Here is a 288,358-nt window from a genome sequence, read left to right on the forward strand (position 1 = left end):
GGATCCAGATGCACAGAGCTGTTAGGAGATTTACCTAAGAAGATTCACAGCTGTAAAGGGGCTTCTGTGAATTATTGATTTGTGGTGAGGGTTAATAACTTGAAACCCTCAGCTGCTGGTTTGTTTTTGTTTAATTCAGCATTTGTGCCACAGTTAGAATATTTTGCACCTTCACACTGACGATTATGTTATGTACGTATACTGGTAACAATGCCACTTACCACAATGCCAGTCCAATATATTTCAGTAGGCCCTCCATTCATTCCAGCTGCCACTGCTCTGACCTCTGAGGGAGAGAAAAGGAGACAGAATCTGTTGGGTTTCATCCCTTTCCCCAACTGCTGTCACCCTCTTCATGTGTGTCCTGTCTTATTTAGACTATAAGGCTGAGGGCAGGGAATTGTCAAATTAAGAATAAGGTGCTGTGGAAGCCTTTTTGGCTGAAGAGCTGGGATATAGATGCTCTAACATACATATCTACATAACCTAGTTGTAACATAACAAATTGTGGAAAAGTCAGAGGAGGGAAATACTTCTACAAGGTACTGTATTAGAAGCTGGATTATGTTCTGTCACATTATGAGTCCATCTAATTTAGCATTGTTTTCCTTAAGTAATTCCTGCTGTTAGGCAGAAGTATTTCCTTTCTGAACTTGGTAAGGTGCTTTTAAATATGTATGACAACAATTGGGTTTGGGGCTGTAGATGCAAAACCTGTGTTGTTTCACTAAACAATAGCAAATCTATTCCTCAGACTCAGTTTCTGGCCTCAGCATAGGTTGCTTTCTGAAGTATGCCTATCCAGAGAAATTAATTCACACCCAAGCACTCTAAAAGAAATGGAATTTCAAATTTATTACAGAATTAGATCAGTTGCTAACAAATTCTTAGACAAAGAGTAGCACAGTTGCTATGAGGAACTTGGGGCGAGAGAACTTATAACAAAATGTTCAACCAGAGCAGAACTCTCTGAACAATAATAAATAAATCCCAAGTTATTAATGATAATAGAATAATTATGGAATAGTTAAAAAAACCTAAATAGGAATTATTATTTTTTCTGTAAGAGCAGTGGAACCGCTCAACCATAGAAAAGATTACTTTGGAGTGGAGTCTCCATCTTTGGAGGAGTTTACATTGATGAGTATCTTTCAGGAATGCTTTAGTTGTGTCATGACAAGAGGTTGGAGTGGATGGCCCTTGGGGTCTCTTCCAACTCTACGATTCTATGATTCTAACAAGACTGACCATGATATTTCTGACTTCTATCTATGGTTGTAAAAGTGAGACTGAAAAAAAAAGTGGACAGAAAGAGAATCAATTCATTTGAAATAATGGTGCTAGAAGACAGTTTTATGGATACCATGGACTGTGAAATTGACCAATAAACGGGTGCCAATCAAGCCTGAACTCTCTTTAGAAGCCAAAACGATCAAATGGGCACCATTGTACTTTGGATATATCTTGAGACAATATGACTCATTAGAAAGGGCAATATAGCTTGGCAAAGAGGAAGACTGCATTGCAGGTGGAGAGAATCAATGAAACCACAGTCCTGAGTTTGCAGGACCTGAACAAGGCAGTTGACATCCAGGGGTCCTGGAAATCTCTCATTTATAGGTTCACCATAAGTTGATGCCAACTTGATGATAATTATAACTAATCTAGTGCAGGGTGGTGAAAGTAAGACCCATGGGTTGAATGCACATATCCAGGCTGTTTTTGAGGCCCTTGGGGTCCACCCTCTCTCTCATTTTATTTGTTTGTTTGTTTGTTGTTTGCTTAGGGGGAGGAAAATTTTGCTGTATTTTTGTCAAGTTCTAAGCTTAAGAGGGCCCATTTTTTATTGTTTTGCCTGAAAGTAATTCTTAACAGAGATGTCAACACCTAGAGTCTGGTATTTGGCTTGGTACTGAAATATCCAGATTTCAATAGATGTACCACCCACTTTGGGTGGGTTGCTTAATTTAAGAAAATTCAGGAAAGCTAAATCAAAGCAGGTTTCCCCATTGCAAAAGGATAAGGAGACAAAGTTGAGAAGAGCAGTGACTAAAATGTTCAAGGAATTCTTAGCTCCTTATCCCAACTTCTTTGGTGTTTGTCACACGGAGGTTTTTGCACCTCTGATCTGAAACCACTGCAGGTCCAACAATGCGAATTCACATGATAACGTGATTGCTTTCTGGGGGGGGGGGGGTTGTCATTCTGAGGCGCATCCACAGTGAATCCGAAGTGCTCCTCATTCAAGAACGGACGTTTGGATGTAGCTGACGAGGATGAAGGGAATGAAACAGAAGGCTGGGGGGAGAGATGGGAGCAATGGAGGGGGCCATCGGAGGCTGGGGGAAGCAACAAACTCCATCTCCCAGAATTCCATAGCCTCAAGCCAAGGACCCCACAACAAACTCCAACTCCCAGAATTCCATAGCACTGAGCCAGGACAGTTAAATTGGAGTCAAACTGGATTATTTCCCCAATGCGGATGCAACCTAAGAGAAGGCAACTGTTACAAAGGGAAGGAGAGTGGATTGGATTCAGGAAGGTGGTACTTTAGGGAACATGGAGAATAGTTATAATAATTATAATAATAAAAATGTTTTTAAAATAATAATAATAATAATAGTAATAATAATGATAAGTTATTAGTTTGCTGAGGCACCAGAGCTCTCTGGCAGAGAAGGCTCAATGTCTCAGGACACTACAGTTCCCAGAATTCCATAGCACTGAGTCAGGACAGTTTGCAGGAAGCAGGTGGAGGGATGTAGGGAAATCTGACATGGAGGACCCAGGACACATTCTTAGGAAGCAAGAGGGCATGGAGGGAAATCTGACAGAGGACCCAGGAGCATGGAGGAAATCTGAATCCAAAGCCCATAGAAACGGCTGCGAAGCCCATAGAAAGAGTGCTGGATGTTTCAGGGAGGAATATAGGACTGTCAAGGAGGGCATGTTTGGATGATGCTGGGAGGATTTTGGGGGCTGGAAAGGATTTCACATTTGGATGTTTCAGGGAGGAATGGAGGACTGCCAAGGAGGGCACGTTTGGATCATGCTGGGAGGGTTTGGGGGGCTGCCAAGGAGGGCACATTCGGATGTTTCAGGGGGAATAAAATAGAAGGGAAGAGGAAACTTGAAGCTGTCATTCACGTGAGGCTAGCAATCCCGTGAAACTGGAACCAGGAAATGGCCACCTTCTTCACCCCGGAAGTGCAAAGGTTCTCGATGCATTCAGACCGCCACTGAGCATGTGCAAGGGTGCTGATTCGAATCCTCATGGTATGTACCGGTGTAATACAATGTGCACTCACTCTGCTTTGACCCTGTAATTACCACAAATTCGTTCTTCATGTGTGATAGTTCATCATGTGAATTGCCTTGGATTCGTATTGACTTTGCTTCTCCTTAACTTCGGATTGGCTCTGGATTTGAGTTCCAGTCTCACGTGTGATAAGGGCCTTTGAAATCTGATACTTTGGCTCTAACATCTACTTTACAACATCAGACCAGAACAGAAGTCATGGTGGCTGCTATTTTCCATTGCCTGTGAGACAATAAATCCACATGGCGCCTTAGCCTACATTTTAAAAGAGCTGCGCAATGTGCCAACAAATATTCCCCTAACAGCTTCACCATCTTGGATCACTCCTTTAAAATTCAGGCTGAAACCAGAGCAGATTCAGTGCCACATTGAGAGGGAATTTCCCAGTTGCTAAACAAGTTCAAAAGAAGACTTTGCATTCTTTATGTCTTTGAAACTGACCCCTTTCTACAAAGATTGTGGTGCCTTCACCATCTCCATAGTTGTGCTTTCCCATCCCAAGTCTGAAAAGAACATAACAGACACCAGGCAAGACACGGTCCCAACAACTGAGTTTTTTTTTTATTGGGGCTGACTTCCAGAACTTGGGAATAGGATTTCATCCTCTCTTTGGCTGGGCAATGATCTAATTGTATATACACTTTACTGAGAAGCAAGACCTCTTGCAATCAATGGCATTTACTTTCAGCTAAGTGCATATAACATTGCACCTCCAGTTATATTTATTTTTTGTTACTAATATGTTGCTTTATTTGGTAGCTGCCTTACTATAAGTGTTTTACAGTTTTTTGTATATTCTTTTGGCACCCATGATTTTTTAAAATAAAAGTATATTTTAGGATAAATTGCTTTACCCCCTCACCACAGAAACAATTTAGTAAAAATTAAAAACAAATGTAAGATGCCATAATGTGTGAGAAAGCACTGCTGGCACTTCAGCTTTATCCTGAAGGTCTTTTGTAGCATGCTAAATCATGCCAGCAATTTGGAAGTCATTATTCTAATTCAGTAGACTGGAAAGTGCTTTTCTTCTTCATGTCTGATTTGTATCTCTTAGCTGCGTGTTAGGGACACAGGATATCAAGACTTTTGTGTTTCTCCAGATTTGTGAATGAGGTTCTCACTAACTGAGGTATCTATACCCAAGCTAAAATTTGATGCACTATACAACATACTGTGTTTGACAAATTGTGGTAAAATGCGTAATCAAAATGAAGACATATTCAGGGCCCTTTGGCAATGATTTTGGCAACCACCCGAACTTTACAAATCTGTGACAAAAATCTAATCTTTCAAAAAACAAACAAACAAACAAACACACGCACACACATTTAAAGTTCAGATTGGACAGAAATATAGAGTGTATTATACAAATTCTGGGAAACCATACAAATAAAATTCATGTCATCTCAGTTAATGTATGTAAAGCATCTATTGTTCAGGCAAATATGTTGATGTTTTGTTGGGTCACAAAAGAAGCCAAAAATATTATTTTCCCCTGTATCCCAGTCTTCTCCCCCCACCTATCTGCTTTTTAGGCAGGAAAAGGACTTTCCTTTGATGGTTCCTCATTCGAAAGAAGAATACCTAGTGGCTTTTCATGGCTGAGCCGGGATTTGAACCCTGGTCTTTAGAGTCATAGTCCAATGCTCTATCCATCACACCACACTGGCAGCCAGTTACCTAAAACAAAATACATTTTTAGAAAACCCCTATGTTTAGCAGATACACAGGGTAACATGGCTGTATTATTGCTACTCCTTTGGATACTCCTGCTGAGACTCTACTGGTGTTGTGATGCGATTCAAATTATTTAGACAAGTGCAAGCATGTTGAAACTTACAACACGAATTCACATGGGTCTTGCAGCTTGAAAGTGTTTTGATAAAGGGTTTGCCTGCTACAAATTAAAGGCTGATGGAAGAAAGGAGAAAATTAAGCAGCTGCTGCCTAGACTGGTTCTTGAAAATTGAGAATTGCATGCAAGAGCACTAATGACTCAGGCTCATGTGATGGAGAGAAAGAGGTGATGTAATCTGTATGAAATGGAATATGCTTGCCCCTTCTGTGTACATAACTAATGCTACATTTCTCCTTTTTCCTGGGAATATTTTTTTGTTATTTGAGAAGGAAGGACAAGGCTGTAGCTCTATGCAGACTCTTCTCTCTTTGTGAATGCATAGGGATTCTTATTGAATTGGAATCGCCTGCACTGTGAAAATGAAATTACCTCCCTGTTAGCTTTCTGATATTCCCAAGAGATAAATGGTTTGTGTACCATGAAGTTTTGTGTGATCAACATTGCCTACGGAAATAGGAATGAAAGATTTGATGCTTGAACCATTGCCGTTTTGTCCCCCTCTGCTTTGGGCAGCTTTAACAACAACAACAACTGTACCTTCCTTTCTGTCTCACAAATGTTGACAGATGCAATCTGTATTTTCTGGGCTGAAAGGAAAATTAGTTCTGGACTGTAAGAGCAGATTCTGCACAAGGTCATATGGAACATTAAATGGCTATATTATCGAAACAAAGTTAGCCATGTTAGAACCATGTCAAACATAAAGAAGCTACTGTAGCATAAGTACATTGTCTTTGTTGTTGTTCCTGACGAATCTGAATGTTAACTGAGAAGCATTACTAGTCTTTGCGTATGCACTCCTGCCTTTCACCCAATTCCTGTCAAAAGGTTCCAGGAATTTTTGGCCTCATTCCCACTTACTGATAAATTGGTATGCAATCTGAATCGATGGATCGATTTGACATCGGATCGTGATTTACACTACACTTGCCCTGACTGCATTTTCTGTCATTTTCTGGCATCAAAATAACCCACTTGTGGTTCCCATTCACAAATGAATTGATTCAAAATGATTCGGTTCCAGGTGGCCGAAAGGGAAATTTGAATCGATTCTGATCCGCTTGTGGTTCACACTTGCATAAATCGATTTATTGAAAAAGAATCTAAAAAAATCCAGCATCAAAAAGACATGGGTTCCGGGTTCTGGAGCATGGCCCCCTCTTGGAATCACTTCAGTGATTCGGATTAAGTGGGAACCAGGGTTGTTTGAACCGGTTCAAACCAATTTGTGATCCAATTTAAAAGGTAGGGGGAATGAGGCCTTTGAAACATCATAAAAGCATGAAAAAACTGTTTACTGGGAGTAGGGGAGGCAGCTGAGTAAAGACAAAATATAGCAATCTCTCTTTTACTCCCCCCCTTTACTTCTCTACAAAAATCTACCTCCAGTTTTTTCTATCTGTTCCACTGCCCTTGGTGACCTTGTACAAGTCATACTCTCTCAGCCTCAGAGGAAAGTAAAAGCAAACTCCCTCTGAACAACTCTTGCCAAGAAATCCCCATGATAGGTTTGCCTGAGTGTTGCTATAGGCTGGAAGCGACTTGAAGGCACACAACAATGCCCCGAGTATGCACTTTATTGGTAAAACAGTGTCTATTTGAAAAGACTGTCAAAATGAAATGTAAAAGAGTTTTTCTTTTCAGAGAGCAAAATGTGCATTGTAAACAGAAATACTGCTTGTGGGATATCTACTAATCCTATTTCTACTACCATTTTGGTAAATAGACTTTACTGGTTTATGAGAAGCCGGTTTCATATACCGTATATACTCGATTGTAAGTCGACCTCATGTATAAGTCGAGGTTAAGTTTTGGGGGCAAAATAATGGATTTTGATATGACCCGTGGATAAGTCGAGGGTAAGACTTAGGGGCATATAGCAAAGGATCTAAAGGATGAAGCAAAGCAAAACAATGTCAAAGCATTTACAAAATTCCAGCAGACATAACTCTTTGTGCTCAGTTTTAAGGCTGGATAGATGAGAGAGTAGAGGGAGCCAGTGCTTCCAGGACAGATTATACTCTTGCTTTTCACCAGGGGATGGTTTCTTCTTTTAAATAAGAGTTAAGGTACAGTACTTACATTGACCCATGGATAAGTTGACTCAGGTTTTTTGGGTCAATTTTTTGACCTAAATTTTTAGACTTATACATGAGTATATACAGTATTGCATTATATTTGGAAAATATATGATGGCAGATGTGTATCAGAACCTCACTGTGAACAATGCTGAACAGCACATCCATTAAAAGAAGCTCATAAACTGGGTTTTCCTGTTTGAGCTAACAAGCTGTAGAAGTGAAACTGTAGAGTGATTGTTACTGGCATTGACGTAGTTCTGGGTAAATTCTGGATTGCAACATTTGTGTGTCAGCAAAAGAGGCACAGACTCTCCCTCTTGGCCAAACAGAAGACATGTGATAGGACTGCAGGAAACAGATTGCTTGGGAATCCGCTTTGTTGAGTCTGTCTCTTGCCAAGGTTCTTTGTTAGAAAATACACAGCAGGAACTGAGATAAAACACATGATCTAGTTTCTATTTTGAACAGAAATGCAAATGTTCTACAAGCATTAATCTCCTTTTACATGCCGGAGCTTACTGACTGGGGAGACTAAAGTGGACCATATTTACTTAGGACACCCAGATACACTGTACCTTCATGAGATAGCCTTCTGTGATTCTAAGAATTGACATTCTGCTTTTAGTCATGTTGAATCGATGCCCAAAGCCACACAGTAGAAGAAAGTAACACAGGAAATTTTATTGTAAACCTGATACTGCCCCCCTCCCAGAAACCTCCTTTTTCTTTATCAGTCCTTTTGGGCACTACAGCAGCACAAAAGGAATTTTGTTTTTAAAAAACATATTTTTTGTTTGCATTCCTGACAACACTGTTTTCATGATGAGATATCATCATCATGTGGTCACACTGTGCTTCTGTACTGTGTGAGACAAATCAACACTTTCAAAATAGGAAAGGAGCTGATTGCTTCAAAGGAAAATTTGTTCTTAAACAGAATGCTGAAGTAGTCATGTGAAATGTTTGTCTTAGACTGCAGCTTACAGATTGTTCTCCCCCTTGCTATATAACTAGGGTTGCCATACTTGAGGACCTCCAAACCGGGAAAAATGTAGGACAAGGTTTAAAAATGTAGGACCTTTTTTTTCTTTTTTAAAAAAATTTCCTGGCCAGGAAATTAAAAAAAAAAAGTCCTACATTTTTAAACCTTGTCCTCCTTCTCGGCTTGGGAGGAAGCCTCAGCCTCCTCTCAGGCCGGGAAGGGGCACAGGGGCCGCCTGTCATCGCGGCCATCACCGCGGTGGCAAGCAGCCTCCTCCTCCTCCCAGGCCCCGGCAAGGTCTTGGAGGACTCCGCGATCACGGAGCCGCCTCCAAGGCCTGGCTGGGGCCTGGTAGGGAGTGTTTCCGCGGCCGGAGCTCCGACCGCGGAGAGCGCTCCTAGGCGTCAGTGAGGTCTTGGAGGCCCCCGCAGCGCGCACGGGGGCGGAAGTGGCCGTTGGTGGTGCCGTCCCGGTTTTGGCGCCAAACCGGACCGGGACCGGGTCGGCACCACCCAAAGCGGGATTGTCCCGCCTACAGATGGGATATGGCATCCCTGTATATAACAAGCACATGGGATGGATCCTGTGCAGAAACTGGATTAAAACTAAAAACAACCCACAAAAGTGGATAGTTTTTCAGATAACGTTCGGGGTTAAAACCACAACAGAAAGTAGAAAACCCCTACAAAAGCGGGTTGTTTTTCAAACAACGTTAGCATTAATGAGAACCGGAAACTAAACAAAACCCGCTCCTTTTACTTTCAGAAAATCCTGAAAATAAAAAGGGTCGGGTTTTGGCTACTTTCTGTTTGGGTTAATGTCACACTAACCCTGTCATATGTGAAAAACTACCTGCTTTTGTGTGTTTTTTCTTGTTTTTAAATCCCATTTCTGCATGGGATTTTTTGAAGTTTTCCTCCATGTGATAAACTCCTAAGTGGGTATTCCACTGATTCCTTGTCACCTTGCCTGTTACTAGAAAAGTGGGATGGTCATAATTCACTTCCAGTTGTAACATACCCTCCAACTATCCCAATCTGGCAAGGACAGTTCTGATTAATCCTCTGATATCCCACTTTTTAAAACTGCTTTCTCTCTCCTCCTTTCAATTGCACCTAGGGTTGCCATAAGTCAGGAGCTCCAAACCGGGACAAATGTAGGGCAAATGTAGGACAACATTTTCAAATGTAGGACACAATTTTATAAAAATGGAGGACATGCACAAAAAATTGATGATTTTTAAAAAATGTTAATCTAAATGCATGTTTCTAAGGCATGATCAAAATGGAGGACATTTTGGCATTATTCCTAGACAAAAAAATAAAAATCAAGACAGGGGTGTATATATTTAATAATAAAAATCATGAAAAAATAAATAAAAAACAAGACAGGGGTGTATATATTTAATAATAAAAATCACGAAAAAATAAATAAAAAAGCAATAATAAAAATTAATAAAATAAAAAACAAGAAATAATAAAAAAATAATAAAATAAAATAAAATAAATATTTGATATTTAAAAAAAATAATTAAAACCCCCCAAAAACTCAAGGCAGACCTAATGGCCACTGACTCACCTTTTGTCCTCCTCCTCCCCTTCCCCCTCCTCTTCCTCCTCTTCCTCCTCCCCCTCCTCTTCCTCCTCCCCCGTCCTCTTCCTCCTCCCCCCTCCTCCTCCTCTCCCTCCCCCTCCTCCTCCTCCTCTTCCCCCTCCTCTTCCTCCTCCCCCTCCTCCTCCTCCTCCTCCTCCCCTGTCCTCTTCCTCCTCCCCCCGTCCTCTTCCTCTTCCTCCTCTTCCTCTTCCTCCTCCCCCCGTCCTCCTCCTCTTCCCCCCTCCTCCTCCTCCTCCTCTTCCTCCTCCCCGTCCTCCTCCTCTTCCCTCTCCTCCTCCCCCTCTTCCTTCTCCTCCCCTGTCCTCTTCCTCCTCCCCCCGTCCTCTTCCTCTTCCTCCTCTTCCTCTTCCTCCTCCCCCCGTCCTCCTCCTCTTCCCCCCCCTCCTCCTCCTCCTCTTCCTCCTCCCCGTCCTCCTCCTCTTCCCTCTCCTCCTCCCCCTCTTCCTCCTCCCCCCGTCCTCTTCCTCCTCCTCCTCCTCCTCCTCCAAAACAGGAGTTCGTCCCTTGCTTTGGCCAGCCAGCCATTGGCCAGCTGGCCAAAGAGGACGGGCTCCTCAACGCATGCCGCCTGGGCCTCAGCAGGGGTCAGCGGCAGCGCGCGCGCCTGCCTTGTGTCCCTGCTGTGCGCACGCTGACGCTGGCCCCTGCTGAGGCCCGGGCGGTGCGCGCTGAGGAGCCCGTCCCCTTTGGCCAGCTGGCCAATGGTTGGCTGGCCAAAGCAAGGGACGAGCTCCTGTTTTGGAGCCCTGTGTGCGTGCGCGGGCTTGCAAGCCCTGACACTGGAGGTGCGGTGGCGGCGGCGCTGCTGCTGCTGAGGAAGAGGAGGAAGGCGGAGCCAGAGGAGGAGGTGGGTTGGCACTGCCCACCATGAAGAGGAGGAGGAGGTGGGTTGGCGCCGCAGCCAGCCGCATTAGCGGCAGTGGCAATGGCTGCAGGAGCGGGCCCCGAACTGGGAACAAGGCATGGGTGGGGGCCAAACCGGACCGGGACCGGGGGGGCCCCCCCAAAAGCGGAATTGTCCCGAGGGCCACCGGGATATGGCATCCCTACTTGCACCTTTATCCTGGTTTAGCAAATTGAGTTCAAACTCTCAAAATAATTTGCACTCAGTTAACTCAACAAGGGTTTCCCCTTGTTCTTCCTCATTAAACAAGAGGAGTAGATGGAATTTTGCCCTTCCCAGTAGGCTGAGGAAAAACCAAACTGCTGCAATAAGTTCTAGCTTCTATGTTGTTTCTCATTAATATCTTTTGCCACCTTGACCACACTCTGATATTACGTGGCTACACCTCTATAGGTTTTTATCTGTGAAATATTGGAAGGCATATGCATGGTGTGGGGATTGAACAGTGGCCTATAAATCTGGAGAACAAGGTTCCAAGCCTTGCTCAGCTATGAACATCCATTGGATGATCTTGGGCAAGTCACAGCCTCTTAGCCTCAGAGGCAAAAGTAAATCACATTTGAACACATTTTGCTAAGGAAGTCTTATTAGGGTTGCCATAAGTCAGAAACAACTTGAAGGCACACAACAACAACATTATGAAGCTAGCATTTTTAATATATTGATCATATTAATAGGATGTACTGTCTGTTACACTTGTTGTCTTCTGTTGCTGATAATCCCTTGCCTGCCTGCCTTCCCGAATTGGTCTGGCATTTTAAAGAGGCTTGAGAAAGGAGTGGAGTGGAGTAAGGTACTTTTCTGCAGAGTACAAATATTTTCCTTGGAGTAGTCTTATAGTTGCTTCTAATTTCTCTGCATTCTGTCTCTCGGGGAGCCTTTGTATTGACTGTCTACATTCTATTTCTTGTGCCAGCTGCATTGTTCCAACAAAGGACTGTCTGTAATGCATCTCCTTTAATAAACAATATCTCCTTTAATAATCCTTAATAAACAAGTACATTTCCTTTAAGAGGTTTAATGGAGATTATTTCAGCTCAAACTGTTGTTCATAGGAAATGTAGGTGTCTTCAGGATTTTTTTTCTTTGTAAAACAAGGTTCCTTTGTTAAGACACCTTCATTAATTCTCTACATCAGCAAGGCCCGTTTCACATAACACTGTTACAGTAGTATGATTTCACTGTAACTGCCATGCTTGCATCCTATGATATCCTGAGTTATATTGTTTTGGTGACCTTCTTATCACCTTCAGAAGCCCTTTTGCTCTTCTTCCTTCTCCTCTTCTTCCTCTCTTCTACCTGCTTGCATGATAGGCAGAGAGCTGGTAATCATCAGGCAACATAAGCCAATGACAATGTTGAAGAGAGAGCTGTCATAGTGTAGTGATTTGAGCACTGGACTATTACTCTGGAGACGAGGATTCAAATCCTTGCTTGGCCATGGAAACTCACTGGGTGACCTCTCAACCTCACAGGTCAGCAATGGCAAAGTCCCTCTGAAGAAGCTTGCCTAGAAAACTCTGTGACAGGTTCGTATACCATATGGGGGAAGTTTAAAAAGCAGCTCATCTAAATAAAATGGTTTATCTCGACCAATGCCAATTTTGCTTCAGGTCTAGGTTTGAAGTGACCTGAACACACTTTTGCTGGGCAAGACCTGGGGAAGTACATCCCTGGTGATTTTCCTGGGCCTCTTGGTGGCCTTTGATACCATAACACCATGGTTTGCTGCTGGACTACCTCTTTGGGTTAAGAACTGGGGGCAAAGTGAAATGATGGTTCCATTCTAACCTGTAGAATAATTTCCAGAAAGTGGCATCAGGGGGGCCTATTACACCCTATGGCAATTGTGGGGTTGTATTCTGTCCTCCATATTCTTTAATAATGTCTACGTGAAAATCCTGGGAAAGATCATCAGGGGATCTGAGCTGAGCTGTCAGGAGTAGAATGATGACCTTGGATTGCTTCTCCTTGGTCTAATCTGCATGGGAGAAACAATGCAGTTTGATACTGCTTTACTTGCCATGGCTAAATGCTACTGAATTCTGTGATTTGTAGTGTTGTGAGACATTTAGTCTTCTCCGTGAGCATGCTCTGGTATCATAAACTACAAATCCAGAATTGCATAGCTTTGAGCCATGGCAGGTAAAGTAGTGTCAAACTGCATTATTTCTACAGTACAGATTAGATCCTTGTCTTCTGAATCAGGACAGACATTGCAGCCACCCGACTGGTGCCTATAGTCAGTAATATGGTGACTGAAGGCCAATAATAAGACAGAGGTCCTAGGGATAAGAGGTTCTTGTCTTCTGGATCAGTCTCTCTCTAAATTGGTATATTATGCCTTTTGTTCATGATTCAGGAACAGCTTGTCTATAAAGTGAAATGATCTAATGATGTAATGAAATGATGTAAATGCTTTTTTGTTTGCTTGTTTGAGCAGTTTAAGTGAAATTCCATCAGAGCCTCAAGCCTTCCTGGACTTCAGCTCTCTGATCAATTTTTGTATTTAATTTTAACACGTAACAGGGCTATTTTGGTAGAATTAAAGATATAAAATCTGTGAGCTTAGAGACAGAAAATAATGTTATTCTGTTTAATAACTGATAGCACCAGTGGCACTGAGTGCCTTTGCACAGTTTTGGCTTATTTACGAGATAAGAGCCATTATCTGACAGAGACAGCTCAGCAACTAGGATTGACTGAACCTTACGTGGAGCTACCCTTGAAGATAATCTAGTAATTACAACTGATGCAAAAAGTGATTGCCAGGATACTGTCTGGAGCAGTTACCAGGGATCATATAACACCAGTCTTGAAAGAGCAGCATTGACTGTCTATTAGTTTGTGTGGCAAAGTAAAGATGTTATTTACTTGCAGAGCCCTACAAATCTTGAGGCCCAAAGTACTGAAAGGATGCTTCTCTCTCCATCAGTTTACTCAAGCTTTTAGACTGGGTGATGAGTCCTCTCTCACTGACCCACTAGTAGCGGAAACACATTGGGTGGTAGCATGAGATACACTCATCTCTGTGGGAATGTGAAGGCCCAGTTTTGGAGCACTGTCTCTTAAGATGTACATCTGATGCCACCTTTACTGGCAACTTAGTGCCAAGCTAAGAATAATCTATTTACAGAAGTCCTTAGTCATATAAGGAGCATGTCCTGATCTGTGTTGACTATTTCTTTCATTTTCTTATTGCTTATTGTTTTGTTAGATGCCTATTTATAGCAATAGCAAGTGAATATTTAGAATATGGAATATTTATTTATGTTAATATTTCCCAAGACTGTTTTTCAGAAGAGTGAGAATGAACAAATGGTTAGAGGCATCTTATCCCAGTACTTTAAATCAATTTTTAAAATCATCTGGACTGAAACAAAGTTCAGTTGATTTAATTTTTTTTGCTCTCTCTCTACCTAGTAAAGTGCTAGGTTTCAAAATTTGTATGTCTGCTCATGAAGATTCAGCAAGGTCCAGGCGTCCACTCGTCAATTTATCTCCAGTTAATTGAATGTGTGAAGAGAGATTATTTTTAAGACTCTCCCTTCCTCCCTCTTGTAATACATCACAAGTCACAAAATAGTAAAGCTAGTGGTATTCTTGCATCAGTCCATTGATCCTACTGGCCTAGGAACACTTTAAAGAAGCCTTATATGAGCCAAACAATTGGTTCACCTCATCCAGCTTTTTTCCTACTCTGGAGGAACCCAGAACCTAGGACTTACTACATATGCAACACACTGGACCTACATCTGAGCAATTCCTATATATTGGTGAAGATTTATCATTCAGTCTCAGATACACACACACACACACACACACACACACACAGTGAAAAACAGAGCTCCTATTTTAAAGCAAAAAGGACACACTGGCTGGCTGTGGCTTCCAACCCGGTTTGATTTCCTTTCCACTAAGCATGTAAAAGGGTATCTGAGTGGGTAGTACAATAAGCAGAAAGCATAGAAAAGATTAATTTCAAATCACCCACATATTCCTTCGGTGTAAAATTAGAATCCGGGGGGGGGGGGGGGGATGGCTTGCAAACAACTCTCCCTTTAGTCCCCTCTCCCCCAGTTTCCTGCTGACCCCCAAAGCTGCTGCAGTGATAGTAAAGAAAAACACAGTTTTCCTTTACAACAAGTAGAACTGCACACAGGAGGGGTTCCCTTCTTATTTGTAAACAAGGTACAATGGGCTCTTGGTATCCGTTGGGGTTTGGTTCCAGGATCTCCTGTGGACACCAACATCTCTAGATGCTCAATTCCCATTATATATAATGGCATAATAGAATTCAGTATATTCATAGTAAAAGGGTGTCCCTTATATAAAATGGCAAAATCCCTTAATCCTTGAAAAGTGTCCCTCCCTTGTCATTTCCCAGCTTTTGCTAAATGTGCTCTTGCCCTATAGCGTTTCAGCTCTCACAGCTGAATCTTCTTTATGCTCAGCAATAGCAATAGCCATTCCTTTTGCTAGCAAGTTGTGCTGTAACTGGGGGCATGCATACCTTTATTTCAAGCTGTGGGAAAGGCCTCAACTGTAATTCCAGAAAGGACATGAGTAAACATGTTTTGGGCTTAGCTTCTTTGACAGCTGAACTATATTTTTGGATATAACAGCCTGGCCCACTGCTGAAGCCAACTGTTTCAAGGACAGAGACAGATACTTTGTAGACGTGTCAACAATGCCGGAAAGTAGGTCACATTGACAGCGGGAGAGGATTTCAGTTCTCTTTCCATTGGCGTTTTCTAAATGTTTACTTACGTGAAAGCCAGATTTTAAAGTCAACATAACAAACAGCCACATTAGCTCTCTTAAGAATCATGCTAGAACATTTTATTTGTGTAGCTTAATGAGTAGAATGTTTCCTTAAAAATAATAGTTGAACACTGAATGCTTTTGCCTCTAGATGTGATGTGTATTGAACTCTTCATATGGCTGTGCATTGAACTCTTCATATTTCTTTCCTTATTATTCTCCTATAAACTTTCTAGCTGTGGTGATAAATGTGCCTGAAAACAGTGGTTTTCCATACGTATCTGGAAGAATTCGTTCATGTGTCTTCCCAGGGTGCATCTACACTGTAGAAATGATGCATTTTGACACCATTTCAACTGGTTCTTAGAGAAACAGCAGCCACTTTCCCAGGAGTCTAGATGTGGCCAAAGAGGAGGGATGAGGCCACAGTGGGATGACCAGTATTGGGTGAGCATTCAGGAGTGGAAGAGGAAGCAGGGATACTTGGTGTTATTTTATGCCTTTATGGCTTAGTAAACCTTTAAAAGTTTTCTTTACATTTTCTAATCTATGTGCATTGTCTGTGATTTTCCACAGTAGGCCACAAAACTAAAACAACAACAAAACAAAACATTTAATTATTGATGGCAAACTCACAAATAATCAAATTGAAAAAAAGATATAAGATTAGTTTGGCAGGATTAGTTCTTGACAAACACATGTTGGCTCCTGCTATCACTGCATTGCCATCAAGATACTTGCAGACAGACTCCTGTGTAATCTCTTTTAACATTTTTCCTGGTATTGAGGTCAGGCTAGCTGGTCTGTAGTTTCAATGATTTTTGCCTTTTATGAAGATAGGGACAATATTGGCTCTCCTCCAGTCTTCTGGCAACTCCCCTGTTCTCCAAGATTTCTCAAAAGTTATGGCAAATAGTTCAGAGAAATACATTAGCGAGTTCTTTCAGATGTTTTTAATGTCAATTCTCACAAGACCCAGCAGGTATGGTTGGAAGCATTCCCTTCAACATTTAACAGATGAAAACCAGAACAAATGAGGCCAAGCAACGCTAGACTATGCTGGGATGGTAAAAGATATTACAGTTGGTCCTCCACATTTGCTGCTTTCACTTTTGTGGATTTGATTAATATGTTCTCGCTAGGAATCTCTAGATGCTCCAGTGTGATTCTATGGCCAACTTTTGCCAGACGTTGCACTGGAGGACCTAGAGAGTCCTAGAGATTATACTTCTCAATTTTATGGTCAGCTTTTGGTGGATGTTGTGCTGGAGGAACCAGAGATTCTTAAAGAGGTGTCTGCTCAGGTTAAAAATAAATAGTGGTCCTATGTCCATAACCCCAGCGAATGTGGAGGGCCCACTGTAATGAGAAAGAACACATAAGCTAAGAGAGGCTGCAGTGGTTTGCTTGGCCTGAGCCTATTGGGAAGGGCAAGATTCTTCCCCCTCTTTTCCTTGCTGTTCTCCCTGATGCTGAGTTGAAGTTAGAGTACTTTTACAATTTGAACTCAGTTTTCAGCAACTTGAAGTAAGCTGAGGACACAGTGGGAAAGTGGGAGGAAGATAGAGAACCTGGGACATTTTAAAAGCAGCTGAAAAATGGGATGATAAGAGAATTCATTTGCATTGTCCCCGCCAAATCTAGCCAGTGGGAGGGTATGTGATAGTAAGCAATTGTGGTAATTGTTATGTAATACACATGAAGGGCCAAACCAATCTACAGTTTGCCAACAACAGTAGTTCTCTGGATGATGCCCTAAAAGTGGGTTCCATTCTCTTCATCTTCTGTTTCTAGTCTCCAGTTGAGTCATTCTGTTCTGAGACTGTCAGTGAATTCATGCGGTGTGAAAGTTATACTAATTGTACACGATAGCAGCCTTTTCCTCCGTTTAAATGTTCACTTCACTTGATTTAACCAAAGATGGGCCATTCCTGTGAACACCAGCTTTTCTTAGTGATATAAGATTTAGCCATTGAATTTGCTCCAGCGACTATCACTTGTTCTCTGCCATGTTTTCTTCTAGAGGACACAAGTGCCACTTTGTATGCTCCCACCACTCGACATGTGGTGCCATTAGCAAAGTACTGCCTCTCCATGTCCCTCTCTACCAAGTACCAGCCATATTTTTGGGCCACGCATATGTGAACCTCACCAAACCAGCAATTCTTTTTGCAATTTACCCCCTTCAAGTGACTGGCCCCTTCCATTCTGAATTGTTATAACATATTGTTCCTGATCTTTGCTTAGTAGATCATATAAATTGAAATTTTAAAAGTTTATTTATTTATTTAATTTTATCCCACCTTTCTCCCAAAAAGGGATCCAATACAAAATAGTTGGAAGACCACCTAGTATCAGGTGCAATTAATATAACTTGTACCCCATATGCATTTGCCCCATTGAGAGAATGTGCCAAGGCAGATAAGTACAATAGTTGATATTGACTCAAGGAACAAGAATTCTTACTTGTCTGGAGTGCTGAAGTGTATGTTATGATGGAGATACACAAATGCTTCTCCCATCTACAAACTTCCTTTAAACTGTAGCTGAGTGACCCCAATCCAGGACTGTGATGCAAGTAAGTAGACAGTTTAATTCCTAATGAAAATTGCCCAACCTGGCATGTTACATTCATCTGGACCTCAGCAGAAAAGACACTTGGCCATGACAAACATTCCCAACTGTGTAATTTGTGCTATTTTTCCTTTCCCTTTTTTATAGGACTCTGCTAAAGTTTGTTTTCACCTGATATTGTGCTTTAAAAATACATGTACCTATATATTTTTAAAAAAATACAGTTAGCCACTCTGTAGGACAGAAGGGCAGTATAGAAATATCTGAGTAAATTGTACAAATAAGGAAATGTTTTACATTGTAATCCGATGCTGATCTATTCAGACGTAAGCACCATTGAGTTTTATGAGGTTCATGACTGGACAAAGGACTGCAGAATCATTTTAACATTATAATGTTAAGAGCGCACGTAAAAGTACAGAAACAAGCAAATATAGTTGAAAGTGCAGACTATAATATGCATTTGCATGTTCATGCGTCTTCATTCAGAGGCAGCTTATAGAGGTCGACATTCATACTGGTTTGATATAGAATCCACTCAGTTGACAGGACAATGGTTTACTGCCTATTTGAGCAATTGCCTTACAGCATGATCTGTCCATGCCAAAATTAGATGGCACCAGAAACATTGCAGCACATTGTTAAAGCCGCCTCTCATTGCTTCTAGTGTTTAAGCTTTGTCACTCTTGTGTGAATATATGGAGGTATGCTGCCACCTACTGTTCCGAAACCAAGGTGCCAAAATACAACCCGAAGGACATTCCCATAGAGTTTAGAGAAACAGGAGTTTATCACACAGGAGGAATTTCTCTTAATTTCAGATGAAAAGAAAGTGGGGCCAGAATGCATTCATGTGAATTTGCTAGTTCAGAGAATTTACATGAATTCGAATTGCGTTTGAACTGACTTCCCATTGCTCGAAAATAGCTTGCCATTGCCCGAAATTGCTGTGATCACCTCTCACGCAATAATGTGAAACCTCACAATTGCGTTCGGACTGACTTTCCAATTATTCCATACTTCCCCTAAAATGTCAATTAAACATTAAAATATCAATAATAAGAATAATAAATCCCTGCTTATTAACATCTAAGGGGAGCCTTGTTGGCATACAGCAAACATCCAAACAGTGATACCTTTAATAATAATGATAATAATAATAATAATAATACATAAACAATAATACACAAACAATTTGCAGAAGCAAATACGTAAAATACCTAAATGCAACAATTACATTATATTATTGAAGAAGTGGGATAGAAATAATAATAATACTTATATATATATATATATTCATGCTTTTTAGAAATAATAACAATAATAATAATGCTTCTTATTAGAAGCTTCTTCTTATTATTATTATTATGATTAATATGCTTATTATTAGAACCATCTAATTAAAAAGACTGTATGTTCAGTGCTGTGTAAATTTACAGCGCTATAAATATAAATATAAATAAATATAAAAATAAAGCTTAATAATAATAAAAATAATTCTTAGAAATAATAATGATAACGATAATGACAATGCTGCCCCTTCACTAAGGTAATCTAATGGCTGCATTGTGCCTGGGGACCATGTCCTTGTCTGGGCATCATCCCTGCTTATCCTTAGTCCAAAGGGAGGATGCTCTGGGGATTCCCAATGGAGGGCGCCTAGGAGTCTCTCTCTGCAGAGGAGACTCAGAGTAGAGCCCTAGCATGGAATCCTGACGTCATGCCATTAACCATAGAGAGGAGGGGACCTCCCGGTGCTAGAGCGGCCGAGGCGGGGAGCGTCCCTGAAGCGGAACCGGAAGTGTCGTCGTCGTCCAACCGCGGTGCATTGTGGTCCGCGCCGGCGTTTTACGGGGCGGCGAAGTGGTTGAAAGTGGCAGTCGCTGGGGAGAGGCTGTCCTCCTCCATTTCCTCCGCCATGTCTTTCAACAAGATCCCTCCGCGGTGGCTGAACTGCCCCAGGAGAGGGCAGCCCGTGGCAGGTGAGGAGAGGAGCCCAGGCTGGGAGGGCTCTCGAAAGGGAAGAGGGCTCCCAATCCCGGGAGGGAGAACCGGGCGCCCCCTTTTCCCGGACGCGTCCTCCATCCCAGCCTCCTGTCCGGGGGGGACTCCCAAGCATGTCCTCCATTTGAGCCAGACTAAGGGGCACGGGCTTATATTTATACTGTAGTGGCCATTGGATCTCCCAAGGCAGGGCTAAGAAGCCTCCTGGGTTGACAGCCCTAGCAGGGTTTTGTAATGATAATAATAATAATAATAATAATAAGATTTATTGACTTAATAATATATTTTTATTTATATACCGCCTTTCCAAAGGATCAAGGTGGTTTTACAAAATTACACAAACAAATACATAAAAACACATAAACAACTTACATAGAAGAGAATGCTGTGGATAATATACACTCATCCCTCCACGTTTGTGGCTTTGATTATTCATGGATTTGATTGCTATGTTCTCTCTAGGAATACCTAGGTCCTCCAGCACAACTCTATGGCCAACTTTACAAGTTGCACTGAAAGACCCAGAGATTCCCAGAGGGAACACTCCACTCGGCCTTTGTAGCTCCTCCAGGGCAGTCTATGGTCAGTCTCTGTCGGACGTTGGCCACAGAGTTGCCCTGGAGGACATAGAGATTCCTGGAGAGAACACTCCACTCGGCCTTTGTAGCTCCTCCAGGGCAGTCTATGGCCAGTCTCTGTCGGACGTTGGCCACAGAGTTGCCCTGGAGGACATAGAGATTCCCAGAGGGAACACTCCACTCGGCCTTTGTAGCTCCTCCAGGGCAGTCTATGGTCAGTCTCTGTCGGACGTTGGCCACAGAGTTGCCCTGGAGGACATAGAGATTCCTGGAGAGAACACTCCACTCGGCCTTTGTAGCTCCTCCAGGGCAGTCTATGGTCAGTCTCTGTCGGACGTTGGCCACAGAGTTGCCCTGGAGGACATAGAGATTCCTGGAGAGAACACTCCACTCGGCCTTTGTAGCTCCTCCAGGGCAGTCTATGGTCAGTCTCTGTCGGACGTTGGCCACAGAGTTGCCCTGGAGGACATAGAGATTCCTGGAGAGAACACTCCACTCGGCCTTTGTAGCTCCTCCAGGGCAGTCTATGGTCAGTCTCTGTCGGACGTTGGCCACAGAGTTGCCCTGGAGGACATAGAGATTCCTGGAGAGAACACTCCACTCGGCCTTTGTAGCTCCTCCAGGGCAGTCTATGGTCAGTCTCTGTCAGACGTTGGCCACAGAGTTGCCCTGGAGGACATAGAGATTCCCGGAGAGAACACTCCACTCGGCCTTTGTAGCTCCTCCAGGGCAGTCTATGGTCAGTCTCTGTCGGACGTTGGCCACAGAGTTACCCTGGAGGACATAGAGATTCCTGGAGAGAACACTCCACTCGGCCTTTGTAGCTCCTCCAGGGCAGTCTATGGTCAGTCTCTGTCGGACGTTGGCCACAGAGTTGCCCTGGAGGACATAGAGATTCCCAGAGAGAACACTCCACTCGACCTTTGCAGCTCCTCCAGGGCAGTCTATGGTCAGTCTCTGTCGGACGTTGGCCACAGAGTTGCCCTGGAGGACATAGAGATTCCTGGAGAGAACACTCCACTCGGCCTTTGTAGCTCCTCCAGGGCAGTCTATGGTCAGTCTCTGTCAGACGTTGGCCACAGAGTTGCCCTGGAGGACATAGAGATTCCCGGAGAGAACACTCCACTCGGCCTTTGTAGCTCCTCCAGGGCAGTCTATGGTCAGTCTCTGTCGGACGTTGGCCACAGAGTTACCCTGGAGGACATAGAGATTCCTGGAGAGAACACTCCACTCGGCCTTTGTAGCTCCTCCAGGGCAGTCTATGGTCAGTCTCTGTCGGACGTTGGCCACAGAGTTGCCCTGGAGGACATAGAGATTCCTGGAGAGAACACTCCACTCGGCCTTTGCAGCTCCTCCAGGGCAGTCTATGGTCAGTCTCTGTCGGACGTTGGCCACAGAGTTGCCCTGGAGGACATAGAGATTCCCGGAGAGAACACTCCACTCGGCCTTTGTAGCTCCTCCAGGGCAGTCTATGGTCAGTCTCTGTCGGACGTTGGCCACAGAGTTGCCCTGGAGGACATAGAGATTCCCGGAGAGAACACTCCACTCGGCCTTTGTAGCTCCTCCAGGGCAGTCTATGGTCAGTCTCTGTCGGACGTTGGCCACAGAGTTGCCCTGGAGGACATAGAGATTCCTGGAGAGAACACTCCACTCGGCCTTTGTAGCTCCTCCAGGGCAGTCTATGGTCAGTCTCTGTCGGACGTTGGCCACAGAGTTGCCCTGGAGGACATAGAGATTCCTGGAGAGAACACTCCACTCGGCCTTTGTAGCTCCTCCAGGGCAGTCTATGGTCAGTCTCTGTCGGACGTTGGCCACAGAGTTGCCCTGGAGGACATAGAGATTCCTGGAGAGAACACTCCACTCGGCCTTTGCAGCTCCTCCAGGGCAGTCTATGGTCAGTCTCTGTCGGACGTTGGCCACAGAGTTGCCCTGGAGGACATAGAGATTCCTGGAGAGAACACTCCACTCGGCCTTTGCAGCTCCTCCAGGGCAGTCTATGGTCAGTCTCTGTCGGACGTTGGCCACAGAGTTGCCCTGGAGGACATAGAGATTCCTGGAGAGAACACTCCACTCGGCCTTTGTAGCTCCTCCAGGGCAGTCTATGGTCAGTCTCTGTCGGACGTTGGCCACAGAGTTGCCCTGGAGGACATAGAGATTCCTGGAGAGAACACTCCACTCGGCCTTTGTAGCTCCTCCAGGGCAGTCTATGGTCAGTCTCTGTCGGACGTTGGCCACAGAGTTGCCCTGGAGGACATAGAGATTCCTGGAGAGAACACTCCACTCGGCCTTTGTAGCTCCTCCAGGGCAGTCTATGGTCAGTCTCTGTCGGACGTTGGCCACAGAGTTGCCCTGGAGGACATAGAGATTCCTGGAGAGAACACTCCACTCGGCCTTTGTAGCTCCTCCAGGGCAGTCTATGGTCAGTCTCTGTCGGACGTTGGCCACAGAGTTGCCCTGGAGGACATAGAGATTCCTGGAGAGAACACTCCACTCGGCCTTTGTAGCTCCTCCAGGGCAGTCTATGGTCAGTCTCTGTCGGACGTTGGCCACAGAGTTGCCCTGGAGGACATAGAGATTCCCAGAGGGAACACTCCACTCGGCCTTTGTAGCTCCTCCAGGGCAGTCTATGGTCAGTCTCTGTCGGACGTTGGCCACAGAGTTGCCCTGGAGGACATAGAGATTCCTGGAGAGGTGTATTCTCAGGTTAAAAAAAACATGTTTTTTTTTGTTATTTGCTGTTTTTCCACATTCATGGGGGTCTTGTGCCCCTAACCTTAGTGAATGTGAAGGGACGTGTAGTATATCTTGATTTCAGTAAGGCCTTTGACAGGGTTCCCCATGACATTCTTGCTAATAAGCTTGTAAAATGTGGGCTAGACAAGGCAACTGTTACATGGATTTGTAATTGGTTGCCTGGCCGAACCCAAAGGGTGCTCAACAATGGCTCCTTTTCATCCTGGAGAGAAGTGACCAGTGGGGTCCAAGAGGAGTCTGTCTTGGACCTAGTGCTATTGAACATATTTATCAATGACTTGGAGGACAAAATTGGGGGCATACTCATCAAATTTGCAGATGACACCAAATTAGAAGGAGTACCTAATACTCCAGAGGACAGGATCAAAATTAAAAAAGACTGGAGAAGATAAGGTTGAAGAGGTGATATGATAGCCCTGTTGAAAGATTTGAAGGGATGTCATATTGAGGAGGGAGCAAGCTTGTTTTCTGCTGCTCCAGAGACTAGGACCCAGAACAATAGACACAAGCTCCAGGAAAAGAGATTCCGCCTCAACATTAGGAGGAATTTCGTGACAGTAAGGGCTGTTTGACAGTGGAACACACTCCGTCAATGGAGAGTGGTGGAGTCTCCCTCCTTGGAGGTCTTTAAGCAGAGGCTGGATGGCCATCTGTCAGGGATGCTTTCATTATCAGTTCCTGTATGGTGGTGGTGGTGGGGGGGTGTTGGGCTGGATGGCCCTTGTGGTCTCTTCCAACTCTATGATTCTATGATATCCCCCTACCCTAAAACTAAAATAACAACACTGTAAAATACAAGTTAAAATGAACTAAAATTAGACATGACTGAGGCGAGGGTAAATCAAAGGGCAGTCCATATCAGCGTAACAGGAAGGTCAGACAGGGAAGGCCTGCTGGAAAAGACCCATCTTGGCAGCCTTTTTAAAGGCGTCAAGAGAGGTGATGTGTTGGATCTCCTCTGGCAGCCCATTCCATAATTTAGGAGCAGCAGATGAGAAGGCTCTCTAGGTAAAAGCAGCCAGCCTGGTCTTCCTTGGCTGCAGTAAATTCTAAACTATTTTTAGCTTTTATTTTCTATCCAGGAAGGATCCCAAAACGTCCTCCAAGGGAGCCCTGGTGGCGCAGTGGTTAAATGTCTGTATCGCAGCCACTCATTCACAGTCACAAAGTTGCACGTTCAACACCAGCCAAGGGTTCAAGCTCGACTTAGGCTTGCATCCTTCCAAGGTCGCTAAAATGAATAACCAACTTGATGGGGGCAATTAGCTTACACTTTGTAAACTGCTTAGGGAGTGCTTAAGTGCACTGATAAGCAGTATAGAAATGTACAGTGGACCCTTGTTATACACTGGAGTTTGGTTCCAAGATCCCCCGTGTACAACAAAATCTGTCTATGTTCAAGTCCCATTAGATATAATGATATAGCAAAATGGTGTCCCTTATAATAGATGGAAAATCAAGGTTTGATATTTGAAATTTATACTTTTTAAAAATATTTTCAAACTGTGTATGCTTGAATCTGTATATAAAAAAATCTGTGTATAAGAAGGCCCAACTGTACTTGTTATTGCTATTGCTATTGGTCATTACTAAGAAGCCCGGGTTCACCTTTCTAGGAGTGTTTCTAGCTTTTGTTTTGGTCACATCTTCCCATTTTTATTCAGTCGCCTCCATTTTGCGGCGCCTTGCCCTCCATGGTGGTGAGGAAAATGTCTGGTCATCTTGTCCCTGCTGAACCTAGTAGGGAAACCCACTCGGAAAAGTCACACTCTCTCAGCCTCCTCAGAGGCAAAACCCCATTTGAGGAAATCTTGCCGAGAAAACTCTGTGATCAGGATGACAAGAGGTTCTCCTTTTCTAGGACATGTCCTATGTTTCTATCTTCTGTCCAGCAGGAATTCTCAAAATGTCTTCCACTTTGAGCCTAAGGAGCATGGATTTATATTTCTATGAGTGTTTCTAGCTTTTGTTTTATAATCTCCATTTTCTTTGTTTGTCCTCCATTTTACCTTGCTTTGACCTCCTTTGTGGTGAGGACATGTCTGGTCACCCTGTTCCAAGCGCCTTCTCTGTAGCCCCGGCTACCAACTATGGATGAACTGAATGAACCCCAAAGTGCCATCAGTGAAATGGCTGTCATCTGTGGAGTCTCAGGCTATCCAACCCATCAGTTAGTCAATAATGATGATGATGATGATTATTTTTTGCCAGCCTTTGCTTATGGATCAAGGGAGGGGAACAACGACAACCCAACAATTATGCATCAGTTAAGAACACAACATCAGTTAATACATACATCTATTCAAAAGAACAAACAAGACACATAAGTATTAAACAATCTATCATCCAAAACACACTGCAGAAATAATCTAGTTTGAGAACGCTTTAACTACACTGCCTCTGTGCTAGGAAATCTTGGGAATTGTAGTTTATTGTGCCACCAGAGCTCTCTAACGGGGAAGACTAGATATATCACTAAACTACAGTTCCCAGGATTCCTTAGCACTGAGCCAGGGCAGCTAAAGTGGTCTCAAACTGGATTATTTCTGCAGTCTGTTTTGGACCTGTGTTTAAAGTTCACTGTTTACGATGCTATTCTGCAGCCCTTTAGTCCTGGGATTTGTAATTTTACAATTTATTTGGCCTTCTCTGCCAATGAGCATTGGTGCCTCACAGAACTAAAATCACAAGATTCTGTAGTTTGGAGCCATGACAGTTAAAGCGGTATCAAATTGCATTATTTTTACAGTGGAGATGCACCCTAAGTCTGGGAACTTCTCTAGTGACAAAACAATGGCAAGTGCATTTTCTTTTCCACCAAACAACCAAATGTATGGGTCATTTGTATGATATGAAGAGGAAGAGTTCCCAGAAAACAACTTGTGGGCAGGTTCATGTCATCCCTGGTACCCCTTGTTTTATATATTTAGCATTCGATGCTCAGCATTTATTTTGCTTGTAGTTTCTTTTTACAGAGTACCTTTTAAGTTGCTAGAGTTACGTACAGTTAAAATAACACAGCAAATATAATACAACTTCAGTAAGAAAAATAGAAGTAGTAAAATGCTGAGCCCAATGGAAGATCATGCAGGCATCACTTGATCCAACTTTCTGCCATGCAGAAATACACAACTAAAGGACTTCTGGAAGATGCACATCTAACCACTGTTTAAAGGCCTCCAAAGATGGAGAGTCCACAACTCTCCAAGGCAATCTGTTCCACTGTTCAACTGCTCTTACAGTAAAAAAAAGTCTTCTTAATGTTTAGGTGCAATCTCCTTTCTTATAATTTGAATCGTTTGGTTTGTGTTCTAGTTTTTAGAGCATCAGAAAATAAGCTGGCTCCTACATCCTTTTAGATATTTAAAGATAGCTATCATGTTTCCAATTTAATCTGGCAAGGATTATGGATTAGTCTCCTATACACGTATTTCAGTGTCTCTGTCTTCTTTGTTTCCAGACCTTTGATCATCTTGGTCTCCCTTTTCTGGACACGTTCTTGCTTGTCAATATCCTTCTCAGACTGTGGTGCCCAGAACTAGAACACTGTTCTAGATGAGGAATACTGTGAGGTCATCTGATGTTAAAAAAAGTCCATCAGAGGTCGTCTGATGGTAATTTTTTTAATGCAGACAGAAGAAGATATGCAGTTGAAGTTTTGTGCTATTGAATAATCATGTGTAATAGCCCTTGCTAACAAATGTGCAGCCACTGTCAGTCTGGCAAGAGTTTAATAAACTGACTGCCTTATGGGGTTCAAATTTAGAAATGATCAGGATAGGTAATAATTTTCCTAGGTGAAAGCTGATGTAACCAGGAAAAAAATGGTACAAAGCTCTACTTTTCACAGTGTCTCTGAGCATTCTTAAGTCAGACTGGATCCAGGAGATCTTTTAAGCTTTTATTTCAGGAAGGCGCTGGTCTTTTCTAAAGTAGTTGGTCAGTTGGACACAAGATATGTTGTGTTCTTTGATCTCCTGTGTACATATCTCTGCCTTTTCTGGACTGCTTTACTGACTCTTGTCTCTTACTGAGTTTAAATAGACACTGTCCTACTTTTCACTGACCAGGTCACATGGGTTCCAGGTATTGATCAAATCTGCTTAGCTTCTTCATTCTTGTTAGATTGGATTGCTTTTAGGGTATTCACTTCTGATGGGAAAGCACTTAATTCCTGATGGTTTAATGCTGGATTTTGTACCACTTTATTTCCTTATTTAGCAGTTTACAGTACAGGTACTAGGCTTTTGTGAAATCTAGCAGTGCTGCTACAGTGCTCTGAAAGTATTTTAACACTGATTCTCAACTTGTTTAAATAACTTCATGGTCACAATGTGCCTTTTGTAACAATGTTTTGGGTTTTTTTTTTACTATCAAACAGGGAGATTTTTACCTCTGAAGACAATGTTAGGACCAAAATATGATGATCAAGTTGCTGAAGAGTGTCGTTTCCATCCCAGTATGTTATCAAACTACTTAAAGAGCCTTAAGGTAAGGGCAAAAAGTTAGCACTTAACTCTTCAAGCATTAGTAGTTCCTTTCTTGAGAATTATAATTGTAGAAATATGTAGGTAGGGTAGCTTGGCTCATTGGCTTAATTGGTGGAGGGTGATTAACTGGAGACAGAAAGAGAGATATTACATATTTTTTTCTTTCCCTAAAGAATGTTACTGCTTTTTCACTGGGAAATCTGATTCATTAACCGTATAATTAACCTCCAACCACCATCTTGAGGGGGAGAGAGGCCTGGCCTGGAAGAAAAAGAGCCCTCCTCCAACCACCATCTTGAGGGGGAGAGAGGCCTGGCCTGGTAGACAAAGAGCCCTCCTCCAACCACCATCTTGAGGGGGAGAGAGGCCTTGCAATTTTTTTGTATTGTATTGCAATTTTACTGTACACCGCTATGATCATTGCAGAATAGCGGTCTATAAATAAAAATTATTATTATTATTATTAAACTTCACATATGCAGTATCATGTATTGAAATAAAGACATCCAATGAATCTCCATTATGTATCTGAAAGCTCAAGAAAGAACTGATTTTAAGATAGTGTATATTCAGCTTTTGAGGTCAACTGGAGGGCCCCCCGGATAGCACCATATCCTCTTGCGTTCTACCCTGTAGTCATTTGGAACAGGGTATTTAGCATGGTAGCAGCCATTATGTGGAACAACCATGTCACAGACTTTTAGGGTGTTCCAATAAGTTATAAGTTGAGATACATCTTGAAAACATACCTACTTTGTAAACCTCACAGGTGTAGTCCAACCTATCATCTGTTTTTGTGAACAATGTAAATGTGCTATTTTGTTTGCATGTTGCTTTTTTTAATAACACTGCATACTACTTTGAAATTCAGATCTAAGCAGTCTGTACATCTGCATTTATAAACAAATGATATAAATTTGTATTGAACATTTGGTATCTGTAACATTCCAGAATATTGCTTTATTTTTTAATACTAGTTTTGCCTGGCACTCTGGGTCTATAGAATAAATGTCCATTCTTGCCACTTTTCAACCTGTGACCTAGCAGGATTTGGCACGAGAGACAAAGATGCAGTCATGCAACAAGAGTGGTGGTAGTTCTGACTTTTCTTTAATATATTCCTTTTTAATGAAATGCTTTTCGTTTTGTGACCACTGGGAGCTCCTATCATATTACAGCTAGAAAATTTTCTACTGAACCTAAGCTTTTTTCAAAGTACAGTGGAGAGAAAAACCTACAATTGCCACTTCAACAAACCTATCTGTTTGTTTCCTGCCTTTCTTTTTGTTCTTTGTGCGTTCTGCATCTATTTAGTTTCAGAGAGGTCTCAGATGGTGCAGGAAAGTGTGTGTGAGAGAGCATGTCTCTTCCCTTTGTCTAACCCCCTGATACCATTCCCCAGCATGTTAGCTAAACCCCCTTTTGAGACACTGAAGTAGCAGGACTACTGGCTGAATTCTTGAATGCAACTGCTCTTACTTGCATAGGCAAGATTCATAAGAATGTTATTGATATTTTTAGGTTCTAGAGCTGGACTGGGTAACTGTCACAGGTTAGGGGGCTGCACTGGCTTCCTAGGCTAGGGCCTTGGAGTTTTTTTGCCTCCAAATGTCCCCCATGTGTGCAATTTCACAACTCTTTGGCCCTTTCTGGGCCATTTTTTCAACAGGACATGCAAATCAAGTTGGGGTGGAGGGAGGACAGATGTGATGAAATTGCCACCACTGTTGGAGGGCATTTGGAGGCAAATTATTTTTAAATTGTAGGGCTCTGGTTGAGCCACATATGATCTGTGAGTCTCACTCTTTTTCTAGAGACTATGTGTGCTGGAGCAAGGCATACTTGATAGATTAAAAAAATGAAATAAGATTATAGTGGCTCCTCCACATTCACGGCGTTATGGCTAAAGGACCCCCACAAATGTGGAAAAACCACAAATAAAAAAAAATCACTATTTTTTTTACATGAGAGAACACCTCTCCAGGAATCTCCAGTGCAACTCTATTATCAACATCTGCCAGAAATTGATCATAGAATCATGCTGGAGGACCTACAAATTCCTAGAGATGTGTTTTCTCTAGGAACTTCTAGGTTCTCCAGCATAACTCTATGGTCATTTTCCCATATAATTGCACTGGAGGACTTAGAAATTCCTAGAGAGAAGATATTAATCAGAACTGCAAATAATCTGAAAAAGTCAAAGCTGTAAATGTGGAGGCCAGCTATACTTTGGAGCAGAAGGAGAAAATGGGCACCAATGCATGAACTGGTCACAGTGTCTCTGGTGCCACTCTGTTCATTTACTGTATTAAGAAGTTGGGAGTTAGAGGTGATGAGACATAAAGGAGTTCAGGATAAATTATTTTGGTAACATATAATCTGGTAAAGAACTATTTGGTATATGGAGAGTCAGCATGGTGTTGGACTAGGATTAAGAGGAATGAGATTTTAGTTTTCACTGAGCCATGAATTTCATAGCCTGATCTTGAGCCCATTCCTATCTTTCAATTTAACCTACTGCACAGAGTTGCAGGGAGGATGACATGGAAAGTAACAAGTCATATATTATGTATTCAGCTAATTGGAGGAAAGGCAGGACATAAATGGAGCTAATAAATATATAGTAATAATTAATAAGCACTATTCTTATTTTTTTCAGGTTAAAATGGGTCTGCTGATAGACTTGACAAATACGACTAGATTCTATGACAGGAGTGATATAGAAAAGGATGGCATCACATATATAAAGCTTCAGTGTAAAGGGTAAGTTGGTTGAATTCATGAATATTTATTTATTTTCCATAAAAATGTGCCTACAACACTGATCCTTCTGTTCTTTCAGACATGGTGAGTGTCCCACAGCTGATAACACAGAAGCATTCATTCGTGTATGTGAACATTTTAGTAATAAGAATCCAACTGAGCTTATAGGTATGTATATTTAATCTTTCTGGTTTTTGACTGTCTTTGTCTTGTCTGTCTATATTCTTCTCCATAATCCACTTCTGATTTCTTTGTTACTATACCACAAATAGTAGCTGGGTTTCCAGTGTTCTTGATTTTGTGGAATGATTTCATAGAAACATTTGATTTTAAGGTATACCTGTGTGATACTCCAAGTTAAAAAGGTTAATAGAATAGAATTGCCTTTTCAAGTAAATGATCCTGCAGTGATTGCAGAATGGCTGTGAGAAACAAAACCAAGGAGTAGAACAGACTTAAATCCCACAGTGTGTTTCACTCATAGAACTGCTGTAGGATGTGCAGAATGACTTTAATTTGGTATATTTAGTATATTTTTTAGTGTTCCTCCTTTGTTTTTCAAGGGGTCCTTTGATGGATGATTATGATTTTATGGACAGTGTGAAGAAAGTGGGTCTCATAGTATTAGAAGCTGGGGTATCCACTGAAGCTGAAAGGCACAGACAAAAGGAAATGCTTCTTCATACAGCACTTAAACTGGGAATTAACCGCGACAAAAAGAAGTCAGGTGTCAGTGTGGACTGTTTTCAAAGAGGATTAGGCAAATTAATAGAGATTTGGACTATCAGTGGCTGCCAATCAGGATATCTGATGTTAGAGGCAGTATAAGTTACTTGGAAATGTAAGAGAGTGGGTGCAGTTGCTGTCATGGCCTATTGGTAGGCTTCCCATGCACAACTGTTTGGAATTGATGTGCATAGAATGTTGGCCAGGATAAGTCTTGGATTAATTCAGTATGGCTCTTCTTATATCCTGGTATTATTTGGAGGATAATTGTAAACTGCACTGAGAACTTTTCTTGAAGTGCAAAGGAAGCCTAAAAGTTGTGCAACAAATAATGAGAATAAAAATCTGTTGTTATGTTGCTTTTAACAATGCCTTTTTAAGCAAAATGTCAAGTGTGCTTATGAATCAAATATCAAAGGTATCATGGAAGTTATTAAATGTTTTTGTTTTTAAGTAATTCTGTGTCTTGTATTTCTATCCATCTGTTTTATAGTCCATGCCTGTGTTGCTTGAGTCATCTCTAGCCACCTGATATTCAGGATTTTTGCCACAGTTAGGGATGCCATAACCCGGCGGCCCCCGTGACAAACCCGATTTTGGGGGCCCCCTCCCGGTCCTGGTCCGGTTTGGCCCCCAGCCCCCGGTTCGGGGCCCACACGGCACCAACCCACCTTCCCCTGCCTCCCTGCATGGCCGCGCCACCCACCACCTCCTCCGTTCCAGGCCTTGTGGAGGAAGCAAAGGAGGAGGCGAAGGAGGAGGCGGTGTGCGGGGGGAGGCGGGGGAGGGTGGCAGGGAGGTGGGGAAGGGGGCGCTGGCGCACGCAGGAGGCACACCTCCTTCTCCTCCTCCTCCTCCTCCTCCTCCGTTGCAGGCCGCGCCAAGCGGAGGAGGAGGCAGAAGTGCCTGCCTGGCTTGGTGTTCCTTGCGCGCGCGCGCACGCGCCAGGGCAGCAAGCACTGGCAGGCAACCACCCACTGCCTCCTCTGCCTGGCGTGCCTCCGTGCTGGGCACTTTCTTGGGCCCGGGAGGCAGAGGCAGAGGAGGAGGCTGAGGCGGAGGTGGGTGGCTGCCTGCCCACTGCCTTGACGCTGTCTCCCAGGCCCCAGGGAAGCCTTGGAAGCGGCCTCCTCCAAGCCTTCCCTGGGGCTTGGGGGACGCTGTCTCCCAGGCCCCAGGAAGGCCTTGGACAAGGTTTTAAAATGTAGGACCTTTTTTTAAATTTCCTGGCAAGGAAATAATAAAAGTCCTACATTTTAAAACCATGTCCTACATTTTTCCCGGTTTGGAGGCCCTCAGGGATGGCAACCCTAGGCACAGTGCAACTGTTTAATCAGTTTCCCTAATCTCATTTTCATCCTGGTTATGAGAGCCAGCATGGGATAGCAGTTTGAGTGTTGGAGTATGACTCTGGAGACCAGAATTCAATTCTCAGTTTGGCCATGAAACCAGTGAGTGACCATAGGGGAAGCCACAGGCTCTCAGCCTCAGGGGAAGGCAGTGGCAAATGCCTGAACAAATGTTACCAAGAAAAACCCATAAGTCAGAAACGACTTGAAGGCACACAATAACAACAAACATTTATGTCATATAAAATGCTATTCTTTTCAATTATTAATTTATTTAGTGTGTTTATCTGTTGTCTCTCAGCCTGCCAGGACTCTAGATAAAAACATTTAAAACTTTAAGCGCATGTGCATGCGCACAGGCGTGCACGCACACACACTATTTAAAAATTGATGAAAACAACTTCTTAAAAATAGTTTAAAAGCCAGACAGTTAAATCTAGGATACCTAGTTATAAGGATTGAAGCCTTTATGAAATAATAGTGTCTTAACTGCTCACTAGAAACTCACAAGCATTGGAGCCAACTTAACTTTCTTTGGAAGGGTGTTTCACAGTTGTGGTGCTGTCACAGAGAAAGACCTGTCACATGTAGCCACCAACCTAGCCTTGTAGGGTGGTGGTAAATGCAATAGTGCCTTGACAGATAATCTCAGATTTTGGGCTGTTTCATATGAGAGGAGGCAGTCCTCCAGTTAGTCTGACTGCAAGCCATGCAGTACTTCATAGGTCAAAGCCAGCTTGTTGAATTGAGTTCAGAAGCAAATTGGAGGCAACTGCAGTTCCCACAAATCTAATGATCTGTGGTCTCTAAAGTGACAGCTGTACTTGTGTATATGTGTGTGCCTTCAAGTTGCAGTTGACTTATGGATCCCCATATGAATTTCTTGGACCATCTTAGGCAAGGAATATTCAGAGGTGATTTTGTCAGCTCCTTCTTTTGACATATAGCTATAGCATGTGGTATTCACTGGTGGTCTCCCATCCAAGTACTAACAAGGGCTGATGCTGCTTAGCTTCCAAGATCAGAAAGGATCTGGTTCTTTTAGGGTATTTAGGCCCTTACAGCTTAACTTACCCCTAATGTTTTATTTTGCTTATACTTTCTCTACCATTACAAGATACCCCTCTTGGTTTATTAGCCTGAAATCTCATTATTATTAGATGAACGATAGTGCTATATTTAAGGCTTCAGTCTTTTTTCTCAGCAGGAAAGAGAGAAAACCATGGGTGTTGTGAATGCTGCTTATATAGATTTCCTTATGAGGAGGGACTGTAGCTCACTGCATTCACATAGTCCAAGGCTTGATAAGATATTGCCATGTTTTATTTTTTCAAAATAGCATTAGATATTTGATGGGAATTTTTTTTGTGTTAGATGTTAGAGAGTTGCTACTTGCCCAAATAGCCAGTGCTGGGATAGATGAACAAGTAATCTGATTTTGTATAAGGCATCTTCTGTAGCACAGCTGGCCCTCTTTATCCATGAATTTGACAATCCATGGCTCGAAAACGTTTCAGAAAAAAAATATAAATTCTAAAAAGCAAATCTTGATTTTGGCATTTTATATAAGGGACACCATTTTACTAGGCCGTTGTATATAATGGGACTTGAGAGCATCCACAGATTTTGGTATCCATGGGGAATCCTGGAACCAAACCCCAGTGGATATCAAGGGCTCACTGTATAGACTAGAGACTTGTGATTCTTTACCAGACATTGGCGGGTTACAGACCGCCCATTTGGGGCAGGCTGTACCTGCCCCTTTCCCTGGTGTATCGGGGCCTCAGTGGCCAGAATGGCAGCTGCTGAGGCCCCGATCCGCCGCTTTTCTGGCTGCGGGGAAGCGGCAAAACGCCGCTTCCCCGCAACCTGAAAAGGGGTGTCCTTGGGACTTCAAGCCCCAAGGACACCCCGCAGCGGCGGGGAGGAGGAGAAAGGGGCTGCTTGGCCCCTTTCTCCTTTGGTCCGCTGGGCGCAGCCGTGTGAAGGCTGCGCCCAGCAGACCAAACCAGGAAGGAGCTCCGAAACGGAGCTCCTTCCTGCTCCGCGGTAAGGGCGCACCATACGCCCTGGCGCGGAGCGAGGACGTCATGTCCGCACTGCCCCATATAGAGGCAGCGCGGCCATGACGTCCTCATGGCGGCGGCCGTGTGGAACGGTTGCTGCTATTTTGTGCGCGCAGAGCGTGCACTAGGGTTAGGGAGGTGCAGAAGCTCCGCGCGTACTAAAGTGCCCGTATGTAACGGGCCATTGTTTCATATCATGGCTGGTCATGGAGTGTATATATAAGATACAGTGTGCTTCAAAAGTGTAGGGAACAAGTAGGGATTGTAAGTCTCCCAATCCTGATTTACCAGGCATCAGCCACTGCAAGCACTGGTGGTCTTTTCTCTTGTTGATCAGGATGCAGGAGACTAATGTCTTCATCCACCACCTGCCAGCTATCTCTGGTGTGAAGAAGAATGGTGCCAGGGATCTTTCCTGTGATTGTCTCACTCAAGATTGCTGGTGGATGGTGATGGAAACTTTAGCTTGTTATTGCCCAATCAATAGGAAAACAGACCCTCGTTGATACAACAGTTGCTGTCTGGTAAGCCGGGATGGGGTGGGGCATCATTCTAGCAGATGCTACTTAGTTAAGTATACTTAGCTAAACAGCTGATGTAGAATCTCAGCCTGTACTTTTCTTACATTGAACAGCATCTTCATAGCAGTTGACAGTGGTGGTATGCAATTGTGGCACAACTTTCTGTTGAGAATTATTTAAGCATTTTAATTGTTTTGTATATGGGCTAGTTGTGTACTTTCCAGCTGTGTAATTCTTCTGTGGGAACAAGCTGATGGTTGGTGCGAAGTACCTACAGTATTCATTCCTGTTGTTACTTATTTTGGGGTATCACACAAATGTTTGTGAAATACTAATTTTGGGAACATTGCAAATTGTTAAAATAAAATTTGGAGCATTCTTTCAGTAATTATGTGGAAAGATTGTTCTTACTGCAACAGTAAGTTACATTTAGATTTCTGTAAGTAGTTTTACCAGGTTATGAAAAGCTCATTAACAGGGGCTTCTTTTTACATGTCATTGGCCCAGTACAAACTTTCCGATGCCCTCGTCACGTGCTAGGGTTGCCTGGGGGACGGAGTGCCCACATGCACGTGATGAGGGTGTAACAATGGCGGCACCTTGTATACATGGGCACCACCATTGATACATAAGCGTTGTGCGGTGTCTGCACGGTGCCATGTGGCGCTTGCGTAACGAGTGTACCAGTGGCGCACTTGTTACGCTGCTGCTGCAGCTTAAGAAGAACTGGCTTTTTGTGGGGTTTTTTTCTGCTGGTGGGAAGCCACGTGGTTTGGTGGCTGCCGCTTCCCTCCTCTGGAAAAACAGGCGCCGGGAGGCCACCCTTTTTGGGTGGTCTGTACTGCGCCAAAGTTACAGTGTTTTGTGCTGTTTGTTTTATGTTACAGAAATGAAGATATATATTTTGAGGCTGGTCATAAACCTGGCATTTAGTTTAATGTCATCCACAAATTTTTTAAAGCTCATTTCTCAAATATTAGCAGACTTATTTCTATGTCAGGTATGTTGCTGAAGGAAAAATAGATGACACTTTTCCATGGAGAAATGTTTGAGAACTGTAACTATTGTCTTGCCTTTATCCCCTTGGCTGTATGCATCCCTGAGCTTACTAAACCCATCGACTAGTTGTTCCCTGTTGAAGTGGATTACTTAAGTTTGCTTTTATAAAGTGAAAACACTTCTGTTTGTATAAGTAGGGGAAAGCCATATGACCCCTGTTAATACATTTGCATTAAGGGAGAAACAAAAAGGTTTGGCTGCATGTAAATGTGAGATTATATGGATCTTTCAAACATGCTGCAGACTGATTTGGATTCTAGTTTGCTGAAATTTAAGACCTGAAAATGTTTATAAAGCAGAAAGCTTTGTGTATTATGGAATGTATGTGTCTGTTACTATGAACTCCCTAATTCTGGGCATAATACCAACATAACTATCAACAATGAAATGCTAGTATAAACAGTAAATTGGCCTGTAATGAACTCTAGACAGGTGCCGTGTTTAATCTGTGTTGGGATATAGAGTCACAAGGAAAATGTACAATGTGGGTTTTAATAGTAACCAGGCATTAAAGGGTTACTGTGAGCCATAACGATTAGGCATTTAAACAGGAAGTGACATAAAAAGATATTCAGCAAGTGCTGTAAAGTCCTGTAGGATGCTGCCAGTCTGAGAAGCCCCTCAAGAGGGTGGCTGGATCCTTTGTGACACAGAGGGAGAGACAAGTCCTAGTAGCCTCATGGAGCCTTAGCTAGAGTAGTGATGAGCATTGTACCTCAGAGAGGGTTGTGACTAGTGTGGATGGTGTGGATGTATATATTTTTGTACACAGTGGAACTTCTAAGAATAAAAGCCTCATCTGAGAGAAGTTTACAGTCTCTCTTTGCTCATTGAGAAAGGGAGAGATGTTTCTCCTGCTTACAAGCTGCTGACTACAGTCACGAAAGTGGAAAATCTAGTGCCAAACGTTGATGTGTTGCCTCATGTGCTGCGCAACATCAAAAGCGTTTTAACAATCTGATGGCGTCCAAGAGTAGCCAGTGTGTTTCTTCACCTCTTTAAGAACCTAATTGAAGGAGGGAAAGATGTTTTTGTAAGCAGAGAACTGTAAGTGTTTCTTAGCTTATTAGAAGAGATACAGGTCAGCTGATAAGGCTAGGAAGGCTATAAAACAGGCTGAGAGGAGACTAGAGGAGAGCTGAGTGTTCACCTCTATTGTATGAGCTATTGATAAATAACTGTGCAGTTCCTAGCTGATAACTGCCCAGACTTGCTGTTGAAAGCCCAGTGATTCCCAAACTCTGGCCTTCCAGGCATTTTGGACTTCAACTCCCAGAATCCCAGACTATTGGTTACGATGGCTGTGGATTCTGGGAGCTCAAGTCCAAAACACTTGGAAGGTCAAAGTCTGGGATCATTTAGACCATGCTGGTAAACTCTCTGCTCTCAACTAAACTATGTAAAATAGATAGACCCCATCATGACTGCAGTGGATCCTTGTTAGGAATGTTTATAGATATATAATGGACAATGTTATGCTATGTATGTAGCAGTACCCAGGGATGATGATGATGATGATGATGATTATATTTATTTATTTATATCTTGCCCTTCTCCCAAGACTGTGACTCAGGGTGGCTTACAACATTAAAAAACACCATACAGTTAAAAAGTTACAAAAAACCATGTCAAAAAGGATTAAATTACTACAATAATTAAAATAAATTCAATGGTAAAATTTCAAATACTGTACTTTAAAAAGATAAAAATGCTTAAAATACATTAAAACAATATAGTACCACAGACCATTGTTTAAAAGCATTCTATTTTGAATGCCTATCTGAAGAGGAAGGTTTTTGCCTGTTGGCAGAAGGCCGTCAAAGAAGTGGCCATTCTGGTCTCCCTGGGCAGGAAGTTCCAGAGTCTAGGGGCAGCCACGAAAAAGGCCCTCTCTTGTGTCATCACCAACCATGCTTGTAATGGTGGTGGGATGGAGAGAAAGGCCTCCCCTGTGATCTCAGAGCCTGGGCCGGTTCACACAGGGAGATACGGTCTGCCAAATAGCCTGGACCTGAGTCATATAGGGCTTTATAGGTCATCACCATAATCAGGCTGCTCAAGCTGAAAAGTATCCATTAAAACGGGACAGACATGAGCCAAGGTTACATCCTCTGGCACTGTATTAACTACAGCATCCAAATCAAAGTGGATCTGAGCAACGTTATCTGCAAAGCATCATCATCATCATAATAAATACATTGTTTGTTTATTAACCGCTTTTCCCAGGATCAAAGCGGTGTACAACATGTAAGATAAATACATTACAAGCAATGACATATTAAAAAATTTGGGAAATATTAAAATGGCTTACAGTCTAAAATCAAATACTGTATTTACAACATACAACATACAGTTCGGCAATTATTAAGATTCCAATATATATACACCATATTGGGGGGAAAAACTTATTACAAGGAGTTAGGAGGGTACGCTTGTAGGAAGAGGTAGGTTTTTAGTGCCTTTTTAAAGGCTTCCACCGTTCCACTAAGGCGGATCTCATCTGGTAAAGCATTCCAAAGAGAAGGCGCTACAGCTGTAAAAGCCCTTTGCTGGGTAGTCGCCAATCTCACCTTAGGATGACTGAGTAATAATTTACCTGTTGTCCTGAGTGTGCAGGCAGGATTATGCAGAGAGAGGTGTTCCCTCAGGTAACCTGGGCTCAAGCCATTTAGGGCTTTAAATTCTTCACAGCGTGCTGGTGGATGGTTTGCATTTTCTAATTGAGAGTGAGTGTGCAAGAGACCCCTGACCATTTGGAACAGCTCTGCTGGACGGCTTTGTGCAGATGCAATGCTGGCAGCAAAAAATAATTTGTTTGCTGCCTGTATCGCCATAGGCCTTCAAATAGGTTCTAGCCTGTGTTTGGTCAGATTCACTTTGAGTTTTCTGTCAACATCACTCTAGTCTCTGTTTCACTCGCTTCATCACCACCAATTCCTTGGAGAACCAGGGGGCTGGTTTGGTTCTGTTGTGTAAGAGGGGATGCTCAGGAGTTATTGTGTTCATGGCTCTGGCCATTTCTCCATTCCAAAGGTTGGCCAGAGCTTCAACAGAATCACCTGCTAAGGTGACAGGAAACCCCCCAAGATCCCTCAGGCTAGCTCTGTGTGTAACTATGGAGAGGCCTGCTTAAAAGATGTAGAAGATATAAATGTTCCTTCCATATGAAAGTGCTAACACCTTAACTGCCATATATCGTAATGTAATAAATGTACAACACCTTACATGCAATGTAATAAAATGCAGTGTAATTTGTCTAGACGTTGAAATGTCTATGTTTCTCCGTAAGGGGGAGAATATGTGTGTGAAATACTGTGAAAGAGAGAGCCTGCTCATTCTTCTGTATAAATAGGCTGAGATTCCAGTACTTAAGAATGCTCAAGTGGAGTGTTGATGTTAATTCTGCTTGTTTGGATTTTACTGTTGGTCACAAGTTGAATGTCTAGGCAGCCAGAAAGTGATAAAATGTATCTCCAGACACATACAGGTTAGCTGACAACTGGCAAAGGATTTTCAGTCTAAAGAGACAGAGGTGGGGAACTACTTATTTTTCATCTTGACCAAAGTGAGGCAGATAATAGGAGCAAGTCGAAAAGAGCTCGAGGTAGATTTTTTGGTTGTCCAGTACTGGGAAGTAGGTGGGAGCTGCAAGAGGCAACATTCTTGAACGAGCCATTTTGCTTCCATGAGTTTTGCTTTCACGAGTTAAGTGAGTTATTAATATAAAAAATACATCAATATCTGCTAACTGTAATTAATTTAGATGCAAGATAAAAATATGGTTTGTATTGTATGTCTTTTTGAAGTATTGCATGTATTCAGAATTCATTTGACCACGAGATGGAGCTATTACGCCATCAATAGGGAACATAAACTATTTCAATTATTTGTTTTACGTATCAGCTGCAATCCTTCAAATCTTTTACTTTCAGAATTTTCTTATAGCAGTTGTTGATCTGTGACGTTTGCTTAAATTAAAAAAAGACAAATGTTAAAAAACAACAACATTATGGTTGAAAAATCCAAAGAGCATAGGAGTAAACCATAGTTCAAAACAAGGGCCCAATATACTCGAGCATCCTGTTTTCCACAGTACCAAGTCATATGCTTTCAGCAAACCCCTCAAAAGTAGACCCCACTCCCAGAAGCCAGTATTGAGAGGTACAGTGTTTCTGAATCTGAAGTCCCCATTTAAATGCCAGAGCTAATTGCTGTTAAATTGACTGAGCCCTTCATCAACTTATCTGATGCTCTTTTAAAGCCAGGTAGGCTAGTTACAAACTATAGTACTCCTCTCTCTCTCTCATTCTTGCCGTATATAAAAATAAAAATAAATAATGGTTATATTATACCATATAAATAACATATGAAATTCTTTCTCCTTTCTGATAGTGATTAACAAACAGAACTATTTGAATTTTGTGGCAAGATGTTTTGGCTTCCCACGTCTTCAGCTGCTCAAAATACAAGTGATATATGTATACATAGAGTGGCTGACACCACACCATGTGAATTCATACCTAATTTATTTCTATCCTCTCTGTATATGAAGAATGTCTTTCTGCTGTATAATATGTGTGGACACGCACACATGCTCTATGAAGAATTTCTGACTGTTCTGATACTTGGAGAGGATGCTCTGTATCCTCTCACCTATTCCACCCCAGAAAATTAGCTGGTTTATAGAAGAAAGAATGCTGTTTCCTGGCTTCCATGGTGATTTGTTTTCCCTACTGCTGGTAGTGTGTAGTGGTGGAATTAGGAATTGACCTTAGTACAGGTAGCTGTGGGTTGAGAGCCTTTCATTATTCCCAGTGGTCCTTTTTATAAGACTGGTCATAGAATCATAGAGTTGGAAGAGACCACAAGGGCCAACCAGTCCAACCCCATTCTGCCATGCAGGAAATCTCAATCAAAGCATACCCACCAGATGGCCATCCAGCCTCTGCTTAAAGACCTCCAAAGAAGGAGACTCCACTACACTCTGAGGGAGTGTGTTCCACTGTCGAACAGCCCTTACTGTCAGGAAGTTCCTCCTAATGTTGAGGTGGAATCTCTTTCCTTGTAGCTTGCATCCATTGTTCTGGGTCCTGTTCTCCGGAGCAGCAGAAAACAAGCTTGCTTCCTCCTCAGTATGACATCCCTTCAAATATTTAAACAGGGCTATCATATCATCTCTTAATCTTCTCTTCTCCAGGCTAAACATCCCCAGCTCCCTAAGTCGTTCCTCATAGGGCATGGTTTCCAGACCCTTCACCATTTTAGTCACCCTCCTTTGGACAAGCTCCAGTTTCTCAATGTCCTTCTTGAATTGTGGTGCCCAGAACTGGACACAATATTCCAGGTGGGGCCTGACCAAAGCAGAATAGAGCAGCACTATTACTTTCCTTGATCTAGACACTATACTTTTATTGATGCAGCCTAAAATTGCATTGGCCTTTTTAGCTGCCGCATCGCACTGTTGACTCGTGTTCAACTTGTGCTTTACTTGTACTCCTAGATCCCTATCACATGTAGTCTCGTTCAACCAGGTGTACACCATCCTTTATCTGTACATTTCATTTTTCCGCCCTAAGTGCAGTACCTTACATTTCTCTCTGCTGAATTTCATTTTATTAGCTTTGGCCCAGATTTCTAGTCTATTCTGGTCATTTTGAAATTTGATCCTGTTCTCTGGGGTATTAGCTACTCCTTCTAATTTGGTGTTATCTGAAAATTTGATAAGTATGCTCCTAATTCTGTCATCCAAGTCATTGATAAAGATGTTGAATAGCACTGGGCTCACGACAGAGCCCTGTGGGACCCCACTGGTCACTTCTCTTCAGGATGAAAAGAAGCCATTGTTGAGCACCCTTTGGGTTTGGCCAGTCAACCAATTACAAATCCATGTAACAGTTGCCTTATCTAACCCACATTTTACAAGCTTATTTGCAAGAATGTCATGGGGAACCTTGTCAAAGGCCTTACCGAAATCAAGATATAGTATATCCATAGCATTCCCTTCACGTACCAAGCTGGTAATTTTATATATATATAAAAAAAGATCAGATTTGTCTGGCATGACTTGTTTCTCTGAAACCCATGTTGACTTTTTGTGATTATGAAATTGCGTTCTAGATGTTCATACACTCTTTGTTTAATGATCTGCTCTAGAATCTTTCCTGGTATTGATGTCAGACTAACTGGACGATAGTTGTTGGGATCCTCCTTTCCCCCCCTTTTGAAGATGGAGACAACGTCTGCCCTCCTCCAGTCTGCTGGAATTTCTCCTGTTTTCCAGGAGCTTTCAAAGATTATTGCCAGTGGCTCTGATATTACATTTGCCAGTTCTTTTAATACTCTTGGATGTAGGTCATCAGGTCCTGGAGACTTATATTCATTTAGATTAACCAGGTATTCCTGTACTATCTCTTTACTTATTCTACGCTGAAATTCCCTTATTCTGTCCTCTGCTCCATTATCCTCAGGTTGAGCACCCTTTTCCTTTTCTGAGAAGACTGAAGCAAAGAAGGTGTTGAATAATTCTGCCTTTTCTCTGTCCCCTGTTAGCATTTTGCCATCTTCTCCACGCAGTGGCCCTACCATTTCCTTTTTCTTCATTTTGCTGCAGACATATCCAAAAAAGCCCTTTTTATTGTTCTTAACCTCTCTAGCAAGCCTGAGTTCATTCTGCACATTAGCATTTCTGACTTTACCCCTACACATGTTAGCTATTTGTTTGAATTTCTCTTTGGTGATTTCCTCCCCCCCCCCCCCCCCATTTCTTATACATTTTCCATTTAAAACTTAGCTCAGTTGAAAGTTCTTTAGTCATCCATCCTGGTTTCTTGAAACACCTCCCATTTTTCTTCCTCATTGGAATTGTTTTAAATTGTGCCTTCAATATCTCCCTTTTGAGAAACTCCCATCCATCCTGAACTCCCTTCTCTTTTAGTATTCCTGACCATGGGATCACCCCCAGTATTTCTCTAAGTTTACTGAAATTAGCTCCCCTAAAGTCTAGAATGGGTGTCTGACTGTGCCTGGCTTCTCCTTTCCACTGTATAACAAACTCCAGGAGAACATGGTCACTTCATCCTAATGATCCCACCACTTGCACCGCATTAACCAAGTCATCCCTGTTGGTTAGGATCAGATCTAAAATACCTGACCTCCTTGTTGCCTCTTCCACATTTTGGACAATGAAAGGCAAGTGAGGAATTTGCTAGACCTTGAGGATTTGGCTGAGTTTGACTCCCAACAAATATCAGGATAGTTGAAGTCACCCATCACTACCACATATCTCCTTTCTGAGTATGTGGTCATCTGTTCTAGAAAGGCGTCATCCAATTTCTCCATCTGACTTGGGGTCTGTAGTAGACTCCCACAATAACATCCCTGTTGATTCCCTCCCCCTTAATTTTTATCCAAATGCTCTCCACCTGGCTTCCAGGATTGATGTCCTGGATCTCTTCACTGATGTAAATATCCCTGACATATTGGCCTGTTACAGACTGCCAAAATAAAGCTGCTTCGGGTCTCTTTGGAGGTATGATATTTAAATGATGCATGCATCCTAAGAATCCGGAAGCTGCACCAAAGCTGCCCTCCAGTGCTTAGGAATGGAGTGTGGCTTTGGCGCGACCTCCGGACTCTTAGGACCCATGCATCATTTAAATAGCATACCTCCAAAGAGACCCGAAGCAGCTTTATTTTGGCAGTCTGTAACAGGCCACTGTTATGAATCTCTTTCATTCATGCGTTTATTCATTTAGGGATTCTTATACATGTTCCATTTAGGGTTATATTAGGGCTAACATAGATTAAGTTTATAGTTGATTTAAATATTGGGTTTTATATGGGCTATTAGAAAGTGCTAGCAAGAGTTAGAATTGTTGTTAAAGAATGTGCTTGCTTGTTAAGGATGGAATGTGGGGGAGTTACCCTTTCAACAGAGGCTTGGTCTTCAAAGGGCTAGAGACTGGACTCTGTGATGGCAGGGGGAACATAGCTATGTGGTGTTATGATGTTATCTTTGTTCTATTTTTATATGATATTATTTTTGTGTTGGGGATAATGGGGTTTTATATTATAGTTAAACTTATATGTTGTTAAGTTTTAATATTCATTAAACCTATTGTGACTCTAAGATCTGTTACTCAGGGTCACAGGGGCAGTGAAAAAGATAAAGTGCCTGAGAACATCATTGTTTTAAAAAACTTGCCAGATTCCCAGATGGGAGGATGTGATACAGTAAAAGGCGGGAGAACATCCCTGTGCGCGAATGAGATGTCCAATTAAATTGCTTTATTGGTTAATGGGGTGGGGTTAGTTTATGAGGTTATAAAAACAATGTGTTTATGCTTTTTCTCATTCCTGATAAAAAAGTCACTTCTATTGCATGTATCTTCTTCTTCAATAAAAGCTGTTCTTTTTTCAAAGTACTGCCTTTTGTTTTGCAAGAAGGGCTGCAATTGGGAGCCTGACACATATAATGCTATTCCTCCTCCTTTCCTGTTTGGCCTATTTCTCTTAAAAAGGTTATACCCCTCTACATTATGCGACTCATCCCACCAGGTTTCAGTGATGCCTATTATATCATATTTGCTTTGTTGTACTAGGAGTTCTAGTTCATCTTGCTTATTTCCCATGCTCTGTGCATTAGTGTAGAGACATCGCAGACCATGTGTCCCCTTTACTTGCTGCCTGTGCATGGTTTTTTGCCTCCCACTGTTGGGTCCTTGCACTATTTGCCTTGTTCCCTTTATGTCAATTTGGCTATTTTCTCCAGCATTTTTGCCTTCCAGAATACTGTCTCCCTCTCTCTGCTAGTGATAGATAGGAAACACTGATATCAGTGGCAGTTGCTAGGGGATGGGAAAGGCTTGTTAACCTAGATCTCTAGGCAAAGCAGGTGTAGTTTTTCTTATTCCTATATGCTGAGGGATTTGATATGCATGTGACATGCCCTCCCGGCTACCAATACCAGCTACTGCCTTTGAGGTCAAAATAATTGTCCACTCATCCTCTAGTATTTGATTGCAAATCGAAGAAAACAAATTTCTCCCATGGTTTGAGTTGCCAAATACGTTTTAAGGCATTTCTGTGGTTTCTATAAATGATTTTTGCAGAGCCATTGCCTGCAGTTTACCAGTAGTGGATGGTTAGTGGCTTTTGTGCAGACTATTGGTACAAATGAAGATGAGCAATGAGATTTTATCATGGAATTGGTTTTGTAAGGAAGTAAATGTTATTCAATGGAATGCAATAAACTACTAGGTTTGTCTTGTTATCTTTAATATGCGAAACACTTTCTTCAGTATGTCTTCAGCAAAATGCTGAAGCGATAATGTAATTTTGAAGTCCACAAAGAAAAAAACTTTGTTGATAGAAAAAAATGCTTGAAAGCTTCCCAATATTGTTGAATTGTGACTCTGGGAGACTAGAGTTTGATTCCTTGCTAGGCCATGAAATCCTCTGGATGACCTTGGGCAAGTCACATGCTCTCAGTCTCGGGAGAAGACAACGGCAAAATTCCTCTGAATAATTCTGTCCAAGAAAGCCCCATGATACGTTCACTCTTAGGATTGCATAAGTTGGAAATGAACTGAAGGAACACAACACCAGTGAACAATAAATTGTTCAGTCTTTTTGCCTTCCCACAAGAGTAATAGTTGCTGATTACTGTCCAGTTGTGGCTACTTCGGCTTTCAAGAACGCACTGATACAAAGCAAGCCAAAATGGGTTATGGTTAGATAGGAAAGTATGCTTTCAGGCAGGACGGAATTTGAATAAAGTAGGTTGAAATAATTTTGGGCTTTCCCATAACTGGGAAAGGAAACCGAGTATCCCCAGAAGAAGGCTCGGGCAATGGAGTGTAGAGTTCAGGCTTCTCTCTTTTACTTTTTCTTAGTTGCTGTGGTGAGCAGGGACATTCAACATCTTGGATTGCATTAGGATTTTATGGCATGGTGATACTAGTTGTCTTCCTTCTTGAAGAAACTGCATTTTGTAATAAGTTGCTCTCTTGGTTTAATTATAGATGGTAAGTAAGTGAAATGTTTGTGTAGTCAGGAAGGCATATAATCCCACCTAATTCATTTCCTGTGCCAGTTCCCTTTAGCATAGAACTGCCATTCTAAATATATGGCATAGAGAGGGTATGTATGAAGCACTTACAGTAGCTGGTGTCTGACCCCATTCTAAAGGGGAGCATCTCTGAGGGCTGGTATCATCAGCAAAAACGATTGGTGCCTTTAGATGATCTCTTTAACTTCAGCTATATTCTTTATTCTGCTTTCTAGGTGTCCACTGTACGCATGGCTTTAATCGTACTGGGTTTCTCATCTGTGCCTTTCTGGTTGAGAAACTGGACTGGAGGTAATTTTATACTTTTAAAAAAAAATATTGAAAGTGTTACTGGCTGTACGTGACTACATATAAATATAAATGTTGCATGACGTGTGAAGTATGGATGCACTTTTTATTGCTTAATATGATTTTAAACTTCCCTGCTGCTTCAGTATACAGTATGCAGAAATACTGATCATTTTAGGGGCAATTTAGTAGAATTTTTCAATAACTCTTTTATGAATGTGACAAAGTAGTAATGGTGAACAGCAGTTGATGAGTTGTATTGGCAATAGCTGTTTGTAATTCATGAAGACAATTTTCTCCTAATAGTAGAGCATCTTTGAAATTAGGGAGTGATGGTAATTACAAAGCCCCTGATGGTAATAGGTTGGATTCTACATCTTGATCAGCTTTCATACAAAAGGTACCCATTCTCCCTCAAATAAATCCCATTTAGCTATTTTTGAATAGACATGCATTAATTTTCTGCTGAGAGTCAATATGATATTTTGTTCTTGCTTAGCATAAAGGAAAGATAGGAAGAGCTTGGTATTGGCACTCAGTATACATGGAACAAGACTTCTAAAGTAATTTCCCTTCAGTTTTGTGCATGTCACTTTAACATTCAGTTTAATCTGCTTTTGGTAAAGGATTATGCTACATGCCAATAGTGCATGCACACATTTCAGTGTAGCATTATTATATGACTTCTAACATTTTTGATATAATATTCAAAACCTAGTAAACTAGTAAGCTATGACATTGTTTTAAGTAAAAAATAGATTTCTCATGCCTCTCATCCCATACTTTTGTACAATAAAAAGGCAAAGAGGAAATCTTTTTAAAGTACTCTGCTGACTTTGTCCATTGGTTAAGGCCAACTGCATATTTATTTGTGTATGGATGGATATATATATATATATATATATATATATGGAGAGAGAGAGAGAGAGAGAGAGAGAGAGAGAGAGAGGGAGGGAGGGATTACACACACACATAGACACACAGGCACATGCATACACACACACACGTAGGAGCCAGTGGTATATTTGGGCTGAGCGTTGCAGTAACACTCTGCAGATCAGGGTTCGTTTCCCTGCTTGGCCATGGAATCTCACTGGGTGATCCAACCCCAGAAAAACCTGTGATAAGTTCACTTTAGTGTCACAAGTCAGAAATTACTTGAAGACACATAACAACAATAATACACACAAACATAAATTGCTTACCTCAGCAGTCATCAAAGCAATGTTCAGCAATAAGAAAACATAACATATACAATGTCAAAAACTAAAATACAGTATTTATGTTCTCCGTAAAGCAGGTTGTAGGTATAGGTATAGGACTGAATAGGGAGAGTTTGCATAAATAGGTAATTTTTTACTATGTGTAAAACTGAAAATGGTTGGAACATGTCAAATTTAATGTACTTTTCATAGTTGCTTCCTCTTATTTTCTATTCCTGACATCTATGCACTGTTCACTTGGCTGTCAGCAAATACCAACAGTGTTGATATGTGCAGTGATGGGTTTAGGCCTCACAACTTTATTTTTCCTTAACATCTTTACCTGGAAATGATATGGCCCTAGGTCAGAAACTCTTAACTTGTGGTCCCTGGATGTGCAGAGGGTCTATGGTGGTGGTGGTGGGAGGCTTCAGGAGGTTGTGAACTAGATACAAAAAAAGAGAGGTTGTCTTTCTGTGATCTTTTTCCTGCTATATTGAAAATTCAGTTTAAGTGTGTTTTTATGGGGAGGATGTCCAGGACTTTCATCAGATTCTCAAAGAAGTCAGTGGCCCAGGTTAAGAAATACTAATCTAAGGCGGGGTACAGACCACCAGAAAGAGGCGCCGGGGAGGTGCCTCTCTTTGCAGTGCAGCAGCGCCGCAGCAACCAAACTGCACGATGTTGCTGCGCAGCAACAAAGGAGCATTAAAAAGTGGCTTCTTTTTGTGGCGCAGTTGTGCCGCTGCAAGCCTACAAAGACGTCCTGATGGCGTCTCAGCTGTGCAGTGCTGTTTAAACGCTGCGCAGCTGCAACGTCATAGCTGTACGCGCCGTGTGGGTGGTGCTGCGCAGCTGCGACACCCTCATCACGTGCTAGGGTTGCAGGGCGTGTGCATGCGCCGCCCCGAGGCAACCCTAGCACGTCATGGGCGTGCCGCAAAGGGCCCGTCTGTACAGGGCCTAAAGGACATTGACCACTAAGAAGCTGCCCTGAGTGTTCCTTGATTTGTAAACAGATAGTGAGGTACTAGTCTTTTTCTCTTTAAGCCAGTAGTTGGTTGGGACCCCTTTGGGGGTAGAATGACCTTTCACAGGGGTCACCTAAAACCGTTGGAAAACACATATTTGTATGTAGCAATGAAAATAATTTTATGGCTAGGGATCACCACAACATGAGGAACTGTTTTAAAAGGACGCGGCATTAGGAAGGTTGAGAACCACTGCTTTAAGCAGAAAGTAGAAGATTAACATCTTTAGTATTACAGCCCATCAAATTGTTTGAGTTCTCTTGTCTTGCTGAGCTAAATCCAGTGTTAGTCTAATCTCTAGTTTGTTGTTGTTGTGTGCCTTCAAATAATTTCTGACTTATGGTGGCCCTAAGACAAACCTCTCATGGAATTTTCTTGGCAAGATTTATTCAGAGGAGGTTTTGCCATTGCTTTCCCCTGAGGCTGTGGGCATGTGACTTGCCCAAGGTCACCCAGTGGGTTTTATGGCCAAGCAGGGAATCGTACCTTGGTCTCCAGAGTCGCAGTCCAACACTCAAAGCACTACGTCATGCTGAGTCTCCTCATCTATAGTAGACACATTGAAATGAAAGACATTCCTCAGCCTCCACTTACATAAGTATCACTGATTTCAGTTGATCTGCTGTAGCAGCAGCTAACATTGGGTTTAGCCCCTTGTCTACATTCTGATATTTTGCTTGATTCCAAGTGCTCAGCTATGCATAGAACCTGTTATTGATTTTCTTTGTAAAACCATTTTAAAGGATGTTATACTTGCCATTTTCTTCATTTTAATTTTCCTGCGTTATCGTTTGGCCATTGGGTATGTTTTGTTATGCTACTGAAAGGAGATTCTTTTGTTTATCAGAAAATTGTTTTTCTGTGTTTGTCGTTATAAACTGTATTTGCATTATTTATGCCCTGCCAGATTCTTAACATGTCACATTACTGCTGCTCCCCATAGACTACGAGCATAAAATACCAAACAATACCATAATGTTTGCATCTCTGTGCTCCTTTCAATATCTTGCCACTTAATACTTGCATACAAAATACTTCTGTCTTCATAAAGGAATTTCCCCTAAAGGATAACCAGATCTTACTGAAAGGAAAGGTCTTGCACTAGAATATTAAAATATCAGATATAATAACAAAGTCAGGATTGTCCACACCATCTTATTTCCAATTTCTGTATATGATTGTGAAAGCTGGATAGTGAAGAAAGGTAATAGGAAGAGGATCAACTCTTTTGAAATGTGGTGCTGGAAGAAAGTTGTGTGGATACCATGGACTGCCAAAAAGACAAATAAATGGGTCCTAGAGGAAACCAAGTCTGAACTCTCCCCAGAAACCAGGATTGCAAATGGAAACTGTCATATTTGGGATATATCATGAGAAGATATGACTCACTAGGAAAGACAATAATGTTTGGTAAGGCAGTAGGAAAAGAGGAAGGCCACTGCTGTTTGCAGATGGGGCAGGAGGGGAATAGGTGCGCGGGAGTGTGATAATCTTCCCCCATGGGGATGCCTGGAGGGGTGTTCTCTCAGGTGAAAACATAGTATTGTTATTTGCAGTTTTTCCACATTCATGGGGGTTGATAAGAGAGTGATTTCAAGGTATTTCATTCATCTGGTTGCCAGATGTCAAAGTCAGCGTTATGGCCATTAACAAAAATTAACTTTAGTCTTAAATTTACATCAAGAAAGTTATTTTTATGATATAAGATTTCTCATATTTTAATTAACTTAATTAACTTAATTTTAATTGCAGAAGCATCATTCCAGTGCTTTTAAAGCCGGCCTTTAGTTTATAGATCCAAAATTGTTGATGTTATTATTTATTATTATTAACCTTTATTTATGAAGCGCTGTAAATTTACACAGCGCTGTACATACAATCTTTTAGTTAGACGATTCCCTGCCCTCGGGCTTACAATCTAAAAAGACATGACACAGAAGGAGAAGGGAGTGGTGGAGGGAAAGGGTAAGAGGTCCAGCAGTTCCTCTCTACCTCCAAGGCCTGGACCAAGGCAGATGGACTGGAGGGAGGGGGAGGCTTCATAATGGATGGTTAATCATTTTCCAGGGAAAATACATACTCTCAAGTAGGATAATACATATACAGTACATAGTATCAGCTGGGTGGAAAATATATTTACAAATATCATCAAAATCTACACACTTCACACAAAGCACTGACAGAAAAAACTATGTTTTATGACACCATCACCCCGCATCACTGCAATTCCTAATTAAATTATTTTCAGGACACTACCCATTGTATCCCTTTAGTGTTTTGAAGTTTCTCAGCCTATTCTTAATCTATTTTCTGCACACTGGACTGTGTTGGTAAAACAGGTTGATATTTCAGTCTGTCCTTATCTTGCCTAATCCAGCTATTTTATTGTGCAGTTATTGCATTGTTAGTTCAAAGCATTCTTTGGATCAAAGATATCAAAATCTAAATCTTGAATTCTGGTAATACTTTGACATAACAGATGTACCGGGCATTGTACAATAAGTAGTATCTGATAATTACTCCCTTACAGTTTTGAAGCTCTCGCCATGGAATTAGGTTTCTTTGTAGCAGTTGGCTTGTGACACACTTCTCATTGAAGGCTGGATGACATTAGCTTGGTCCATTGCTGAAGAAATTTTCAGTCACACTTTCTGCCAAGGAAGAACTCAGAGTGGCATAGACAGAGGGCAGCTATACTTCAACTCTTTTTAGACAAGATATGCATGTTGTGGTACCAAGCCCTTTGTAGCTATGATAGTAGATACAGAGCACCAGAGTTGTGGTCTACTTTTTTATTTTTTAAAAAGAAAATGTAAACTAATCAAAATAAATATGTACAAAGGTTTTCATTGAAATGTATACACAAATGCAAGCCAATTACACACATCTTTTGAAAAATGCAATTTTGAAAAATGGGAACCATCAAGATATCATATCCCAATGGTAGATGTAAATCACTGTGTCTGAAATGGACATTAGGGAGACTTCAAGTTACATATGTAAATTCATAATATCTGCTTCTCCAATCCCTCTTCCTCCTCCATCACATACTCCATGGGTGGGCAGTTTTTCCTGCCCCAGGATGCACTGCAGACTGCACCAGCTTCTCCTAATGAAACTGAAAAGTACTGGAAAGCTACATCTGGTCTGCAAAAACAAAATTTTCTTGCCAAAATAAAGTAAGTGGGTCATATTTTTTAAAGAGAAGACCCCCCCCCCCAAAAAGCAACACGTTTCTCATTATAATGAACATAATTTTCAAGAAAAAGAAATTTTGGGACTACGTAAACGATGGATCCGTTCTGGACCCCCCCCCCCCCGGGTAAGGCGGATAACGCATATTCTCGAGCCCCATTGAATATAATGGTGCTCGGGCACGATGGCACATGCCATTCATTGTACTGAGCACGGCTTCAGCATAAGCTGAAAGCCGCATATAGTGTGCCTGCGTATGGCACGGGCACACTGTATATCTGTTGAGGGTGGGGCTGGAACAGATTGAGTAAAATGAAATGCAGAAAGAAGAGACAGTAAAATACTGGACTGCAGTAGACTAGCATTGATGCCTCTCCAGAATGTGTATATCAGGGGTAGGCAACCTTTTTGAGCCGGGGGCCGGGTTGCTGTCCCTCAGACAACTGGGGGGGCCGAAGCCAATAAATAAATAATTAAATAATTTTTTAAAAAATTAAATATATAAATAAACCAGGACAAATGTAGGACAAAATTTTCAAATGGAAGACACTTTTTTTAAAAAATGGAGGACACGTGAAAAAATTTGCTGATTTTTTTAAAAAATGTTAATATAAATGCATGTTTCTGAGGCTTATATAGACAATTGCCCCCAAAAGGCCCCGGCGGCAATCGGCGGCAGGACCAGGCTGGGGCCGGTCCCAAGGCCTTGCCGGGTCGCATCCTGCCCGCGGGCCGCAGGTTGCCTACCCCTGGTGTATATAAAGGTCATACTATGCTAAATAGCCTTCTTTTGGCAACTAGCTACCTGTGGTCAGTAAACTCTTCAGTTTCAGCAATTACTGTAAGGCATAGACATTGTTAATGTAACAGATGTTAAAAAAATACTTTACTGAAAATGGGGAGAAGGTTGGGAAAATTTCCTTAATAGGACAGTTGTATAGAGTGAGTACTGTATGTTGTCTTTAGGGGGGAAATCCTTTTTACTACATAGTTCTTTAAAGTTAGCAAATATTGTTTACTGATGGGAAAAAGTATTCCCTGTTGAACACTCCATAGAACAGTCTGTGTTTAGTCCTTGAACACATGAAGTAGAAAGCTGTAGTGGTGTAGTGAATGCTGAAATGAGTTTTACAGTGGTTTAAAGAAAGGTCGTCAGAGAACGAACCCTTCAGTCAATCATTTGGGAGATGTACTGCATGTTCCCCTTTAGTAGCAAGCTTGTATTTTCCCAAGACATTTGTAGTCCATGAAAGTGCAAACCTGCTACCGTGAATGAGGCAGGGCTTCTTTAACAGAAGTGAAATATGTATGATTTTCACATTACGCTGCACTTACAAGGAAGAAACACTATGGTGAGAGAGCCAGTTATTTATTCTGAGACACAATCAACTGAAATTTGCTAGTGTTCTTTGTTCTCAGCAGATTTCTGCTTTTTCATCATCTCAGTGAGGCATTTTTTTTTTTTTTTTAAAAATCTGCCTTAGCAAAATAGAGGGCCCGAACAGACAGGCCAAAATAAAGCTGCTTTGGGTCACTTTGGAGATATGCTATTTAAATGATGCATGTGTCCTAAGAGGCTGGAAACCACACCAAAGCCACACTCCAGTCTTAAGGACTGGAGCACAGCTTTGGCACAGCTTCTGGCCTCTTAAGATGCGTGTGTCATTTAAACAGCATTCCTCCAAAGTGACCCAAAGCAACTTTATTTTGGCCTGTCTGTTCGGGCCCAGAGTCCTGTGGGGGAATGTTTGTTGAACTTCCTAGGTCCTCAGAGAAGACTTGCCTAAGAATGTTGTAAGGTTGAGGGACTGTTAACTTGGGCCCCACAAAAGACCATACCTAAGGATCTTGCAAAATTGCCAAATGTTGCCCCAAGAATTGACCACTGGGGCTGCTACACTACATTAGAGCAACTATTTTGAAATAGCTGTTATAGACCACAATTGGTCTACAACAGGTACTTCATTGTGGTTTACAAAAGATCTCTGAGACACTGAGGGTGGAGACCAGTGGTTCCAGCAATGTGTGAACCACACATGATTACACCTTTTTCAGTTTTGATAACCTCTTGCATATGGTTTATAAAAATGTGTGAGCAGCTTTGAAAATCCTGGTGTGGCATTTTAGGTCAAACATAGGTAAGATCATTGACGTCCCTTGGAGTTTAGTGCTCTTACTGTCTTTGCTACATGGTGCTGTCTTCCTACCCTCATAGGCTCTTTCCTGAATTCTTGTTTTCATCTTTATTTATAATTCATTCATGCAATTTGTATTTGTTGCAGTATTGAAGCAGCTGTGGCTACATTTGCCCAAGCCAGGCCACCTGGTATCTATAAAGGTGATTATTTGAAAGAGCTCTTTCGACGTTACGGTGATGTGGAAGATGCACCAGCGCCACCCCCATTACCAGAGTGGTGCTTTGATGAAGATGAAGAAGAGGACGAGGAGGATAACTGCAAACCAGGAACCCCAGAATCAGAAGCTGGGTCATCAATGTCATTTTCTGGAAAAAGAAGAAAAGAACATTTGAAGCTGGTAAAGTCCAGAAAAGTGCTTAGCTTGATGTTGAACCTAGTTTTAACAAAGTTATTGGTCACTATTAACAGAGGTATGGTAATTGAACCTGATACAGTTGCATAGAATGAGGGAGCTTTTTATTGTATTTTCTGCACTGTGATGCAGAATCACTACTGAAATATTAAAAGACTATGCAAAGTGCAGCTACAATGGAGGAGGGGAACTAATACTCAAGATGTTTGTGGTTAGAGGTGTGAAGGGCAAGTAAAAATAGACAATTTTGGATCACACTCCCCTGTTTTTCTCAAAGCTTTAGTTTCTGAATTGGATTAAGGAATATTTTATTTTAGAATGAACAGTAAACTACAGTATTTAAGAGAAGATGTTTTCAAGTTTTCTTCTGCCACATTGTTTCTAAAAACTATGGAACAGGTAGATTTTTAGTAAGACTGTGCCTGAAATCTTTCTTTAGAGGAATGAGTATTTTATAGCTCCTTGGCACTATGGGGGACATGAGGAGATAAAATAATTTTATTTATTTTACTAATGTCTTTAGTATATTCTGCTTTTTTGCTTGCATCTCATAAACTGGCGAAATGAAGAGGAGATAAAATAATTTTATGAGGAGATCAAATTAAATGTCTTTGGGGACTTTGCTAGTTTTTAAAGTCATCTAGGTAGGTCTTTGGGTATTGGATTATGATCTTCGCTAAAGGATGGCATAGGCATGTGTAGTAACATCCTAAACATTGTACTTAATTTAAAATGACCTCAAATTGGAAAGCAGTATTTGAAGTAGCTCTGTTTCTGCCTTGGTTGGTAGCTCTGCTTTCTGTCTCCACTGTTCAGTGCTCTCTTTTAAGAACCTACCCCAGAGGTACCAAACATCATAGTAGGCTAATACAAACATTAGCCTGAATGCTACAGTGACATTGTACCTAGTGCCAAATCCATTGTGCTAGAGGGCAGAACTCTATTGATTTCCAACAACAATTCTATTTTTCAGCTACTTGTGCAGTATAGACTACTGTACAAGCATATGCTTTTTTTTTTTGGTGCAGCAGTTAAATCCAGTTCAGTTACATTTGGAGAGTTTTCTCTCTTCTAGCATCATGTTGGATCTAGGCCTTTGAAAGTTCTTTCTATGTATCATCCTCTGCAATTTACTTAGGGTCATTTAATAACATTATAGCCCTCTAGGATGTAAAAAAAAATTCTTGCAGGATTAGGGTGTTTTTTTTGGGTCGGGTACATGTGAGGTGGGGGAAGAACACAGCCACTACAAGAATCTTGGGTACACAGGATCACAACCCTTGGCTTATAGATTTTAAAATATAAATGTTGGTCTACATAGCTTGTAGTTTTAAATATTTCTCAATCTTTTTACCCTGGGGGAATGCACCCCAGGATGATTTTTTTTTCTTTCAGCAGCCTCCACTTTTCTTATAATTTCCATTTTGTTGGTAACACTTAAAAGAGTTATGTTTCTTCAGTACACTAGAATAACTGGTGAGCCAGGCTAATCTGCTTTCCCTTTTTCTTTCTGTTTTGTTCTTCACACATTCTCAGAAAGTGATTCTGGAGGCAGCTGTTTACCTTGCCTGTTGTATGCAGGCACACACAGCTACAGTAGAATCACCTAGGCTGTGTCCACACTGCAAAAATAATCCAGTTCGATACCACTTTAACTGCCATGGCTCAAAGTTGTGCAGTTCTGAGAATTGTAGTTTGTTGTTGACAGAGAAGGCTAAATGTCTCACAAAACAACAGTTCCCAGAATTCCATAGCATTGAGGCATGGCAGTAAAATGGCATCAGATTGGATTATTTCTGCAGTGCAGATAGAGCCTTAGAGTACAAGCACATTTTTCCCCATGACAAGCTTTATTACATTATTTACTGCAGACATACTGCTTCATCCGAACCCTGTAAGTCTGTCTTTCTCCTGCCCTCCATCATTTCCCCAAAACCCACATTAACAGAAAAAACTCCCTGTTAGACAGAAGAAAAGGGGGAAGAGATGGGTTCTTTTTTTTTTTTTTAAAAAAAAACATTGTAAAACTAAGCTTCTTTCTAGGCTTTGGTAACTGCAGTATGAATGTATGTACAGCTCAGTTTTTAAAAATCCTACCCCCATCACAGTCTCTTACAGAACCTCATGCCACGTGTTGCAGAAACCTTGGGATTCCAGTGAACCCTGGTTGAGGAACCCAGCTTTAGAGAGTTAATCATAATTAGCATCTTGATTTTTTGGGGTGATTTTTTTTGATCACAAGTAGAACCTCTTAGTTAATATATCTAAAAACATGAATGTTTTGCAGCTACCCACAATTGTTGTACTGAGTGCTTCTTAAATTAGTACTGTATACACATTTCACATAGCTTTTTTGGTAAGCAGTAATGTGAACTTTTAAAAATGGATTGTTTAGCTAGATATAAAAGATTATTAAATGTTCTATATTTGCTTGAATGTGGCAGATGCAAGTAGATTCCACGTGGGTATTTTATCATTTTTGCATTCTGTATATTTTATAGCTGCTGTAATTGTTAATATACGTATTAGAAAATAATTCTTAGGTTTCCTATCTCAAACATCTGGCTTTCTCTTATGAAATGTATTGGCATATGTTCTCCCATGAACTGTCATTTTAAATTACACTATATACAACTGTATAAAATCATTAGTGAAACACAATTAATTGAAAGCGATCTTGATGAACGTTTGAGGCCTGGGCAACCCTCTTAGAGTTTAAATAGCAGGAGAATACAAATATACGAAAATCTTTTTTCCTTTAAAAAGTTAATGTTAGCTACAACTTTGAAAAGGTTATTTTTTAAAATTATAACTCCCAGAAGCCCTAGCCAGCATAGCCACTGTTCATTCTACCCGGGACGTCTGGGAGTTGTAGTCAAAAAAGATAAACTCTGGGTAGAAGGCTATTTATTTCATTTATTTATTTATTTATTTATTTATTTATTTATTTATTTATGAGATATGTTTATTGCCTTTCAACCCAACAGGGCTCTCAGATAATCTGAAACCCTTATTTTTTATTTGCTTTCTTTCCACAGATGCCAAGAGTCAAGCAAGTATAGTTAGTCCTTGGTATCTACGAGGTTTGATTCCAGGACCACCCAGTGGATACAAAAATCTGTGGATGCTCAAATCCCATTATATATGTATTGCCCTAGTAAAATGGTGCCCCTTATACAAAATGACAAAATCAAGGTTTGCTTTTTGGAAATATATATATTTTAAAATATTTCCACCTATGGATGGTTGACTATGGATAAGAAATCAGTGGAGAGGCCAGTTGTAGTCCATTACTTGGTTCCTGAAGAAGTACTTTGCCATTGGGGACTGTATCCAGTGCTTTTCTGAATGTTGACTCGTGGATGAACTTTTTTTTTATCTTGAGTAACTCTGGATGGGGTATATGGCTAGGAAATGCAAGAAAGTAACCGGAAAAAAATCTGATTGCAAAACATATGCAGTGCTGCTGTTTCTAATTATTTCTAAACTCTCAAGACATGTAAGTGCTCATTTCTTTATAGTAACACCAGGAAGAAGATATAATCCACTACTGATGGGAAGAAAAGTGTAAGAATAATTGCATATCTAGCAAGGATTTGTCTTCATTATTTTTATATCCTGTCTTCTTCTGTAGGCTCAGGGTTGTTTGCAGCCATTTAATTGTTATATGTCTGTGTTTCCCAAGGACCCACCATCTAAGTCCTAGGTTTAGTTGGCTTAATGAAACAAAAGAGAGCGAACTGAAAACAATTATTCATTTCCATTTCATCAACACTTTGACCTGCTATTCCCTGCCAAAATATCATTTTCTTGCCTTGCCTACTTATTACTTGTTCCATTTACTCAAAGTACAATTTCACACCACAAACCAAAAGACACAGCCAAAATGGAAATAACAGACATTTCCAATTCCCTCCTGACCATTTATTTTAAAATAATGATGTATCATCATTAAACATACTCCTTGTTCCCCAGCTGGGAAAAGGGCAGCCATAGCACCAACTGTTGCAAATAGTGTTGGTGGCAGTTTACCTCACTTGATTTCCCTTTTTCATCATAGGTCACGTAGTTGCAAATGGCTTCTCTGAAGGAAAAGTAGATCATGATGTATGGAAGGAGCTTTTGAAACTCTAGAATTCCAGAAATGACATGTGAGGGTTGTGTGGATTTCTCCTGGTTTGGTACAAATTCCTATGGGTGCACCTAGAAGTGGTCTCTGGATAGAGGCAGTAGTAGCTCTACTACTCTGCTACTGCCCCCTACTCTGGGGAATTGAGAAGGCAAAGTAGCTGTCTTCAGCAAATTAGGCTTTATATTTCCTTTTTCAAATGAGACCATAAACTGATCTGTTAATTCAGATATATAGTCTAGTAATAAGCTGCACTATGCCTCTTCCTCATTTTCTCACCTAGCCATGTGAAAAAACAAAGCTAGATTGTGCGAATAAGCATATTAATAATTAAAGCAGAATCCAAACTTGAAGAGATTTGAGGGAACTATTTGGTTAATATGCATGTTCATCTAATTTCGATTTAGAGTTTCAAATGCCCTCTCTAAGGAAGAGGAATTTTGCTTCATGTTTTCAGGGGCAGATTCCAGCTTTGCTCATTGCTTAACAGGGAAGAACAGAATCTGTCTGACTTGACTCTACACACAGAAGATGTATTTGTAGGTGATTTTGTGTGTGGCAAATTTTAGTGTGGTGCTTATTTAAAACAAAAATTACTGTTGGCCTAAAGGTTGAAATTGTTTCCGTAAATTAACGTTCCTGGCAGGTTTTGGACTTCCCAAGTTGTTTTGTGTGGATGCTTATTTAAGAATGTAATATTTTGCATATTGTGAAGTCAAAAGCTTTCACATATTGTTTTCTGAATCTGGATGACAGCTACATAGTGCTTTATCAGTGCTTCTGGCTGGTATCATGCTCTGCCGTGAACCACAGTGGGTGGTTTTGGTTCAGTGCATTGTTGCACTTGATCAGTCTTCAGGTTTGTTTAATGCATGATAGCGGAATTGCAGTGGCTTTACTGACAGGTGTTTTACTCCTGGAAGGACAAAATAATTGAAATCTGATTTCGAGAAGTGCAATTCACAGTGTTGATCAAAAACAAATGAGACATGTATGTGTATTTCAGAGTTTTCAAAGTGACACTTGAGAGATATGTTAGTCTAATATGAAATCATCAGTTTTATAATTCACTCACAAGATTGCACCATGCACAGTGTAGCTGAACTTTTGAATTTATAGATAGAGAAGATAGTGTGGCTTTCGGAGTATGCAAAATATGGGTATTTTTATTTGAAAAGGCCTTTTCCTGTTCTTACATTCTTTTTGATAAAGAACTTCATAAGATGAGCCTGGAAGTATAAACACTGCATATAGTTCAATTCTCAGAAAGGTCATTTAAAACATGATGTGGTTTTTGAATAGTTTCAGGGGGAAAATATCAGTTTTAAAGATCTTCCATGTCCTTATTCACTTTCTGAATATGGCTTTACCATGATTTATGCAGGGGAATAACTGAATATCATGCAGATTCTTGTGAAGTGTTTCTATGCACTACAATAGTAGCTTTTCTGAAATTGGTGTGTCATTAGGATTGGATTAGTTTTCGCAAGGTTCTTCTGCTTCCCCTGTTCTGTAGATATACAACCTCAATGTGTTATGACAGCTTCCTAGACATTTAGCCTATATAGGATAAAATACTATTTATAAGTAAGGCTCAGGAAGACTCTCCACAATGATGGTTTATATCCAGGATTCATATCCCTTCACAACTCTGAAGTTCACTCTGTGACATCAAGCACATCACTGTTAAGCTTCAGTGATGGTTGTGAGAAGCATCTGGGACCTCTAGCCCCTTCAAATGCTGTGCTGCCATAAAATCCTTGGAGAAAGGGCACACTACAAATTGGCACTTTGTCCCTGACTCTTGAATAGTGTGCTGATTCAAGACAACTTAGCCTGTAGCCAGCTTGACAATGCTAGCATGGTGTTTGTTGATGGTTTTTTTTCTGTTTAAAAACAACACATGGAAATAATTAGTATTGTATGTAAGCATAGAAGTTACTTGTTTGATGTATAGCAATATGGGCATTTTGATCAAATACAACAATTGTTTTCTTTTATGGAAGTCATGACAACCTATCTCCAGTGATAGCGCTGTGTAGACATTATGTGGGCAGTTTCAGATGCTGTTGGACTCCAGTTCTTGTCTCCCAGATTATTGACCTGCCTGGCTGTCAGTGACTGGAATTAAAGGTCAACAATACCTGGACGTCTGTAGAAAATGGGCACATTCATTGGCTTTAGAGACTTAGTTATCTAGGCTGATTCTTAATGACTCTAGAGGAGTTTCCTGATGGTCCTGCTGAAGCCCTTGTTGATCTTTGTAATGGGAAATGTCTCATGCACTTGAAATGATCACATCTGAATGCTTTCTCTTGTGAATTCTTGTTCAGCCTCTTCTGATTTTTGACAGTTGGTGGTAATAAAACAGCATGGATGTTGGCTAGACTAAGGGTGGCCTATAACAGGTACAACGAGCATAATCTAGAGATCATTTAAGAGTCTTCTCTATGGTGGCCATTTCTTTTCCTTTTCTACCACAATTATGGCTGCATTCAATTATTAAATGGACATATTCTGAATGCTAAAAAGTCACCACCCTTGAACAGAGTCTAGAATCTCTCATTATTTCAATTTGACCAATTTATAAGGTATTTGGACTACTGCTACTACACTATCTTCTTGCTATCTTTTTCTTTTTATGGTAACATTATTGGAAATGGGATTGTATAAAGATAAAACAATAAAACAGACAAGCGGCTCTGCCAAAGGCATACAATACATTCTAATCATAATAATAAAAGAATGTAGAGGATCAGAGGGACTAATACAGAAAGAAAAGCCAATGCAGTGTGATCACAAAAACAAAAATATAAAAGATCAGACCAATGCAGTTACAAAAAAACCTTCCCAAATGGGGGGAATCTGAATATGCAAAATTATACAAGTAAAATGAAACTCAATTTATGTGGGCTGTAGCAAACAGACAGTTCTCTAATTTTGATTTAATGTCAGCAGAAGATAGTACCAGTAGATGTACTTTTGGCAGTTGCTTTTCCTGTTATAAATGTTGTTTAGTTTATGTAGCTTTGAAATACAGATAGAATTTCAGAAGTTTATCTAGCTGAGCATTTCACACTGGTTCTTTTGGATTAAAACAGCATTCCTCTTTAAGGATGCCACAGTTGTGACACAGCCTCCCTGTAAGAAGGCTGTGGGCCTAAACTTTTGCACAGTTTAGGCTGATGTGATAGTTCTGCACAGTCATGGAGAACAACAATGTGTCCATGATCATACCTTCCTTAATTACAGTAAAGATGAGCTATGCTACCTCCATTCTGTACTGGTGGACACTTTGAAAACTGGTCAGCAATTTTTTTCAGAGTGTGCTACCTGGAAGTTTGGGGGTTTTTTTGGAACGTATTACTCTAGTTGTACTGTTTTTTTGGTCTATTTTTGCTTATTGCCTTTACAAGCAGCAGTGGGCAAAGTGTGGTATGTAGGCTGCATGCAGCTCCCAGAACTATTTTGTGCCCCTAGAGGGATAAAAAAAATTGCCCCCAATGTCCTTCAAGGGGCCACTTTCCCAATGTTTTTGGTCCTGGCCCAGGAAAAACCTTTAAAAAACAAAATAGGCAGCAGCTTCTAGTCACTTCCTGTGGTTAAAAAAGACCTATTTAGGCCTAAAATGGTAGAAAGGGGCCTAAAATGTGGCAAAAATTGCTCCTGCTCTCCAAGGTCTTCCAAGCCATCCACAGTTGCCCACTGTACTTTAAAGCCACAAAGCAGGGATTAGCAATTGTGATAGGTCTAGGCTAAATTTCTGCACCTGGGACCCTCTGGGAGTTGCAAGGACTGTAAAAAAAATCCACTTCCCCAGTTGAAAGTGGTTGGAGGTTTACTTCTGGTTTTGAAAAATTGGGGTTTTTTTTTACATTAAAAGTGCAAGAAGCCCTGCAACTTATTTATACTGTGAGTTGCTGCTCCTAGAGTCTTACAGAAGTGGCACTTTACCTCTTGGTTTGGAGAGACAAAGAGTACTCTGAATTGTGGGCAGAAAAAGGGTTGGGGTGGTGGTGATGTTTGTGGCTCCAGTGCTCCACTCAAAGGCCTGGTACCAGGTTATTTGTGTAACTGTTTACTGTTGTAAAAGCTATCTGCTGCTTCAGTGTAGCCAAAATACCTCTGCTCGATGCTTTGTCATTACAGATGTATGCTTGATGGAAATGTGGGAGAGAGTCTTCTGTATTGTCGGACTTCCTGTCCCAGAAGAGCAAATTAACCTTTCTATAATGGCTTATGTTAACCTTTCTATAATGGCTTTAAAATATGGATAAAAAGATTTGTTTCAGCACACTTCTGACTTGACTGGACCTTAAATTGTTCATATTTCTCCTGGGCTTGTGTTTGCTGAATATTGCACTCTGATTAATTGCTGAGGCCAGCAGTTTGCTTTTTAAGAAAACATCTGACATATTCTGGGATGGGCATAGTATCTGTTGATGTTGGACACTGTGAGTATTAATATAAGAACAAAAAGAAATAAAGAAAAGCTAAATTACATCATGAAATGAATTCTGAAGGCTTAATGGCAGTACGGTATATGAAATGCAGTCCATTTTGAAAATAACAAATATTTTTTATCTGCAAATTATGAACAAAGACTTTCTGAATGACAGGACACTTCACAAACTGGCAACTTTAATTTACAGAATTTTTCTCTTTCTCTCCTGCTGGCTGATGGACTTGTGGCTCATTGAACCATACCCTTCAAAGTACAGAATTCCTTTGGCTTTCTGTTTCCTTCTTACCAATGACACATGCTTTTTGTTCTAGCCCAGTATTTGTATTCTTTGCTGAGTAGCCCAGACAGTTGCCTAAGCTAGACAGTTGCCTATGGGAAACCCAAAAACAAGTCATGAGGCCAAATAACTTGGTCCAGTGACTGGTATTCATGGGCATGCTATTCTAATTATGGAGGTAGTATATTGTTACCAAGATTAGTAGCCACCAATCCTATCCTCCTTTACTTTCTCTCATAAATCCTTTGGAAAATTGCCTAAATTGGTTGCTATAACACCCACTTGTGGTTGTGAATTCCATTGCTTCACTGTGCCCTATACTAAGAACAGCTCTAAATGGGCATTTTTACATTAAATCGTTCTTGAGGAAAAGCATCAGCCTAAGTGAGGTGTTGGACAACAATTGGTCATTTAATTAGATTGCGTAGTTTTTATACTCAGTTGACATCTGGATAATCACATCAGGTTTTTAGATTGCCGGTTGTACTATTCTAACACTGCTGTGTTCTCTGTGTTTATTTTTAGGGTGCAGTGTTCTTGGAAGGAATATCAGTTAAATGCGTAACCCAAGTAACAACTCAACCAAAGCTAGGAGATATACAACAGAAATGCCAGCAGTTTTGTGGCTGGAAAGGGTATGGGAACAAATGTTTTTAACATACAGTATTTACAATTTAGAAATAGGGACCTTTGTGTTGTATCACTTTAGCTGTTTTTTTAAAAAAAAAACACCACCACTAAAATGAAATCTCTTAATAGCATTTATCTTTAGATAGGAGATTATAGAATAATTTCCTCCTTAAAATAAAGTTAATATGAAAAATATAGTTAAAATGTTAGAATAACCAAAGTCTTCCTGCAGGGCTGAAATTGTATAATTTGAATTGTGCAAAGCCAGTTTAGTAGTCTGTTAGATTTGAGACTGCAACAAAAATTTGATGCACCACCCCAATAAAATCAGTGAGACGTAGTTATTGAGTTTAGGATTGCAACCATTCCTGGTTAACTGGAGTTTTTGTTGTTCTTGTTGTTTGCGTTCAAGTCATTTCTGATTTATGGCAATCCTAAGGTAACTCTATGATGAGGTTTTCTTGCCAAGTTTCTTTGGGGGGTGGGGGTTGGTGGTGTTGCCATTGCTGTCTTCAGTGTCTAAAAGAGTGTAACTTGCCTAAGGTTACCCTGTGGGTTTCCATGACTGAGCAGGGATTTAAACCTAGCTCTCTAGAGTCATAGTTCAACTCCCAGAGTTATATAGGCTATATCCTTTGTAAATAATTTTTTTAGTTTTATCATTTCACAATCAGTGACAAACAACTTACTGTTCCCACAAGTTGCTGTGCAATTGTTTGTGGATTTAGGCTTTATTGAATGTTTTTCCTACACTTCTGCCTCTTTATTTGAATTTCATAATGTGTAATTTTCTGTAATGGTGCCTATTGCTCTTCAAAAAGACTGCAGTAGCTTTAATGAGTCATGGAATATACAAGCACAACTTGTTGGTAGTATAATAAAATCTTTTAGCACTTATATTGATCCATTCTACTAGTTTGCTATTTTTGAATGTTTGTTCAGGAACCTACAAGGAGTCTTTTGGAAGCTGTTGCCCTGTGCCTAAGCCTAGCATCATGGGGGCACTGCAGTGTTAGCAGGATAGAACTGTGCTCCCCTTTGCAGTATTTGGAACTGTCTTCAAACTGATTGTGGAGGGTGTTATATCTCTGTAGGTGGATGGAGTGCTGCAAGCAAAGGAGTAATCACACCCATCATGCTAATTCTGTTCCACAAGTAGTGGAATTGGGGAGCAGCATGTAGCTGCCCTGAAGATATCTGGTGATGATTCTTGCCCACTTAGTAGTTTTATATGAGTACCAAGAGCAATAGTCCATAAACAGAAAAATATCTGACACAATACAATATATTTTACTTATTAATGGGATGAGTCAACCTATCTATCTATATTAGTGTTTGACAGCTATAAGACATTGCCTAGTAAGCAAACCTAGATATCAAAATCAAGAAGACTTTTGTAGTTTTAGATGCACAGAAATAGTTATGTAGAAGTATACTACTAGGGATTTACAGTGTATTAAGCATGTGCTCCTTCCACAACAAAGCTACATGTAATTTAGAAATCCCATGAAATTCTAGCAAATGTAATTGCAAAATAAATAAATAAAAATAAATAAATAAAAATGGCCATAAGTTGCAAAAGTGTGTGTGTGTGTATCGACAACAGCATGCAAACATTTCGTGTGCATTTCCACTTTGTAGAAGACCTTTCTCACTGAAAGTCTCTAATGCAGGAATGTTAACTGTGAATAATAGGCTGAGGAAAATTTGATTGGAAATTGTTGATGACCTTTCCAGTTGTTGGTGACCAGATATGAATAAGGGATTTTTCCCCCCTCCCTTTAGGACTGGATTCCCTGGGGCCCAGCCTGTTTCTATGGATGAGCAAAATATTAAACTCTTAGAACAGAAACCGTACAAAGTAAGCTGGAAAGCAGATGGAACTCGGTAAGTTTAACCTTCTCCATAAATTATAACCACGCTAAGGAAGCCTCAGACAACAAGCATAAATTGCTGTGACGCATCAGCTTTTTCACATGCATCAGGCATTTCTTTCTGAGCATGTAATTTTTTTCTGCAATGTAGTTTTACAGCTTAATGATTTAGTTTACACTATTACAGCCAAGATATAGCTGTGAGGGCTGTTGACATATTCATTATGCCATAGTTTGAGAGCAATGTGCAGCTCACAACAAGCTACTTTGATAACTAGTTATTATTATTATTATTATTATTATTTGCAGCAGTGAGATGGAATGGTAATACTTTTTTGCCTGAAACAGTCCAGGCCATAATTTGTTACTTTTCAGTTTAGCATAACAGGATTTCTGCTTGTTAGTTGTTACTGGGCCGGTCAGATTCAGTTCGAGCAATGGGAAGGAGAGGAGGAGGTTTTTGTGTGGTGTTGTGCAGTCAGCAAGGAGCAAAAGAGCCAGCAACAGGGATGGTAAAGGATGAGAGAGAGACTGGGAGACAGCCAGAAGACATTAGAGACTCAAATGTCTTTATAGACTCAAATTGGTTGAAATTCTATTTATTAAAAGAAAAGCTAGCCTCTGTGAAGTCGAAGCCTTTCATGGCCGGCATCCATATTTTTTTGTGGGTTTTTCGGGCTATGTGGCCATGTTCTAGAAGAGTTTCTTCCTGACGTTTCTCTGAAGATGCCAGCCACGGATGCTGGCGAAACGTCAGGAAGAAACTCTTCTAGAACATGGCCACATAGCCCGAAAAACTCACAAAAAACTACAAAAGCTAGTCTCCCCTTTTTGCCTTTTGTTGGGTGTGAATAGAAGAGACTGCTGCTTGCTCCAAGTGCAGGTGTATGTGTGTGTATTAAAGAGGATTGCCATGCCAGGCTGGCTGCTGCAAACAGCAGTGTAGGGCATGCACTTGGACTAACTGGTTAGTGTGAGCTATCAATGAGTTTAAAAGAGGTGGGTATGCTTTTTTCCACTCCTGAGGCTAGCTGATTTAGAGCAGTCTGATTTAGAGCAATTGCTTGAGGTTGAGTGAATGATACCTTTGGTACTCTTGCCCAAACATCGGCGTGCAGTGCTGTGGCACCTGTGTTGTCTGCTATGTTGTGTCTGTGCAAGTAAGAGGGAAAAGGAATCTAGGCACAGCAGGTCACTGAGAATTACGATTAGACCTGTGTGGAACCAGAAAGCATTTTTCTGTATTTTTAAATGACACAACAGTAACAACATGCAATGTGTAATCCGGTGAGCTACTTTTGGAGTACGGTAACACACAAGTAATGACTTGTTCTAGGATAAGAATAACAAGTAACATAACTAATTACTTCTAAAAAGCAATGCTCCAAACTGTACGGAGATTGGAATAAGACGTCAGACGTCGTCCTCTGTTCCCCTATCTGTTGGAGTTCCCTGAGGCTCTGTTCTGGGTCCCCTTCTGTTTTCTCTCTACACACTGTCCCTAGGAAAACTCATTAGTTCTTTTGGCTTTTCCTATCATTTGTACGCCGATGACACTCAGCTGTATCTTTCCACCCCTGACCTTTCTCCATGTCTTGAATAGCAAGTTTCATCTTGTCTTACAGCTGTCTCTCAGTGGATGCAGCATCCACACTTGAAGCTCAATATGTCCAAAACGGAGCTTCTCGTTTTTCTACCTAAGTCTACTCTTCAACATTCCTTTTCTGTTTCTGTTGATGATATTTCTATTCGACCAGTCCAGCAAGCCCTTAGTCTTTGTTTGATTTTTGATTCTTCTCTGTCGTGTATCCCCCAGATCCAGACCTCAGCTAAGGCATGTAGATTCTTTTTATACAATATTGCCAAAATCTGACCATACATCTCTGCCTCTACTGCCAAGATTCTGGTCCATGCCCTAGTGGTATCACGACATCCGCCCACTGATCCAGCCATATCTCTCCTTTGTTGTCATCCCTTCACTGGCTCCTCCTCCCTTTCCGTATTCAGTATAAGCTCCTGTTGTTGACTTTTAAAGCCCTCCATGGGCTGGCCCCTCCTTATTTATCAGACCTTCTTTCTCCTCATCTTCCCGCTCGGGCCCTCCGTTCTGGTAATCAAGGTCTGCTGTCTCAGCCCAAGATTTTCTCTGCCCCGTCCCAGATTTGTCCCTTTTCACTTGCTGCCCCTCACTCCTGGAATCTCTTTCCCCCACGAGCACGGGTCATCACTTCTTTAACTAATTCCACTTGTTCAGACAAGCGTTCCCAGGCATTGCATGACTATTATTTGCTATTTGATGTTTTTAATTTGTTGCCTGTTTCATTAAACCCTTTCCTGTATTGTTATGTATTATTTATATGTATTATGCTACTATTTCTTAGATTGTTCGCTATGGGCAGGTTTACTTATATCTATTTTATTGTTTGTATGTACAGCACTGTGCAAATCTACAGCGCTATATAAATAAAGCATAATCATAATCATCATCATCTTTTCTCCTGACTGTGAGACATGGAAGGAGAGAGACCTCCTCTGAGTTCATTTGTTTCAGAAGCATTTGGACACAACATGAAGTCTTGCTGCTTCTGCTGATACCAAATATGAAATATATTTTACCTTGCCTTTCACAGTTCTTCATATATGCCAGAAGACTCAGGAACATACATTTATAGTTTGCTTTCATTACAAAAGAATACCTAACAAAAAGGCAGGCTCTACATTAGAAATTAACAATTCTTTCTGTTTCTAGATCAGAAAATCAGGGATTTTACTCCAGTTCCATAATAAGTCTGAAGGATGACTGAGAACCTCTAACTCCAGCTTTAAATGGGCTCTTATAAGGAAACAGATCTGTGAAATTGGCCCCAAAGCAGTGTTATTGAGAAATGAGAGCAACATGCAGGACATATGTCAGAGGAGGTTCTACTTAGTACATAACTGGCTGATTTTGCCATGGCCTGGGATTATATAACATTATGGCTCAGAATATGTGCATCCTGATCCATTAGGATTAGAGGCAGTTCTAATGACATCTCAATACCATATGTGCTAATTGACAGCAACAATGTAATCTTAAGTGATGAAGATATTTCTATATAATGTTGTTTAAACAGAGATCTAGCATTCAGCACAAAAATAACCAACATCTCTGATTTTTTAAAATATATATAATTTATTAAAAATAACATCTCTGATTTTTAAGAGTCATGAAGATTCAGGAAACTACTTTCATGCAGGAATTTCATCAGAATTTGTTATTGACTAAATAAGAACTTTTAGTTAGGTAGTAGAGGGTTTGAGAGTTCAATATGATGGCTATTTTGAACCACTGCTTTCTTGATTTGCCTCCACATTAGACCTGGATGTTAGGGTGGGAAGCTGAGATACTTAGAATTTTGACAGTCTGAATTGATTCTTTGTGAGAAATTTATACTATAATGGTGACCATCCAGGTTTCCAGTTTGCAGTTACATATGTTAGTTTTGTGCACTAGCAATGTTTGGCACTGTATTAAGGGCCACTCATAGCTTAGAGAAAAATAACCATTTCTTGACTGTTGAGTTCTTGGTCCTGAGGTTTTATTTGTTCAGTTAGGAATGGAGTGTCCTGAAAAATGAAAATGTGTTCTTAAGAGTTGGAACAGTTGCCTTTATATTCTTTATTCTCCAGGGAAAGAAGGGAAGAGGAGAAACTCAAGGTGACCCAATATCTGAAGTTGTATCTTGGAACCCTCTGTGGATTTTCTTTTGTTGTTGTAAGCTTTGTATCAAAAAATCTCAGAACATCCAGTTAGATTCGTGCTTAAAGATACAGAATGTGTACTTAACAACTACATCATAATTCATTGAACAATGTGCTTTCCCTGTCATGTAGTTTTGATCACTAACTCACCAGTATATACTGACATACTGTATGCCTGAAAGAAATGTGGTATTTTCCTTTGGCTGCCAGTTTTGCGTATAGCCTTCTCTGTTACTGACATCTTTAGTTTGTTGGCCCGTTCCTCTTTCTCTTCTATATGTCTCAAAGTACTGCAAACAACATTTCCTTTAAAACTAGAATGGTGAACTCCTGATGCATCAGAGTTTGAATTCTGTGTGACCAATTGGCTGTGATGGTGTTTCATTTTCATGCTTCATAATAACATTATAATAAAGGCCAGAAACATAGTGTGGGACCTCTCACAAAGCATTGCTGTGTGGTATGTCTGTCCCCTCCTTGTTTGTACCAGTCTTGGATTGGAGGAGAGTAGATTTAGTGTGGTAGCACCACATTTGGAGGTTGGGAGATGCTTCCTTTCATGCACACTTTCAATCTTTGAATTGCAAAAGGAGGCATTTCCCTTGTAATTAAAAATATGCTTGTACTTGCAGTATTTTAGTTGTATTTACCTAAATACAGAGATAAGCAATATCAAACTTCATTTGCAGGGGGAAGGAACTAAGTGTAACACAGGCTTCCTCCCACACAGATACTATGCTTTCATCCCATGCATTCTATTTCATGAGTTACGAAAGGCATATTCCCATTTCAGTTCTGAAATTGCACTTCTGAAATCACCCTGCTCTAGGACTTTACAATCTCCAGTTACTGTATATACTCGTGTATAAGTCTAGAAATTTAGGTAAAAAAATTGACCTCAAAAACCTTATCCACGGGTCAATGTAAATACAATATTTTAATGCATATATTATTGGTGGGAAGGTAAACAGCGTTCTATGCAATCATGCTGGCCACATGATCACAGAATAGGCTCTGATAACGCTGGCTCTTTGATTTAGTAATGGAGATGAGCACCGCCCCCTATGGTTGGACATGATGACAACCTTGTCAATGGGGAATACCTTTATATCTATATCTCTATGGTGAAAGGCAAGAGTTTTAATCTGTCCTGGAAACACTGACCCCCTTCTACTCTCTTGGCCATCCAGCTTTAAGTATGTGCACAAATAGTTGTGCCTGCTGGACTTTTGTAAGTTCTTTGGCATTGTTTTCCTTTACTTCATCCTTTACATCCTTCATTACATGCACCTAAGTTTTACACTTTATTTATCCATGGGTTATATCAAAATTCATAATTTTGGCCCCAACACTTGCCTTCAAGTTATATATGAGGTTGACTTATAGTTGAGTATATATGGTAGGTATTTTTATTTAGCATAAAACCAAACATGAACAAGGCTCCTATGACTTTTATTAACTGTTTGTAAATTTGAGATCGATCCTAATCAGGGTATTACCATGTCAGTATGTTTTTCCTAGTTGATGAAGCTGACTGAAAACATTTTATGAATGCTTATTTTCAGTTTTTTTTTTAATTGTGAAGTCATAAATGAATTGAGGGGTGAGAAACTTCCATTCCTGGTGCTGAATCAAGACCTTCTAAAAGTCCAAGTCATCTGGGAGTCTGCAGATGCCTGCATTCTTTTTCCTTTGACAACATTGTTTTGTGGTTTCCCACCTTCTCCTGTGGGTTTCTCCCACTTTTGAAAAGGTTAGTTACCGCCAATGGGAGCTTTAGGTTAAAATATACATACTGGCATTTTGGTCCCAGTCCTTGGTTTCATCTGACACTGCAGTGTAATCCCTGATAATGTTTTTGAAATTGAACCCAACCATCAGGAGTCCCACATTTTTAATTTATTTTAAATGTACAAGCATACTCTCTCTGTTCTAGAGAAGGGCCTAGGCCAGCGACCCAGTTGTTCAGAACATTGCTTGTTCTGTGTTGGTCAGTTCCAGCACAAAATCTGTACAGTAGGTATGCAGATAAAGGGAAATGCATTTCAATAAATATTATGAACAATGATTTCTAGTTTAGCCTCTTTTTTCTCATGATAGTGGAGTCTGGGGTAGGGTCCTTCAGATATCTGGTACCCTGTATTTCAGCTCTGGGGAAATATACAGAGGCACACTTTCATTATGCCTGTAGATTATATAGATGTGTTTAAATCCATCTGTTGTGTACCTCTTTGTTTTGAATTTAGGATTTGAGGAAAAGAAGATCCTGAGCTATATTTCCAATATCTATCCCATTTAACTTTTAAAACCTTGCCTCTAAATGTTTTGCGAAATGAATCATATAATGAATGTGCTGAAATCAGTTTTTATTAAGCTGCTTCTGTTCCTGAAACATTTTTATGCTAATATATTCATGAGAAAGAAATCTAATGGCAAAACTGTTTTTTTTCTTCTATAGAAATTATTCTTGTGGTCCTGATATGGGATATAGCATTATACGTGAGGAGTTGCTTAGGGAAGTATGGTTTACAAATGTACCCAGTTTATCAAAAACTGAAATTATGAATAAGACAATTATCACAATGTGGCAAGGCGGGATCTGTACTTGAGGCTGCTATTGGCTTTTGCAATGAAAAGTATAATTAGCCCAGGTGGTTAGTGGCTTCTTCAATCCCTGGATATGTATCTCATTAATAAGGATTGTAGCAGATGTTTGTTCTAATGAGTGGAGTTGAATGACAGGAATAGTGTGGTGAAGGTAATGAGATACCTATCTCTGGGAGAACAGAAATACTGACAATATTAGAAAGGGTTGTTTGGGAATAATTGTGCAATCCTGCACTTTATGTTTGAAAACTTCACAAATTTTCTTTGTGTCCAAAAACCGGCCAAATACTGGTAAGTGTAATCAAATCTTTAGGCAAATTCATTTTTTGAAACACGCTTGTGATTTCCCAATGTTACAGAGAAAAAGAGAGCGAGAGAGAGATAGAGAGAGAAAAGGGAGGGAAGGAAAGAATGTGTCTTTAGCTTGAGGGGAAATGTTTCTGAAAATAAAATAGTCCTGGGAAATGAAATAGTTGAAACGTAATGAAACATAAAATAGTTCTGGGAAATGGCTGCTGTATTTTAATAACATGCGCCATCCTAGTTACCCTGTAACAAGCAAAATTTTTCAAAAATGGCCTAAACGTCAACATGTAACAGCTCTTAGTTTGAAACTAATTAGTCGGTGACTCATGCAAATCACATTTGGGTAACATTTGGGTCTTTTGCTAGTACTCTTCAGCAGAAAATTGTATTGCTTGCACAGTTTTGTCAAATACACAGTTTTTTTTTTAAAAAAAAGAAATAGATGAATAAGTGTAGTTTAGTTAGTGAGGCAGTACTTGTTTCTTAGGGGAGAAATGTATTTCTTGGTGTGCAGTATTTAAGAGAAGCCAAGTTTTTTTAAAAAAACAAAACTATTACTAAAACTGCTTCCTATGAATCCATATTGTTACTGCTTCCTTGAAGGCTCAGCCTTTCTATATTTTTCTAAAGGTTGCAGTTTGATATATTGGCTACAGTATTTTGATGCAAGGAAAGGAATACGTCAGCTTTGCCAGATATTCTTTGCTTTTTTTTTAATTAAAAAACCCCCACCCTAGAATCTCTAGATAGAACAAAGTAGAGTGAGGTAGGTGAGGAATAGCAATCAGGTAACTGAGTAGTTTTCAGCACACGCCAAGCCCAAGTTTGTTCTCAATGCCATAAATTGTGAGAGCAGTCTGTTCACAAAACTCAACTCTTGCATCTGTACTCCACAAGTTTTTGATTGTTTGATTCAATCTCATTTAGACTGCAATCCAAAGTTATAGGGTCATTTGCGCTCAATGCTCACTGGGGATTTCTTCTGAATACAATTGGCCCTCCTTATCCACGGATTTGTTATACATGGATTCAAGCATCCACGGCTTGAAAAATATTCAAAAAAAGTATCAAACCTTGATTTTTCCATTTTACATAAGGGACACCACTTTGCTGTGCCATTGTATTTAATGGGACTTGAGCATACACGTATTTTGTTATTCACAGGGGTTCCTGGAACCAAACCCCAATGGATAACAAGGGCCCACTGTAGTCATGTTATGAACTGGTCTGTGGAGGAAGAAATTTTGTTATGTGTTTAAATGCATTCAAAGATAGCACCTCCATTTCCCCTTTTCTAATTAGTCCAATCTCTGTTTGGACCTGGCCTTTTATGACTATTTATATATTCTGGGAATTAAACTCCCCTCCCCCCCAAAACCCCATAGACATTAGTTGGTATATTTAGATGTTTTAAAGTTAAAGTTACTTAGGTTTGCATTTCCCAGGTTGATGTTGAATATTTTACTTATGATTTCAATGAGATAAAATTTTGGCAGAACAAACAATCCTTAAAACTGATTTCACATGAAGTTCAATGCAAAATGCGCTCATGACAGCAGTTTTTTTTTAAAAAGCAAGCAAACAAAAATTTCTAATTTATCCTGGACTTGTACAGAATTATTCAGGATGTCAGCTTAAGTGTAAACCTCAAATTTATGCCAAAATCAGTTTATAAATGGACATTTTATAGCAAAAAATATGGCAATCTGAAGCATTTGTGCACGTAACCAAAGTAGTTGGGTAAAAAAACTTACTATAGTTTTCATTTTAGCGCCAATCAAAACAAAACAACCAAATTTAATGCCTGTCTCAGTTTTGTATAGCATAATAAACAAACATTTCTTGTTCTTATCCACCCTCGAGTCGATCTCGACCCATGGCGACCCTGGAGATGAGACATCACCAAGACTCTCTATGCTCCACTGCTGCTTAGGTCCCTCAAATTCATACACATGACCTTAATAGAGTCCATCCATATAGCATGAGCCCTTCCCCTCTTTTTCCTTCCCTCCACTTTTCCTAGCATTATTGTTTTTTCCAATGAGTCGTGCCTCCTCCTAATGTGGCCAAAGTACGAGAGCTTCACTCTTGTCATCTTGGCTTTCAGAGAGATTTCTGGTTTGATCTGCTCTAGGATCCATTTGTTTGAGTTCTTGGCTGTCCATGGTAACCTCTGCACTCTTCTCCAGCACCACATCTCAAATGAATTAATTCTCTCCCTATCCGCTTTCTTAACTGTCCAGCTCTCACATCCATACATGGTAATAGGGAATACAATGACTTGTATGATTCTAACTTTCGCGCTCAGTTGTATGTCTTTACATTTTAGGATATTTTCTGGTTCTCTCATAGCTGCCTTCCCTATTCTTTGCCTTTTTAATGATTTCTTGATTGCAGTCCCCATTCTGATCAATATTTGATCCTAAGTATAAAAATTCTTTTACTATTTCTATTTCCTCATTGTCTAGGTTGAATCTGTATAATTTTTCTGTAGTCACTATTTTTGTTTTCCTTATGTTCAACAATAAGCCTGCCCTTTGCACTTTCCTCCTTGATCTTCCTTAGTAGTTGTTTCAAGTCTGTGACGTTTTCGGCTAGTAGTATGGTGTCATCTGCATATCTTAGATTGTTGATATTCCTTCCTCCTATTTTCACTCCTCCTTCTGTGTCCAATCCTGCTTTTCGTATAATATGTTCTGCATACAAATTGAACAGATAAGGGTGAGACGATGCAGATTTGTGTGACCCCTTTACCAATTGGGAACCATTCTGTTTCTCAGTGCTCTGTCCTGACAGTGTCCTCCTGACCTGAGTAAAGTTTCCTCATTAGGACTATCAGATGTATTGGCATTCCCATTTCTTTAAGGGCGTTCCATACAAACACTTTAAATTTTAGTATGTAGATTGATTTTGTTATATTCCTTCCATATAACTTAGTGTGTTTTTAATATTTAATATTTAATTTGGGAGATCATAGGCCATTATAAGAATAATTGTGGAGAATATGGGGGGAAATTCATTTTTTGAGTGTTTTAATAATACCAACCAGCTCTTTTGGCTTTTTCTGAGTCTTTTGTTCTTTAAGTGAGGGGAAAAATAACTTTGTTTGTAGCCCTTGGTTTAAATACTGGATTTTGTTTCAGCAGTCCATATGGCTGTTGCTGTAGTAGATAGTTCCAAGTTGTTTTATATATCCTGCTATTTTGGCACAAATACTTATTTCTGAAAACTAAACAGTTGCTGGCAAATAATAATTCTTGGTTTTATCCTACATTAAGTGATACATTGTGTGTACTTTTTGGAATCCTATGAAATTGAATTTTTATGATGTTTAAAGGTTGTTTCACAAGTTCCTTGTGGCTAATGAACTGTTAATCAGTCAGTCTGCAAATGGGAGAACCAATACTGTAATGTACTGTGCAAGCTCATTTGATTATTTGCAAAAATATGGTACATTAAAATGCTAATTATATTTTATGTGTTAGGAATAATAATATTTGATCCTTTTGTTTTTAGAGTATCCTAATTAAATCAATATATAGAGTTATATTTTTATGTAGTGTAATTGATGTGTTAGCACCTATTTTTATTTCTTGTAGAAAAAATGGATATTAAGCTTGCTATCTAAGAGCTGCACTTTGACATAAAATGTGCTACACTTAAATAGAGAATTCCAGTGTAAGCCATCCGCTGAGACTGTAAAAGAACACACATCTTGATCTTCCCTATCTATTATTTTGGAGAAATTGGTTCTGTTTACTGCTCTCAGATTTGTATCATAAGATATAGTACATGCTAAACACACATCCAATTAAAAAAAAATTCCCTGGTACAGTTTTATATTAAAAGCGTACTAAAACAAAAAGGGGTTTGCCTGCCTACAAAAGAACAGCAGGGAGGAGGCCATGGAGGGGAATTCCAGAAGATGGGAACAGCAATTGAGAAGGCTGGTGTTCTTACCCGGGATGGTGGCAGGACTGAGAGAAAGCCTTTCCCTGAAGATCTTAGAGTTCTTTCAGGTTTGTATGGAGGCTGCAGCCTTCACTGGATGACACCTGATGGGGCTCTCCTCCTGCTGTGGGGTGAAGTGGCCCCTCTTGGCTTTGCCGCAGTGGCGGAGGCCTCCTCACGAGGAGACTGCTGTTGACACAGTGAAGGGGAAACCTGAGTGTGCCTCTCCTGGCTTTACTGCAGCAGTGGCAAAGGAGAAGCCTGTGTGCACCTTTTGCCACCCCCCCCCCCCGCACTGGGTGACACCAGAGTGGGTATGCCATTAATGTGAAGTTATAGTTTTTCAGATAGTCTGGACCTACGCCATGCAGTCAAGCTATCAATAATGTTAATAACAATTTAAAACATACAGTGCACTCTCCACTTAGGCGTAAGAGTAAATCAGTGTATGCTGAAGCCCCATAGGAACTAATGGGTCCATGGCACGCAGCGGTTCTTCTTGGGCGCATGACAGGTTCTTCTGGCACATATGCTGAAAGCTGTGTATGACGCGCCCACGTAAAATGCAGGCACGCTGTACATTAAATAAATAAATAAATAAATAGTACTGAAACTTATTTAAAGCCATTTGATTAAAAAACAGTCAGTTCCAAAAAGCCTGTTGGAAAAAAAAAATAAACAAAAGTCTTTGCTGGCTGATGGGAAAATAGCAAGGAGGGGGTCTTTCATATATCCTGGATGTGATCCTAGTCCAGAGCTGGACCTCAGCTGTATTTTCCCTCTGTGTTAATGAAATGCTGCTGCTGTGCAAACTGTCTTGTGAAGCTTGAATTGTCACTATCCTTGTTTTTCGGTATATACAGACTTTGGGGCTTTTCCCCATGCCACCTGAAAAGCTTTCTGTTTTGACTGGGGACCTTCCAGAGCTGTACAGTGGAACAACCACCAGAATGTGGGAGGGGATTCTGCATCTTTGTACATATAAACTTCTATGCATGTAATGCAAGTTTCCTTGCATTTTGGCCATTTTTTTCTTAAGAGCTTTTAAAGATATCTGTCTCAGTACTTCTAAACCAGTTCTCCTTGCCAATTAATTGCTTAGGCCAGGTGAATTTTTGGGAAGGTTGGGGAAATAGTTTTTTAATTGTTTCTCCCCCTGCCATTTTTGAGGGTGGGTGGGATTGCTGTTTAGCCCCATAGAACATTGAGAAAAGACTGCTAATAAAGCACTTTTGAGAAGGATATTGTGGTCTCAATGCTCCTAAAGATTTAAGGATAGAACTTGTCAACAGCCTTTAAGGTGACTGTTTTAGAATATAGCACTGACTACATGTTGCAAGCAAGAGGTTATGCCAACTAAACATGCTTTTTGTAAAAGTTTACTGTCAGTGAAACTAAACTACAGTATCTAGATCTGGAGATTTGTGATATTATTGCATACTGGTTTCGGAAGGAGAAGGCAGTATAATAACTGTGAATTTGGTACATGTGTGGGGGTTTCATGGGAAAAGAGGGGAAGTGTCTGCTGATCCTGTTATGCAAGTGGCAGTTTGTTCCTGTTATCTTGAAGGTAACCTGTTGCTACAGATTTAAGGTTATATTGCTTTGCGTTGTCCACCAAGTTGTGGCCATAAAGACGACATACACTTAACTTTTTTGGCAAGTTTCAGTTTTCCTTTTCCTTTCCCCTTCCATCTTATTGCTCCTCCATCTTTATATTGTAAAGCACACAGAGTTTTGTAGGTGTTGTGCAGAGATTAAATAATGCACTCCCTGCTGGCAGGTTTCCAATCTAATAGAACAGTATAAAAAGAAAAGGGAATTGGGAATGTAATAGGGACATAAGCAAGCTCATGTCCTGTTCTGCATTATTACCTTTAATTATTGGGTAGAATGGCCATGGATACAGATAATTCTGGTGTGGGTCATGCAGTTTTTTAATTTCATTTTCTGATGTAGCCAGGTGGATTTATTCCACACCTTCTAAGAGATGCTGCTTCCTCCATTTTTTTGGTTCCCTTCTCTTTATTCACTTTGAAAGAAACATGTTAGAAACTACAACATATACCTATGTCCAGCAATTAAAAAACAAAACAAAACACCAGCATTCCTAAGAGATGGGACAGTTCGGTTATGCTTTTAAAGATTAAACTTGGATGCAAAAGACTCATTGTTAATACTGTACCAGATATATTTGGGGAGAAGTAGCAGGTCAAATCTTAACTTTTAAATAAGCTTCCTACGAGACATTTCAAAGAGTGTCTTTACCTAATAGATGGAAGAATATTTAATCTCAGGTATGGGCTTTGAAATAAGGGTTTGCCAATAGAGGATGGAATATTGATCTATTATTTTTTTGGGGGGGGTATTTAGGCTCATCTATTCATATTTCTCCAGAGGGAACATTTTTCTAAACAGCTGACAATATATCCATAAGCACAGCTATTTTAATAGGTCAGTTCCTTGAACATTTAGTTAGTACCATTTACAACCTTACTTGGGTGTGCTAAATTTATATTTGTTGTCAAAATAATGCAGCAAAGTCATTAATGGTAGAAAACCTATATACTATAAAATATATGGGCATCAATATACTGCCTCCTCTTTTGCCTTGTAACATGTAGTTGTTGTGGGTGTGAAAAGGGTAATGAATATAATGGAAGTAGCAAGTATGCATTGTCCATTTTAAATCATTAAAGGGGTGTTCCCTAGGAAGCAGAGTTCAGAGTGGCATTGATTTAATTTATTCCTCAAATTAACTTCTGTGGGTAGTTTTAACCTTGTGATATGCTAGCACTTTACCTTATACGGGAGTCCTGCTGAGGGAAGAGATTTACTTGCTTTATTGTAATATGACATGCAATGAGGATTTTACTAATTAAGAGACAATCCTAGACACTTACCGGGCAGTGATTCCCATTGAATTATCTTACAGTTGTTCTGCAGAAAAGTTAATATATGTCCCCACGATAGCAACGGTTCAAAAAAAGAAAAAGAAATTCAACTGAAAAGTAAAACTGAACTATTTAACTTAAAATATCTCGTGGTCAGGGTAGTGATGCATGGACACTGGTGATTGCATCCATATTTTGTGGAATCTCCTGTAGGTCTCTTATGTTTGTGTTTGGAAGCTGTCCTTTGCCTATGGTAACTATATTTTATTCTGCTTCTTCAAACCATTACCCCTTTTGTGTTTTCCGTAATACTGGTGTATTTATGTCAAGTTACTTCAGCTGCTATTTAGTGTTATTTAAAGGAAAATGTCCCCAAAGATCCCTGGATGACATGTGTAGTAGAACACTTATGTTTCTCCTATTTGTAAATTTAGATTTGACAACTTCCTTTTTCTGTTTCTGTGAGTATAGGGTTGAATCCAGGATCTGATGTGAAGTATAGGACACATAGAAAATGTATTTGCTTCATGTGCATTGGGGGATGCAAATGTTTCTCCCACCTTCACCGCTAGCTCACTTCATTTACTGTGGTGGTTTTCTGACCTTTCCTCTTTGTGTAGCTTTTCTAGGGACTGGACTGCTGTGAGAGGAGGGGTTTGGAAACCCACTTCTGCCAGACACACAAATACACCCTATTCAATGAGGAGATTAATGTGGGCTTTTAAAAAAAAAAAAACTAGGAGTGGTTTGCTATATCAGAGCATCACCTCTTTTAGAAATAAGCAACAATGAAGAATCTGGATGGAAAAAATGAGTTTTATTTTGTACTGGATATACTTTTCAGGTCATCAGAGATACACAGATGCTGCAAAGTGAGGTGGTACTTTGGAGCAAAGATGGGGTACTTGCTAAAAGACTCCTGGATACCACTGTGCTAGCACCCTACTTTTTCTTCCTGGGAGGATGCCTGTTGTCTGTAGAGGTTGGCTTTGCTAGTGGCTTTTTTCTCCTGGAGAAACGTGGAAGGGACATTATGTAAAGCACCATAGCAACACCAGCAGTATATTGCACAGCAATAACCATATCTCTTGAAAATGGTTGTTCTGAGGCAATTGGTAAATATCTGTGGATATGTGTTGCTGTTCTTGATTGCCCAAGAAGAAGGTTTGCAGTGAAGTTGGAGGAAGAAAGATATTCCTGAGGGGGAGAGGCTTTGGGGAGAACATTAGCAGCAGATTGTATTTCTGTTCATGTTGTCAAAGGTTTTCACCCACATGTTCATTGTATAGCTCAGTGGAAGAGCATATGCTGTATGGTATAAGGTATCAGCTTCAATTCCCAGCACTTCCAGTCAAAGGATTTTGAGGAGCTGGGCTGACAAATCTGTTAACCCGATACCTTGGAATGGTATTGTCCTATCAGTAGATATTACTGGATTTTGGGGCTAACTGTATAAGACCACCTCACTTATTGTGATGCACCCTAATGCAAGGAGAGGGGTAGGCAACCTTGTGCCTTTGAGATGTTTTTGACTCCATTTCCCACAATGGTTGATTGAGGCTTATGGGAATAGTAGTCTAAAACATCTGGAAAGATTCAGATTGGCTATGCCTGTCCTTAGATGCATTTATGCCTTTAAATTGCAGAGTGTTGGAAGTGGCTGTTTGAAGGGGTACCATAAAGACCTGTATATTCAACCTGAAGTTGTGTAAACTTTTTGATTTTTGTTGTAGTTCGCTAAACAAACTTCATATAATAAATTGAGGATAGGCAACTGTTTTAATTTTAATTTTAATGAGAGTTTACTTACATTTTCTGTTTGTGCCTGTAGGACAAGTTTGTCCTGCATATAGTGATATCCTTTTGCTGTAGAACTCCTTTAGTTAGAATAAAACTTTTATTTAAAGTATTCTGTCTCTTCACACTCCTCTTCTCATACCTTAGTTTGGCTAGTTCCTGACTTGGGTTTGCAAATACCAGTGGAATCTTTGGCAATGTCCCAGTGCAATGCTAATGTGTAACAAGTTATTCATTGGGTAGTGGCAGCTAGGTTTGTTTTAATAAAAAAGGTGGTCTCAAGGGGTCTCATGCAACTCAGCAGGAGTGGAGGGGTACTACAGTCGGCCCTATGTTTTTGTGGGGGATCCATTCCGGAACCTCCCTGACTGTGAAAATGGAGACGTGCTTATATTTAAGCCTCATAGGCTTTAATGGGGCGTGTTCCTGTGAGCGCATGCGGGGGGCATGCCCCATTGAAAATATTAGAGGTCGCTCATCCGTGGATATTCAAGACTGTGGACCTCAAGTCTGTGAGAGAGGAGGGGCGACAGTATAGAAAAACTTCACATTAACTCCCTGGGGTTGGAGTGGCAAATTGGCCTCCTGCTGGGCCTTGGAAGGCTCGCCCTCCCCGCCTCCATACCCTCTGATTTTGAAAAATAAAACAAAAAGCTTTTAATTTTAAAGGAGTGGAACTAGGGAGTCTTTGAGTTTTAAAAGTGGCTTTGAAACACTGTTTGTTTGCAGCTGTATTAAAATACACCAAAAGGACAGAATATTATTTACTTATTTATTTATTTAATTTGTATGTCATCTTTCTCCCAACCTGAACCCAAGGCAGCTTACAAAAGCTTAAAAAGATAAAGCAGAAATATTTTACCTGTTTGCATTATTAATGTACCAGTTACGTTATAACTTTATAATGTACACATTAAGGAAGACCAGAGAAATATGAAACTGTTTATGATTCTAAAGTGTTTTCTCTTTATAAAGCTAGAAGCTAGAGATGGATTCACTGTCACAGAGAGAACAATGACAAATAATTCAGATTTTCTGAGTCAGGCTGCTGAAATAGCCATCTTTATCTTTAAGTTTTAATTGATTGCAGATGTGCTAAATTTTTGAACCAAATTTTGAAACTCCCTCATTCTAATTATGCTATTCATTTGTCTCAGAGTAACTGAAATGTACATAAGCAACTGGTCAAATCTCCTTTTGAGACATTAAAAGGCTTTTTTGTGCTGTGTGTTATTTAGTTCCTTTGTTCCAAGATTGCTGTGTGTTGAGTTTAAAACATTTCTCATGTTCTGGATTCTTTACATTTGGAGAGACAGAATGATGCAACACCCTATTGTCCATTCAGATTGTAGCATACATATTCATGTTGTAACCCTTGGTCCTATACATTTTTTCATATAGAGGTTGATTTATGTTCTTTATTTTCTTGTGATTTATTTAGCTAGGGCTCTGTGTTCCATGCCATCTTGTAGCATGTGTTATGAAGGCACATCTCCGCAGTCTGCAATTAAAAGCCCTGTTTGTGTTGACAGTACCCAGAACCCCTTATTTTTAAGTCCTGCAAACCCCCCCCCCCTTTTTTTTTTTAATTTTGAAATTGTGCTTCTTTGTGACTTCAGACAGATGGATAACAACATTTTAGTTTGTATATAGCCATCACATTTAATACACTTTGAAGGATAAAAAAAATTAATAAAAACTTATGAAGAAAAAAATGTGTTTCAATTGGTCTTTGTCTTCCCCCCATAGGTATATGATGTTGATCGATGGCAAGGATGAAGTGTATATGATTGACAGAGATAACTCTGTGTTTCATGTATCTAATCTGGAATTTCCTTTTCGTAAGGATCCACGTGCACACTTAGAAAATACACTATTGGATGGGGTAAGAGTCTGCGTCTTCAAGCACCATATGCTTCCTTTATTTTTTTGCACCAGTTACTTCAGAATCTGAGATTATTCTTGCAGTAAGGGATGAGCACATAATTTTGATGATATTCTCATTTTAAGGAAGGGAAGTTTATAACATGAGTTCACAAAGATGCCTTCTAGGTTGCCAGTGGTAGCAGTCTGGGTTTGTCAAAGGCAAAATCTGTATGAGAGCCTCTGTCAAATTTCAGCAGAAGACTTGAACGCTCTTTCCCCTGAGTCCTCTGGCATTTGCAGAAGACTTCTGGGAGAGCTGAGTTTTTCCCCTCTCTCAGTCCATGCTGAGAATTTGGGTAAGAAAAGAAGAAATAGTTGTCTCTTGCTGCTGTCTCTTTTTCAGAAACTCCATGGGCATGCACTGAGGACTGGGGCAGGAAGGCTTAGAGGTGACTCAAAACAGTGGCTAGCTTAGCCAGATTTTATGGGCACCATGATTCTAAAACTTTTGCTTTATGAAGCTCTCTACTGGCTGGAATCCTGCTGAGGTTCTCTGTTACTGTAATAGTCCATTATGCTGATGGTTGTGCTTAAATGTTATACAGTAGGCCCTTGGTATATGCGGGGGATCCGTTCCGGACCCCCCCCCCCCCGCACATATCAAAATCTGCATATGCTCAAGTCTCATTGTTCCCAGTGACCTGGTGTTGGAGGCCAAGAGGCCTCTAGGCCACCACCCCGCCCTTCCGCAGCGGCGGCGGCAAGGAGGTCGAGGCTTGGCCTCCAGCACCACCACCTGGCCTCCTCACTGCCACTGCCTCCTTGCCGCTGGCGCCCTCACTTCAGAAGGGCCAGGTGGCGGCCTGAGGCCTCTTGGCCTCCAACACCACCACCCGGCTTTTCTTGTGGCGGCGGCAAGGAAGAGGTTCAGTGGCAGCAGCAAGGAGGAGGTAAGCAGGAAGGGAAGGAACGAGGGAGGGTGGGAGGGAGGGAGGGAAGGAAGGAAGGAAGGAAGGAAGGAAGGAAGGAAGAAGGGAGGGAGAGAGGAGAGGTGAGGTGAGGAGAGGAGAGGAGAGGAGAGGGAAGGGACTTTTGTCCCCAATGGCGATGCGCATGTATGCACGCCCTCATTGGGGACAATATGCGTTTGCCATCCACGGATGCTCAAATCTGCGTATAAGGAGGGCCCACTGTAATAACATTTCCACAGGCTATTTTTCCTCATTTCATTGCTCCCAGTCCTAGGTTCTTTTCTAGACCAGCCTTGAGAACTTTAGAAATTTAATCTGTCTGGTGGCATAAGCACTCCAGAGCTAAACAAAAGTGTAGTTTCTGATTTGCTCCAGGTTGGAAATATCCTGGATTGGCTCAAAGAAGACTGTATGGAGACATGGGTAGAATAGCAAGTAGATGGTTCAAGGAAAATGTTGATGTGAACATAATGAGCTAGCTTGAACATCGCACTGTATTTTTAATGCTCCCAAATTTGAGAGGACTCAAGTGTGCATCACTGGGATCAGACAGAAGGGACCAAAGCCATGTGGAACAGACAAGAGTAGGACCTTATGCATTCACTTATGAATTATGCAAATGGTAGAAAACAAAAGGTCATCTAACCTGATATGCAAAAATGCAAATATCATTGCACTTTCTTATTCTGATATGCTATGTATAAGTGCATACCCCATCTTTTGTACTAGTAGTGTGAACTCATTTTAACATTGTAGACAGAGCTGGATGAAGTTCAGAGCAAGCATTTCAGGTTGATACTTGAGGTTTTATGCTCCTTCCATCATCCCTTTATTTTTTGTCATTACTGAAAAGCACAATGTCATTTGTATACTTAAACACAAACTCTGTTTGAAACAATAGTTTCCACAACCCTGCAGGATAAAACCTCTTTGTGAGGCCTTAGGTTAATCCCCCCTTCCTGCTGTGGTCTTGCTATATTAATAAAAAGGTTTCATGCATAGCTTATGAATAGTGGTCGGCGCTGACAGAGGAAAAACTGAAATTGTCCCTGATCAAGGAGGCCAGCTGCCTTCTTCATGGCATTGTTGGGTCTTTAAGGCTTATTCTCTGTGATGCTTTGCCATTGCACTAGCTCATAGCTTCAAGACATTTGTTCTGCTGATTTATCTCTTGAATATTTCAAGCCAATAGTTCATTTAGTTAATGAGTCACTGTTTACCTTTTAAAATCTGCAATAACCTTCATTTTATGTGATTCTTTACCAATTGCATCTGATGAAGTAGACCGAGTCTGTGAAAGCATATGCTATTCCATTTTGGAAGACCAGGAAGGAAGGGGGTTTGGGATTCATAAGGAATCAACCAAAATTAGAAAGAAAGAAAGAAAGAAGAAATGGCAGTTATATGAAAATGAATTCAAGGCCACAATAGACATTGCAACACTTTTGTGTAAGATTCATTGATAGACCTAAGCTTGCCATTTTTCCTTCTCTGGTTATTTTTGCTCTTTATTATAGGCCTAAACAATTATTTTTGAATGTACTAAACATAAGAACAGCATATTAAATTTAGACTTGAACCAAAACCCATGCTTACCTTTTTACATTACAAAATGATTAGTTGTGAATGTTACGCCCGCTATTCAGGAGTCTACACAGTAAGTCAAGTAGAGTATCCAGTAAAAATCTAATCTTTTTTCAGTTTCCATAGCAACACAACTACAATAACATAAACTCCCAAAGATGCATTTTATTGCTCTCAAGTATTGCCCAAGAGCTCAATAATGCTTCTGGCTTTGGGTTTGCTTATTGATTTCATGCTAATGAAAGCTACAAGGAAGTCTCTTCTATTCTGACCTCAGCATGGAGGGAGATGAATTCCTAGCTGTACCTTTGCCTTGAGATGATAGTGTCCTAGTGTGCTCCTTCAGATTCTCAGCTAGGGTCCTCTTTTCCCCCCCGCCAGTTTCTCCTTCATGAGCCATTCTACAGATATCTTATGAAAGAATACCAACATTTCAGAAAATAGACAAAAAGTGTTGAGCTGTCTCCTTGACTGTATTACTCTTTGATCCCTAAAAGACAGGGCAAGAGCTCAGCGTTGAAAAGAACATGTTCACAAATCACTACGTGTCACTGAACTCCAGAGTCCTCCTCTGTGCAAATGATAGAGTTAGCTTTGTTGATGTCTCCATTTGTCTTCATACTTTTTTGTAGAAATGACATTTCCTCACTCAATAAAAGCCTGTATTTATTTATTTATTTATTTATTTATTTATTTATTTATTTAGAGCACCAATTTGATTTACACCAATTTGATTTAAAGCACAATTTAAAACTACTCAGTAAGACTCACTTTAATCATGTGATACCCGCCCCCAAAAGGACAGTCTTCCTTGCTATAAGCTTAATACATATTTTACACAACTCAGAGTTACCGAACACTCGTTCTTGCTGGTATAGTCTTAATATTTACAACTAGTTGAAGGTTTCATTTTTAGAATAACAACTTTTCAGATTACAGTTATATCAAAAATACTGTTTTGATTATACTATTAGAAATGCACCATAGATAGATGAAATTATTCTGCAGTGAAGTGTCTCTAGTTTAATAGGTTAATCATTCATATTTGGACAGCTTTTCTGCTGTATTTTATTGGAACTTTATTTGAAGGAGAAAAATAACCATTGCCTTAACAATAACATTTTAAATAGTTTAACTAAAACAATAACATTGTAGCTTATGGAAGAGCATGACATTGTGAATGGGTTAATGGAATTTGTTTACCAAATAACTTAAACATTGCATGAATATACATTCTCATGCTACTTAATTAAAAATTAATCCCAATTTCATGATGAATAACATTTGGATCATAATGTATCTTAAATAGAAAACCATCTTTTTTCCTCAACAGACAATCAATTTAAAAAATCTGATTTAAATTTTAAAAATTTGGTTTAAATTTTAACCATCTTTTTAAAAAAAATCATTGATTTTTACAACAGACTATTGGGAAAGAGAATGGCAACCCCTAACAATGTATTTGAATAATTGAGGAGGGAAAAAAATGTAAGAATATATGAGAGAAAAACATAAATGGATAATGGCTAATATTTTGATGTTTGTGTAAGCTAAAGGGAAGGAGATTGGGAAGAAGGGAATAGAAGTAAGAACGGAAGTTCATGGGGGGATGTATGTATGTACAGTTTATAAGAAATGAAATTGTGATGTTAATTTGTATATAATATTGTACATGTGAAAAAGATAAAAACAATTTAAAAAATCATTGATTTTTAAAATTCACTCTGATTTAGAATATTTATGCCTTGCTCTTCAGCCAGAAAGGCTCTCGTAGCAGTTTACAGATTGTTAATTTGTTAGTTCCCTGCCCTCAGGATTACAGTCTAAAAAGACATGACACAAGTGAATGGCAGTGGAGAAGGGGATCATGTCCAGCAGGTAGTGCTGGTTGTTCTCTCCTTCAGAGGCCAGGGTGGTGGCTATTAGAAATGTATCATATGCTCCATCTGCCCTTGGGTCTAGGCATGGTTGAGCTGTGTCTGCCTCTTCTCTCCCTCTGACACCAGGCTGGTAACAGTTAAGATGGAAAACAACTGATAATTTCTATAACAATTTTGAGCAGTTCTACAGTGTGCTTAGACTTGGAGGGCATATCTTGTAGACATGTCCTTGAATATTCAGATATAAATTTTAAACTTCAGGGGAGGAGTGTTGGTTTGACTTGTTACCTGTGTAATAGTGTACTGAATCACAACAGTAGGAGCCTTTTCATTGCCACCAGTGAGTGCTAAGAACAAAGCACCCCAAGAAACCAGTGTATCTACAAAATTTTAAGTTCCATGGTGTGCCATGCATTATTCAGACTTCATTGGTGCAGTACAAGAAATGCAGCATACATTTAATTACCTGTCTATGCTCTATTTCCCTTTCTTCATTTTGCGAACAGGTGCCCTGTTGATTTTGGCTTTTAACCAAAGGTTCCCCTCCCTCTGAAAATCCTTAGAAAGAATGAAAGCATCTTGGGAAGCTGAAACATTGCTAATATTTTTAAAAAAAGATTTTAACTAAAGTTAGTTGACATGAGTTAAGTGTTTAAGACTTTTTTTCTTCTTCTCTTCTTAAGGAAATGATCATTGACAAAGTAAATGGCCAAGTTGTCCCTCGCTACTTGATATATGATATAATAAAATTCAGCGTAAGTATATTATGTTTTGGTTCATTTACTATGAATCATATTGTACTATGTTTTCGTACTATTTTGTACTATGCTGTTTTTGTACAGAGACCTGGCTGGATGAAGCTCTCTCTGTGTGTGTGTGTGTGTGTGTGTGTGTGTGTGTGTGTTTGCCTGTCTGTCTCTCTCCCAGTTTTGTCTACCTGGGTTCTCTGTACAGGAGCAGGCGAGGCCAGGGGAGTGGTGAGGTGGAGTGTGGGAGTTGTGGGATTCCATCTTCCTTACCAGGTGCCTTTCCCCATAGTCTGCTGGGTATGATTCTGTCTGCTTAAAGGTGGGTGACAAAGTAGAAGTTCTGTTGGGGTACTGCCCACCCCACTGCTCAACAGTGTCCCTTCTTGAGCTAGCTGAATTGGTTTTGGTGGCAGTGGTGGAGTCCCCTCAGCTTGTTGTACTGGGGAACCTCAGCATCCATGTGGAGACTGTTTTGCCAGGAGTAACTCAGGACTTCACATCTGCCATGATAACTGTGGGGCTGTCCTAAGTAATATCCAGTGCAACCCATGCTGCAAGACACATTTTGAACCTGGTTTTCTATTCTGGGCAGGATGATGGTGACAAAGGTGTGGAGGAACCTTTTGTAGATTTGTTGTCATGGACTGATTACTCACTGGTATAGTTTAGATTTACTGGGACTCAGAGCCTCCAAAGGAGTGATGGGACCTATCAAGATGGCCTGCCCCAGGAGATGTATGGATCCAGATGAATTCCTGATGGTTCTTGGAGAGTAGTCTGTGGCCTTGGTAGGTGATCCTGTTGCAACCCTGGCTGATTTCTCAAACAGGGAAATTGCCAGGGTTGTAGAGATGATTTCTCCTAAGCGTCTCCTCCCACAAAACGGAGCCAAATGAGCCCCCTGGTTCACTGCAGAGCTGGCGGTGATGAGATGAATGGGATGGAGACTAGAGCAACAATGGCAGAAGACTCGGAGCGAGTCTGACTGAACATGGGCTACAGCTAGGGTTGCCATAATTGTCCACTTTTACCAGGGACAAAAAGTGGAACAAATTCAAGACCAAACTGTAGGGCAACTGCAGGACAAAACTCAGCCCAAAATGTAGGACATTGAAGAAAAATGGTGGACCTTAAATGTCCTACATTTTGAGCTGAGTTTTGTCCTGCAGTTGCCCTACAGTTTGGTCTTGAATTTGTCCTACATTTTGTCCCTGGTAAAAGTGGACAATTATGGCAGCCCTAGCTACAGCTCATTGGAAGGCCTGTGTTGGGCTAATGTTGGCCCACAAGAAGAAGAAAAAGATCACTCAATAGCTTAGTCTTAGAATTTGCAAGACGTTTTGCAGACAAAACCACTCAGACCTTCTTTGACTTGGACACTATAATTGGGAGAGATCCAGTGGATGTAATCTTGGCCCCTGCTTGTCCTGTATTATTAGATACATTTCAGTTTGTGCAGCCTGACGATGTGGACAGAATTTTTGGAGAAGTGAGGGCCACCACATGGATCCTTATCCTCCCTGGCTCCTGAAAGCAGCTAGAGTGGGATTGGCAGACTGGGTAATGGGAGTAGTGAATGCCTCACTGCAGCAAGGGAGGTTTCCTTCCTGTCTAAAGGAGGTTGTGAGGAGGCCATTACTAAAAAAGGCTCCCCTGGATCCCACCATTTTGAATAATTATTGGTCAGTCTCTACTATTTCATTCTTAGTCAGGGTTCTGGAATGAGTGGTGGCCTTCCAGCTCCAAGAGTTTCTGGGTGAAATTATCCAGATCGATTTCAGTCTGGCTTCAGGCCTGCCTATAGGACAGAGACAACTTTGGTCACCTTGGTGGATGGCCTACGCATGGAACCGGACAGAGGGAGTGTGTCCCTGTTGGTCTTGCTGGACCTCTAGGCAGCTTTCAATACCATTTACTGTGATATTCTTCTGGGCCCCCTCTTTGAGATGGAACTTGGGTAATTCTGGTCTTCTGGCAGGCCTTTCCAGACTAGGTCCACCTCTATTTTCCTGCCTCCTCTATTTTCCTGCCTCCACCCCCTTCACTTCTCTCCACTTTTCTCCATCCCCTTTTCCATCCTATCTGGACTCCTGCTATACAGTTCTTTTTTACAATTCTTCTATTGATTTTAACTGTGATTCTATACTGTTGTTTTAATATCTCTTTGGTTTAATCTCTTTTTAGTATTACTGTGTTTTTATGCTATGGGGAGGGATAGGGGTTTCTTATAATTTTAACTGTATCTTGTTATATTGTTGTAATCCGCTTGGATTTCAAGTGATTAAGCGGAATATAAATTATTTATTTATTTATTTATTTATTTATTTATTTATTGGAGGGGCAAATGCAGAGGGTAGTGTTGGGGGACTTCTGTTTGATGCCCTGACGATTGGCCTGTGGAGCCCACAGGGTTCTGCTTTGTTACCCATGTTATTTAACATCTGCATGAAACTGCTGGGAGAGGTCATCCAGAGTTTTGGGGGGCTGTGTCACCGGTATGCTGATGACATCCAAATCTGTCTCCTTTGCACCCAACTCCAGGAAAGCTGTCTCTGTACTGAACCAATTTCTGTTGTTAATAATGGACTGGATGAGGGTAAACAAACTGAAACTTAATACAGACAAGACAGAAGTGCTCCTGGTCTGTTGAAAGGCAGATCAAGGAACTAGGACTTAACCTGTGTTGGATGGCATCACATTGCACTCCCCCTGAAGATGCAGGTTCGCAATTTGGGAGTACTGCTGGAATGAGCTCTGAGCCTGAATGCCTAGTTTTCAGCAGTGCATTGATTAGGAGTGAATTTGCACAGCTAAAACTAGTGCATCAGCTGTGACTGTTCCTTGAGATGTCAGATCTGACTATGGTAATACATGCATTGATTGTATCCTGTTTGCACTGCTGTGACATACTCTGCGTAGAGCTGCCTTTGGAAACTGTTCAGAAACTTCAGTATGTGGCAGCCACAGTGGTAACTGGGACCAGTTACAGGGAGCATCTAATTCCCTTGTTGAAACAGCTTCACTGGCTACTGGTTCGTTTCTGGGCAGAATTCCAAGTGCTGGCCACTTACAAACCCCTATATGGCTTAGGATCAGACTATCTGAAAGACTGTATCTCTCCATACCACACTGCAAGGTTCCTAAGATCTACAGGGGAAGGCTTTCTCTCAGTTCTGTCATCATCACAGGCTTGCTTGGTGAGGAGATGAGGGCCTAGGATATATAAACCAAATGACATTTAAATTAAGTAATTAAATAAATACTATGAAACCAGTATTAATCATGATCATAAATCCTTGCTGCTGGACAGCAAAGGATATATGAGAAAACGTACTTATCAATTGACACAGGAATATAAAATGAGTTTCCATATTATTCATTGTAGATTTTAATTGTAATTTGTTAAGGTTGAACTCCACTGGATTCTCCTTAGTCTACTTAGATCTAGTTTAAGTTTTCTGATTTTTCTTACAAATTTCTTATCCAAACGTGTGAGGAGACATGTAGGGAGGTCTGGTGGGGAGGATTTGCAAGTGACAGTAAAGGACTTGATTTTTAAAGGACTTGATGCTTGAATGGAATGCTCATTGAGAAAGGAAGTTTCTGTTAGTTTCTTGAACCAAGAAGTGTTGGGATCTCCATCCAGGTTTCAGTGGATAACAACTGCTGAACATCCAACTCATAGGGTGATGCAAGAATTTACCAGTAAAAATAATCTAATAACAAATTTCACTGATTTAATTATACTGATGTGATCATAAAAACATTAGTAGCTGAAATATTAGCAGGATTTTTGTGGTTCCTCAATTTAAGATTAAGTCACTTTGATACTACAGTTAGTAAGGCAGTGTTAGCTAATACAATCAAGCTGGAGTTTATTTTAGAAACAATGAGGCATAATGCATTTAGTTTGTAGCCTTGCAGACATATATTAGTGGTTGGGTATGCCTATGTAATTCTCTGCTTTCTTAAAATAATTACACATAACCTCCCACCTTCCCAATTAGCAAGTGAATTTCTTCCAAGTGTTAACAGGAGAGCTTTCTTTACTGAATTTCCTCCAGCTATGGAGCTGTCAAAGTTGTAGGAATTGTGCTAGGAAGAAAAAGCAACCTGTCTTGGAATAATTTACTAGATGGAATGAAAAACTGCAAGTTTATATTAATGTTGGTTAAGATAATACACTACACATACTTGTATAGCAAAGTTCCATCAAAGTATGACACATCTAGGAAGGGTACAAACTATTATGTGAACCCACTATCAGTCTGTGATTTCTGATCCTGATTTGTTACAAACCTGATAATTATAGTTACAGTATATGGTTTAGGACCAAATGGCAAATTGTGCTTAATTTACCCGCAGAGCCTCCCAGTAGTATGCTGAGGATGAAAGGGAAATTGGGTGGTATGAGGACTAAATGGGACAGGAGCAAGTCTTGTATATATCTTGCCTTGGTAAATCACAATATATACCTCCAAACCTGGCCCATGTGTTGCCCTTAATTTATGTTTCTATCATTTGGACAGATTTCAGTTATATTATTTCTAGTGGAGTCATTCAACAAAATATTTTTTAACTAATGGACTATTTGCTTCTTAGTTGAGAAGGAATTTTATATGTGCCACCTAATATACTTAAAACAAAGCAGAATGTTCCAAAAGTTTAATGAGTTGCTTGTTTTAGGAAGGAAGGAAGACCTATGTTGACAGGATAAACTTCAGTAATCAGGAAGCCATATTAGCCTTGGTTGTGACTAGTGATGTTTGAAGTCAAGTGACTTTAGGTTGTTTTAAATACAATAGGGTTCTGTAAAGGGAATTTACTGAGCAACAATGTGCTTTCAGTTCAAGGACAGTTCCAGACAACACGTTATCAGCATGAGCAGAAGCAAGGCTTTATCTGAAAAAGGCCATTAACAGTAGCCAAGCTTGCAAAGATTAAAAAAAGTCAACAAATTGTCTTTATGCTAATTATAGAAGTTTAATTACAAAAATAGTTTAGTTGAAATGTTTGTCTTGGCAAGGCGATTCATTTTTTAAAGTCAGAATTATGAGGTATTTAATGGTGACAATCAGTGGGATGTGGCAACTTGTTAAATGAAGAGTTGGAATTTTGCAGTTGGGGTCTTTCAGGTGGACACCATCAGGTATGATATTGAGGTGGTGCAGCCAGCAGTGTGAGGAATCTTATTGATCCTGAAAGGCTTGAACAGACAGTCCCCATAGCCTTACAAAATAGCATTCGTGGGAATGTTCATATGTTTCCTTGGTTTATTTATTGATTATATTTATATCTCACTCTTCAGACTGCATATCACAAAATGGAACATAGCAAATAAAATTCACTGTGAAATAGTCTGTTTTACAGGCAATTCTAAAATCCAGTTTTAGTGCATGAGCTGCAGCAGACTTTGGGAAAACATAGTCTATCCTCTTCTGGCACAGCTAGGAGAAGGAAATTGGAAGGATCTATTTCTGATGAGGCCCTACAGATGGTTTGAATTACATCTCCCATCAATCCTAGCCAGTCTGGCTGTTACTCAGAGTTTATGGCAGTTGCGGTCCAATGCACCCCATGCCAGAAAAGACCCTCTATACTTTACACTGGACAAACAGGACTGTTTCTACACACGAAGATACATAGATACAAATCAGACATAGCTAATACTGCAAAACCAGTTGCAGAACACTTTAACTTCCCTACACAATACAGTAAGGAAGTTAAAGGTCACAAGGTTCCTTGAACAAGGAAATTACAAAAAAAAACTAGAAAGAGAAATCCCTGAACTGAGTGATATCCACAAATAATCCATTAGGAGAGGTATGAACAAACATAATGGCTTCATGGCACACTACATATATTAACACAAGAGTCCTTCCTACTGCACCTGTAACAAAGGAATCTTCTTTGAGAAGGTTTTGAACTCAAGGGAATGGACTTTTGGTAAACAGGTTTATTGCTTTCACACAGCCACACTAATTGACCATTGTGCAGATTTGAAAGACCTGTATCATTTTATGCAGACCTTTGAAGCTTTAGGGCAAGGGCCATGACTTGCATCTTTTTGGATTCTATTACATTCCCTCCCACTTCCACAACTGTGTAAATATGGCAGGGTGACAAGATGTTCTAATCACAAAGATGCACAAGGTACCGCAAAATGCAGGACATTAAAGAGAAAAGTAGGACATTACCAAATAAAAACTTTAAGAAGCTCATATAAATGTAAATTTATGCTTCTTAGTCATGCTCAGAATGGAGGACATTTTTAAATTCCTCTGAGAAAGAAGGTTGAAATGTTGAAGGTTGACATATCCTGGAAAAGGAGGATGTCTGGTCATCCTGAAATATATCCTGAGGCCTGGATAACCCTCTGTACTGCATCTGAAGAAATGGCTTTATGCCCATGAAAACTCATGCTAAAATAAAAACCAGTTAGTCTTAAAGATGCTGATACATTCCTTTCTCCCTTTCCCCTCTTCCTTTTTATAGTCACGTCTGAAGGTTACCTGTTAAATTGTCTGAACAAGAAAATTTTCTATGTAGAAAGATTTGTAGCACCCTTCAGACTTACTGAAATTGGCAGCATGAGCTTTTGTAGACTTAAGTCTACTTCCTCAGATGTGTTTTGATAGAGTGCACCTTTAACCAAAATATGATGATGAAATTTGATGAAATTAATGATGAAATTTGATGAAATGCATCTGAGGAAGTAGACTGAAGTCTACGAAAGCTCATGCTGTCAATTTCTTTTTTCTCCAGTTAGTTTCAAAGGTGCTACAAGATCTCTCTACATACTGACTCTACAGACTAACACAGCTATATCCAATTTCTACCAAGAAGATTTTGTTTTGAGAAGCTTTTGTTTTGCTTGCTGTGGTTTGTACTGAAAAGCCAGGAATGTTGATCTGGAGTTTAGGAGTTATGTACAAAATGGACTACCGCCACAGGCAGGGATAATCAATTAGTGAAAATATCAAGTGGAGCCTGGCCTCATACTCACTGACCACGAGATGGGACAAAGAAATGGAATGATCCCTGTTCTTCATAGAGCGGATTACATGAATTAGTGTTCTTGTAAGAACAGAAGGGGAAAAAGTATCTTCCTGCAGCTGCTCATTCTGTGGCCCCCCTTAGAGAGCCAAATGGATCTTCCAGTAATGTTCTTGCTGGAAGGAAGTGGATGCAGCCTTCTAGTGACTTAGTAGGCCTGAGTAGCCTTTTCCTTTGTACAATGGTGATAGGAGGGTTAATTTTTTTATTTGAAAATAAAACTTTCATATATCCTCCTGCAAGAGAGTTTTTGCTATCAGTATGTTATTTTGTTCTCTATAAAGGAAGGAAGCCACACACATCAAAGCTAGAGAAATCCAGAGGATTAGAGGAGGGGAGAACTACTATTTTGTGAGAGTTTGTAAATGTGTCAAGACAGGAAGTAAAGTGTAAAGCTTAAATTGAGGAAATATATTTTTTCTCAGACATGTTCTGGCTTCATGCAAATTGGATGATTTAGATATTAAATGACGAGAAGAAATGTAATTGCTTGTGCTTTACAGGAGGTCAGACAAGTTAATCTGATGCATTCTGGCCTTTAAAATCAAAGTCTGATTTGATAATTTAGTCACTCTGTGATGAATTAATTTACCTATTTCCTATCCATATTCATTTCTACAATAGGCTTTTTAGAAGATTCACTTGCTTCCTTCATTCTGAAATGAAGACACTGTTGGAAAAAGGAGCATGTGGGAAGGAATTAAAGATATCTCTTAAACTGAATTCTGCCATTTGTCAATTTTCTGCAGTTTCTAACAGGCAATAACTCATTAAGACTTCATGCAGAGATTTTCTATCTTGCGACTTGAGAGTATGCAGTGGGTTTGAATCTGAGACCTTATACATATGATGAACATGGCCAAACACATCTTAACTTTCATTCCTTCCCTGGAAAAGTTTCAGTTTGGACTCAATTGTAACTCGTATATAAGAGAATTCTTGTGGGATTTTTCCAGGACATATACAAGATCTTTAGCACAATTGTTCCCATTATGGAAACTAACTGCTTCTAGCTTTATCTTTAGTCAGTTAAAATTTTTTTGTATTGAAAAGTTTGCTCAAGTGCTTTCCTTTCATAATGGAAGTATATCAGAGTGTGTATGCTTGTGCACTCACTATATGTCTGGTTTTGTGTGTGTGAGAACGTTCTTTGGCATGGGAATGGGGTACAAAACTAGAGTAGCAGGGACTACTTAGTAGGAACTATTTATTTGTAGGGTTTTTTGATGGAAAAGTAAAATGTTAGATAATCAAATTATAGGCATGCTGACTGGGTTGTTGGTTATTTGTTTTGGACAACATCCAATCACCACTAGCATTTCCATTAACTACCATTGAAAGTCATTAGTTTGTCATGGACAGATTTCTTTGTTTACAGTGAACATCTGTACAGTCCTTTGGATGCATGCAACTAGTCATAGGGTTCTTTAGATGTGAGCCCATAGAAGAATGTTCATAGAAAAATAAATTATTTCAATACAAGATTTAAAAAAAAATTTTTTTTTGGTGAGTGAGTTTATTCTAATCTGAACGGTTTTTGCTGGAATACAAGACCTAGAGAACAGCACTTTGCTTTGACAAAATCAGAGTAAAAAGGTCTGGTAATGCTATTGTGCTTTCAGGAATTATCAAATCACAGTAAGTGCACAACTGTACAACATAAAGTACATATATTTTTACTTTATTCCTTGGTGAATGTTGGCCCTATTCATGAGATGTTTCAGCTATCTAGAATGTTTTAATTAACATTTTTTTAAAAAAACCCAAGTCTTTGCTTAAATTGTCCCTAGCTTCCCATTATACATGTATGTAATTTGTCTGGCCTTGTCTTTCTTCAAAATGTGCTCTGATTGTGAGAATAATAATGTAAAACTATTGTGTGGAAAGATTTTCCAAGGACTCTGTCAGGAGGCAGGTTTAAATAATAGTTAATATCTTCCTTTGCTGATGGAGCAGGGGAAGGGATAAACTGAAACCTTGTGTTACTGTTTTGAGCATCCTAAAAGAAATACAGCGGGCCCTTGTTGTCTGCTGGGACAACATCCCCATGGATGCTCAAGTCCCAATCAATATAATGGCATAGAAAATGGTATCCCTTATATAAAATGGCAAAACCAGTTTTTTTCTTTCTGGAATTTATATAATTTAAAAGTATTTTCAAGCCGTGGATGCTTGAATCCATGGATAAAAAAATCTGTGGATAAGGAGGGCTGACTGTATAATGAGTGGAAATGCCTGTTGAGATCACCTATGTCAGGGGTCGGCAACCCCCGGCCCGCGGGTCGTATGTGGCCCGCGGAGGCGGCAGGACCGGCCCCAGCCCGGTCATGCTGCTGCCACCGCTGCCAAAGCCTCCTCCTCCTCCTCCTCCTCCTGGGCAGCGTGCGGGGCTAGGACGGAGGAGCACGTCCCCTTTGGCCAGCCAGCCATTGGCCAGCTGGCCAAAGGGGACAGGCTCCTCTTGAGCGCGCCGGTTGGGAGGAGGAGGAGGAGGAGGAGGAGGAGGAGGAGGACTTCCGCAGGCTCCTTCTCGGCCCATGTGGCCCCAGGCCTCTCCCTATGGAGGGAGGCCTGGGGCTGCAAGGGACGAAATGGAGCCAGCGGAAGTAGCCTGTCGCCTCTGCGGGCTCCCCCCAGGGTCCTTGTGGCCCCAGGCCTCTCCCTCCGCGGGCTCCCCCCAGGGCCCTTGTGGCCCCAGGCCTCTCCCTACGGAGGGAGGCCTGGGGCCGCATGGGCCGCGAAGGGGCCCGTGGAAGCGGCCTGCTGCCTCCTGGGCTCCTCCACGGCCCTTGGAGCCCTTTCAGCCGAAGGGAAGAGCCGAAGGGAAGGGCCTGGGACGGGTGCCCAAGCCCTTCCCTTTGGCCTCCCTCCCCTTCGGCTGAAAGGGCCCCTTGGAGCCCTTTTGGCTGAAGGGAAGGGCCTGGGACGGGTGCCCAAGCCCTTCCCTTCAGCCTCCCTCCCCTTCGGCTGAAAGGGCCCCTTGGAGCCCATTCGGCTGAAGGAAGGGACCGAGGAGGAGAGGGCGGGCACACGCCTCCTCCTCCCCGCGGGGCTTCGGTGGAAGCTCCACCCCCTGTGTGCGGTCCTGCCCCCGGAGGGTGGAAGCTCCACCACCCCCAGCTTCGGCCCCCCAGTTGTCTTGAGGGACAGCAACCCGGCCCCCGGCTCAAAAAGGTTGCCTACCCCTGACCTATGTGCTTACAGAGTTTGATCCTTTTATTCCCCCCCCCCTTCAAATTTCAGTTTTGGAGAGGGCTGCCCTCCTGCTGTGCTGTAGTCCAAGGTTGTCTTTCTCTCTGTCTATATCTGAAATAGTTTTAGCATGAACACAAAGCAGTCAACTTTAGAAAATCTTGAAATCTTTTGGATTAGAGCTCCCATCATCTCCCCAGCAGTCAAAATCGTGAATATACCTTGCAGCGGGGCAGCAGGTGATCAGAAAAAACGTCTGAGCAGTGTTGATATTGACAGGGAGTTGATCCAGCATAGCAGGGTGTTGAGCTAATAGAGACAGAGTTTTGGATTTTAGAAAAATGGAGAACTGCCTATGAAGACTGTTATATTCACATACTGTGATTAATAAATCTGTGTCTGTTGTTGTTTTAAGCCTGTCTTTGACTGTCTGTCAAGCCTGAAGTGGAGTCAGGTCACAAGTACCAATACGGGCCACAGGTCCATGTTTCATAACTCTGAAACCCAAGTATCCAATTCTGGAAGGATTTAAAAGGGGAACAAGGGCAGGGGGGCGGGATCCTAAGGGTATGTTAGTACACCCTGCATATGTGCATACCCCACTTTGTATTTCAGGTCTCCATATTTTCATAGTTGGAGCCAGCATGTTCCTGAAAGGTCACAGTGACCTTTGGAACACCAGGTGGTTTTCCCATGAAAAAGGAGCAAAGACCTCAGAACACGTGTAAGACCCACATAATGCCACAGTCAAAGCTAAATGGGCGTGACTACTTTCTCATCTTGGACCCCTTTGCATTTCCTCTTACACCAAGAGACAAAGGAGGTCTAATTGAACCAAAGCAATAAGCCATCTCTTTCTGCCTACCACCTGCTGTGCTCCCAACCAATTTCCCTGTCCATCCACCCTGGGGTTGTCCTCATCCAGTCATAGTTTTTGTTACCCTAAAATTAAAGCCACCAACCAGTCCAGAATCCCATTGTTGATTCCTGGGAAAGACATCAAATCTTTTTTACATTACTGGGGATCATCAAGCACATCAAATCTAGCCCTGGGTGTGCAGAGAACGTCTTCTTTGCTCCCTGTGTTTCTCTTATACCCCAGTCTGAGCCACTTCCGTTTTCCATGGTCTATTCTTTGGACAGGTAATTATCACTCCTCTGCACCCCCTCAAACTCTGCTATCCAATTTCCATATTACCATTTGAGTTAGTTTTGAATGTTGTGGTCTGTTTGAATTACTGTCATGTTCTTAATTGCACGCTTCCATGTTTCTTGATAAAACCTTCTTAATTCACCCAAACTTGGAGTCCTCCTGAGTGTGTACTGGTATACAAAGGTGCTGATGGTCTTAAAGTTACCCAGCCACTTGCAAGCTTAAGCTAATTCCCCCAACATTTAAAGTCAAGCTGGGGGACCCCCCAGTTCCCCCACCTTTCTTTAGGTAATAAGTTGGAATTGTGGGGCCAGTCTGGGGAAAGGGATCTGTCATAATATCCTATACTAAAGAGAGCTGCAAATTGCTGTACCTTCTGCTTCCTACAGAAATGTATCTTTGTTTTTGCTACCTTATTTTGGTTTATTTATTACTTTATTTATTTCAAAACCAAAAATTTTGAAATAAATAATACCCTATTTGGATGGAAACAGTAACAAGCTTAAGGTCTGGGCTGATAGCCTATTTGGAGATACAGTTTAGCTTAGAATTGAAAATATTGAACATTTCAATAAATTATTATTATTATTATTATTATTATTATTACTATTATTATTACAAGCAAAGAAAGCCTCCTATATGTTCTTCTTTTGAAGATGACATGAAGATTGCACTTAGAATTCTCTGCTGGAGTGTTCTAGTTCACTCCCCTGAACTACAATTCCCAAGACACCCAGAGTGTCTCCTCATTACAAAATTAAGCTAATTAAATGCTTAATCCCTCTCTTTCCAGGATAACTCAGGAAACTTTCTGGGTTCCTGACCAAATTTCAGATGCCAGGATTCCTTAGGATAGTCAAGACAATTAAAAGTGGTATGAAACTGATTTAACCATGTAGTGCAAATACATCTATAATCTCTCTCTTTTTAAAAAGTCCTATCTGGGCCAGGGGTAGGCAACCTTTTTGAGCCGGGGGCCGGGTTGCTGTCCCTCAGGCGACTGGGGGGGCTGAAGCCAGGGGGTGGAGCTTCCACCTTCTGGGGGCGGGGCTGCGTGTCGGGGGCGGAGCTTCCACCCTCCAGGAGCGGAGCTTCCACCCTCCAGGGGCCAGGCCTCCTCCTCTTTGCCAGCAAAGGCAACCAGCCTCCAAGAGGCCTCCCTGCCGCCGCCGGCAACTGGCCTCCCAGAGGCCCCCTGCCCCCGCTGGAGCCCTTTTGGAGGCCCCCGGCGATGGCAGCGGGCCTCCCGGAGCCCTGTTCGAGGGCTCCAGTGGCCGCAGTGGGCCTCCTAGAGGCTGCCGCCAGTGGCGGCGAAGTCTCGCGTGACATTGCCTCTAGGCCGCCGCCATTTCCCCCCACCAAAATGGCGGCACCCGGAGCGGCGAAAAGCTGCAATCGGCGGCGGCGGCAGCGGCAGCCAGGGGCCGGCCAAAAGGCCTCCACAGGCCGCATCCAGCCTGTGGGCCGGAGGTTGCCGAGCCCTGATCTGGGGCAATATGACCACTGTACTTTCTCCTCTGCAGCCCCCACTGTTCATTCAGTCTTTTCTTTGCCTCACTACACATATGCAACAGACTCTTATTCTCTCTTTCAACCCACACATATGCACTTGGATTACACTGATGGCAAGACTTTCATTCTTCCAGTAGTGAGGTAGGCCAGTAGTTTAAATAGCCTGGACTTCTGATGCCCCACCTGAATCCATCTGCAAGCATTTGAACCAAATATCAGGGTTGCTACTTTTGAAGAGCCTGGGGTCTGCAAAGCTAGTGACTCACTGTCTTCCAGTGTAGACTAAACATTTTAATGTGTTAATTGTAAATACAATTAATCCATTTTATAAACAAAATAACCTTGAGAAGAACATCCTCATAGTGCCCTTTTAGTGTGTATGCCAAGTTTTGGAGGTTTAGGTTTCATGGTCTTGGCACTATGGCAGAAGTAGACATATGGGCACACACACAGGAGGAGTGCCTTACAGGTTTGTTAGTTGCCACTAAAATTATTTTAACTGGACTTGGGAAAATGGATATCCCATCCTCTGTTGTCAGATGCCTGAGACAAACTTTGACAGCCAAAATTAAATATTACTATTCAAATATTACTGTGACTTTCTGATGTAACTTGTTTTAAAATCTTTATAATAGTAGCCCAGAAGTTGTGTGAGACAAAAGTATGGCATTAGGAGGATTCTCTGTTGTAAAAGTGGAGGTATTAGTAAATTTGTGCTGAAGGTTTTTAGTTTTTTTAAAAAAATATTTTAAAAAACAATCATTTTACCACACATTGCAGAATTACAAGCATTGGGTTTCTAGATACTGAAAGTTACTATGGAATAAAGGTAATGTTGCAGTGCAGACGGAATTTTCTTCCACTGTCCCTGCATCTCTCTGTGGTGTCCAAAATTGACTCTGAAGGAATTTATGGCCTGTATAACTGTTTCTAGCTTTATCTTTAGTATAACTTCACATTTTATATTGCCCTATGTATTGGAAAGCCAGCATGGTGTTGTGGTTTGAGCACTGAACTGCAGCTCACGAGACTAGGGTTTGAATCCCTGCTCAGGCACAGAAACCCACTGGATGACTTTCGGCAAGTCACTCCCTCGGCCACAGAGGAAGACAATGGCAAACCTCCTCTGAACAAATCTTGCCAGAAAAGTCCTATAATAGATTTGCCTTAAGGTCACCATACATTGGAAACGACCTGAAGGCACACAACAACAATGTATTTGGAGCTCCATTTTAAATTTTTGGATTACAGTTTTTAAAAAATAGGACTATATTAAAAAACAACCCAAGAAAAATATATCTGTTGTCCCATTTGGGGTGTGTGTGTGTGTGTGTGTGTGTGTGTGAGTGAATGCATGCATGCATGTGTGCGAGAGACAGATGACCTACAAGGTTGCTTTCTTTGCACTAGTTTCTGCAAAGGCAAAAGTACAAGTAGATAGCTTTAAATTGTCATATGCATTCAAGTATAAAATGTTATGTAGAATGTGACCCTTCTGTACCATTGTTGTGTGAATACTCTGTCGCAGTTATCATAGTGTTGCTCAAATTCTCTGAGTTCTTCCCTCCCAAAGTCGTGATAACATTGTAGCATAAGTGTAGAGGCTCCCTTTGTTTTGTCCCCCCCCCCCCCCAAATTTCACTGAGATTATAGCAATACGGTACAATCACTTAGTTGTAACAAAACAACTAATAGTTATTCTGCTGACTCATGCATTATTTATGAAGGTACTGTGCCTTTGCATCCTATTTAAAAATGCTCTTAATTGGATTATAATAATTTTTTAAAATAGGTTAAATTGAGCCCAAATGTAAATCGGTTTCTGCTTTGCAGTTACATAATTATATGGATTGAATATTTCATTGGACACATTTTAATACAATTTTCTGTTTAATAAGTACATTTTCTTACCATGTAATATTTATGAAATTCACAAATTACGTTTATCATGTCCTATGACTTGTAGACCATAATACTGGAGGCTTGGTGAACTGATCATAACTTGTGAGAACAAATGCAAGATTTCTTTGCTTTCTCTCCTGGACATCTCGTTGGGCTAAGATGCAGCCTTAGTCTGGACAGGCAATCTTTTTTTAAATTAACATTTAAAGACTATAATATAAAAAAAGCAAATAGAAAAGCTATAATTCACAAGAACGTTTCTTTTTCTAAAGCAGGTAATGGATTTTTCCTTGACAACTTTGTTTGTTGAATAATAAAAAATAAAGAATAAGACCTCTTTGTGGTTGCCAGTGTATGTTCTCTGTACAGTCTACTGTATGAAAGATTATACACACCTGATGTGTATAATGAGATTATATTTCTGAAATGTGGTAGAGAGCTACCTCTAGAGTCTTTGACTCCATAAGGATGCTTTTGGTTTCCTGTAATATTGATCTCTGCCTTTACTAATTGTTTTCCAAAACAATGCCACAAGAGTAATTTCTGAGCTGCTGCATGGAGCAGATTATCTTTTAGACCTTTACAATACTTGAAATTTAAACCAAGAACAAACTAATAAAGCAACTCCAAGCTCACCCTGTTGTCCAATGTCATTGATATATATATATATATATATATATATATATATATATATATATATGTTCTTCTGTCACTCTAGATACTGACCCACTGCTAGTTCTGAATAAAAATTGTGCTGAAATATGTTTTACTACTCTTCTTTTTTGTGGTGTAGGATCTTTCTATGTTCTTTCTATGTTGTTTCCACCTCCGGTACCAATTTTTTTGTTAAAAAATAAAGCTCAGGAACACACCTCTTCCATTGACTGAGATATAGCTGTGCTGATATTTTGCTTGTCAAATTCTGAAATTGGTCCGCTTTAATTTTTTTTCATTGTATCGTGGTTCTTCTTGAAAAATGTTGCTGGTTATCATTCTTGAAATTTGGTTTCAGAATAACTGAAAGTTGTTAAGACAGTTGTGGCATATGTTCTCTTTGGTTGAATAAATCAAGGCAAGACATTAGAGGAATGCCATGGGAAGAAATTGAGATGTTAATAGAAAAATCTATAAACTAGACATTATTGTTGTTTCACTTGCAAATTAGAATTGCTGCTTGGTCAATCCTGTTATAATAATACAATAATAGTAAACATTCATTTCTTACTCCCCCTCTTCCCAAACTACATATACCCCGTTGCTGAGAAGCACTGTAAAGGATCTCAGTTCTGCATATTTATTAAATAAATAAATAAATAAATAAATAAATAGGATACATTTGTTGGATGAATATGCCAGCATTATTTTTTTCCATTATTACAGTATTACTGTATAATATTAATTGGGTCACAGAATATACAGTCTTTGTTTTTGGAGCAGGCTTTCATAATTGAGAATGTATATAAAAGGCGTATATGAAAAGGCCAAGAGTATTTGTGATGCTGACTCATTTAACAGTACTTCTCTGGTAAAAAGTAGATAGGGAAGTTAGAGTTAAAAGAAAATGTGAAACAGATTTCTCCTGCCAATTAGGAGTGTGTATACATGTATAGGTTACTGTAGAAGGAGGACTGAAAATTCAGCATTTCAAAAGTGCACAAATCTTTCAGGAAACAAATACTTGTTTTTTGTATGTATTTATAACTGTGATATACTTGCATCCTAATTTCTGTAGAATCATTTTTCAAAAAGGTAGGAAGCCATAAACTAAATCTATTTTTCTAGGCAAGCTAGCAATTCCAGTACTGCCACTGTTGCAAGGAAGCAGTGATGGAAAGGTTGAGAAAGGTGACAACTGTTTTAAAGAAAGTTGTGGATGTTATTAATGTTTGAATTAATAAACAGTGAAAGTGCTGAGTATGTGGAGTCGAGATTGCTTCTCCCTCGCCCAGCTGACAAAAGGTTCTCAACCTGCAGAATTATGAAATTGCTTTTGGTGCTTGGATATTAACAGGACTTAAAGTCACAAGCACTGTGGATTCGGAATGCTTGAATGGAATTAGAAAGCTTTTCTGGACATACTGGCTTCCTTACACTATTCAGGGTCTTTCCTATAAACAGAAGGGTTTGTGGAAAGCTACAAATACAGCTGATGTTTCTCTCTTTGGCCTTACAGCAGTTGTCAAAATCTTGTGCCCACCTGAATGTTGTTAACTGCAAGTCTCAGCAGCCCTAGCCAGCATGGCTAATGGTGACGTATACTGTGAGCTGCAGTTTAGGAACATCTGAACAGCCACAACATTCCCACCCCTGCCTTAGAGGGTTTCTGTGGTAAGATAAAAGAACACTTTGAAAGCTAAGCAGCGTTCTTCCTAGGTAGTACTTAGAAGGGGGACAGGAAGGACAAGAGCTGCAGGTTGTATTTCAAAGGAGGGCAATAATAAACCACTAATCAATATTCTTTGCCTAAGAAAATCCTGTGAAATTCACGAGGTCAACATAAGTTGATGGGAACTTTAAACCCATAAGGACTACTGCTGTCCTGTGAAAACAATTTGATTTAACTTTCCCAACTTTATAAATTTGAATTAGATCTTGTTGTAAACCTGTGTCTTGTCATACTGCAGGTGGGAGTACAGTTTTTTTCAGGAATGAGCATTAAGTTACATGCCATCCCACCTCCATTTTATTACATTAAACAACAACAACAACAACAATAATAATATAGTTTATTTATACCACCCGCCTCTCCCACGGATCAAGACGGGATTACAGCCTTAAAAAGACACTTGGTACAATTTACAATCAGTACAACAATAAAATACTAACACTGAATTTACCAAGAATTCCTATGAATTCTCTAAAAATTACAATTCGTCCATTAGCCAACAGTCAAGGAAGAGCAGTTGTCATAACCTTTTTATATGGAATTGAGCCCGCGGGAAGAGATCCGTTTTGAGTGCCTTCTTAAAGGCCTCTAAGGTAGTAACAAGATGGATCTCTTCTGGTAGGTTATTCCATAAGCTTGGGGCCACGGCAGTGAATGCCTTATGTGAAGTTGTCATTAACCTGGTATTATAATATTCTAGTAAGAACTTCCCAGATGTTCTGAGAGTGCGGGGCAGATTATGTAGGGAGAAGCGCTCCTGCAAGTAACTCGGGTCCGAGCCATGTAGGGCTTTAAAGGTAATAACCAATACCTTCTATTGCACCCGAAAGCTAATTGGCAGCCAGTGAAGAGATTTCAGTATTGGTGTTATATGGTCAAACCTATATGTTCTGGTGATCATTCTGGCTGCTGCATTTTGAACCAATTGAAGCTTCCGAATTTGGTACAAGAGTAGCCCCAAGTAGAGCGGATTGCAGAAATCTAACCAAGAGATTACCAGTGCAAGTACTACTGCTTCAAGATCCTTTTGGTCTAGGTAGGGACGCAGTTGGTGTATCAACCAAAGCTGATACCAAGCACTCTTGGCTGTCGCATCTATTTGGGATGTCAGTTGTAAGGACGGATCCAAGAGTACTCCCAAACTGTGAACCTCGTCCTTTAGGGGAAGTGTGACACCATCCAGGACTGAGTGGCAAAACTCCATCCCTGGACTTGGGGTACCTATCGCAAGTACCTCCGTTTTCTCTGGATTCAGTCTGAGTTTGTTTTCCCTCATCCAGCCCATTACTGATCCAAGACAGGCATCCAGAGGAGAGATGCCATCTCTAGTCACTGCAATAGTCGGGGACATAGAGAAATAAATTTGGATGTCATCAGTGTACTGATGACACCGTGCCCCATGTCTCCGGATGATCTCTCCCAGCGGCTTCATGTAAATGTTGAAAAGCATGGGGGACAGAATGCGCCCTGAATGACGCCAGATGTCAGCTCTCTCTTGGAAGAGCAGCTGTCCCCCAGCATCACTATCTGGAATCTGCCTGAGAGGTAGGAATGGAACCACTGGAGCGCAGTGCCCTCCCTCCCTCAGGTGTTCCAGAAGGATACCATGGTCTATGGCAGTGATGGTGAACCTTTTAGAGACCGAGTGCCCAAACTGCAACCGAAAACCAACTTTTTTATTGCAAAGCGCCGCATTCCTCTGGCTTTCTAGGTACTAACTCTGGCAAATTCTGTACTGGGGTGATGGCGCGCATGCCCATGGAGAGGGCTCTGAGTGCCCCCTCTGGCACCCATGCCATAGGTTCGCCATCACTGGTCTATGGTATCGAATGCTGCTGAGATGTCCAAGAGCACCAGCAGGGTCACACTTCACCTGTCGATGCCCAGATGGAAATAATCGACTAAGGCGACCATGGCGGTCTCAACTCCGTATCCTGCCCTGAAACCAGTTTGAAATGGGTCATCCAAGACAGCTTGGAGCTGTAAGGCAACTGCCCTCTTGATCACTTTGCCCTAAAATGATAAAAGAGAGACTGGTCTATAATTGTTTCTCACCAGGGGATCCAGGGAGGGTTTAAGCAAATTCATCTTGTTTATGTTACATTGGCCTGTTACAGACTGCCAAAATAAAGCTGCTTCGGGTCTCTTTGGAGGTATGCTGTTTAAATGATGCATGCATCCTAAGAGTCCAGAAGCTGGAGCGTGGCTTTGGCGTGACCTCTGGACTCTTAGGACCCATGCATCATTTAAACAGCATACCTCCAAAGAGACCCGAAGCAGCTTTATTTTGGCAGTCTGTAACAGGCCATAGTCGTTGACAGACGTCTTTTTTTAAACTTTTTTTTTTCCTGTGATAGAAATGCTAACCATTCCATACATTTTGCATGTATATCTGAAACGTTTATTGGAAAAGTCTCAGCAGCCAGTATAATATTAGATTTGCTTAGCAGTGCTGTTAGCAGAAAACCCTGAATGAAGTCCTTTTAAGATCAAGTTATAAAGCTTAAAATGAATTCACAGGCAAAATACTTTCCAACACACTGAATCATTAATATGTCAAATGATAGGAGTAAGAAATTTATTGTAGGCTGTTCTGCTTTGGATAATGAATAAAGCTTTGTAATTTTACCACGTTGTTATTTCCTCTTATGAGCTGAAATGGAAGATGACAATTTAAGTAAGAATAAAGATTACATGCCCACATTAGCAAAATCACATCCAGTAGTGAGAGACAAATCCCTTGATACTGTAATCACACACCAGTGGCTATCTTTCAGTGGATTCAAAGGAACCAGTCTGGAGCAAAGCAGAAATAGGGCTAAAATGTGAAGCACTTGCTTGAGTGAGTTATTTAAAGAAGCAAAGGAAAAGAGGACTAATGGTAAGGAGTTATAATAGGACTAAAGATAAGGAGGGGAAATGGCTAGGGGAAAAGAGGATATATTTTGGAAGGGGAACAGATTTAAATTAGCAGGTTTTTGGTATAACCCATTAGTTGAGAGTGAATAAGCAATAAGTCCCTTGATAAGGCAAACTGTTCAATTTCAGATGAAGTCTGGGCATGTTGTTGATTGCAGGTGCCTTTAAAAGAGGCTCTCAAAACCTAAGGCTGATCTACCTCCACTCCAAATTGGTGCCATTCTACTTCTTGCCCTTACCTACCTCTTTATTATAATTGGGACCTGTAAAAATGTGGTGGCGTGAGAAGTGGAATAAAGCTTTCATCACTGCATCTCCTCTGATTCAAAGATATGTGTTGCAGCTGACCTTCATTCTTGAAGTCTCTTGTAACTACACCACAAAATAGTGTGCTATACTCTCACAGTATGCAAATTGTTGGGAGAGTTTGAAAGCTTTTTAAGCCATCGCTATCATACCATATGGAAATTTCTCATTTGTTTGGCAGTACACCATATAGCAAAGGAAGAAAAAAGAGCAAATTGGTGGGTGTGCAGGCCTATGGTTTACATAAAGAGGAAAGGTGGGTAATAACTGGGAGTATGGACATCGAGGAGAGAATCAATAATGTGTGGCTTCCTTTGGGTTTTTATTTCATTAGCCAACACATCTGCCAAATGAATGATAGCATATTAGCCAAAGCTAAATGCTCACTGCTGAAATCCCGTACTATGTTGCTAAAACACTATAACTTAGTAAAAATGTCCTGAATATAGCATCCATAGAGAAACATGGAAAGCCAAGAAGAAAAGTGGATGATGAAAGGTAGCCAGACAGAGAAGTAGATAGGGAAGTAGAAAAGAATGAGATAACACAGAAGAGAAGTAGAAAAGAAGGAGGTAACAGAAGGGAGAGAGAAGACCTGAGTTGGTGCTGTTAGATACACACATAAGAAGGAAGTTATACATTGGTGTTCCAATTGTAGGAAAATGTATTTCCGTAGTTTTCATGGTGACATGGCCTGATTGAATCAGTAAACTCATTAAGTGAGTTTGAATTGCATACTTCCATCTTAGAGTAAGAGAGCTGTATCCCTTTCAGATATTACTTTGGTTATCTATTTTACCACTGCATTTGTGATGGTAAAACTGTTTAATAGCATTTTTAGATGCAAATCATTGTCAGGTCAGATATTTATGCATGTCATTTAGGTGTTACAAACATATTAAATGAAAAGTTCAGTATTTATGGAATTTTGCTCTTTTAACTTGACAGGGACAACCGGTTGGAGACTGTGACTTTAACGTTCGCCTGTCATGTATAGAAAAAGAGATTATATCCCCACGGCATGACAAAATGAAGAATGGGCAAATAGACAAAGCAAAAGAACCTTTTAGTGTTCGTAACAAACCATTTTTTGATATCCATGTGGCCAAAAAGGTAAATATCTTTTTCACGATATAGCTGAACATAAGTTGGGTAATAATTCTGTTTGCATCTGAGTTTCCATCTCTTTTTGAGATTTTTTTGTGTTTAAAAATATACATACAAATATGGAGTTGTACTGAATTCTTGAATGAATCGAAGTAAATGACACGATTGATCTGTATCTTTACTCCCTTGCTCTGAAATGGTGGTACGGTGGTGTTGATGATAGTGCTATGTTGAAATAAGAAATTAGCAATAATTGAATAAAATAGTACTATGTTTACAGCAGCATCACTAGAATTTCACATGTTTCACCCATTGTTCATATGCCCCTACTGGACTGTGTAGTAGAGACTGTCATCAGCTGAAAGGAACAAATACTTCTTACAGATTAAGTATCCCTTATCAGAAAATCTAAATCCACAAATGCTCCAAAACTCAAAACTTTTTTCATGGGTGTCTGAGATGTTAAAACCTTTGTTTTCTTACAGTTAAATATACACAAAATTTGTTTCATGTACAAAATTATTAAAAATAATACATAAAATCATCTTCAGACTATATGTATAAATATCAAATAGTGTAGGAGACAGAGCAGATCCTCGACAACTCCGTGTATAGTGGACATGGAGCTGAACAGGAACCCCCCCCCCCCCTACTTTCTGGGCTTGGGCCTCGAGGAAGGAACAAAACCACTGAAAAATAGTGCCTCCAGACCATTCCAGTGAGGCAGCCCAGAAAGATACCATGATTAATAGTATTGAAAGCTGCTGAGAAATCCAGCAGAACCAACAGGAGCTCATTCTCTTGTTCATTTCCTAGCAGTGGTTACCCATCAAGGTGACTAAAGCCATCTGTGTTCCAGAACCAGGCCTGAAAACTGATTGAAATAGATCTAGATAATCCATTTCATCTATGAATCCTTGAAGCTGGGAGGCCTCCACATGCTCTGATATTTTATCCAAATACTGTAGCCAAAAAGTAGAATGTTGGACACTGGTCAATAGTTATCCATTTTAGAGAGATCCAGGGAAGGTTTTCTCAACAGAAGCCTTATAACTTGGCTTTGAGACTATCCATTAGTTTTCTACTGGAGTGTGAACTCCCAAATTTCAGAATTTATTTAGAATTTGACAGAAGCTTTGACATGCTCTTAGTGCACTTGGAAAAAGATTATTTCCAACTTCAAATTCCAGAATCTCCAAGACACCGTGGCTAATTGGAGAAGTAATTAATGTGTTCACAAACTCATATTTCCTTTAGGCAGAATGATTCACAATTGGTTGGAATCCCTTCTTCCTATTTTTCCTTTGAGTCTTTTATCTAACCATGGTTATTTTGCTCCTTCCTAGGCAGATGGCCTTTAGTTCCCAGGTAGATAACAGAGGATGGTAACTTTGTTATTGTCCTGCAGAGACTGGGCTCAGGGTATACATTTAGAGGTGATTTAAAGGACTCTTCCTATCTTCCTTTCTTGATACTGGAAGAATGTAAGCATTATATAATCACTCATCTCTCTCCCACCCAGCAGCTAGAAACAGGGAGAAAAAGAAATACTTTGGGAGGCTTCCAACTCTGGACTGTGAAGTAGATGACATATTTCCAGAGCTGAAAAGGTTCTCCAGGGAACATTTCATATGCCTCCCTGGAATAGAACAGGCTGCTGGGCCAAGTGTCACAAGAAAGGAGTGTTCTTTTTTCCTAATTTTGATGCATTCTACTTTGTTGTATCCATTTATACCCTAAATTTAGCATTTTAACATTGAAAATAATATTTGTTTTGATGTTATTTGGAAAAACAAAAAATAGTAATAGTTGTGGGGCCCTGGGAGTTCTCTGGAGTTGAAGGATGGGATATAAATTAAAATTAATGTATTAATCAAAAAGGCAAGCCAGAGCCTTTGTAGACTGAGGAGCAATAACTGGTATAGGCTGCTGTTCACAAAACGGTGTTTTAAATGGTGCCTGTGAAACAGATGAGATCTTAACCTGGGCTCTGGACTCCTTGTCAGGAACACCTGGTGATCACTTGCCAAAAAACAACCCCTTATTCCCCATACTTTCATGATGGTAGGTGGCAGAGGCTTGTTTTTTTCTCTACATTCAGTGTGCAGCTGGATCTTGAAGCACCTATTTGGCATTCAGCAAGCCCACATACTTTTTATGTTGATGGTCAATAGTGTCCAATGGTGAACTAAACCCAAATGCTGCTGTTTTTGCTTTCTCTCCTTGAATCTGAATAAGGAAGTGAAACTTGTTAGGAGTCTGTGTTTGCTTACAACAAGTACAGTGTCAAAAGTTCTAAGCTTTGGCTGAACTTTGGGCCTGGACTTTTAAAATCCCAGCTTTCATGAAGTTCTTGGGCTTATCTCCCTTGCAAGCTCCCCTTCTGACATGATGAGGGTGTAAGCATGATTATTAAACCTCCTCCTAGCTGAGACATTGGTATGTTGATTTGGGCTTGCATCTAGTCTTGGGTTATATCTAGACAGGATTTAATGACAGCTATACTTTGATGGAAGAATAACTGCTCCCAGCCAAAATAGGAGTTATGTTCATGTTCTTTATGAATATACTGTATGTTATGAGTAAGCTTTTTATGAAAATATTTATCCCACGTCTCCATCACAAAAAACAATCCTCAAGGCAGTCAAGAATCAAGCCAGAAAGTGAAGGAAAAAACATATTATAGAAGCTGCCCACTTGGCTCAGTATATTAAGTTGTACATTAGGATGCAGGGAGGTTCTAAAGGTTGCCTCATATCCTAGATGCACAGAGACTTTTAGAAAGGTTATATATATTTTGCTGTTACTGGTTCTGTTTAATGGGTTCCAAGGGGAGTAGTAGATTGCTTGCTGTAGGAAAAACCAAGAATGGGACAAAATCATTGTTGTCAGTGATGGAGGTATTCTGGTGTTGGATGTACTATAAATTTTGAGCAAGTTTATTTATTTATTTATTCATTTATTTTAAACTTTACAAAATATTTACATTCAAAAGGGATATAAGTTACATACAATAACGTTTCAGTATAAAAAAAGCAGGAAAATAAAAATGCAAAAGGAGGAAAAATAACCATGTTAGTCATAAGTTTCTATAAAAGCTGGCCAAATGTCTGAATATAAATCCATTTATAAATGTTGTCTCTACATTATTCTTTCAAATCTTGCAAGCATAGTTCGATCTTCTATCGATTGAAACACAGATGGAGAAAAATTATCTTTCTAGTAGCAATCAAAATGGCATGAAAAACCCAGTTCTGTTGACTGTTAATTTCCAAGAAACAGATAAGTAATTCAAAAGAACTTTTCACTACCAAATTTACTTGTGTGATTACTTCTTTCCAAAATGTAGCTACTATGGGGCAACTCTAAAACATATACAATAAGGAAGCATTAGGGGTATTACATCTCCAACAGTTTGATGATTTAGAAAACCCTTTCTTGAATAGCCATTGTGGCGAACAATACACCTCAAAGAGCAATTTCTTCTGTGTAATATGTAGTTGGTAATCTATAGCTACAGTAGAAACCAATGGCCATTGATTAGTCAGAATTAGATATTCCATTTCTCTGTTCCATTATTGCTGTAAACCTCTTGATATCCATAAAGATATGAGCTCATCTCTCTGGTGTGATTAAGCCAATGACCACACAGGAGGAAGGAGAATTTGTGGTTATCTTTATTATAGTGAATAGGTGTCAGCCGTCCCATGACCCAAAAGACTGACACAAAGGAAAGAAACAGATATTAATGTATATATCCTTTTCCCTATGATAGCTATAGGTAGCTATAGTGCCATGATGGCGAACCTATGGCACACATGTCACAGGTGGCATGCAATGCCATTTCGCCCAACACGGGCCATAGAGAAGGAGGAACAGGCGCAGGTGTACCCGTTCCTTCTCCTATCTGCCATCTCTGAGACATTTGGAAGCCAGAAAATGGCGCTGGGGAGAAGGAGCCACAGGCGTGCACCTCTGGATCCTCCTCCTGGCCTTCTCCCAGCCTTCAGCTGCCTATTGAGACAGCTGGATGCTATGAAAAGGGCAGGGGGGAGGAGGAGTGACTGGCACACACCAGTTGCTCCTCCCCAGAGGCCTTTCCTGGCCTCCAGCTAGCTCTGGAGGAATAGCTGGGGAAGGGGAAAGGTCTGGGAGGAGGGGGACTAGGCACATGCCCACTCCTTCTCCTCCCCTCCGGAGAGACAGCTGGGGATCAGGAAAGGTCTGGAAGGAGGAAGACCGGGAGTGTGCTCACTCCTCCTGTCCTCCACAGACCTTTTCTGAACCCCAGCTGCCTTCGGAGGGACAGCTGGGGTCAGGAAAGGTCCGGGAAGAGGAAAAGGCCCAGGAAAAGGACCAGGTGCATGCCCACTCTTCCTCCGCACAGACCTTTACTGACCCCCAGCTGTCTTTCAGAGACAGCTGGAGCCTGGGGTAAGAGCTGGAGGAGGAGGAACCATTGTTGCACACCCGTCACCCCACCCCAGGACCTTCCCCAGCTTCTAGCTTTCTGTCAGAGACAGCTTGAGACCGGAGAAATGGCAGGGGGAGAAGTCCCATCCTGGAAGCCCTGCTCCCCTGGAGGGTGGAAGCCCTGCCCCTAGCATGTAGCCCTGCCTCCGGAGGGCAGAACCTCTGCCCCTGGCACACAAGCCCAAAAAGGTTCGTCATCACTGCTATAGTGTCAATGATTATTAGCAGGTCACATTTCTAGAGCATGTGTATCAAACAAGTCATGTATTACTAGGCCATAATGATCCCCACGTTATCTGGCCACTCAAAAATAATGCACCCAGAAGTCAGGAACTCTCTACGATCCAGGAAAACATCCTGTTGTATTTATTTATAGCTAGCAGAGATTTATGTTTATAAATTGTTTGTTTGGATATTTGGTTAGCCTCAATTAATGTCTCTTGAGTGCACCTTAAAACTGTAAGGCGAAATCTGGATTATAACAAATGTTTCAGTTGTTGATATTGAGAGTTAGCTGATAGAGGTTGTTTAAACTTCTGCAAAACTGAAAAAGGCAAAAACCTATCAACACCAAATACCTGATTTAAAGTAACAATCCTATTATTGGCCCACACTTTCCATAGAGGTGGGTCTTTACCCATTTTTAAATCTGGATCCCCCCACAAAGTCCATTTGGCATGGGTATATGCGTCAAATTGCAAGTGATGAGACAATATTTGCCACACAGTTCTAACTCCTGCAATTCTTGGCAAAACATTGCCCTTTATAAAATCATAAAATGAGAACCAAATACTCTTCACTTTAATAAACGTGCCAGAAATGAAGACTTCAAGGCAGACCATGGTGGATTACTTATTTTAAGTGGATATGTCCAAAAATTAATGCAAGATTGCAGGTATGCATATTATAAATTTTAATCTGTGAGTTCCCTTGGGTCTCTTTCTGGGAGAAAGGATAATAATAATAATAATAATAATAATAATAATAATAATAATAATAATAATAGGCCTGATGGTACATAAGAAGATCTGTAAGGCCAAACTCTCGCTCTTTAATTGAAATCTGCATCCTTTTCATTGAAATTTATCAAAGGCAAATCAGTTTAGCCTGAAATGAGCATAGTAATCAGACAGTGCTGACAACCAGTAATAATCTTCAGTAAATGGAACAAGATTTGTCATGCAATTAGTTAATATATTTTGCTTCCTTACATTTCCTTAGAATTTCAAAAGAACAATGACATTAATTTTAATTTCTGACAGATAACAAATTAGCCTCTTTTGATGAAAGGCTAGTTACCCAGTGGCTGTTTGCCTGCTGTCAACAGGCTTTCCATTTTTAAGGTCACAATAAGTGTGCCTTTGTGGAATGAAGGTATTAAAATAATATCGGTAGTTTGGGAATCCTGAATCAAGGATGGGCTGTGTCTGCTCATTTTGTGCTGCTGTCTGCAGCATAACAGTTTATGGACCTTTTGCCACCTGACTGTTATTTAGATAGAAGTACTTGTTGAGGAAATGTCATGTGGGAAGGAACCCTAATGTCAGTTGACAAAAATATATCGTTGGATTTGATATAATTGAGCAGTCACTTTTTTATTTTTTTATTTTATATTATATACAAACATACATAACAAATTTGCTAACATATAACCAAAATATCTGGACCTTCCCTTTACAAGACTCTCTCTCTCTCTCTCTCTCTCTCTCTCTCTCTCTCTCGCTATCTATCTATCTATCTATCTATCTATCTATCTATCTATCTATCTTACTCGTTATCCTTATTTTCCCATAAACTTGATATTGTTGTGAAGTCCTATCATTTTTGAACATAGAAATCCTTTCCATTGAGGCTAATTCATTTAACTTTAAGCTCCATTCATCCATAGTTGGAATGATCCTGGATTTCCAATATTTCCTGTATACCACCTGAGCAGCTGTAATCATATACAATAAAACACTCAGTTCATCTTGAACCAAACTTTCAGTAATGGTGTTGGTTATATTTAACAAAAATAGCTCTGGAGTCAACGGGATCTTCTTCTTAAGAGTAAAGGTGATGTTTTTATGAATCCTTTTCCAGATTTTTTTTGCCTTATAGCATGACCACCAAAGATGAAAAAAGTGCCTCCCTTCTGGTTGCACTTCCAACAGTTAGAATTGCCGTGACTCCCAATTTTTCTAGTCTAGATGGTCTAATGTACCAATGGAAGAACAGTTTATAATAATTTTCTTTTAAATTATTACATTTCGTAAAATGAATATTTCTTTTCCAAACATTCTCCCAGCCGCCTTGATCATTTTTTTATGGAAAGGCAGGGTAAAAATAAAAATTATTATTATTATTATTATTATTATTATTATTATTATTATTATCCAAAGGGATTTCTCTCCCTATATTCTGAGACCATCTTATCATGTTTGTTTTAACCATCTCCTCCATCATTTCTATACTCAACAGAAGTTTATAATTTTATTGAGTAATTTTACTCTAGTTCCCTTCATAATTATATCAAATTCAGTTTCCTTACTTTCTATACTGACTTTAGATGTATCCCTTTTCCAATCCTCTCTTACTTGATAGTATTTAAACCAGTTCATTTCATGCCTATTTCCAAACATCTCTTCTTTTTCATTCAGCACTTCTGATTCTCCTGATTTTTTAAAAAATATCATTATATTTTAACCAATTGTTTCTGAACTTTTTATCATTTTTATGGAATGCCTCTTGTGAGGACGTCCATCTGGGCAGTTTTGTATACCAATATTTTCTGTATTTGTTCCAAATATTCAATAAGGCATTTCTAACATAGTGCTGTCTAAATTCTTTTAGTTTCCTCTCAGTTCCATAACAAATATAAGCGTGCCATCCCAGGTCTAACCCACAATTTTCTAAATTCATGATTTCATCATTTTCTAATAAGACCCAGTCTCTAATCCATGACAAAGCACTTGCATTATGATATAACTCTAAATTTGGGAGCCGTAGACCACCTCTATCTTTCGAGTCTTGCAAGACTTTAAATTTTATCCTTGGTCTCTTGCCTTGCCACAAAAACTTAGAAATGTCAATACTCAATGTTTTAAAGAGGTTCTTATTGGTTATAATCAGTAGGACCTGGAACAAAAATAACATTCTTGGCAAGACGTTCATCTGAATTGTTGCTACTCTCCCTAATAGAGATGTTTGTTGCTTTCCCCACCTTGCTAAATCAGATTTTATAACATTCAATAATTGTATATAATTGTTTTTATATAAATCTGTATTGTTGTCAAAGATATACCCAAATATTTAGTTTTATTAATCAACTGAAATTCTGTGATATGTTTCATTTCTTGCTCTTCTTTCTTGGTTAAGTTTTTGGTCAGCATACTGCTTTTATTTTTGTTAACCCTAAATCCTGCTAACTCACCAAAATTAACTAGAACATCTTCTAATCTTTTAACAGTTTTTCTTGGATTTTATAGAATAATTACTAAATCATTGGCGAAGGCTCGGATTTTATAGTTATACTTAGAGACTTCCAATCCTTGTATTTTATCATCATTCCTTATACTATTATTCAGTACTTCCATTATCATTAAAAAGAGCAATGGCAATAGTGGGCACCCCTGGCGAGTGCCTTTTCTAATCAAAATTGATTCTGTCTTTCTTCATTCAAATCAATTCTAGTAAATTGTTTATTGTATATGTTCATTATCCAGTTTACAAATCTTCCATTAATCTTCCATTCATCTAATAATATCTCTAGGAATCCCCAATTTATGTTCTCAAACTCTGTTTCAATATCCACAAACACCATCCCCAATTTTCTTTCCTTATGTATTTCAAAAAATTCAATCACATTTATTATTACTCTGATATTATCTTTGAGGTGTCTTTGTGGAAGAAAACCTGTCTGTTCTGGATGCATCTTTAAAGATAGTACTTTCTTCAGTCGTTCAGCTAATATTGATGAGTAAATTTTATAATCCAGATTTAATAAAGAAATTGGGGAATAATTCTCAATCAGCTCTGGATCTTTATTTTCTCTTGGAATCAATGTTGTTGAAAGTCGCCAAGATGCTGGGTAATTTTCAAAATCAATTTGTTTTATTGTTTCTAATAAGGATATTAATTCGTCTTTAAAGATCTTATAAAACTTTGCAGTAAATCCATCAGGACCAGGGGCCTTGTTATCTTTCAGGTTTTTAATAGTTATTTCCAATTCCTCCTTTGAAAATGGCTTATTTAATGCCTTGAGTTGTTGTTCAGTAACCTGGATTTTACCTTCTTTCTTTATAAATTCTCGTATATAAATTCTATTTTCTTGAGTTGCTTCTTCTGTCATGTATAGTGTCTTGTAGTAATTTGTTACTATATCTTTTAATTTATCCTGCTGTGTAGTGATAGTATTCTCTTTTTAAAATTTCAATATGTCTCTTTTTCCTTTATTTTTCTTTAACCTCCGTGAGAGTCACTTTCCTACTTTGTTGGCATTCTCAAGTCATATAATAATAATAATTTGTTTTATTTATATACCGCTATTCCAAAGATCATAGCGGTGAACAGCAAGTAAGCTAATTAGTAAGTAAGCTAATTGTTTAATATATTTAATTTTATCCGTAATCTCCTGGATTGAATTTTCATCAATCATGTTTTTGATTAATTGAAGTTCATGCAAGATTTTTTTGTCCTTAGGATTGATTTTTGCTCTTGTTCTTTCACTCTCAACTTTCCCACTAATTCTTCATCTTTTCCCCTTTTCTTTTTTCTTATTCTCCTCTCTTGATGTATTAGTAGCCCCCTGAAAACAGCTTTACCAGCATCCCAAATCACATGCATGGGCATCTCCTTCTTAATATTTTCTTGGAAATAGAATTTTATTTCTTCTTTGATTCTTTTGATTACTTCTTCATCTATTAATATATAATTTTTCATTCTCCAGGAAAACTCTTTCGGTCTCTGTTTCATTGTTAGTATTACCGGACAATGGTCCTGTGTTGTCATGGATAGGATTTTGGTTTTAATTATATTTTTATTTAACCGTTTAGATGTCAATATCATACCTATCCTGGACCATGGTCTATATCTGTTTGAATAAAATATGAAATTTTACCATGTATCACTCTCCACATATCTATTAGATTTAGATCCTCTATTAATTCAAATGCTGACAAGGGTAATTTGCCCTGTCCTTTTTTATGTTGTTGGCCAGATCTATCTTCCATGGTATTCAAGACCACATTCCAATCGCCTGCCATAATTACACTGTCATAACTGAATTCCTTTATTTTTGCATGAAGTTCTTTGAAAAAGTTACTTTTGTTTTGTTGTGGTTCATATAGATTTATAATCAAAATTGATTCATCTTGAATTACTATTTCTGATGCCAAAAATTGTCCTTGCTTGTCTTTTAAAATCTCTTTTACTTCCAAATTGTTATTTACATATATTGCCACTCCTCTTTTTTTAAGTTTCACTTGATGCCGCAAATAATTTTCCTATTTTTTTATTTTCTTGCACTCTCAAATCTTTTATTTTAATGTGAGTTTCCTGTAAACAAATTATTTGTGCTTTTTGTTTAGCTAAATAGTGAAATACTTTATTCCTGTTAGTTTGGAATTTAGTCCATTAACATTCCATTAAATTATTAGTTGCTTTGCCATTAATTCTCCCCCCTTTCTCCCCTTTAACTTCTTCTTTTTGGATTCTTTCTTGTGTATTGTCTTGTTCCTGTTTTCTTTCCTGTAGCTCCTCTTTGTCTATTTCGTGAGGATTCCTTCTAACTTCTTTAGAGCTTTTATCTAGATTTACACTTCCTAACATTTCTTGATCCGAATTTCCATCTGATGTTTCTGTTGAGTCATCTCCTGATCCTCTAGTTACTTCCTCATCTGTGCCTGTACTTCCATCTGAGTCTTTCTATTTTTTATTATGTTGTATTTGTGGGTTTGCTCTTTTATGCTTTATTCTTTTATCTTTCCTTTTCTCTTCCTGATTTTCGTTTTCTATTTCTATTTTCTTAGCATTTTCCTCTGGTCTTTGTTCACCCTCTTCATTCTCTTTCTGTTATAGTTATTTTCCTCCACTTTAATATCTCCTAATTTTTTTTGAAGTTTATCTAGAGAATCAATTACATATTTTCCCCTTTTATTGTAAATATGAGGCCTTCAATTTTGCCCCATTTCTATTTAATTCCTTCTCTTTTCAGGTACTGGGTTAATATATCATAGTCTTTCCTTTTCTGTAATATTTACGGGGGGGGGGGGGATTTCTTTAAATATCCTTATATCTTGTCCTTTGATCAGGAGTTGTTTTCTATATGATGTTTCCAAAAATCAGAGTCTTGACTCTCTCTTTTACAAAATATATTGTTACATCTCTTGGAAGTTTTTTATTTGTTGTGAAGTCGAAGGCTTTCATGGCCGGCATCCATAGTTTTTTGTAGGTTTTTCGGCCTATGTGGTCATGTTCTAGAAGAGTTTCTTCCTGACGTTTTGCCAGCATCTGTGGCTGGCATCTTTTTATTTGTTGCAACCCAGGAATTAACTCTGTAAAATTTATCCACCTCCAAATCTAATTATTCTTGTGACCAACCTACAAAATGAGCTAGAGCTGGAATTAATCTTTCATTTAAGCCTTCATTATATCTTTCTTGCAGCCCTCTAAATCTTAATGCATTATCTTTAAGTTTCATTTACAATGATGATTTCAAATTCTTATCCTGTTGTTGCAGTTTCTCTAGCATTACTGTCCTGTATTTCAAATCTTCGTTTTCATGAATTTTTGAAAGCCTTTTATTTACATCTGCCATTTCTTTTGTAAATTTATAGATGTTATCTTTGACCTCTTTCTTCCAATCCTGTATTTCTTTCTGAATTTCCGATTTTAATTCTTCTTTCATCTCCTTAAGTTCGGATCTTAATTCTTTTCGTATTTCCATTCTTATTTCTTTCCTTAATTTTGTCATTTCAGCCATTACAATTCTGCTTAAGTCGGAGATTTGAGATGAGGCTAATAGCTCTTGGCTATTTCCTTTCTCTAAATCTTCTGCCTCTGTTAATTTTCCTGCTGCCATTTTTCTTTCTTTTCTTCTTCTTAATATTATTTTTATTTAAGATCTAGTTCCGTTCTTAGCCTCTCCTTTTATTTAGACAACTATACTTCCCATAAGAAATCTCTCAGCCCTTACATGTAATACCAATTAACAAAATTACTCCAATTGTAGGTTAACAAAACATAACTGTCCTTTATCAAGGTTAAAAATTAAAAAGGTGAGCATTGCTTTTGCCCTTTTGGCTCAAAGTGGTGAGGTTGGATGCCTTCCTATCCAATCCTTTTACTTTAACAATCTGTTTCTAACATGAATTTGTAGGCTATCTCCGTATCCTTCTTTGAGAAGGAGATAGATGGAAAAACAGTTAAAGCCCCATGACCAAATAAGGATTAAAGACACTTTGCTTCAATCCTACCCGTGCTTCGCCATTCACCATGCAAAGGAGGCTTAGGCTGGCATTATATCAGTGACCACAATTTTAGTCTATATGTGGGAGCTGATGTTGGGTTGGTGTCACTTGTAAAGAGTGCGCCACCATTGTTCCACTTTTTGCTGCCGCACTTCTGAGGGAGCCGGTGTTGGTCAGGCAGCCCTTTTAAAGGGTGTGACGCAGTTGCTCCACCTCTCGCTGCCGCCACTTCCAAGCAAGCCGGTGTTGGTCAGGCGGCCCTTTTGAAGGGTGCGCCACAGTTGCTCCACCTCTCGCTGCCGCCGCTTATGACAGAGCAGGTGTTGGTCAGGCGGCCCTTTTGAAGGGTGTGCCGCAGTTGTTCCACCTCTTGCTGCCGCTGCTTCTGAGGGAGCCGGTGTTGGTCAGCACTGCCTCTTGATGATAATTTTATTTTTTTTCACCAGCTCCCCCACTCTAGCATCACTGTGGAAACCTCCTTCACCGCATCTCATACAGCTGATACTTCAGGGCATGTGCAAGAGGTGTCTTTCAGTGTATAGGCGTGGGCAGGAAACTGTTCCATGAGTGCAGTCCTGTTAATAGTTCCAACCCATTAAATGGGTGGGATGACAGTCTCTCTGGTGCTCTGCCCTCCATTTAGTACATGCAGCTTATTAGATGGTGACACTGTCTTAACATCTAGTCTAGTAAGTTCAAGTTCTGACTGAGTTTGCCCTTTCTTGCTTTTTTCAGATGAGTGCCTTACAATATGGGCCATCAACTGTTGAATCATGACCTGCAACTGAGTCATGACTTTATATAAAACAGATCTTACAAATGGTACCGCTAGAATTTATTTTTTCTTTTGGGTTATTTTTCTTTGACAGCAATTGTCAGAGAAGTAGCAAGGGGGTCAAAGCAGCAAATTCATGCATCGTTCCTTGTGAAAAGTGTGAAGAAAAAAAATCTATAATGGCTCTTACAAGTATTTGCAAATCAGTGAGTGGTGCAAAAGTTCTGGCAAGGTTTGATGAGGAGGGGAACAGCGGTGACTTTTAAAGGCATAAAGTGGGATGGAAAGGCTGAAGACTATTAGCCTGAACACACTGGCACAATACATTGGCTTAAGGGTGGCATGGGGGAGTGATGTTTAGATGATGCACGCCCAGATGCCTCCCCAAGCCAGCGGGCGCCTAGATGGCGGGCAGCATTGTGGCACTCCAGCAGCACGGTGTTTATATACCGCAGGAGCACCAAAAACCTGGCGTTGCAGTGGAAAAGCTGCTCTTTTTTCTGCCTCCAAAAGAATGGCATTTTGCCACATATTTTTGGCCAGAAAAGTGGCGGGTGGGAGACCACAGCGTGTGGTTGCCATGGTCCCAATCCAGTGCTAAAAGGGGTGGCGTCAAGCCACCCCTTTAGGGCCATCTGTACCGGCCCTATATTACTAGTTGTCCTATGTGTGGACATTAGAGAAGTTATTTTAGTAATCTGAATGCAACTTGTGTAGAGATATACTGCACTGCTTAACCTTTTTAAAAAATAGCTCTAGTAGCACTTGATGGTAAGGTCTATTCTCATTTGTATTTTTCCCCACAATAATATACCTTTTTATTTAAATGACTACTCTATTGACACTCGTAAGTTCATGTATAAAACATAGCATACTATTATGTCCTCAGCTAAAATGTCAATCTGGAAAACTCATCAATGCAGACATGCTGCTTTGCTCTACCATTTCAATTGGTAAATGCCCAAGTGAATAGAAGAGCTTTGCAGCATACCACAAAGGTCATCAGACAAGGAATAAATCTGCACATTTCTGAAAGAACAAAATCTTACTGTATAGATTTTGAATGCTACATGTACTTTATTCCAGTCAGTGATATTACATTTTCTAACTCTTTATTCATATTTTTCCTGTTTTAGTAACAGTTACAGATATAATTCTTATGGTCAAAGTATCCTCTGCAGTCAATATGTAAATTGGCTTTCAACGGTTATTAGACTTTCAGATGTTCTTGAAGCATAGTCCTGTTTCTTAATAGACTATATTAAATTTTCTTAACCAATCATATCTTTTTGTATTCAGTCATATCAGTGTCTATAGTAACTGATTATTTTCTTCTGTTATGTACAAATAAGATAGACTTGCAGAAAATTTTGCAACACATACAGAGCCCTTCAAACCTGTCATTTCCCAGCTCCATTCTTTTCTTCTCTGCCTCCTGGTTTTCCATCCCTCCCACTAACAATCAATATTCCATGGCAGTGAAAACATTTAGTCTTCATTAGGTTCTGCTTGGGTTTTTTGGTTCTCCTTATTTTTCTCCCTAAAGGGGTTTCTTTTTTGAGATGGGCTAGTTATACAGAACTTGAGTTTCCCCCAATTCTCATTCATACCTTGTGCTTGTGTGTGAATGGTGCCATTTTAGCTACCTTAGGACTGGAGCTCATCTCTGTACTTGGGAAACTGAGACCAGTTCCAGTGCTTGACTCTGAACAGTGGTGAAGTCACTGCTTCCCTCCTTCCACATTCAGCTTCTCTGATGCCAAATACCTACTGCAGAGTTGTTCTCTCCCCTCTGGAGCAGATTTTTCATGGTGTACAGGGAGCTGCAGAAGGAAAAGAGTTCACAGATTTTGGGAGAAGCAGCTGGATCCATAGCATCCAGTATGTATATGATAATAGGAGAACTTCAAGACAGGGTATGCAGTGATTTGTTCCTTGTTGCTAAGCGTAATCAGTTGTACAGCTGCATTTCTTGTCCTTCCTACCAAAATCATGTCTGATTGCCATCAATATCAATATTTGTGAACAACTTCGAATTTTGATCTCCTGGCAATGATTGCTACTTTATAGAAATTATCTATTTATTACTGTAAGGTCAGATTACTTTATTTTACTATGGTAATAATCAATTTAATGAAATTATATAATATATTCTATATATAATATATATTAAATATACTTCTCTGTAAAATCAGGGAAATATTTATGTTAAATCATAAAATGGGCATAAATGTGCTCTGTTGGTTGTATGTGTTGTATGTATGGTGGTATGCTCTTCAGTGTTATTGCTTCCAATAAGGTCATGGTGACCATTGTGAGTAAAGCAAGAATGAGCCTGAAATCCAATTTAGCTTCCTTACCTATGTCATTAAAAATTAACAGAGAAGTATATTTAATATATATTATATGATTTGTGACACACCAGAGCTCAAAGCAGAGGGGAGAAGAAATGGATTCCCCTTCTAAACAAAAAGATGTGGGTTGCTTATTAGCTCTTCCTCTGAACAGTGATTTATGAGGCTAAGGAAGCTACTTAGATAAAAACTTAAGGCCAAAGGGAATACTTGCCACTTCTGCCACAAGAAAGTCTCTGACTTGCATATTCAAAGATGTTTTCCAGTAGTCTCAGAAGGATGTGATGAGATTGATCGGCTTGGTTACTGGTGTTCCTTATGAGAGCAAGGAGATTGTGTAGTTCCAGTGCTCAGGCCTACTCTTTGAACCAAGTTATTAGTGTACATATTCTGATATTTATTTATAAATGGAAATGGTTTAGAGGGCATTTGTAAAATGGGAAATAAATAAAAGTTGAATGATAGATTTTAAGACAATCAGATGACTTTTCAGGTTTTGCTTAATTGTTTCTGGTATTCCTTTTGCAGTAATTTAGGGTGGCCTACAGTAACTTTGATTTTGAAAACACAACAAAAATATCTCTGTAAAGTTCACATACTGTATATACACATAATTCTAGAATTTTTAGTCAAAATTGACTAAAAATTGACCCCAAAAACCTGAGCTGACTTATCTACAGGTCAATGTAAATACTGTACGTTGACTTGTGTGTGTATATATATATCAACAATAATCTGTCTTGGAAGCACTGATTCCTGTTCATTCTCTCATCCATCCAGCCTTTGGTGTGAGCACAAAAAGATACACCTGTTAGAATCATGTAAGTTCTTTGGTATGGTTTTCCTTTGCTTCATTCTTGAGATCCTTTGATACACACCCCTAAGTTTTACTTTTGACTTATCCACGGGTCATATCAAAATCCATAATTTGGGCCCCAAAACCTGTTCTTGACTTATACATGAGTTAGATTTACAGTCAAATATATGCAGTAGGTGTTCTCCACATAGAAGCACAATCTGGCTTTTACCTTTCAGCAGCTCTTAAAGAAACTTTATTCCTAATACAGCCAGCCCCCTGTACCCACAGATTGTGCATCTATGAATTGAATAATCTATGGCTTGAATTTTTTTAAAAAATCCATAAAGCACACCTTGATTTTGCCATTTTATATAAGGGACACCATTTTATTATGTGAATTATATACAATGGGAGTTGACACCCACGGATTTTAGTATCCACAGGGTGTCCTGGAACCAAACCTCAGTGGATACCAAGGTCCCAGTGTATGTCAAACCCTGTCTTTAGATATTTGTCAGGTAGATGAAGGCTTGCTTTTCAAATATGATGTATTCAAATGGCATAGGTTAGGAAAATAAGGCTGATCTTACTAATACTTGCCCAGTGTTCACCAAAGCCTTTGGGGTTCATTGATTTCTCACATGTTAATGCACATGGTTTTAAACTGTTTAAATGAAACAGCAGCATCATTTAAACGAGACATCATCCAGCCTCAGAAGGAGACAAGGGCTGTCTGGCTCCATCAGGCCTGGCCTAAAGTAAGAAGACGAGCCCTCCCTGTTTGCCATCTGACATCATCTGACCTTGGAGAGAAAGGCCAGCCAGCTTCATCAGGCCTGGCCTAAATTAAGAAGACAGTCCTCTCTCTTTGCCATCTGACATCATCTGGCCTTGGAGAGAAAGGCCAGACAGCTTCATTAGGCCTGGCCTAAAGTAAGAAGACGAGCCCTCTAGCTTTGCCATCTTACATCATCTGGCCTTGGAGAGAAAGGCCAGCCAGCTTCATCAGGCCTGGCCTAAAGTAAGAAGACGAGCCCTCCCTCTGTGCCATCTGATATTATCTGGCCTTGGAGGGAAAGGCCAGCCAGCTTCATCAGGCCTGGCCTAAAGTAAGCAGACTAGCCCTCTCTCTTTGCCATCTGACATCATCTGGCCTTGGAGAGAAAGGCCAGCCAGCTTCATCAGGCCTGGCCTAAAGTAAGAAGACAAGCCCTCCCTCCAGTCCATCTGCCATGGTCCAGGCTTGAGAGGGAGAGAATAACTGCTGGACCGACTCCCCTTCCTACTGCCTTTCCCTTCTCCTTTTGTGTCATGTCTTTTTTAGATTGTAAGCCTGAGGACAGGTAAAAATCTACTGTATATACTTGTGTATAGGTCTAGAAATTTTAGTCAAAAAATTGACCCCAAAAACCTAGGTTGACTTATGCACGGGGTCAATGTAAATACTATACTTTAACTCTTATTAAAAATGGAACCATCTCCTGGTGAAAGGCAGGAGTGCAATCTGTCCTGGAAGCCCTGACCTCCCTCTACTCTCTCTTCCATCCAGCCTTTAGTGTGAGCCAAAACAGTTATGCCTGCCATAATTTTGTAGGTTCTTTTAAAAAAAATAATTTTCATTATACAAATATTACAGACAAATACAAATCAGTATCTAAAACATCAAGACTCAATACCAAACACAGAACATAAAATAGAACACAATAGATAAGAGAATATATTCCATCTATACTGTACAATTACTTCCAAGATAACCTATGATAACCTGGTTACTTAATGTCACCGGGCCCAAGGCTGGTCCGGTAGGGGAGGGGATAGGATGCAGATCCATGATGCCACAAGGAGGCAATGACGCCACTACAGATGCTGAACTTTTAATGCAACTTTAGAAAACTGCAATCAAAACAAATTTCCACATGGGGACTGGTTATTTCACCGTCCCTACCTAGACCCCCCTTGGGTCTAGGGCCTGAGTTCCAGCTTCTCCCTTTCAGGCTCCTCCTCTTCAGGCGCTCTGAGCCCAGGACGCCAACCCATAGGCCAACACCACCCACAGATATCCCAGCACAGTTGAGGCCCAGGATTTATGATGGGGTGAGCTTGGTAGGGCCCTTCATTGGCTTCTATCTAAGGGGTGGACGAGATGGGCAAAGAAGCCCTCAGAGTGATGCTCTCTCGCCCCATCTCCCGGACCACTTCCATGGCGCCCTGTTAGATGGTGGCAGTCTCCTGGACCTTCGTATCCTGTCTCCGCCTCTTGCTTCAGACCTCCGTCTTCCTCCCCCTCCCCGGGCTTCTCCCCCTCCCCCCTTTTCTACCCTGCGCTCCTGACTCCTCCCTGAGACCGGCCCTGATCACAGCTCTCACCCTTCCCTCGAGGTTGCTCCCGGGTCCTCTCACCTGCCGTCTTCCTGTGCGGGACCCCAACCTGACTCCTCCCCTTCCACTCTTTGACACTTAACTTAAAAGAATATTCCAATGTATTTATTTTTGCATAAACCTCTAAATCTCCATAAACACAGTAAATTTAATAGAGCAGTTTATATCTATGATATAAATCTTAATGTCCCTCAAATATTCCACATACTCTTCTTTACCCACTTGATAATTATAATTATGTAATTATAATGAGCAACTTATTTCAAATTAAATTCTGCATTACATGTCCCAACAATGCCATTCTTCTTTTATCTTATCTTTTAGGTTCTTTGGCATTGTTTTCCTTTGCTTCATCATTTAGATCCTTTCTTGCATGTCCTTAGGTTTTACCCTTGACTTATCCATGGGTCATACCAAAATAGATAATTTTGCCCCAAAACCTGCCCTCAACTTATACATGAGGTTGACTTATAGTCATGTATATATGGTAATTAACTATCTGTAAGCTGTTCTGAGAGCTTTTCTGGCTGAAGAGCGGGGTATAAATACAGTAAATGGATTTTAACTTCCTTATATTTAATATGATTTTAGTTTATTTAACTTATGTTCATCATTTTAAACTGATTTACCGTATATACACAACTATAAGTTTACCTCAATTATAAGTCGAGGGTAGGTTTGGGGGCCAAAATTATGGATTTTGATATGACCCATATATAAGTCAAGGGCAAAACTTTGGGGCATGTAACAAAGCTTCTAAAGAAAGAGGCAAAACAAAACAGTGGCAAGAAATTTACAAACTTCCAGCAGGCATATCTCTTTGTGTTCACACTAAAGGCTGGATGAATAACAAAGCGGGGGGGGGGGGGGGGCAGGAGGGGGAGGGTCAATGCTTCCAGGACATATTGCACTCTTGCCTATCACCAGGGGATGGTTCCATTTTAAATATGAGTTAAAGTACAGTACTTACATTTACCTGTGAACAAGTCAATTCTGGATCAATTTTTGACTAAAATTTCTAGACTTATAGATAAGTATATTCAAAAATTTGTTTGTATTAACCTTACTTGTACACTGCCATGAGAAATGACGACAACGATAATGATGATGATAGTGATAGTGATGATAATGATACTCTCTGCATTAGGTAGAGCATTCTGATGGTAGTAAAATTGAAGTTTTAATGTTTGAAGTCCTTTCTAATAATTCAATTCACAAAAGATCAGTGATATAGGCTGTTCTATATTAGAGTTACACAACCTATATTAGGTTCACAACTTTCAGGTCTGTAGCATGATATGGCGACTTTAACGTGTGGATGAATCATTACATATCAAAATGCAAGAGACAGGAGTGCTGCATCACCTTGAATGTGATACCTTTGCTAGCAATCAATTAACAACTAGCTGTGAATCAAATAATAAAGTGATGTTCATGCATGTGTGAGCCAGTCGCTCTACTCTCAAATCGGCTTAGACTTAGAAGTGTTTTTGCAGAGCTGTCATGAAATAAATTGATATCAATCCATCCCCATTAACACACTTGAGATAGAAAGAGAATGCCAGTAATATCTAATCAGAATGCTCTCTGTAGTTGTGAACAAACAGTTAATAGGCTAAAGAAACAGTTAACATCAGTGGAAGATGTCTTGCGTCCATCCGTCTTTTCACAGCAGTATGGTCCCACCTGAGGATTATTGTGGCTAACGTTGTGTGAAAGTTAAATAATGGCATTCAAGTCAACCTTTGCAACCTTTTTTCAAATACCATCATACAGTATAGCAGTGATGTGTCACATCTAAGAATGTTACCTGAAAACATGACAGCTGGTCCTTGCAGGAGATAAATGGGAATGAGCAAATTCTGTCTCAAAGAGTAAATCATAAAACAGCATGATACTTTCTTTAAATCCTGAGACAAATATGCATTTTGATAGCACATGCTTCCTGGTTTTTGAATTTTCCAGACTTCATTTAATGTTTATACAGCTGTCATTTTCTGAAGTTTAAAAAATTATTTTTATACTATGCCACATTTAATATTGTGTTGCCCTCAAATTCTTTATCTCAGCAGCATGGGGCAGTTTTTAAGTGATGATGATCCAGAGCCATACATTTGAATAAACTGTAATTAATAGAGGATGGAGAACTACTTTGGGGGATTCAGCCATGTATCAATATAAACTGAAAAGGTGCACAGAGAATAGAAGTAAAATTACACAGTAAGAGGCAAGGAGGTTTGTGTGTATTGGCAGAAGCCACTGAGTTCCATAGCTTGGGTGGAGAAACAATTGACACCATCTGGAGCTATTCTTTTGCCAAAATCATGACCTCCTTTCTTTGTTTTATTTTCAGTTTTGTTTTCATTTTTCGTGCCTTCAGGAAAGACTGAATCACCTCACCTATATCAGCCCTGTGTTTCCTGCCAGAGCTTGCATTATTATTCTGCCTGCCCTTCTCCCAGCTCCATCTGTTCCTTCTTGTTTTTTGCCCCATTTGTCATCATCTTCTCCCACTTTCTTTCTTTTGCCTTCTCTTTTTCAGTATGTCTTATTTCTTTCATTTTGTCCAGTATCTTTAAAGGAAATTTACACTTCTGGCTTTGCTATTAATTCTTTTTTACTAATCTCGCCTTTACTTGGATGCTTTCACTAACTCTTCTTTTTCTATAATGCATATACCATTGGAGATAGTTCTGTGCTTTCAATCTGTATTACGACCCCCCCCCCCCCGCCCCCAGCCATGATTGATCAGAATTAACATTACCAACAGCAGTATTTCCAAGAGGAAATACAGTATGCTAGAAGCAATTTATATGTCACCAAGATCTGTACTGGTACTGTTTCTTCCTCATTGTCTTCTAACAGTTTCCATTTCTGATCCATTCTTTCCTTTCCTAATAGCCATTCATATTACTAGTCCATTCTGAGGCTGGCTGAATGAGCAATCCCCAACTAGCTCTCTTCCTTGTTCTAAATTCTTTTCTCTAAATTTATTTATTTTTATTTATTTACAGTATTTATACCCTGTTCTTCAGCCAGAAGGCTCTCAGAATGGCTTACAAATGGTTAATCAGACATTTCCCTGCCCTCAGGCTTACAATCTAAAAAGACAAGACACGAAAGGAGAAGGGAATGGCAGTGGGAAGGCGATAAAGTCCAACAGATTTTCTCTAAAGTTAAATATAAAATATGGCTATTCTTTGGCAAAGTAAAAGTGAATATTACACAATTTACTGTATATACTCATGTATAAGTCTAGAAATTTTAATCCAAAAATTGACCCCAAAAACCTGAGTCGACATATCCATGGGTCAATGTAAGCACTGTACTGTACTTTAAGTCTTATTAAAAATAGGAACTATCCCCTGGTGAAAGGCAAGATGTCATCTGTCCTGGAAGCACTCACACCCTCTTTATATTCTCTCGTTCATGAAGCCTTTAGTATGAGCACAAACAGTTATGCCTGCTGGAATTTTCTACGTTTTCTGGCAATGTTTTCCTTTGCTTCATCTTTTGCACCATCCTGTTTTACATACTCTTTGGTCTTACTCTCGACTCATCCACGAGTCATATCTAAATCCATAATTTTGCCCCCCAAACCTGCCCTTGACTTAGACATGACGGCGACTTATAGTTGAGTATATACGGTATATGGTAAGAAGAGGATTTAGCTTTAGAAAAAGGAATTTAAAAAGAGGAAGAGAGCTAGTAGTGAACTGCTCCTTCAGCCATCCTACAATGATCATTCACAGTAAGTGCTAACCTCTCATTCTGCTTTTGAACAGGGATATGGCTATAAATTTCTTTTCTTTTCCTATTCCCTCAATATTAGTATTTGGTTAGGACTGTTGTTATATGCCTTCAAATTGTTCTCAAATTATGGCAATCCTAAGGCAAACCTATCATGTGGTATTTTTGGCAAGATATGTTAAGAGAAGTTTGCCTTTGTCTCCCTCTGAGACGGCAAGAGTGTGACTTGTTCAAGTTAACCTAGTGGGTTTCCATGGTTGAATGGGGATTTGAGCCTTGGTTTCCAGAGTCCAATGCTCAAAACTACTGCACCACATTGGGTCTCTTGTTGGGATTAGGCTGTAATAAGTCTTTGTTTATACAGCTTCAGCAGTGAGTAGTAAATACAATAAGGTCCTATAGTTATCTCAAAAAATGAAAATGATGAGGAGAGTGAATATAAGAAGAACCCATTTCAGTCTCGTAGAATATCTTTGATTTTCAAACCATGGCTAGGAAATTGGATAGCTATATATTTTCACCAAATCAATATTTATCTATCAAGAAAAGATTTTGCTGGTTTTAAGCCAGGTTATCATTCCCTTTGCAAGGCAGCTAACTCTTTGCATGGTATCAGGTAAGCATTTCTTTATCTCTGATGTAAACTAAACTTTACATTTCAAAATAGCATTTTTGTGTAAATTAAACCAGCATAAGAAAGTACAGTGGGCCCTTGGTATCTGCTGAAGTTTGGTTGCAGGACCGCCCCCTTGCCCTGTGGATACCAAAAACTGTTGGATGCTCAAGTCCCATTAAATACAATGGCATAATAAAATGGTGTCCCTTATATAAAATGGCAAAATCATTGCTTTTTCAAGCCATGGATAAAGAATCCATGGATACAGCCCTGGTGGCGCAGTGGTTAAATGCCTGTACTGCAGCCATTCACTCAAAACCACAAGGTTGTGAGTTCAAGACCAGCAAAAGGGCCCAAGCTCGACTCAGGCTTGCATCCTTCCGAGGTCGCTAAAATGAGTACCCAGACTGTTGGGGGCAAATTAGCTTACTTGCTAATTAGCTTACTTGCTGTTTACCGCTATGATCTTTGGAATAGCGGTATATAAATAAAACAAATTATTATTATTATTACAGAGAGGTGACTGTAAAATAAGAACAAATAATTTTTTCTTTAATTTAATGAGACAAAAACCCAGAAAGTGAGGGAACTAGTAAAAGATTCCTATTTATATAATTTATAACATTTATTCTCTTTATATGTCAATATACTGTAGCTGGATATAATCAGTTTTAACTTGTAAATCTGGAAGTAATTGAGAGTATACTAGAAAAACATTTCTAATGATATTTCAATATCATTAGAAGCTTCTGCCTTTGTATAGTTCCCATGCTATATCATTCCATCCATGACTGTATCAAAGAGAAAATCAGCTCACAAATTATGTTTGGGGGGAAATTACTTTAGGATATGCTAATTTTGGATGTTTTCCGGACATGTCCTTGAGATGATCACTATCTATTGGAACACTGTTCTGCATTATTTTATTTTATTATTATTTTATTATTATTTATTTTATAATTATATTATTATTATTATTATTATTATTATTATTATTATTATTTAAGATGTTTCTTAATGACATGTAAATTTTGTCTATTAATTCATTGGTGTCCAGTAGCTAAACTCAGTATATTTTGGTGCTCCTTTAAAACCAGGTGGGGTCTTTAATGAAATGACTGAAACATGATTCAGGCGGGGTACAGACCGCCCCAAAAGGGTGGTCTGCCGGAGCCTTGTTTTGCTGCGCGAGGAAGCCACAGCAGACAAACCACGCAGCAAAAAGTGGGTTCTTTCTGCAGCGCCCTTGTGACACCGCGCATGACGAAATAGAAGCTTCTGCCTTTGTATAGTTTTGGAAGAAAACTTCTGCATTTAGTTCAAGATTCTCATGATTTTTGGGATGAGAAATGTTTTTTATTTTGCAGCTACAGATCTACAGACATGATACATAATGCATAATACATATGTGCATGATTGCACTTACAATTGTAATACCATTTAAGTCACAATAAATAGCTTCTCAATACATTGTTCCAGAAAATGATAAATAATATCAATTTTTAAACAAAGCTATTTTTATAGAGATTATTTCCCCACAGAACACACACACACACACCCCAATTTCATAATAATTATTCTATTTCTAATTTTACAGAATATGCATAATAAAGTGTAGTGGTTGTTTTCAAAATAGAAATGTTAGCAAAATCAATAAATTAATTATTATATTTACTTGAAACCCTATCATTTAAATAACCTACAGTGTTATAAAGGTCATTTCAGAAGGTCACTTTAAATACAGCTTCTTTATATAAAACAATTTACAACTAAGCTTTTGCATCACTAGCATTTATCATATTGTATACCATTTCCATTTTTAAAAATCTTATAAGTTGTTTAATACTATGGATGTATAGTGTACTTTTTTAAAAAAAATCTATCTATGTTCATTTCTCTTACATTCTCTCAGATCAATATTCAGATTTTATCTGTTATTACTGTTCCTAAAGCTGTGTGTGTCAAGACAAGATTATATTCTTATAATAGCAGTGCTGTATATGCCTAAATAATAAAACCTGTGGGCTTGCCACCAATGGATCATAGAGGACAAAATTATCATCCTCCTGGTTGGTTCTCTCTTTGCCACAAATAGGAGATTTCATGGGTTTTAGCCAAACTGTCTTGAGATATCTGAGGCCCTGGACAAACGGGCCTATAGGGCGCCCTCGTCACGTGCTAGGAGTTGGCCGAGGGCGCACCACCCATACGTGCCTCACCCCTAGCACGTGACAAGGATGTCAAAATGTACACACGGGCGCCACCTTTTTGACGCAATGAACGCTTAGCGTCCGCACATCCCACCCCCTTGTGACATCACGAGTGCGCCATTGGCGCACTGCGGTGTCACAAGGGCGCTGCAGAAAGAACCCACTTTTTGCTGCACGGTTTGTCTGCTGTGGCTTCCTCGCGCGGCAAAACAAGGCTCCCGCAGACCACCCTTTTGGGGCGGTCTGCACCCCGCCTGAATCATGTTTCAGTCATTTCATTAAAGACCCCACCTGGTTTTAAAGGAGCACCAAAATATACTGAGTTTAGCTACTGGACACCAGTGAATTAATAGACAAAATTTACATGGCATTAAGAAACATCTTAAATAATAATAATAATAATAATAAAATAATTATAAAATAAATAATAATAAAATAATAATAAAATAAAATAATGCAGAACAGTGTTCCAATAGATAGTGATCATCTCAAGGACATGTCTGGAAAACATCCAAAATTAGCATATCCTAAAGTAATTTCCCCCCAAACATAATTTGTGAGCTGATTTTCTCTTTGATACAGTCATGGATGGAATGATATAGCATGGGAACCAAATACAATTTTATATGTATATCATTTTTGAATATATAGCATTAACAAAAACTTGCATCAGAGGGGCCTTGCTTGAGAAAGTAAGGAAGCCTTTTGAATCAATTGCTTTGGCCTGTTACAGACAGGCCAAAATAAAGCTGCTTCGAGTCACTTTGGAGGTATGGTATTTCAATGATGCATGCACCCTAAGAGTCCAAAAGCCACACCAAAGCCACGCTCCAGTCCTAAGGACTGGAGTGCAGCTTTGGTGTGGCTTTTGGACTCTTAGGACTCATGCATCATTGAAATACCATACCTCCAAAGTGACTCGAAGCAGCTTTATTTTGGCCTGTCTGTAACAGGCCATTGTAAACTATGTTAGCAATTTACAATAACACCCAAAATCTGCAAAACAGTAGTACCATTATTGGGTTGATGAAAATGCACAAAATACGTGTTTCAAGTTTTCAAAGCTCTTCTTAGGTTAGTAATTGTCAGACAGTGGTGAAAGGAAGGATGAGAAGCTAGAGAAAAGCTAGAGGGAAAAGACACAACATAGTGCACAGAATAAAGGAGTTAGCGTTGGGATAGACAAGAGGGTTTCTAACAGTGATAATTACCAAAGATGTGGTGGCTCCAGATGATCCAATTGAAACATTGGATTTGGCCATGTGGTGGGACAGGGATTGGCTATGAGTCAGAGCTAAGTCAAAATTCAGAGTGACATAGAGTCACCATGGATTATTGGCCAGCACACATAACAAAGGAATTTGGGGTCCTTATATGTGCCAAAAATAGCCTCAGACAAAGGTTGTTTACTACACTTCAAAGATGCTGAATTTGCATGGTAAAGATCACTTGATACAGATAGTATCCAGAGGTGGCAATGGGTCTTCTCCGGCTAGGACTGAATACATCCTGGGTCATAAATTACCTAGCCTTCCTGCCATTGTGAAGGTGTGAATCTTTTCCTGACTGTGATTCTTAAATTAACTGATTGATCTCTATTTTCAAGTGCTGCCTACATGGCCTGCCCGTTTTTGGGTCCATGGCGGCTCAAGCTACAGTTTCGTCTAGGGCCATGGAGGAAAAGCATGGACACCCAAAGTCAAGGAAGATGTCCGGTAGTTGTAACAACAGGAAGCCTGTACTGGGTATGAAATTCCCTGAGGAAAAGCCACATCATTAAGGATAAGATGGCAACACCTCACACTCTTGCACTTACCACATTGTTGGCACATGGGGGCTCTGGATAAGTCTAGAATCCATGCTTTCTGTTTTAATAATTCAGTTTCACTAGTAGTTCTGTATTTAATAGTAACCTACACTATTTTTTCATTCCCCTGATATTGTGGATTTTATTTTTACAGTTACAGGACAAGAAATTTGCAGAATGTCTTTGTTCCTTGCCTTTATGACATGGGGCTCTTTTCCTGTCCTGCATTCTGCTTTAGTTTGTAGTTGTCAAGAACTGTTATTTTTCTCAGGAGCTCAATGAACAAGTCTTTTGTGTTACAAACAATAAAAACTTTATTCCAGAAAAACCTCAGGGATTAACAGGAAGACTTCTGCAGACAGAGTGGCATCACTCTCCCATACTGGCAAGAAATTAACAATGTCTCGCCCCAACTTTTTGTGGGCTTCCTCTTCATAATTAAAACATACCAACCCTTTCTTCCATGCCCCCTTACTCACCCAACCCCCAATCTCAGTCAATTTTCATCTCTTCTTTCTGTTTCCCTCCAACAGACTCTGAGAAATTTTCTGCACGTTCCAGCTTCAGACCACAAACGTTCTTCTGATCTGCCACCAAGTACTATACTTCCCATCACTATCAACATTTTCTAATAAACCCATAACCTATAAATAACTCTTTTATATACCTCAATAATTAAACATGGCATATATTACAAAAACCCAACAACATTACTATGACAGAATAAAGCACATTCTGACAGTGGTCTTTCCCATGATGTTCCTGAATTTTACTAGGATTTACTCTGTGCCCTTCCTTTGAAAGTTTCCAATGATAACTTTTTTTCTGGATGTTTTCAGCTGCAACTGCTTCTCTAGCCTTTCTTTCTGTCAGTTCCTGATTGTTGATCTGATATTTAACCATCTCAGGAGGTCTTGCCATTTCTGTTTGTAGTGTTAAGGATTACATCTCCTTGCATATTGAGCTTTCTTGAAAATCCTTGTGTTCCAGATGCCTGCCTCTTCCTTTTCTGTCTCCAAAATTAAAACTTTTATGCGACCTCTTAAAGGCCTGAGATTGCATTGATTATACAGAATTTTGAACTCTGTAAAAACAGTACCTCTTACATGTCACATTCTGTTGGGTTATGAACTTGGCCAGTGCCTTTTATATATTTGTTCTCCTCAGTAAAACCAAAGGATTTGAAAATGTGCATAGCTTTTTGTACATAGCACACATTATTACCCTAAACTGGTCTTCTTCTGCTTTGAGTCCCATGCTGGAAGAAAGGGAGAGTATTAAATTAATTAAAAATACATTGTAAATCATCATTGTACAAAAAAAGATGAACCAGAGCTCAGTGGTACACTCCACACTCTGCATCTATACCAAATTCAACCCCTGATGTCTGCAGGTGAGGCTGCCTGCACAGACCCCTGGGCAACCACTGTTCATTCCTCACTGTTATGTGACATTTGCTTTTTACAGTAGCATTGTGAGAGTGACCTACAAGAAGACGTAAGCTCACATGCACCCATTCTTTCTCCACAATAATTATTTTAAAACCAGTAGCAGGGAAGAACAGCCATAGTTTGTCTAAGCTGATGAGGTTTTACCTTTAAAGATGACATTAAATTAAGTTTACATAAATAGATTTGGATGTCGTGACAGTCTTGGATGTCACAACAATTCATGGTTAATCTAAAGTTGCAGTAAAAGCTTACAGCATTTGGGCAGGAAGGCAGTGTCTGAACGGACAAGGATTGCTCCTGTTTATAATGCTAATTTGTGGTTTTGTGTTTTGTGTGAATACAGCCAATATCTATTATTAGCTGATAATGCATAGATGGCACAAAAATTAAATCTTGAAATATACTTTCTTCAAAATGGTCCTTCATGTCTTAAGGATCTTACTTCCTGAAGTGTTCTCCAAGATCATACAGAAAATCTTCTCGAACATGTTTGTTTTTATTATTCAAGTGACACTTGGAATCATCTTGGGGAATTAATGACAAGGATTTAACAATGCTGAGTCTAGAGATGTGGATGTTCTGTCGAATACGTTTCTGGATATTAAATATCATTAAGTTCTCTTAATATCAACCAGTATTTTCTATGGGATTTGGATATAGCATGTGAATTTAGTTTCTTTTTCCTGGATTACAGTTGAAGATATGTGTGTGATAGAAAATCATGGGTTTCACTAGCCTGCAGACAAATAACCTCCTACCTGGAGTTAAGCCCAATTCATGCCATGTGGCTTACTTGTGAATAAATATTACCTCACTGTACTGTTAGAGGATAATTTGCAAAGTTCATGGAGAAGTGTTAAGCATTTGAAAAATGTCCTGTTTATAAGGACATTTAGCAAGGATATCACCAAGGTTATTGCAAAACCTTTTGCCATGTAGACACAAAGCCTGCAGTGTCCATCTGGAAATAGTGTATGGAGCATCTTGCTTTGGGGCAAACTCAGCCATGGGGAATATTGCCCTATTTACAATTCGTGACTTGAATTATAGCTTTCCAATTTAGAATTAATTGTTTATTGTGAAAGCTCCCTCTGTACATGAATCAGTATCCTAGTACAAGGATGTTGAATTGCATGAAACTGATCTTTTTAATATTGCAAGATTGTTATTGCCCATGAAACCAAAATAACCTATAGTAACATGAATAGCCTTTAAAGTAACCAAACAATTTGTAGTACTTGTTTTGTAACACTGTCAAACCGTATCAGTTTATTGACCTGTACAACTTTGAAAGCATGCTGTAGTGACTTGCAGTAATTCTAGAGTTACCAGTGCTCTGACTGTTATTCCCTCACGTAGCAGATGGCACTCGCTGTGAAAGACTGACAAGCTGTGGGATAGCAGAGCATTACTAATAAACTTTGTCATATGTTAAACTTGACCTGACATTAATCAGGTTTGGAATGCTACAAATGAATCATGGATAGTCATTAGTGAGCTGATGCTATTAGTGAGCAGCATTACCATACATACTGTTTTTTTTAAAAAAAAGGAAACAAAAATCAATTTTGTGCATAATTTATAGTTAGTGATAAAACACTGTGCTATCATTTGTGCTATGAACTTTCCTTCTTCCCAACCACCAGTCTGACCCAATGATTGGACAGGATGGCTATAGATAGTATTGCAAGTTGGTGAATTGTAGCAGTAAATCCAGTTCAGATCTAATCTCAGCCAGGAACTCCCTGGAATGCAAGTCATTATCTCCCCATTCTCACTTCCCTGCATAGAAAGAAAGACAGGACAGCTGTTTTACTCAACTTTGTTCCCATAGCTGGGATAACTAAGCAGCATGCTGCAGTTGCTCCACATGTTGCGTTCATTTTTATGTCTTTTGGATGGAAACAGGCAATGAAATACTGTGCCTGTTATTATTTTATTTATTATAAGTTTTTATCAAGCTTCTCAGGTTGGGGAGAAAATCCTGGGCCCTTATTACTGTTTGATTTTCCTCCAGATATCCCTCTCCCTGCGTTCTAGCTATCATCCCGTTTATGTGGCTTCCAGTTTCTGGTAAACCAAGGAGCTTAAATGAACATTTATGAAGAATTACGTGTACTTCTCAGATGGCGAGGTGTTGAGAGTGTTCAAAGAGATAGCTCTATTAGCCTGTTGCAACATAAAAAAAGAAGGGAGGAAAAGAGGAATCCAGCAGCAATGTTAAGACTAGCTAATTTAGCATGAGCATTCATGGATTTCAGTCCCCTTCTTCAGATATACAATGGAATTAATATCAAACCACAGGTATATTAGCAATTGCATAATTGTGGGAGTGGAACCAAAACACAGTAGGATATTCACCTGACTAAAGAGGTGTTGGAAAAATATTGTATGGTTCAAGTATTTCTTCATGCTGGTACATTATGCACCATTGTGGGTGTTTACAGAACAATGAGCTGGACCAGAGGGCTGTGTTTTGTCCTGTGGGCCATCAGCTTGTGGCATTCAGGTTTTAAAACAAAATGAATACTACAGATAATAACTATAATTGTAATGCCTCCCTCGCCCCAAACTATAACCTTCACCAACTTAATCATTTTCTTGTACAAAGTAATATTCCAAACTTTCTAGTCTGAGCTGACCAAAACAAGGAAGGTGGAAAAATGTCCAACATTAAAGCACCACTTTTAGTTCAGATAAATCAAATCCAGGGTTTGTTAACTGCTGTCAAGTCATCTTCAATTTATGGCAACCCTATGAATGAGAGACTGCCAAGGTCCCAGGTCATCAGCTGCCCTGCTCAGATCTTGTGAACTCAAGGCTATAGCTGTGTGATTGACTGTATTCATCTGTAATTAGGCGTCCCTACTGCCTTCTACCTTACTGAGCATTATTGTTGAGTCTTTCTAATTGTATGTTCAAAGTTTGACAATCTCAGGCCTGTTACACATGGGCACACTAGAACGGACTCAGTCCGTGCTAGGATTAGAAAGGGGCGTCTCTTCCAGATGCCCCTAACCCTACCACGGACTGAGTCCGTAACAAATGGCGGCAGCCATTCCACACGGCCGCCGCCATCTTGACGTAGCGGATGCTCTGCGTCCGCACATCGTGCCCCAGAAGTGACGCCGTGAGTGCGCGACTAGCCTCGTGGCATCTCTTCTGGGACCCAGGAAGGAGCGCGATTTTCGCGTTCCTTCTCTGCAGCGTCCGGGAACCGCACCATTTGGCTGCTGCGGTTCCCGGATGCTGCAACCGGCGGCGGCGGCAGACCGCCGCTTCTCGGCAGTCTGTAATGGGCCTCAGTTTAGCCACGTTGGCTCCTAGGGAGAGTTCAGGCTTGATTTGCTGTAGTATTCTTCTTTATTCTTCTTTTTAGCATTACAAATTAATTGATTTTCTTTCTGTCTGCTTTCTTCATTGTTCAACTTTCACAACCCCTCTTTTGTTGTTCTTGTGTGTTTTCAAGTCGTTTCTGACTTATGGTGACCCTAAGGCAACCATATCATAGGGTTTTCTTTACAAGATTTATTCAGAGGAGGTTTGGCATTGTCTTTCCCAGAGGCTGAGAGCATGTGACTTGCCCAAGGTTACCCAGGGGATTTCATAGAAATTGGAAATGTGATGCCATGAATAATTCTGACTTTACTGTTCAATTATATATCTACACTTGAAAATCTTGTGAAAGTTTGTTCATAGCTGCCCTTGCAAGTCCTAATTTTCTTCTGATTTCTTGACTGTAGTCTCCATTTTAATGGCTGAGCCAAGGGATAGAAAATCTTTGGACTATTTCAAAGTCTTCATAATCTGCTTTAAAGTTATGAAAATGATCAGTGGTCATTTATTTTTATTTTCTTAATCTTCAGCTGTAAACCCACTTTTGCACTTTATTCCTTGACTTTCTTCAGTAATTGTTTCAAGTCTTTGCTATTTTCTGCTATAGTATGGTGTCTGCATATCTTAAATTTTGGTTTTTCCTTCTTACCAATTTTCATGCCTCCTTTCCCTGAGTCTAATGCAGCTGTTCAGCATACAGTATACACAGGGGGTTATAATGCAGCTGTGCCTGACTTCCTTGCTGACTGGAAAACATTTAGTTTTTCCCATATTGTATGCTGATAGTAGCCTCTTGCCCTGAGTATAGGTTAAGCGTTGGGACAGATGAATGGTTTGGCACACCCATTTCTTTGAGAGTGATCTATAGTTTTTATGATCATGGCTTTCCATAATCTACACAATCAAAGGCTTTTCTATAATCTATAAAGCACAGACTGATTTTCTTCTGAAATTATTTGCTGCACTCCATTATCCAATGTATATTTGCAATAAGAGTGAGGGTATGACCTACAGTATGTCAAGCTGATGGCATGTTGGTGGAGCCCCATGGTGCTAACTGCCCCTTCTTTTGTCAGAAATGAGTGAACAAGCACTTCAAATATGTAAGTCAACCATGGTTGGCTGGAAGCAATTTTATTCACCACAGGCAACTAGGTAGATCCCTAATTGCAAGTTTGGGGAGGGGAAAAATATTTTAACTTACTACAGTCTGTCCAAAATAAAATAAAGACAGTTGAGCAAGTAGCATACTGATTTTTGTCTTGTGTAAGACAAGATGAAAGGCACCGAGAAATCCTGGTGTGAGCCTTTAGAAAAGTGAAAAATTATACATAAAATAGAAGATTTTTTCACTAACCCGCAGCACTGAAAGTCAGTACAAGAGACAACAAAGAGCATGCTCATTTATTAGCAATAGCAGTTACATTTCTATACCGATTTATAGTGCTAGGCACTCTCTAAGCAGTTTACATTGTGTTGGCCAATTGCCTCCCAAAAGCTGAGTACTCATTTTACCAACCTACAGGAAGGATGCAAAGCTTAATCGGCTTGGAGCCCTGCAGGACTGAACTCACAATGTTTTGGCCGCAGTATTGGCATCTTGAGGGAGAGAGAGGCAGGCTAGCTCCACCAGGCCTGCCTGGAAGAAGCAGAGTCCTCCCTCCAGTCCATCTGCCTTGGTCCCGGCCTCAGAGGGAGAGAAGAATGCTGGACCTGGTCCCATCCCCCCCCCCCCCCTCACCATTCCCTTCTGCTTTGTGTCGTGTCTTTTAGATTGTAAGCCTGCAGGCAGGGAACTGTCTGGTTAAAAAATAATAAATGTAAGCCGCCCTGAGAGCCATTAGGGCTGAAGGGTGGGATATAAATACCTAAATAAATAAATAAATAAATAAATAAATAAATAAATCCCCTGTGCCACCAGTGGTTAACTCCTAGGATTACCATTGATAATCAGTGTTTATCTACAAAATTGACATAGAATTTCCTTAACTGTATTGGAAGTTCTCAAACTGAGAAGAAGGTGATTAATGGGGGATTGTAGTCCATAATGCCTGAAAGATACCAGTTTCTTTATCCTTTCCTTAAAGCCTTTATTGATTGAACAGGAAAGTGGTGAGTGTGAGGAAAGGAAAGGAAAAGAAAGGAAAGGGGAGAGGGAATATTCTTCTGTCTCATCAATGCATAGTGAGCACATCAAGATGAAGTTCTCCAGAGGATTTGCTATATATAAAAAGCAGTCCTTAGTGGAACTCCCTGTTATCAGATGTTCCTCCAAACTTTGTGTATCACACTGTGCCTGAATAATTGCAAGAGTCGGAGGAAAATCTCCCTCTTCCCAAGCAGACCACTGTTGCTGCTGCCATCTAGACTGGAAGGCTCTTTAGGGGAGAGAAAAGTATTTGGAATAATAGGGGCTGCTTTGGGGGATCAGCCAGGATTTATGAGAACTTCAGGAATGATACCGCTAAATTAGCCTTTCCTCTCTTACCTTGAAATGCACTGGCAGCATTTGAAGTTCATTCTGTAGTGTGCTGCCTACAGGAGAGTGGGAAGGAAGAAAAGAGGAGGGACAGGGGAAAGGGACTTTTGTCCCCAAGGGTGGGACAATATGGACTTGTGGATGGGAAATCCGTGTATAAGGAGGGCCCACTGTATTCTCTTTGGTCTCCCATTCATAAAGTTAATTCAAAAGCTTGTATAGTTCTGATAAATGTTCAGATAGCTGGAGGGAAAAATGCAGTGTCTGGATAGTTGGCCTCAATGGCTAAATGGCTGTTTACCTCAGTGTGAATAGCTATGGATATAGATAAAAGTGATTTGTGATTTGAGGTTCTTTTAAATTAGTAATCTGCTTAGTCAGTTATGCTTTATAGTTTTATTTTGGGATTTTGATCTGTGAATTTCTGGGAGTTTGCTATTATTAATAAGTATCTTGAGTGTTCAGAATATGGGTATTTACCATCTTTGAATGAATAAATACAGTAGTTTGGGTTCTTTTTGAAAAGGAAGTACTACTAAGCTCCATTTTAAAGTAGCTCTTTACAGTTGCTATTATTCTCATAAATTGCAGTGAAATAATTTTATCTCCAGTGACCTGTTTATATTTTTAAAAAATCCTAAAAAAATGAAAACGATGTTCGCCAGAGAAGACTATTGTTTTCAAATATTAGATTTTCTCATACAAGTAAATATTTTAGATTTCCATAAAATGTCAGGAAGAGACACTGGTGAGAAAAGGTGGGAGGAAAGTGTGATATTAGAGAGAACATCACATTGGCTGCATTCAGACATAATGATGAACAGTGGTTTATTGTTGCAAGAGTAAGTCTAGATATTCTGTGGGATTGTACAGTCTTCTTGGATGAATATTCTGCTTCATATTTAGAGTCACCACATTGTAGCAGTTTGTGGTATTTTCAATACTTTGAGAAAAATAATGATTAATCTCTAACCACGGTTGTCAGACCAACTTAAAACTTCAAATTTTTCAAGTTAGCATACTTCAGTTAATCATTGTTAAGATGGCAATTTGGAGTCCAGGTGTAATGCAAAACTTAATTGATTTCAGAAACAAACAACTCTTTATAGCAATAGTGAGAAGAAGGGATTGAGGATAGAGCTTCTGCTGAAAATTCACATAGGTTTGTTTTCATAGTGAGAAACCATTATTTATCATTACACGTTAATAGGATCATATGGCTTAATGGAAGAGTTCAGAAATAATGCAGCCCATGTTGGAGCTATGATCTGACTGCTGTACATCTACCACAGCAAAATATATTACTAGATTTGTAGGGGGACACCATCTGCATATTTTGGTGTCTCGGAGCTAAAGTCAAAGAGAGACCTGAATTAGTCCCATATCTTGGGTGGTGCAATTTTCAATTTGTAGACTTCTAAAACTTAGTGAAGTGGCTGTGTTTCAGTGTATTTTCTCTTTTAAGTCATCTGCTTTTTAAAAAATGATTACATAGATAATTGGTACAGTCAGTCCTTGGTATCCATAGATTTTTTTCTCCATGGATTTAGCCATCCACATCTTGAAAATATTTTAAAAAATAAATTCTAAAATGCAAACCTTGATCTTGCCATTTTACATAAGAGACACAATTTTACCACGCCATCGTATGTAATGGCACTTGAGCATCCAAGGGTTTTTTGAAACTAAACCCCAGTGGATACCAAGGCCCCACTGTATTAAGTGAAATAATAAACATGGGAAGGAAATATTTTCCATTAAACAGTATATTAGAATGTCTAGATGCTTACATCTGTGTCTTATATATGCCATGATTATTTTATGTCAGAATTGTAAAGCCATATGATTATTTATTGTTTCTTGCAGCTTCTTGAAGGAAATTTTGCTAAAGAAGTCAGTCATGAAGTGGATGGACTAATTTTTCAGCCTATAGGAGTAAGTTGACTTGGTCTTTTAAAAATTACATTAGTAATGTTTTACACATTGAGAACTTGCTGCTATTTAAACTTTTTTCATTGAGAATATTTATAAGAGCGATTAATGTATTGTCAGTACCTTTCTTGGCTCTACAAAGAACCAGTTGGCTTCAATATACAGTATCTTTTGTTACCTTCATATCTCCATAATAATTTACCAGGTTATGTGTGGACTTGTATATTTTAACACACACACACACACCTCTTAATATGTATACCACAAAGAGCATATTACCTCTATGTTTTCTATTTTGGTTATTTTATCTAATGCCTTTTGTTTAACTACCTTAGAACATTAAATAAAACCTGGCACTAGATGAGTATATAACTATTGGCTAATGTATTATTTCTTTCTTGTGGATGCTCTTCACTTGAATGTGGTACAGTATGTTTTAGCAGGAGAAAGAATGGCCTATGTATTGATTTGACAGTTAGTTTTCTGATTATACAAAAAGCTACAGAACAGGTAATTATATGGAACAAAAAGAAATAGAACCAACAGTAATACTTAACTTCAAATTGTGGGACTTTATGTATTTTTTCCCTGTGACTGATTTGTATATAACTAGTTATAGAGTTGGAGGTAATAGCAAAATGAGTTTTCTATTTTACCACATGGGCTCTGGTACAATGGCAAATTGTACATACACTTGAGGAGAAAACTGTTGAATCACTTATGATTTATATTCATTTGTTGCCACTGTTGACAAAATGCTTATTGATCCACTGGAATCTTCCATCAGCAGACAGACTCTGTCTTCCAGCCTTTAATTGTTAGATGCCTGCATGTTGATGGCAACCTATGGCAATCCTCTCATAGGGTTTTCCTGGCTAGGTTATTTCTAGAGGAGGTTTGCCTTTGCCTTCCTTTGAGTCTGAGAGTGTGACTTACCCAAGGTCACAATACCATGCTGGCTTGCTGAGCTGGTTGGGGAGCCTTTTGAACAGGGTGTGGAGGATTTGCTAGCATCACTTTCTGTTACACTGATAGAAGCCTCTCTTGGATCAAAGAGTATTTTGTCAGTGAAGTAGTATAAGTTGAATACAGCTGGTCCTCTATAGGTGTTGACCCTGCCCACTAAGCAATAAATTGATCTGTCCTACAATTTAAACAAATATTTCTGTTGTGACCTGTAAGTAGACCATTACTAGATAGAGTCTCTGACTGCAAGTAAATGGTTTCTTTAATGGTGTGGGAACTTATTAACACGTTGTGTTATTATTAATAACTGTTTGGTTTTGTAGAACTCGAGAATCAAGGTCTCAGATATCTAATATGTTGGGGTCATTATGTATTACAGCATATTAAAAATTAGTCATTTTGTAAAGAGCCTGATTATTTGAAAGATGTTGTAAATACCTGGATGGCCATGCTACGTTTTTAATATATACATGGTACTTCCGAGCAAAAATGATCCCACAGTGCAAAGATAAAGAAAATAACCTTATGAAATACTACTTAAAATATTCCTAACAGGTCTGCTTCTGAATAGCATTTAGAGTATGCCGAGTACTTGCTATTACAAAGGGAAGTGCCCTAAAGCCTTCCTGTCTATAATATGCACACGGTTGATATTCATAAGCACACTAGGGACAGAAAATGAGATGCTATTTCCTTGGCATTGATTCTTCTTTTTTGTGACCCCCCCTTGCCTTTGTTCTGCTCATCTTTCCTGTACCCGTCTATGTCAGTTTTCCTTTCCTTTGATTGTCCTATCCCATACCCTACTTGCTGTATCACTAAATCTAATTAAAGTCTCGTATTACCAGGCTGTCGTTAATATTTCTGGTCTGCTTTCCTAGCTGTTTGCAGCTAACATATTGGCAAAGTCTGGAGCATCTTATTAAAGGAGTAGAACAGGCATCAGTAACCTTGAGGGTTCAGCATATTTTCTCTTGTATCTAATCTGCAGTAACATGCTTTCTTCATCGAAAGCTTTATATTTTGACTACTTATATAGGAAAGCATGTGCAAAATGCTAATGTTCTACAATAGGAATGAAAAATTATTTATAAATCTGTAATCTCTCAAAGGAAAAATTATGCTAATTTAATTGTAGTTGTTTACTATTAAATTAAAGTAATATTTTGCTGTAAGCAAAATGGCAAACTTATATATTCTCATTCAGATCTGTGTGTTTCTTCTCTGTTTTCTTTTGCTTGTTCAAATTGTTATTTCCAGAATCTTGTATTCTTTGTAAACAGTACTGTTCTGAGGAAACTATAATGCACATTGAGCAGGAAAAAAAAATATTTTGGCTAGATCCTTTGGAAATTATAGCCTTTGATAGGATATTTTTTTAGGTGGCTGAGGCCACTTGATTTTTATGCAAGGCAGTCTACAAAATTGATTTACCCTCCCACATGAGAGCAAAATTATTGAGTCTCTGAAAAGGTAAGGGCATATTTCCATTCATAAAGCTATCCCAAAATGACTTGTCACTGCAAATAGGCAGAGATTAAGATGAAGCAGAAGTATTTCTATAGAGTACTCAGGAAAAGTTTTTATCCATTACTTACCAGTTTCAAGGTTTATATATTTTCACCTTTGATTATTTCATTGCAGTCACTTAAGAATTCTCTCAGATACACTAACTCAATTGATCCTGTAGAAAGGATGATGTAGATCCTGCTTTAGTCATTTTTTTAAAAAAGTGCACCTTTCCCCCCTTTCTTATTAATCTGTGCCAGAAATTAAAGTGACCTCATTAGCTGTTAAATTTCAGTATGCTTTCAAGTCCTTTGATACTTTTACAACGAAAATCCTTCATGGCATTTGAAATATACTTCAAGTATCTTGGTTTCAGGGAGGTCCATAGAGCAGCGACATTACTAGAAATCAAAGGAATGAAATTAGATTTAGCTGACAAACATTTTGCAGAACCCTTTGTCAAACTGGATGAGCTGGACTCCATAATAGTCTGGTTAGTTATTTCCATTATTCAAACTGAAGCCAGCTAGCTTCAATTTTTTTGGCACTGTAAAAATACACTTCATATTGTATCAGCTAATAAATAAAACAACAGTGGACAGAGACATACCCTATTGATCAATAAAAAATGTATCAGAACATTGCTATTTCATTGAATCACAGAATTTTAGAGTTGGACAATCTAGCCCAATCCCCTACCATACAAGAATATACAACTACACAATTCCTGAAAAATGCCCATCCATCCTCTTTTAAAGACATCTAAAGAAGGAGTCCATTACACTCAGAAGTAATCAATTCCACTGTCCAACAACTCTTGCAACAGTTTCTTCATAATTTTCTAATACAGCATGGAACCAGTTTTTCTTACACCATCGCCTGGTGTGTATTTCATAATTTCTGTTTCTTAGTGCTTTATGATTTTAAAGAAAAGCATTCTGTAAGTAGATTAACATATCATCTGCAAATAACTTCAATTTGTAATCTTGGCAAGAGATTATTCAACAATGTTAATTATAAGCTATATACGCAAAGCTAAGATTTGGCTCTGCTTACTGTAATTAGAAGTAGAAGCCCATTATTATTATTATTATTATTATTATTATTATTATTATTATTATTATTTTAATATTAATACCATTGTTAATACTCATTACCTGTAGTCAGTTTCACTTGTGCTATGTCCTATGCAAATAGTATGACTCCTAATATGATTATATATTTCAAAGAAGAAAGAAGGCAACCAGATATCTGCAATACACACACACGCACACACACATACACACACACAGGAAGGCATGTCATGTACTGTATGACAAAACCGGGCAATTCTTGCTACTACTTAACTTGATAAACAGTTTTGGAAGGAAGAGGCGGGGGAAATAACTTTCCTTGCTATCACTGTATAGAGAAGAGTCACAGTTCTTACTTTTCTTTTTTTTGCAATCTTAAGCCTCTATTGAAGTCTGCCACAAACTGTTTGTAAAAATAGTGGCCTGAATGTTATTGTTAATCCTAATTAAAGTCAAACCATTGAATCAATGAAATTTACCTTTGTGTTGATTCAGCACTTAGCTACAGATTCATAGGATCTACTTTAGTTGTGATATATGTGAACCAACATAATTCCACCCAATCACTTTAAAAATTAAGATGATGAAACAACCATATATTACTATTCCCCATTGTACAAACACTTGAATTGATAGTTTTTCATACAGTAAAGATACATCCATGTTCACACAAACATTAGTGTTGGGATTTTTGTCATTTTCTCCTCCTGAAGCCTTCTGCAGTGCTAAAAATGTATTTTATTGGGTATTGCAGCCCATTGGTGCAGGTTTTAGAGTACACAGGAAGTTGCAGGAATGGTGGGGGGTCATTTTCCTCCTGGTTCCACTGGGAGAAATAACTTCAGCCTGCATCTAGCTTGAAAATCTTATGCTGAATACCCACTGTAAATGAAAATGGATTTTTATCTTCTGATCTCCAGTAGGCCGTAAGGATTAGTGCACCATGATAAAAGGATCTGGTGGCAGGGTCTCTTGTCTGCCGTCTCTTTAATGCATAATTTACCTGCTCTTTTTCTATTAACCTTGACTTTTGGAACTTGTTTCTGAACTTTGATTAATAGTTACAGTATATATATATTGTATAATAATAATAATAAGTTTTATTTATAGACCGCTATTCCGCTTTGATCATAGCGGTGTACAAGTAAAAAAATTGCAATGACAACTACAAAGTACAATCAAAATATTTTAAAAAGAAATAATTGATATTAATTAAAAAATAATGTTGTCTTCCAGGCGAGGCCTGTTGTTGCTGGCCTGCCTCTCTCCCCCTAAAGATGGTGGTCAGGAGGAGGGCTCTTTGTCTTCAGGCCAGGCCTCTCTCCCCTCAAGATGGTGGTCAGGAGGAGGGCTCTTTGTCTTCAGGCCAGGCCTCTCTCCCCCTCAAGATGGTGGTCAGGAGGAGGGCTCTTTGTCTTCAGGCCAGGCCTCTCTCCCCCTCAAGATGGTGGTTGGAGGCGGGCTCTTTGTCTTCAGGCCAGGCCTCTCTCCCCCTCAAGATGGTGGTCGGAGGAGGGCTCTTTGTCTTCAGGCCAGGCCTCTCCCCCCTCAAGATGGTGGTCAGGAGGAGGGCTCTTTGTCTTCAGGCCAGGCCTCTCTCCCCCTCAAGATGGTGGTCGGAGGAGGGCTCTTTGTCTTCAGGCCAGGCCTCTCCCCCCTCAAGATGGTGGTCAGGAGGAGGGCACTTTGTCTTCAGGCCAGGCCTCTCTCCCCCTCAAGATGGTGGTCGGAGGAGGGCTCTTTGTCTTCAGGCCAGGCCTCTCCCCCCTCAAGATGGTGGTCAGGAGGAGGGCACTTTGTCTTCAGGCCAGGCCTCTCTCCCCCTCAAGATGGTGGTTGGAGGCGGGCTCTTTGTCTTCAGGCCAGGCCTCTCTCCCCCTCAAGATGGTGGTCGGAGGAGGGCTCTTTGTCTTCAGGCCAGGCCTCTCCCCCCTCAAGATGGTGGTCAGGAGGAGGGCTCTTTGTCTTCAGGCCAGGCCTCTCTCCCCCTCAAGATGGTGGTCGGAGGAGGGCTCTTTGTCTTCAGGCCAGGCCTCTCCCCCCTCAAGATGGTGGTCAGGAGGAGGGCTCTTTGTCTTCAGGCCAGGCCTCTCCCCCCTCAAGATGGTGGTCAGGAGGAGGGCTCTTTGTCTTCAGGCCAGGCCTCTCTCCCCCTCAAGATGGTGGTCAGGAGGAGGGCTCTTTGTCTTCAGGCCAGGCCTCTCCCCCCTCAAGATGGTGGTCAGGAGGAGGGCTCTTTGTCTTCAGGCCAGGCCTCTCTCCCCCTCAAGATGGTGGTCAGGAGGAGGGCTCTTTGTCTTCAGGCCAGGCCTCTCTCCCCTCAAGATGGTGGTCAGGAGGAGGGCACTTTGTCTTCAGGCCAGGCCTCTCTCCCCTCAAGATGGTGATTGGAGGAGGGCTGTGTGAACGATGATTGAGGTGAACTTGAACCTTTCCCTATGTTTAGGGCTAACTGAGGACAATCTACACTAGGAAAAGGACAAAACATGCAGTTCTGTTTAAGGAGTCATAGTATTACATGTGCACTGGCTGTTGTATCCTTAAAATATTTTAGGAACAAGCATCAATTTTAGTATATTTTAGCATTTGAATTACATTACAAATCAGAGACGAATGACCAACATGATCATGTTTTTGACGAGGAACGTTGTAGGGAGTTGGTTATGTTTAGCTAGGAGAACAGAAGACTGAGGGATGACATGATAGCCATATTTAAATATATGAAGGTTTGTCATTGTGCAAGATGGAGTGAGCTTGTTTTCTGTTGCTTGAGACAGTAGAACACAAACCAGTGGATTCAAATTACAAGACGAGATTTCAACTAAAGATTATGAAGAAACTGTTGCAAGAGTTGTTGGACAATGGAATTGATTACTTCTGAGGATAATGGGCTCCTTTTTCAGATGTCTTTAAAAGAGGCTGGATGGGTATCTTTCAGGAGTTGTGTAGTTGTATATTCATGTATGGTAGGAGATTGGGCTAGATTGTCCTTGTGGACCCTTCCAACTCTAAAATTCTATGATTCAATGAAATAGCAATGTTCTGATACATTTTTAATTGTTCAGTAGGGTATGTATCTGTCCACTGCTATTTTAAAAAAAATAAAAATAAAATGCTTTTTAAAATAAAAATCTTAAAGCCAGGTGTTGAATCTAGTACATTTATATTAGGGAAAGCAGAGAAATTGTTCTTCTGTGTGTTCTTTATTTCTTTGCACATGTGTGATTTAGAAGTAGATTTTATTCTCTGGTTTTTGAGCATTCCTTCTTCTGTAAATATACTGAAGGAGTATCCCAGAAGTAATACATAATATTAGTCTGGTTTATGTAAGCTCTTTCTATTAATTGTTAAGTGCGTCCCTTGAAAGAAAGTCAAGTTGCTCATAGCCACCTTTTTGTTTCCATTCTATTTGCCAAACTGCAAACCGTAAACTAGCTAGTTTCTCTTCCTATTTAGGTTTATGTTCCTAAAGTATGTGTCTTACATGAAAATGACTTATGCATGATCTGATGTAGATTATAATTCTTTAGAAAGATATTCTTTGGAATGATACTTCTTGAATGGAAATATTAGATATCTTACACTACACCATCATTCCCCTTTTGTTAAATATTTTCCAGTGATTATGGGTCAAGTTAATTGCTCTCTCTCTCTCTCTCTCTCTTTCTCTCTCTCTCTCTTTAAAAAGGAAATTACCTCATTTTAGGATCAAACCAGATACCTACTTGCTATATTTTTAGAAGAAGCACAGCCTTGAATTGTGAAAGTTTTTTGTCATAGTATATGATACTGCTCACTTAACTATTTTGCATTTAATATGGTTTGTTTTATTATTGGTGTTTGGAAAATGAACACAAATTTAATATGCAAGTCTTATTGCTGAAACTTGCATTACTGAAGAAATCCCATTCTGTTTTGGGAGAGAAAATGGGTTTATTGCAGGGAATATGGATTCCCTCAAGTGTCTAGTTAGACCCAGAGTTGGTAGGCAGAGTGTCTAGCAAGAGTGACTTCAATGTGAGACGATTCCTCTCAGTTGCTAGTTCTGCCTCAATTATCAGACAGCAGGTTTTTGTCATCTGTGCGGTAGTGTGGTTATTTCTGAGAAGGAGACAGCACCAAAGAAAGAAGTACATCCCTGAGGGGAGATGGCATTCTTCTCTAGCTATTGCTTTCCTTCCTCCTACACAGAATAAAAACAACAACAAACAACTAGTGATAAAATGAAAGGCTGGTGCATATTACTGTGTCATTGCACATTCTTACCTTTTTGCCTTCAGTTATCAGAGCAGGCTTTTTAGCAATATACTCACAATATTCTGCAACCGGACTTGTTTATCTTGGATCAGCCTTTTTAGTCATCAAAGCACTTGTAGAAAGTGTGAGATGAATCCTTCCTGAATCTTCGTTTGCGAAGAAAAGCCAGAGATTCTGTTATAGGTGTTCCATTCACATAAATCAAACAGGTAGCATTAACTTTCATACTGGGTGAGTGGATGGGTACAGTTGTCTTGTTGTGGTGTGGTGGTGTGACTTTCTGACCGAGGATTGCCATCTCATGGGGTTTTCTTGGCAAGATTTGCTCAGAGGGGGATTGCCTTCATCTGATGCTAAGAGAGTCTGACATGCCCAAGATCACCCAATAGGTTTCCATGTTGAGTGGGGATTTGAACCCTGGTCTCTGGAGTCATACTCTATTGTTCAAACCACTGAACCATGCTGGCCTCAAAGTGCTTGCCCACACCTCTTCCGGCCAAGATGGCGAAGCGCTAGCAGCAATTCAAGGTAGCAGGTGAATTAGCTGTGCCGTTTGCAGGGTTTGTGGAGCAAGGAAAATTGTTCCCCCCGTTAAAGGGGACTCAGGTGGGCTCACGGGGTCCTCTTACAGCGATTCTAGCCAAGATTGGAGCAAAAAATCTCCAGCCAGGGCGAAAATCAGCTGGAGGACGAGAGCAAATCGCGCCTGCAAACAGGGGTCCAAGCCAAGCCTCGCCAAGCCGGTTTTAGGGGGAAGGAAGAATAGAGTATATAAGTATGGTTCCGGAGGGAAAAGTTCCTCATCTCTAAGACCTTGTCGGAGGTTTAGAGGCTTATAAGGAGAAAAGTAAGAAGAGGATTAACAACTAAGATTGTAAGATTGGAGGACACAAAACGCTAAGAGAAATAATAAAAACAAGGCGACGGAGAAGGCTCGACCGGGTGAGTGGAGAGAAAAGGAGAGAAAGGTTTAAACAACGGCGAGTGAAAACTAGAAGGTAAAAGGACAAATAAATAGGCGATTTTGCAAGGAGGAAGGAAAAAACAAGTTAAATTAAAGGAGAGACCCCATATGGAAGTGAAGAAAAAAAGAGTAAAGGAGGAGGAGGAGAAGCAGACGACAGCAGACAAGGGAGAGAAAGGAAAAAGCCAAGGGAGAAAAAGTTGGACAGAGAAAAGTAAAAGGAACTTGATGAATCAGTAAAGTTTGGACATACCGGACTTAAGCAGTAAGGGAGGGAGATTGATTGTGTGCTGGTTGGGCTCGGCGTTTTCAAGGTCAGCAACAGCATGTAAAACAGGAAATTGAGAGAGGAAGAGAGAGGAAGAGAAGGACGGGAGGACTAACAAAGAGCAGTAGCAAGATAGGCAGCTACAAAAGAAGAAAAGAGATACTTTGTGAAGAAACGACACCCAGTGGACAGGAGGTGCAATTACAAGAAAGGAACAAGGAAGTGCAACAAAGGGAAAAAAGAAGAGGATAACATCTAAGAGAGCACCAAGTTAAGAATAAGACAGCGCCACCGTGTGTTGAAAAGGTAACATTACAGAATTTACTAATAAAACCAGAATAGTGTTAAATAAAAATTATAAATAAAATGGAAAGACCAGAAAGAACCATTGTGACAAGGGGAAGTGAAAAAGAAAAAGAAAAGAAAATGATGCAACAAGCAGAAGCAAAGCAAAATCCACCAAGAAGACCCTTATTAGAAATAAAAACAATGGACCCTAACTGGAGGGTATTAGAAGCAATTCAAAAAATTGAAACCAACATACGACAGGAAATTAAAGATTTGAGAGATGAATTAAGACAAGACTTTAAGAGAGAGATAGAGGAACTAAAAGACACTATTAAAGGGATGCAAGAAGACGTAAAAGAAATAAAGAAGAAAACAAATAAATTGGAAATGAAAACAGAAGACTTGGAAAGAGCGACACAAGAACTAGCCTTGGTACAAATGCAAGAGAAAGATCATAATAAACTGAGAGATCTTAAAGATAGGAGGAAATGCATCAAAATTCGTGGCTTAAAAGAGAAATTTAATGAAAATCTGTATGAAAAAGTGGTGCCAGTGCTAGCAAAGCTAATTGAGTGTACACCTGAATATCTTGACCTTGACATAGATAAAAATTTTAGAGTGAACTCGGCGGCAGCTAGAAACCAAAATTTACCCAGGGACATTGTCGTTTACTTTACGAGGGAGAGAATCAAAGACAAAATCATACAAGAAAGTTATATGAAAAAAATTACAATAGACGGAATAGAATTAAAAATCTTTAAAGATATCCCGGGCGATATTCTTCGACGGAGAAGAGACTACGCAAACCTAACAAAAGCACTACAAGAAAGAGACATAAGGTACAGATGGGAGCCGATTGAAGGAATTTCTTTCACATGGAGGCAGAGGTTCTACAAAATCGACTCTATAGAAAAAGCGAAAGTGTTTTACAATAGATGGTTGAAAGAAGATGAAAAAATGAGTAAAGATTTGAATGAAGAACAAATGAAGAAAAAGAAAGATCAGAAGAAGAAGGAAGATCAACATATAGAGAAGAACCAAGCAAACGGAGATGACAAAGAAGAAGCTCGAAGGAATCAGAAAAAGAATCGGAAAAAGGAATAGAACCAGATGAAGATATACAAATGTTGGGAGCTGTGGGAGGTGCTGATCTGGAATGGGAAGATGAGACAAGATTAACGCAAGAAGATAATGAATTGCTGATTGAGTGGAAAAAAGACCGGGAAAAAGAGGAAGACAAAACCAACAAGGAAACAGAAGGAACCTAGGGTAAACAGACAAACAAATAGTTAATCAGAAATGAAGTTCCTGTCATGGAACATAAAAGGCCTAAATTCGGTGTACAAAAGGAAAATAATCTTTCATGAATTAGAAAAGCTAAATTGGGACATATGTAGTTTACAAGAAACCTGAATAAAAAAGAAAGATGAAAAATACCTTAAAAACCCAAAATTAGGAGATGTGTATATTTCAGGGGGAGGGAAGAAAAAAAGGGGGTAGCAATTTACATAAAGAACAAAATCCCAGCTAAAGAAATAATAAATGACAAAGAAGGGAGGTATATTGGATTAGAAATTGTGGTTAATGGGGAAAAAACATTGGTAGTAGGAATTTATGGTCCTACAGAAAATAAAACTAAATTTTATAAAAATTTGTGTAAGGAAATTAAAAAATTAGATTATGAGATACATATAATAATGGGAGACTGGAATGGGGTATTAGATCCACCAATGGATAGGAAGTCATCAAAAAAAATAAAGGACAAACAAGGTAAATTGCCTAATAGCTTTTTTGAAATGATAGATTTGTTGTCATTAGCAGATGCATGGAGATATAAAAAAGGTAACTGTAAAGACTACACTTTTTTCTCACAACCACATAATTCGGTGTCGAGAATCAACATGTTTATAATTTCGAGAAACCTATTGGAAAACATTAAAGAAACTAATATTAAAATAAATAAGAATTCAGACCATAATCAAATCTGGCTGGAGCTGAAACAAAAAGAATTTGATTTTAGATGGAGAGTAGATGACATGCTATTGAGAGATAAAAATATTCAAAAAGAAATAAGGGAACAATTAAAATTCTTCTTTAAAGAGAACACTGAGAAGGATACAAAAATGAAAATAATTTGGGATACGGTTAAAGCAGTAATGAGAGGATATCTGATTAAGAAAAAATCAGAAAGAAACAAATCAAGAAAAGAAAGCATTAGACTGATCTCAGAGAAAATACAAGAAAAAGAAAAGGAAAAAATTAAAAACCCTAATAGTAAAAAATTAATTAAGGAAATTAAAATATTAAAGAACCAACTTAATACAAAAATGACAGATGAAATAGCCAAAAAGATGAAATTTGCTAAACAAAAATTCTTTGAACATGGAAATAAAGCAGGGAAATTCTTAGCATATAAAGTAAAAAAAATGAAGGAAGAAAGACAGATAGTAGAAATGATAGAGAATGAAAAAATTATAACGGAACAATCCAAAATTAGGGAAATCTTTCTAAAGTATTATAAAAATTTATATGGAGAAAATGGGGAGGGGAAAAATAAAAAACATAAACTCGAAACATATTTAGGGAAAATAGGGAAAATCGAAATGGATGACAAAATCAAAGAAAAGATGAATCAAAAAATAACAAAAGAAGAGATAAGAGAGGCCATAAGGAGAGGAAAAAAGGGTAAAGCTCCAGGTCCAGACGGATTCACTTTAAATTTTTATAAAATTTTTGAGGAAGAATTAGTTGAGCATTTAGAAAAAGTCTTTAATAATATATTATTGGAAGGAATACCTGAAACTTGGAAAGAAGCAAATATTACTCTCATATTAAAAGAAGGGAAAGATCCAAAATAACCACAGAATTATAGACCTATATCATTACTAAATACAGACTACAAAATATTTACCACAATCCTAGCAGAAAGATTAAAAATAATACTTAAAGATTGGATAAACAAAGACCAATGGGGATTCCTCCCAGGTAGGCAAGCTAAACAAAATATAAGAATTATAATTGATTTAATCGAGTATTATGAAAAAAATCCAAGCAAAGATGTGGCAATGATTTTTTTAGATGCAGAAAAAGCATTTGACAACCTGAATTGGGAATTCTTGATAAAATTAATTAAAAAATTGGAATTAGGGGAAAATATAGTAAAGTGGATAGAAGAAATATACAAAAAACAAACAGCAAAAATATTAGTAAATGGAATAAGGACAAAAGACTGTCAAATAAATAAAGGTACTAGGCAAGGGTGTCCACTATCTCCACTACTATTTATACTATGTTTAGAAATATTATGTAATGAAATTAGGACAAATAAGACAATACAAGGATACAAATTTAAAGGGAATGAAATAAAGATCAAAGCATTTGCAGACGATATAATGTTGGTGATGGAAAACCCTTTAACAAATATACTCAAAACCATGAAAATAATAAATGAATTTGGTGAACAAGCAGGTCTAAAAATAAATAAAGAAAAATCAGCTATGATTACTTGCAATATGACTAAAAAAAACCAGGACACACTACAAGAACTAGTCGGAATTAGAATTCAAAAAAAAGTTAAATATTTAGGAATATATATCACAAAGAAAAATAATGAATTATTTGACAATAACTATAAAGCAAGTTGGCAGGAAATAAAGAAAAATTTGGAGAAATGGTCAAAACTACAATTACCATTATTGGGAAAAATAGCCCTAATAAAAATGTCAGTTTTACCCAAAATTTTATTTTTATTTCAAAATATACCAATAATATACAATAAAAAAATCTTCACGACATGGGAAAAAGACTTTAAAAAGTTCGTGTAGGCAAGGAGGAAGGCAAGAATCAAATGGACAACAATGATAGATAGTAAGGAAAGAGGTGGCCTAGGGATCCCAAATTTTAAATTATATTTTGAAGCTTGTTGTTTAGATTGGATTACTAGTTGGACAGAATTGAAGGACGAAGACTTATTAAATTTGGAAGGTTTTAATTTGAGATATGGTTGGCATGCATATCTGTGGTGGGACAAAGTTGATTTAAATAGATAATTTAAAGACCATATTTTAAGGAAAACACTATGGCAAGTTTGGAATTTATATTAGGGAAAATTATATAGAGCAATGCCAGTTTGGGCGTCACCACATGAAGCAATACTAAAAAGAGGTAAATTAGAGGGAAAGGAGTGGATAAAATATAAGGATATCTTGAAATTAATAGATGGAAAGCTAATTCTAAAGACAAGAGAGGAAATATGCAAGGACGGACTAAATATAAACTGGTATTTATATTATCAATTAACAATGAGATATAGAATAGATGAAAAACAATTTGGAATAACCTCAAATAAAACAGAATTAGATGAGATAATATTAGACAAAGGAAAAAAGAAAATATCTAAATTCTATAAACTATTATTAAAGCTAGAATTGGAACAGGAACAAATTAAACATCATATGATAAAATGGGCGCAAAATTTAGGTAAGAATATTCAATTGGAGAAATGGGAAAGAGCGTGGGGGCAAGATCTCAAATTCACCTTATGTGCAGATATTAAGGAGAATTACTACAAAATGCTATACAGATGGTATATAACACCAAACAGATTGGCAAAAATCTACAAAAATGAAAAAAGTGAATGTTGGAAGTGTGGAAAAAGTGTAGGTAGTGTATTTCATATGTGGTGGACATGTCCCAAGGTGCACAAATTTTGGATAGAAGTACATAAAAGAATAACTAAAATACTGGAATCGAATTTTACAATGACACCGGAATTATTTCTATTAAACATAGTGGAAAATAAAGAAATCAGGAAAAAATTATTATATTTAATTACAGCGGCCAGAATTATACTAGCTAAATTTTGGAGAAGTAATGAAATACCAGAGATAGAAAATTGGATGGAAAAAAGTCTAGAAATGATAGAGATGGAAAATTTGACAAGAAAACTGAAAGAGGATACTAATGAAGAAGAAGATCAGATTTGGGAAAATCTGAAAAAAATGTATATTATGGGGAAAGCTAGTTAGTGCAAGTGTTTTATGTAGGATAGATAATAGCGGGAAGATGATAAAAATCGTCCTGTTATCTGATAAGTGGAATAGAAATATACAATGTACAATCTTTGACGACCAAGCTGGAGAGTGGTTATTACTAGTGAGGCAAAGGAGTGGAATGTTATTTTTTCTTTTTGAGGAAAGTAGATGTTATAGCTAATATAAGGAACAAAGTGAGTAGAATAGTAAGGGGGGGTGGGTTTGAAGGGGGGAGGGTTTGAAGGGGAAGGAGCGAAAAGACAACATGGCATGTATTAAGATATCGTTTGCCCCTTTTAATTTGCAAATAATTTTTCAATAAAGATTATAAAAAAAAAAAAGTGCTTGCCCACACTGTGTGCTTTCCATGCTAACCAATAGGAGGCATATTCTTTGAAGAGTCTTTGGTGGAAGCATCTCCTGCTTCCTCTCTCAGGTCAGTCTTTCTGACTTTTACACTAGAAAATTTTGTAGAATCTAGTGTTTGGCCTCTACATCTTGGCTTTTGTTTGAAAGCCTTGGATGTTTTTCCTTATCATCGGCAGGCTCATGATCTGGGGCAGAACCGTGCCTGAATTTGTGTCCTGGAGTGTGTGACCTGTGAAATTCTGGTCCATTATGTAGTTCAGTGCTATGGAAAAAACATATATTAAGTGTAGAAACTATTCACATAATAATTATTCTTAAAGATGCCCCCTTTTAATCTGTGCTCCTATAAATATATGGCTGTTTTTGGTTGCACTTAAATCTATTGCTACCCACAATCTAAGCACGGTGAAATGTTAATATAGGAGGGGGCTTGAGATAATGATCTATCTATGGGGCTATTTCCCCACAGAATGTACTCCTGGTTATTTTCAGGGATAATTCCTTATCCTTCAAAATAGCTGCCGTGTTTCTCAACAGTTCCTGCTAATTTCATAGTCAGTGTAACCCCTTTGTGTATGTTTATTAACTTTTGATATAGTTCTGCCTGCAGGGAAGAGGATGTTTTCTGTTGGCTTATATGACTCTGGAAGCAAATCTTTTAAATTTTATTTGTAGTCAAGTCCCTCTATGCCTCTGTTATTTCTCTAAAAATATTCTTAATTAAATCCATTACATTTTAAATTGACCAATTCTCATGCCAGTGTAGATCTCTGAAATCGTTTTTAGACTGTCCTTTTGTAGGAAACACGCTGTCAGTGTTCTGCAGTGGTAGTGACCCTTACAGCTGCATTTTCTGGCCATGAATAGATATCTGTTCTGAACAGTTTCCATGGCATGTTTCCTAGTTGGTTCTATTCTAGATAATTTTATGCCATCTTAACCATGCTAACCCAGTTTCTTTATGCGTAGACTAAAGTATACTGGATAGACTAGGCAGCTCTATGGCCCATGCAAACCAGCAGTCAAGTGTAAATGTACTTGGTATCAGCATAATCTCCTTGGAATCCTATGTACCCCCTGGAGCAAAGCTGAAAAGAAAACAGCAGTTCAAAATTCAAAGAACATAGCAATGCCAGCCACTTTCCCAGTGACCCCGGGAACACTGGCAACATAATCTAGTCATAGAGTGGCTTGCTAATAATGACCCTCCATTAGCTGTGCAGCTGACTCAGACCCAGTGGGGATGTCACATTACCCAACCACACACAGGGCACAATGTGCCAGTCACAATGACACCACAGCAGTAATCACTGGAGCCCAACCAGTAAGAAATTGGAAGGTCTAATGATCCTGGCACACAAGGGATCAAATCCCCTCATGTCAACTTGCACAGACTACATAATCCTTTTTTGAATTAGCAATAGGAATGGGAGAACAGGAGCTATAGCGTAACACAAGTTTGCCTGGTTTGAGAAGATGTGTAAGAGACATGCAGGGATCCTTAGGACAAATTTTCACATCCTATTGCAGGATCAATATCTCTCTGAAGAAAAGGATCCTTTTGCCAGCAGAGGAAAGGGAAGAAATAAGACTAACAAGAAGGGAAGCCTTGACCTAAACTATGTGGGTACCTGCGTCTTTACGTTATTGTAGATAGCTCATAGCATAGAGCACTGGAATAGTTGCATGAGAGCAGTAAAGGTGTTTGTTTATTTTAAATTAATGTGTTTTATTTAATTTTATATTATATCATTTATTTAATTAAAATATTTATATCTCACGCTTTATCTGAAAATCTCATTATGGCTTACAGTAACATCAATTTAAAAGAATAAATAAGGTGTGATATATATATCATCGCAATCTTAGAGGTGATCTCTAATTAGAAAGATTCCCATACTTGAGGCTCCGTTAATGCTGTTCTCATGCCTTTTGTATGACCTGTAGTTAGAGAGTGAGCCCTGATAGAGTGTAGGCCTTCAGCACTCCTGCTTATTTAGATGCCAGTTGTGAATGAGAAGCAGGGGTGGGGATCTTTTCTCTTATTAAACCACATCCCCAACAGAACAACAGAATGAAGGCTTTTATTGAATAGTATTAGGGATGAAGGAGGAACCAAGGCAGAAGATCCAGGACTGCCAACTTTCACTGTGACTGAAAGCAGCAGAACAGAGTTACTTCATTGATCCATTCCCATGCTAGCTATCACCTCACCTGGTAATCATTTAAGTTACCTTCGTATAGAAATATGTAGAAATCTTAGGAGTTAACATGGTTGATTTTTTAAAAACAACAACACATTATTTATTTATTAATTTATTCATATAATACTCATCTATTGCCTTTTGCATCAACAGCCATATTATTCTATTCTAATGTAGAGGTGGGGAGACTGCAGTCTGTGGGCTGCATACAGCTCCCAAATCCCTCTTTTGCAATCTTCAGAGCCTCCCACCTCTCAGTTTTCACTGATTTATGGGTGGGATTTGGGTGGGATTTTTTTTGCCTGAAAACTAACCCAAGCTCCCTAGACTGACTGTAAATACAGTAGAGTCTCGATTATCCAACATTCAGTAATCCGACATTCCGGATTATCTGACGTTGGATAGTCCGTGGGCGTGGCTTGGAGCCCTTACCACACCCCCAGCCGAAAAGGGCTCCAAGCGCAGCGGTGCGCACCATCAGGCCCCAAGCACACTTTTTATAGTGATTGCAAGGCTTTTCATAGTGATTGCAAGGCTTTTCTTAGTGATTCATGGCTTTTCATAGTGATTGCTAGGCTTTTCCTATGACCCTCCGGATTAGCCAATATTTTCGGCTATCCGACCATGGGACCGCCCGTTTACGTCAGATAATTGGGACTCTACTGTATGGCATTTTATGTCTCCCACACAGAACCTAAATCTGCCAAACTGGCAGCTGAAAGCAGTGCCATATCTAGGCCACCTACCTGAATTGGGCCAGTGGAGCCCATGGGAAGCTCCACCTTCAGCCACCTCTGTTCTAATGTGTCAATGAAAGTGATAGTTTTTATGCTGTAGATTTTCGAGGCAGCTTTAAGAGACTTTCCATTTGCTGGTATAGCACAGTTATACTTTTATAGTAGCCACACCGTTCAGTGTTTGTTCTTTAGACCCAAGAGAAGTTAATACAATTTTGCATTCTTGGGTGAATAGCATTACAGTATTATGAAATTGAATCACACCAACCATATGACCAATAGTCCCAACACTGAACTAACTGGACTTTAAAGACAAATATTCCTGTAAAGTTGCACAGTTAAAACTCATTATATTTTTGCATTTGGTCTTGGAGTAGTTTTCTCATAGCAAATAATTTGAATTCCTTGAGGGATTAATGCTATCTTTGCAGTTCTATAGACTGAAACAAAGCTGACATGATATTGCACCGTTTCCCTCATGTATGCTCTATGTGGGGTTAAAATCCATTTAGTTTTCCCCTTGTATTTCTTAAGCCTGTTGATAATGTTTTTTTAAAAAAATTTAACTCATTTTGTGATAGCTCTTTTCTTATTAGAGTACAAAAGTCCACATCTCACCACTTTTGCCACAAGACACAGCAAGTAGAAACAAAAATCTATAATTAAATACACTAAAATATGCCAAATACATGAAATCTTCACCTTTAAAAAGTCATGTGATACTAGTGAATCGAGGATTTTACTTTTTCTGCTATTAAGGCCTAAATGGAATTTCTAGTCCCAACTGGATTATGTGACTAGTAGTACACTTATGTGGCCCAAATACCCTAAAGGCATCAGATCCCATTTGATAATGGAATCTAAGCAGGGTCAACTCTAGTTAATATGTGGATGAGTGACCACCATTAATACCAGGTGCTGCAGGCTGTATTTTTGAGGAATGAAATGGCAAAACCACCTTTAAGTATTCCTTGCCTATGAAAACCATGACACTATGGAAACTATAAAATGTATAGCATTACCATAAGTGGACAGGGGACTTGAAATTGCTTTCGCTCTCTCGTGCACACACACCCATGCATTGACACTTAATATAAATCCTATTGATGCAGTGGGTGACGGTCTCCTCTGTTTGGGGCCGGCACTTGGATCCAAACCAATGGCAACATAGAGTAAAAGTGGCCTCAACAACCCTTACCAGCATTTCTACATTAATTTAATCCATTCATTTGTAATACTTTTCAAAATTTTGACTTGCTCTATACAGTCCCAAAAGCTTCTTTTATATGTAGTTAAATTTATCCTCATATGACAAATATTTGTGCATCTTATTTGTACCTATGACAGACCAGAATTGTAATGTAGTTTGGCTGGCCCATCATTTAAAGCACAGGATTGTTAGTACTTGCCATCAGTTCATTGCTAAAATATTCATACTTTCTACAACACATTTGGACAGCCATTTGAGACAGTTCTGATCAGGTTGTGAATATTCTGCTAATGAAAGGGGGCTAAATTTATCATAAATTATTCATAATAAATTGTTAGCTGAGCTCTAATCTCCTCTGCACTGAGCTAGTTGAACTGTATGGATTTCTTCTGTATGCTGCCTTGAGGGTATTTTAATTGAAGAAGGAATTATATAAATGTATAAAATAATTATTCTATGAAATTTCAAAGATCCTGAACAGTAGATGCCTTCTTGAATAATGGATTGATAATATGTGTTTATAAAAAGCCACCATTTTCAATGTATTTGCCAGAACTGGGTATTTTTTTATTTTTAAATGTTTTTTTAAATTTATTTTTATTATTACATTTCTACACAAAATTTCACAGCTTTACACAGACTTCTCACATAAGAACAACAACAATAAACATGTAACTACTAAACATTACATACATGAAATCTCTCCCATTAGTACCCACAACATTAAATGTTTAACACTAGATATACTAAAAAAAAACATATAACATAGAAAGACGAAAACTTCCTACCACTTGTTCTTTCTTTTGTTTATTTCATTTTATTAATAACCGTTTTATCTATCTGCTTTTATAACTGCTGTCTTTACATTTTCTAATCTCCATCGGCATTTTAAATTAACATATCCATTTTCATTCACTTGACCTTCTTTACCATATTTCCTTTGAGTAAACTTATATTTTCTCCAAATTTACATTCTTAACCTTGTATGTTCTCTTCTTCATACTACCGTTTAACATAACTGTGTCATCTCCTATAAATATCATCATTTTCCTAAATCATACATAAAGTTTTAACTTATAATTCTTTATCTTTTAATTATCCCCTCTTTCCAATGCTTTCCTAGAAAATCATAAAATGAGTCCCATTCTGTCTTTACATTATCTTCAGTTTTTTCTTTAATCCAACTTGTCATTATATCCATTTCAGCCATCTCATATACTTTAAACAGCCAATGGTCTATAGTTGGGGCTTTGTCTGCCTTCCAGTGTTATCATATACAATCCTAGCACATGCAAATAGATAAAATAATAATTTCCCAAATAAAAAATGGTGATTCTAGGCAATCCAAATTCAGTGCCAAAAAGTTTAATTTTGTGACACATAAACATTAAGTTCATTGACAAAATTTACATAGTTGCTTTTACTTTTCAGATTGTTTGCCAGTTATGAAAAGACTGCAAAGGCAGACATATCTGAAAACCTCTTACAATCTTGCTCAGTTATCTATCTCTTTAGCCTTTGTGACATCAGCAAACATAAACTTTCTATCATATCTTACCTACTATGACAGAAACATCCTTTAGAAATAAAACTTTTAAACTAACAAAGAAAGAGAAAAGAAAAGAAAAAAGAAGATATTACTAAGTGGCTGAATTCTGTGTCCACTGCTATATTTTATGCTCCTGTATAACTAAAACCCAGAGTTTTGACTTGTCATGCTTGTGATCAGAATAAAAAACACACCTAGTTTGATACTTTAACAAATGCTAATGACATTTGCTAGTGAATTACTTTTGTTTGTTCAGTTTACTTCTGCTCATATTCAACTTCACACTAAAAACTGCATATTTGAAATTATTAATCAATTAAATATTTTGCTATTGAGTACACTGAATATGTATAGATGAAAGCAATATTATACACCAAGACAAGGTCACAGATTGTTCAGTGTTGTGGCTAGGTGCTGTTCCAGGGATGACGTTACCATGGAGAGAACTCTGGTTTCCATGACATTTGCTTCCAGTGTTGATAGGTCTTCAACCTAGGAAGAGTATTGTCCTCTGACATTCAAAGTAGGTCGTGTAATATTATTTCTTTATGAAAACACATGCACTCTCACCTAAATTGCATTGTATTCCTTCCTTCCTTCCTTCCTTCCTTCCTTCCTTCCTTCCTTCCTTCCTTCCTTCCGCTAGAAATAAATAAATATATTTTTATACACACACACACACGATCATGATTGTTCTTTTCAGCATTTCTCTTTTATATAGTGAACAGAGAAAAACAAGACAAGGATATGAGAGACTGGAGAGAGACAATAAAATACGTGTTTTGCAATGTGGTTGCAGTCACATTACTCTTTTAGCCCGGCTACCACGCTGGTCCTATTAATTTAATCTCAGTCATAATACTGAGTGCATCACCTTCTTTATTGTTTGGCCCTCATAATTTGTCTGTATCATAAAGTCTTTTTCCAATGGGATTTTGCAGAATAAAAGCAGTATTGTCCTAGATTTTAAATTCTCCTGTGGATATGGGTCTATCCAATTCATTTTTGTTTTGTGAACCTCCCAAAATCAACATAACAACCCATAGTACTTCTCAGACATTTCTTGGGATGCTTTATTAGACAGTCCTAGTGGCTGTTAGGCTGACCTTTCATTTCTCCTCAACTGGACAGGGATACCTGAAGATCCACAAGCAGGAATTTAGTGATGTGAGCCTGTGAACCTCTTAAGCATCCCCCCATATGTCTTCCTCCTCTGGTTGTGGTTGGGTTTTGCAGTTTGGCCACAGTCTCCCCCCCCCCCCCCAATTGTTGTTGCTGATATATTTGGAAAACTAGACATATCAAAAGAAAGTTTTGAAGAGTATTCAGGCTAAATATTATACAAGTTCTTTCTGTATCTGAAAATGATTTTTCACAAACACTTTTAGCTATGCAGACTATTCCCCACAAGCTATTTCACTGAGTTGTGTTGTAATTGTCAACAGCATTTCTATCAAATGGTCAGTAAACAACCCCCCTGAAAAAAAGGGGGATAGGGAAACAATTGCTGTTTTTGAATTAGACTGTATTCCTCTCTTCTTTAAAAAAAATTCTTCTTTCAAAGTAAAATTATATTTCACATCCTGTTGCTTTTTAAATTCTAAATCTCACATAAAATGAAAGGTAGTCCAAAGAAAAGGTAATTACATTTTTTCCAACTCTTGCTAGCGTAATTATGTAGCATCACCAATTTGAATGTGTCTGACAGAATTTTTCAAAGTTAAAAAAGGGGAGGAGAGAGGAAACAGCAGCAGTCAGAAATCATGCATCCAGGAGAAAGGTCCCTAGAACCTGGACTGCATCACCTTTGTAGAATTTATAGTTAAGTTAGTTATACAATTACTGCATATAGCAAGTTCGATTCTGACTTAGTGCTCCTGTTAGTTTCGCTTCTCTCTTCTCTCACATTCTCTCACTGTCTCTTCTGCTGAAGATTTTGAGTAACCTTTCTACACTCAGTGCTGTGTAGCTGTGCCTAAATCACCATAATTCAAACTCTGGCTTTCCTCACCAGTGTGACTGCTAGTTGTAAGATGGCTAATTTAGACAGTAAATCTGATGGCAAGGACATTTCTTTTATGCTTGTGCTACCCTGAAAAGTACCATGAATATTGATGGTACTACATAAAAAAACAGCTGAACCATTGTGTCTGCTTCAACTGTACAGTTGTAGCCTCCTAGCAACTCTATGATACAGGTTACTAATCTAGATTGGATGTCAAGCAAAACCATAAATCCATGTTTTTCTTTTTAATAAGCCATCCTGGCTACATATGAGTACTCTGCACCCTCTGTCTGGCTGCTTTGCCCTCCCTTTATGGTGAGCATCACTCATTCATACTGTGGTTTATCAAACCAGGATTTTATCATTGTAATGTCTCCAGTTAGTATATATGTGATGCTGATTGCTGAGCTGGCAATGATTTTTGACTCTTGAGGAACATGGTATGTGTTTCTTGTTCTAAAAAGCTCATAAAGCTTTTTTGTGGTCAAGCTGGAAACACTAGTAATCTCTGGGGATTTTCAAAATCAAAATCTACAGGAATTCAATATATTTGTTTATTTATTAGATTTCTGTCCTTCCTTTATTCCAAAGAGCTCATGGTGACATACATGATTTTTCTTTCTCTTGACATTTTGTCCTTACAACAACCCTGTTTCAGAGCATATAAAATTTCCATTTTGTACAACAGCAACAATCTTCCACACAGCATGGATTTGAATATTGGTCACACTAGCTTAGTCTGACATTCCAACTATTATGCCATACTGACTGGCAAACAACAGTCAGTTCTAAAATAGGTTTTCTGGCCAGAATCCTATTGAGTAGTTACAAAGGAGTAACTGAGAGGTACACATTTCTGGCTGTTTTATATTCAGGATCCCTACATATTCCCTTGTTTAGGGGATATATTTGTTGTTCATTTTTAATCGCCCTTGAGTTGATCTCGACCCATGGCAACCCTGTGAATGAGCCATCTCCAAGACTCCCAGTCCTCCACTGCTCTGCCTAGTTCCTGTAAACTCATACCCATGACCTCTCTAATAGAACCCATCTATCTAACATGTGGCCCTTCTCTCTTTCTACTTCCCTCCACCTTTCCAAGCATTATTGTTTTTCCCAGTGAGTCGTGCCTTCTCATGATGTGTCCGAAGTACGACAGCCTAAGTTTTGTCATCTTGGCTTCCAGAGAGATTTCTGGTTTGATTTTCTCTAGGACCCATTTGTTTGTCTTTTTGACTGTCCACGGAATCCTCAGCACTCCTCTGCAGCATTACATCTCAAATGAATTGATTTTCTTCTTTCTTAACTGCCCAGCTCTCACATCCATACATGGTAATAGGGAATACATAGGGATTGTGAAAGCCCTTCAGTCCCCACTTACATGTCAGGAGCCAATGCAGTTGGTGGGGGTTTGTTCCCCTGTTGCTCAGGAAGCATCTGGCTGACAGTCTCACCTCCCCCCTCATGCAAACGATTTCTGAAGTGTGTGGGAATTATAGCAGGGAATCTGTTTCTGCCTGTCACAGTGGGGATTGCTTGTGCAAGAGGGTGGGTTATGTTGATCAGCCACTTCCTGAATAACAGTGGAACAGACCTCTTGTTGATCACAGTGGCTGCTTACTGGTAAGTGGGGATTGAGGAGATCAAGCTGGGATTCACTGTGTAACTACATAACCACTGTGGTTAGCTGTAGTGCATAGAGCATTCTAGCTTGTTCTTAAAATGGTTTGTTTAGTGAGAAGTTCTGTAACTATATCATCCCTTGACAATAAGTGGAATGTTCATATGTTCTCCTCTAAATTAACTCTTCTCCTGTTGAAGAGAAATTTATTCTTTTGGCATTAAGCTAAGTTAAATTTAGTGTTTGCAATTTTAATCTAGATCTGAGCATATGAATTTAATGTAATTACAACTCATCATTTTATAATTATACACTCGAATACGCACTTTGAAAAGATAATGTTGTTCCCTGTATGTTATGTAATGATATTTTTGAGTCTTAAGTCATAAAATAGTTTATTCAAAATATGAAGCCCTTAGAGGATAAGTTTTATTTTCTTATTTATAAATCTGTGTATATTTATAGAATAATACCTGGTGTATCTCCCCCATGTGTGTACTTTAATTAGAAATAGTCTCCTTCCAATAAAAGTGATACCACAAAAACATTCTCAGAGGTCTTGAATCATTCAAAATGCAAACCAAACATCACAGGTACATTAAGGGCTAGGTTTGAGAAGAGTCCCTGGACAATGAACCCTGGCAAAACCTCCTCAGCACTTCCCAGCACCATGCTACTGTCTAGTGTTCCCCTAGCACTGGGGGGAGTCTGCGATGATGACAAGAAGCGTAATAAACAGCTATTAAACTTCTATGGCTTGGGGCCGATAGACAGTCTGGTGAGATGGGTAGGTGGCTGCAGCTGCCACCATTTTTATTTATTTGCAGTGCACTTGGTCACCATGGCCTAGAGATACCAGGAGAAGTAAGGGTCTTGTTAGATGCAGGCACCCATCTTATTGCTTCTTATTTCAGTGCTGTGATACGTAAGGCAATAACACGATCTTTAAAGCCACAAACATACATACATGGGATAGTTCCATTGGCCCCACTGTACCTTTCTGCGCTGCATGGGCCTTTTGCATTATGCTGGGTGCTGACATGAGACCAAGCATGAGAGTCACAACTCCATCCATGCATACATTTGGTGGCTCAGTATGATATTTAGGAGGCAAGGCAGCTGGGCCATTTCAAAATTAACTTCCTGGGATTTTTTGCCTTCTGCTGGAGGACACCTATTGCTTTACTGATGGGCAAAGTGTGGTCCATGGATTTCATGTACAGTATGTGCCCCCTCGCGCATGGGGGGCGGGGAGGAATCACACTGCAACCTCTAAATTCCACTCCAATCCTCAATGTTCTCAGTTTTAAAATCTGTTGTGGAGATCACAACTGGCCATTTTATTCCATTTTATCCCCATTTTTTAAAGAACTGTCTGAAAAATGAAATTGCCCAATTTTGAAAACCAAAACCAAAACAGCACTTTGAAATCCAGGTGGAGTATCATTCTGCATATACTACATAAGATTAAGGCTGGCTTTCCAACTAGCGACATGGAAGTGACAGGCCAGATGAACTGTTTATTGAAAGACCTGAAAATCATTCATTCTTCTTCATAAATTGCTGTCTAAAATGTTTAGAATGATTGGGGTGGGAACAGTGCAACCAAGAAGAATCAATCATTGTAGAGACTTCATATAGATTTAATAGCTTCCCTTGTTCTTATCCATGGGAACATGCTGAAGATACAATGGTATCTACTTAGCTCATTTTGCTATTTCCTGAACTTTCAGGAACAGCAATCTGGAGATCTAATTAGTAAGCTTTGACTGTGATCTCTGCGTCAAAGCAATTGTCAATTCAATAGTTGTTTTGTATTAACTGAGCTCCATTTGCTTTCAGATCACATGAAATGGGCATAGAGTAGTTCTGTGTTAATGGGGCTCGGAACATCAGTTTTTACTGTATGACACTGTGACTGCTGTAACTGGTGGTAACCATACACGATTGGGGCCCCTAAAAAGAGGAACAAAACTTTCACATGGTATTGGCTTGAAAGGGACACTCATTAAAGCAAAATGATAGATTAACAGCTGATACATGCAGCCACAATCTTTACGTTTTTCCAGTGCAGAAAGTAGTAAACTTCAAATTGTTATGGCACATTACTAATGTTTCTTATGGGAGCTTTCATAGAAAACACTTTGTAAGTTGGGCAGACTGAGCTGCAGTAAAATCTTTACTGTCCTAAACACACACACATACACACCCCTGTAGTAATTTTTTTTAATGATAAAATAAAATAGAGGTGGGAATTGTTGTTGGACTGAAATCATTGTTGGACTCCAGATGATGTTGGACTGAAACACCCAGGAATGTATTTTGACTGTGATGGGTAGGGCTTCTGGGAGCTGCAGTCCAGCAATATCTGGTGGGCCGCGGTAGTCAAAGATTTCCATGCCAGTGGTGCAGTGCATTCACTCTTGGTATTCTACCTGTATTGGGAGAAAGGTAGGATAAAAATAAATAGTTGTTGTTCTTGTTAACCACCCTCAAGTCAGTTCGACTCATGGCTACCCTGTGGATGGATATCTCCAAGACTCCCTATCTTCCACTTCTTTCTTTAGTTTTTCCAGATCGATACCCATAATCTCCTTAATGGAGTCCATCTATCTAGCATGTGGTCTTCTTTTCTTTCTCTTTCCTTCCACCTTTCCTAGCATTACGTTTTTTAAAATAAGTTTTGTCTTCTCATGACGTATCCAAAGTATGACAGCCTCAGTTTAATAATCTTGGCTTCCAGGGAACTCTTAGACCTGATCTATGTTAGGACCCATTAATTTTATTTTATTTTATTTTATTTTATTTGGGCTGTCCATGGTATCCTCAGGACTCTTCTCCAGCACCACATCTGGAATTAATTTATTTCCTTTTTATCAATTTTCTTAATAAAATACAACTCTATTTAGTCATTTAGAGAGATTTCAGGCATGATATGTTCTACAGTGCACTTGTTTGTCAATGGTATTCTCAGTGCTGTTCTCTAGCACTACAGTTCAGATGAATTTATTTTTTCCTGTAGTCTTTTTTCACTGTCTAGCTCTCACATTTGTACATGCTGATGAGAAATACAATGACTTGGATGATCCTCACTTTGGAGTTCAGAGTTATGTCTTTACATTTTATGATCTTGTCCAGTTCTTTCATAACAGCCCTTCCCAGTTCTAGTCATCTTCTGATTTCTTGACTGCACTCTCCATTCTTATCAATATTTGAGCCAAGGCATGGAAACACTTTGACTATTTCAATTTTCTCATTGTCTAGGGTGAATTCTTGTAGAGCTTCCATGGTCGTTATTTTTTGGGGTTTTTTTTATGTTCAGCATTAATCTGACTTTGGCACTTTCCTCCTTGACCTTGTTCAGTAATTGTTCCAAGTCTTTGCTTGTTTCTGCTAGTAGGAATGGGTCATCTGTATATCTTAGGACCGGAACAGAGTGGTAAAATATGCTGGCTTCCCAGTGGCTTGGAGGTGTGGCGTACGCACAACACACTCCTCCAAGCTGGCAGGAAGCTGCCATGAAGCCACTTGGCCTTTTACACAGCGACAGGTTTCAGAACTCCAGTGGCATGGCGTTTAGATGGCATACGCTGCAGGAGTGCTGAAAAGCTGCTGCAGTGGTGGAAAGGGCACCTTTTCCCCCAGAGCAAACAGGAGTGGCATTTTGCTGCTTCTTTTTGTGCTGGAAAAAGCTGGATCAGGGCTGCGGTGTGCAGTAGCTGCAGCCCTGATCTGACGCTCAAAGGGGTGTGTCATGCCGGCCCTTTGGGCCAGTCTGTTTCACCCCTTTGTTTATTAATGTTCCTTCCCCCTATTTTCACTCTTCCTTTCCTTTGAGCCCAAGCCCGCTCTGTGTATATTTTCTACATATAGATTAAATGAATAGGGTAATAGTATGCAGCCTTGTCTGATCCCTTTGCCAGTCAGGAACCATTCTGTTTTTCGGTATTCTGTTTTGTTCTTGGGTAGCTCTCCTTTAAAGTTGGGAATAAAATTAATTTCCCTGACATAGAAATTTCCATCTTGGGGTAAAAAATACTTTGATGATAAATACTGTACTGAAGGTGCAGGCCATGTGATAAAAATAGGCCTATTTTACACCAGTTGTTCCAACTAGATTTCAGTATGTCCTAACCCTATAACCCCAAACAGAAATTCTGACTTGATTTTGATTTCTGATTGTATTGGTAGTTATTAATTAAAGCAATTTCTGACTTGGCTGGCAAATATTGATCAAGACAGTCAGGTCTTTCTGTTATTTAGCAGAAAAGCGGAGTTTTTCGTACCTTTCTCTTTAATGCAGGGAATGTGTATACGGGAAAGTGTTAAGTCGGATTAGAATGAGGTTTAGATATTCTACCTTTAGCACTACTGCTAAATTCACCATAACATATTCTAAACCAGCAACTGCCACTACTTTATGATTATTTCCTTTATCTCAGAGAAGCAGCACTCTTAGTCTAGCTACTGGAATTGGTTATGCTGGCACTCTCCCTGCTTTACAATTACTCTCCACATATGACTTCTTGAGACTTTTTTCCTGCTCATGTTCCCATTTTTTAATGATGGGATGGAACAGAGGAATGATGGGTCACAAAAAAAAAAAAAAAAAAAGAACACTGATACATTTTGTTGCTGTACCCCCCCCCCCCCCCCCGGAAATGTGAAGGATTTCAGCAGAGAATTGCTTTATCAACCAGTAGATGAATTGTAATTTTAAATATAGGTAGCTATAAGGTTTTTTTGGTCATGTTTCCATTTGCTCAATGGAATATTAAGAAACACAATTAATATGCATGTAAAATAGGCTTATAAAAATGTGAACCAGGCTGGTGAGGTTTGAGCATTGGACGATGACTCTGGACACCAGAGTTTGAATCCTGGCTCAGCCATGTAAACCCAGTGGGTGACCTTGGTTAAGTCACACACTCTCAGCCTCAGAGGGTGGCATTGGCAATCCCCTTCTGAAGAAACGTGCCAAGAAAAACCCGTGATAGATTTGCCTTAGAGATGCCATAAATCAGAAATGACTTGAAGGAACACAATTACAGTGCACCTGCATTTTACGCCGGTGTGGCATACGCAGCTTTCAGCATACGCTGAAAGCCGTGCCGGAAAAGTCCCTCATACACCCTGGAAGAAGTAATGGGGTGTGTGTCTGTGGTGCGTGCAAATGCAGCCGCGAGCCCCGTTAACTTCTTATGGGGTTCCAGCCTGCGCGGATTTCCCCTTATGCAGAAGGATTCGGAACGGATCCCTACGTAAGGGGAGGGCCCACTAAATCCTCAGTGAGGCCTGAGCTGAAGAAACATACATTTAAGCTCTGTAACCACTCTGATGAAACTCCATGATAGTTTGCCTTAGGGTTGCCATAAGTTGGAAACGACATGAAGGCACACAAGAACAACAAGTACATTGTATAATGAAACCATGGTGATATAATAGTTTTTCCCCAAAGAAAAATTGAAATATCACAAAGTCTTTACATCTGTTCATTATTTAATATGGACAGAAGGTTAATCTAGGTCTACTTTAGGTCTCTGGCTGGTGCTCAGGAGATTGTGAAAGCTTTCTAGCTGTTTGACAGAGCAACAGTATGACCCCTTCAGTCCTAAAGTATACTGCTGGAATGGAGAAGGCTTAGATAACAAGATGCAAAGCTTTGTATGAAGGGACTCTGAACTCTTCTCTGGGATTCAGACCAAATTACTGGACTCAGTATTCTAAGTGCTTGACTTTTACACCAGACTTCAGCCAAAAATTGAATAAACAGTCAACAAATGCATGCAATGCATGATCATTAGACTTCTCAGAAGTACAGAGGGTATTGGAAAGTTGGAGAAGGGGAGGAAGACCAAGGTAAAATTCCCCATAGCATCTCTTTGAGATCATGGAATACTGGTTCATCCTTGGAAGAAATAGTATGAAAACTGCCATTGTGGAGGGAAAATGAAATGGAGTGACTGGAGTGAAAACCATAACAGCTCAACTCCCCACAACAAATCTCCCCTCTTCCTTTTTTTGGGTCTTATCTGTACTGGCTAATTTTCGAAATCTTATTTGCTTGTCATGGTTATTAGAATTCCTTGCAAATCAATCTTTTTATGCATGTTTCTGTTACTGTTTTTATGTATGATAAATGTGCATGTCTTTCTGTAACTGATGAAACAGAGAAATTCAACGGTGGTGTTTGAATTTACTCCCATGTTATTTTAAATTTGAAAATACATATTATTTTAAAATCTGATTTGTTCACTGTCTCCTGTCTGACATTTCAGTCTTTATGCACAGCTAGGATTTATCAGGAAAGCAGCAATGAACAAATTTCTACGACCCACCATCTACTCTGTCTGTAGTAAGCAGAAGCAGTAGTTCATGCCAAGAGATTTTAAGTGGCTCTGAGAAATATATTAAACTTTCTAAAGAAATCTCTGTGAACAGTAATAATAATGAGTCTCCCCTCTTTTATAAGAGATTGAGAGAGAGAGAGAGAGAGATGCAAAAGATAGAATCCATGTATTTTTTTTCTCAGTTTAGAGTTAATGAACTAAATTTAAATTTATATTTAGTAAATCATTATCGCTGCCATTTCTTGATAATGCCACCAGGTCCATATAGATAACAGAGTGACTGATACAGTGTTTAGATTCAGCCTTTCCTTGAAGTTCTTTAATAAGTTATACGTTGAAAGAAGCTGTATTTGGCAGTTTAGCATATATTTTACAAATGCTCCCACTCTCAATAATCTGCAGTCATGAAGGAAGATAGAGGGGATAATCAGAATTACTTCATTTAAAGGAAAGTGCCAGTTTAAGATAAACATCTCAATCTTAAGGCTACTATTTTATCTTCATATCAAGGTATTTCTTGCAAGCAAATAAATATTAACATTCATAAGAGGAAGAAAGGGAATAGTAATTTCCTATGATAAATTTGCAGCTTGTAATGTTCTGTGGAAGAGAGGAGACTTGGTTTATCCTGCAGTTTATTTTCGTAATAGGGATGGGAATCAAAATTTGGAAGCATTTAGTGAAGGGACTCTTGAAATGGATAGCAGTAAAGGAACACTGCTGTTTAAATTGTGCAAATCTTTTCATGTATGCCGGTACCAACTAAATGCCCTTTGCCAAAGAGACTTGACCAAGTGAGACTAATGAGTTGAAGCTGCTCAGTAACTTTAGTTTTTATATTTTTCTAGAGGACTAAGGCAAAGGTGGTGGTTCAGCCAGGAAAAGAAAGTAATTTTGCTACTGTGATTCTCCCACTCTCCTCAAATAGACTAAAGAGTGTAAGGACACAGACAGTCTAGGGCAGATTGCTGTTGATTAAGACTCTTCTATCAAAAGTGTCGGTGGGTAGCTGAGTAGTTCTTTATATACAGCAAAGAAAAAAATTCTTTCAAATTTTTTTATCCGTTCAATCACATTATTTTGATTAGGCTCTTGGAATTTGCAATTCTTTTTTTTTTTAATTTTATAAAAAATATTGTTTAAAAAACATAGAAACAATCATATACAGTCGGCCCTTCTTATACACGGATTTAAGCATACACGGTTTGAAAATGTTCCAAAAGAGTATAAATTTACCTTGATGTTCCATTTTTTATTAGGGACACCATTTTGCTATGTCATTATACTTAATGGGACTTGAACATACACGGATTTTGTTATACACGGGGGATCTTGGAACCAAACCCCAGCGTATAACAAGGATCCACTGTACATACGAACATTTACCCTACCTATATACATCAATATAGGTTGAGGAATTTTCAATTCTAAGTATAGTATTCTAATTATGGAATTATTTTTCCCATTTGGAATTTTCAGTTCCAAGTATGGTATTCAAATTATAGAGTTATGTTTCTCATTTAAGAAAATATTTTCAGGGGCATATAAAGCTTTAATATGTATTATAATAGATGGCGGTATATTGAAACACATGGCCGAAGTCAACCAGGTTCTAACATCTTTGGAGGTAAATTGTTGTCCACTAAATCAAAACTTCCTTAATCTGGAAAGAAAGGCTAGAGCTCCCTTCTGCCTGATTTTTGTTCTCTCAGCTTTCAAAACTAATCTAAATCTAATTTCTAGCTCAGTTCCTAACTGCTGGGGCAATGGAGAGCTATCCATTTGGAAAATATTTTAGCCTCTGCTTTTTAAAACATGGCAGTTATATTTGCTGGTTGCATGTGGCTCTTGACCACAAATACCAACTTGTTTGTGTTTTAGGGTATTGGGGGAAATTCATATGTAATTTTTAGAAGCTACAGAGCAGTAAGGCTCTGAGGTGTTAAGTCCTTGGGCATTTGATATCGGTGGTTGTTCCCTTCTTACTGTTAAAGCCTTTTGCCCATAGTGGCACTAAGACGGCAATGTTTAGTGTGTTTGTTAAAAATTAGATTGTGATTATTACATAGCGCCAAAAAGGAATAGGATAATCTCCAGGTGTCTGTTGTCCATGGTGTTGTCTACACGAGCCAAATGGCCCATCTTCCACCTAGCCTCATGTTGTCTAGTTTAGACAATGCAGGCCAAAACACTTGTGGCAGGATCAGGCTTGATCCAGCCTGTTTAGACACAGATCCAGAAGATCCAGCTCGATCCTGGGGAAAATAGATTTTACCTCAGAATATAAAACACCTGTTTTTTTTTGTGAGTTTCCTTGAAACACTACTTCACAATAAGGCTATTCACACCCCCACCAGTGCTCCTCACCTTAACAGCTGGCAATCCATCTGCAAAGTCCCACAGTCACCACATCTGATGCAGAAACAGGCACCTGGCGATGTGGATGCAACCAGGCCCCCCACTTTCATGTCAGACGTGGCAACTGGGGGCTTCACAGATAAATCGTCAGCTCTTAGGGTAAGGAGTGGTGCACTGGTGAGCTATCCATCACCATGCTGATCCAGGGACCAAACAGGCTTGGCCTGAACTTTCCTGTCCCATCCGCATGGGCTTCATAATACAAAATAATAGTCAGCACTAGAAGAAGAGAGTGTACAAACAGAATAGTGTTCGCATGAGGCCCGTATTTCAATAATGAAGTGAGAGACATGGCAATGGGATATGAAAATAACAAAGAAGGTGGAAGTCCCTTGTCCTTGGTATTGAACATTGCATTAATAGTAGTGAGAATGGGAAAGCCTAGGGTGTGCATGCAACCTATAGTCATTAGGCATCAAGGGGAATAAGGGGAGATTACTAATTGAGCTGATTATTCATTTGGTTTTCTCATGACGTATCAGGAGAGATGCTGATTGTTAACAGGGTTCAGTGTTTGTTTTTCAGTGGAGAGTTAGGATACCTAAAATGGTCCAATTGAATCTATATTTAAAAAGTTTACCATCTGTCTGTCCAGCACACACTTTGCTATGTATATGGTCCATTCCTCACATCTGATACATACAGTAACTGTGAGGTTATGGGGAGAGAGGCTGCTCCAGGGTCCCCCAGTTTGTTTTGAGGAAGTGGATACTTAAACCCTGTGTCTCCCTAGTCTTACACCATACCTCTCTTCCGAGAGTCATGTGGAGTACCAAAATGCCTTTATGACTGCTATAAAGGCCATAGAACCATAGAGTTCTGATCTGAACAATTTCACACAAATTCCAGCAAGATTTGAGTGAGACAGTTCATATATGACATGTATGTTTTTAAGGTAAATGAGTAAATATATATTTTAAAAACACAGGAAAACACAACATTGTGTCCCAACGAAGTCAGAAGTGGCCAAAACTAGTGCTCTTAGGCTTTTTAATTTGCCTGTATAGTATAAATAGTTGCTATAATGGAACAAAATTAAATAGTCAGGGAGGAAGCAATCTGAGATAGAGAAATGTAGATTATGCTGCAAATACTCCTTTGCAATAGATTTCACAGCTGCTCCTTATTCTTATTCTTATTATTATTGTCCACTTAGAGATGAGTTTGCTTTGTTTTCAGAGTGTGAACATTTTAATTATGGGCATTGCATAGACTGCAACTTTCAACTGCTGCTTGGCTATACTATAAAATCTTATAGAATATATGGAAATTACTTAATTACTAGCAATTATATCTTAACAATAGGGATGGAAAGTACACTGCTTGGCAGAAAGTGTTTCACTAAAGGCATGACTTTCACAATGGAATATATCACTGAGTTCACATCTGTAATGTCTTGTATTCAGCTACCAGTGATGGTCTGGTTTGGTTTTCCTAAAAACAAGTTTATTAAATTAATGTTTTCCTAATTCTATTCTGGGGATTCAGTGAGTTTTTGGAAAGCTATTAGGGTTTTCTCAGTGAAAATAGCAGTAATGGCAAACAAGCTTTCCTGGACCATAGTTTACCCACGGCTTCTGATTTCCCCTGCAACTGCAGAAGAGTAACGGTGTTAATTTTAGAGCATATCCTCAGTTCAGGAAGAATAACTGTGAGTTCCAACAGCCTTGATCAGTGATCTATATGAATTATGTGTCCTAAATGTTAATCCTGCCATACAGGTTCAGCCATGCACTACTAAACTTGTATTCTCTTCCTGTCAGTATGAACTCCTTTTAATCTGAAATCTTAAAGTACAGTAGATAAGATGAATACCTTTATTCACTGTTTAATATTATAAATCTCAGTGGTACAAGTCAACTGTGTAACGTTCCAGTAGCATAATTCAGGCAACAGGTTTTAATTACAAGGTACTTGATTTCATGTTCCATAAGAAATCTCCCACTAGCCATTTAAGTAGGACACAGGGGAATATTGGTAGTTCAGATGGCAAAAATGTACTACTAATATAGCATGTAATGTGTTTGGTAAAACTGTTAAGCATTTTTTTTATAGACTAAAGCACTCTATAACAGTTTACATGTTGGGGGTGCTATGCCTGGTACTGATCTTGATTGCTTTCTGACAGTTGTTTTCAAATGGAATTTTCAGATAGTAATGACTTTCTTCAGAAATTAAACATGTAGGAGATCAGACTTAAAAGTTCGCTCCTTCTGGTACAACTTCTTTGAAAATTACTTTATACTTAAATTTTAAACTATGCTCTTAACAGTCATGATTTTGAATATTTGTTGCTCACAGTATTAATCGGATGGAAATAAAGACCCAGCTGTGAAGTGCTCAAACCAGTTAAAGTAAAGAAGATAATAGAAGATCTCTGCAAGTTATTAGAAATACTGATAATGTTGGAAATTTTGTAGTCCTGTTGGGTAAGGGAGGTTATGAATCAATGCTTTTTTATGTCGATATTGCTGTCACCTTTCTTCATAAAGTAGTTTTAGGCCTGAAGTATTTCATCAAATTACATTTGAAAACAAATTAGGAGAACTCTAGCTTTGAAGTGAATAGTGAGGTATTTATTTAGTAAAGAGTCTTTCTGCTTGGCTATTATAAGAATAAGCAAAGCAAATTGTTATTAGCTTTTTTCAAGTTGTGTCCCTAGGAAATATTTTATTTATACATGCCTGCAAGCATTATATATTTCATTTTTTGTGTAGGCTGAAGTGTTATATTAATTACTTAGGTGAGTTAATGGATTAAATATTTTTGTTACCCCCAAAGCTGCTTTACATAACAGGCAAAAGTTGATATATTTTAATGCCAATTAGAAAATTCCCCTGCAAATGGTAAGATGATTTTTTTCAGAGCAGTGCATTTTCTTTTGAAGATAATGCTTGTTACAACACACGTGCATCATGTAGGAACAAATTTGCTTCTTGTTTCAAAAGAGTAGTATTCACCAGTATACAAATTTAAGAAAATTTGAATTGATTCATCAATTAAAGCCTATCTAAGGCGTGTTACAAACTGCCCAAAATGGGCGGTCTGCCGCCGCCGCCGGTTGTTGCGTCCGGGAACCGCAGCAGCCAAACCACGCGGTTCCCGGGCGCAGCCAGAAAGAAGCGCCGAAATGGTGCTTCTTTTTGGGCCCCGGAAGTGGCGCCGCAAGGCGCTAGTTGCGCACTCATGGTATTACTTCCGCCGTGAGACGTCCGGACGCTATGCATCCGTGATGTCAAAATGGCGGCCCCCATGTGGACGGGCGCTGCCATTTTGTATGGACTCGGTCCGTACTAGGGTTGAGGGGCGTCAGGAAGTGACGCCCCTTCTCAACCCGAACATGCCCCTTCTCAGCCCTAGCACACCCCTTTGGCGCGTCTGTAACGCGCCAGCACTTTTAAATGAAGCTTATCTGTCAGTAGACTATTACTCTTGTTGAGATTTTACCCACACTGGCTATTCTAAAACATAAGCTTGTCCTCTCAATCTGCACACCAGGAACACTAGTTACTGAATTGTATTGTGGGCACTATGGTAGGAATAATCAAGGACAATATAATGGAACTTGCCAGGGTATCATTTGTTCTGTCCCGCAAGACAGCTTGAACCAGTGAACTTCAGACTTTTGCAAAACAAAAGAAAACCTAGTCTGCTTACATCTATATAGCATCAAGATTCTAGCTAACCAAAAAGTGGTATATTTCTGATTTAGGACATAAAGATGCTGGACACCATTATCATTACAAACAAATTAGCAGAACTAGCAACTCTGCATGTTGGACTCCTGGTGAGAGAGGTTTAGAAAAGAGAATGCACAGCTATCTGCAAACATTATCATACTTACACAGTGAACAATTTGTGGAAGATGATGGATGATGTGAGGATGGTCAGTAGTTTACAGCAATGTCCTATATGTGTCTACTCAGTAGTAGTTCTAGCTGAGGTCAGTACAGCTTACTGTTAGGGGAGTGGTTATTGGAGCATAGCCTAAGATGGCTTTAATTCATGCAGGGTAGCTCTGTGAATGGCTTTTAGTCATGATGGGTAGATAGAATCAGAGTTTGGAGTGAATTGTACTCTTTGAGCCTAAGACTACAGGAGCATTCTCATCCATTGGTGAATGGTTGCTTTTAGTTACTGCTAATGCAGTCAAAACTGCTGCTATCACTGAAGAAGTTGCTGCTAGAACCAGAGTTAATACTGTTGTATTGCTTTCCACAATAATGCATATTTATTATTTTATGTACAATATGATTGGTGCACCCAAGAATATCCATTCAGTTTCATAGGTACTCCTTGAAATTATGCCCCCCCCCCTTCAAGACAGAATGTTCACAAAACCATGTCACATACCATTGCAGGTCATCTCCAGTTCAATACTTGGAGAATGGAGTGGGTGGGTTAGATTTTGTTTGCACTTCATAATTCTATCCCTCTTTAATTTACAATGTTCTTGAAATAATCCCAAGAAATTAAACAATCTGTTTCTTCTTTTCTTTTGCTATATGACTGGTGCTAATGTATAATTGTAATACAAGCTGATCTTAAAAAAAAATTCTCTCAAGATGCCAGCTACAGATGCAGGTGAAGCGTCAGGAATAAACTCTTCTAGAACATGGCCACATAGCCCGAAAAACCCACAAAAAAATATGGATGCTGGCCATGAAAGCCTTCGACTTCACATTTAAAAAACATTTCATTATTCTGTTACTTTTCAGAAGTGTACATTGTATTATATTTATTAAATGTGTAATCTGTGGGATAAAGTCATAGACACCCATAGTTAAACTTTATCAAATTTTGGCTTGGGCATATCTTCATGGATTGGGAGCAGTGGAACATTTACCATTTTACTAAGTACATCTGATTGACATGACAGCTGTGTGTGGTATACACTGATCACCACATAATCCCATTACCAATTTTGAATAATCACATATGGGCAGGAAACTCATAAACATACCTCATCTTTCACATACTGGTTCTAATACTTCCTGTGTCAAGTAGAAAGTAGAGGATGTTGTAGTAAAGATGTGGCCTTATAATTATATTTGCAAATACTGAAAAAGCTATGAAATGATGGTTTTTATAGAATGAAATAAGTTTCCATTAATTCTTCTTAATTTTCTTTAAGAAATATAAGCCTGGACGATGTGATGACATTTTGAAATGGAAGCCACCCAGTCTGAATTCGGTGGATTTTCGCCTAAAAATAACAAGAGTTGGTGGAGAAGGGTATGTAAACTCTCCCAATTCATCTTCCATATCTGTAATATAAGATATACCTCATATGCCACTTGCTGCCTGGAGAGCTAAGGTGTAGGAGTATGTTGTTGGAAGAATAGGGCTGTACTTGGTAAATAGGGTGATGAAACTGGATGGAAAAATTGCACATGAAATAGGCAACTGAAAATGAGAGGGATGGGGAACTGAAATGCCTCAGTCAGATTTGGGAGGACACAGAGTATGTGGGGAGAAAGGCAACAAAGAGAGGTGAGAAATAATTGAAAGATCCTAGAAAGTGGGTCTGGAGAAAAGTTACACATGGAATCTAGATTTCAAATACCTTTCTTTCCTATATTCAAAATTGCATAGAAATAAACTGCCATCTGTACTTGGAGGGAAGGAATTGAATTACTAACATAATTGTTAGTAAGAATGTGACTCAAGGGAGTACAGAACATGAGATCAACTTCAAAACACTAGTTTAAAAATGATCAGTGAAATCTTCAACTGATCATCTCTAATTCTATTATAAATTGAAACATCTGGTTTGAAAATGCTGTTTTTCTGATGCTTAGTTATTTCTATAGTATTTATTTATTGAATTTTTTGAACTATAAATACAAAGAAAGAAAAATAAAAATAAAGCAGGAGAGTACCTAGGCCATGAACATGAGCTAGGCATACAGATTTATATAATCTTGCTATATGTCCAAAATACATTTTCTTGAAGGTGCTTCTGCAGAATATACAGTCGGCCCTTCTTATACACAGATTTTTTATACACAGATCCAAGCATACATCGTTTGAAAATGTTCAAAAAAGTATAAATTTCAACTATCAAACCTTGATTTTCCATTTTTTATAAGGGACACCAATTTTGCTATGTAATTATATTTAATGGGACTTGAGCATACACAGTTTTTATTATACATGGGGGATCTTGGAGCCAAACCCCAGCATATAACAAGGGTCCACTGTGTGGTTGAATGGTGAATGTTTAATTTCTGACTGTGGAGTATTAATCATTAATTTAGCTAATGTAATCCAACAGAGTCCTGCCACCTTGTGTGTGGGTTTCTCTATGTGCCTTCCAATCACTTGTTGACTTTTGGCAACCCCATGAATTTCATAGGGTTTTCTTACACAAGGAATACTCAGAGGTAGCTTTGCCAGTTCTTACCTCTGAAATATAGATTATAGCACCTGGTATACACTGACAGTTTCCCATCCAAGTACTAACTAGGGCTGACCCTGCTTAGCTTCCAAGATCAGATAGGATCGGATAAATACCAAATTTGCAGAGATATAATTTAAAAGTACATGTGCATATACAAATGTCAAATATTTTTCTAATTAAAAATGCTTCAATATCTTCTACTATAAAGGAGGAACAATTGAACAGATCAGATGCCACAAAGAAGGATTATCTGTATTATATAATCAGCATTTAGTTGAAGTAGACAAATTCTTTCTAAAAAGCTATAGTCATATCCAGAATGTTCCAAATATCAATTCTTGCTGAACCAAAGTTGGTTGTAAATCTAAAGAGATTTAAGAAATTGAAGCTAGAGCAGTTTTCCTTTATCTGACTTGGACAGAGCAGTCTAACTCTGGCATTTATAGATTATTTGATTTGGAGTTAATTGTGTATTCATATGTGTGGTGCAGAGTAGGCTGTATCTAATGGTGTCCATCTGCCAGAATTTACTATCTGCATGGATTCCCCCTGATTAAATAGGGCTGGAGGACCTGCCAGTGCAGATTTATAGGGGACTAAGTGCAAATCACAGGGAGGAAGACAGGAGAAGTGAACATTTTGTTAAGTGAATGGAAGTTGGTTTGGATGTAACACTGTATCTGGGTGAATCCAGTAACATCAAAAATCCACCACAGTGATACCTTTATTGGGACAACCAAAATGCATAATATACAAGTTTTTCAAAATGCAAAATACTTCCAGTCTCAAACATTTTGGATAAAGGAAATTCAACCTGTACTGCTGACAAAAAGTATTTCTAAAATACAACTGGAGTCTGTTTTCAGAATGTTAGATGGTGCTTTTGAAATAAGAAATGGAGACTCTGCCAAATTCTTCATTCAGCATGAAAAAATTGATTTCTCTTTTGTTTGAAAGTAAAATTTTGCAACAAGGGACTATGAATGAAAAAGAGTCTGTTTTATATTTTTTCAATATGAAATGATTTGCTATTCCTATTGTCTCTGAAGGTTATATCACTGATACTTTAAGATAGAGCAAACGTTAAATGTAGGCTTGGTGTCTCAAAGTGTTAATTGCTCATCTCCCATAAATAGGTGAAGGTTTTTTTTCTCTGTGTGTGTTCTTTTTAAAAAGCACTACAAGTGTGGCAGAAACTTTGAAAATGTCCCTGAAAATAGCAGAAGTGTGAACAGAAGTGTGAACAGACTTGACACAGAATCAAGTCTAATACTAGCCATCACAAAACTTGCACATTTGACACAAGATCAAGAAATTCCTAGATTTGACAAGTTGCTTGATAAAATTGGATGCATTTCTCATTTGCTGAGCATATTTCAAAGTGGCATGATATTTTGTAGACAAATGAGAAAATTCACATCTTGGCAGAGATCTGGAGTGCTACCAGAAGGAGTACTGAATTGCTTCATATAAGCTGATGATTTCGACAGATGTACAGAGACGCATGCTTATGTAGCTGTAGATGTAGAAATGTTGTGTTTGAAATTCCTCTCCATTTGTATTATCACATGAAATTGTTGAGAACCTTGAATTATTAGGCATCATGTATTCGAACTCCTGAAAGGAAAGATTTGACTAAATGATTTGGAAATATTGTAGATTCATGTACATGATTGTAAGGAGAAACAGAGCATGGGGGAAATTACAAAGTTACGGTTTGCTGCATCCATCAGCCACCTACCAAAGTTTTTACTTGCAGTATACATATAGCTACAGCTTGATTTTTGTATGGACTCTGTTAAAGAATGTCTTGTGAACTTCTGTCCTCATGATAGGTAGATTAGCACAGAGGAACACTCTGTAGTAATTATGAAAGGATACTTTGAAGCTTGGTATGAGGGAATCATATATAATACAGGAATATAGTATCTACTCTTAACGTCTTAAATCATTTATAGAAAATATTCTTTATAATAATCTTAGAAAAGGGAAATTGTTTCGAGATTCCAGTTCTTTATGTTATGTGATATTACTTAACTAGTATTTGTTATTTCCTTGAACATTAGAAACACTTTTTTCTGGTTTGCCAGAATCAAGTGTGTGCATCAGCATGTTGAAAAATTAGAATTACAGTGGGCCCTCTTTATCTGTGGACTTGCCATCTGTGGATTTGAGCATCCACGGATGGCAAGCGCCGCCATTGGGGACAAAAGTGCAGAGTGCTGTTTAGGCCTGGGAGGTGACACTAATACATTCCCTTGAGTGGATCTTTCCCCCCTTCTTGCCAAAGCTTTAAAGGCCTTGCATGTTTCTACTCCATTTTCTCTCGATTGCTATACATAAAGCATTGTAGGAAATTTTCTTTGAGTGGATTTCTCATTTCTTCTCAAAGTCTTTGCTTTCTTCCTCTCTTTAGTCACAAAGGTTCTGTTTCCTTTTTCCATCCACTCTTTGTTATTGCTTTCTTTTGTGCAGCAGGATTGTGGGGAGGGGGGGGGGCTCCTATATCTGACTCCATCACCACTTTCCTAAGTTTTTATGGAGTAATAATGCATTAATGTTCATCCAGGTTGATAAAAGTTTACAGTAGGCTCTTGGTTTCTGCTGGGGTTTGATTCCAGGACCCGACCCCAACCCACATGGATATCTATGGATGTTCAAGTCCTATTATATAACAATAACATAATAAAATGGTGTCCCTTATATAAAATGGCAAAATCGGGGCTTACTTTTTGGAATATTTCTGAGCTGTGGATGGTTGAATCCATGGATGCGGAAGGACCAACTGTACTAAATGAACTCGGGAATGAGCTTTAAAAGCCACAGAAATGGCACACAGATCCAACTCTTCCTTTGGCTATAGTAACACCAATGTGTATGCTTTTGCTTCTCACATAGGCAGTTAAATAATCTATGCCTGCTATGAAGCCTGAGAAGCTTGTCCAGTGATGAAAAGAAACACCATAGCAGTGAGCCATGGGTTCACATTTTAGCAACCATTTCTTTAGCATTTTTATTAACTCCAGCTGTGTGTAATACATCAGAAAGAGGCAGTAAAGAGTAATACCAAATAAGTCTTGAATAATTTTGCATTTTTGAAATAAGTTATAATAATTTTAGGCACATTGAACCAAAGATGGATAGCTGGAGGACAATGATCCCCCCCCCCTCCTCCAGTATGGAAGGGGTACTTCAATTATCATAGCTGGAGGGATTATATGCTGCAAAAATATAAACATCTTCAACATATTTTCAAAAGTATATCAATCTGTTCTGTTGCAGGTGAAATAAACATGTTTTGTGTTACAGATTGAAAAGCAATCAGAAGATATAATGTAACACATATAACGTAATATAATGTAATATAACAGCCTTTCTAAAAATCTTTTAAAAAGTGTAAAGGGTGTGATTTGCAAATGACAATAGCAATAGAAATTTAACATTAGAGGGAAAGATAAATTGGCAGATTATGGAAACGAAGTAATGTATGAATGCAGAGAGTATAAGAAAGTGATTGAAGGTTAGAGTAAGTGAATTGAGAAGAGTAAGTGAAGTGAAGAGTAATGAATTGGGTGAATGAGAAGTTTTGAAATGGAATAAAAGTATGAGAAGATGAGGAGGAAAATGAGAGAAGGAAGGGAAGAAGAAGATAGGGAAGAATGGGGATTTGTAGAAGAATCTAACAGAGAAGGGAATAAAGGAAGACATTAAGTTGATGGACTAGAAAGAAGAATTAGAGGACGGCCATCATCGTCAGTTGGAATAGTTCACATAATTAGAGTGTTTAATTGTAAGAATGTAGGTCTGAAAATAGGTTTGTGTAAAATATGAGATATGTATGATGTGGTAAATTCCCTTGTAATGATCATTGTTATGATTGTGTTGTATTTTTAAATTTAATGAAAAAATTATTTTAAAAAAAGTGTAATGGTGTTCTAGACATCAATTTTTGCTGTGCTAAATGTAGTTTTAGGTTTAAAAAGTTGTAGATATTGAAGCTGAGGCAGTTTTCCACTGATTACTTTGCAGAAGACAATCTAAGCCCTGGTGGCGCAGTGGTTAAATGCCTGTACTGCAGCCATTCACTCAAAACCACAAGGTTGCGAGTTCAAGACCAGCAAAAGGGTCCAAGCTTGACTCAGGCTTGCATCCTTCCGAGGTCGCTAAAATGAGTACCCAGACTGTTGGGGGCAAATTAGCTTACTTGCTAATTAGCTTACTTGCTGTTCACCGCTATGATCTTTGGAATAGCGATATATAAATAAAACAAATTATTATTATTATTATTATTATTATTATTATTATTATTATTATTAACTTGGTACCAGTAGAGCTGAAACACAAGCAATGGATACATAATCCACTCAAATTTGAACTAAAATCTGCCAAGAGATATGAAAAACAAAACAATGGCCTACAAATTTGAAATGTTCAATTTGGGTCCCAGAAAATGTTCCATGGTTAAGAACTTCAACATTCAATTTCCTGGAACAGATGAAGAGCTTGTGTGAGGTGCCAGGTATAGACCACAGGAGAACAAAGAAGACTATCCCTTTCCATGTTGCCCTTAGCACTTGCTGATCTAAAGTCTTTTAATCATAGAATTTGTGACACTATCATACTCTAATCCTGAAGAAATGCAATGTTTCTTACTGCTGTTAGTAGTTTTTAAAGAGCTAGATGAAAAGTGTACTGTTTGTTATTTTTTCATGTAACTGGACATTGTCTCGGGGACCCTGATGAGTCAAGTGGCGCTAAATGTCTGGGTAACGAGGGATTTCATCTCAGCCTTCATTTTATCCTTAAATATTGTGTTGAGATATGTTTATCTTAAACAAAATAATTTATTTTTAAAAACATAATGCCATACAAAAACAACAGCAGAATACATGCCAGGGAACATGCTGAGATATATAGATTCCCTTTTAGAAATAATTATTACTTCCTTTGTGTAGTAGCAGACAAGAACAATAAGGCATACTTGTTTAGTGTACTTTTCTAATAACTCAGTGAAGCCAAAAGAATGACTGAAGAGAATTAAAGCCTTTAGGGGAAACCCTTGTTGTTGTATGCGTTCAAGTCAATTCTGACTTATGGTGGCCCTAAGGTGAACCTATCACAGCGTTTTCTTGGAAACATTTTTTCAGAGGAGGCTTGCCATTGTCATCCTCTGAGACTGAGAGCATGTCACTGGGCTAAAGTCAACCAGTGGGATTTATGGCTGAGTTTGGAATCGAACTCTACTTTCTAGAGTCATAGTTCAACACTCAAACCATTGCACCACACTGGCTCTTACCTTGATTATAATTGACTTAGCTTTTAAGGCCGGGAAATAAAAGTAGATCCATTTTAAGGCAGGCAAATGAGAGTAGAACATCTCCCAAATCTGCAGACTTTTGTTATCAAGAAGTACTTTGTTCTGGTCTCATTCTAATTTGTGTTTCTACCAAGTCACCAGCCTTTCATATCAAGGCTGCATATCTACTGTCTCCTTTGTTTCCCCCATCCCAAGCGTGCTCCACCCTCCACTGCCTGCTTTGTCACCACTACAACATAAATAATCTAATTACCTCTAATCAGGAGCTGCTATGGCAAGGGTTTCACCTTTTGGCAAATATTTTGCTTTGGAACAATTCTGGACATTATCTGTCCTATTTAAATATGAACAAGTAGGAACAAATATGTTTAGTTATAATAAACAAAGTATAATGTACCCAAAGCCTCATTGCAGGCTCTGCAGTGATTGCATTAGTTCTGCATTTACCACAGAAATATTATTCACAATTGTAAATCTCGTGGTGTAAAGAACTGTCACCATGAGCAGTTCTGTGAATATAATTAACCAAACCTATAGATCTCAGGCTTCACTGCTGTTTACATTTGATGTTTTCTTTGTAAACAAGATGGTTCCCTCTTAAGAATATAATCAACCATGAAGAAAATTGTATTTACGTTTGTTTAATGCAGGGCTAAATTTGGCCTTACATGTTTTAAATGAGGAATGTAGAATCCTTTGCTCCAGTAGTGCAAAACGAATTGGAATGCAGAATGTTGTGAATGCCTTCAAAGGTTGATTACCTATGCAACTCACTGGGAAGACAGTGCTGCCTTCTAATCGGCCAAATAAAATATGTGTTATTCTCATGTTGAATAATTCTTAAGCAAAACTAAAGCGAGAGAAAATGTTACAGTGCAAGTTACGTCTTTGGAGTGAGGTTTGAAGGTGGCAAGGCAATTGCTTTAGTGGAATTTTTGATCATGAATAATTTAAGTTAAAGAAATATTCTCTGTCAAGTAAAATGAGGCCATTATTGTTCAAACTGAATCATCTGCTATCAGGCATTGTCTGATCAACTTATTTTTTGTTTGGTTGCATCTAGAGAATTTTAGCTTAACTGCTATAGCAATTTTGCAGAAGAAAGAATGGGTGAAGAAAGCCATTGGCTTGGGTCCCAGGAAATGCCCTCCCAAATAAACCGGTAGTACCATAATGTGAGGAGGTTCTAGTTGCTTTCCTTTGCTGAAATAAGATTAGCATATAGTAAGAGTAACACTAGTTTGGCATTGACAGCTTGGTTGTGGAATGCTATCATCATGACGCCTCTTGCCTTTAGTAACCAGGGGTAGGCAGCCTTTTTGAGCCGGGGCCGGGTTGGTGTCCCCCAGACAACCGGGGGGGGGGGGGGCGGGCAAAAATAAATAATTAAATAATATAGGGCAACATTTGCAAATGCAGGACACTTTTTTTAAATGGAGGACATGCGAAAATTTTTGATGATTTTTAAAAAATGTTAATATAAATGCATGTTTCTTAGGCATGATCAAAATGGAGGACATTTGGGCATTATTCCTAGACAGATGGCAGAAATGTACTTCCCTTTCTGGCCAACCCCCCCATTCCAAACAGCACATTTGGGCATTGAACATGGCTTTACTTAAGATGGCCTCTTGCATATTTCAGAGGCTTATTGCATAACCAAACTCTTTGGGTTTCACACTGAACATGGGTTCACATGGCTATGCATATTGAACATGTCAAGGTGGTCTCATAAGTGATTTGCCCTCGGGTTCAACTGTACTTCTCAGAAGTGTGTACTTGGTCAAGGGATTGTGGTTTTTCTTCACTGCGCATGAGTTTGTAAAAATCACAGCAACTTACATTGGCCATGCCTCTGAAGCTGGCTCATATCACCATCACCATCACCATTGTTAAAACAAAGCAGACTTGTAAAAATGGAATGGAAATCCTCCTCCTCCTCCTCCTCCTCCTCCTGCTCCTTCCTTCCTTCCTCCCTCCTCCTCTTCCTCCTTCCTTCCTTCCTCCCTCCTCCTCCTTTCTCCCTCCTCCTCCTCCCTGTGCGCTTCCGCGAGAGGCCAATGGCCCCGCGCGCTTGCCCAACAGGCCAAAGGCCCCATGGGGCCTTTGGCGGCGGGCAAGGTGGCGGCAATTGATGGCAGGACTGAACTGGGATCAAACATTGATTGGATTGGGGACTGTAGCCAAGGAATTAGGAAAAAAGACTAGGAATGGGGAAAGTAGCTATGAAAGAACTAGAAAAAAAATCCTAAACAGTAAAGACATACAACTAAGCACTAAATTAAGAATAACAGATAGTATTCCCCATAACCAAGTATGGATGTGAGAGCTGGACAGTAAAATAAAATGGACAAGAAAAAAAATAAAGTAATTTGAGATGTGGTGCTGGATTAGAGTGCTGAGGATACCATAGACAGCCCCCCCCCCAAAAAAAAAAAGAACAACAAGAAACAAATAAATGGGGCCTAGAACAGATGAAGCCAGAATTCTTCCTGGAAGACAGGATTACAAAACTAAGGCTGTTGTGTTTTGGCCACATTATGAGAAGGCATGACTCACTTGAAAATACAGTAATGCTAGGAAAGTTGGAAGGCAGCAGAAAGAAAGGGAGGTCACACACACCAAATGTAAAGAGATCTTGTAGCACCTTTAAGACTAACTGAAATAAAGAAGCTGGCAGCATGAGCATTCATAGACTTCAGTCTGCTTCCTCAGATGCATATAATGGAGTGGAATCCAGGGACAGACACTCCACTATATGCATCTGAGGAAGTAGACTGAAGTCTACGAAGGCTCATGTTGCCAACTTCTTTATTTCATTTAGTCTCAAAGGTGATACAAGATCTCTCTAAATACTGATTCTACACACTAACACAACTATATTTTTGAATTCCCACACCAGATGGGTAGACTGAATTCGGGAGGTTGTGGGCATGAATCTACAAGACTTAAGCAGAGCAGTGGAGGACTGGGCAGCTTGGAGATATCTCATCCATGAGCCAGGGCCAACTTTGGGGCAGTTAACAACAACAACGCCCCTTATGGCTGGAATCAGACTGGAACCACCAGATCAGTGTCCAAACTGGCTGAGGACAGCATGGGCTATCTAGCTCATTTGTAGAGGCCCTAGGTGAGGGCACATTTACAAATCTACTTTAGAGGCAAGTGAAATATTTTCATCTTGACATGTCAGTGAAGGTAAATCAGTTTTCATGTTTGGGGCATTTTTTTTGGCCAATTAAATGAATAGTTCTATTATTTCTGTTTTTTAAAAAATATTTTATATGATGTTTTCATAAAACTGTTCATGGGCCTTTTGACTGAAAATACAAGGTAGAAATGGAAAACAAACAAACCAACCAACAAACCATTGTGTCTTCCATTTGCCTCACTGGTCCCTTCCAGTAGTAAACAGTAAATAGTTCACATTTCTGCTGTCTTAGTGTTAATGGATTAAACTAAACATAGATCACAAATACAGTTCATAATTCTTGATAGGTAAGTAGGTAAAAGCTAAAATAATAGACTGTAGACAGATCTAAGGCTTCATTCTCATGCACATGAATCTGTGATAAGGCTATGAGTGGAAGGGAGCTAGAATAATATTTATATTAAAACCAGGAGAGGATCCTAAATTTTTAATTTACCTATAGACTTGTCATACTACTCAACAAAGATAAAAAAAATTATTTACATCAGTTGTGGCCGAAACATTGAATAAATTTCCAGTGATTAATATTCATCTGGATGAAGCAGATTTTGTACCAAGAAGGACTATAGCCAATTCAGTAAGAAGAGTTCTAAATATTATGTTTGAATATAAATCTAGAAAAACCCCAGTGGCTATAATTTCATTAGATGCCATGAAATCTTTTAATCGTCTTGAACATAGGTATTCATTAGAATTTAAAAAACAACAACATGGAGGACAGATTTATAGTTATTACTAAAAGTTTTGCAAAGATGCAAAAGCAATAGTGTATGTGAATAGAATAGATTCTGAAATATTTCCTCTACTCAAAGGAACTCAGGAGGGGTGCCCACTTTTCTCCCATACTATTTGCATTAGTGATAGAATCCTTAGTAGAGCTAATAAGAGAGCTCCAAATCCAAGGTGTAAAGTTGAGGAAGATTAATCATAAAATAAATCTCTTTGCTTATGATGATTTGCTATTATTATCTAATCCATTGAAAGATAAAGGGAAAGTGATAAATATACTAAAGGAATTTTAGGAACATACAGGATCATCTGGAGCTGAAGGGGATATCCAATAAGTTTTTCTGGATTTAAATATCTAGGTATTCTCTTGACAAAAATGTGCCACATATGGTCTATAGAAATTATAAAATTATATATCACCATGCTTGGAAAAAAATTAAAGAATGGATCAAACTGCAGCTATCATTATTAGGCAGATTAGCAGCTGTTAAAGCACATATCCTACCCACATTCCTATTCTTATTTAGAATATTCCCTCTAGCACCATAAAGTAAAAAATTTAAGGAATGGCAAAAATAGACTGAGAAGTTTATAGCAGGGGTGAAATCTCTAAGGTTTGGGAATAACTCTAAATATGTTCATTCATTAAGAGAGGGCAGGACAATACCAAATTTGGAATTATACTATAAAGCTTTTCAGTTAGCGAAATTAGAAAAATTTGTTGAGGACAATAATTTAAACCCCTGGATACAGCTTCAAAGAAGTATAGTACCAAAAGTTACCATGGCCAGTATATTTTCTGATAAAATATGGAAGCTGAGAGAAAAAACTAGACAGTCTGTTTACCGGAGAGCTGCTTAATATTCTGTTTAAATATAAGAAATTATTAGCCCCATCCCCTTCACCTGTTTGTCCATTTTCAGAACACCATGAAGCTAAATACAATAAATTTAAAGGATAGAAAGAGAAGGGGATTTACAAAATAATTTATTTATTTTCTATGGGGAGCCCATTCAATTAGAACAACTGAAAGACAGACTGAATCCAATAAGCGCATCTTGGTGACAATTAATGCAAATAAATACATTTCACACAAATATGATTGAGTTTTTTTGGTATTACATGGAGGCCTTTTGTTATTTTTATATGTCAAAGTAATGGTGAATTTAATCCACCAAACTACCAAGTTAAATTTAGGATTAATAATTAAATAAATACTATTAGAATAATATGTAAAGAAATAGAATGGAAATTGCAGGTGTAAGAAATTTAACAGAGGCTGCATTTGCACTGCAGAAATAACCCTGTTTGACACCACTTTAATTACCATGGCTCAATGCCATGGAATTCTGGGATTTCTAGTTTGTTGTGGCACCATAGCTCTCTGACACAGAAGGCTAAAATGAGTCACAAAACTACACTTCCCAGCATTCCACAGCTTTGAGCCACAACAATTAAAGTGACGTCACTTACTTAGGACTCTTGTTCCAAAATAACACCTGCCATAATGACATGTCACAGCACAACGTTGGCTTTCACTTTGGCACAGCAGTGGCAAGGGAACAGTGGCCAAGATGGGCCAGAGCCTTGGGAAAGAAAGAAAGAAAAAATATATGCTATAGCAAATTAACACAATGACATGTATGACAAGTGCTACTTATACTGAGTGAGCTGACAAAGGTATTGTCAAGACTAATATTTTGCAAGGGTAGCATTTGAAGAAGCTGTGCAAGGTGTTGTGTTGGAATAATAATTTTCCTTTGCTTACACAAAGGACAGGGCTATAGATTTGTTTTGTTTTTAAAAAAATCATCGTAACATTGCAGTCAAGATCTTTACTCATTTTGGAGTGTGTATGCATAACATTTTTCATTTTAGCCCTTTCATTTCTCACCTTGATGCATCTGCACTGAGGAGATAAGGGTGTGGATTGGAAAATGTGAACCATAAAGGATATCGGAAGAGATCATCATGAATTAAATAATGAATTATGGGGAGCAGGAGGAAAGAACAATGTTAAACTATACTGCTAAGTTATTGAAATAATACAATTATTTAAGAAGAATGGATAGCACAGTGCTGTCATCTATCACTGTTACATTTCTGTAGTCTGAAAAACAAATGTTTTCATCTTTCAAATATTGTTTTTCAAAGCTAATCTTAATTATCTTGTTTATAAAGAAACAGGCATAGGAATGTAATTTGCCAGTCTAAAGTCATATAAAAATATTGCAAAAGAACCACAGATAGTTCCAGGAACTTCTATCCCCACTAGGCTGAAGACAAAAACACCTTTGCAAGAGATGAAATGGAAGGAGAAAATAGAGACTTCACAGTTGGTGGGAATGCGGGTAGTCTAATAGCAGTGGCTGTTAGACTGGATAATCGTCTCCCAAAGGAATGAGAAAAGATCAATTATTTGAATAATTTATGAATAAGCTGGACAAAATATTCACCACACTATAAGGAAACTGGCAGTTCTGGGTAAAGGCATGTTACACTATTTATAAAGGTGTCTTTTTCATTTTTATTACACATTATAACTGTGTACATGAAATAGTGTTTGGTGCTCTGGCTGTGTCCTCAGGATTAGTCAACTGATATGTATCTGCAGATAAATACTGTAAATTGCAATATTTAATGAAAACAAAAAGTTCTCTAGGGGAAAAAACAACAACTTGATATTTTCCCTTAATAATAATTCAAACGGATTTTCTTCCTGTTAATAGCTTGTAACTTTCTGGGGATGTATTTACATAAATAAGAAACACCTGTACAACATTGTGATAAAAAAGATACTTCTGTTTGCTTTAGTCTTGACCCTGAATTAATCTCAATACCTTATCGGAATGATCAATCATTGTGATTCGTAGGGAAACCTCATATTTTCTTTTTCTTGTGGTCTTGTAATATTGTGCTTTGTAATGCTGAATAAGTAGTGATGAAAAAGGAGGACTATTTATCACATAGGAATAATATGTGCTTCCTATAAAATACCACAATTTCAGTTCAGATCTTAATTTTTTGAAATGCCGCGATTCCAAACATGATTGAATATTTGCTTTTGAGTGTTCGCATGTGACTGTTGGTGTTTCTTTAGTTAAAAATAAAACTGATAATTTGTACTTCTGCCATCTAGAGAGGCAGAATTTCAATCGAACCCTTCCAAAAAAGTATGGATGTGGCTATTTCTTTGCTATGTCTATTTTGTCATGAATTATTATGAAAGTCATTTCATGCTGTAGGTAAATGTCTGATATAGAATGAATGTGCTCATGCTCAGTATATAATTATGGTTAGCATCCTGTTAGAGGCATACATATTTATAAGTTATGTCTATGTACCTCTGTTTTTGACTATTGCAGAGATGGGTAGCTACCAACGCCTTCTCTGGGACCTATTATATAGCTGCTAAAGCCCCTCACCCATAACCACGTATGCCTGGAAGAGAGTAAGGGAGTTTGCAAAAGTGGCTGTGGCTGGCTATGTCCCTGTAGTACAATGATTCTCAAAATGGGTTGTACCACCCTCTGGAGTGGTGGAAAGATCAGGGGGGCAGTGAGGAAAAGGAGGGTGGAAGGAGATCGTTAGGAGGACATAGGAACAAAGTGGTTTTTTTTTTTTTTACAAACTCTGTGTGATAAAATTAAATTTACAAACTCTGGGGGGCAGAGCTGTATCGGTCCCACATGGCTCCCCCTCAGGGGCCCTGGAAGACATCATCTTGGTCCCAGTAAGAAAACAAGAACTTCACAGCCATAGTATGGGTGGCAGAGGAAGGAACAAGAGCCATTTTACACCTCACTCCTGGGCAGCAAAATATCATGGGCCAGACCAGCTGGATTTCTGCCTGCCTTTGCCCAGCATAGGGCCAGACTCAGACTTTTGTCATGGGTGGAAAAACCCAGCACCAAAACTGCCAAAGTGACCCACTCAAGTGGCTCAAGTCTCTTCAGGGCCTGAGACGGCAAAAAACCAAAAACCAAAACCATTCCTCCTATGGCCTCTTGTTCTTTCTACCCACATGGGAGGAAAAGGGAAGGTGGGCCAAGACTTGCTTTCTGATTCCCTGCCACTAGGAGACCCCACCGGCCCTCTCACCTGCACAGAGCCCCCTCTGCTCAGGGGTGCCCTGGCCAATCCCATCGTGCCACCGCTGGCTATTCTCCCTCAAAATATTCCAGTCTGTTTTTTGTTGCCAGATCTTTTAGTGAAGCCTCATAATTGGTGTTTCTGATAGGAAATGGGAATGGTGGAGAATGAACTTATTTCACTCTAAAATGAAATTGAGTTGAGGCCAAATTTTAGAAAACCATATCAGAATTTATGGTTGCAACCCATAATAATAATAATAATAATAATAATAATAATAATAATAATAATAATAATCTGCCTGCTACCCTGAACTGTAGAGCAACGTCAAGATGTACTTTATTGCCTTCCCAACATTGTATTTAGTAGAACTTCAGTGCAGTCACCCAGCTTCTTTCCAAGCAAGGAAAGAGACTGAAAATGGCTGAATGGAGGGATCTAAGACTTCTTAGTGCCTTTCAGCCTCATGTTGAAAAACAAATATTCCTGCACCAAGCACATCTATCCCATTAAAGCTATGAAGGCAATGTTTTACAGATGAAATGTGAATTTGTTTTTCAAACTGTTAAAAACATTAAATTATTTTGCAAAGTTCAGTTTTATCTGTGAAATATACATGCCTGTTTAACTTTATAGTGCTAGATTAGTTGGTTTGAATTTGTAGTAGAACAGTACCCTAATATCAAGAAATACAGTAGGCGGGGAAGGGCACTAGGTTTGTCATTCAAGAGAAAAGTGGGTGGCAGCCTGAAAAGGTTTGGGGACCTTCACTGTAGTAAGACAAGTAATCCACTGAAGTATGCTAGATTCTGAGACTCTTATCATACCTCAGTGGTTCGTGTAATTCTTTCTCAATCTTCCCCACCTCCAAACAAGAATGGCCATGGTGAAGAGAGACCTCAGTGGCAATATTGCCAGGATATGCTAAAGAGCTCAGGTTAGCATTGTTCGGCATGGTGAAACTACTACACTATACTGAGCCATGCAGTGTTTCAGCCATTGTTTGGAGTACAATAAACTTATAATATATGTCAATTGTAATGTTCAGTTACCACATGTGTACATGTATTGGTGGGAGATTCCGATTCAGATAATACCAATAAAGTTATTCTTCATTTGTACACCAATACACCAAAGATAGGAGTAGATACTAGCTATGTTTAATATCTGTCAATTAAGCAAACCCTGGTTAGTCTGTAGACATTCTTGGACTGTAGTTTTGAGTATTGGCTATCCTGGCTAAGGTTGATGGGACTTGCAATACAACAACATTGGGAGGACTGTGCTTTGCCAACCCCCAGTGTATATCTTTAGTTTGTAAACACTGTTTTAATAGTATATCTAGATGAGATGGCCACTATTTTCTGTAAATACTGATCTGCTTGATCCAGAATGGAAAAGTGGGTGTACTGTTTTAACAACAAAAGGAACATATTTGTGATTGCAGATACTACATCCCCCCTTAACCCCCCTTAGCTCTTCTTCCTAAGAATATTTTCCAGTTGAGGTTATTTTGATATTTAGAAAAAAGTTGGCTCAGCAGAAGAAATACAAGGAAAGAAGGAGTAAGTGATGGGAGAGTCTGAATTTCTCACCTAACTGAAGGTTTAATTCTGTTCCTTTTGATTTTAATTCTGCTTTTAATTTTGCTGTTATATGGAGTTAGATGGGTAGGTTTAAAATACTTGTTTACTGATTTTTAAGGCAAAGTCTACCCAAGGCAGTTCACAAAGTAAAAAATAAAAATAGTAAAACATAAAATATAATCTATTGAAGCAACATAAAACATTTCGAGCAGCCATAACCATGTAGACCCATTGTAGCATAAAAGATTGGCTTATGTTCAATTGCTCTGCTAACTCCTGAATGAACCAGTTGTTTTTTTAATACATACTTAGTTTCGTAGCAAGACACATACCTATATAAAAGGAATGTGTGGTGCATAGAGATTTCTTAAAAGGCATTTTCTTTTTTAGGCTTCTCCCACAGAATGTTGGATTTCTTTATGTTGGAAGTTTAGATAGACCATTTGCACAAATTAAGGTAAGAGTACTTAACATTGTACATCTCTGTTTTGGTAAAATTATGTTGCTGGTGATGTTGGCATAATGAAATCTAGGCTTGTGTACCTTTAATGGTTGTGTAGAAAGGGGAATTGCAACAGAAGCTGCTTGTTATTTGTTGGTGTGACAAGCAACACCTGTCGAGATTCTCTCTTCTAAATAACCATTAAAGGTACAGGAACCTTCTCCAGTTTTCATTCTGGCAGCCCTATTTGCTGGCATTGTTTTACTTTTGTTACTCAGCCCCAAAATATTTACAGTAAGATGGGAAATAAGCAACTTACGTATGTAAGAGGGTGTTTGATGTTGTACTTTGCTTTCTAAAATCACAGTGTACATTTTCAAACACATTTTATGAAATTGAAGGTAGCACTGATTGAACTTAAGGCATACATTATTTTGTCTTTTCAGAAAATAGGAATAAATATCAAGAAATGTCTCAAGATAAGACTGTTCTGTAAACATCATGAATATGAAATAACTCATTTTACATTAGACAGACTATGTACTGATAGGAAACTTATAGTGCAATCCTGAGCATGTCTATTTAGAAATAAGTCCCTAGGACCTAGAAAAGATGTGCTCACACTTGACTGCTTTCATGACTGAACTTTCTTCCCATTCTCTTCCTCTCAACCCTATGGTCCTCTCTACTACCCAAAAATATCTAAAGAAGGTTTACCAGCCCTCTGAAGCCAATTGTATGGTGTGCAGAAAGGAAGGGGGGATGATACCAACCCCCCATAGGTTGCTTTTGGTAGGAGGAGAGTTATCAGATGATCCACCCCTTTGGTTTCTCATCTTTAAGTTCAGTGTGGCATATGTGTGTATAATTTTGTAGCCTTACTCTAAATCAGCAGCAGGTCTGGAGGCCAATTGTCTGTTCCTAGGACCTGGGGTCTGTAGAGGATGCCAAAAATGCACCCCAACACAAAACCAGAATTGGCTGGAAGTCAACTTCATTTTTAAACAACTAATATTTTGTATATCAAACAATACTGGCATGTGTGTGCAATTTTTTTAAAGGTTAAATTGCTCCTTTTGAAGGCTTCCAGACATGTTAATTCATCTTGAGTGGGAGTCAAAAAGAGGGAATGTGGATGCCCGCAGAAAGAGCCATGGAGAACTGCATTTCCTTACCCAGTCTAAATAATGTTTCCTAATACAATTTGAATGGGATTTTTATTTAGTAAAGAATTTTGCTTAATTTGCCCTCTCTCCTGTGATACTAAAGCAAGTACAATTGCTTTGGGTTGTATTTTTAATGAGAAATAATTGCCCAGCTCTCTCATCCATACAGTACAATAGTGATTTGACATTTGTAAAACATTTTGAGATGTACATCTTTTTGGGTGCTTCAACATATGGATATTTACAAACAATCACGAGCTTTATTGCCTCTGAGTTTTTCAATTCTTGATGGTTTGTACAGCTGAAATCTTGCATGTTGAGACCAATATTGGTTTCTCTGGAAAACATTTTATGATTTTTCTTAGTCTCACTATATATATATATATATATATATATATAGCCACTTTCAAATATAGTGCTGGGTAATCTATGTTGCCTAATACAAAGTCACATAGGGGTGAACAGTGTGGTTATCAGTTTGCAGATGACACCAGATTATTCAATATGGTAAAAACAAATACTGAAGAACTATGGAAAGATAACTCCATGCTATGTAAGTAAATCAAAGTGATGTACACTGATCATCCCCTTCCCCTTCACATATTACTGATGGGGTTTGAACTTGTGATTACTTACAAAGAAAGAGATCATGTGGTTTTAAGAATATACAAAGAGCCAGATTAGATCAGATCAAAGACCTATCTAGTCCAGCCATTTGTTCACACAGTGGCCATTTAGTTACCTATGGGAAAACTGCTAATAAGACATGAATGCAACTGCAACCTTCATCTTGTTCACCCCAACAGCTGACATACAGAGGTGTACTTCATACATATATCAGTTGCTGTGATGTCCAAGATGTAGTGTAGAAGTGATACTGGAGGTGATACATAGCCACCCCTGAATTAAAGCCATCCCTGACCATTGATGAATCTAAAAATTAATTCAATTATCTTTTTAAAGATATCCAAACTGGAAACCACAATCACATTGTGCAACGATGACTGCAACTTTTTAACAATATGATATGTGAAAAAGACTTCTTTTCCTGAATCACCATAGATCCTACTTTTATGAGAGGGGGAAAAGCTTATTGCTATTTCCTTTCTATCTGTTTTGAGTTATGTATCATATACCCAAGATTCCCTTCTTGATCATTCACTGGAAGATCAGAATTTGTCACTCTGTGTATGAAATTGGGATATTTATATTATTTATATATGCCCAATACATACCACTTTACACTGGCCTACATTGAACCACATTTGTCAGGTTCCTGCCCATTGTCCCAGTTTAGAGAAACCCTTTTGGAGCTCTGTGCAATCTGTTTTTCTGCTCACTACTCTAAGTAATTTAGTGTCTTCAGTAAATTTAGCCACCTCATTCAATGATTATGTCAACCCACATATGGCTTTTGTGGAAAGTTAAACACTATGCTAGAAATCATGAGGAGAGGGTGCTGGAAATAAAATTGCCAGTACAATATTGTAATGCCTTATGTGACTCTGCAGTACAATCACACTTAGAATATTCAGATAAAGGAGCTCCTCTGGGAGGACAGTTTGGGACTTTTTTTGTTTAATTCTCTATAGCAAAATCAGTATTACAGCACAAGACTATTTTCCAGGACTGGCATAACCCACAATCTCTTTGCTGTATCACTGCCTTGTCTAATATGGGTATAACAATGATGAATTGGGAACATTTTTTTTAAATGATTAGACTTTCAGGGGAAATGGCAGTTTTCAAATTTGAACTAAAGCAGAAAGATCAAGAACACCTTCTTTGCTGCTACCAATGGGATAACACTGCCCAGTCACAGTTACACTAATTTCCCAGGGTTTTGATTTCTTCAAATGTGGCAGCCATCTTTTCCAATCCAGGAAGACCAATATAATTTTTAAATGAACCAGAAAGTACCTTACTAAGTGAGAGATTGAGTCAATCATTTGTTGTTGTTATATGCCTTCAAATTGACTCTAGCTTATGGTAACTGGATCCTTTGGTATTATTTATTCAGAAGGAGGTATTCTGTTTCTCTAAGGCCAAGAGAGTGTGACTTGTCACCCAGTGGGTTTCCATGACTGAGAAGAGATTTGAATCCTGGTCTCCTTGAGACTGAGTTCAACACTCAAATGACTGTATCACACTGACTCTCCTGTCTCTGTCATTGCTTTGTTTTAATTTATTAATTTAAGTTATTTTACATGCAAACAAACCTGGATAACTGCCCTAATTTTGCATGGTTTGTGGAGGTTCTTTGAATGGCAGCCCTTGCCTCAAAAGAGATTCATCACTGTCATAGAGATGGTTGTTTAAAAAACATGCCCAAGGGAACTTTGGGTCAGTAATCATGTCCTTTAGATATGCTGTGCTTCAGATTGTCATAGCACAGAACTGAAAGTATTTTCATTTGTATGAGGAATGAGCACTCCAGAATCATTTTAAAATTATCTGGCTTCATGAAAAGCCCATGGGCAAAAAAGGGCAAAATATTTTAAAATTTAAGATTAAAGTGATAATTTAACTCCCCAAAATATAATTTGAATCTCATCTAAATGAAAATTACTTCAGACACTATCATTGTGAGCTAAATCTCCACCTAGAATCTGTTTTCACCTGACATGTATATAACTAGGAATTTAATAAAATACATATTTCTTAGTAGCCAGCATTGGTTGTTGAAAATATACCATAATTAGAGATCACATTTGTTCTTTTAGAATACCACAACCCAGATGAGTGACTATAAAACAAATGAAAATATGTGATTAAATCTATCTCTTTTTACTGACGAATGTTCCTATATAGGGAATGTTATGCCTTGGGGAACATGGAGCTGCTATCACACCAATCTGGGGCTTTGTTAGGCATAGAAGTCGGCCCATGCATATTATTACATATGATTATGATAAAATTATGGACTGGAAATTGAAGAGTCATGCTGTTGCATTTTAGACAGCACATTTGTAATAAGCTGTAATAAAGTAAACATTTTGAATGGATATAAGAATAGGCCTTACTTGTGATCACAAATGTGTATTCAATTGAAATGCTTTTGAAGCTCAATTTAACAAAGCAAACACATTTTCTGGCAGTATTAGCATAATTGTTCCCAGTGTTGAATTCTCATTTAAATTTTAAAAACTTGACTAAAGCTAGCTGTTAGGAAGCTAGGCAGAATGGAAAAATACTGTTTCAAGTACAGTGTGCCCTTGTTTTACGTGGGGGATCCGTTCCGGACCCCCCCACGTAAAACAAAAAACACATATGCTCGAGCCCCATTACAAGTAATGGGCTCATGCTCGCGGCGGCATGCGATGGCGGCACATGCCATTGTTTCTTCCAGCGCATGGCAGCAGCACTGAAAGCAGCATATAATGCACCCATGTATGACGCGGGCGCACTGTACATAGCATTTCACTGTTGTATGGCCTGTTAAGTAATACTCTCCAAAATATTCATGTTAGTTATTCCATACTTTGGTCTACGTATCAAATAATTTGCTCCTATGTAGTGACCTTTTAAAGATATATGATCATTTTACATATTTTACACTAGATGCCCTACAATATATAACACAAAGCCACGATTAATATCACACAAAGTCTCATGGGGAGGTTGAAGAGTGCCCCTTGCTCCTTACAGGTACTTCAGCTTATAGGGTCTGCAAACCTGACTTTGCCATACTTATTAATTTCAATTATGTGTACCTTTAAATGTAATGCATGAAATGGGAGACTGGTTGCTAGGCAAATCACAAAATATATGTAAACATAAAGGAGCTAACACTGTTGGAAGAGGGAGGAGTCTGAGTAGGTGCAATGTTTCAGGTAACAAGGACAGCAAGAGATGGGTATGAGGATTTAGGCAATCCTGACTGCTTTGTGTCTGATTTAATTGGTATCTGCACAGAAATGTACATACTATTGCTCTTCCGTAATTTCACAGAAAAGTGTTTGCAGCAACATCTAGTACACGTCTACTCAGAAACAAGGCTTCAGCATGGTGGAAGGCTGTTTTTAAATGGAAGAGTGGCTGTAAATGCACTGCTATTAATGATAGTTAATTTGTAAGGACTACCCTGCCAAGTGTGCCATGGCAACATAGTGGTGTCCTATACCTGTGCTTTTTATTCTAACTTAGATGGGGGACTGACAGTGGATCCCATTCATAATGTTGTCTCGCTCTTAAATTTAGCACACAACTTAGACTTCAGTCCTATACCTCTGTGTCTAGAAGTAAGCTCCACTGCATTCCATGGGACTTAACAACCCAGTGGACATTTATAGGATATTGCTATTAATGAATTTGCTGTCTATGAACTAAGACTGATCAGGGTCAGTAGTGGTCACTTAAATGATACAGAAAAGACAAAAGTAACTTCTCTCCCCCCTTTCATGTTCAAACTAATTGTGATAACTTATTGTTTGAACTGATCAGCAGTTTCTGTTAGGAAAATGCATTTCAGCCATTGTGTTGTCAGATGTTAACAATTTCTGGAAAAATCTGTCTTCCAGATTCCCAGTGAATGGTCAAACAAGTACATAGATTGTTAATAACTACTTAATTGTCATAGTCAAATAGAGCAACCACATAATTTTCTGCTGCCCTCATCCTCCAAGCACGACAAGCATGATAAACTATTACAAAGCCTTGCAGAGATTGCTGGTTTGTGAAAGTTGTTGCCTAGAGTAGAGTCTCTCCCCCTTTCTTTCCCTAGAGCAGGTGGTTCACTCACAGCCCTTTCCTGCTTCAACAGGAATAATGTATATTAATATCATTTTCCTTGGCAGCCACTGCCATTTAATTTTCATTTCCAAGTCATTACGCCGTCTAAAGTTTCTTCCTGTGTTTAAGCATATTCACTGTGGCTTAGAAAAGGATGTTGTATTTTCCTGAGTGTGACTATTATGCTAGCTATGTCCATGGTCATGAAACATCTGTTTGAGAAATGCTTTTCTCACACATAGAGAAGTGTTTAATGTGCTGTACAGAAGAGGATTATGGAAAGTGGAAAGATAGAGCCATCAGGGAGTTAATCATGCAGACAAGATGAGAATGATTTAAAACCTGCTTTGCAATGTCTGTGTGGTTGTGTAGAAACCAATAGCTTCTCAGGATGTCATCATTTCTGCTAGAAAGATAAAGTTCCACTGTTCCTTTTCCAGAAATCAATATAGTTGTCATAATAAAAGCTAAGTAAATTAATGTGGTTCCTCTGGAGGAGGAGGCTTCTGGGTTTTGGATTTTAAAGGGAATGCTTTTAAATAAGAGCAATTATTTAAAATGTAAAAGTTTCATTTAAATAAAAAATAACTTGATCACCATGCCTCAATCAATTAATAGCGAGTTTGTAACATTCCTTCAGAACAAAACAATACCTCTTTCCTTTAGCAGTAGAATTGTTTATACTTATAAAAATCTTATATAGTTATAAAACTGACACTATAGTGATTGACAACATTGATGCTAGTGAAATTGAAATACCCAGTTTTGTTGGTAAAGAAACAATACATCTAAAGTACAGCCTTAGGGATGGTGTAGACTTTTCATTTCTTTGGCTGTTGCACAGCTGAGCTTTTCTCAAATGGTGATGAATACAATTGTAGCATGGGTCTTGTGCAGCAAAATGAAATGTTCTCAACAACTGGAGAACATTTCTAGTTACCATAGTTACTAGAAATTTTGTAGTGGCTGATAAGATACACAGGGTAGTGTGCCTGAAACAAACAGGAAGTTTATTTCCTAAACTGTAAAATAATAAAATGCCTCATAGTAAAACACATCTTGTGATGAAAATATATATATATAAAATATTAGCAAGTATTAGCCTCTGGTTGCCAATTTTTTAAAAAAGAAAATCTAAAAGCCTGAACAGTTTCAGAATTTTAATATCTAAGAAACTCGAGGAACATGCTTGCTAGATGAAAAGCAAGAAACAGTTATTAGTAGGATACCTATTAGAATTACATCCTACAACAGGGAACTGCTACCGGTCCAAAAACAATTCAGCTCTTGGGCATGTCTACACATATCACCACTACTATCCCCACCATAATTACTGCTGCTGCTACTGTTTCTTAGACATATCTTTCTAAAAATAGACTTTCTTGTTGTCACTAGAATACAGAAATGTATTCTATTTTGTATTCACTAGAATACAAATCAATAAAAAATAAAAAATAAGCATGTAGATAGAATTCCCTGTTAATGTAAAACTTAAACCAGTGGTCCTTACTTAATTTGCCTATGTGTATTGTCCATCTGTTCTCCTATTTCTTCTGTCCTGGTCCCTTTTTACATTCCTACAGCCAAAAGATAATAGATATACACAAGTAAGCTTGTCTTCTACTGGATTTGGTTAAATTCTGATGGTATGTTATATATATGCACTACTTTGTTCCTCTTGTGCAGCCAAGCTGTTCTGAGCTTGAGGGAGAAAGGAATATCATATTATGATCTAAAAGACAGATTTGGAAAGTTCACTAATTCATACAGTGGGATAGATTACTTGGTGGCGAATTATATACAACTGTCTTTCATTATTTCAACCTCCATCCTGGAATAGTTGGTTGCAATGGGAAGGAGACAATGACTCATATTAACTTTCTACACTATAACTATTTTATTCACCCATTCTAGTTAGGGAAGGGCAAACTGACAGTTCACTATTTTAGCAGTTTAGTATTTATATTCACATAAATATTTGGCTTACTCTACACTATTAGCTTGTTTTGTTTATTTGGTTTAGTTTGACAGGCAACTTCAGTGAGAATATTACTGTTATTATTATTCATTTATATCCTGCCTTTCTTCCAATAATGGGACTCAAGGCAGCTAACAACATTTTAAAACAATACAGATTAAAAATACTGCAAAAGTTAATTGAACATATAAAAAATACAATTAAACAATCATATATTAAAACTATTAAAAATACTAAAATGCATTAAAAGCCATAAAAATAATTGACCAAGGGTAAATTTTCTGCCCATGAGACATTAATGATATTTCACTAAAACAAAACCTAGATGTGGCTAGAACTCTTTCGTGTTGTTTGTGGGGAGCTGTTTTTATAGGGTGCTGAAGGTTGTGATCTATTTAAGGTGAATTGCCTATCCTGGAGGGTTTCAGGCAAGGCAGTGTATCCTTCAGGGGGAAAGGGGAGAAATATAAAGGTTTATACCTTCCTGCAGGTTGTTTTGAGATAACTCTTATGCCATTATGCTACCTATTTTTCATTATTTAGACACTTTTTTTCTTTTTTTAAGAAACAAAGCATATATGTGTGTTTCTGTTCATGCATTTCCTGGCAGATGGCAAAACTTATTTTCCTTTACCTTGCCCAAGATTCCTGAATCTATGTGTTGCGAGTGTAGAAGTGCATATGTATCAGATATGTTATACATATTATCTTTGTGCTGGTAGCTTGGGATTCTTGATATAAGCACCACCTCCCCCCTTTATAGGCTCTTTGATTGACACATAATAGGTTACTGTGCAGCCATATTGAGCCATTTCACAACTTTTGAGAGCTTAGTCGAGTGCTTTTGGCAGGAGCTCCTCTCATTGTCCTCTTTATATCCCTGTAGATACTTTTTGGCTTTTCCCACATTTTCTTCTTGTTTGCTGCAGCTGCAGCAAGTGGAATAGGAACCTCTTTAAACTCTGATTGTTTTTATTCATCATTGTTGTTTGGCTGACCTCTTTTCAAATTCTTTGCAGTTTTAATTTGATGAGCTACTTTTGTATATCTGCCTGTTACTGCCATATAATCTTTGAGGTCTTTAGCGCCTCAAAACTGTACTTCAGAAGAAACTGAACTGGGAACAAAATTCCAATTACTGACAGCTATTCTTCTGTGTCTGGGAGAAGCTTACACAGTTGGCAGGTGTAAACATTGTCAAGGTTTCAATAAGTAAACTCTTAATTTTAACTCTTTGTCCTCCAAAAGGTATTATAAAAGGCAGTCAACATGCTTCAGATCTTCTCATCAGCAACATTTAGCTCCCTCCATCTATGGCCTTGTTGTTGTTCATAACCTATTTACACTTTTCCTTCTGTCCCCTAATTGGGATTCAAGGCAGCTGCCTTACTGCACATAGCTTCAGTACCAGTGACCAATTGTGATCCACATCTGATTTCATCCATTGCTTCAGTACTGATGGTTGACTTGGACCAATATCATACAACTCTAGCCACCAGTATCTATGCCATCTCCCCTGTCAGAATTGCCCACACAGACAGCACTTCCAATCCCAGCATGCGCCACCTCCCAGAAATGTTCACATTTGAACAAAAATCAGGACAGACCCAAGGAGGAAAATAAGAATGAGGATGGACATTCTGTTTCATCTGATTCTTCACAGTCATCTCCACCTGTTTTCCCAATGTGTTTGAGGAACAATAGGTTTTACAGTTCCAATCCACACAAATGTGATATGATCTCCAGATGCCTTCCCCCACATCTGTACTCTCTTAAAGGTGAAGGTATTTCCCATTGACAAGGTTTTCAAATCGTGTCCAACCATAGGGGGCGGTGCTCATCTGCATTACTAAGCCAAAGGTCCAGCATTGTCAGAGACTACTCTGTGATCATGTGGCCAGCATGATTGCACAGAATGCTGTTTACCTTCCCACCGAAGTGTTACTTATTTATCTACTTGCATTTGCATGCTTTTGAACTGCTAGGCAAAAACTGGAACTAGTAATGGGAGCTCACCCCATAATGCAGCCCCCAGGCCTCGAAATACCAGCCTGCACTCTCCCGCCTCCCCAGTTTCTTTGTTGTCCAAACAAGTTTCAGCGGCTGCCACTGCACCCAAGACACTTCACACAACAGCAAGAAGGACTTCACCATCCTGACATGCTTAACTCAATTAGACAATGTGGAAAATTTGTACCAGTTCCAATTTCTGCAGTATATGTTGACTATTCTCTGGGCAGCTAGGTAGCATTTCAATGGAAAAATCATACAACTCTGAATGGTCCAAATTTTTTCTTAGAATCGTTAGGAATGCTACAGGTTCCTGTTTTGGATTTTTTAAAAGTCTTGCTGTTCTTATCACACCTGGGAGATAAAGATCTGTCAATCTCATCTCTTAAAGTTTGTCTGGCGACTATATATTGGTGCCTCTCCCCCTCTGGACAGTTTCTTCATTCATTGATTATAACATTTGTGAAGAGTTCACAGACTCTTCATCTAACCTCCCTCGCCACTCCACAAGGGTGTCTGTGCTTTGATAGCTTTCTTGGCAAGAGTACTCTTGAGTGATATTTGCAGGGTAGCTGCATGGACAGAGTTTTCCAGTTTTGTGCATTATTACTATTTGGAAGTGAGGGGATGAAGGCCAGTGTTGGCATCAGTTCTGTAATGAAACTGTTCCTGACCTCCATTGAGTATAGCTTGCTAATCTCTTATATGTGTGAGTTACAGAGATTGTGAAGGAGACCATCTTGTTTACCTTCACAACTGTGGGGAGAGAGAGCTGTAGTTTTCATGTGGTCACCTGTGAACTCACATAGTTCTCTCTCCTCCTCTTAATTGTGTCTTGCATTCCTTTTCAGATACTGGTGTGTTGGCCCAGAACACAGGGGGAAGTATGAGTCATACTGGGATATGTAGAGTAGAGTGGTAAAGGTTCCCACCAAAGCACTTCTCTCAGCACTGGAAGGTTCTTTATAGGCACAGAAGTACTATAAGTGAGAGTTCACAGATGACCATTCAAAAAACTACAGTTGTAAGTTAGCAACCTCTTCATTTTACACAATTTTTCTGGGTTTTTTTTAAAAACAGGTAACAAAGGACTTGAAACAATATGACAATAAGATTATAGAATGCAAATTCGAGAACAATAGCTGGGTCTTCATGAGACAAAGGATAGACAAAAGCTTTCCCAATGCTTACAGCACTGCTATGGGTGAGTACAACAAATTGTTCTAATATTCACATTTCATAGTTATACTTTGGTCAAGTTGGGTATAGACTCTTTCCATGTCTGTAGCCCAAAATAGTCTTCACATTCAAATGACATCAGCTGCAGTAAACATTGAGTTCAGACCATGAGTTTCATTTGTGAATGTTTTAAAATAAGTCTCTTTGTCTACATTGAACTGATAAAGGGCATTTGCAATGTCAAGTTTTTTTGCCTTTGTTTTGCTTTTTACTGATGTACAGAGGAAAAAAAGGTGGCTTGGCATATAAATGTGCTATATAAGTTGGATTTGGGGAACAAAAATCTCTGATAATTTTAGCTGTATTCAAAATGGTGCAATCATTGTTCACCAAACAGAAAAAGACAAAATTAGTAGGCGACATTGTACTTTCCAGATCCCAAAACAGTATGCAAACAATGGAAAAAATAAAACAAATGAAAGCTATACAAGAAGGTATGTCCTTTATGGATTTTGACACATTCTAATTCTTATTCAAATAATGAAAAGAACATTGTGAGAAATGCAAAAAAGTAACTTTCTTTCACAAGGCAAATAGAAGAATTTAAACATTAATGTAAGTATATATGATATAGGTATATTGAACTATTCCTGTCAGTGCTGAATAAACTACTGGGCTCACAAGGTGGCGGTTATATTCTCTCCTGCATAATGGATTACACCTCTGTCCTCTTGAAATACTATTGAAATAGTTTGTTGTTTTTTTAAAAAAAAACTGGTCGGCTGGTCAAATTAATATGTTGTAGGAAAAACAAAGGGATGCCAGATAGACTAGTTGTTTTGTTGTGGTTAGGCTTGCCAGATTAGCAGCCTCCCACTTCCCAAGGTTTGAGGGCCAAATTCTACAACCAGCCGAATGTTCTGTCAAGGGCCTTTGTGATGCCAGTCAAAGAGGTGGGGCAGATCTGCTTCTGGGGCAGCTAACTGTGGAAATTGCTGAGTGGGGAATTGGGGATACTAGAATCTGATAAAACCCAATTAATTGGATAACAGGGCAACCCAGATCTTGGATGAGCTCTTTTTTTATGGCTAGGCACACAGCAAAGTGAGTCCGGTGGCTGCAGCAGTTGTTACCCTTCCCTCTAACAGTCATATCTGATGCAGTTTTACCTACAGAATACATGACATGGAGTTTTCTGTGCTGCTACAGGAGCTTGTGAAAGGCTCAAGACCTCAGTGAAGTTAAATAAAAATCTGGTTCCTGCGCTGCTGCAGCTAGAGCTTGTACAACAAGAATGATGTTAGCCAAATGCCATGATGATTTCCTCCAAACGCCAAGCTCCAAATGCATGCATCCTTTGCCTTGCTTCCCAGTTTCATGCCTGGCTTTTTGGTGCAGCACTCATACATCTTTGTGCTAAGCCAGGGAGCACCAGCTGAGAATGAGTGGAGACGGCTCACTAGGCTTCAAATTGATTTCATGCACACAAATCAAACCCCCTCTTCCTCCTGCACTGCTTGCCCTGAGATTTGTTTCCTCATGTGGAGTTCTGGAAAAACAGCAACTTCCTGAGACTTTAGCTGATGCCGGGAAACCCTAAGTGTAAGGGAGCTCCATTCTGAATGTCTGTGATTGAAGGATTGCATTCCACGCATGTGTGAGGTTCTGAAGTAGCACACAGAGTGGAGGAATGAGAAGCAAGTTTGATCCCTCTACATCTCATCCATGCAGATACATACTCATGCCCACAAAGTCTCAACTCTTTGAGCCACTTGACACTACTACTGACACACATATACAGCAGCAGAGATATCTTTGGTGGTCAAAAAGAATGGGCGGGATTGAGAGCGAGGGGACAAGATCTAGTCAGCTCAGCTGGGCTTTTTTTTAAAAGCCCTTCACCACACTTCCCATAAACCCACTTTGCCCAGAGATATACCACTCACTAGTTTTGGTGGAGGAAAAGCGTTCTAGAACAGAAACCATATGAAAAGAGTAGAGTCAGAACTCAGAGTGCAGGTTTCAGTTATTAAGCCTGAGATAACAGGGCTTGTAAGTGAAATGCAGCACCAGCCTTTTCATTAATTAATTAAAATTAATAAGGAATATTAGGCCATGGTTTGGTGCTCATGCATTATTATTATCACCACCACCATCATCATTTATTATTTTTTTGAATGGAATCATTTCAATCAAACTATTATAATGGGAATACTTTATTTCTCCCTTCTGTCCAAATTTGAAGAACCTTGATGAGTAACTTTAAATAAATATTTGATGCACTTTAGAGTTTCAAATCTTGAGTTAAGTCTTGGTGGGCCAAGGCAGCTAAATATATTTAAATCAGGTCCATGGTAAAGAAAAAGTTAAGAACAGCTGGTGTAGAGAGAGCTAATACATATTCACATACATACAGACAGGGCAATCACTTTGGGCAGAGCTCAAATGCAATGTGACCCACTGCTGAAAGTCTTTTTCTTGCTCTATTAATTTAACATCTCAGGAGAGAATTTCTGTAGCAGAAAGATGTTTTCGATCTTAAGTCCAAATTTGAAATAATGTATGAGTTTTTTGTGGGTTTTTTGGACTATGTGGCCATGTTCTAGAAGAGTTTATTCCTGACGTTTCACCAGCCTCTGTGGCTGGCATCTTCAGAGAATGCTGGCATGGAAGAGAGTAGTGTGTGTGTGTGTGTGTGTGTTGTGTGACCCTGGGTAGGGAGGAGTGATAATATGGATACCGATTTAATTGAGATTTGGAGATATTTGAGATATGAATCTTATTTCTGCCCTGCCCAAAAATATCTTCTTAAAGATTTATATGGGTCAAGCTTTCAAATCTATTGTATAGATGTGAGATGATTCAGGTGGGAGAGCAATTATTTCTTATACAGATAGATTCTATCTACTCCATTTGAATTAGGTGGTATAGATCTACAATGCTTTCTGTATATACTCATGTACAAGTCTAGACATTTTAGTCAAAAAAATTGACCAAAAAAACCTTTATCCATGAGTCAATGTAAGAATTGTATTTTAACTTCAGTAAAAAAGAAACCATCCTCTGGTGAAAGGCAAGAGTGTCATCTGTCCTGGAAGCACTGAACCCCCTTTACTTTCTCATCCATTCAGCCTTTAGTTTGAACTGGATGCCTGCTGGAATTTTGGCATTGTTTGCTTCATCCTTTAGATCTTTTATTACATGCCTCTAGGTTTTACCCTCGACTTATCCATGGGTCATAACAAAATTACTAATTTTGGCCCCCAAACCTGCCCTCAACTTATCTGTCTGGTCAACTTATAGTTGAGTGTATATGGTACTCATTTTTATGAAGCTGCTTATATTTGTATATATATCACATACAGTACAAACATACTGGATGCTGAATATGGTGAAACACAGAAAATAACTCCTGGATCACTAAGATAATATATTTTATTTCTGTATATACCACTATTGTGAAATGTGTGTTCAGTAGTAAATATTTTGGATCAGCACTTTTTAGTCTGCTTCCAAAATGAAGTATGAGGTGCTGAGAACTTGCTACAAAACTTTCACCTAATATCAGAAATAGTTTGCAGAATCCAGTGGAGAAACAATGATCCTTACACTAGCTTACAGTGCTAATCTAACCACTTTTGGATCTCAAAGAGCTCCACCTCTGCTGGTTTCCAACTGAAGAGAGAAGTTGTAATGGTGATGGCATGTTCCACCTTGCACTTCCCCCTGCCTTGCCCATGGAGAGTACAAGGTGGAAAGATAAAGCAAACATAAGGTCCCCAATTGGGAGGTTTCAGGTTCAGGGAGGGACAGATCATAACCAGCTATGGATCCACTGGAACCAAAGTCACATTCCTCCCCCCCCCCCCCTGAACCTTTTAACCAGTGGGAAAGAAAGAGCAAGCAGCATTGTTCTGCTGTGGTGGAAAGGATCCACTTCCCAGAATTCTGCAAGTCAGCTGTGCTGTGGACAAGGGGATGGATATGGCTCATTGAGTGTCCCTTCCCCACAACTTCATTTTGCTCTTTTATTTTTGTAATCAAAATGTATGTGTTGGGCCAGCAGTAGCTCAGATTAAGAATTTTGATTTTAATCTGTCAGACACATCTATGCAGGAAATGCCATCACAGAACCTAATGGCACCACCCACAATATTACAGGAGCTTTCAGTTGCTCATACTCTAATGTGATTTATGCTATACTACATCAGCAATGCCCTTAAGCACTCTACATTGGGCAAACAGGGCACTCTCCACACCAAAGGTTAAATGGACGTAAATCAAACATTAGGAATGGGGATACACAAAAACTGGTTTCAGAACACTTCAGTCTTCCTAGTCATTCCATCTCAGACATCAGAACAGTGGCCCTTCAACAAAAACAACAACAACAAACTATAAAGGAAGATTGGAAAGAGAAACCGCAGAATTGAAATGTATCCATAAACTCCAGTCTATTAACAGTGGGTTGAACAGACAATGGTTTCCTGACACACTACTCAAATTATAACATTAGCTATCCTCTAAGCTTCATGGGCGGCTGTCTTGGTCTCCTTTCTGGTTCCCACACTACATTCCAATAGTCATTTACATGGCTATCTACTCACCTTGGCTTTAGGCAACATCCTTCCTCCCGCCTGTCCTTCAATGACCATTGTTAAAACTGAACTTGTCATCTCATTTCCATACCCACAAAGCATTGCATTTTCACACACAGCCTGCTTACATAAGTATTTCACTGGACCCTTCATTCCACCTCTTGCATCTGCGGAAATGGACTGAAGTCTACTGATGCCACCAGCTTCTCTCCCCCCCCCCCCCCGTTAGTCTCAAAGGTGCAACAAGATCCCTTTATACACTGATTCTCCAGACTAACATGGCTATATCTCTGCAATCTATCAGACAGTTAATCAAGTGGTTAATTGTCAGGGCAGTATGCTGTGGGAGAAAAGATAGGGCCTTCTCTACTGTGGCACCCCATGTATGGAATATAGTTGCCTTTGGGGCCCAGTTGATGCCAAAGTTGCTATCATTTTGGTACTAAAAACGGTTGTTTACCAAAGCTTTGGGAGGGGTCAATTAGTGTTACACAAACCCTTGCATGTGCACAGTTTTAAACTTCTAACTATTTTGACTGGCTTAAATCTCTTTCTTTAACTTGTTAACTTGTTTATTTTGTGTATAGCCTCTTAAACATCCCTGAACTCTCCAGAGGGAGGGTGAGGGTGGGATAGTAATATTTCAGTAAATAATAAATTATTTCTTTTTGCTGCTTCCAGCTGTGTGCAACAGCATACGATATCCAGTGACAAAGGAAATCCTTTTTGAATTCATTGAAAAGTGTACAACAGGAACAGCAGCAGCAGCAGCAACTCAAGGACAGGCGCGTAAACATCACATGGACCCTGACACAGAACTCATGCCACCACCTCCTCCTAAAAGACCCCGGCCATAACCTTCCGCTAGATACCAAGTGCATAGCATGTTGTTTACAGTTCTTCTAGAGGATGCGTGCAGACTGAAAACTTTTGCAAGAAGTTATTGTAAACATCCTGTAAATACTTATGTGCATTTTTTTTGGAATGCCACATCCTGGACTCCAGTTTGTTTTATATTTTGAACACTGCTTTGTGGAATTTGGAAAGATTTAATCCAAAGGGTTAGATAACAGTGTGGAATCAGTGGAAAGTCACCTTGTTTGATAGGTACCTTTCAAATTTGATGTTTTATATTAGAAATTTCAAACTGTGAAGCCGTGTCAGAAGCCCCCTTTTTACAAGTGATGTTTCAAAGCGCATGTTGTGTCCTTTAATTAACCAATTAAGATTTATTATTTTGTTTCACATAGTATAGATTTTCTGTGTTCCTTAGATTACTGATTGAAAAAGTAGTGAATGTCCATGCAGTGTATTCTTTAAAATAAAGTTTATCAAGGTTCACTACTTTTAAAAAGAAACAACCTTTTGACATTAAACAACTTACGCAAGTGTAAATTTCCCTTTGGATGTACATCGGATTTTTTTTTTTTTTTTTAGTTTGAACAGTTATACAGCTGAATCAGTTTTAATCTTGCAGTTGTAGTGCAAACAATTCTAGATATGAAAAACAAAATTTCATTTTTTTAGAAATAATTGTAAATGTATGGTGTCTAAAATGTACATCAGGTTGATTTACCAGAAGACTAACCATGTTGATGATACTACTTTGTTTCCATGGGGAAAAGGGCAGAAGAAATTATAAATGGTCTGTTAGATGAGAAATAGAGAGAAAAAATAAAATAAAATGTAGCTTCAGTCCCAGAGAGGATGGCCTGTTACCAAAAAAATGAATAATTATTGTAGCATAAGTAGCATTTTGGAGTCCCAAACATTCAGTTCAGTTCAAGTTTTCTGTTTTCACAGCAAGAGCCAGTTAGACAGCTGGCAATAGTAGTCTCCTCCTGTTGATTTTATTTTTGCTACTGGGGGAAAAATGAATCAAGTAGCTTTTCTGGGTTTCATCGCATCATATCCGTGTGTAGTGGTATTGTCACCACAGAAAAACTGATCTTTATTAACACTGAAAAATTATTATATTTAAAATGTGGGAACAGATATGATAATAGACATTTTTACAAGTTGACTGTAAAACAAACTAGTATTTTGATGGTTGATACTTCTAGATATGTTTGAGTTAAAACCATTTAGCTTATAGTTTATTTGCTATGTAATGACAACCAAACAACATTTATATCAGGCAGTATTTAATATTCCTATTTTTAAAGTTTTAATATTTTTCCTGCTTTTATAAATGAAAATGCAGTTGGTGCATTGTTCAATAGCCATTTGGAGTCTGTCTATTAAAATGTTTTCTCTGTCCTTCCAAGCTGTGAAGAGATAAATTACTTTGATTCTTTTTATGCAGTTAAAATTTGACCCCACTCAAATAACGTTTTGTTTTAATTTATTTTTCTTTTAACCTGTAGAATAGAGGGGCTGCCTAGGCAAAGCTGAGAAGCAGTTTGCGCTCAACTTTATAACAATTTTATGAAGACAGCTGTGCCATCACATGGCACTCATGGATAACATGTTGACTTCTAAGTGAATAAAGCTGTTTCACCCCATATTTAGAACCATGTCATGCAGATTATAACATAATTTGATTTGAAACATCTCCAATGCTATATGGATACTTATGGTATTACCAGCCTTCATGGGATTTGCAAGTAAATAAACTGCATTATTTCTACAGTGTAGCTGCACCTTGAGACTAAAGTTGTGAGTAAGAAAATTGCCTTTAGTATGAAAAGTTTCGCTTTAGCAGCTTGTTATTTAAAAGCATGCAATATGGAGCCACTATAATGTAGTCTGATAAATGATGCAGGATGTTTGCATGCAATGGCATTCCAAGAAGATTACCTTCCACTGTAAAATGTGTGTTAAATGTTTTAATAGTTATAAGCTAATAAGAGTTTAATTCTGTCACTCCATATTTTAAATTTAAGCTGCCTGCAGCATCAAGGAGTGCTACAATTGCAGCTGCCAATTAAAAAGACTGGGAGAAGACTTTACTTACCTTGCCCTGCAACAGTCCTTTTTACCTTGGACACACAACAGCCCCAGTTTATACTGAAGAAATGGAAAGTAACTGGGAAACCTACACTTATTGCCCTTTTTTTTTATTTCAAACGTCTATACCACTTTTAGTTTTGAAAAATTTCAAAGTAGTTCACAATTTAAACACCCTACCCAATATACAATTATATACAAATATAGTAGCTAAACAGAATTAAATAATAAAATTCAAGAAAAGCAATTCATTAAATGAACCAGAGGGAATTAATAGCGTTGACAATTAAGAAAATAATGGAATGGCCATAGCTATTACATCAGTCAAAGCTGCTAATAGAGGTTCATCGCCACTGAGACCCCGTGGGAATCTAGTGATGGGGTTGAAGTCAAGAGCACCCCCAAAATACGCTTGACCCTGTAGTAGAGATGAATGCAGTCTCACCCAGGACAGTTAAATTATCCAAATCCAAGGCTTGGAAACCACTTACCCACAGGGCCTCTTTCTAGGATTCAGCCACAGTTGATTAGCCTTCATGCATCCCATCACTGCATGAAAGCACTGGTCCACTAGATTCAGCCACATCTCAGTAATTCTGAATATTTCCATACCTGGCTGCATCATGGCTCAAATGTCCCCGAAATGTCCTTAAAAGGTGGAGAAAGTGCATGTGTCCAGAAGCCAGGCTCACTTCCTCAATTGTCAGGGAAACATCGCTCCCTCCTTACCGCCCTGAATCGTTTCTGGGGAGCAGATTTCCTATGAACACAAAGTTTGCGTTCATAGGAAATCCACTCCCCTTGCGACAATTCAGGGCTTTTACATGCTTTTGGACATCACAGCAAGTCATAGAGCTCATATTCAGCTTGTCTCATTATTTGGAGCTCTGTGGAAAACTAGCAAACCACTAAGTCTGAGAGTGGACTCAGGAGCATTTATGCTGATAGCCTGCAAGAGTGTATGTGTTGAGTCAGCCACACACTGAGAGAGCCTCAGAGATGCAGCAGAGGCCTTGACAGTCCTTCCATGGATGCTGAAATCCCCTGGCACAATTATCCTTGGGGGGGGGGGGTTTCCCAATACCTCACCCAAAGATTGCCTCAGGAGTTAGGTAGCAGTTGAGTAGCAGAGTGGACAGTAAACAAACAGCAATCACACTCTGTATCTTTGGCCCGCACACTAGGTGCAGCCCACCCCATTATAGAGAGGCTTCCTGCTTAGATTTTAACAACAACATCAGCTCCTTCACCCTGATCTTCCTATCTCGCTTGATGCTACATAGAAGACCCATGTGGGAAAAATTGGATAAGGCCAGCCTATCTCACTCCCCAGGTCTGTGTGAAAAGTACCAGGTTCAAAGAGTTCCTTTCCAAAGCACAAAGCAATTATGTAATTACAATAAACATACTAGCTCTTGATGGTTTGGCAATGTGATCTAAGATACTCCCATTCATAAAACAAGTAGGATTAAGTTATGACAAATACTGCCTTTTGAGTAAGTGACCTAGGTTGAACAGATACCTGAAATAATACATTACTGAGAACATTGCTTTAAGTATTCATATTAATATCATAGTATTCACATTTTTGGCCACAGTAGGAGATGGCTTTTTCCCAATCATCAGGAATGTCATTGGCAGTGATGTATTGTGTCTTAAGGTCATCCCAGAATTTCTTAGTATCAAATTGGCAGCAAGGTTTTTTTGTGTGTAAGGATGAGAGAGGTGAAAAACTGGCATCTTGCGTTTAAAATCACACATGAACCTTCTTTTAATTCACATGCTCCCCACTATCGAAAGTCACTGAATGCCTTTCTTTAAAAGCAAACAAGTTCTGCTGGAGGGTCTTTTCAGGAACAAATTCTATGATAGAATTTATTGAAGCATTGTATTCCATCCTTTGATATTTTAAAGACAAAGCTTTTTCTAAAAAATAAATAAATTACAACTGAAATCATTCTGTTCGTTTTCAAGCATGCTGCTTTGTGTGCCTGTACAACACAGGCTAGAAAAATGGAACAGCAAGCAAAAGGGTGAAATAATTCCATGCTCCGCAAGGATAATGGTGGAAATCATAGTGGTTTAAATAGATAAAACGAACCAAGCCAATCTATAGCCACAGACGATATTCCAGGAAGGAATTTGTACTGGCAGTGCTCATTTTCAGAGAAGATTGCAGAAAGGAGACCAAAGAGAACTGAAAGATTCCTGCTGATAAAATTGCCTCCAAGAAGACACAATGAGGAATGAATTAAGTTGCCTGCTTAAGGGAAAATATTAAAAATGGCTCCATTCTTACTAATGACCTGTCATCAGTGTCTTATACAGAGACTGACAAAAGGGCAAGGAAACATTTCAAAGAGCATTTTGCTTAAACTGGCTGCAGGAGATTTTCTTTTTTAAATAGTCATCCTGAGCAATATATGGAGGTGAAGACAGCCCAAATCTATCTTGAGGCACTTTGGGATAAAAGGAAGGGGAGAGAGGAGAGCTGAGTTGAGCCTCTGATTTGGGACCCTTAAATATCAAGAGATTTATCTGAACATTTTAAGGACAGCTTCTAGCCTTCCTGCAATTGGTTTTGCATGTGAGGTTTGCTGGATCCTCAGGAGGACAAGTGCCACAAATGACTGCTGCTGACTTGCATATTTACATCTCCTGCCATGCTGAGATAGTAGCAGCTTTGTTAAAAATGGGTGAATAAAGTAAGAAACAGGATACACTTCCAAAAGGTGCTTCTAAAAATGAATTACCTGCCTCACAATTGAGAACCCATGACACCACACAAAACACCACTTGCAAAGGGAAGTGGGAAAGCAGTGCTTTCCCCAATGGAAAAAAGAGATGGGGAAAAATTCCAACTCTGCACGGCTTTCTTTTTTCTTCTCTTTATTTTTTGCTCACTTGGCTCTGTCATTTTAGCACTGCTTCAGTCCTACATAATATAAAAGGTAAATGACCCATGAACACAAGCCAACCCTTCTTTTAGCCATGTAGCAAAAGAGACTATCGGCTGATTGGAGAACATTCCCGTTCATCTTGGTGACAAAGTCTGAATACTAGAGAGAAAATTTGAAGACTTTGGAAAGAGAAATAGCAGGGACAGTAGAAAGGGGAACTCAAAGGATAAAGGAGACAGAATTTTCTAGGATATGTTGACCTTCTGTGTAGTGTGAGATTGCAGCTTGACTCGACATTTTGCTTTGGATAAACCCCAGCCCTGCCACTCTAACCAAAAAGAAAGAGAAAAAAGGAATGCCGCGAACACATCAGCTCTGACATTTGCCCTACCAAGCTGGGGCTGCTAAAAGGCTTGGAATGCATTCAGTGACAAAGGTATGGTTGCTCCACCAGTGCATTTGTGTTTGCCACCCCACCCACCCTGAAGCTACTCTCAAATATGTACCAGTGTCATCTTTGCATTAGAAAATGCTTGCTGATTCAAATATTACCCTGAATAGGCAAAACTAAAACACAGTTTAACTGCTTTGGTTGGATGCTTCTTTGAGCTTGCTGGTGGCACGGTGGGAGGAAGAAGATGGGCAGATCCTGGCTGGCATCGAACTCCTTTCTGGCTCTGCTACATCCATGTGACTGTCACACATGCAGCCTGTTGAGATGTCTGTGGTGCTGGTGAAGGATAAGACTAGGTCTGCACCTGAGTTGGGACTTCTTCCCTCTCGTTTGGTCTTGGATTCTAAATTGGGCTTGGTCCTGACATTTGCCAGTGGCTCCTTCCCGTAGGGAACCTTCCATAGTTGTTCAGAAACATTCTAAACAACTCATATTGCCCAAAATTTAATCTAATTCAAAAGACTTTGATCAGGGATATATGAAGCTGAGTTGAAAATGTCAACATGCTGAGTGTCATCATTTCTTCACTAAAGAAAAATAATAATAATTTGTTAGTGATTCCAAAATGACAACCTAAGCTATGAAATACAACCTAAGCTATGAAATACAACCTAAGCTATGAAATACAACCTAAGCTATGAAATACAACCTAAGCTATGAAAAGCCATGAAATATGACTTGGATGTCAGAATTGGGGGTGTACCTATCAAATTTGCAGATGACACCCAATTAGGAGGAATAGCTAATACCCCTGAGGACAGGATCAAACTTCAGAATGACCTTAATAGATTAGAAAGCTGGGCCAAAGCTAACAAAATGAATTTCAACACAGAGAAATGCAAGGTACCACACATAGGGCGGAAAAATGAAATGCACAGATATAGGATGGGGGTCACCTGGCTGAATGAAACTACATGTGAAAGGGATCTGGGAGTCCAAGTAGACCACAAATTGAACATGAGTCAACAGTGTGATGCGGCAGCTAAAAAGGCCAATGCAATTTTAGGCTGCATCAATAGAAGTATAGTGTCTAGATCAAGAGAAATAATAGTGCCACTGTATTCTGCTTTGGTCAGGCCCCATCTGGAATATTGTGTCCAGTTCTGGGCACCACAATTCAAAAAGGACATTGAGAAACTAAAGCGTGTCCAAAGGAGGGTGACTAAAATGGTGAAGGGTCTGGAAGCCATGCCCTATGAGGAACGACTTAGGGAGTTGGGGATGTTTAGCCTGGAGAAGAGAAGGTTAAGAGGTGATATGATAGCCCTGTTTAAATATTTGAAGGGATGTCATATTCAGGAGGGAGCAAGCTTGTTTTCTGTAACTCCCAGAGACTAGGACCCGGAGCAATGGATGCAAGCTACAGGAAAAGAGATTCCACCTCAACATTAGGAGGAACTTCCTGACAGTAAGGGCTGTTCGACAGTGGAACAAACTCCCTCGGAGGGTGATAGAGTCTCCTTCCCTGGAGGTCTTTAAACAGAGGCTGGATGGCCATCTGTTGGGTATGCTTTGATTGAGATTTCCTGCATGGCAGAATGGGGTTGGACTGGATGGCCCTTCCAGTCTCTTCCAACTCTATGATTCTATGAAATACATTGCATATGGTTTCATATCTTTACATATCTTATAAGCAGATAGCTACTTTTTAAAAGAACAATTCTGAAATAGGGTATTTGTTGTGAGACTTGGGATTACTCTGACCAAAAATCCACGACAAACTTCAGGTAGATCAGAAAGTTTATTGTAAGAACTTGAGTGGAAGTATTCCTGACACGTCTTTGTTGAAACTGAGGAGTTCCAAATAGAGACAGAACCTTACAATTCCCCAAACCCCTCCCTTTGAGTTGGTTCCCTACGTCTCAGCCTTTGATGTAGAATTTCTCCCTTTGGTCTGAAGGGGGAAAGGAGGTGGGGTTTGGCCATTTGGTTCCTGGCTCTTCTACCAAGTAGAGATCTAAGGCTGTATGCATCCTTGGTTTCAGATTCCCAACAACCCCTCATAAAACTGCCTAACTGCCATGCACTACGTGACCATCCGGCTTAGTCCTCATGGCGGCATCCCCCCTATTCTCAAAGTGACTGACTGACTGTCTGTCTGTCTGTCTGTCTGTCTGTCTGTCTGTCTGTCTGTCTGTTTTTCTATTTATCTATTTATCTCTCTCTCTCTCTCTCTCCCTCCCTCTCCCTATCTATCTATCTATCTATCTATCTATCTATCTATCTATCTATCTATCTATCTATACAAACCTCATGGCAGAATACACCCTGAATGCCTGACTGAAGGTGGATTCTGACATTTGTATCATGGCAGATTCCCCTACTCCCCAGCCTTTCAAGAAAAACACTGAGTTTTGCTTTTTAAATACAGAACTAGAAAGAAAAAGGCAATTATACAATAGAGGGAAGTTAAAATATTCTAGGCTCCAGATTACATATTCTGTAAGAGGAAATGATAAGAGAACATTCTCCAGACGACATTATCATCAGAAAAAGTCAAGATGTATAAAAGTCTCTGGATTCTTATTTATTTCATCTGTTTGTCTTTCTCTGTGAGTAGACAGACCTATGTTATTTTCAATTATATAAGGTTTTATCACACTATCTAAAAGCATGGGGAGTAGAAAAGAAGAATAGGAAGCAAAGGCATGAGCAGAAGAGTTGTGCAGAGAATCACTGAGGACAACAAAACACTGATGCATGACTGTTGAAGAAGAATATGGACATTAGGTGAGATCCCATGGTCAGAAATGTTCAAAGTAAATAAGTTTCTTAAAGGAGAGCTACTAAAGGGACAATCACAAAAAATTCTGACAAGAAGGAAAAGTGGAAGGCATCTAAAGTGAGGATGATGCTGGAGATTTAAAAAGTAGTGTGCATAGGAGATGGAAGGAGGGGCAAACTAACAAGGAATAGTCCAAATGAGCAGCTGCTATTTGTAGGAAGAAAGCCAGGAAGCCTAAAATTCAGAATGCACTCAGGCTTGTGAAGTTAAAAATAATTTTAAAAGGATGTTTTCAGCTAAGTTTGGAATAAGAGGGAGAAAAAGGAAGTGGTAGATCCAGTGCACAGAACAGATGGGGAAATGCTCATGGATGACAGAGGAAAGGTGGAAATCTTCTACGCCTCTGTTGCCTCTGTCTTCTCCTAAAACGAAAGCAGTGTTTGACCCAGTAAAAATAGAAGAAATGATTCAGAAAAGGCACTGCAGCTCAAGATAGGTATAGAAATAGCATAAATACCTAGCTACTTTAAATAAATTTGGCTCTCCAGAGACAGATGAACTGCATCCAAGGTTATTGAAAGAATGTTCAGATGTAATATCAGAGCTTCTACCAACTTGGAAAACTCATGATGGATGAGTAAATGTTCACATCTTCATAAATGAGGAAAAGGAAGATTCAGACAAATACTAGTCAATTTGAGATCAGCACCAGAAAAACTTTGGAACCGATCACTAAAGAATCTGCACGTGAGCAATTATAAAAGAGCATTGTGATTACAAAGGGCCAGCATGGGTTTCCTGAAAACAATGTATGCGAGACTAATCTTTCTTCCTCTTTTTTTAAAAATAGAGTTACACGATTTGTGGATCAAAGGAACGCTATGGGTGTAATGCATCTTGATATCAGCAACACTTACAAGACTAAAAATTCTGTTAAATTATAACTGGATGCTGGAATGAACTAAAAGGGTCCTCACCAATTATTCCTCACCCTTCTGGAGAGAAATGACAAGTGGACTGCCACCAGGGTTCTACCCTGGCTCTGCTGTTGTTCATCATCTTTATAAATTAGTTGGATATTGGAGTAGTAGGGATGGTCATTACATTTGCAAATGACACTCAACTAGGAGTGGTCACTAATCAGTAGTCAAATCAATTGCGGCTGTAAAATGTCTTGTGTGACAAGATATTCATGTGTGACAAGGCAATCATTTCTGAAACCGGAATTCATGGGAATGAGAACCTTCAAAACAGTTAAATTAGCAGATATCTAAAAAGTACAAATATATAATTTGGTATTCTTCATTCAAGATTGTGTTGGATTAAGTATGTACTTGAAGAGGGATGTGACCTTGTACTTAAAACTGTAGTACGATTGCATTTCATGGCAAAGGAAGCATATCCAAATTTTGTAATCATCAGAGTTGAGTCTTGAACACTGATTTAGTGGGGCTAACAATAGGATTCCAGCCAATGTCTTGATTTTCTGCCACATTTGCCTTTCTTCCTCTCCCAAGTGATTAAACTTACTATGGAAAGTTTAAATGCCTGGACATTAGTTTGGCTTGGTAGTTACACAGTAATAAGTACTATAGATTTTTTGCATATTTTCCTGCCTATTTTGCCTTCTACTGTAGTTGAATGGGAAGTGATGTTTACTTCTGTAGTGTTCATGTTGATAGATCTGCTACTCATTTATGAGATAGACGGGTGATATGGCTGAACATAGTGTTTTTACCCAAAAAGGTGAGAGGGGGCTTGGGCGTCCTCACCAGCAATGTCAGTGTCTCCTTTGAATGTTGGGCAATTAATTAGCTCAAAAGAAGGCATGCAAGAGGTGGGTAACTTACTAGGATCTTTTACACCTATGTATAGCAGCACTCACTGCAAAGAAAGACTCCAGCTTGAAGTAAATAAGATATTTTTATTTAGAAAATGTGCAAAGGGGCACACAAATATACAAGGACTGATTCAGTCTCAAGGTAAACACCAGGAAAATTGAAAAGTTGGATAGCAGAAAATTAAGTGTTAAGAAGAGGTACATTTACCAAATTAGGAGAGACAGCTCTGTTAGACACTTGGTTAGTATCCGAGGGTATACTTTGAAGAGTGAACAAAAATGGCTGGAGTTGGGTGTGTGTGTGTGTATTCATACCCCAAACCCTGCCCTCAGGGTCTGTGCTGTGTACACAAAAGATGTAGCAAAAGCTTTGATGATCTTTCCAAGGAACGGACAAACTGGTCCAGAAAACCTAATGATTTTTAACACTAAGGTGTTAATGCACTGATGTGATCTGAAACAATCCTTTGATGATCATACAGGCAAGGGAAATGTAAAGATGTCAAGCTGGGAGAACAGGGTATGGTCTCTGTCTGTTTTGACAAATGTCTTCCTTTTCTGTGGAAAATGCACAATAAATAGGTAGGAGGAATGTTTCATGTTTAGCATGGGCCATGGTGCTTGGTTTTGTTCTTATCTAGGCCAGACATGCCCTTGGTCAAGTAATCCTAACACTGGTGCCTTCCTTAGGTCACCGTGGTCTCCCAAATTCATATCATGTCATCATGACTTCCAGTCTTGCTCCACTCTAGATATTATGAAAACACCACATCCAGCTGGAGGGGTGATAGGGCATACTAACAGTGATTTCATTGTTGAACTAGGATTCTGGGAGATCAGGGTTCATATCCAAGTCATAGTCTCTCACCTTTAGAGGAAGGCAATGGCAAACCTCTGAATAAATCCTGCCAAGGAAACTATAAGAGGACCATCATAAACGGACTTGAAACACTTTATGGTGAACAAATGTTTGGCCCACACTTGTCTGTCATGATTGTGGGTGCTACCTCCCACCTCCCCTTCCCCAAAGGCAAGAAAAATTACCATGGGGTAGATGAGGATACCACATCTTCCCACACATGAGTAGAGATTGTTTTTCTTGGTCTATGACTACATTCCAGAATCCTCAGTGGTAAAAAGACACTCTGTACATGTATGGGAGCACCAGCACTCTCACCTTCCCCAAGACAACTATTTTGTCTATGGGGAAACAGTAGAAGGAGGAGGCAGTAGGTGCACACAGGAGGAGGAAGATGAACCAGCAGTAGATGGCCAAGTACTTAGCTTAACTGTGTTACCTTTTTCAGACAACATGCTGGCAGGAGGATTCTGGAAGTTGTTATCCAAAAATAATGTTTCCAAATTGTGTTCATGGGAACTCCAAACACTCCAGAATTCTCATGGTGGGTTTTTTTTTGTTGGGGGGGGGGAGCAGGATGGGAAGTAGATCATCCATCCATTTCCTATATTAACTCACAGAGTTAATGACCCCTCCACCTGAATTTTCTACACATTTGCTTTCCTTTGTCTACAACTGTTCCTGATCCATCATTATGGACATCCTGCATAGCATTCATTAAAAGAATTTGTCACTGTGCTGAAACACAACTGACTGCAAGACAGCAGGATGTATCTGTCACTGGAATAGATCAAATGAGGTCCCCACTGAATCGAGGGTGGAGTGTGGTGTGGTGCGGAGGATTATGCTTCCCTATACATGTGAATGTGGTTACATGCTGTCTACTCATTGGACAGAATGGAAAATGTCTTCTGTACTTACAGCTAGTTCTCATGTGCCCTAGTCATCAGTGAAAGCTGTACCCAGGCAAACTGAATCACTGGTTAGGATGACACAAGCCTGATCTATCTCTCACCAAACAGTGGCATAACAGTTTTGGAGCACTGTGCCAACTAATCACAACCAAATCAAGAAGTCTTTCTGGCTTAGTCCTGTCATGTGATTGATGGCTTATTGTAGCTTTCAGTTAAATTTTAACATGGGTGAGTTGTCTCACATCATTCAGGACTGTAGTAATGTTAATGTCTTGCTTAGCATACATTTCAAATGATTGCACAGTAAAAAGTTGCCATCTTCACAGCAAGGGACAGCTTTCTGTGTCTTTAATTGCCCATGCACAATTCTTCACGCTCCATTTTATAGATGACTATGTCTGCTGCTCTGAAATATAGGTGCTTAATCAATTATGTATAATAAACTGGCACAAAATGAATTAATCACCAAGAACTTCTGTGTCATTTTGAAATTCTGTAACTGCTCAAACCATTTGTTGGGTTTGAAGTTAGTAAATTTCCCAGATTTTCCATTTGCCTAAACAAATATATTAAACTAGTGGATCTCAAACTGTGAGGCACAACCCTTAAAGGGGGGCACAATAATTGCTCAAGAAGGGATGTAAGAAAGTGCCTGGCCCTGTCATGGTGGCTGCTGCAGAAATCTCCTTCAGTGTCATCCTCCTTCTCTTAAAGATGACATGAAAGGAGATTTGTGTGGCAGCCATGGCAGGGCTGAGTTGGTGGTGGATTAATCCTCACCATTCTTCTCCTCTTTTTCTTCTTTTTCACTCACAGTCTTGGCCCATACCTCTCTTTTCTGCCTTGTTACCATCATGTTCTCAAGCTGCTGCCACTGCATCTACACCACCTCTATTGCTAGTCTACAAGCCTTCTCCTTGCACAACACTGTTGCAGAAATCTCCTTCAGTGTCATCATCCTAGGAGGCAGAGGGGAGGAAGACTTGTAGACCAGTGGTGGAGGTGATGAAGGTGTGGCAGCAGATGCTTGGGAGCAAGGAAGAGGCATCATCGTATCAAGGCAGGAAAATGAGGTACAGTCATCTCCTCTCTGCATCTCTTTTCTGCATTGTTTGTTCCTGTTCAGTCAGTATAGAAGTGTTATTATAAAACAATCAGTATTTGCTTTGAAAATGAGGCAAAAATCCATGATAAGATGTGTCAAACTGATAAGATGTGTCAAGTCTACTGACCATTACCCCTTCCTTTTGGTCCATGTCAGAACCATTGATACTGCAAGGCATAGCCTTCAGAATATCAGAAGTGATAATGAGGCTTTGGGTAGAAAGATGAAAGAGTTGGATGCACAGGTTGTCATCTTATCTTTTCTCCCAGTTGAAGTGCATGGTCCAGGAAGGGAGAGGAAAATAGCAGATGTGAATAACTGGCTCCGCAGATGGTGCTGCCAAGAACAATTTGGATTCTTGGATCATGGGCTGCGGTTCCATGAGGAGGGACTTTTGGCAAGGGATGGGTTGCATTTCATGCCAGTTAGCAGAAACATTTTTGCCAATAGTCTCAAAAATTTGAACAGGGGGGCTTTAAACTGAGTTGTGCGGGGAAGGGAGACAGTATTTTGGAAGGTAAATAGGCTGAAGAAAATAACCAAACTGTCATAGCAGAAACAAGGCAAACAGTGGAATGACAGTGGGAGGCAATTTTTTTTGCACAGGCAGCAAGTAGGGAGGATACGTGGTCTTAGATGTCTCCATACTAATGCACAGAGCATGGGATATAAACAAGATGAACTTGAACTCCTAGCACGACAAAGCCAATATGATGCAATAGGCATCACTGAAACCTGGTGGGATGAATCTCATGATTGGGATGTAGAAATAGAAGGGTATAACCTTATTAAGAGAAATAGACCAAACAGGAAAGGAGGAGAAATAGCATTATATGTCAGAGACATTTACACCAGTGAAGACATCCAGGACTTAAATCCTAGAAGGCAGGAGGAGAGCATGCATTTGGATAAAAATTAAAGGGGAGGGAATCAACAGGAATGCTATTGTGGGAGTCTACTATAGATCCTCAAGTCAGATGGAGGAATGGATGATGTCTTTCTAGAACAGATGACCACACACTCTGAAAAGAGAGATGTAGTAGTGATGGGTGACTTCAACTATCCTGATATTTGCTGGAAGTCAAACTCAGTGAAATCCTCAAGGTCTAGCAAATTCCTCACTTGCCTGGAAGATTATTTCATTGTCCAAAAGGTGGAAGGGGCAACAAGAGGATCTGCTATTTTAGATCTGATCCTAACCAACAGGGATGACTTGGTTAATGCGGTGCAAGTGGTGGGATCATTAGGATGAAGTGACCATGTTCTCCTGGAATTTGTTATACAGTGGAAAGGAGAAGCCAGGCATAGTCAGACACACATTCTAGTCTTTAGGAGAGCGGATTTCAGTAAACTTAGAGAAGTACTGGGGGTGATCTCATGGTCAGAAATACTAAAAGAGAAGGGAGTTCAGTATGGATGGGCATTTCTTAAAAGGGAGATACTGAAGGCACAATTTAAAACAGTTCCAATGAGGAGAAAAAATGGGAGGTGTCTCAAGAAACCAGGATGGATGACTAAAGAACTTTCAACTGAGCTAAGTTTTAAACGGAACATGTATAAGAAATTGGGGGGGGGGGGAGGAAATCACCAAAGAGAAATTCAAACAAATAGCTAGCATGTGTAGGGGTAAAGCGCAAAATGAACTCAGGCTTGCTAGAGAGGTTAAGAACAATAAAAGTTTTTTGGGGGTTATGTCCATAGCAAAAGGAAGAAGAATAAAATGGTAGGGCCAATGTGTAGAGAAGATGGCAAAATGCTAACAGGGGACAGAAAAAAGGCAGAACTACTCAACACTTTCTTTGCTTCAGTCTTCTCACAAAAGGAAAAGGGTCCTCAACCTGAGGAAAATGGAGCAGAGGACAGAATAGGGGAATTTCAGCACAAAATAAGTAAAGAGATAATACAGGAATACCTTGTTAAGCTAAATGAACTACATCCAAGGGTATTTTAAAAACTGGCAAATGTAATATTGGAGCCATCAGCAATAATCTTTGAGAACTCCTGGGGAACAAGAGAAGTACCAGCAGACTGGAGGAGGGCAAATCTTCAAAAGGATCCCAACAATTATCATCCAGTTAGTCTAACATCAATGCCAGGAAAGATTCTAGAGCAAATGATCAAACAGAGAGTCTGTGAACATCTAAAAGGTAATGCCATAGTCACAAAAAGTCAACATGGGCTTCAGAGAAGCAAGTCATGCCAGACAAATCTGATCTCTTTTTTTTTTTTTATAAAATTACTAGCTTGTTAGATGAAGGGAATGCTGTGCATATAGTATATCTTGATTTCAGTAAGGCCTTTGACAGGGTTTCCCATGACATTCTTGAAAACAAGCTTGTAAAATGTGGACTAGACAACATAACTGTTACATGGATCTGTAACTGGTTGACCATGCGAACCCAAAGAGTGCTCAATAATGGCTCCTTTCCAAGCAGAGAGGGTCCTGTCCTCCTGTAATCTGGGTTTAGCTCCTATTTGCTCCTGTAGGCAGGGACAATAAACAAAAGACCGGCCCCTATATAGGGAGGAGCTAGCCCCCCCCCTGAGCCTCAGTCTTGTTCCTGCCTAAGCTCCTAGTAGGATGTGCCTCTTCGAGCCAGCGAAGTTTTTCCTTTCTCCGAAAACAATTTGAGAGTTTTCTTGGCCTCCCCTACTTCTCCTCTCTCCTGCCTTTCCTCCCTTCCTTGGTGGTGGCTATGGCAGAGGACCCTGAGAGCACGGGTGAAGGGCCATACTTAACCCAGGCTTCCCTAGCTCAGGGTCTGCCAGCTCAACAGAGGGAGCTGGCTTCAGAGGGAGACCCATTGGGAGGTGTCTGCTGTTGCTTTGCAGCTTCTTCACTACAGCCACTCCAATCCTTTTCTTCTCTTTGTTTCTCTTGCTGCCTTGGAAGCATGAAGAAAGACTTAATATGGCAAGGGCTCCCAGGATTGGAGAAAGGTCTTGGCTTTGCCAATGACTCTCCCACTCCTCCAAAGCTGCCCCCTTTCATGGTGGGAGCACAGGAGATTTCTGCAAACAGCATTGCAGCACATGGGAGCTGTGGGAAGAGATGGTGAGGGGTATCCTCTCCGTGTTTCTGTTTCTCCACATCACCTCTGCCCAGCCTGTTTAAGGCCAGGGATCAGTGAGGAAACTGGCCAGAAGTCATGGAAACTTCCCTGCTCAGCCCATTTGGGGCCAGAGTTCAGAGGACAGGCCAGCCAAAAGCCATGGCAAAGGATTTCTCTGCATCACCTCTGCCCAGCCTGAAATGGCCAAGGTCAGAGAGGCAAGCCAGCCAGAAGTCACAGGAGAATGGTGAGTACCAGGGGCCCTCTCTCTCTAGCCACCAAAGAACCTTTGCCAGATCTAATGCCCTCGCTCAGGGCAGGCATTGCCATGAGGCCTCTGCCATGGCCATTGCAGGCACTATGCCTAGCATAAGGTTTGGGACTCTGCCAGGAGGGCAGATGGGGGCATTAACCCTTGGTCTCCCCCTTCCTTCCCATCTCTGGCCCCAATGGCACCCAGGACCCTAACAGGTGTGGGGGATCTTTTTGCAGACTGGGAAACACATGGTGGTGTTGCCAGGGCTCCTGCACATTCCTTTTGAATTCTTATAATGAGATGGTGTGTAAGGAGGCGAAGGATTCCTCCTCTGTGTTGCACAGACACATGGCTGTAAAGGAAGCTGGACTTGGCCCAGCAGGAGCTGAAGCTTCCAACTCTAAAATGGTCTTTTTTGGCTGCCACAGAGCATCCCACAAAAAAGCACAAAATGGCTTCATGTCCACCCCAGAGAGAGCATGGCCTCTGCCACCCACTTCTAAACAGAGGCTGGAGGGCCATCTATCGGGAATGCTTTGATTGAGAGTTCCTGCATGGCAGAATGGGGTTGGACTGGATGGCCCTTGGGATCTCTTCCAACCCAAGGATTCTTTGAGAGGCCACATGGATACAAATCCTCCTGTGTTCCCTCCCCAAAAATTGCAACAACAAAAAGGGGTAAACCATTTGTGGATATCATGGGTGGAGAGTTCCCTTCACCCCCAATTGTGTTTGGCTGCCCCAAACCATGGCACTCTTGAGAGAAAAGCTTGAGCGCTTGGCCTCTCCTTTCCATCAGAGATTATCCTTTCTCAGGACACAGACTTACCTCAGGTAAATGTAGAGCCATGTCCCACAGCAGCCCCTCTGCCCTTCCCAGCTACCTATGCAAGTGGGAGGGAGTTGAGGACCAAGCTAGCTTCTATCATGCAGCCAGGTTACTATAAAGCCTGCCTGAAATTAAAAGGGCTAAGCTGTAAACCCCAGCTTGAAGTTCGGGCTGTTTTAAACATAAATAAAACAAAATGCCCTGTGAATATCAGGGCTACACTACAGGCCATATGCAGCTATCTACCCATGATTAGCAATGGTCTTCAGTCACTGCTAACCCAGGAGCAGTTTCCTCAGTGCTTGGAATAAGCCACTGCCCAGGCAGCCTCCCTTGATGGGGCAAATAAATGAGGGGAGAGCCCCCACATCAACAGGTCTGGGGGCTCAGATTTACAAGAGATATTGGTTAACCTTTCTGGTGTTCATTTTATTACTGTTAGCACATGAGGTTTGAGCTGTGCTGTTTCTTCAACCCCCCTCTCCTTTTTCCAGGCCAGAGAAGATGCCTAGAAACTAATTCTTCAAGGGAGGGGCTAGCCATAAAAGCCACATGATGACTTTTCTTGCCTCCTCATGGGCCTCCATCACTGTCTCCATTAGGTCCAGAGCCTTTTTGCCTTAGGTAGAACAGCCAAAGACATAGGATGAGCACATGGTTCTACCTCCTTTGTGCAAACTGTTATCAGCCATAGCACTTCTCATTAAGAGCATAAGCTTTAACAATACAGATTCATTTAAATGCTAATAAACAGGGTGACTCAAGCAAGGAGAAGGTCTCTGGTCACTCAGCAGACCTCTAATGCTTACATGCATTGAGGATCTTTGGGAAAAACATCTCATATGAGGTGATAGATATATTGGATTAAGGTGACCAACCAAACTCCATTTTAGTGGCAAAAGGATTATGTTCCTGTTATAAAACACAGTGAACCTCAGTCAGCTAGCCTCAAAAGATGTGGCTCCCCTTGCCTTCCCTTCTTTCTTGGAGAGATGTCTGTTAAAGGGAAGAAACTAAAACAACAACAACAACACAGTTTCTTCCATGAGATGGTTCTCACTAATACAGGGGGTTAAGAAAAATTCTTATCAAAAACAGACAGACTCCTCTCCATGGGGGGAGAAACTCCCCTTCCTCCATGAGTGTTTTAAAACAATATAATCAGGTTTCTCTACTAAGGGGTTGCTTCAAATCCCATTCAGACATCCTACAGAGCCCTGAGGGGTCTGCCACAAAAATCACAATTACCTCTTACCTTGTCTAGATTGCTAAATTTTAAGTAAGAATGCCTGCTGATGGGCTTGCCATTCAACTGCTGCCTGGCTTGGAAAGCCTATTGTAACAGGATCTATCATGCATATGATGAATTGGGCTCAAGGCCATGAAGGTTCATGCTGCTAATCTCTTTCTTTAGTGGTCTCAGGGTGCTACAAGATTCCTTTGCATATTGTTGGGCATGCTTTGATTGTGATTTCCTGCATGGCAGGGGGTTGGACTTGATGGCCCTTGTGGTCTCATCCAACTCCATGATTCTATGATTTTATGGTTATAAGGTTAGCTGCTGTGTGGGTGAGTGTCTTATCCCTGATTGGGTTTTCATGGCATGGTCTGGTCCAAACAACACCATTGTTTACTACCTTTTGGGGCGGGAAAAACGGATTTCCTAGTGCCTATGCCTTGTTTTCTGCTAGCAAAAATGCTCAGATTTAATATACCATACAGCTCCATATAGAGACTTACACCAGCCACAGCTTGTAAATATAAATATATATATATATATATATATATATTCAAAAAAAAACAAACAAAACAAAAATACAACACAGCAAACTATGATTTTACTATTTTATATAGGAGACTCCATTTTACTATGTGATTATATTTTATGTGCCTTGAGCTTCCATGGATTTGGTATCCATGCAAAGTCCTAAATCCAACTCCAGTACATATCGAGGGCCCACTATACTATTTTAAATTTAGGTTTGTGTTCCTTTGACAGATCCTTTTTGTGGAGAAGATTCTCTCCTCGAAATTAGATACCAGAGGGTATCTTGCCAAGCCCCCTGTTCCCATTTCATGACTCCTTAATCAGCAGTTCATTTAGCCGGGAGACCCCTCAGCCTTCATACAGGTTGATGATAGTCTGCTACATGGAGTTGGGGTGATTTTTGAAGTCTCTAGACAAGTTCATCCTCAAAAGAAATCAGACTTAATTCTGACCACATGCCCTGTTAACACAGAGTGCATCTATGCTTCTGCATAGACTCACCAATGTCTGCGAGATAAAGGTTAATCCAGTGTCTTCTTTGCCTAACCATGGGATTAGTCTTATTTTACACAGGTTCACAGATGTTCCAGTAAAGAACTGCACATTGTTTTGAAATTTTAATTGGAGGTCAGACATTAACATTCCTCTTTCAGAGTGGTAAGTCTTAATTACTACAAATTAAATCACCTTAATATCACCTTCATTGCTATAACCAGTTGACAAGGTGATCAGTGATAGGCTGGAAGCTGTCATAGGTCCAGATTAGATCAGGTTCTATTATGATTGATCACATAATCCACTGCTTAGGCAAGTTCTCATCAACTGCTTCAGGTTTTCAGTGGCTGACCTGCTATAGTCCATCCAAGATGACGTTAAGAAGGGACTTGACCCAACATGGTTATAAGGCAGGTGTCTGCCATCACATCGTTTCTGCTCCATACGAGAGCAGCTAGAATGGCAGCCATCCTCACATTAAGAGGCTGTTGAGGAGAGTTTTCCAGCAGGGCCTGCCCACCAGACATCGTTTTCCATCTTGGGATATGAACACGGTCTTAAACGTGCTGACGGTTGGGCCGATCAAGTCCTTTCAGGAGGCCTCCCTCAAACACCTCTCCCTCAAGGTCATCTTCCTCACGGCCATTACCTCCGCCAGATGGGTGTCAGAGCTGGGGCCCTGTCGGTACGTAAAGACTTGTGTATTTTTAGGCCACTCGGTGTGCCTTCGTCCAGATCCTACCTTCGTGCCTAGGGTCAACTCAGCCTTTCAGGTGTCATAGGACATTCTCCTGCCTTCATTCTGCCCTGATCCTAAGAAGGACTTGGAAAAGACCTGGCACACATTGGATGTGTGCAGAGCCTTCAAAATCTACATCAAGAGGACTTCAACCTTAAGGTCATCTGAGATGTTCTTTTCCTTTCGCCTGGGCTCTTTGGGGTGCAAGGTACCAGTCTCGACTCTGAGTAGGTGAATCAGGTCTTGTATTCAAAAGAGCTACTGAACTCTTGATCTCACTCCACCCGAGGGGGTGATGGTGCACTCAACCAGGAGTGCATCTACCTCTGCTGCCTTAACCACTAGTGCCTCCCTGTCAGATATTTGCAGGGTGGCCACATGGAAGTCGCCTTCGACCTTCATAAGACATTACAAACTGGACGTGTCTCAGTCCGCAGAGGCGTCATTTGAAAGGAGGTCCCTCCAACAGATTGTGTCGGGGAGCAGCACCTCCCTCGCAGTTCGAGAGGGCTTTTGTAAATCCCAGATTACAGGAGGACAGGACCCTCTCTGCTGGGAAAAGGAACGTTGGGTACTTACCGTGACACGTTCATTTCCTGCAGAGAAGGGTCCTGGCATCCTGCCCACCCGGGTGCTGCCTGCGGCCTCCGACCCTGCCTGCCTGTTGGTGGACCTGCCTTGTTCTTCTTCTTGTTGCTGGATTGGTTTTTCTGAGTTCTTGTTTGTTCTTGGACTAGTTTTTTCTAAGGTGTTCTAGTTAACCCTTAGCTGATGTTACTAAGTTCAGTTCCTTGATTACCTTACTACTCGCTTGGCTTGTTATTGACTGAGGCTCAGGGGGGCTAGCTCCTCCCTATATAGGGGCCGGTCTTTTGTTTATTGTCCCTGCCTACAGGAGCAAATAAGAGGAGCCAAACCCAGATTACAGGATGCCAGGACCCTTCTCTGCAGGAAATGAATGTGTCACGGTAAGTACCCAACGTTCCTTTTTCATCCTGGAGAGAAGTGACCAGTGGAGTCCCACAGGGCTCTGTCCTGGGTCCAGTGCTATTCAACATCTTTATCAATGACTTGGAGGACAAAATTGGGAGCATACATATCAATTTTGCAAATGACACCAAATTAGGAGGAGTAGCTAATACCCCAGAGATCCAAAAATGATCTCAATAGATTAGAAAGGTGGGTCAAAGCTAATAAAATGAATTTCAACACAGCAAAACGTAAGGTACTGCACTTAGGGCAGAAAAATGAAATACATAGATATAGGATGGGGGACACCTGGCTGAACATGACTACATGTGAAAGGGATCTAGGAGTTCAAATAGATCACAAGTTGAACATGAGTCAACAGTGAGATGCGGCAGCTAAAAAGGCCAGTGCAATTTTAGGCTGTATCAACAGAAGTATAGTGTCTAGATCAAGAGAAGTAATAGTGCCACACTATTCTGCTTTGGTCAGGCCCTACCTGGAATATTGTGTCCAGTTCTGGGCACCACAATTCAAAAAGGACATTGAGAAACTGGAGTGTGTCCAAAGGAGGGCAACTAAAATGGTGAAAGGTCTGGAAACCATGCCCTATGGGGAATGTCTTAGGGAGCTGGGGATGTTTAGCTTGGAGAAGGTGAAGAGGTGATACGATAGCCCTGTTTAAATATTTGAAGGGATGTCATATTCAGGAGGGAGCAAGCTTGTTTTCTGCTGCTCCAGAGAATAGGACCCAGAAAAATGGATGCAAGCTACAGGAAAAGCGATTCCACCTTAACATTAGGAGGAACTTCCTGACAGTAAGGGCTGTTCGACAGTTCCCCCGCAGACTGGCAGTGGCAGACTGGTGGTGGCAGCAGCGACCAAAACCCGAGGCTTCCTTCAGCATCTCTGCTGCCCACAATGGAACCGGTTTGGTGGTAGCAAATTATGGCAATGCTATTTGGGGAGGCCAGCATTTTTTGGTTTTGTTTGTTTGTTTTAGCTGTGATTGGTGGCTTGGACTTGGACAAAAGAGTTAAACTGAAAGTAACTTTCTGGACATTGTACATTCCCAGATATAAAATTCTTCTTCATGAAAGAGAATTTGATTTGTAATCCATCCTATCACTGTTCACTGTGAAAACAGATATCCCAAACCCAGTAATGACAGATGCTAGATACAGTCAGCCCTCCCCATAGGCAGGCTTGCCTTCCACGGCTTTGAGCTTAAGCAGAAGGCAAGCCCCAGCATAAGCAATGGGGCATGTACCTACGCTGTGTGCCCGCATGCTACTGCAAACACCCCCCATTATTTTCTATGAAGCTTGAGCATACACTCTTTTCCCCATACGTGGGAGGATCTGGAATAGTCTAAGGCAGTGATGGCGAACCTTTTTAAGGTCGCGTGCCGGGGGCGGGGCTTCTACCCCCAGGATGGGGGCTGGGTGCCAGCCCCTGAGGGTCCCTCCTGGGGCCGTCAGAGGCTGGCAAAAGGGCCGTGGAGGACGGTGCGTTGTCCTCCGGCCTTTGCCAGCCCCTGAGGGTCCCTCCTGGGGCCGTCAGAAGCCGGCAAAAGGGTCCCCGTCCTTCCTTCACTCACTGGGAAAGGACTACGCAGAGTCCTTTCCTGGCGAGCCAAGGCAAGCCAGGAGGAGGAGGAGGCAGCTGGGCACGCGTCCCAGCCGCCTCTTCCTCCGCCTTGGCTCGCTGGGAAAGGGCTCCATGGAGCCCTTTCCCGGCGAGCCAAGGCAAGCCGGGCGGAGGAGGCGGCGGCTGGGCACGCGCCCGTTCTGCCTTCTCCTTCGCCCCCGTGCCTGGCGAAACCGCGCCGTGTGCCACACGTGGCACGTGTGCCATGGGTTCGCCATCACGGGTCTAAGGAATCACACTGGCAAAATATTTCTATATGTATTGGAAGCAACAGGGCATCAATTGGGATAAAAGGTCGGAGAGTTAGATATTTCCAAAATTCCCCCCTCTAGATTCCTTAGACCTAAATGCTCATGGGTTTTGCTTCCTTCTTTGCTGTTGAGGTCACTGCCAGTCTTCAGGGAAGCTAGTTAGTCTCTTTATCCCCTTTTTCTAAGAAGTGAGAAATTATCAGAAAGCTACACAGCAAATAATGGTTGCTAGCAACCCACGCCCATGAGACTCCAGTTTTAAGGATGTTTGCAACCAAGTATAGCTTAATTTCTTTTGTGTACCTCTTTTCCTTGTAGGAAATATTGGCATTTATATTAATCAGAGTGCATCATGCCATTCATTGCAACATGGGCTCCTGGTATAAAAGAGGATTTAAAGTGTTCATGGTTAAAAAGTAACACTTACAATTATTGTTGCAAGAAATTAATCAGAAATAGGGAAGTAGATATAAAAAATAAAGTTACCCATACTTCAGTAGAAGAGTCTTAAATGCTGATTCTCATTTATACTTCCTTCTCAGAGCCTTATTGCATGAGAAAAGGAAGCTGAAATGGCATGGCAGAGTAGCGGCTTTCTCCATGCCTCTTTGCATACTGTCATAGCACTTCCATTCTCTTCTTAAGGGAGACAGTCGTAAAAGTGTGCTTTTTGTTGCACTGGATAAATCAGTTCAACAAAAGGCACACTTTTATGACTGTCTCCCTTGGGAAGAGAATGGCATGCGGAGAGGCATAGAGAAAGGAGCTACTCTCCTGTTCATTTTGGGCTTTCTTTTCTCATGTGACCTGGCTCTCAGCCAATTGGTAACACTAACTTTTGGAGAGAAAATAAGGAGTGACCTCTGTAGGCAGGAAGCAGAAAAGGTTTGAATTACAAAGGCGCGTTACAGACTGCCCAGAAGGGGCAGTCTCGTGCCGCTGCCGGTTGCTCCGCGAGGGAGCAAGAAGAAGCGCCAAAATGGCGCTTCTTCCTGGGCCCCGGAAGAGGCACCGCAAGGTGCGAGGTGCGCATTCGCGGTGCCACTTCCGGTGCACAACATCTGGATGCTGTGCATCCGCGATGTCAAAATGGCGGCGCCCATCTGTATAGGGCACCGCCATTTTGATGCACTCATTACGCGCAAGGGGCAAGGCACATCAGGAAGCACCGCCCTTCACGCGTAATGACGGCGCCTCAAGGGGCCCGTCTGTAACGCGCCATAGATCAGGGAACATAAAACTGAAAATAAGACATGCACTTCAAAGTTTCCTCTCTAGCACTATTTACTAAAAACAAACAACCTCTTCACTTCCAACATTGCTATGCTTGAGTGGATTTCCTGATACAATAAACATAATTGTTCTTTTTGCCTTACTAGAGCATCCTGGTTAATTGCTCCTGTTTTTAGTGTAAATTCAATGATCCTATTCCGTTACCCTCTGCATGATATAAATAACAAATATTCTTACAGTGAAGACATGTACCATCTTTATCCCTGAGGTGAAGAGAATTGGGGTGTTCTCTTGACCAGAACTTAGTTTCAAGTAAGCAATTACTTGCAATCATTTTGTTTCTACAGTGGCAATGGCACTGATGCACAACGTTGCAACTGTAACTTAACATTGGACAATACCATTCCTTTTGTGATGCAACTATAATTTTAATTTAATGTTATAGTTATCAGGGTGTGGCCTCAATATACAATGAAAAAATAATATCCCATTATCAACACTGGCTTATACCACATTCTCCTGTTCCCTTCTAGGTGCTGGAATCACAATGAGGTCTGTGAGAGGGTAGGTTTTTCTGCATCACAGGCCAATCGCTTGTAGCATTCATATGTTTTTTGACTATCTGCTGTGTAAATATGACCTTAATCTGATTGACACAAAATAAAAAACACATTTCTGTTCTGTGGAAAATAACATATTTTACCAAGTAAACACAGTTGTTGACATAACATATATTGCCAAGTAAGAGAGTTTATTGAATTGAATACTGGGGCTGTTTTAAAATGCAAGTAGTACATAAAGGATGTGACTACTGCAACTCTTAAAGCATCCATTTTGATAAGAATATATTGGGACTTGGAGGCACACAACAACCTAGCAATATTGGGTAGTATGCATTTTATATCTTGGCAAAATATCCTTTTCATACAAGTGTTTGCAGATGTTGATGGAGATTTACTTTCCTAGTCTAGGATCTTGTTCATAGACCAGTGGAAACATGCACCTGTTTACATCAGCCAGGGCTCTCCAAAACTGCACCTCACATAGGAATTATGAAAACATATCCTAAAACCAGAGGAATCCTGAATGAAGACTCCTGAGTTACCTTGAACACTTTTAGAGCCTAGACCAATCTGGTTTTTCTTATCCTCAGTTCAGATCCCTCTTTTTTTTAAAATGCTGCTTCCTGCTACTTGCTTGCCATGCAAGGTATGTTACAGAAGAATTGAGCAACTTGTGAACCTCTAGCTGCTGTTGGACTCACACCATCCCTCATCACTAGGTGTGTTGGTTAGGGCAGAAGAGTATTGCCATCGAAAAACATATGGGAAGCTACAAGTGGTCCACCCCCCTGATCTGCACACAGCTGTTTGCAAGGACTTGTTTGCAGAAGGGATGGATATGCATGGGTTGAATTTCTGGCATTTCCCAAACAGATGATCAGAGCTGCTTTGGACACCCCAGTCAAAGGTTTTGCATACAGATCACAGAATGCAGGGAAACCTTAGTGGATGGTGGCTCTCATAGCAATAGCAATATAGCAATAGCATGTACATATCTATACTGCTTAACTGTGAACTCAGCATTCTCTAAGCAGTTTACAAATCCGTAAGCCAATTGCCCCCAACAAGCTGGGTACTCATTTTACCGAGCTACAAATGGATGGAAGGCTGAGTCAGCCTCGGAGCCCTAGGATCGAACTCACACAACCTTATGGCTGCAGTATCGGTATTTAACCACTGTGCCACCAGAACTCTCTCTCATGTCAATGGGTGGTAAATCTGCTCTGGATTTTAGTCTGAATTTTAATAAAGTCCAATATACTGAGCCTATTTTGGTAATAAAGCTCAGTGCCTTCAATGGCTCCTTTAAAATCTATACCAATGGTTCTCAACTTTTGGTCCAGCAATTGTTTTCGACATTGATTCCCAGAAGCCCCAGTCAGCATGCCATATGCTCAGCAATTCTAAAACATCTGGAGGACTAAAGGCTGAGAATCATGGAGAGCCATAAAACCTGGGATGGAACTACTGCCCTCCTGATATGGAAGCCATCAGTCAACACTGCAGGATAAACATCTTATTAATCAACCCACACCCTTCCTACCCAATCTTTTCATTCAGAGGGTAAAAATCCAAAAGAGCCATTTGGATTCAAAAGCCTGTTTCTGCATTTGCCTGTTGAGGCTCATATCCTTGAAGATGTAAGTCTTATCACTCACCAAGATAAAAATGAAACACTATTCCTAATAAACACCCCATAAATAATATAAAAAAGGAAGATGAGGCAGAGGAGGCAGGAAAAGATGTCAGATAGATAGGCCGTGAGTTGTTTGTCTTTAAAGTCAACTACACTTTGTTTTCTGCTCCACATAGAATTTATTCCTTCCAAAAAAAGATTTAATGCATTGCTTGTGTAGAGAAATCAGTTCTTTGAAATCAATGGTAATTTTGCAGGCAGTTGGTACATATTCACATGAGCGAGTGAGTCTCTGTTGGTGTTCTGAAATAATAAATCAGAGGCAGAACAGTATTAAAGTTTGAAACTTAATCTGCAAGTGTGGAGGCTCACTAGCTTTTAGTTATCTATTGATGCTCATGTATCTTGCATGTCTTTATTTAAATATTACTATCTTTCTCTGTCCCATAATTTCTCCTTGTTCCATGACAATGTAGTAAATGTGAAGGGGATCTTTCTCCTGGATATGAACCTTTGACTCCTCATCTGGGGATTTAGAAACTATATTCAATAGTGGCTGCTGATCCCTAAGTAACTGGGGTGGTAAATCTGCACTTTTTTTCTGTCTAGATGTTAAAGAGGTTAACCAAGGTACTGTACCTGTTCTGGTCCAGCACTTTGGGTAACTCCTTTAATCTTTGTTTAAAGATGAAAACCCAGAGCAGATTACTATTTCCATTGACAGAGAAGCCACCAGCTGCTACTAAGGCCTGTTACAGACTGCCAAAATAAAGCTGCTTCGGGTCTCTTTGGAGGTATGCTATTTAAATGATGCATGGGTCCTAAGAGTCCGGAGGTCGCGCCAAAGCCACACTCCATTCCTAAGCACTGGAGTGCAGCTTTGGTGCAGCTTCCGGATTCTTAGGGTGCATGCATCATTTAAACAGCATACCTCCAAAAAGACCCAAAGCAGCTTTATTTTGGCAGTCTGTAACAGGCCTAAGTATGCAGCTTGGGAACTTGGGCATATGTGAGGTTTGGAAAATTATGTATCATTGATCCCCAAAAAGAGTACAGTGGGCCCTTGCTATTTGCTGGGGTTTGGCTACAGCCCCCAATCCCCCCGTGGATATCAAAATCCATGGATGCTCAAGTCTTATTTTATACAACAGCATAGTAAAATGATGTCCCTTATAGAAAATGACAAAATTAAGGTTGCTTTTTTGTGTGGAATATTTTCAACCTGTAGATGGTTGAATCAGTGGATGCAGAATCCCAGGATATGCAAGGCTTGACTGTACCTATCATAACTTATCTTCTAGAGTTTGATGATTCAGACAGCAAGGAGGAAGCAGACTGCCAGGAATCTGCAGCTCCTGATAATGAGGCTTATTTATGTTAGTCTGAAGAACTTGGGTTGAAGCAGAGCGAACCCCTGCTCCTCACCAAGAGACTGAGGACTCTGAAAATCAATTGCCATCATTTGTGGAGTTACAATGAGGCAAAGAAACTCTGCATCTCTCCCAGAGGTTATTAAATAAGAGGTGCTGACCTAATTAGGCACCTGGGGTCTTGAAACAGCTGCCTATAAATCTTCTAGCCACTGCCTGGCTGATTGATAGACATAATGTTATATATCTTATTGCCATATGTTTGTAATTGTAACTATGTTGTTCCTTTTATACAGATCTGTTAGCAACTAATCTTGCTGCTTTGTGTTGCGTTCATTTGGTGTGTGTAGCAAATCACATCTTCCTGGCTTATTTCTGTCCAAGCATTTCTTTTAGAGTTTGGAGGGCCTGATCTTCCCATCACCTTTTAAACTCCATTCTATCACTTTTTCATACCAGTTAACTTGAAGCTTACATTCTTTTCTTCCTCATTTGAGTAATGCTCCCTCTTGTTAATTATTTTCCAAATTAGAGCTGTAGATTTTATTTACCCTAGAGAGGCTGGGTGTTAAGCTTAGCTACCTGGTTGAACACATGCAAGACAATTATATCAAAGCCAGAATACTTTGCTGCAAGGGTGGGGAAAGTAGTAGTAGTAGTTATCATTATTATCATTATTATTTCTTACCCACATCTCTCTGAGGACTTAGGCAAGGAACAACAACAAATTAAACATATAACATAGTTAAAAGCACATTTAAAACTGTTCAGAGAGTGTATAAAATTGATAGATAGTAAGAGCATGCAATATAAATTTTAAAATTCATAATTAAATAATTGTGTGAAAAATAGTTCTGGAAGATAACTTTTAGGTGCTGTTTTGAACCTGAGTAACAGTTATATACCTAGTTCTGACACATAATGTATGTTCCACAGTCTGCAAGCAGCCCCCAAATTTCATTTTGGAAGGCTCCAAAGTCCCCAGCTTGTCTCCCAAACCCTTCAGTATTAAAAACAAGGTAAAATTTTCAGCAACATTTGCCTTCAAACCTCACCGAAATGCCTAAAAATGGTTTTGCTTCCCACACACCCCCACAGACCCTCAACCCAAACCTGTCTTTCTCTTCCAGAAATATATCAATCTTATAATGATGGCAGAAGTGTCGCAATGATACTTCTAGTGTGCTTGGACGGGTGGGTATGGCCCAACTTCAGTATGAGGTGTGGGTGAAAATGGTCTCTTTGTCCCTGTGCAACTGCCTACCTACTAGATTAAAAGGTTGAAGAAATAAAACCCAGCCACCCAGTTAAAATGCCAGAATGGCACCACCACCCCACCCAAATATGAGTTCAATCTTATACTGTAATAATAATGGTGCATAGCTATTTTGCAGTGGATTTTATGTATAAAGGTATAAAGCTCAAAATAGCTTGTGTTGCTTGCATGATTAATCAGCAGTAAAAATATATGTTTAAAAATGTGTCTCATGTTGCAAGAGGATGGTGAAGGGTGACTTGTAGATGTGACCATTATATTAGAAGGTGGATGTATGTGGCTGAGTGGGTGTGTAACGGAGAGCACGCCCAGCTGACCAATCAGGAGGCAGCTGAGGGCCAGCCAATGAAATGAGGGATGGGATTTGTGGATGGGGAGTTGGAATGTTGGCTGTTATGAGGCAGTTAGAGGGTTAGAACCCGAGAGGGAAAGGCTGGAGGAGAGGTTGGGGAAGAGAGTTGATAGGAGTAGGTCCAGAGAGGGACAGGAGTTAAGTTAAAGAGTCTAGAAAGGAGAGACTCTATGTAACCAGACCCAGGTAGAGGGGTTTGAGTTACTAGTTTGGTTGAGACATAGAGCAGCCGTAGGGGCTGGGATATTAAAAGAAGTACCCAGAGAGGGACAGAGAAGTCCTAGGATAGATAAAGAGGATAAAGGGGAAGAAAGGAACATAGTAATGAGGGGAAGAACACATTTGTAACCTAAAGGAACGCGCCTGAACTAAATTCAAGTCATATCTGTTAAGCAACTTGTTCAATAAAGTTCATATGGTTTTGTTTCATCTTAAAGACGTGTCGGCCATATCTGTTTATCCACGCTACTATATTGAATAATACTGTGAACCCGCCAATTATTAAAGGGGGTTCATTATATGAATTGGCGGAAAGCGGGGTGGGATAATAGAAGTCCCAAGCGCCTGCCATGAAAGAGAGGTTAGTTGTTACAGGGTGATCTTGTGGGAAAGGCAAACTGAAATAATCCCAGCTCCATTAATAAAAAAAGTGATTCTGCCAAGCCCAGACTGGCAGGTCTAGACTGCATGACCAGAAAGTCCTTCTTTTGACAGGTTTTGATCAGCTACTTAGGCCTGGTACAGACTGGCACTATGCGCTGGCCTGGGACCAAAATTAGCGCTCAGGAGAGCAGAATGTTTGCATGCTTCCAAGCCCTACCATGCTGTCTGGGCTCCATCATGCACCACATCCAAATGGTGCAGTGCATGAGGGGCATCATCATGGCACATGAGGGCATCAATGGCACCTGTTCTGCTGTGCAAAAAGAAGCCCATGGCCTGCTTCCGGGCCAGAAAGGGGCAGCATCTCACTGCCCCTTTCAGCCTGTCTATTGAGCCCCTGAGTTAAGGAGACATAAATACCCAGCATCCACTGGCCCAGCTCTTCCTCCCATCTATCTTAAGAGCTAGCTGCCAGGTCAGGCAAAGGAGTTCAGTGTAGCTGGAGATCAGGGCACAAAGAGGATGTTGTTTCGACCTTACTCCCAGCAGCAACTGAGACTGCAACAACGACTTGCAACAGAGGCTATGCTTCTAATGGTCCCAGGCTTGCTTGCGGAAGGGAGATGGTTGGAAACATCATTCTCCTTGCATCCCTATCACCAGCAGAACAGACTTCCTTCACCCAATCCAGCTGTTAAGATGTGCTGGGGGCTACTAGCTGTTATGGTGGGCTATGACTATTTAGGATAAATAATAATGAATACAAAACAGTTATGGATTCGTAACTCTAGGTCATGAATACATAACTGTAAAACTGAATACCAGTCCATTACCATAATTCACACCAGGACAATTGGCAGGGCCTTGAGGGAGGGTGGGGCTTTGATACCCTCCATGATAGAGACCAGAATTTTTAAGATAAGCAAGGTCCAATGGACCAAGCTGAGGCATGTGATGGGGGGGGGGGGGGGAGTCAGTATATAAGGACAGTACACCACCCATCCTGCCTCTTTTCCACAAAGTAGCCCACCCTCCCGCCCTAAATACAGTATGAACTTTGTTGGTCGCTTTGGGGCCGGGCAGGAATTTTCTCCCTTTTCCCCGGGGTTTTTTGCCTGCCCCATACTGTGTGCTGGGATTGGTAATTGGCTTTGGGTGGCTGTTAAATAGGTTTCACTGGCCCATATGGGGTTAAAGAACTGTTTGGTACTCACCATTGGCATCCCTTTGTGGTGAAAGGTTAGGCTCTTGATCAGCTTATACACGTCAAGGGATGTGGAGTTGTGAGAGAACCTGCCTTTGCGGTAGACATGGGGGTTTTGCTCAACCTTACAAATTCGAGGGAGTTTGGGGAAGAGTGCCTTATGTTTACCTTCCTAGGACTGGCTGAGGATGCAATCTGAATCACTGGATTTACCTCAGGGTTCGGTGTTTGTGCCCAAAGGGAAGGCTGAAGAGGAAGTCTAGGATTGACACCTGGCTTCAGCTGGACCCGCACCAGGCTTTTCACCTTAATCGGTTTGCTCAGAGTTTGAAGTTAAGGTTGAAGTTCAAGTGCTTAGCTTTAAATAGATTATAGGTCAAATAAACGGCCCTTTATTCATCCAATTTACGTGTCTGGTCTCGTTATTTCATGGTTGGGTATCAATTTAGATTATGTGACAAACTGGCCTTTTTACCTGCCAGTCTACTGTTCAGATATTAGCTGTTGGTGGACAGATTTGAAACGCTTTTCCTTCCTTCTTGGAGTTATCATGAAATGATAAACTTTTGTTGCCATAAGTTTGTAATTATAACTTTATTCATCCTTTTATACAGATCTGTTAGCAATTAATCTTGCCTACTTGTGTTGTTTTCAATTGGTAGCTGTAATAGATCACTTCTTCTTGGTTTGGTTCTCTGAAACTATTTCCTTTTGAAGTCTGGAGAGCCTGATCTTCTCATCCTCTTTTAAACTTCATTCAACTGTAGAGTCATAGACTTGGAATCATAGAATAATAATAATAATAATTTGTTTTATTTATATACCGCTATTCCAAAGATCATAGCGGTGAACAGCAAGTAGGCTAATTAGCAAGTAAGCTAATTTGCCCCCAACAATCTGGGTACTCATTTTAGCGACCTCGGAAGGATGCAAGCCTGAGTCAAGCTTGGGCCCTTTTGCTGGTCTTGAACTCGCAACCTTGTGGTTTCGAGTGAATGGCTGCAGTACAGGCATTTAACCACTGCACCACCAGGGCTCCAGAATCATGGAGTTGTTTCAGTGCCCTACTGTGGTGGAAATATTCCTTGTTGAAATAAAAAACTATAGAAAGATGGAGTCACCTTTGTCAGCCAGAGAGATGGTTTTTGAAATAAAGGCTTGGAGTTTAGAAAACTAGAGCAAAGGAATAAGGAGTGCATCTTGACCTGGATGGAAGCTGGCACCAGTAAAAAGACATAACATAAACTACTGAGATAAGGACATTCAGAAGCAAGGTTAGGAGGAAAGCTACTGAATTCCTACAGGAGGGGGTAAGGAGTGGTGATGCAGTTTTAATGTATGCATGTATTTCTGTTCTGATTGTAAGAATTCTGTATGTTTAAATTGTAATTAGCCAATCAGGTGTATAGAAGAAGCTTCTTTGTCTTGAATAATATAAAAAGAGCCATTTTGTCTTGTTCGGGGTTCTCAGCTTTTGGAACTTGAATTCCACTGAGTTCATTGTTTTCCTTTGTCGACAATTGGAAATAAACTTATGGATTTTCAATTACTAGGTCCTCTTGCCAATCCTATTGCTCTGCCAATCCTAGAAATTTAAGTTTCCTGAAATTTCTGTTACACTACCACTGCAGGAACAGACAGTTAAAGTATTCCTAAAAGATGGTTATGCAGCTTCTGTTTAAAGAGTCAATCACTTGTTGAAACAATCTACTGTCTTAACATCAGGAGGTTTTTTGTAAGGTCTTTGTGGAATCTCCTTTATTGCAATCTGTGTTCATTGGTTCATGTCCTACCCTTTGGGGCACCAACAAACATGCTTGCTTTGCCTTCTACAGGGCAGCTCTTTAGAAATTTAAAGGATGGCTATTCTATCGTCTCTGAAATTTCTTTTCTCCAAGCTAAAGAAATCCAATTTTCTAAGCTGTTCCTCAGAAAGCTTGGTTTCCAAATGTTTTACTACCTCAGTTGCCCTCCACTGGATATGGCCCAGCTTGCTAAGCTCCTCCATGAACTGTGATGCCCAGAACTGGACACAGTATTCTGGGTGGCACTGCACGATGTTATTAACCATGCCCTATGAGGCACAATTTAGGGAGCTGGGTATGCTTAGTCTGGAGAAGAGAAGATTAAGAGGTGACATGATAACCCTGTTTAAATACTTGAAGGGATGTCATATTGAGGAGGGAGCAAGCTTGTTTTCTTCTGCTCCAGAGAACAGGACCTGGAACAATGGATGCAAGCTGCAGGAAAAGAGATTCCACCTCAACATTAGGAGGAACTTCCTGGCAGTGAGAGCTGTTCGACAGTGGAACACACTCCTTCTTTGGAGGGTGCTGGAATCTTATTCTTTTGAGGTCTTTAAGCAGAGGCTGGATGGCCATCTATCAGGGATGCTTTGATTGAGAGTTCCTGCATGGCAGAATGGGGTTGGGCTGAATGGCCCTTGTGGTCTCTTTCAATTCTATGATTCTAATCAAAGCAGCATAGAGTGGCATACTATCCTCCTGTTGATGCACCCTAGAATTCCACTGGATTTTTAAAAACCACCGTTTCATATTATCAATTCATGTTTAGTTTGGGGTTACTAAGATCTCACAATCTCTTTCACATGTACTGTTGTAGTCAGGTATCACCACCCATGCTATACTTGTGCATTTCATTTTTTCTACCTAAATTTAATATCGTACATTTTGTTCCACTGAAAGCATTTTTGTTAGCTTTGGTCCAGCTCTCCAATCTGAATCCTGTTTCTATCCTCCCTATTAGCTATGCCTCCTAATTTGGTGTCATCTGTAAATCTGATGAGCATGTTCTCTATTCTGTCATCCATAAAGATGTTGAAGAACAGATACATTGTGTTCTGTATGTTATCTTTCCATTCAGGGTCATTCCATTTGGCTCTCAGATTTTTTTTGCAGAGGAGACAATGCTTATAATCTTTTACTGCTGGCCTTGCTGGAGGGACCAACATTTCCCCACCACTGCTTTAGTTTCTCTCTTGTCCTCTTTTATTTGTATTGTCAGAAAGAAACTTGTTTATATTCATTGTTATGTAATACAAGGAAAAAACAGGCTTCTTTTATTAAAACACAGAAAGGAACAAGATGTGCTTGGAATGTTTTATAGTTTCTGTTGCCCAATATACTTTGCTCCTGTAATAATTTTGAGCAGGAAGCACTTCAGGATTCAACACCCTTTCATGTGGTGCCATAGTTTGCTTTTTCCTTTCCACAAAATAGGATGGAGTAGGATTAACCATGCTGAAGGTTGGATAGCCTGTCCACTGCCCCTCCTGCCATTTCCAATTTCTGACACCCCAGGAGCAGGAGCAAAAAGGAAAGAGAAAAGCAGTTTAAAAACTGTGTATCTCTCAGTGTTGATGTGCACTGCTATGAGGGCATTACAAAGGTCAATTCAAAACACCACTATCTAGCCACATTACCTGGAAACTTAGAAGAGCTGCATTTTGAACCACAAATCTCAGATGCTTCTGGTCAGCGTGGAGTGGTCACTCTGGTTAGGGCAGTGCTTCTAAGTCTGTTTGATATAGAATATTGGAAATTATTTTTTTTTCAGTGTCCTACAATTGTGTACATTGGGTACAATTGCTTCTTTCTTTCCTGGAAATTTTCAGAACTGAGCAGCCAATGGTTCAGAGTCTGGTACTAGTTCAAGGACCTCCACTTTGAGTAGCATTGGGCTAGGGGATTCTAGGATCTGTAGTCCAAAGAGTAACTGTTCTAGGCTCTGCAGGTGTTCAAACAATTTGAGATCTTTGGATATAGATTAAGGTAAACGAAATAGTTAAATATATGCACACATATGTACATACTGAATCTGGTAGTTTACAACACTCTTCACCAGCCTTGTATCTCTTGGAGACCTGCTGGATGATCTCTGTCCCTATACCCCTATATTGGGGCAACTGCAAGGGAATGTAACCTCCATCTTTTGAATAGGATCCATTGGTTTTTGACTGTCAAGACTATTTATGAGCTTGTCCAGGTTTTGGTTTTTTATATTATTATATTATATATACTATATTATATTTTGATATTTTAGCCTTGTGTTGTATTTTATTTTATTTTATTGGCTTTTGATTATATATGTCTGATGTTCTGCCTTTTGATGAAAAGGATGTTATTGATATTGTTGTTATTGTTATTATTTGCTGGACAGGAACTTCAATAATCCCTCACCATTGGCCATGTTAGTTGAAAATGGTGGGAGCTGTGGTTCAAAATATGAGGAGGGCACCAGGTTAGACTACACTGATTTAAAACGTTATTATGTGCCCATTAGAAAATCAGATTTAAAAGTGCTCCTATATATAGGTACTATTTGGTGTGTCAGGCACAAGATACTGCCTGATCTTAGAAGCTAAGCAGGGACAGGCTTGGTTGGTACTTGGTTGGAGGACCACCAAGAAATAACAGCTAGTGTAGGCTGTATTTCAGAGGAAAGCAATGACAAACCACTTCTGAATATTCCTTTTCTAAGAAAGCCCTATGAAATTCATGGGATTGCCATACGTCAACAGGCAACTTGAAGACACACACACATACACATCTACCTTGATTCCTCTATACACCTGAGAAACTTTCCTGGGGCACACAGAAGTGCCATTCCCCTGCGGCCCCCCCCCAGCAAGAAGGACATATTTTTCGGGAAGGGTCTCACAGCTTTGAGGCTAGGTCACTATATATAGTAACAGTTTCTAGCAACTTAAACCATTTGATACACACAACTTGATTTGGCTCAATGGAGATTTCTGTGGTGATCCTGGCACAGGGGTAGGCAACCTTTTTGAGCCGGGGGCTGGGTTGCTGTCCCTCAGACAACTGGGGGGCCGAAGCTGGGGGGTGGAGCTTCCACCCTCTGGGGGCGGAGCCGCATGTCGGGGGCGGAGCTTCCACCGACGTCCCGCAAGGAGAAGTAGACATGTGCCTGGCCTCTCCTCCTCGGTCCCATCCTTCGGCCAAAGCCCAAAAAGTAATAATTAAATAATTTTTTTAAAATAAATAAATAAATAAAAAATAAATAATTCCTACACACACTGCAAACATTATATGAAGTAAAAAACAAAATGGGAACATATGCAATATTCAAAATGAAGAACAAGAACAAGTAAAGTTAAATAAAAATTAGGAAATCCAGATCAAATGCATGCACACTGTCTCAATCCAGAAAGGAGCAAGCCAGCCCATGTGGAGGGATTTTGCAAAGAGAATACCAAGGGATGTAAGCATAAGAATAACAATATTTGCAGCATGAAAGCTACCTGAAAGTCAGAGAGCAGAGGGAAAGCATAGAGTTGGAAGAGACTGCAAGGGCCATCCAGTTCAACCCCCTGCCATGCAGGAAATCCAGATCAAATGCATGCACAATGTCTCAACCCAAACAGCCAGCCCATGTGGAGGGATTTGCAAAGAGAATATCAAGGGATGTAAGCATAAGAATAACAATATTTGCAGCATGCAAGCTACCTGAAAGTCAGAAAGCAGAGGGAAAGCATAGAGTTGGAAGAGACTGCAAGGGCCATCCAGTCCAACCCCCTGCCATGCAGGAAATCCAGATCAAATGCATGCACAATGTCTCAACCCAAACAGCCAGCCCATGTGGAGGGATTTGCAAAGAGAATATCAAGGGATGTAAGCATAAGAATAACAATATTTGCAGCATGCAAGCTACCTGAAAGTCAGAGAGCAGAGGGAAAGCATAGAGTTGGAAGAGACTGCAAGGGCCATCCAGTCCAACCCCCTGCCATGCAGGAAATCCAGATCAAATGCATGCACAATGTCTCAACCCAAACAGCCAGCCCATGTGGAGGGATTTGCAAAGAGAATATCAAGGGATGTAAGCATAACAATAACAATATTTGCAGCATGCAAGCTACCTGAAAGTCAGAAAGCAGAGGGAAAGCATAGAGTTGGAAGAGACTGCAAGGGCCATCCAGTCCAACCCCCTGCCATGCAGGAAATCCAGATCAAATGCATGCACAATGTCTCAACCCAAACAGCCAGCCCATGTGGAGGGATTTTGCAAAGAGAATACCAAGGGATATAAGCATAAGAATAACAATATTTGTTAGCACGTGGAAGCTACCTGAAGGCCACAGAACAGGGGAAAATGCATGCACACTGTGTCCCAAACCACAAAGGCACTGGTAGTAGGTGTAGCTTCCGATAACCCCCTCCCCCAATGAACCAACCTCGTGGTAGTGGCTCTGACTCGTTCTTTCTTTCTTTCTTTCTTTTTTTCTCTGCCTCCTCCTCCTCCTTCCCCCCCTCCCCGCTCTTCCATAGGGGAGGGCTGAGGGCAGAACCAGGAGAGCCAGGAGAGCGGAGCCAGAAGGTGAAGGGCAGGGCCAGGAGGGCGGAGAGAGAAGGGAGGAGGGTAGAGCCAGGAGAGCGGAGCCTGAAGGGCGAAGGGCGGGGCCAGGAGGGCGGAGGGCGAAGGAGGAGGAGGGAGGAGGGTGTCGCCCATTCGGAGGCCTGGCACGGCCCTGGAGCCCTCGAACAGGACTCCAGGGAGCACACCGGGCCTCCTACATGGGCGCCGCCATTTTGTTTTTTAAAATGGCGGCGAAGTCTCGCGCGACGAGAAAGGTCGCGCGAGACTTCGCCGCCATTTTAAAAAACAAAATGGCGGCTGGAGCGGCGGCAATCGGCGGCGCAATCGGCGGCAGGAGCGAGCGGGGGCCGGTTCTGGCGCCTCCGGGGGCCGGATGTGGCCCGCGGGTCGCAGGTTGCCGACCCATGTCCTGGCATATATTTTTCATAGGTTCTAAATTTTCCCCATTGCTGGTGGTTTCTTATCTGTCAGAAGCACACACATTTTCAGTCTAGAATCCAAATTGGCTGGGAAGTGGCTAAAATATTCAATTGCAAAGGCTTCTAACTATAAGCAGGCTAGTGTTATAGCATGGCTGATCTGAATAAATGTTTGCCAATAACATTATTAATTTTCTAAACTTGCTGAAAATGAAAGAGAATACCAGACTATGCTCAATGTGATTAAATGTAGCTGCTTTGATGTTTCTTAAACAAATCTTTGGCAGAAGGTAATTTTTAAGTCTTGCCTGGGTGTCCTGTATAATTTAATATCTTGACAACCTCACTGGGTTGCAATTTCAGTGCTATTCAGTTTGTAATATATTTTCACTACCATTGGTCCTTTAACAACTAATGAACCAACCCTTTCCCTTCATCTTCCCAGCAATGCAATAATCTTTCTTTCATTTTACTTTTAGCTGTTGGTTAACTATGCTTTTCTTGTCTCTCTTTCTTCTCTCCTTTTCTATTCACATTCTGATCTTCTGACACACTTGGAAAAAAACCCCTCTTAATTCAAAAGATGATTCTCACAACAAAATCTCTGTGCCAAAGTCTCCCAATATTTACCATCATTTGAGTCTGCATTTATAAAATAGTGTTTGTGGATGAGACAGTAAACCAGCCTTTGAGTGACGAGACATATTTTGCTTGTGTTTGTACAAAAAGCTAGTAAGCATATCTGAGAAGTCTATTATATACCCTCCAGCTGTCCTGACTTGGCAGGCTCTGGTTAATCCTTTGTTGTCCCACTTTTTCAGCTGCTTTTAAAATGTCCCAGTTCTTTCCCCCTCTCCCACTTTGTCCTCAGCTTACTTCAGTTGCTATGAACTGTGTTAAAAGTGCAAAAGTAGACTGACCTCAATTAATTTGGGGAAGGGGGAGAGGAGGGCCAGAACCTTCCCTGTAGATTCAGGCAAAAGCAAATCACAATTGTCTTTTAGCTTGTTTGTACTTCCTCATCAATCGTTTTTGCCATCTTGAGCGTTTCCCCTTTCCAGTGAGCATGAGAGCATGTCACCATCTAATATTTGCCAAGTCCCATGTGAGGCGACAAGCAGGGGTGCAGGACAGTCTGCTTCCAAATACTCCCATTAATTTTGACAAAATCTGCATCCAACCTAGTATTGGTTAGAATCCTTTTGGAGACTGATGTCTTCATAAGTGGAGTTATGTCTGCAGGAATTAGAATTTGTATCCAGTTAGATGCTGCTGTTACATTACTATGTAGAGGAGCAAGCAAAGTGACTAATGGCACATTGGGACCAATACATAATGGACTGATGTGCATCAAGACTGTTGTGTGTCAGAACACTAGTTAGGGATTGCTGATGCACATTAGTAGAGTATGATGCACACTGGGACACCCTTGCCAATATTTGTTTTGAATCTTCACAATTCACTAACAAGAATCTTTTATGCATAGGACAAAAGGCCCATTCCTCCCCCCACCAACATTCTGGTGTCATCTTGCTCAATGATGCACGTCTAGGGTTGTCATGATTCTCTTCCATAAAAAGAGGGACAAAATTACAGAAAAAAAAGTAAGACCAAATGTAGGACAAAATGTAGAGCATTCAAGAAAAATTGAGGACATGACCAAATAAAAGCCAAAAAAGGCCCCCCAGGCCTCCAGAAGGTCTGCCTGCTGGCTGCCTGCCCTGGGAAAGGCGGCAGTGACAGCAGCCTTAAGCATCCCTAAGCTCCCAGTGAGACCTTACTGGGCTCCCCAAGACCACCAGGCCACCCCAGCCAAGCCTGCCTGCACATTTGTGCTGGAAAAAGTGTGGGGAACGGGGTGGATGGTGGCAGTGGCTTTCCAACCTCCGAAACCACCAGGCCAACCTAGCCAGGCCTGCCTGCCTGCCTGCCCACCCACCTTGGCAAAAGCACAGGGAAGGAGGCAGGCGGTGGCAGGTGTCTTTCACCAACCTGCCTCCCAAGACCACCAGGCTGCCCCCAGACAGTCCCAGCCAAGCCTGCCTGCCTGCCTGCCTGCCTGACCATGTCACGTCAGCTGGTGGGCCAATCTTCCAGGTCTCTCTGGGCCTCCTCCACGAGCAAGCAGCGACCAGGTTACATTTTGTCAGTCTCCACACTTCAGTCTGAGTGGAGGTTGACAAAATGTGGCCTGGAACAAAGGAATCCGGGATTGGAGGGTCTAAAATGCCCCAGCCAGGACGGGACATTGTTTAACCCCTCCAATCCAGGATTGTCCCAACAAAACCTGGGAAATGGCAACCCTGTGCATGTCCCAAATCCCAGTTCTAGTGCAAGTAGTCCGGATGATGTATGCCATGTTCCAGATCAGAACTGGGGTTTAGCACACTTAACATGGTTTCAAATAAGTTACATGTCACTCCTGATCTTCTGACAAGATCTGTCTGCACATGTGTCCCAGTGCATCCCCTGGTGCATCCGCCATCACACAAATCACATGTTCTGAGGTCAGAAAGAGGCACCCAGCATGTGTTCATTCCTGGGCACCTTGCTCTAACCTCAGAAGTGAGTGATCTATAGTGGCAGACACACCAGATGGCTTAGCAGGATGCCTGTGCAGATAACTACCATGGCACAGGAATGGAAGCTGAGATAATGGGGGCAACTGTGAGGCCAGGATACTCTTGGCTACCTCTGGCATATTTTGAGCAGTGCAAGCAAGGCCAGGGTTTCTTAGTGCTACATAGAGTTTCTCTGTTACAGTGTGCCCTTCATATCCATGGACTTGCCATCTGCGGATTTAAGCAATTGTGGAAGCCCATAGCGGGGAGGGAGTGCAGGAGGAGGAGGAAGGAAGAAGTCATGGAGAAGGAGGAGGAAGGAGTGGGAAGAAGAGGGCAAAGGAAGCGGCGGGAGGAGGAGGAAGGAAGAAGCCATAGAGGAGGAAGAAGAAGAAGAAGAAGAAAGAAGAGGATGAAGGAGGCAAGAAGAAGTTGGAGGAGGTGGGAACAGTGGCATCCCGGGGGGGGGGGGTGGGCCCCTTCCCCATCCCCATCCCCTGCAGGTGCTCCTTGGGGCCATGCAGGTGCCGCTACATGCCTCGTAGGGGGTCTCCAGGTGGGCGGTGAGTAGCTGTTTCCATGGCCTGCATGGCTCTTCCCCTGCCCACATAGCTGTTTTCCCAGCCCACGCAGGTGCTTTCCCAGCTTGCATGGCCATTTTGCTTCATTGCTTCATTATCCATATGAACCAGCCAGAGCCCTAAGATCTTTTGAGGAAGGCTTTTTCTTGGTCCTACCACCATCCCAGGCTCATTTGGTGAGGACATGAGAGAGAGCCTTCTCAGTGGCTGCTCCCACCCTCTGGATGCCCTTCCACAGGAGGCTAGGCTGGCCCCTCCCTACTTTTCTTTTGTCGGCAAGCAAAAATGTTTTTTTCCAGGTAGGCTTTTAATACATAATCATGGGATGGCTTTTATATGGGGTGTGTGTTATATGGGGTGTGTATTGTAGTTTTTAATGTACGTAATTTTATACCTTTTAAAATTGTTTTTAAAACTTTTATTGTAAAGTCTTTTAAAATGTTTTTATTTGTGAGCCACCTTGGGACCCTTTCTGGGAGAAAGGTGGCATAAAAATGAAATAAGCAAATAAATAAATAAATAGAATCTGTATACCACTTTTTCACCTAAATGTGCCTAAAACGATTCACAGCACAGGAAAAAGGAAATGCATGGGTTGTTCACATGCTGCTGAAGTTTCAGCCTTTCACTGCATATCTTTCCTGAGGGAACAGCTCAGCTAGCAAAAATGTTCCCTTGTTACACCTGAAGCATCCTGGGGGCGTCCAAAACATTGTGCCAGTGGTGTTTTTTTTTAATTTCACAAGCATATCAGGACTTCTGCCAAACTAACAAATGAACAGCCCTTCAGCTAGTAAATCATGAATACAGGATTCTGGCTTTCAATTTAAAAAAAGGAGAGAAAGAGAAAGTAGCACACTGTAAAAAAACCAAAAACAAAACAAAACAAAACAAAAAAAAACCCAGACATCTACTTTCTGTGTTGGACCTTTGGTTAGGTCATTCTGGATCTTTTTTTAAAAAAAGAAAAGCTGAATCCTGATCCTTTGTGACATCAGTGTTGGTTAAATAGTACCACTAAGCTGTACTGAGATGTTCTTGTGCTTTCCAAATAAATAGATAGTCCTTCAGTAGATAAAAATGATGTGAATAATTACCTGCTGATCATCTAACCATTGTGCTTATGGATGAAATGTTGGATGTATGGCTCATAAATGACAAGGGGAACAAATGAATAAAAAGAGTTTGGTTTATTAACTTTTAAAAGCTGTATAAAATCAGACATTGTGGCTTCCTGTGATAAGAGGCAGTTTTGATGGATGTGAAATCCATTTTCCCTCTCCTTTCTGGCTCTGTGTGGTCTCTAATTAAATGATTCACTAGGGCTCAGTAAGCTCACAGGCCTTTTTAGCTCTTCCCAATTTTTTTTATTTGAATTTATCCAGAATCTCTGGAAAAGAAAAGGGAAGAATTGATTTTGTGTCCAAATCCCCTAATGGCTCTTTGACTGATTCATGCCCATCAGTGCCAGTGCAAAAAAATAGAAAGAAATAAAGAAAAAGAAAAAAGTCCCATTGTTCAGACTCATTTTTTTTTGGCCAAGATTTAGTTTGTGAAAGCACCAGGCTTTTTTTTTTAACCCCCATCCTTTTTGAGCTCTGAGAAAGCCATTAGCTCAACCTTCCTTTCTCAAATAGCTCATTTTGCAAGCAATCCTCTGAGCTGTTTGCTCCTAAAAGGCTCTTGTGACCAGGTGTTTGAGTGAGTGAGCGAATGTGTGTGAGCAAAGCTTTTGAAAGGAAGCACCAGATCAAAACCCATCTAAATGCAGCAGTCTCAGGCCTTGCATGAAAGCTACCAGAGCAGGGGAGATTTCTTTAATAGAAGACAGATGGAGAGTTAATATGGAGGCAGAACATCTGCTTTCAGCTCCAAGGCTTTTGTATGGAGGATATTGCAGCCATTAGCCTTCCAGAGAAAGGCTTCCCAATGCTCTCCACCTGGAGAAGGCATCAAAGGCTGCATCTACACTGTGGAATTAATGCAATTTAACACTGCTTTAACTGCCATGGCTCCATGCTACGGAATCCTGGAACGTATTGTTTTGTGAAAAGTTTTGCCTGCTCAGTCAGAGATTTTTGATGCTACAGCAAGCTCCAGATCCCAGGATCCCATAGAATAGGGTCAAGACAGTTAAAATAGTGTCAAACAGCATTAATTTTGGAGTGTGGTGGCAGCCAAAGTTGCAGGGTTGGACTGTGTATCTAATGAGAAAGAAAGAAAGAAAGAAAGAGAGAGAGAGAGAGAGAGAGAGAGAGTGTGTGTGTGGGGAGATTTAAGTTTTGGTGAAGAGAAAAGACAGGGGCTGTACATACAGGTGGCTGAATGCTCCCACTTTGTGCCCTGGATGAAGGCCACGACAACTACATGCCGCAACCTCTGGAAGGGCATCATAAGCGCCACACTGCGGTGTCATGATGTCCCTTCTGTGCAGTGTCATTTGGGTGCTGCGTCCAGTGTGCATCATCATGGCATGTGCTGTGTGGATGGGCATGCACCATAATTGCAGTTGGGTGGCACAGTGAGGTTTTCGAATGTGTGGACGCTCAGCCCTCACCATGTGTACAGGATGGCACAAAGTCCTACAAGTCACTTCAGTCTGCAATAAGTGTTTTTCCACTCCTCCTTTCAATTATATGTTTTTTGGGGACAGAAAGGATGTTTTGTCTTCCCGGGACTGGCAATAAAGCTACCCACCCACTGTCTTGATTTGGCATGGACAGTCCTGCTTCTTTATCTGCCATCCCACTTTTTCAGTTGATTTTAAAATGTTCCAGTTTCTCTTTTCTGCTTCTCTGACAATACCACACTACACTGTTACAGCAGTATGGAGATTATTGCACTGCTCTTTAATAGTGGGATAGAAGCTCGATGTTCACTCTAATGGCAGGATCCTATCTTTGATGCTATTAGGCATTGTAACTTTCTGTCATCTTGGCCTCAGAGGGAGCCATCAGGCAGACCAGCAACATCTTGGACTGCCTGAAGGAAGAGGCCCCTCCCTCCTCAACTGTCATCTCGGCCTCAGAGGGAGCCATCAGGCAGACCCAGCAACATCAGGGACAGCCTGAAGGAAGAGGCCCCTCCCTCCTCAACTGTCATCTCGGCCTCAGAGGGAGCCATCAGGCAGACCCAGCAACATCGGGGACAGCCTGAAGGAAGAGGCCCCTCCCTCCTCAACTGTCATCTCGGCCTCAGAGGGAGCCATCAGGCAGACCCAGCAACATCTTGGACTGCCTGAAGGAAGAGGCCCCTCCCTCCTCAACTGTCATCTCGGCCTCAGAGGGAGCCATCAGGCAGACCAGCAACATCTTGGACTGCCTGAAGGAAGAGGCCCCTCCCTCCTCAACTGTCATCTTGGCCTCAGAGGGAGCCAGCAGGCAGACCAGCAACATCTTGGACTGCCTGAAGGAAGAGGCCCCTCCCTCCTCAACTGTCATCTCGGCCTCAGAGGGAGCCATCAGGCAGACCCAGCAACATCAAGGTCTGCCTGAAGGAAGAGGCCTCTCCCTCTTCAACTGTCATCTCGGCCTCAGAGGGAGCCATCAGGCAGACCCAGCAACATCTTGGACTGCCTGAAGGAAGAGGCCCCTCCCTCCTCAACTGTCATCTCGGCCTCAGAGGGAGCCATCAGGCAGACCCAGCAACATCTTGGACTGCCTGAAGGAAGAGGCCCCTCCCTCCTCAACTGTCATCTTGGCCTCAGAGGGAGCCATCAGGCAGACCCAGCAACATCTTGGACTGCCTGAAGGAAGAGGCCCCTCCCTCCTCAACTGTCATCTCGGCCTCAGAGGGAGCCATCAGGCAGACCAGCAACATCTTGGACTGCCTGAAGGAAGAGGCCCCTCCCTCCTAAACTGTCATCTCGGCCTCAGAGGGAGCCATCAGGCAGACCAGCAACATCTTGGACTGCCTGAAGGAAGAGGCCCCTCCCTCCTCAACTGTCATCTCGGCCTCAGAGGGAGCCATCAGGCAGACCCAGCAACATCAAGGTCTGCCTGAAGGAAGAGGCCTCTCCCTCTTCAACTGTCATCTCGGCCTCAGAGGGAGCCATCAGGCAGACCCAGCAACATCTTGGACTGCCTGAAGGAAGAGGCCCCTCCCTCCTCAACTGTCATCTCGGCCTCAGAGGGAGCCATCAGGCAGACCCAGCAACATCTTGGACTGCCTGAAGGAAGAGGCCCCTCCCTCCTCAACTGTCATCTTGGCCTCAGAGGGAGCCATCAGGCAGACCCAGCAACATCTTGGACTGCCTGAAGGAAGAGGCCCCTCCCTCCTCAACTGTCATCTTGGCCTCAGAGGGAGCCATCAGGCAGACCCAGCAACATCTTGGACTGCCTGAAGGAAGAGGCCCCTCCCTCCTCAACTGTCATCTTGGCCTCAGAGGGAGCCAGCAGGCAGACCAGCAACATCTTGGACTGCCTGAAGGAAGAGGCCCCTCCCTCCTCAACTGTCATCTCGGCCTCAGAGGGAGCCAGCAGGCAGACCAGCAACATCTTGGACTGCCTGAAGGAAGAGGCCCCTCCCTCCTCAACTGTCATCTCGGCCTCAGAGGGAGCCATCAGGCAGACCCAGCAACATCTTGGACTGCCTGAAGGAAGAGGCCCCTCCCTCCTCAACTGTCATCTCGGCCTCAGAGGGAGCCATCAGGCAGACCCAGCAACATCAGGGACTGCCTGAAGGAAGAGGCCCCTCCCTCCTCAACTGTCATCTCGGCCTCAGAGGGAGCCATCAGGCAGACCCAGCAACATCTTGGACTGCCTGAAGGATGAGACTTCTCCCTCCTTTAACTGTATTTTTATTGTATTAACGATTTTACTGTACACCGCTATGATCATCGCGGAATAGCGGTCTATAAATAAAACATATTATTATTATTATTATTATTATTATTAACTTGTCAGTAGCTATTCTGTAGGTGATCTATGCTTCTGCCGCAACTTTTAATGAATGGGAAAATCCCACGAATAGCTGTAAATCATGCAGTTAACCTGTTATTGAAGTATGTGTGATAGGCTGTTCCAGGGTAATTCACAGAGAAGGGATTTAAAAAAGTTACTCTGCATCCACCCACCCATTCCCAATGAAGGCAAGCCTCCTTACTTAATCTTGGATAGCTGATGAGTAGACAGAATGGCAATGTAATAAGATCCATAGTCAATCTGTTTTCAGTTCACAAGTGTATGGCAATGTGTAAAGCATTGTTGGTGTTTTGGGTGTTTAAAAGGCACAACAGCGTCAGAAGGGAAGCTTCGTGAAATAATCTCCTATTTGTTTCACTTCTTTTGCTATGGCTGCATTCTGTGGCATTCTGGGGTTTGTAGTTCAGTGAGACCTAAGAGCTCTCTGGGAATTCTAACTGCCCCTCTTTAAACTGCAAATCCTGAAATTCCACAGGAGGCAGCTGTAGCAGTAAAAGTGGAACAATAGTGATAACAGTGTAGTGCAGTTCTTAACTGATTGCAAACTGAGTTCAGAATTTAAAAGTAATTATCAAGTAAGTTCTAGGGTTGCCATAAGTCAGGACCTCCAAACCGGGACAAATGTAGGACACATTTTTAAATGGAGGACACACGAAAAAATTTGATGATTTTTTAAAGAATGTTAATATAAATGCATGTTTCTTAGGCATGATCAAAATGGAGGAGGACAGGCCTAGACCAAGGACGCAGGATCCTCTGAGGGGCTTGTGTCCTGGCCCAGGCCTGTCCTCCGAGGCCACGGAGGACAAGCCTAGACCGAGGACGCAGGCTCCTCAGAGGGGCTTGTGTGCTCGGCCCAGGCCTGTCCTCCGAGGCCACTCTCCTCTTCCCGGACCTCCCCTTTCCTCCAAAGGGCTCTTTGGAGCTCTTTGAAGGGAAGGGAAGGGAGGCAGGAAAGGAGAGGAGAGACCTGGGCACTAGCCTGGTCCTGCTCTTCCCAGACCTCCCCTTTCCTCCAAAGGGCTCTTTTTGGAGCCCTTTTAAGGGAAGGGAAGGGAGCAGGGAAGGCGAGGACTTGGCGGCTGCGGAGGACAGCCCCAGGCTTCTCCTCGGCGGCTTCATTCTTCTGAGGGAGAGAGAAGGCTGGCCCAGTACCATCAGGGGCTAGCCTGAAGAAAGAGGCTCCTCCCTCCCTAACTGTCATCTTTCGGCCTCTGAGGGAGAGAGTAGGCTGGCCCAGTTCCATCAGGGGCTAGCCTGAAGAAGAAGAGCCCTCCCTCCAGTCCATCTGCCTTGGTCCAGGCCTCAGAGGGAGAGAAGAATGCTGGACCTGATTCCCTCCCTCCTCACCATTCCCTTCTCCTTTTGTGTCGTGTCTTTTAGATTGTAAGCCTGTGGGCAGGGAACTGTCTGTTATCCCCTCTATTGTAAACCGCTCGGATTCCCAGTGATTGGGCGGTATATAAATAAAACCTATTATTATTATTATTATTATTATTATTATTTCATTTTCCTCAGGCCAAAGGGAGCCTGCAGAAAACGCAGCCGCCGAGGAGAAGCCTGACCCAAGCAGGGAAGGTAAGTAGGGAATTAGGGAGGGAGGGAGGGAAGCAGGGAGAGAGGAAGCAAGGCGAGGGACTTTTGTCCCCAATCCGATGTCCCATGCTTCTTCACCGAGACTCTACTGTACACAGAAAGTGCACTTTGGGGGGGGGGGAACCTTTGAAAATGGGCACCCACCACCTCCTCCTCCTCCTCCTGTTTCCTCCTCCTCCTCCTCCTCGCCATGCACTAAGAAAGGGTGCTTTTCCCTCCCCCTGGCTGGCCCAGAGTCTCACTCCTCCTCCTCCTCCTCCTCGGGTCCACCTCCTCCTTGAGGCTGGCCAATGGCAGAGTGGGGCTGGAAACAGCTCTGCCCCAGCTGCTCTGCCATTGGTCGGCCAGCCTCAAGGGGAAGAGTGTTCCCTTTAGGCGCGATGGCTGCTGGACGGGGCCCAAACCCGGGATTTAGAGTGAACCGGACCATGCCAGTACCCAAAACTGTTACAATCATGGGCGCAGCCAGGTTATGGCATCCCTACAGTTAACTCACCAGGAGATAGGGGAGAGGAGGGGACAGAATACTGCTCTTTCTTGGGAAGAGCAAAAACAAACCACTCTCCTGGTTTGTGTGCTTTTCCTCAATAATATTTTTTGCCATTTGATCACACTCTATTGTTGCTTCACCACATGTATCCTGGTTTTTAATCCATGAAATGTTGGAAGTTACGAATAAAACAGAGCACTTCCTGCCTTGGAAATCTATACATTTGTAAAGCTAGCACCAAGTTCCCAATGGGGGTGGGCATGAAGTACTCTCAACCAGGCATTCAAAAATGTGCACAAACACACCTTAGTCAATGGAAAAAATGTATAACAAAAAGGTTCTCAATAGAAAAATGCATCTAAAACACATCACATGCACATACACAGACGCACACATATACTACTCATGATTTTCCATGCACAGAAAAAGAAAGAAAGAAAGAAAGAAAGAAAGAAAGAAAGAAAGAAAGAAAGAAAATTGGGAAAAAAGTTTTGCAGCTGAACATGGAACCAGGATGGGGAAAAATTCATCTGGGATTCTGAGAGATGCAATGGAAAAAAGACAGGGAGATTATTCACATCCATACTGTTCACTGCCTTTTCTTTAGAAAAAGTCTGATGTTGTCTGTAATTCAAATAGCTGCTGCTGAGAGGATGCTGCTCTTATGGAACTCAGCAACATCTGGATCACTTAGTACCTTGATCAGACACTAATTGGCTGAGGTAACTACTAATTCACCTTCTGTATAATCAAGATTATCATTGTTTGTCATAATTAGTTGAGGTCCACCTCATAATTCTGGTCTATTTTTGTGTTCTCTCTCACCATGATCTGATAAATCAATAAGCTCATGCTTATCTTTTCAAAACATCCCAGGGTTTAGTTTGGGGGGTTTATTTTCTTTATTCTCCCCCCCTTATTTCTTTTTGGCTTCTGCAGCTCTTCAGAGATATCTGATATCGCAGCGGAGAGAGAGAGAGAGAGAGAGAGGGAAGGAACAGCATGTGTGCTCATCTGCCCAAGGATGTTCTCATTCTGAAATTAAAGCTCAATTTCGTTTAATTGTCCTTGATTTTATCAAGCATACCAAACGACTCATCCCATATGCAAGAAATAAATGCAGAGAAAAACAACTCAGAAATGCATCTCTCTGAAGAATAAACTGCACCATAAAGTCTTGCCATTTGTCCTGGGCTGTTCTGGCTAATTGGGAAACCAGTCGCACAACAGCTGTTTTTTTTTTTGGTGGGGGGGGGGGGAAGGAAGGCTTCTGAATTCACTGTAAACTGAAATGGAGAAGACCAAGTCTGGCATCTCAATAGCGATAACGTTTGTCTTTTTGTTTTTGTTGTTAGTCTTGTGGAAGGAATTAATTCACCACCTCCTTTGTGCAATGGCATCACCCCCTCAAAACTCACCTGTTGTCTGTGCCCCCCCCCCCCCGCCATCAATATGGCCATTTTGAGGGCAGTGGAGAAGCATCTTGCTATGTTCCCTGGTGGTGCAGTGGTTAAATGCTGGTACTGCAGCCACAGGCTTGTGAGTTTGATCCCAGGGCTCCAAAGTTGACTCAGCCTTCCATACTTTCATAGGTAAATGAAATGAGTATCCAGCTTGTTGGGGGAAATTGGCTTACACATTGTAAACCACTTAGAGAATGCTGAGTTCACTGATAAACGGTATAGAAATGTAGATTCATTCCTCCACATTCGCTAGGGTTAGGGGCACAGGACCCCCATGTATGTAGAAAAACCGCAAATAACAAAACACTATGTTTTTACACCTCTCTAGGAATCTCTAGGTCCTCCACTGCAGCTCTGTGGTCAACATCTGCCAGACATTGACCACAGAATTGTGCTGGAGGAGCTACAAATGCCTAGTGGAGTGTTCTCTCTAGGGATCTCTAGTCCTTCAGTGTAACTTTTGGTTAAAAGGTGACCATAGAGTTGTGCTGGACCTAGAGATTCCTAGAGAGAACATATTAATAAAATTCATGAATAATCCAATCTGCAAAAGTCGAAGCTGCAAATATGGAGGGATGAGTGTAAATGCTATTGCTGTAGCTGGATGCTCCCTCCCATATTGCCATGAAGTTCTGTTTTATTGATAAAATAGCAGCAAAATTAAGAGTGGGAAGTCTGTGCTATCTTAGATGCGTGCACACACACACAACTGCAAAGAAGAGTTTCCCTGGAAGCAAGAAGCATCATCAATTGTTTGTGCATCAATGATTAGGTTAGAATGACCCAAAAAAGAAACAGGATAAGGTAATGCAAACAAACAAGGCACAGTGAATAAAGTATGTAGTTTTGCCTTGTTGTGCAATCACACACCATACATGCACAAAAGGAAGATGATATTCCCAGAATATCTTTTTTGTTCTCACACAGTTGTCATGAGAAACTTCTTTATTTACTTATTTGCATTTTCTATGTACTGCCTAAGGGCAATGTTTACAAACAATTAAAACACAATAATAATCACAGAAGAAGAAAAAATAAACAAGCCTCCCTTTAAAAAAATAAGCAAAAAGCATTAAAAAGATCTACGCAACAGAGGATAAAATAGTAGACATTCTCATCCTTTGGGCTTCAACTCCTAGGCCTTTATCTCATCAGCCTGCTGCCCTGTCACAACTGCAATAGTTTAAGAATGGAAACATACTGGTATAGCAACATTTCTTATCACACTTTTCCTCATGATAGCGCTTTGGCAATCTTTGATCATGGGATCTGTTTTTTTCACTGTCAAATATCTTTGGAGATCTTAAGCAGAGATTGGATAGGAATCTTTCAGGAATGATTTAATTGTATATTTCTAGATGGCCCTTGTGGTCCCATCCAGCTCTAGGATTATGTGATTCTGTTCTATATCTAATAGAAGAACGCTTCTTTATAACTTGTCAGAAATGGGCATGAAAATATGAAAGCAGTCCTGTGTGGAAAGGATTTATTTGTGAGCATGTGATGCATTTGTCAGTGATCAGCTGATGCACCCGTTGCTTTCTTTCACTCTGAAGACCTTTCATGACAATAACCAGTGAAGCACCAGGATTTTTTAATCAAGAGAGATGGTAATGTTATTTGTTACCCCTCTTAAGCTTCTCTGGCACTTCTGATTTTAGCTTCAATCCTCACACTAGCTGGTGAGGAAATGTGTGTGTGTATCTGTCTTTCTGTCTGAGCATATGCACGTATATGCATGTGATGGATATTCCCAGGAATAATATATATTGCTGTGAGCTATGCCTTCTGTGGAGCAGCTTGGTCTTCAATGGGGAATTAAGAGCCATTAGTTTTTTAAAAGACCTGATCTTGGTGGAGATGAAAAGTTTTAGAACTACTTCATTTTTGGACTTTTGGGGTTACAGATGTTAAAATAACTTACTTGAGGTGTCAGAGGAAATTGCTAACTGAAATTTCAGCCGAAATAGTTTTTGGCTTTTCCATGACTTGAACTACTAATAAATATGTTTCCAGAGGCCCTGGAAAGATTTTGCACCTCTTGTGAGTTCACTGGCTTCGTTGGTCTTTTACTGTACATTCTTCATTGCAATTTTTCCCTGTCCATTTTTGACTGGTAGGTTGCTTTGTTCTGTGACAACTCCACGTGCGCTTGTTTTTCCTCTCTCTAACAATAATGCAGAGGCCTTCCGGCAAAGGCTGGCTGCTTTTACTCGCATGAGCAGCAAATTTAATTTTCCCCTCCTGTCATGGAGTGCAATACTGAATGCCGGCCCAGTGAGTAATCATACTTCACCTACTGTCAAGTATGCCTCCGAAACTTGTTGATGGTGAGACCTGAGCTGGAGCCTGTCAAAGCAGAAGGGCAGTTAAAAAAAAACCAAAACTTTTTTGACAAATGCTTGGATTTCTATAAAGCACAAACCAAAGCAGTGGGAGTGGGAGTGGGAGAAAGGCTCCACCTTGTAACTGAAAGGCCTAGCAAAAGCAGCAGAGTCTTCCCGCTGCAGCTAAACTGGATTTATTTCATGATACATCAGAAATAATGTGTGGTTCCTATTATCGCACCAGCACAACTTGAGATGCCAAGGTAGCATGTGCCCTTTCCTCCTGCCTACTGCTCAGCGGCCTGGGAGATTGAGAGCTTCCTCCTTCTTTGGACTTTCACATACACTTGATTTGCCTGAGAGCATCTTGCAATGAAGACAGACAAAGGTGGTCATGCTGAAAATAAGTCTCTTAAATAGTGAATATAGATTAATCTAATGTTGCAGCAGCTGGTCATCCTGCTAAAACCCCAGACACCACTTCAGCCAGAAGAGATGGGTGGGAAACTATGAACAGATTCCCTTCACAACATGACATCAAAAAATAATCTCTCCTGCATTTTTCTGCTTGATGTAGTTCTGAATGAAGTCTGAATGATAGGCGAATATCTGGGTTGGAGGAGGAGGGTTTATGTATTAATGGGTTTTTGTAAACCTCATAGAACTATGTTAACCTTCATGCACTAAGATTAAAAAAGAAGAAAGAACTTGCATTGTTTGAACTGTAGGAATTCCAATGTGTTGCACAGTATTAAAATGACCGACATCCAAAGTAATGTTTGTGTATGGAAAATCAAATGTTTTGCCTTCCACTTGCACACCCACAGCCAAATAACACAAGGTGGAATTAAAAAGAAAATAAAAATGAATTTTTAAAACACCATCACTACCATGAACTTGTATTGTGGAGAAATTCCTGAACCCAATGAACTTCTGTGTTACTTCTCATGGAAGAAATTTCGATTTCCTCAAATGGGTTAAACCTATTAACAAGCTGAACATGTCACTTCTGTTTTTAGATTGAGGGAAGTAAGTATTCTGCTTTGGTCAGACTTTGTGTCCTATTCTGGACATCACAATTCAAGAAGGATGTGGACAAGCTGGAGCTTGTCCAAAGGAGGGCAACAGAAATGGTGAATGGAAGAGGAGGAGGGGCGAGCCCCAACCTGGCGACCTCCAAGAAAAGGTCGTTCGACTCCCAAAGGGGTCATGACCCACAGGTTGGGAACTGCTGATCTAGAGACAGGAGTATTTTAAATGTGTATTCCTGCATGGCAGGGCTTGGCCTGGATGACCCCTGTGGACTGTTCCAACTATATGATTCTATGATTCTACCATCTCATGGTTGACCAAAGAAATCCCAACATATTACATCAGATGGTACAAAAAATATCCCCCATGGTAAAAATCAATAGATTTCTTGGGACAGTTTTGGGTCCCAATCATTTTTGGTTTGTTTGAATGGAAAATCTGTATATGACAAGTGACTGAAATTTGGGGACATTGTTTACAATTGTGCAAATAGCAATGTTGCAGAATCTCTGCATTGCATGTCTAATTCTACGCGGATACTTCAACAGAGAGAGCCAGTATAGTATAGTGGTTTGAGCGTTGGATTATGACTGGTGACCAGAGTTCAAATCCCTGTTCAGCCATGGAAACCCATTGGGTGACTTTGGGCAACTCATATTCTCTCAGCTTCAGAGAAAAGCAAAGGCCCCTGAACAAATCTTGCCAAGAAGATCTTGTGATAGGTTTGCCTTAGAGTTGCCGTAAGTCAAAAATGACTTGAAGGCACATAACACAGCAACTTCAACAGATGATGACTCTGGAAGAGTTCTAGTGTATAAGGGTTAAATGTTTCATTGAGGGGATGGCCTGAGGACAATTTATAGAACAAAAATGCAAATACTAAGTGGCTTTGGATCCAATCAGTGTCTGAATGGAAAAGCTTCTGGGAACCCCTTGTGTTCTACTTTAAGTTCCATAATAGGATGCAAGTGGGAATATAACTTATATATATATATGCGCGCACACACCTGTTATGAATTATGAAACTGGATCTGGTTTAAGCATAATGTTAAGTGTGCTGCAGACAAGGGGACTGAATAAAGTGCTGTTATTCAAGCATGTTTCTGTTTCAGTGGTTCCTCCTACACCTAGGTGTTCATGACTCAAATTGGCATTGTGGAAGCCTTGTTTATGGTTTATGGCTGAATGGTTATCCCTGTTTGCGGGAAGGAAAGCAAACATGGATGCCTCCTGGTTGAGGCAGAAAAAGTGTGTCTTTCTGTGTCCTCCTACTACAAGGTCTGAGAGTAGATGTTGCTTATCATAACCTCCTTTGTAAACTCAATGTTAAGTCACATACTTTCCTACCTGAATAGCTAGTGACTTCCATATCACCAGGGCAGTAAATTCATACTAGACTTTACAGGAGCTATCGAAAGGGGCTACTCTATCCCCCAAATAGGTCCAGTCTCTTGGATAGTTTTTTAAAAAATTCAGATTAAAACCCAGATTGGATTCACTGTCCCACTATTCCCAAAGCCACCAGCTGCCCCAGTCACTTACCACGATCAGAAGCAAAATTGGTAGCTTGCTCAGCATAAGAAGCAGTATGAATAGCGCTATTTCACTATAATAGGAAGATAAGAGAACAAAGGGGGAAGGAAGCCAATAATTTCACATCACCCCCATTTACTGTGCAGAACAGAAGATGGCTAAATAAGTGGCAATTACAGGCTAGTTAATCACTAATCCTACCCAGCCATGAAGAACAGCGAAGCAATAAAAAGGGCTGAATCTGCCAACAGGAATCTTTTGATTATCAATGGGAAAGGTCCTCTGCTGAATGAAACTTTCTCTGTGAGCCTTCATTAGAGAAGGATCTTGGCTAAGGGACAGGACGTAGCTGGATAATACTGTGCTATATTAAAAACCTGTGTGAAACAGCTGTTTTAATTCCACTTTCAACTCAACTGAGAGGCAAAACCAATTGCCCCAGTACTAACCTACTGTGGAAGAAACTCAGGATAGCTGTCTCTATCTGACTGCCTAGTTGGAATGACAGAGTTTGATTTTCTAGAAGAGCATTAGTTAATTCCACATCATGGTATTCTTTTAGGAAAGATAGGTTTCAGTACATTGGGTTGAAACACATCTATTTCCCAACTTGTCACTACTGGTATATATTGTTTCCTATCCTTCTCTACTATGGTTATTCATGTTTTGAGTCAGGAGAAAAATCAATGGTGTTGGCCATCAGTACACAGTATGACATTTTTGAGATATGTTGGACTTCCTTACCCATCATTGCCAGTCAGCACCACAGTGCTGGTTGAGGATAGGAGTTGTAGTCCAAGTTTTTTGGATGGTACTAAGCCAGGAATGACTATAAATGGGTCCATGGGCTTGATCTAGTCCATTCATTCCCATGAAGCAGCCCTCTTCACCCCTTGCTCCCACCTAGTTCTATTTTGACTGTGTTTTTTTATCAGGTATACATGCCTAATGCCCTAAATGGTTGTTGTGAAGAGAGAAACTGAGAAAGCCGGGCTGTAAAATGAGGCCTATGGCCAAGGGAAGGTTATATAGAGCCGTGGTTCTCAAACTGGGATTCCCTTTACATCTATATTGGGATGTTGCACCTGCCCCTGCTCAATGTAGTACAGTTGGTCCTAAAGTTTTGTTTGTGTGTGTGTGTGTGTGGGGGGGGGAATTGATCCCCACCTCTGTGTACCTCAGGCTGGGAGGAAATTACTGGGTTGCTTTTCAGTGTTTTGCTCCCTCACTTCCCTCATCCCCAGCTTGCTAGGCTGGCCTCTGTGTACCTCATATTCACTAAGGGGCATGCACCTACTGTGCCACTGATGGAACATTAAAAGAAACTGCATTAAAAAAAGAAGCTCAGTGTGGCTGTTTTGCAGGGACCAGTCAACCCTCAATGGTACACACATACATGGGCACAGGCTTGCTGTACTTGCAGGCTGACTTTTCTTACCCCCCCCCCTCAACAACTATCACATTCACTCCAGGGGTCCTGCCCCACAGTTCAAGAACCAGTGAGCCAGAGGCTTGTTTGTAAAAGAGCTAGTCAGGGCAGTCCAAGACAGTGAAGACCAGACAGGAGGAGAGGAACTGATAAACTCAGAATAGGAATTCTGGGAGCTAAGAATGTGTACAAAGTTCAGGGAATTCATGTTCATCTTCATCATTATATAAGAAATCTTTTCTGGTTTTATTTTCTACCGCTATATGTGACTGTTGTAATTTGAGAAGTGAAAGAGGAAACTGGTCATGCTTTATCACACTGATCTACACAGCCACCTGTCCAGCATAGAGGTCACCTTGAGACCTGATCCAGGATGGGATCCTGAAAGGAAAGGGGGCAAGTTGAGTGACTGGAGCCCTAAGATGGGGACTGAGGGGCAAGGCTGGAGAAGAGAATCCATCATAGCTGTGATGCCACGGGGGGGGGGGGGGGGGGAGCAACATGCGTTCTCAGAGCTGAGGCCACCATGAGTCAAAGTCCTGTGAAAGAGCAATGAAGCCCTAATGAGTCAACCACATGCACACATTTAATTTAAAACTCATTTAGCTGGGCTCTCCCCTTTGATTTATTGGCACCTGCCTCTTATTGTGGGAGCCTTGTTAAATTTTGTGCAAATGCTTCACTGACCAGCTGTTCCTATTAAATCCAAAGAGTGCTGCTGCAGAGCTGGGGTCAGTTTCCTTCACTTTTGATGACTCTTGCATCTCGCATGGAGCTCTTGTAGTTCGAGTAGTCTCCCCTCCCCACATGCATCTTGGGAGCAGGCTAGTTAATATGAATAAAGCTCCCATTTCTTCCACTTCTTGGGTTTTTTTTTTTTTTTTTTTTTTTTGCATGCTGCAAATCAACACAATCTCTAATAGGCTTCCTGTTGAGCGATGGAGCAGCATCTTTTTTCTAATTTAAGCATTTCAGTGAGTTATTAAATGCTGTTGACTATGAACTAGTCAGTTATTCAGATGAGTGCAAAAAAAAACTTTAAAAGAGTTGCTATTTAGCATGTGTTGGTTTAGAAATCAAGGTTTGTTTTTGTGCCTTTGAGTCACAGAGGACTGAGGCTGATATTTAACATTCAGAAGAGGGTGTTTTTTTAAAAAAAGAAAAAAACAACAACAACCATGCAAGAGGCTGTTCAGGCACAAAGTAATAATCCTGGGGCCTCATTATACTGAAGAGATGACAGTGGATGTTTCCACACTTCCTTGCCAGAGTGACACTCCATCCACAGTAGAGCTTGGAGGCAATTCATTACAAATAACACATTACTTGTAATTAATTCATTTTCCTAGTAGAGGAAGCTGTAATTTAGAAAGTGATAACTTTCACTTATGTGGCATAACTATGTTCTTGTTACACTTTAGTTCTTGTTATACTTTTGTTATCACTGTGTGCACTTTGTTCTTGTTACACTTCTATAGTTAATTTTATAGTTACAGGGCTGCGGCCTCAGTAAATGGTGATAGGAATGTCAAATGGTTCAGAAAACGGAATGTGGTTTGTGCTGCTGCCTCTTGCTCTGTTGTGGGTCTTGTGGTGATGGTGAAGTGGGTAAGAGGAAATGGTATTTTGCACCACATGCAAATGGAACTAGATGGAAGTATCAGGTTTTCCCCTCATGTTTCAGCAAACTTATGTAAGCCTTACATAAATTGAGAAAAATGTTACTGAAACTTCTAGAGACCACTTGAAGACTCCTTCCAAAATGCCTTCTTTCACTTGACTCCACTTTCCTTATGATTTCCATTTTCGTGGCCAAATATATTGATGTGTTGTTGTTTTTTAAAAAAATGTTAAGAGTAATGATGAAACAGGCTTATCTGCTCTCTCCTTTCTCTCTGCTTTGCTGTTCATACATGTTCAGTAAGAGAAGCTGGAAGCAGTTGATGTTCATTTGGATGCAGACACACAGCTACCATAGGAGTAGTTAAGAGTATAATCCCAGTTCTTCCCAGCTCCATTTTTGTTTTTTGCATTACTATGCACATGCTGCTGCAGCCCAGCACCAAAAGTCTGTGTTCTCCAGCTCTTCTTCATCATTTTTTAACCCTGATGCTGCTAAAAACATCCAGCTAGACAGAGGAGGGGATGGAAGAATGGAGGGGATGGCATGCATGAGGATCCTTTGTGAAAGGGAGCTAATGGAAACATCATTTTAAAAAGTAATCTTTCAAGCCTTACGTACATATGGCTCAAAGGCATCTTTCTGCCATGTGACTAATGTAGATCCACCAATGCTCCTTTTCTGTAAAGCTGGAGGGAGAAAGGAAATGATGGACATGGATGAAACTTACAGGCTCCTGTAGGTCTTGAACCTGGACATGTGCATTGAGGCATGATAAACATTCACAGAGAAGAGACTGTTTAATTACATACAGGGCTGCATTAAAAAAAGAAGTTCAGCGTGGCTCTTTTGCAGAGACCAGTCATTCCTCAGTGGTACACAGATACACACATGGGCATAGGCTTGCCCTTCTTTTACACATTTGCTGTACTGGCAGGCTGACTTTTCATACACACACTCTGGGGTCCTGCCCCACACTTCAAGAACCAGTGACCCAGAGGCTAGGGTGTAAAAGAGCTAGTCAGGGCAGTCCGAGAAAGAGTGAAGACCAGACAGTCCTCTCTAACAGTGATGTCGTCTGAAAATCTTCAGCGTCACGAAAATGCCTTTTTAATATTGGCTTTTCCTCACTCCCCCCCCCCCCCCAATGCGGTAAAGTCCTAAGTGGTCTAATCATTAGTCCTTAAAATAATGTCTGGGTGACTTCTGGATCTGTCACTCATTTCAGTTTGTTTTGTTGCCTGAACACTGAGAAAAGCACAGGCATTCCTTGCTGGTGAAACGTCAGGAAGAAACTCTTCTAGAACATGGCCACATAGCCCGAAAACCCCACAGAAAACTATGGATGCCAGCCATGAAAGCCTTGGACTCCACATTCCACTATGGCTATTTTTCATCATTGTTTGATACCGTCACCAGAAGATGAACATGAAGTCATTAACAGTACATGATCATTCTTTTCCCTCCAAAAAGGAGTAGGAAGAGTGCTCTTACATCACAGATAGTGCATGTGTCACATATGCTTCATAGATCAAGCATAACATATGTAGAGCTTTCTGATTGCAGCTCCCCAGTTCCCTATGTCAGTATGGCTAGGTTCAGGAATGGCTAGACTGAATTTGGCATCTTGAAGTATCAACTTATGGTGACCCCGTGAATTTTCTTAGGAAAAGACTACTCAGAGTTGGTTTTTCTAGTTCCTTCCTCTTATAGCCTACAGAACCTATTATTTGTTGGTGGTCTCCCATTCAAGCACTATCCAGGACTGACCCTGCTTAGCTTCCAAGAGCAAAGGGAATTTTATGCTTTTGGGTATACTTGTATTTCAAAAAAACATGTGACAACCCAGGTAGTCATGTGTCATTTAATAGGTCTAGGCAAAAGATTTTAACTGTGTGAGTTGAATGCTTAATATGTAAGGGTGAAGAAGACATCACACTTTATTTCCAGGACTGTCACTCTAACTTAGGCCTTCCTAATATAGACTTTGTTCAGTTCAGCCTGCCAGCTTCTTTTTAGATGCAGAAAAATTGGCTTTAATTGGCTTTAAAACCTGCAAGATCCCCTGATCTTACAATTTCCCTCTTTACTTTCAGCTCCAGAAGATTTGAAGAAATGCATTTACTGATACAGTTTATATTATTAAAGACCTAAGATTTAAGATATTCAAGACATTTTAACCTGAATCTCTCTCTTCTCCATACTCTTTTCTTCCTTGAATAAAGGTTTTTTTTTTGTTGTATTTTAAAGCATTTACTCTCAGTATCTGAGCATGTAATTCTGTTTCAGATTTCCTTTCCATTCAGAGATGGAGAATGATCTTCAGTTCCTTGTTCCGATCTTGGGCCAATCCCCACAGCAAGTGTTCTCCCGTCATATCTTGGATTGCTTCAGATGACGTGACAGGGCAGTTTGCTTCTTGCAGTTTCTGTGCAGTCACCGGGCAAGTGACATGTATCACACATACCTGTCACAAAGTGAGACAACTCTGCCCACCTCTTTCAAGTACTGCCTGTTCCTCCTACAATTACTCTACTGCATGCTGATGTGAGGTACAGAAAGATGCTACAAACTTCAAAGATTACTTAATGGAATTCACAGTGATGTGGCCAACAATAACTCAGTTATCCAACAAAACACATCAAAGAAACACATGCACCTCCTTGGTGATCTGTGATGTCCCAAAGGGCCTGCAGTCCTGATACTGCCCAGGTTGCTCAATTTTTTTATTATTCTGATATGAGTAATATATTTATTTTTCATTCCACAGATTATGCTGCTGCTAGCAGTGACAAAAGGTTACAGTGAGAGATGGATCTGGCTCTAAGCAAAGAAAATGGTTTTACAACTCAAGGTTGCTAAGGATGCTTGTTGATTTACAATATTATAAGATATAATACTTGAGCAGGGGAGAATCAATATAGCAAGAATGCTCAGAAACCCAAAGCTTATAGGAATGTCCAAGTTGCCAGCAGCCATAGACTCTGAAAAACTCCTGCTTTGCTCTACTCAAGAGGCGTGCATATAATCCTCATGACTGTTTATTCCGTTTTACAAAAAGATGAAGTTTCATTATCCAATAAACCAGTTGTTGCAATTTCTATTTCCCTTCCTGGTGCTTCCTGTTTAACACCCACCCTGCAACTTCTGGCTTGATTCTCTCCAATAATAATAATAATAATAATAATAATAATAATAATAATAATAATAATATATTTTTATCCCACCCCTCTGTGCAACGCAACCAGGGTGGCTTACAACATTAAAATGTACAATTCATATCACCCACACCCTTAAAATAGAATTAAACAATTAACAATTAAAAACATTCTTAAAATGATAAATAACAACATAAACAGTGGATTGCAGCAGAAATCAGGGTCAATAGGTTGGGCATTCCTTTGGTGGCTGGGCATCTATTCAGGAAAGACCTGCCGGAAGAGAGCCGTCTTAACAGCTTTTTAAAAGCTATTTAAGGTGGTAATATGACGGATCCCATCTGGCAGGCCGTTCCATAATCTGGGAGCAGTTGCTGAAAAGGTCCTGGAAGGAGAGGAGTCCAGGTGTTTTCTCAGGACAATACCTAAGATTATGGGGGGGGGGGGGGAGAGGGGAGAGACAGAAAATAGTGCAGTGGACAGGAATCCACTCAAGGCAGGTGAAGAAAAATTGGTGCCCTCCAGATATCAGTCTCACCCAGCATGGCCAGTGCTCAAAGATAATGGGAGTGGTAGTCCAAAACATCTGGAGGGCATCAGTTTGCCAATGGATGAACTAAAGTGTACAGCTAGACCTCTCCCCCCAAACTGGCCAAGGTGAGTAGGTGTGGGGGAACAAGTCTTCACAGTTTTAAAGCTTGCTCTGCTGCCTTTCATTATAATAGCCATCATCATTAGCTGGAAACCTGAACTTGAACCTAACATTTTGTATCCTCACACTCACTCAGTTCTCTTTCAGAAATCTTCTCAGCCCCCATGTTGTACTAGAAGATGAGGGAAATAAAGACCACGTCCAAGATTCCCTTCCTAAACTGCTCAGAATTAGTCCATTGTCTGTAACTAGTGAAAGGCGTGAGTGATGTTGATCTAATTTGGTAGATGGGTGGATTTTTTTTGTATAATATTAATACTAATATGAGAGAAATAGAGTGTCTACTATGCTTTACAGTGGTGCTACTCAAAAGAGAAGATCTGTGGAGTGGTGCTAGTCCATGAGCTATTGACTGCTGGTCTTGGGTGAGTTTTCAGAAAACAAAGCAACAGTTCTAACCAATGGACACAAATATGGTGTTGGTCCATGACACGTTATGGGGGGAAACCCAATCAGTACCTCATATTGGATATCTTAATTTCTTCATGAATGACTGTGTGGCATTAACTAGTTCAGCAGCAGAAGCAATAGATGGTAGGTAGAAAAGTATGACTTTTAAGAATGAGACTTTGATTGGGCCTCTTCTGAGATGGGGCGCTGAAAAAGAGGCCTGTCTGTGTAACATTTTATTAATGAACAGAAAAATTAGGTCCAAACACACCAGATGGCAAAATACTATAAAAAATATGCTGAATTAGTTAATTCAAAGGCTGCAATAAATTACATACTGGGTCTGTGAAATGGCAAAGAAAGTATTTCCAGGTACAAATGATACAGGAGGTAGGCAATGATACTAATAGTGGATTATTGAAATTTCGGCTTGAAATGAACAATTACCACTTGAGAGAGAAGGTAGTTCAGTATTGTTCAGAAAACTTAGTATAAAGGATATACAGGAAGTGTAAATCCTTCAAAATCTTTCAAAAGATTAAATAATAATCTTTCATAATAAAGGAAGTTATTAAAATCTCTCAGTCCATTCTGGGTAATCTTCCTTCTGGCACATGTGCGTCTGCTGAACCCCTGAATCACAAATTAAATTAAACCCCCAAAATGTGCCTGGACATTTTGGTTTCATTCTTCCCCAATCTCATGTTCACTGGACATTTTTGACTACAACTCCACTGAAGTATTATCTAGCATGGCCAATAGTCAGGCATTATGGGAGCTGTAGTCCAAAACATTTGCAGAGTATCTGCTAGGCAAGGGTCAATCTCATCCAGGTTATTTGCTTTATTCAGGTGTTCATGAACTGCATCTGTGGAGGGGCTGCATGTGCTAGTATTATTCATCACAGCTCAACAGATATGACAGTGGCAGAAATGGAGTTGCACGCAGACCAACTTTGCTGTTGTTCATTGGACATTGCACACCATCCAGTCAGTGACATGTGTTGTGCAATGTTGCTCTTTGTCAAGTCCAGCAGGACACCACGTTCAAAAATACAGGCTTCAGTCGTTAAAACTCAGTAAACCTTTATTCATTAACTATAGATCAAATCTAGAGATTATCACTGTCAGAACTAAACAGCAAGTGTTAACATTGCATAAATAAATTCATGGTGGGCTCAGTTGTTATGCATTATAATTAAACAATTTGCCTCTCTTGTTCCCATACTGACCTTTCTTTGTTGTTATAGCTAGGTTCTTTTAATGGGAATGACCTTGACTCGCGCCTGTCTCCCTTCCAGTATTATCTCAGCACCTGTGTCTAAGGGGCCATTCACATTACCTTTTACATCGGTTTTGAAATCAATTCTTGCACGTGAAGTTCATATTGGGCCCGATTCTGTCACAATCCATGTTGAGGCTTGCACAAGGAAATGCCCCTTACCCCGGGGTATCCAGAATCGGGCTAAAATCCATCTTTTCTCAAAAGACCCGGGTTCAGCGAAATATGAACTTGCCCTCGATCATGTTCAGGGCAAATTAGGGAGGGATTAGGGTCAGGGGGTGGGCAGAGGTCAGAGCATTCCCTCCCATCATCAGAAGGGAGGGGGAGGAGGAGGAGGAAAGAGCCGAAAAAAAGGGGAATCGCTGGATGCAAAGGGTGAGAGGAGAAAGGGGGAAATCAGGGGTGACTTTTGGGCTGCAGAAGTCTGTCAGAGAGAGGTGGGGGTGGAGAAAGTGATGAAGGAGGAGGAGGAAGAGGAGGAGGAGGAGAAAGGGGCCGTGGGAGGAAGGGAGCCATGGAGGGGATTCTAAAACGGAGCAGGAGGAGGAGGAGGATGAAGGAGCTGGGGGAAAGGATCAGTGGGCATCCCCGAGGAAGGAGAGGGTCTGAAGGAAGGAGGAGGAGGAGGAGGATTTCCAGGGTTAATTGGGTTGTGGGGCTGCGCTGGGGCATGTAGGGAAATCAGGCTGCTTCTTCTACTTTCATTGTCAGAGGGAGGTGGGGGGTGGTGGAGAAAGATCAAAGGGAGGACAGGGTCGGAAGGAAGGAGGATTGCCCAGGGAAGTAGGGCTGTGGGTCCAAGCTGGGGCATGTAGGGAAATCAGCCTCTTTTGACAACTTATGCACATTATTTTTGGGTGCTTGCTTGTTCTACTTTCCTCTTGCTCCTGGATTATTATTATTATTATTATTTGTGTTATATGAGGATGCTACAGGAATGCCTGCGCTGCATTTCCATTTTATTCCCAATTGATGGTTCTACTTTAGTTGGAACTGAACAGGTCACATTCTCTCAGCCTCAGTGGAAGGCAATGGCAAAGCTCCTCTAGCAGGAGGAAAAGGGTCAGGTCAGGTCAGGTCAAAGGCAGGACACCAACGGAGCTCACATCAGGCACACCCCCCCCCCCTTTTCATATTTTTTTAAAATTATTTTTGACCAAATATGCACATGATTTTTTTCCTTGAGGCAGATAGAGCAAGGCTAGCAGCTTGTGCAAGGGGTTTCTCTGCTGGCTTCAAGCAAAGGGGAATGTTACAAATGTTGCAAAGGGCTAGACTTTTACAATCGGAATGTTACATTTTTTGCTCTTGTCAATTAAATAATGATACCTGCTTTTGCTACTGAATCAGAGGCAGCCCTGAATTGCTTTTAAAAGAAAAAAAAAAAAAAAAAAAAGGAATGCACGGCAATTGCATCCTTTATTGGCATTTCTGAGGTGAGGAATTTATTATTATTATTATTATTATTATTATTATTATTATTACTATTTCATGTGTAAGAGGCATTCTGGGGGTCAAGGAGTGGGGGATGCATTAGCTTGCGTGGGATTGAAAATGGGGACAGGGGCAGAACTGACCCAAATGCCCACATATAGACGCAACACACAAAAAAGAAGTTTTAAAAAAATTGACACTTGGCGCATTTTGTGCATGGCTCTTTAAAAAAAAGGAAGGGGGAGGACACCTCTGATGCCCCTGCAAAAACGTCACCATGATTGACAGCAGGCACCTTTGGCAGCAGGTACAGAATGCAATCGATTTAAAATGCTCCTCTTTTGTAGTGGGCACTTGCTAACGGAGAGATTCGGGGGAGGGGCATCCGAATCAGCCCAGTTCCTTCAAGATTTTTTATGCCACTCTGAATGGGGCCTAAGATCACCATGTCTCTGCAGTAGCTGTTTCTACTGTATAACCCATCACACCAACTTCCCAATAGTTTATAGCAGGAAAGGTGCATTTGCAATTCCTGATACTCTTCTGCACAGGGGTTGGGTAGTGCTGGTATAGCATATCTCTGCCTGCGGATATGGCTGTGCAGATGTTAGATTTCAGCCATTGAGTAGACGGTCTGAAAAGGAGTGATAAGTGCATTCAACTGAATGTAGTTATAGGTCTCTCTGATTGTTGTCTTCCAAGACATTTGCAGAAAGCCCAAATGTGTATTTCAGCTTTCTCTTAACTATGACCTCATTCTATTTAATTACATTTTATGATTAAGACAATGTTCACTTAAGGACTGGCAAAGAAGGTAAATTATTTTTCTTCTTTTAACAGGACCAGACTTACCAATTCAAATTTGGAACAGTAGATTCTGCAGATGACAGCATCCTTCTGCCTACAGACCTTTGTGTCTGTATTATATAGTTATTGAGGTCTTTGAGACACTGCCACTTGAGCAGGGCTGGGGAATGTGGCCCTCCAGATATTGTTGGATTACAACATTATGACTCCCTATACCAATGGCCATGCTGGCTAGGGCTGATGCAAATTGTATTTTATAATTGTCATGCTCTTATTATATCTATTTATTTAATTAATTTATAGTCCGTCTTTCTTCCAAATGGGATTTAAGGTGGCTTACAATAATTTAAAACAATACAACTAAAATTATAATGTACAAAAGTTAAAAGGAAATTAAATATTACTATCATTATAAACATGCTTGAAAACAGCTGAAACACTTGAACATATTTAAAATGTGGTTCCAATTAAAATAAAAGAAGATTAGAAAACAGCACACCATTTACACATACACTACAGGGTCATAAAATTCACAGTTCAAAAGCCCACCTAAATAAAAACCTTTTACTCTGCTGGTGGAAAGGGGGGGGGGTATCAAACCTCCCAAGGAAAGGAGTTCCACAAATTGGGAGCAGCCACAGAGAAGGCTCTCTCCTGGGTCCTCACCAACTGGCTACAGGTCTGATGGGACTGAGAGAAAACACTCTCCTGCAGATCTTAAGGCTCACACTAGTTTATATAAGGAGCTACAATCTTTTAGATATGGTTGGACCCAAGCTGTGTAGGGCTTTAAAAGTCAAAAATAGCACTTTGAATTGTGTCTGGAAACAAACCAGTAGCAAGTGCAGCTGTTTTAATAGGGGAGTCCCATGCTCTCTGCAGCCACCCCTGGTCAACAGCCTGGCAGCAGCACTTTTGGCCCCTTAAAATTTCTGAACAGTATCCAAAGGCATCCCCAGGTAGAGTGTGTTACAGTTGTCCGAATGAGATGTAATCAAGGCATGTGTTACTCTAGCCAGATGTGGCTAATCAAAGAATGTCTGCAGCTGGTGCACTAGTTTTAACTGTGCAAATGCACCTCTGGCCCCATCCCAGAGAGGCAACCCAGAAGCATGGCATGATTGATGATATGGAAAGCCCCTTAGAGGTCCAGCAGAACCAACTGGGACACATTCCCCCTGTTCAGTTTCCTACAGCAGCCACCCACCAAGGTGACTAAAATTGCACACTTTTTCACACTGCCAAATCAGAAGCTTCAGAATTGGAAAAAATGGCCACCAAAGTGACATAAGGAGCCTGAATTCAGCACTGGAGGCAACAGGAAACCATTTTGAGAGAAAAGTCTGTGTGATAAAAACAGCCTAACTTCTGAATCTGAGCCAAATTTGGAAGAGGTACATTGGGCTCCGGAGGCAGTGCAAAAAAGTCCTACCTCTGTTCCATAACCAGGCCTGAAACCAGATTGAAATGGATATAGATAATCCATTTTATCCAGAAATGCCTCAGTTGGGAAGCCACCACATGCTTCATTACCTTGCCCCCAAAAGGGATATTGGAGATATGGAGGGATCCAGGGAGGATTTTTTTAAATAATGGCTTCACCACAGCCTTTTTAAGGCTGGAAACCCACCTTGCTGTAGTGAGGCATTCACTACTGCCCTTACTCAAACTACCAGTCAGCCTTGGACTGCTCTCAAGGAAGGGCATGAGTCCAGTATGCATGTGGTGGCTTTCATCTCACTGAACATTCTTTCCACATCCTCAGGTTGCACAAATTGAAACAAAGCCAGTAATATTGGACAAGCAGTATGCAAAGGCATCTTGTAGTACCTTTGAGATTAACTGAAAGAAAGAAGCTGGTAGTGTGAGCTTTCGCAGACTTATTATTATTATTATTATTATTATTATTATTATTATATTTTATTTTTATAGCACTGTAAATGTACACAGCGCTGTACATACAAATGATCAAATCAATAAAAATGAAACCTGCCAATGGCGTACAGTCTACAAAATACATATAAAACAATAGGTAATAATATAAAATAGAATTGGTTAAAATAGACTTGAGTCTACATCCTCAGATGCATGGATAAACAGGCACCAAGGTTACAACTACTGGACCTGGATCAACTATAGTATCCAAGTCAGAGTTGATCTGAGTTTTTCTGTTTGCAAAGTACTCAGCAAACTCTTCATAATGGACTGCTGAGTGATTTATATACTGCTCAAGAATGTAAAAGGCCCTTGACCATTTGAAACAGCTCTGCTGGATGACCGTATGCAGATGCAATAGTGGTAGTGAAAAAATATTTATTTGCTGCCATCATCACCATGACATAGGTTATCCAATGATCTCTAGCCAATGTTCCATCTGATTTGTTTTGAATCTTCCACGATCATCACTAGTTTCTGGCCCACTCGTTTCATCACTGTCTCTCCTTAGCAAAAATCGTGTGGTGAAAACTATGAGGTTTATCACATGGAGATTTTTAGAGTGTTTGCAGGTCAGCTCTGATGTGACTGCGCTTTCAACGATGCACATTCACGTCGTAACGTGAATGTGTTATCAGACGCCATTCCTTTCTATGGGAGCTCCTTCCATGGCGCTTCCGCAGTGATTCCAAAGTGACTCCTCATTTTGATGAATTCAGAAAAAAAGTGAATTCACAGAATTCGTATTCAAGCTCACTTCTATTTAACTTCGAATTGGTCTGGTGTGGAAAACCACTCTGATGTCGCCCCCCCCTTGGACTCCTGCATCCTGCTCCGTCATTCCCCTCCTCCTCCTTCATGCCATCTCGCCCCCTCTGCCACCCTGCCACCCATCCCATCATCCCCTGCCTTCTCCTGCATCCCGACCCTGGCCCCAGCGACCTATCCCATCATCCTCTGCCTTCTCCTGCATTCCAATGAAGGATGACAGCTAAGGAGGGGGCAGGGAAGGAGGACAGTGTCCAGAGCCCCACTGAGCATGTGCAAGGGTGCTGATTCGAATCGTTGAACCCTCTGGTGTAGTAATACAATGTGCGCTCACTCCGCTTTGCTTGAATCCGCATCACGTGACTTGCTTGGAATAGAACTGACTTCGCTTCCCCCTCAATTCGGAAGGGCAACAGAAAGGCAACCAGGTGTGGTAAAACATCATGTTTTAACCTTAATTCACATTGCTAGACAGGAGTGACTCTGAATCTGGTGTGAAAAAACATCACGCTTCGCATTGCTAGAACAGGAGTGACTGCAGATCTGAGCTGCAGACCTCCCCACGTGTGATAAGGTCCTATGTGATTTAGTTGACCATTCAAATACATTTTGCAGTCTCAGGTAAAGACATAAGTGCTGCATAGTACCCAAAGTCAACCAAGTTATTTGGGTACCTCAGTCAGAAAATCTCAGGTGCCACTCTGTCTTCATTCAAGTCAGTCCAAACATACAAGAATAATTCCTTGAATAACTATCAATTGCTGCCCTTTCAGGGTACGCAGATCATCTGACTCATTCTAATGGCAGGACTGGTCCTTTGAATACTGAAAAAGCCCCAGCTGTTATTGTAGCTGATAGCTACGTGCGCGCACACACACGTTGCTGTGAGATATTTGATAGACAGATGTGAGCATGGGTGATTCATGTGCAAGGGCATTAGCTTGCTCCCACCATGGGAGCTATGGTTGTTTCTCAAGCACATTTATCACCCCCTTCTCTGGTTTTCACTCTTGGGGGTGAATACTGATTCCTACTGTTGCCTTTTCCAGGTCTTGAGCTTTTCCCAGGTATCAACACCCCCCACATGAGATTAGGTCTGTGGAATTGATTTGATGTTTGATGGGCACTTTGGTGCTGGAACATCCTGGATTGATATGCTGTTTTTAAAGCTGGAACGGTTTCTCTAGGCAGTAGGTAGTGTAACGCACTCAGAATTCATTAGAGTCACTCTAATATCTCCTTTTAGTACTTGGCGGTATGCTCTGCTTCAGTAGCTCAACCTGAAGGCTTCAGAGAGAGATAGTCCAAAGCTGATAAATGTAATTATACATTTGTGAGGTCAAAAAGAGGAAGCTTTTTGTTCACATTTTAACGATCCCTTTGATGGGGAGTGGGGGGGGGGGACCTTTCCATTATGCAATTTTCATTTTTCAGGAGGCAGTGTTAGACCACAGATAAGGTTTGAAAAATAAGAGGAGCAAACTGCCAACAGAGCAAACATTTGCAGCAAAAGCTATGTGCATATATGCAGGAGCCTAGTTCTCTCTCTCTCTCTCTCTCTCTCTCTCTCTCTGTGTGTGTGTGTGTGTGTGAGAGAGAGAGAGAGAGAGAGAGAGCCACCCATCTCAGGAATGGAAAAAATAATTTTCTTGGATTTGACAGTATTGTTAAAAGCAGCTTTTAACACCTCTCAAGATTCACTGCAGAAAGAAATGCACCTCACTTCAAGAATTCAAATGGTTGTGAGTCTTATGGGGTCTATCAGAAGAAAAAGCCTGCAAAATAATACCTGCATTTTAAAGTGCAAAGGACTGAAATGTGCAGTGTGTGTGTGTGTGTGTGTGTGTGTGTGTGTGGAGGGGGGGCTTACACATAAATATGCTTTAGTCAATGGAAGGATGCATAAATTTGGAAAGCTAATAATAATAATAAATAATAATAAATTTTATTTCTACCCCGCCCTTCCATGGATATGATCAGGGTGGCTTACAAAATTTATAAAAACATTTCAATACAGGATTAAAATTCAGTATAACAGTTAAAAACATTACTACAAAAAAACAGGAACAGGAAAACAATAAAATACACATGTCAAGGGCAAGAAGAAAGAGGAAAAAAATTTACATCGGTCCGGAGTCGAAAAGGAAAAAAGGGGGAGGAAAATAAACAGACAATCTAAGGTGGGAAGGCCAGCCGGAATAGATATGTTTTCAGCTGTTTTTTAAAGACAGCTAAAGAGGCGGCGGAGCGAAACTCTGTAGGGAGCTTATTCCAAAGTGAAGGGGCAGCAATGGTAAAAGCCCTCTGTGAGGTCCGTGTAAGGTTAGACCTAGGGACCTCCAACAATTTAGTCCCAGAAGTTCTGAGTGTGCGAGGCGGATTATGTGGGGAGAGGCGGTCCTCCAAGTACCCTGGGCCCAAGCCATTTAGGGCTTTATAGGACAAAACCAACACCTTGTATTGAGCTCGGAAGCGGATAGGCAGCCAGTGAAGGTCTTTTAAAATAGGTGTTATATGGTCCGACCTGGAGGTACCAGCGACCAGTCTAGCTGCCATGTTCTGCACCAATTGCAGCTTCCGGGTTTGGTACAAGGGTTGCCCCATGTAGAGCGTGTTGCAGAAATCCAATCGCGAGGTTACCAAAGCATGTACAACAGATTCAAGGTCCTTTCGGTCCAGGTAGGGACGCAGCTGGCATATCAGCCGAAGCTGATAACAGGCACTCCTGACCATCGCATCCACCTGAGAAGTCAGCTGGAGCGACGAATCAAGGAGTACAGTGGTACCTCGGGATACGAATTACCCAGCTTACGAAATTTTCAGGATACGAAAAAAATTAATTTAAAAAAACTGTTTCGGGTTAAGAAAGTTTTTTCGGGTTACGAAAAAACTTTTGGTGCTTTTCGGCGCTATTTTACACCAAATCGCGGCTTTTCCCCATTAGCGCCTATGGGGATTCGGCTTGCGAAAGCCTTTCGGGTTACGAAATTGACAGCGGAACGAATTAATTTCGTAACCCGAGGCACCACTGTACTCCCAAGCTGCGCACCGAGTCCTTCAGGGGGAGCATGAGCGTAATAAATCACACTAGGGAAAATGTGCACCAGTTTCTAGCCAGATCTCTTTCCCTGCCTAAGTTTTGCAATTCAAGGAGAAATAAGTACAGAAAGAAAGGTATGGTAAGATTGCAACAAAATCAGAACTGGCATATTTTCACATTTGTATTTCTGACACTGAATTTTAAAAATTGGGCACAACCCATAGTAGAGGTTTGTATTGTCAAAACTGAGCACATTAATGCTCTGCTTGAATGGGTGGAAAGGCTACATCCAAATGTCCTCAGCATGGCTGATCTTGTCCTTTTACTAGCTATTAGCCGCCACGTCACATCCACAAAAGTTCGTAAGTCAGTGTCAGTGCTCATGAAAACACTGATGATCCCTATTGGATGAATAGGGCCAGGGCTACATTGCAAACATCAA

The 288,358-nt window shown here is 40.2% G+C and overlaps 1 protein-coding gene across 4 annotated transcripts; it reads left to right on the plus strand.

Annotated features, from left to right (window-relative positions):
• The first annotated feature begins 19,964 nt into the window (after positions 1–19,964).
• On the plus strand, positions 19,965–220,948 carry RNGTT (RNA guanylyltransferase and 5'-phosphatase). 4 transcript variants are annotated; one of them, XM_089530762.1, is made up of 16 exons: positions 19,965–20,081; positions 27,817–27,926; positions 30,585–30,688; positions 30,768–30,856; positions 46,694–46,769; positions 54,477–54,729; positions 64,141–64,250; positions 66,031–66,132; positions 83,165–83,300; positions 88,400–88,471; positions 109,840–110,004; positions 145,742–145,810; positions 183,763–183,863; positions 200,357–200,423; positions 211,374–211,497; positions 216,752–220,948. In XM_089530762.1, exons 1-16 carry the CDS (start codon positions 20,018–20,020, stop codon positions 216,925–216,927), a joined length of 1,818 nt encoding a protein of 605 aa, XP_089386888.1. In that variant the 5' UTR covers positions 19,965–20,017; the 3' UTR covers positions 216,928–220,948. The 4 variants fall into 4 exon arrangements, with proteins under 4 accessions (XP_089386888.1, XP_089386889.1, XP_089386890.1 ...); XM_089530763.1 differs by lacking the exon at positions 109,840–110,004; XM_089530764.1 differs by lacking the exon at positions 211,374–211,497 and having other exon boundaries at positions 216,752–216,873.
• Positions 220,949–288,358: the final 67,410 nt, after the last annotated feature.

Source organism: Sceloporus occidentalis, unplaced genomic scaffold, assembly GCF_023333645.1.
Source record: "Sceloporus occidentalis isolate IW3139 unplaced genomic scaffold, rSceOcc1.0.p SCAF_6, whole genome shotgun sequence".
Classification (NCBI taxonomy): Eukaryota; Metazoa; Chordata; class Lepidosauria; order Squamata; family Phrynosomatidae; genus Sceloporus; species Sceloporus occidentalis.

Excerpts from the sequence above, each read along its gene's own strand:
- RNGTT (XM_089530762.1), top strand. The coding sequence starts at position 20,018 with ATGTCTTTCAACAAGATCCCTCCGCGGTGGCTGAACTGCCCCAGGAGA. Across the intron at positions 83,301-88,399 it reads AAAATACACTATTGGATGGG|GAAATGATCATTGACAAAGT; the intron begins GTAAGAGTCTGC and ends TCTCTTCTTAAG. Across the intron at positions 145,811-183,762 it reads TAATTTTTCAGCCTATAGGA|AAATATAAGCCTGGACGATG; the intron begins GTAAGTTGACTT and ends ATTTTCTTTAAG.